A 287,158-nucleotide genomic window follows, 5' to 3' on the forward strand; every position below is an offset into this window, starting at 1 on the left:
CTGTTAGATTGTCCCAGCAAAAATTTCCCATGCCCAGCATCACAGTTGTACCTGTAGCTATGGGGAAAATCCTATTCAACATCCCTAAAGGCCTGGATGATGGTAGGTTCAGTGCAAATGAATTCTTCAAGGAATTTAAGTAGCAAAAATAGAAATATATTTTGGATAAATTTCCACACCAGCACAACCCTGAAAAATTTCAACAACCATGGCAGAAAAACAATTTTCAAGAAGTAAGAATATTCTTCAATAGACACAGAAATGGTTTCCTCATAATCTTGTACTTGAAAATGCCTGAAGTGTTAGAGCTTAGTCATCATTTGGGACAGATGCCTGACACGGAAAATGCAAGCTAAGATAGGGAAGTTTGGTAGAGCTAGAAACTACTAATTCAGCAATAGCAAGAAATGGCCATTAATAGTTGCTTATTTCTAAACTCTGCTGGTTGTTACAAGAAACAAAAGAGTCACACGTAAATGTGTGTCTTTTCAATTGGCAGCAAGGAGTCAGTGCTTGTAACTAGAAAAGAATGAATACCTTGCAATCTAAAGTGGACAGAGAACGAAGAATATGTCTTGTGTGGCACTGATGGGGAGCCCTGGATCTTGGAAGGCACAGACTGTGACAGTGTGAGCTCCAGAACCCTGCAGGGCTGGCACTACAGACACTAGCAAGTTTTGGGTAGACATGAATGTGGAAAACTCGTGCTTGCCCTCCATTGGAAATGGGCATTGCCAAAGGAAACCTTGTCCTCCGACTATGGTGCCCTGCAGTTCAAGCTCTAGGCAGGCTGACTTATCCGACAACCACCTCCTGCCTGGCTAACATTTGAAAACAGAAGGATTTTTACCTTAGGAGTTGTTTTCTAATATCAGATATTCACAGAAAAATTGCACTGAAAGAATTGCTTTAAAGAAGATAATTGAAGGAAGACGTTCCTTTAATATTCAGAGTAAAGGGTAATATTATTAAACCTAGATATTAAAAATACTGTAAAATTTTCTTAAAAGAAACCCCAAACAAACAAAAATATAAGAATTGAAAGTTAAAATCCCTGCCCTGAAATGTACACCTCCTCATCTCTCAGGAGAATAAATGCTGCACTACCAGTGTAAAAGAGGTGTAGAAGATATAAAATCTATTCTTCTGACTTTAGCTTTCTCGACAAAGTGCAGCATGTCATCATGATACTATCTTATTCTATCATGAGAATTGGTAAGACCTATTAGAAGTCTGTGGAAATGATCCTTAATAAAAAATATCTTCATAAAACAAGGAATTCTCTTGATTAAATTGTTATTGCATGAGTAGACATACAGTAAATGTTCAGCTCATTGTAGTTGAGAAAATCATATATATGGGCCAAGATATGCCTTTTAGAAATTGTGTCTAAAATTAGTAAAGAAGGAAAAGATCATTTCTTCTGAAATAATTTTATTTTTCACAAGAAAGCAGAAACATATCTATCAGAAGAAGGATTATAACAAAGCAGCTGGAACACTGGAACCTCTGTAATATATTGCACATTTTAATCATGTTTGATACAACACTCTTTATATGGATATCAATTACACTAATGACTCTTACATAATACCCCTGGGTGCCTAAGGGATGTGTATTGTCACCTCCCTTTTGTCATAAAAATAGAGAGTAGTTCTATACACACACTAAAGTAGTTTCTTTCATTTTTATATAATGAATGAGTAACACTGTAAAAAAAGACATTTTACCCCATATTAGTTTAGCAAACAGAAGAGATTTCACATATGACAGTGCTAAATATACTCTTAAGCTGCTAATAAAGACAAAGCCTGAGGGGAAAAATTCTAATGATGAGCAATGCCAGAAGTTTTTATTTCTGGATCTAAAGTAAAAATGTTTCACTTAGGTATATAGTCTTAGAGGCATCATAGAAGAAATCAGATTTTCCTACAATTTTTATCTCTAATAAAATCACTGGAATTAATTTGAGCATCATTACAGGACTGAAAAAATGCTTTCAGAGGTACTGTTACTTGCATAACTTGTCTGTGTGCACTTTATTGCATACTGAAAACTGAGGTTTCATCTGTAAATGATCTACACTTTCCCAAGCAACTGCCTAGAAAACACTACAGACTTCACAGTATAATATAGAGAGCTGGCAGGACACAAGACCTACTCTCAGGAAAAGAATCAGAGAATCAGATGAAAGGGGAAACCAGTTTCATCAGGGATTTATGAATTTTAAAACACGTACTTCAGTATTTTCTCTCTCTGTGCTGGTCCTACCTTAAATGCCTGCAAAAATATCTCCTGCCTAAAAGTTTTCTTAATGTTTACATGGGGAACACCAGCAGACAATTACAAAGGTGCTGCTAGTAGACAAAGAATTGTGGCCTCACTAACACAGTGCTCTACCCAGATTAATCTATCACAATGTGTTTTCCTCATCAGACCTCTGGCTTCTCTGACAACTTAAATAATAGCATGGCAATTAAATTTATCCCAACTTTTTTCCTTAGGTTCAGCTGCTTATGAGATTTTTATACTTTTTTGGTTATCCCAAGTTCAAAGCCCTGTAATGGATCTCTCAGCGATAATTAAATCCCAGTAATACTGTGAGCTGGCAGGAATTTCATGGCGTTTGTACAAAGGGCAGCCTGGTAACAGGGTAGCTCTCCAGAACCATACATTGCTATGTGATACTGTGGAATTTGCTGTCCTTCTGCAGCTCTATCATTTGAAGAGTTTTTTAATCATCCACAAAAACTAAAGAAACCTCATAGGAGCCTCAATATGGCAAAGCAATTTGTATTCATGCATGTTTTTTCAATCTTGTTTTTGACCTTCTGAGATAATGTATAAAAATACATGTAGAGTTGCTTCAGATGATTTTTTTCATTTGTAATTATTTAACATTGATTTTGATTCACCTATGAAAGCTGATGTGCCTTTCCCATTTTGAACAAAAAAAGTAAAACTTCAGGATATTTAAATATTGAAAAGTGGCAACTGCATATGCATAGCAAGTAACTACCTCTCCAAGATACTTCAGAAAAATTGTGTTTAGTAGAGTACTTGTGATAAATTATGTATTTATTGTAACAGGGTCAGAAGCTGTTACAATTTACTGTGCTTGGTCAAAAATTCACTTTTATAAAAAGTACTTCAGTGTCTCATGTACATTTAAATGAGAACGTGGATGCACCAAACACTGATTTTCATGGGAAGGAAGTTAAACATCTGAGGTTGAATTTTTCTGTGACTTACATTGGTATAAAAAACCCAAAGCATAGTCATCCCACCCATTTCCATATATTTTGTTCTTTCCTTACAGACAAAAATATAAAAAAGTAACGTGGAAGTTGGCACGTATTTTTCAAGAACAGGTTATGTGTACATCATGCTGTTGATCCAACAAGCAATGCAGGAGAATGGCTTCTAACAAAGCAAATGGATGAAAGCCAAGTGGCAATAAGTGAAATACTGGGTTTGCATCTTATAGAGCTGCATTTTAAAAGCTGGGATTCATGTGCCTGAGCACATATTATGTCATTAAAAAATCAGTTCACAATGTTAATTCTTTAATTTTTATAAACTTGCTACATTTCTAGTTCATCCTGCTGTCACCAGTAATAGCTACTGCATTTATTTACAATCAGGTTTTTAGGAGGTGTCCATAAGAAATTTCAACAATGTCACTGCTACAGCAAACTTTAGAACTGGGAGAAAGAGGAAGTCCTTCACCCACAGAACTTTCCTTTCCGTGTCACTGTATATTTTGCCAAGGTTTTTCATAATTATAAACTTCTGGAAAAAGAAAGTGTCCTGTCTCTGCTGAGCAGCCAGCAATTCCAGAATGTTAAACCATTATCTGCAGACCAACTCTGTTTGTAATCTATAGCTGAGTCTGTGCCCAAAGAAACTAAAAAATTGTCCTTAATGTATTGGGAGCCCCAGTGCCAGCCAGCCTCGATGGAGAAAAGAGAAAGATGCCTTGGATCATTTTGTGGTACCCATCTGACCTAGCTCACAGCTCAAGTAAATCATGCCAGGAAAGCAGGCCTTTCCTACTGTGTACTCATTCAGACCTCACATTCATCACATTTCAAGAGCAAAAGTTCAGGTTTCAAATTCTCATTGGGGCCCAGGGTAATTGTTGGAGATCCAAATAGTAATCTTAGAAATGTGTTTCTCTTTTTCCACTAAGAATATATTAAAAAGCTGCTGTCTATGATTGCTACCCATGGAATGCATTGGATGAGACTGAAACCAGGAGAAAAAATTAGCAGGTGATCATGTAATTAAAGGCTCTGCCCTAGTGAATAAAAAACAGAGGCAAGCAAAGTACCACAAGCAGCCTAGTCTGACATTGCCTAATTCACAAATACTTGCCTGCAGACTCAGTGCTGCAGCCTGACCACACTGCTTGCACAGTGCAAAGGTTACACAGTCTGTAAGAGTAGTGAATGGAGTGCAGTGGAGATGCTCAGGAGAGCTTAAATTTACTAACTCCAATCTTGATAGCTATCTTGCTGCAGCACTTTGAAAGTCACCACCTACTGCAAAGTCTTCATGGCAGGCAGAGTTAACTGGCCTGCATTTAGGCTCTTGCTGTGAAAACACTGCTACAGCACCTATTGTAAAGTTGGCTTCCATGCATTGATCTCATACTGCTGTCATTGCTCTGTTGACCAGTCCTTATCACACATACTTCTTTTAATATTATTCTTTCTAAATGGAAATTAATTTACAAAAAGTTTTAAACTCACTTAAGTACTTTAAACTCACTTAAGTACACACAACAAAGCCTCATTTCTTCATCATAAAATTATCTCACTGATAATTAATAAATAAATGGCTTCTATGTTCAATGCAGCAGCTCCAGAAAAAGTCATCCTCTTCTCTTGCTGTGGGCCATAATTGCCTCAGCTACAGTCTTTGCCACTAACCAGTGCTAACCAGTGTATGGTAGGGTTTTTGGTTAGTAAAGAGTAAGGCCATACCTGAAGTACAGCTGGATGTCTGAACACTGACTATGTAAGACTGGTGAATAGACACAAGATATCATGGTGCAGCCTTTTGAATACAGTTCAATATGTGTGTGCGTGTGTACATGTGTTTGCTTTGGAGTATCTATTCAGAGAAGGAAGGATTAGCCAGTACAAATCACTAATTTTATAATACACAGGTGGAGATGAAGAACATTACTGAAGGGAAGAAGAATACAAAATCCTAAAGCAATTCTTAGTAGACTGCTAGAAACTTTCCTTTCATTTTTACTAATTTGGGGCCCTATATTTTTCTGGACATACACCTCTACCTACTCTTTCCTGGATCAGAGCAAATGAAGTTTGATTTCATTAGTTAAAATTTTCTTTTTAATTTGCATTTATTGCATAACTGATTTTAGTAAACTTGACTTCATCCCTAGTCATCAGTTGGTATGAAAAACTGAGAGGGAATCAGCTAATGTTTCTTTAAAGTTTCTGTATTGAATGAATTTGGCCACATTTACACGTTTGCTCATGTTTCACATAGACCCCGGGTTACATTGATAATGCCACAGAAGCAACACTGACTTTATTGCTCTCACATTACACTGAAACTGCAGTAGAACTTGTCTGCTACATGTGTACTTTGGATTCCTTAGTTGTTTGATCACTTTGATGAAGGGATATGCAATCAATCTCCTACTAAGACAGTGAGTAGTATTGGCCATAACTCATTACTCCATCAAAGGATTTGGCATTTCAATCGATGGGAAATGATGTGTGATCATTCTAATTTATTATACATCATTTCCCATCAATCGGTGTGCTGAAGCTTTGACATAATAAGTAGTTACAGACACTGTCAATCATTCTTGGTCAAATACCTCTGAATGCTGCCATTTGGTGCACCTTCAGCTATTCATCCAAACTGCAAATATTCGCCCAAGACATTCAGCAATCAGACTGTAGCTAGAGGTCCATAAAAAGATTCACAAAATTGCTTAGAAACAACTCTAAAGCTTCAAGAACACATGACACTAAAGAAAAAAAAAGGTTTATAAGAAAAGTGCACTTTTAAATATGCATAAAAATTGAAGAACCAAATCTGTAGTGGAACAGTGTCCAGCACAGAAAAGACTGAAAAAGTGCAGCTTCAATATTGCACTGGATTTTGGCAGTGCTATGCTGGCCACCTGTTACTGTAAGAAGTGTGTCAGCACAATTCCTGTTGTCTTCTGCAGAATTGTATGGGCATGTAAACCAGGCCACAATTAATCTTTCCCCTACTGAAAAGACTAAAACTCTTTAAATCAGCCCTGACCCCTAAATATTCCTTCCCTATCCAAAATTCCCTTTAAAGGAGAACTTCTTGTTCTCTTGTAACAACATCCACAATCACTGTCGATTTACTTATTAAAGCAAAACAAAACATACATTCAGTGATAAATTTTCATCTGGACTTACTTTGGGAATCCACTTGGCCACTACACCTAAAGGCCCCAGCACCTGTTTTCTACTAGATCAGTATGACACATGACAGTCAGAGATTTTTCTTTCGCAGGAATATATTTACCCACTTAGTTCAAAACAGTGGTCCCCCTTAAGAAATCACTATTCCTTTTTGAACCAAGACTGAACTTCCTATTTAGAATCTGCCTGTACTTAATTCAGTCTTTGGATATGGCATACACTGCCAACAAAGACAGATAAAACATTTGTGATAGCAAAAAAACCCAAGGAAATATTATCCCAAAACAACAGAACTACTTTCAAAGTCACAAAATTAAGCGAAAGCTGTGTGACTAATTCCTATTGCAAGCCAGCTAACATCTTTGCAATAGCAAGCCCTCCTGTGATGTATTTCAGATGTCAGACTAGAAGATTCAGCAGACCAGCTCCAGCTCCACTGCCCACATTATCTCAGCCACCCTCAGACTTTGCCCTATGCTTTTCTGGTTTTCTCCCCTACAAGAGAACTCATACTATTCCTCTAATACTCCTCATCATTTTGCCCATCTCTTTCTCCATATATTGTCTTGTCTTCCATGTGACAAACATAAAAGCTGCTGTATTGAGTTCCATATAGCAATATCTCATTATGGATAAGCTGGTACCAGCTCCTGTACACTCTTCCAATCCTCTTACCAGTCTCCAGCATGATCTTCCCTGACTATGGCAGCTCCCTGAGAAAGGCAACTTGTATCAACTATCAGATCTTGAAAACAAAAAACATCAATTAAAAAACGTCAAGTGAGTACTTTTTTAAAAAAATATACTAGTTTTTTTTCAAATATATTTTGGTGAGTTTGTTGTGGTTTTCTGAGAGAAATGTTTCTGAGAGGCATCAGACAGACTTTGTCAAGCAAGTTTACACTCAAAAGGAGCAATCAACAGCCCATTCAGTGACTATGTACTCACTAATAACTCTGAACTTGCAAACACCAGTTGGAAATCTCATTTTAAGAATTCTAGTACCTTCTCTTTCAAATAGAGAACATAAATGTTACTATATCTAATCAACATATACAGTGAGATATCTGAAATTAGAAATTCAAATAAATGCAACAATCTGCTTGCCAACATCTCCAGACCAAAAATTATTCAGATAAAGTATTTGGTGAATAATTTTGAATAGCAAATTCATTTGAGAAAATCAAAGCAGCTCATAGACAATTCAAAAATGAAAAAAGTTATACATGTTAAATCATTTATTATGAAGTATTTTTCATCTCTGTTCTGTTATTTGTTTTTCCATTCAAGGCAAGGACAGCTTCAGAAACAGGCATAAAAAGGCAAAGAAAAAAAAAACAAAACACCTATGCTTTTCTTACTTGGCATCTTCTAGTAATTCTTGAGTATTTACCTATTTGTTGAGAAGGGAAGAAGTTAAATGTTGATCCACCCAAGAAGAAAAACATCCACCCTAGTGAAAAGATTCTATACAAAGTTCCAGCCAGATGAGACTGGAAAGCAAAGGCCTATAGGCCTCCCAAATGCAGGTCTCATAATTAACAGACTTTCAACTATAGCTGCATTGCCAGGTGCAAATTTAATAAAAGATTATAAATGATAGATGAAGTGTACTTCCAGCAGCTGTTCATAATCCCAAGCAAAAATCTTCATTAAGATAGTGTTAATGTTGTAAATGGTTATCTATTAATTTAAAGTATTGCAAAATATCAGACATTACTCATTTAGAACACTGTGTTGAAAGCCAAGCTAGAAACTATGCTGCAAATAAAGTTTTAAAACATGAAAAAAGATCCAAAGTAAGAGCTAATGTCAAACCTTCTGCAGTCTTCAACAGCCTGTCCTGGGAATCAGACAAGCTCCTCAGGAGCACTAAGTATTCCCTAGACTCCAGCTGGAGGAGCAGGGTGTGGAGCTGCTGGAATTCAAGACTGCCACATTTTGTAGATCCACTGACATGCAACAAAAATGTCAACTCTGGCAGCAGCTTTGCTAGAACTCCTGATCTGAGGAAGATTCCAAACACAGTAAGGCAGAGCACTAAGCAAAAGCAGCTCTGCTGATATACTCAAAAAGGTACAGAAAACCATGTATTTTCTTATATTCATCCCTCTTATACAACTTTAAGATAAACCAGTTTTGCACGGAATGAAAAGAATATACCAAATCTGCATGACAATCCTCCATTAGTGGTGCAGAAAAGGAGAGAGATGTGAACTCTTATCTGGGGGAGGCTTCCTTCACCCACAGAGCTTGAGAGTTTGTGACACCACCAGGGTATGGTGCTCTCCTTTAGGATATCCCACCAAAGCCTTTCTCCCCTAAAGCTTCCACTATGCTCATAGAGATCCAGCCTCAAAAATGCCATGAATGGAACATCCCCATTTGCTCCACAATTTACCTCTCACTGTCAAAAAGCCATTATTGGTTACGTTTTGTGGGAAGAGTTTTTACAGTGCTTCAGCAAGAGAAGCAGTACATGGGAACTCCTCTACCAAACCCAGACCTCCTCATCCTCAAAAAAGACCAAACAAAAAAAAACCCAAAAAACCAACAAAAACAAAACAAAACTAACAAAACAAAACACCAAAAAAAACCCCACACCAAACCAAAAAACCCCTCTATGTATTTGTTTTATACAGTGTATTCTGTGCAGTCCTTACAAGCAGACAGAACCCAACATCCAACATCACCATCCATCACAAAAATTCATCCAAGAAGTTTTCCTAAAATGAGTTACAGAGACAGCCTTAAGATTAATCTCCACAATTCATGTTTTAATTCATATTTTTAGTATATTTCTAACAGAAAAAAAAGAAAAAGAGACCACCAAGCTGCAAGATAAACACTAGATTTGGAAGATCCACTAGGTACTATTAGCTAAATAGCCTTACAGATGCTTAGTAATGATTATTACTTACATGTGTGGAAATTCCTAGATAAAGCTACCGTAAATACATTTGTTTCCAAAAGGAGCTGGTTCTTCAAAGCCCCTTCCTTTCCTTCCTTCCTTTTTTATATTTAACAATGTTCAGAACAGTTTCAAATGACACTCAAGTCATGACCAAAGATGCAAGCTGCTTTCAACAGCTGCACTATCTCAGTTCCCAACTGCAGCAGAGCTCCCTGCTTCTAAAGAAAGTAACTCCCTTTCAGTTAACTTTCTTTCCCTCCTTCCTCCAGCTCAAAGGTTTGAACCTCTTTACTTTTCCCCTTGAGCAAGAGGAAGTGAAATTCCATTTGATCATCTGCATGATGAATACATGGGTAAAAAGAGATTAAAAATTAGTGTGTATAAAGTAAAATTATCAATAAGTCATTATACTAATAATTTAAATTAGAAAACTGCACTGTATCCTTGGATCTAAGTTGCTATTTATCCAATGCACTACTTAAGAAATAGTTCATAGTTAACCTAAATATTTTGTCTGTCCTTATATAATATATGCACACCTTAAAATCATACATTTTCATGTGTACAGAGAGAAAAATGTACTGTATAAGAAATTATTCTCCTGAGACTTTAGGGGCCAATATAAAATTGTCATTTCTTACTTCCCTGGAAAATAATGCACTGCCATTTTGGAAAAAATGCCAATAGAGTCCATGTTGGGTGCAAGTCAATTTTTCCCTCGAATTAAAGCACTGCTATACACAATATCTCCAGGAAAAAAAAATATTATGGGAATTTCACCAGTAAAAATCCAGTAAAATTCCAATTATTTGATTGGATTATTTCTCCCTATATTTAGTCTGTATAAAGAACATAACAATTTAGTCCTGACCAGAAAAATATATAGAGACATACAAGACCAAATCAGTAACAAAATATGGGGAAGCATTGAGATGCTCAGATTATACCTTATAATGCAGACAAAATAATTTTAATTCAAGCAGAATGGTATGCTTAGGTGATCTTATAATGGCACATACTGTTTATGAGTATGCACCTAAATCAGCTAAACGAGCAACCAGTAAAATGTTTCTGAAGTTTCTCCCTATTAAATTCTGGAAAACAAATCATACTTCCATCAAAAACTGAGTCAAAAAACAGAATCAAAATATTAATAATTTCTGACAGGCTTTGCATGGTCTGCACCATTAGACACGAAAAATGTGATTAATGTTAATAACAGGTCTCATATGTAAAAGTAAAGAAAAAGTGTAAATCATGGCTGCACAAATGTAATCTTTTATGTATAAGTAACAATAAATTCTATACCAAATTGATGTTTTGAACCTAACAACTGCTTGCATGTTATGCAATTTTCAATTTTAAAACAACAGTACTTTAACCCTTAGTATCAACCCATGGGTACTGGTACAATATCCAGTAAATGCAAACTGTGTGCTCCCCTTTCAGACATGGCTTCTTTTCTTGACTTAACATTGTTTTAATGTATTAGTGATTCTGCTTTTTTTCCCCCCAGTACCCCAAATCTGCAGTCTGTAATTAGCCCACACATGAAGAAGCTGGCATAAATAAGCAGCAGTCACTTTAAATGACAGATTGCAATGACACAGAAGGAGCAATTTTGGTGTTTCAAGTTAATAATATGAAAGATTTGCCCTCTATGATACATTATGTTAAAAACCCACTATGCAGCCACATTCAAATAAGATTCCTATTTAGATCGGAAAGATTAACAACTCTGAAAAAGTAATTCCAAACTATGAGACACCCATTTGCAAAATACAAGTATAAATTTGTAACACATTCATAAGATTGGTTAAGGCATCAGACTATATTGCTTTGCCTTCGATACCATTTTTTACTTATAAATAAAATGCATGTATTTTAAGTCTAACAGAATCATTAAGGTGGCAACCAAGCTTAGAAACAAAATGACCATATTCAAATATTGAAGCCATTCCACTTATAACTCTAGTCTTTCAAAAGCAAGGAAATTGAGTTAAGACATATGCTCCCCATAGCTGCATGTGCCTATGCTTTTCCCTTAGTTAAAAGAAAGCATTACTCTCTACAGTGATTTCTGCTTTGCTTTTACAATGCCTTTTTCTTCACTTTTATAAAACCTTTCTATTATTTCATCTTTGGAGAAGGGAAACTGTATTTTGTAAATAACTTTGAAAAGTGCTGCCGGTTCTGAAGAAGACACAGAATTTCCTTTATTCTTTTACCTTTAGAAAGATTTATGAAATATAGTTAAAAGACAGATTCCATCATAAGGCAAAACAGCTGGTTTCCAAACCCTAGAAAATTTCTGAGGTATTCAAAGCAGAGGTTTTTGTTCAGTCAGCTACAGAAATAAGGGCCAACCATGAAAATTAGATCTCCAGTTAGATTTGGAAACACTCGCTTCCTACTAAAGTTAAGGCATCCTGATCTGCATTTAGATCCCTATCTGCTACAAAGACTACATTAATTTAATGTGTTATAACAAGAAAAATTCATTCTTGCCACAGACATTAAAAAATAAAATTCAAAGACAAACCATTCTTCAAAGGAAACAAGGGCCCCATCTGCTGATGTTTAAACGTACTACATTAACACAAGCACTACAGTTCTCCCACAGATAAGGTACTGAAATGAACTAGAAAGACAAATCACCACATTAACTGTACTGCATTCTTCTGGTACCTTTTTATAGGAAAAAAAGAGGTTTTAGGCCCTTAGGTCAATCAGTTTTCACTGATTATGAGAGCTTTGTCTGTGAAAAAGAAATGGAAGACTAGGAAGGAAATTCAGGCAGGAGCCTGAATTTGCACAAAAAAAATAAGGGAATACAGCCAGTCCTATATATAGCATACCAAAATTATGTCTACATGCATAAAATAAACAGTTATAGAAAATAATAAACTATTACTATCCAAATGTCATCTTCAATGCTAAAAACATGAATTATCAAAGTGGCCAAAACCACAACAGAGATATTAAAGCCAAACTCTAAGAGCAACAGTGAAAGGAAGCATCTGGGAAATGTAAAAGTCAAACTTTTCTGAAGTTTAAAACATCTTGTTAAAGAGTCTGATAGTTGTTTATTGAGAGTTCTTAAACCTAAGCACTGTTTTGTTTACAGAAATCCCATACACAACAGACTTTACATTATGTTGGGATGAAAAATGGCAGTCAGCTTAATGAAGACAAAACAAATATCCTTATTATGGACAAGACTATTTCAAACATTATATCAACTAAGAGCCAGCAGCTGAATTTATAATCTCATATGACTATATTCTGCAATAAAAGAGTCCATAATTTTGGAAATACTAAAACATCTTTGCTAACATGGCTATAACATAGAAAAGATCCATGCTGGTGTAGCAGGATGAAGCACGTGCCTGACCTCTCTCCCCAAGCCCAGCAACACAGACAATGAACCTCTGATTAAAGCTGGAGAAAGCACTGCAGAAACTTGTTCCTGTTCTGCTCTCCTGGACAAGCCAGAAGTGCAGCCAATGCAAGCTGGGTGTTTAATTATATGAGCTGTCCTATACCCCAGAACTGTAACTCTGCTGGGGAGAATTCTGAAATGTGCTTTACCCGTCCTAATGAGTTTCTGTGGCATAAGCCTTGTTTGCATGTATGATGTTCAAGGCCACCATTGTACACACAGTAAGCACTACAGGACAAAATCTCAAAGTGCCTCCTTTCTCAGGAAATAAGAAATGTACAATATATTTCCAGCAAATATTCTAATATAATGATCAAAGCTAAGCAAATGTACTAGATTTGCATGCACCTTACAGAATTCTGGTTTTGCTACCAAAACCCTACGAAAGTGGAAATGATTTGTGGCTGGGCAGTGGTCAGAAGGCAATGTATGGAACATCTCGCTGCATGGATAAAAACAATGATTAGACCTCAGAGTCAGTGAATTCTTCAGTAAGTATGAATATAATCCACACAATATACAACACTCTCTTGGTTTTTGACTGAAGAAATTAAATTTAAAGTATTCTGAATATAATTCCAAAATGTGACAACAAAGTTTAAGGTACAAAACAAAACCATAAATTCTTTTTCAGAGTATAATTAGATCTAGTGTAGTTTTCTGATATTTTCTTAGAACTTGTTTCCTTATTAGAAGTCCTTCCATTTGATTTTGTATTATAAACTACTTTAGAGATGTCCACAGTCTGACTACTGAACTGTACTTCAAGCTGGAATATGTGCAATGAGGAATTTGTCCAATGAATGATCTAGATAACAGTGCATGAGACCAAGTACTAGTTCCTCAGATATGGCATATTCTCAAAATGAAATTTACCATTTACTTTAGGCATTGGCTTTCAGGTATTTTTTAAATAAAGCATCCCTTTTTGAGTAGGTTGTTATTTGGTTGATCATTATCACTCATAAAAGTGAAAAACAATTAAAAGCTTTCACAAATTAGCTAGTTCAAAAAAGTGTCTGTGAAAAAAAAAAAGAGCATTCTCGTTCTTGATCACAGATAACACCAAGTCACTTTGCTATCCCCCTTCATTAGATCATACATCAATCTCCAATGTGATAATCTCTGTTGGGAAAAGTAATTATATCTGCATCAGTTATGAGCATGTTAAAACAAAGCCATCACAACTGTCAAAGGTGAATCTGCTGCTTTGGGTGAAGCCACATACAAGACAAGGAGCTGATCCCACTGGTTACTGCTGCTAGAAAAGGAAAAAACCTCAACTCTGCCATCTGCTCACAACTGTGTGCTCCTCACGACACATTCCTGTCTCTAGTTCCTCCTAGACCTGGACTCCTTCAGCTAGGAAAAATGGGAAAACTGACCCAGCAAACCAGGTGGAGAGGAGAGGATCCACCCACAGAATCACACTTAGCAAGGAGTTTTACCCGTGGCAGGAGGGGGCAGGACTTCATAATTCAGAGGAAGCCTGGGGAGGTAAAGGCAACTTCCCCTTTTGGCAGTGACAACACAGCTGGGACCGTAATTTGACCCTGAACTTCTCAGCTGTGCTTCTGCATTTGCACAGGATTCAGAAACCAATGTACTTTGAATAGTCCTGACTGTAACATTCAGTCATTGCTCCCTCCCAGGCATGCCAGTGTTTTGGGTTTGGGTTTGTACATCTGCCTGGGAATTTAATCTCATTGCACAGATGAAGAATAAAACTGGCTAGCAATGATAACATTTAGTAAGTACTTACTTCAACTGCCATCTCGAAATCTAAATAACTTTCTAAAAAAGGCAAGAATTTGGGATCTTGCCTTCGTAACTGCTTCAGTCAAACACTCCTAAGTCCAAACCCAGTATACCACTGAGATTAGCTCTGCTGGTTACAGCATGGTGCTAATAATGCCAAGGTTTGATCCCTGTATGGGCCATTCATACAGAGTTAGACTCGATGATCCTTGCAGCTCAGAATATTCTGTGATTCTGTGATATGATCAAGATAACATGTTTCAGTTTTATTGGCTTCTAAGGTGTGAAACATCTAACAAAACCCCTTTGAAATGAGCAGTGTTAGGACTACCTACATTACAAGCACCACAGATGAACCAGCAACCCAGGTGGCTGGCTATTTCACTGCTGTACCTGAGCAAACAGCAATATCTATTGCACTACACATATACAGCTGCCTTGTAAATCTCAGCTACTTCCACTGGGATCATGCATTTAGAAAGGCAAGTAGTTACACTCCTGATAAGCAAACTCCCACTTTCTATTACTCCAGAAGACATCTTTTTAAGTTAATGCAATGACTTGCTTATAATTTCTTAATGTTTTAAAAAGACATGATTTTCATCACATTTTCCCCTTTTACTCCCATGCACACACATTGTTTTACATAACATTTCTTATAACCACTCTCTCTCTATTTTATTTTTTATTTATATATATATATATGTATGTATATATATATACACACACACTTTGGATAAACAAAAAATGAGCGCCATAGCCCAGCAGAACTTGGAACATATAATTTTGAAAATTTGGTGAAATGCTTCACAAACATTTCTTAACAATTTTGTATTTTGATCAGTTCAATAATTTCTTTCTCCTTTTTTCTGCCTTCCTCAGCCCATCATAACACATTTTAGCTTTATAAGAGAAAACACAGCATTCCAGAAATCTGATTGGCAGACATAAAGGCTGGCAGGCACAGAGGGTGTCTTTTTGATTTAATAACGATGACTTATATCGTTGTTTTGAAAGACCCATGAAACAGAATGGAGCTCTCCTTTCAAATCTAGTATTTCTATACCACTGCTTGTGCTTGGAAGAAGCAGCTCTATTTTGGCTGCTTTTGGTCTCTTTTGGAGGCATCTATTGATGCTTACTAACATGTTAATGAACAGCATTGCAGTGGTGAAAGTACTGGATATGAGGCTTTTTTGGAGCTTATTAATACTTCTCTTTTATCAGCCAGAGATGCTGCAATGTGACACCTGAAAGTGTGCTGTGTCTGAAGTGCTCCCAGTCACTGCTGGACCACAGAGCAAAACAAGGGGCTGAAATGAACAGCATCACAAATAAGACTTAGACAGACTTTGCAAACACATAAAAAGGAAAAAGTTGAGACTGAAGTTACAGGATAAAAGGAACATTCCTATTACTTTTGTCTTTAGTTAGGATCTTACCCAAAGTCTTTATGTTTCAAGCATAGTGCACTATTTGCCATATACCTAGATTTAATTAAAAAGTAAATTTACCCTTTATTTATCAACAGTTCTATAACTCTGTGTCTCAGGACACATATAGTTTTCTTCCAGACACGTGGAGCAACAATAACTAACCTTTAAAAAGGAAAAGATTTAGACATCAAACCCAGACATAAGGAAGGGTTAACTTTCTTTTGATAAGGATGTTGAATTTGAGTCCCCAGGTATGTATGGGGATGTATGATTTTAAAGTCTGTCTTATCTTCTGAGAACTTCAGGTACATCAAGAAAAGACTTGAAAAGGTATTTTGTCTCTGCATCAGCAATTTGGTCCAAGTGTTTCCCCTCCCAGGGAAGCGTAACTATTGTTTAGGTGATGGCTGGGTGGGAGCTCTCTACCACTCACAAGATATCTTATCTCTTACTATGAAATGACCCTTAAAATTGTTATTGCATTAGATTATAATTGTGGTGTATTTAGCTGTGAAATTGCATGGACATTTTTGTGCCTCTCCATTTAAGTACTCTCCCTACTTGTTAAGTCAAACAGCATTTTGTTTTCAGTGCTCAGTGCTGGGTATTCGTGGAGACAGAGGCATGCATGCACATGCACACTGTCTCTCTGCTCTTTCACAGAAAATTTACGTCTGCTTCTGCTTGGGTTTTTATTCTCTTTCAGATCAAGGCTCTCTGTTCTTTCCACATAGAGGAAGCCTTGCAATAACAAATAAGTACGTCCAATAACCTAACTAAAATGGAAGTATGCTCAGAGGAAATTGATAGTGTTGCCAACTCTCATTATTTTCCTATGAATCTTGTGATATTTGCTATTTTTCTTAATGTCCTAACAGTTGAAATCATATGAATAAACACGAATCTGAGCTTCCATGAAAACAAGTGTCTAGATTTCCCTAACATGAAGTAAAACATGAACATACTAACTGAATGTACCCCAGACAGATAAAACAACCAAAGATAAACTAAAAATAAATGAAAAGTAAGTGAGGTGTTTAATTACATCATAATTTTAATATAATTTCTTAATTTCAACTCAATATTGAATACTTGGATTGACAAGTGGAGCAAATTGGTTAAATTCCTCAGATAAATACTGGGTGCTACACAGTACAGAACAAGGGCAGCAAGAGGGAGGAATTATTCCACTTTGAACATGAAACAGATTCCTAGGAAAGTGTTTTTGGCCTTGAGTTGGAGCAGTAGCACTAATCAGAGCTTCATTGCCAAGTCCACCTATCACTACCCACGCCTTGCTGTACCACTCTCCCAAGGATTGCTATGGTTCAAAGTCTGGACTTTGAGCTATTCATAAAACATCGACCATTTTGTACCTTCAGATATTTATTTTTACCTATGGACCCTACAAGTACAGGATGTGGTCCTTCAGAAGGACCCAACATTTTCTCTCTGTGCAAGTAACAATTAGTTTTTATTTTTAATGGCTATAACAAAACTACCTGATCCTGTGAGCCAGAATGAAATGGAGAATCCCCCAGCAATACAGAGAACTGTTCACAAAGTCTGTCATCAACACAGGATCTGGTACTCTGAGAGGATATTGATTTTTCCATATGAAACGATTTTTCTAAAGTAATTAATAATATACCTAAAATAAATGAAGTTTATGTAACACACCAAGCTTGCAGTTTAAGCCTCAAAAAAGGTATAGATGCTGAAGAGTAGAATGATTGATATTTAGGAAAACAAAGAAGCATTTTCTTAGAAGGAATTTTTAATTGATTTTGTAAACTGAGAAAAATGGAACTATGTGCTTGGAATACAGTGACTCACAGACACAATCCCAGTCCCTCTCCCAGTTTGCTGGCATCTCTCCCTTGCACCAGGGGTGCAGGAAGCCAGGCTGGCCCTCAGCTTCCCAATAACATGAACATGACAGAATTTACTCTATCTCATACAACCTCAGATTTAGTGGGAGACAGGTCATGCTTCCTCCACTCTATTTCAAGAAATCTTATTAGTCTACAATACATAGTTCTTCATGCAAATTCAATGAGTACAGAGAGGGGAGAAAAACTAACAGAAAATATCTTACCAGATGGAGAAAATTGAAACATTACCCTTGTTTCTTTGCCAGCACAGATCCATTCTGACAGGTTGGAAATGATTTATGGTTCAGGGGGGCATGGAGGAAGAGAGTATGAGGAAAGGAAACATACTTACACTAGCAGAGATATTAATTGCTGTACAATGTTAAAATCATTGCATTGTTTTGCATGCATGCAATTAGTTCCAAGAATTACATATGCAGCAATGTTTGCACGCTGATCTCTGCATGAGACAAACAAACCTGGAGGATATGATGCATGTTAGAAATTGCTTTCAAACCACTGTAGAAGACATTTTGGTAAAGAAATTATACAATATGGCAACTCAAAAGCTGCAGTCAAGGAAACAGATTACCTTTGAATATATGAATAGGTAAATACTTCAGCATGTCCAAGATTAATACTAATCATTACTATTTTAATATATAAAATGTTATGGATATTGCTACACAGCAGTGATCAGGCAGATATCTAGTCTTTGTAAATTAAACTCAGATATTTTTCTGCATCTAATTGATTTTTACATTACATTAGGCAGCCAAGGCTGCAACCTTCCATGACATAGTATCTAAATAAACATTTATTAAAATATTTTAATTAGAATAAGAGGAAAAATACAGTTTCCAATTATGTTTTCAGAAGGAAAAAAATCAGACCTATTAAGAATTAATGTAAACATAAGTGTAATGTAACATTTAAATGCAATAATTATACCATATGATTTATACAATGTTATTTCTAATTCCTAAACTTTTAAAAAAGTTCTACTTACATTAATGCATTTATTGCCTCTTGCATCTTATGGCTTTGACTCAAAAAATAATAAGGGACACTCTAGAAAGTGAATAGTGATTTTACAAACTGAGGCATATCTCTGTTGAGCAAAATTTATCTTATAGATGCACAAGATTAATGGTCATTAATAACATTGCTCTGCTAGAGTAGGAGCTCCTCCTGCTCTGAAATGCAGAGGTGCTTTGTCTGGTCTGGCTGGAAATGACACAAGTGTCTGGGCTTCTGCCATTTCCCTTGGAATTCTAACCAGGCAAAAAAAGTTTCTCCCAGGGGATTTGGATGAGATTGTTAAGAGCCTCCAAATGACTTATAATTTTTTGCTATTATACATGCATATACCTATGTGCCCAGATATTTCGGCTTCCTCTATTCCTGTTTTATGGTACAGTGAATTTCAGATCCTGACATGATTTAGCACAGGGAGATTGAGTCAGGCACAGTACACTGGTGTAATCTATAGCTTAAAGTACTGATAAATTGTCACACCTTATTGAAAACATACATTTCTTGATAGTATAGTTCCACACCACCAGATATCTACACATGATTGGGAATCAGTTTATACCTCACAAACCAGTCAGAACTTGGTGTGGAAGTGAGGGCAGCATCTTCTTCACTTCAGCCAGAAGCTGACAATCACATGACTACCACTGCAGGGAAGCAACAAGGGAGTCTCCTATGCCCATTAGTTTAAGACATTTTCAATCATCAAGAGTTGCTGCAAGAGTTTCTGTCTGTCATATAAAAATTGGCTCACTTTTCTTGACATTGATACAATCTTATAGAGACACTGAAGATGCCACAAAAGTGACTAGTTAAGGAAGATGAGGTTCCTGCATTTTTTACAGCAGTATTCAAATCCTGGACCATGGAAAGAACTTTTGAAATGGGCATTTCAGTAAAAAATGTATGCAAACAGAAATGGAGGCTCCCAAGGAAAACAGGCTAATACAGTTGAACCTGCCTGTGTTTCCCTTGATGACTTTTGACTGGTTTGAAGCAAGTCTCAAAGCACTGGGATTGGTAAATGAAAGCAGCAGTGTGCCATTTCAGCCAAACATGCAAACACTGTACCTAAAACATCAGTTCACTCACTTTGGGTTGTACCCTTTAGCAGTACATATACTGATTTCGTAATTCAATAATTGAATATGGACACTCTTATCAGACAAAACTCAGGCATTTTACTCAATTGCTTGACAATTTTACTCAATTATCTTAAAAATTCTTGTGAACCCTACTGCCTTCATTTTCCAGAAATTTCTCTTTCAAAAGACTAGAGTTGTTCCAAGAGATCTCCAAGAAAGATGCTATTTTTGTGTCCTTCATTGTAAAACTATTCACAGAGAAAGGGAAAAAGGTAGTCCCAACCTAGACCTTCCAGAACTGGACAAGGAGAGTAGAGAAGAACTGCTTGTCAGACAAATAAGGAGATGTGAACCCATTCCCTTAATAAAAAGAATACATTTATCGCCTTTAGCTCCAAGAGGCTAGTTTCTATCATCCCTCATAGCTTTCATTCCCTTCCTTTCCCATCAAGTGTGTAAATTACCAATCATAAAAATCAAACACTTAATCTTCCCCATTCATATCCTCTCACAGACTAGAAGACTGCTGCCCTGCTGGCACCCTTCCATTCCAGCTCCACTTTCAACCACTGCACTGTTATTACATAGAGCAGAAAGCATGAACATATCATATCCATCCTCTCTGCCACTCACCTCAAGGGTTTACTCAAAAAACTCCATGGAATCTAAACTCATTTCTAGTTTATACCTTACTACCATCTTCCAATTACTATCCTCTTTGTTCTCTCATAAATAATAACAATAGAAATAATAACCACCACCACCACCACCAGAAATCACTATGCCTTTTTTAAGGCCAATATTTCACAACACAACATGGTTACAGTTAGTAAATTCATATTTAGTTTCCTAAATTAGTAAGCACTTAGATTTTAAATATGAAGAGCTCAGCTGTTACAGAGAACATTTAACAGCTTTAATCACTTGTTTATTAAAATCTTAGTTTTGGCTCTCTTTCACATATTTCACTTACACAAAATACCATAACTTACTCAGCACAGAATGCCTCTAATATCTCCATACCACTCAGTAACAGACTTCCTATATTGCCTTTGCATCCAAAATTACATATATAATCCTATAAATGCCTTCACAGGAGGAGAGGGTAGGATTCAGGCACTATCATCCAGCATAAAAAGAAAAAAAGAATTGACACTTCTAAAGTGCTTTTTAATCATAATTTATTTTAATTAACATTTGCTATTTTACAAATGTTTTACTGTAAGCACATATTCTCAATGTTCTATGCTTAATCTATGACTAAACTGTTTGACAATTTTTTTTATGTTTTACATCTGAGGCATCAGAGGCCTTGCAGATTTTAAAGATTAGAACTCTGCTGGGGTTCAGAGATATGAATATCCATTTCCCTGAGTTAGCACTGATGGACTTGAATATACCTTCTTTTGATAGAACTTGCAGTATGTGGCAATTTTTGCATTTTTATTTTTAAGGCAGTTACAGTATAAGAGATTCATTTTGGCAGTCGTTATCTTCTTTTTTACCACAATGGTAACAAATACTGTGAATTTCCACCAAGAAAATCCCTCCAAGTTTTCAGGATGGTTATCTTCATACTTACCAAAGTACTTGTAAGTATTGCTGCCCTAGATGAAGATTTGTGAGCCATTGTGTTTAGCAGCTCCCTTCCCAGTGAGTCATATATCTCTTACAGAACAGTCATGGAGAAGTAAAAGCTCAGAAATAATACACTACATAGTGGCATTTTTGGCAGTCACAGACTTCTCAGAACTGTACAATTTATCAGTGGTTGCACTGTCATTATAATAGGTAATAATTAGATTTATCTTTTATATCATTTGTAACATCTTACAGTATTATATGTGCATTTATGTAGCCTCATTACTGCCAGGAGTCCTCTTTAACTGAGATGATAAGTAAATAAAGTAGAAATTACACACCAACAGGAACCTGGAATATGTTGTTTTACTGTATGTCTGAGCTCCCTTTAGCAACGCTAATCTGTGCAGCAGTTACCATTATTTCTACCTCAGTGAGCACTTCCTAATTGCTGTGTTATTGCTTGTGAAGAAAATATATTATTAAAGTCCACAACTTATGACTTGCTGCACATCTATACATGGAAGGAAAAAATCTTCTCATTTCATCAGACCTTAATAGGTTTTGAACAGGATGATCAGCTGAGGCTGTTTTTCTCTTGCAGATCTGTTCATTACCGTTTCATAATGTCAGTGGCTCCTTCTAACAGTCAAGATGCATCCATAATTTATTCAGAAACCTGAAAACATTATGAAACCAAATCTACTTAATTCTCTATGAATCAGCTCAGGCCTGTTTTGGTAGCAATTTGTAATGAACAACAATTGTAAGCCCAAAGGAATCAGTATTCCTTTTTAGTTGTTAATGTTTTATACCCAATTATTGGTCCACTGCCAGATAATGATCCATAGAGCATTAGAAATGTGTATTAATATTATCTTTACAAGTGCAATAATACTCAGTGGAGGATAAAGTTTTGATGGACTCCTCTTGTATGCTAGTTAAAGCTCTACATTGTCTGGGAAAAAAGTCAGCATTAGCACTTTGTTCTGATGGGACTGCTAAGGACAGGGTGACCTTCAAAATTTGGCAATATAATCAAAATGGCAAACAGCAGCCACTGAAATTAATACAGAAAATAACTTCAGCAATTTTTCCTGTTCAGAACTACTGAGATGTCACAGCTATGCACAAAGCAGACCTAATTAAAATATTTTAGGAAAAAACAAAATACTCTGCATTCTTCCACTTAAAAGTAAGCATGATGAGACTCACATCTTTCCACGAGCAAGCCAACACTCAAGAATTCCTGAAAAGATGATGAGCCTTCATTCCATGGCCAGACTGCAGGATTCTTCTCTGTCTTGAATACTGAGTGTTACTTACTCCTGTCTGGTGTAAATCATATTAATCATTTTAAGAACTGCAAACTGCATTCCATAGATTCTACCTGGGATAATACTGTGCACTTATTCTAAGAATAAATATTTACCATTTCTCAGTTGTCTTAATTCATAGCCAAGATGTGGCTGCATACAGAAAATAAAAAAGCTAAATACAACTCTTGTAACTTAAACAGGCTTTTGCACAAAACAAAGAATTTTGGAAAGTAAAAAGAAGAAAGTCTAATGAACATTTCAATCAGAACTCTGCCCTGTTGATTGTGTTAATGATGATGGGGCTTCAGTACACTGAGAAACTGTTCACAAATATATTATTAAGTCATTTCCAAGTAGCCTGTATCACAACACTCTTAAAGTTGAGCAGATGAGATTTTTGTTTCTTAGTATTAAGAACCCAGAGAACTGCAAAAACTAAGAAAGCCATTCAAGAGTCATGGTTCCACTTACAGCCCTGTTTGGTTTTTTCACAAATACATTGCCTGTTTCTCTTCTTACCTGGAATGAATAAGCAATAGAGAGAACAGACCAGTATATTTGTCAGCGCTAGAGACCAGCCACAAGATTTCCACACTACTGAAAGATCTAGGTGACCTTTAATAGGACCTCTCTAAAACACCTGGGAAACTAATTGCCATTGTCTATGAAGAGCTTTAGGATCCTGGGTGTTTTTAAAAGCTCCACTAGGTGCCTCTACATCTTCAGGAGCTTAAATACCATGTAAAATTTTCCATAAGGCACTCAGCAGGTAGCCTCAACAGCCTTGATACAGCCAAAGAGAGATAAATAATGGTGTGTCTTGATCAGAGCAGTAGCAAACATTCAACATCTTAGATATTCTTTTCTCTTTTACATGGAGAAGTTGATAACAGAGCCAGGTATTTCTTGGATACAAAGCTATTTATTTTCAATGTTCTGTTCCCCTGAACACAGTGGGAAAACAGCAGATGCTCAGTAAAGTGTGTTGCTTTTCTCTAGCCTGTGCTGAAGGGCTCCCTCCTACCTTTCTTTCAGGGTCATATTGTTTTCATTTCCTGCCCATCCTCCCTCTGCCATACTGGCTCTGTCTGCTCTTTCTTTCATCTAAGGCACTCAAATATCCTCATTCTCCTCCTCCACAAGGATGAATTTCCCAGTTTCACGTTTTGCATCTGTTCCACAATGAAAGTCCTTTCTTTACACAGGTCAGCTCCTGTCTAGTCTAGCCTTAGCTTATATTTTCAGGGGTCTATAGCTTCTGATGTTTATTCTAAATGTATAGTAGCTCTCAGATACAGCAGCTTTAATCAACTTCCCATGTAACATATTGAACAGGTAACCTTCACATAAAGCTATAGGTTGTGTACTTTTTAAAGGTCCTGTCAACATCTAAACAGTTTTGAACCCATACAATAAAGATTTTACTATTGCATTTACATTTCAATGTATGTTTTAACAAATGGATCTCATTAAACCCTCACATATTAGCATTTTATACAACTTGGGACTTGTGAGAACAAATTCTACTCTGAATAGCAACCATCAGGTCTTTCCTACTCTAGTTCCTAACATTAACTTTGTATCCTCATTTAAGGATATTGTACATCAGGAAAAGAAATCCTTAAGAAAAGTATGTCAACAAGGAGATACAAGTGTACGGTGGGAAGTGCAGCTCACTGCCAGGTTCTCCCTATAAGGAGTATGTAACTGCAAAGCACAAATCCAGGCTGGAGTGCATTTTGATCCATTGGTAACACATACAGTGGCATAGCTGAGTCTGCACTAGCACTGCCAGTAGCACTCACAATGTGGCTGTTACCTCAGACCATGGGCATTTCTCCTAGACATGGGTTCACACTTAGTCCTGTCACACATTGCTGATTGGAAATCAGGGGAACTTCCTTCCTGCACATCAAATACTGCAATCAGTAAAAGAACCAGGCACTAAAAGTATAAATAAAACTCTTTTTTACCTGAGGCAAAAGCCAAACCTTGCTACTATAATACCCAAATGGGTATAATATCCAAATGGAAATAATTAGTCCTTGGCTTTGCAAAAACAAACAGGTTACTTCACATGCAATTAAAATTATACCACACAGTTGCTAAAATTTCAGGCTGGAAGCACCAGCTCCTAACAGAATATTGGTACTTGACACAGGCCTCAAATTTTTTATAAAAAATATCTGAGAATATAGCAAGGTTCCTTTATCCTATGGAAAGTTCCTCAACAGGCAAAAAGCACCCCTCCTAGGCAGAGAATACTCTTGCTATGCCACTATGATTTAGTATAATGAAGCATCTTAAAAATATCCAGTGTATTTTTAACAAGCTCCGGTTACTTCATTCACTTACTCTCATTTTGAAGGCATGTGAATAAGACTATTTTCAACAAGTAAACAACACCAACACCACCTACCATAACTCTTCTTGCTTTAGAGTGTCCTTATCAAAAGTAATGCAGAAACCCTCCTGGCATTAATTGTTGTTATGCTTTTTTAAGGGCTGATCTGAAGATCAGAGAGAAACCTTTAAGTATGGAGAAGCCTTTTGTTTGAAGATGTTTGGGCTCAGCATGACAGCTACTTTTTCTTATGTCCTGCTTTTATTTTGAATGCAAGATAACAACAAAACTGCAGTTAGACCTGGAGAGTAAGTGAAAAATGCAGGGAGTTGAAACATCACACTTCTCATTAGTGACAGTCTGCCTAGCAAAATGAAAGGAATCATGAGCTGTAGTTAAATATTACTTCAGCTTAACCCTCCACTAGTTATCAAGTAATTTCATGAGGATATTTTCAAGAGGGAAAGTCAAACTGACAGCTTTATATGATGAAGACACATACAGCAATAGAAGATAACAAAGTTTATTGTTTCAAGTAAGCTTTTCCCCCCTCCCCTTCTGGAACCTCTTAGTAATTAAAACATTCATCCTCAATCTGCTGACAAGACATTTGAGCTTGATTTAGTTATGGATTGCTTTGGTTTTGAATCAAGAACAACAACTACATGGATGTTCACACTGCCTTTTCTGTTATCCTTCCTGAGTATTTTCCTGCCCATGTGAGTGGTGGGGACAGAAATAGAAGGGGGAAAAGAAAAAAAGCTGACAGATAAAGAACTGCCTTGAACAGGAAATAAGAAAATTACTTAAAAATCAGTAGTTTGTGGACAGAACTATAATATGTAAAGGTCCAGGAGATCAAACATTAAGGAAAAAGATAAAGGGTGATGAAGCAGTATATCAAAACCAGTCAGGCCTGCAGAATGTTTGACACTGAATGAAAATACTAAATCCTCTAGTGCTGCAAATATCCAGGGAACAGGAGTCAATCATGGCCAAAATCTTTTCCCTGGTCATCAACTACTAAAAATCCAACAGATGGGGAATTCCATCAAAGGAAAATTGTGTGTTTCCTGTATTCACACACAACTTGGGGACCAAAAGGTTGCCACCATAAAAGAAACACAAAAGCATTTTTCCTAGTAGTGTGATGAAATTGCCTGTTCAGAATCTACAACATTTTTAAATACAATGCTATATTAAGACAGGGAAGGAATTAAGTACCTGGTTTAAAGGCAGCTTAGTTCCCAGTTCTAGTCTAGTAATCAGAGCTCCAAAACAGTAGAGCAAAAGCAAAAAGCAAAAAATGAAAATTAAAAAAAAAAAAGAATTAAAAAAAGTTATCAGAGACCTGGAAAGATTTCCTTATCAATAAGAACTCCTGCTTTCAGAAATGCCTAATGACCAGATCTGTGGAGAAAGCAACTTTTCACTTCCAAAGTAACTTGGGACTTTGTCTACACCTCAAAATTATCTGATCTACTGGATAGACACTCACCTCCAAGGAGTGTGGTGCAGAGACTTTGGAGTAAGCTAGACCACAACCCAGAAGCAAATACTGCATGACAGCACTGGCCTGAGTTACTGTGCCCTTCTAGTTTACTATTCAAACACAGGCTCCTGCATCTGCACAGCACCACAGTGCTTTGCAGCAATACTGCAGCCTAGCAAATTCAGCACAATGTGCACTGCAGCACCTATTCCTACAGACAGATAATAGCTTGTGTTTCATTGCTCTGAGAGTAAATTTTGGTTCTGACAACATTTACAAATGTGTGTGTTAAGACGTAGGCAGACTTCTAAAAACTGTCTCATGAAGTTTAAAAAAATTGGTCACAACTTTTAATAATTTTTGTGAGTAAAAACCTTGAAGGCAAAATTACAAACAAATTAGAGACCCTTTATACAAACTATTGGGCAATAGCAGCTCATCTAGAGCTGAGTAGAAATGTGGAGTTGACAACAATGGAAGGGGAAATGCAGGTAAACACACTGAAGCCAAGGTATACAAACATAGGAGTTTGAGAAAAAGGAAGGGGGCAAATGTATTTTCAAAACATCACAAGAATGTACATGTGGGTCCAATCCAAGGGGTTAAGTGCAGGTACCTTGCAGCATGCACATGCAAATCAGTTCCAAAAGACATTAGTTTAAATGAGAAGTATGATTGGAAGGGAGGAAACCTCTCAATCTACCATAAACTTCTCCCTATTTCACTGAAGCATGAACACAGAATAAAGAAGGGGGTTCAGTTAAAACCTCATTATTATCAGCCCTGTGGATAGTACAGTATGTATAACCCTGAGATTCACACAGGCACCTGCCTCCAGATTGGCTGTGAATGGGACAATTTATTATAAATGAGCATGTAGGAGTAGGGGAAAAAACAGTGGTCATTGCCTGCACTGGAATTTATGATGGAAAGGAAAGTTAATTAAGTTCTGTGGTCAGTGCTAAAGGGAAAAAATAGATCTCCCAAATGCAGTTCCTTGCTGGAACAGATATTTTGGCAGAACTTGCTAATTACTGTACTAAACTGTTAATTTGGCAAGAGAGAACTAATTTTATCCTGGTAAGTTTTCAGGGGAAAATGCATTGAAACAAAAAAGATGTGTCAGCTGGACTTTTGTTGTCAAAAAGAAAAGTACACTTGGCCTACTCTAGCTAACACTACAATAACATAGCACTTAAATGAGTGGCAGAATGTGAGCAATAGCAGGGAGGGGAAAGCAAGAGGCTTCTGAAATAAATGGGAATGCCCTAGATTAAAGACAAATGTAAGGCAACTATATGTGTAACCACATTGGGCTTCTACAATTCATAATGCAGGATAATTCCGTGAGAAACATCAAATGACTAACAGGGCCATTATTGCTTTGCATTATATTACCCAAAATTTATCGTTTTGACAACCCCAATACATTATTTTTATGTTGCATTCTTATATATTCTTAAGTATATATATATAAAACATCAAAGGGCTAAATAAACCTTATAAAGAACTGAAATCCTCAGGGCAAGACAGACATCGAGTACAATAATTTAGTCAATATCCACTCCAGCCACAGGATCTTGACTACCCTTACCATCCACAGTTCAAGTCCCTCACATGCCTCCAGTTCTGAAGCCAATTCTAAAACAGTTCATTAGACATGGGCATGAAACACTGTAAGGGTCTGCATTCACATGTGCCACACACAGTTACAGACCTTTGCTTGCAATAGAATATGGACTAACAGCAAAAACAAGAAGTGTTTCTGGTTGTTTTTCCATGCTATTTGTCACCCTGTTTTTCATCAGCACTTCCCTGGTAGATCTGCATTTACCCTGAAGAAGAAGTTGATCACAATCCCAAACCTCCTACCACAATACCACTGCTAAGAATTGGCATTCAGCAGTGAATGAATGCGAGGCAGGAAACAAAACTGTGCACACCAATCACTAGAAATAAAATCTGTTAGAAATAAAAGCCACTGCTGACTAGCTATTAACCAAACAGGATAACCCAGAAGTCAAAAAGGCCTGAGAAGAGAGAAGTCCTATGCTAGCCAGTGAAACAGATTCATGAAATAAAGGGGAGCTTTGCAAATTTATAGCAGATAGGTGAAAATGGCATCCGAAACATAGCAAAGCTTTTTTTGCTGCACAAAATACACCCTGAAATGAAACAAATGTAGTCCCTGGCCAAGCAGAATATCTTCAGAAGCTACAGCATGACGACTTACTTGTGACAGCTCATCTAAGTAACACAAATTGTTAATCAGCTTCCCAAAACAGGCATCAGGAAAAAAAATTTAAAAAAAATAAAAAAGAAGAAAGCCATTGATTTATGAAAGGAGAGCAATTGTAATTTTTCTTGTATTTTCTTATATTGTGTTCAGGCAAAAATTCTTTATTGGACAATCCTGATCCTTTCAACTTCATTAAAACAAAAGCTTAACAAAATAATTTTTGCTAACAGATCATAAGTACATGCAAAGGATGTAAAAATCCATCCCTTGATCCTGATGTGCAAAGAGAACAGGGAAACAGACTTCTGCTTCATTTTTACCTATAAATAAAGTTTTAGATTTGGAAAAAAAGCCTAAAAAATCAATACAAGTACAAGATAAAAAAACCCAAATCAAAACTAAAGAAAACATTTAGCTACAGTGGATTTATTAAGGGAGGAATGACTTTTGTTTGTTTAATTTTTAAGCCTTTAATCCTTTTCAAATTAAGGATTTTTCTATAAGAAGTAAAATCCAGTGGGCAAGAACACATGGTATCTTCAAGCATGCATTTTTTAATGTAAAACACTACACTGTAAAAAAAGAAAAAAAACAAAACCAACTTTTACTTACTTCAGGATATATAGTAGCATTATTAGTGTAAAGTTTCACTAAATAACATCATTTTAAGTTAATGATAAAGTGAAAAATACATGGAAAACTATATGCACATTTAGTTATAGGATTCGGCCCTCTACTTCAATTTTCTTATCTGAAGTAGAAATAGAGGATTTGTTGCCTAATTTTAATTCATGTCCATGCCTTAAACTTTGTTTTTTACTTGACTTTCAACAACTACAGTATATGAAACCAAAATACATTCATCTTTATACATATTTTATAATTTGTTTCAAGTTGCATCTTAAAAGGTATTTAACTTTTTCTCCTGGATCCTGATTTCAGTTAATGGCAGTAGAAGAGTCACTGTCCTTGATCTAGAATTGTTTAGTAAGAAGGAGTCAAGGCTAGAGGCACATGAAAACATGTCAATCAGATGTAATTGCTCTCTAAAAGAAATCCTATCAAACTGGAGAATGAGAACTAGCACTGAAGACATGGATTCACTGCAACACCTAATCTACTAATGAGCTCAACTTGTTATTTTCAGCTAACTATTCAAAAAATTCATGAAGGAGCATGTTGCTTAAATAGTTGTAGAGAATATTTACTACGGGTGGAGCCAGTAATGTCACCTATAGTTAAGGTTTCCCAGCACTTCCCATGGCACTTCCCTTGGACAACCATCCAGCTTTAACTGCTTGAGCTGAAATTTTCTATACAAAAGGCCTACAAAAACATCCTGCTTCATTAACAGAGCATATGCCTAACTCTGTGTTAGCAACCTACTACTCTTAACAGTTACCATCCCTGACTGCAAAAGTTTATGTATTTGATCTAAAGAAACGTTCCTGATGCTGAAATCTGAGAGCAGAAATTGATATGCCAGTTTGATCTCTACTGAGATCAATGGGAAGGGCTTGGTACAAATCCCCCCTTGTCAACATTCTAATGTCCTCATCTGCTTCAGGTGGCAAACCAAATGCCCAGTAACTCTGCAGAGTATTAAGTATGCTCCTGGATGTACATCTTCTCCTTTCTTTTCATTCCACAAAATGAATTCTTATGATACGTAGCCAAAAAAGAAATATTATCTCATACTTGAGACAGCGGAATGACTGAGAACTTCATTTGACTCCTCCTTTACCAAAGGATCTTGAAAGTTCCTTTGAGGAGCTTAGATGTAGATTCAATGAGTAAATGCATGAATTTGGGAAGCAAATATTATAAAAGAAGATGGATTATTTAATGTAAAGAGTAGCATTGGTAAGAAATCAAACACACAGACTTGAAATTACAAGTCTGGGATTTTCATGAGCTGGGTCTTACTTATATGATAATGTTAAAACAATCTGATCAGAGGTTGTGTGACAAACACATTTTTCTCAGGTCACCTTGGCAAAAAGATGGGTTAAGAAATAGTGCTTCTTATTGCTTCTTATGAAATACAGTGATTTGTTTTGTTTTGTTGGGGTTTTTTTAATTTTGTCACTGTAAACCACTTTAGTCACTAAGGGTAGTGAAAATGCTTTTCATCTCATCTGGTTTTTTTCCCTGGGAATTCATTTTTGTTTAGAAGGGCTAAAGTTCAACTGAAGGTGATGGGTAGCTTTAGTGACTTGCAGTAGTCTTTGCTACACAGGAATGTCCTCTTAACCAGTTTTGGATCTTCTAGCTATAGTAATCTGCAACTGCATTAAGAGCCCCAGTGGCTGAAAAGAAGAACACGCCCTTTGTATACTCACTGTCTCATTTGTAATTTCTGGAAGTGTTAAAAGCTTCTACACCTGAACAAAATCAAGAGGAACTCTACCAGTAAACATAAACATTATCACATACTCCAGTAAGCATCCTGAAAAAAATCAGGTCCTGAGCAACACAACTCCTGGGTAAGTCTGTAACCATCATTCTGTGGGTTGACCTTCCCTTTGCAAAATGGACATACAACTTTCCCCTTCTACAGGTTTCATGAAAATTAACGTTTAACATTTGAGAAGCATTTTGCATTACAGTGTTGAGCAGCCCAGATAAGCCTATGTGGAAGTGAAATTTTCTCTAATTAGAGCAGGATATGAGTATTTCCCAGATAAGTTAGGGCCACTCATGAAACAGTGACGCTAAAATGCTGAACGCAGAGAACATAACCCATCTGTGCAGTGAATGAGGCAGTGGTCCTGTAGGAAAAAAAGCAGCATGTGATCCAATAATTAAAGACTGTTCATGAAACATTGCCACAAAGCAGGAAAATGCTTTTCAAGGAGCAACCTTAAGGCTGGCATTTTCTGACTTGAAGATTTCATTTTGTAACCTTAACATTTTCAGTATTTCTTACTCATAATACAGGCCCACTTGGAATAAGTGTATGCATATATTAGATTAATATTTTCTAAAAATCCTTTAGCATTTCCTGGGAAAGACTGCTTTTTCTCCTTCTATCCAATAAATGATGTTTTAACAGTTATACAGCTAAAAGGACTGCCTTAAGGAATTGTGCAGTTCAACATTCTTGGTTTAAATTTTATGGTGCAAAGAACAGACTAGTTTATGTTTGCAGAAAACAAAGGAAATCAGGAGAAAAAATGAGGAGGCTTTTCTGCCTTCCTGACAACACACTTCTATTATGACCCCAAGACTCTCTAATATCCATCCCTAATACCCTGTCATGCTCCTGTAAATGCTAAAAAATGCTGTAATTTGCATGAGCTTGTATGCTAGACATTTTTATGTCAATGCTAACTCACTGAGAATGACAGAGGCTCAGTTTGTAATCCCAGATGAATGTGGAGAGGACAACTCAACTGAACACTGCATAGGAGGGTAAACTGTGGTGTCTTTTAGTAAAACCTAACCAGTGCATGCAGCTGTTAAACAATGCAGTGCAACGGAGCTTGTGTGGTGACTATATACACACATGGACTTCAGTTTTAAAGCTGAAGCCATGAAGCAAAAGTCCACCATGCACAGGAGAGCTTTTTTCTCAGCTCCAGTTGCATGAGGCTCATTTCCTAGATCTGAAGACTGAATTTTAATAAGTCATGTCACCAAGTCAGTGTGTGCAAAACTCAGTTTGTCCTTCCCTATGGTTCCTCTACACCTGCTACACATCTGACAGAAGTAAGTTTTGAGAATCCCTAGTCAGGTGCAAAAATCCATGAGCAGAGAAAAAAAGCTTGTCTGAGACATTCATGAGCATTCATGAAAGTCAGTTGGCATGGGATTTGATTTCCATATAAACATTTCCCCAGCCCATAGGCTACTACAAAATCATAAATCAAAGTACTTGATCATTTCAGCTATATTTGTATTATTTTACAGGGCATGCCACAAGAAGAAAGACAAAAGTCATTGAGATTTCTGACCCGTTTGGTATCATTCCTAAGGCAAGTCATCATTCTTTGACTTACAAAAGTTAGAAAATGAAATGTCCTTCCAGACAGGTTATGTCACACTGTGGGACAATGGTGTGTTCTTGCACTTTTCTGGATTAATGGACAGAATACTGGAAATAATATTGAGTAATATTATTAACTGCCCCTAAATACCATTGGAAATGTGGATCTAGGGAACTGGTTACATAATTTATACTTAGACACCTACTTCAGTGATGAAGCTAGGCACTTGTACTGAACAGGACAGATCAGAAGTCCTAGGAAAATGTTAATAAAATTAGCCTTTAGGATGTACCATAGAATGAACTGATACTCAAGTGAGGAAGTATATGGCACAGCTTTAGGTAGAGATTAGAGATTTTTTTTGCTGTACTGATGCCTGGAAAGGCTGACCTGGAACAGAGACTAGACAGAGAAAAAGGAATAAAATAGGTATTTATTGAAAGGATACACCTTGGGTGGTGCTAGAGCCCAGCTGGGGCTACATCCAAATCAAATCCAAGATGGATCCTGGTCACAAGTCTTTACACTTTTTTATAAGTTTTGGTTCAGCTACATATCAGGGTCAATTTTACAGCCACAGCCCCAAGTTATGAAGTCTCAGCCCCCTGGCTTGCCCCCTTCCCTTTGCCATTGTTTCTGCTTTTTGGGTACGGTTGTCCTTGATTCTCCAGCTGGGAAGGGATTGTTTTGTCCGACCACCCTGTGAAGAGAACTTACCAACACCTAATATGAAGTTTCAGAGTTGCACGTTAAGCAGCAGAGAATCTGAAAAATAAAAAAGCTAAAACCCAAGACATCAGCACCACTGCTGTTCCATCCCATCTGTGTCCAATACCAGTGTAAGAACGCTCAAAGATTTATATTAGTCTGGTTTAGTGCAGAGTCATAGAAAACAAAAACACAACAAAATGCAAGGGTGATGAAAGGAAGAAGCTACTTTTTAGGTCACCAGAAAGCTGTGGGTGTGGAAATTATCATATATTTCATGTCTTCCTCCTAAGATTCACATCTGTCACATCTCCTGCAATGTAATCTTTCATCTCCATCTTCATGAACCTGCACACCAAGTAGTTGCTCAGCAGGTCCCTGCATCCCCAAGCCAGTGCAGCTGGCACCAAGAGTCACAGGGCAGGAGAATTGATGGTGCTCTATGTAGCCCTGGAAATCATCTGCTCTCTCCAGGCAGCTTCATTGAAAAAGATGATTCCTATGCCAGACCTAACCAAGCAGCAGCCTGATATCTACCAGCTTTCAACAAAAATAACACAGAGTCACCTTTCAAAATATAAAAACATAATTATGTTTCAACACCAGCAGATCTCTGAGACCCCACTGCAGAATTCATATGCTTCTTTATTACCAGTTTGCTTCTACAGAAGCAAATATATAGATTTCTATTTATATAAGGTCACAGAAGAATATACAAACTTAGCACACAGTTCTGATACATTTTAGATAATAATTTTATACGAGCAACAGATGTGATTTAATAGAAGACAACTGCCTGCTTTTCAACACAGGAATCAGAGGGTTTGAAAATACCTTCATTGAAAGAGAAGGCAGGAGGGAAGGCAACAAATCTTCTGTTGTCTGATTGCGGTAAAATATGCTATCATTGAAATACACTTAACTAGTCATCTTCTGTTTGGGGAATTCAGAGGGACTGAGTTCCAGTTCATTACTTTGAGGGCTGTGGTGCTACTGTTAGGGTCTCACAACCAGTAAGATGACCTAACCCCAGGTTAGAGAGGCTACAATAGCAGAAAGGCAATTATACTGTAGGAGAAATGTTGTCCACTAATCAGCTAGCAATCAATTACTAGGAAGAGAAGATAACCCTATTCCCACTCAAGCTCTTCAGTATTAATAGTGCCATCATGTAATTACTTTAGGCATGGGCAGGTGCATGAAAGGACAGACTCTATAGTACACTGCATCTAAGATTAATGAGTTCTGTCAATTTGCCCAGCAGACATCTGATTCTTCAGCTTTATGCAGCCACTAGTTTTACACATGCCTCAGGGGTTTTTTTCTGAAAAAAGTAACTACTAATTTAAACACATCTAAAAAATATACATCTTTTTAAAATCCCTGATTTTACCAGTAAGACTGCACCAAAAAGATTTTTAATGTGATTATTGATACATGTGTCTCTCTATCAGTTATTCTTCACTTTAGTCAGTGAGTGAAACACAAGGTCTTGTAAGCACACAAAACCTAGAAAAACGGACAGCATACAATCCTGCAGCCACAACATCCTGAATTTCACTCACACAATCAATTCCAATAAGTAAAAAAAGAGAGAGAAAAAGAAATGTTTCAGTAAATAAGTCACTGCTCAGAAACCAAGACAAAGCAAATACAGAAGCACTTTCCTGCTAAGTTAGCAAACATGCTGAATGAGCACAGCTGCCAAAAGCAGAATCATTCTCTGTGACAAGCTACAGCCCACAGAGTTAAGTCAGACATACATAGGTCTATGGGTCAAGAGAGATACAGCTTAAAATAGAATTTCTAACTGTAAAGTGGTTTCTTTTTCATTTGAGTCACATCTACTGGAGTAAGCAGTAAAAGCCAGTTTTTAAAGAGTTTTTAAATGAAACACAAGCTATTTTTAGAAACCTCTTCCATGTTTGGGAGTTACAAGAAAAAATCCCATTCCCAGAAAAATATGACTTATTCAGGATTTTAAGAGATCTTCACTCTTACTAAAATCCTGTTTCAAGAAGTTGCTTAAACACTTGGTTAAACCTTTCAAAAATAATCCAAGATATTTAAAGTAATCTAGCTGCTTAAACATGCAGACAGTCTCTCAAAGATCCTCTTAGACACTTCTCTGAAAGTTCAGACTCTTAAATACCTTTGAAAATCTGTCTCAAAGTACTTGGGTGTACACACACACAACCATCATGAAATAGCATACTGATCTCCACTTGTCTTTTGAAGTTCAACCATTCAATAATAAAAATTAAATTATATAAAAATACAGGGGCTGGACTCAAAATCATGAATTCAAATACCACATCTATGGAGGTCACCATTCATGAGCCAAATTGCATTAAATAATAAGATGTAAGGTCCACATATGTGAACTGCAAAATTTTAACCCACAAAAAGATATGGGAATGATGAAGCATTAACTTGTTTTTTTCCCAGTGACTTGGATTGCATGTGATCCTTAAGCACCAGTGCAGCTTCTGAGGTATCAATATCATCGGTCTCAATGGCTCGGAAACAGTGTTCCTTTCTTTTGGCTTTTTAAAATATTTCTTCCAAAAACGAAACCATTTAAATATGGGCCTAAGCCAAAAACTTGAAAAAAATTTTCTCAAAGCTTTTCTGTGACAGGTACAAGAACTGACCTATTTACTCTTTTCCAAAGTCAACGTCATCCTATTTGTTCCTTTTCTGTCATTTCTGTTTGATTATGGAAAAGAGCTAGCAGTATCTACTTTTTTACCTTGCATTTAATGTCACAAATGACCACCCATGAAATCTTTCTCAAGACTACATTTATTGGATACTAGATTCTGCTAATTAATTCTCTGGATTAATTTCTTCTGAAGTAACGTTATCAATTGTTCCCAGTAAAGAAAAAGCGGGCCAGCACTAACTTGATTTTCACATAAATGGATTAAACTTACACAAATGCACTGGCTGAAGATATCATTGATCCATGTTCATTGGCTGCTGCTGCTGTTTCAATTGTTATTTGATATGGTAAAGGACAACAGAGTGGGAAACTGTTTTGATCTGAAGCAACTGTTTCTAAGAAGATACCAGCAACTCTCACAATGCATAACTTACAAAATGTATTCTATGCACTGAAAAGCACTAATCCCTAAAATTGTAACTATTTCTGAAAGTCATGGTTTGATCCATAAAGAAGCTCAAGTTCACAGAAGATATTTCAATTGAGGCCGCTCAGTATGCAATAAAAATGTGTGGGAATTGCCAGGGGGAGGAACTATTCTACAAATTGAAAAAAGGCAAAAAATATTAAATGTCCTTGAAACTATGAACTGGATATCATCAGTTAATGATTTAACATAGAAAGGGAATGACTGCTGCACTTGTCAGCATTAAATGTTAAGGAGAGATCTTCAAAGACATAATGAAAACTTAAGGATACCTCTCTTAAATATCCTCTTTTCAATTTCTTGCAAAGATACTTTTGGAAATACTGGTTTAGTGTGTTGTATTTGTTATGCAGTGATTGTTGCATGGTGTCATAAAATCCAAATGTCCACTTTTGAACACCTTTCTTTTTTGACTTTGTTCAGCTTTGACCACAAAACAAAGCTGAGTAATTTTAGGGTTGCTCCAAATCACGTCATCTGACAAGATGTTCAAAGGGTATCAGAGAGGCTATTCTTTTCAATCTTCCAGGGTGGGAAATGGACTGGGCTGGAAAAAGAACTGACTTTTCTATTTAGATTCTGCTCTTGTGCTCTCTCTTTACCATCATGACTCGTCACTGACAGAGTAGGCAGTTTTTAGCAAGAAGGTGCAGGAAATTAAAGTTCAAGAAAAGAAGGAATGAATGAAACGTGAATGGGAAAAAAATCTACAAAGGTTATTGAAGATACTAGTGAATCCAGACAAACGGGATTTCATCTCATTGAGTTTTATGTTTGATAGCAGGGATTCCAAAGTTTATTCCAGTCAGCTACTGTCATGAGCAGCATTAAATCAGATAAACTACTATCACTTCCTCTCTCTTACCTCAAAACTTTCTGCTGTATAACCTCACTCCCTCTGGCACTGAGTACCAACACATGCCCACAGGTTACCCACCCCTACCTAATCTTTCCATACTGGTCTTGGCCATACAACTTCATTCCAGATCTATAGGTTTTATTTCTTGTGAGGTTCTGCACGTGTCAGTGCACCAGAACATGCAGAGAAATAGAAGCCCATAGCATAGAGTACAGCTCCATGCCTGGGAAGCAGCTCCCACATCACCTGTGCTATCCACTCTTCAATGTGGGAGTGAATTTCCACAGATCTGCGTGAGACACTCACAGACAAATTCTCATTTATTTTGCATGTCTCATTCCCACTCACTTCTAGACACAAAATGGGTTCAATACACACATTTCTGTCATGTCAGAAAGTAACCTTAAATCATGCTTTAAAGGATTTAGGTGGTGTTATTTGGCTTGCCTCTGAAAAACTTTTGCATCTGTCTTGAAATATTTTGCTTATCTTTGCTGATGGCTTTACCAACAAATCTAACATTGAAATGCATTGCCTCTGCATCTCATACAGACTCTGGGCAACATAGAAGAACTATTCATTGGTAAAACTATTTCAGTAAAAACTCTTTTTTCCACTGCAGAATCTTCTGAATCTTCCGAAGTTGCACAGAACATTAGTACTTTTTAGAATTTGCTACAAATTCAGATAAATCCCTACTGTTCTTAATAATTAACAGGTACTAACTATTTAAAATATTTTTGTACCTGCAATTTTTACAGCCAGAGGGATCTTCACGTACTGTGCCTTTGATTCTCAGTAATTCATTAAGAAAGCGTTATGATATAAAGAGAAATCTGCCTGGATATTGTGAGCATTCCCATTTCTTGTTTATGGAACTCCTTAAGCTGCCAGTGTTTATGAAAAGGCTATTATTGTAGGAAACTTGCAATATAAGTCATGTCACAGCAATAACAAAAATAAGACTGACAAAGTTTCTAACTGTTTCAGTTCCTGCTCAGCAGAATATCACCAACTGCTTAATATACTCAGTTCATTTGATTAATTAGCTCCATAAATTAGTGCAAATGATCCTTTTATCTCTGTGGTATTAGCAGCTTTCTGTTTTGAACATGTACTCTGCCTGCAAAAATAGTGATTGCTTATTTAATAAGTCTGCTCTTCACATAACAGTTCACATCTTCAGAACCATATCTATTAACCCATGAACAAATAAAAATAAATAACTATTAAAATACTATTTTTACTCATGTCAGCCTTGCAGAGACAGTAGCTAAAGAAAACCAGGACAATTCAACGCATGCATTATGAAGAATTAGTTTTATAACACAAATGCAAACCCCAAATTGAATCATTCCATGAGGAAAAGAATTTCCTGTATTCTGCCTACAAAAGATAAGGAGATTACCTGGCTGTAAGTGAAAGACCTAGTGAAAGTGTTATTCGTGATAATTATGCTTGAGCTAGAAAGCATCTGAGCCTGAAATTCAGAGACCATTTGAGATTGCTGAAGAAGCAGTTCAGAAATTTGTCTTTGACATGTCATCTCTGCAAATGTAATGGGGAATCACAGACAGAAAAAAACAATCTGCTCTATTTTAGCACTACATTTTCCCCAGTACTATTGAAGAATATAGCAAAGGCTGAAACATTATGAAAAAAGAAATAATCTAGCCTTGCTGTACATACTTACTTACCATGTCATCAGCCAACGTCCTTTCTTGCCAGCAGAAGTGAACTGAATTATTGAACCAGCATGGTGATGTTTTAATTTATGCTACTTTTCCTTTTTGTCCCACTATGAACAAAATATTTACAGACCTAATTCACTATACTTAATATTTCTCTTTAAAAACTACTAACACTGCACTCTCCAAAGAGCACAACTTTCCCTTTATGGTCATGTAGAACAAGTATGGAACATCACTTCTAATCAGCTTTTTCAATCCTTTCCCAGGCACCAAAAAGCCCCAAACAACTTGTCTTACTTGTCAGGTGCTAGAATAACTCACACTTCCTTTTCATCATCCATTTCTACTCAATGAAGCTGTATGCAAATTATGAAAAAAACCAAATTTCACTTCTTGTGCTAAGCTAGAGAGCTATAGTTAGTTAAAAAATCTCACCTGTACAATAGGGTGAAAGCAGTTAAGAGTTTGCAAATCCTTTCAAATCAGGAAAAAAAAAGATTCTGAAGAATACTTAAGACCATATGTTGTAACTCATGCTTAAAATTACCCTGTTCATGCAGTTAGCTATAGGATGCACCAGTTATTTTCCATTAGCACAGACTACTCATTGTAGTGGGCTTTGATCTACCCAATTCCTATCTGATCTACCTAATTTCTAAGAAAGTGTTTGTTTACTGCATGGCTCCTCTGACAGCTAGGATCAGCTGTTAACATTACATGAATACTTTCTGAGTATCAAATGCAAGAGATTTCAAGGATAATATTTTCAGTAACACCTTTTTTCTTTATTATACAGTTTTCCTGAATTCCAAATTTAGTGTGCAACTATCATCTCATCAAACTTGAAGGAAGCAGATGTGACCTGAGAAGTTTAGAACTGCACTGTTTGGGTTAATCATATGTTTACAAGCTTTAATGGGCTTGCTTTTTTCAAATAGGCATATTCTGTAAACAAAGTTACAAAGAGAATTGGAATTCTACCATAAATTTAATGTTTCATTACCATTATACTTCTTTTCTTTTTCCTCTGTACCCTACTGATTGAATTATCTCTATCTGACAATCATATTGGACACATTTTGCTGACTGTATTTTCTGATTTGTTGTGATTTTTGTTGGTGGGAGGCTTTGTTTGTTTGTTTGTTTTCTGGGTTTTTTGTTTTGTTTTATTTTTCATTACTAATCAGTTCTTCCAGAAGTGCTCTTGAAAGGAACTAAACACCACTGAAAGATCCATTGACTGAACTCTAAATAATAAACTGAGATAAACAGGTAGAATAAGGACAAGAAAGGAATGAGGAAGATTTTAAATAGAAATATGAAACCTCCTCTACAAATCCAGTTGTATCATAGGAAAATTCAGGTTGAAAGAGACCTCAGAATGTCTTTAGCCCAAACTTCAGCTCAAAACAGAGACAGCTTTGAAGTCAGATCAAGTTAAACAGGGCTTCATCTAATTCGACATTAAAAACTTCCATAGTAGGAGACTGCTCAGTCTTTCTGCATCATCTATTCCAATGCCTGTCTGTCCTCAAGAGGAAGCAGTATTCCCTTACATCCAGCCAGAAATTCTATTTTTTTCCTCTAATTTATGCCATTGTTTCTCCCCCTCTCACCATGTCCCACCGTCAACAAGCCTGGCTCCATCCTGCCAGACTCTGCTGTAGTTGTCCCTGTTTATCAATGTCCTTCCAATGTACTGGGGGTCCCAAAAATAGGCCTGGTATTCTTGATGTGGTCCTTGTTGCCTGTAGTGATAAAGACAGATAAATTCTAGCAATTCTCTAGAGTGAATCCCTTGCCTCCACTGCCACATCTCTTTTAGTTTTTAAAAAGCAGTTGAAAAGCTCATAACAACAGCTCTTGTTCACAGGTCTGCAGCAGGAGAGATGTTACAGGCAGGTGCTCTGTCTGTACAAGAAATCTTTCAGAGGATGGCAGAGGACTCTGTCACCATGAATACATTTTATAGAGACTTTTTTATTTTTGGTCAGAATTCTACACTGGAAAATGGAGCAAGTTCAGCAAATTACCACATCTGTTGTAGAAGAGCTTGCTCCTCCACATTGCCTTTTTTGCCCACCAACTGGAGGGGACACTCCTGATGTGTAAACCAGCTGCTCTGAAAAAAAAGGACCTGTTCCAAGCCAGCTGTACTGATAGTTAACCCCATGCTTCAAGAATTTCTACCTTTTAATATGTTTTATTGTATTACAGAATTAAATTTTCTATTCTTTCCTTTCATTCTCCCCCAACACCTCTCTACTCCCTTCAGTATCAGTAGATCACAATTTTTTATATTCAAAGAAAGCCCCTAATAATAATCACTCAGATTTACCAAGGCAACCTGAAGGCTCCAACTCCCAAGTTCCATTGAATTTCTGAGGGAATTTGGCACCAAACTCCTCCAGGTTCTTTTTTAAAATGTCGTTCTTAAATTAATATTGTGCAACTGGAAGCATTTGCTCTGAGTATTAAAAAAAACATTGCTGTTCTGCTAGTTTAATTTTCTAAACATTTCTTGTCACAGACTGACTCAATAGCCACATCAGGGTAAACCTAAGTGGAGTAAGAATAAGCTTCTCATTCAGTCACACAGTGCACTCCTGCTTGATTGGAATGGATATTGTACATAATATGTCCCTGTAGATGTTTTCTCCAGTGGGGCACATTGAATTTCATTTAAATGCCAAGGCTCAAAATCTAAAACAATGTGACTTTAACAAAAAATCTGATGAGGAATTTGATGAGAAAATGGCAAGAATTCCTGTGGCATTTGGGTAACAATTTCAAGCCTTCGTTTTAATAGAATAAACAGGATCATATTTCATTCAAAGCTGGCAATGAGATGAGCTTTGGGTATTACATTGATATAAACCAATAAAGAATTTGCAAATTTGAAGCACTAATTAACAGACACAATATTAAATGAAAAAAGTTTGCTCCAGGGGCAAATATATTTTGAAGACTTTAAACTTTTATTAAAAGACAATTTTGAATAGCTTCTTCTGCATTTGACTATTTTGTTAGTTTCAAAGAGGGGGAGTCTTGTGTTCTAAACTAGCATGTTTAATATAGTTGGAATATAAATGAATAAAACAGAAGTCTCTTTTCTGCCTTTCTGAAATAGTAGCTCAATGTCATGTCACTTCAAAAGAAAAATACCTCCTAAGTTGAACCTACACAGTCAAGAGCTGTGTAAGAGGATGTTAGTATTATACCTACACTGAACTCCAACACTATTTCTATTGAATTATTTTTTTAAAGTCTTATAGTGCTGAATCAAAACCACTCCTATTTAGAACCTGACTGTACTATTATGAGAGCCCCAGTAAAAATGTATAAACAACAAAAATTGGAACTTTTGGTTTACAGCTTACAGATGTAATAGTAACAGGATTTTCTCTACCTAATTGCAATGCTGCACATAGTAGCCTTTTTGGTACTACAATATCCAAGACTTATGTATCTAAAGACTCATACTTCAGAAAATGGGAATGTCAGCTAGAATATTAAGGAATGAAATCTATGAGACTGACCTTCAGATAGGATATTAGAGGCTGTTTTTTGAAACAAGTGGTTATTTCATCCTAAGCATAATACCATCAAAATCTGCTGATGATAAAGTCACCTGCTCTGACAACTCAGCAGCTGTGCTTCACTTAAAAGCTGTCACATATTTCATTCATTAGCAGGCCAGCTACCTCCTTGCTTCAACAAATTACAGATTTTTTTACTTCCAAATGTTAAGGTACTATTTTTTTTACACTCTATGGGATAATTGTGCACCAGTATCTAATCCTATAAGGTCCATAGTCCCTTAGATCTTATCTTCAGTGATACTTCCATATTTTCCAACCACGTTCATTTTTTCTTGTCCTTAATACAGTTGATTGTAGTACCTTTTTTTTTCTGTTTTATTTAAAGGAAAATTATGAGGTAAGTGTTTAGAAAGGTAATTGATCTGTAGTTTAGAGATAAAAGGCCCGATCTTTTCTTCTGATACTGAATGCACATCAAAGTCAAGTTGAAGCACTTTACATGCACTGCTTAATGAAAACTTGTAGAAAATGGAATATAAAAAAAGTCATTAGCTATAAAAATAAATGACACTAGGTTCTACAACCCCTTCACTGACAATTTGTGTATCACTTGGATTCAAAATCTATATAATTTACATACACATATGCAATACTGTCTATATTTTATGAACAACTATTCACAAAATCCCACGTTTCATGTGTATGCCCATAAGTCTGCACCTGAAAAATGCCCAGAATAAGGGCATTTAGGGCTAGGATCCAAAGTGGAGAAGTCTTTATATTTTCAGATGGTAGAATAGAAAGCCCACACAAAAATAAATGCCAAGTTTGGAAGCAGAATGGAATCTGTTCCTCTCTCTCTACATCAATGCAAAATTGCAGGACCTAACCCACATTAGTCCAGTGATCTGTAATTTACAAACAGAACATCCAAACTTCCTCACACTTCTATCCCAAATTCAAAGTCTGGTTCAAAAACCAAGGGAAAACCATCTCCCTCAGAGGCATAAAGGCACTGTGAATAAGAATACACACCTTCCATGACAGAGGTCAAAGATGGCCCCATCCAGATACAATCTGAATGGAGGAAGAAAAAGAGACTCCCTGTACTATGTGGCATTCTGGGTGTGATCACACAGGCTCCAAGACATGTGCAGAGCAGGATATTCATAGAAACACAGAATCACAGAATCATGGGATGTGCTGAGTTGGAAGGGACCCATGAGAATCATCAAGTCCAACCACTGGCCCTGCACAGGACATCCCAGGGGTCACACCCTGTGCCTGAGAGCACTGTCCAAACATATCTTGAACTCTGCCAGGCTAGTGCTGTGACCACTGCCCTGGGGAGCCATTCCAGTGCCCAAACACCCTCTGGGTTCCCTTAACCTCTTGCTAAAGCCATGCCCACAATAAGCTCACCACAGTAGTCACTGGGATTACACTGTTAATAAACATTATTTATTTACTTAGGAAAATAATGTGATGTGAACAAATGCTTCAGAAGCAGATTGAAATACAAAAGCTGCTGTGCAGCTCTTCCACAATAACAAGGAGTTATTAGAGAAATTACCTAATCAGAAACCAAGAGGAAAAATATTCAGGTATAGAGAACAATTACAATATGGACAAGTAAACACATGGATGCAGTAAGCTGGAGAGGGTTATTACACACTACAGTTTCTCTCTGCTAATTCCTCCATTGTTACCACATTACTGAGGAATATGTTATCTTATATTTACCTAGAGTTAAGAGCAATCAAGCCTGCAGTTTGCAGCGTGGTGCTGCTAGTACATATTTTTGCTTTATGGAGGCAGTAACTTGTTTGCCTACCCATCTCATTATAGAATTAAATAACAGATAATTTCTCTATTAAAAGAAAATTCTGTATTAAAAGCTACCTACTTCATATCCTTCTATACTCCCCACTGCACCTCACTGGTGAATGCAATTTTCCAAGGAATCTATCATAGCTCTAATATGTAAGATAGTTATTGATCTGTAAGTGGGATTATATATGAGTGAAGACATTTGCACCTGTACCTGTCACATTATAAGACGCTTCTGAGTAACTGATGGAAGGATTTAAGTACACTTATTGAACCTCCAATACAGTACTGAATCACTTAAAATACTACAGGAATCAGTGAAGGTTCATGAACTGGAAGAACCAATTCAGCCTGCATACTGCAGTCTGAATGCCCCAGGAGTACAGATGGAATACAGCTGCAGGGCTGGGGTTGCTCAGCAATCTGTTTGTCAGTGACCACAAACCAAGTAAGGTTCAGTAATTTCACGACTATAAGGCTTTTGACTAAAATTTTCCCCCGAACCCAGAAGTGCGCCTTATAGTCCAGTGCGCCTTATATGATGTACAAAGTTGCGACATTTGCCACCCCAGAAGCGCGAGCCGTGAGCCGTGGGGGGAGCCAGCAGTGCCGTGGCAGCCGGGTGGAGGCGGGCCTGGGGACCTGTGGCTGCCGGGTTGAGGGGGGGCCTCGGCCAGCAACGCCGCAGGGGGAGCTGGGGGCGGAGCCTCGCTGCAAAAAAAAAGTGCGCCTTATAGTCTGGTGCGCCTTATAGTCATGAAATTACTGTATCCTGCTACTCTGAGAAAGGGAGAGGGAACAATACTGAAAGTACTAACTCAATATCCAGCTCATCCCTTTATAATACAAGGAAACAAAGTAACCCAGATAAAGCAAAATTACAGACATTATGAAACAGAAAATGAAGTTTTGATGGGGAGGAGAAAAGTTTGCAATATTGCAATACAGGGATCCCAAATCCAGCCCAAACAATCCAAGCAAAACCACAGAACACAGAACTGTGTAAACTCAGCCATAGTATATCCAGTTTCAGATCAGCTCAGGCAGAGCACTCATGATTAACTCAAAAATTTCAACAACACAGCTAGAGAACTTAACTGTAGAATATAACACTTATCACAAATTTGAATCTTTAATTGTTAGTGAAACTTTTTAAATTCTATTTCATTTACATCTTAAAAAAAAAAAAAAAGGACTCTAGCCCAGCAGAGGAAGAAATGTATGTGTGAAGCAATTTCTGACAAATGTGTCTGCAAATATTACATCTTTCCAAATTAAAGCTGCAGTTAGTAAGAGTGGATGTCACTTCCTTTTCAAAACATCCACATTTTTTTATACGAAGTATTACTAGGTACTCTTCCACATAATAAACAGCCTTAACTATCAAGGAAAAATTACAAAGGTAGAAGATTTAAAACCACAAAACAGTATTTTAAAGGTAAATAAATACAGTAATTTCACGAATACAAGCCGCAGCAATTTGACAAAAATTTTGGTGGAAACCCGGAAGTGCGGCTAATAGTCGGGTGCGGCTAATATGTTAATAATTTTCTGACATTTACAACCCCAGACGTGCCAGCCAGAGTGCCGAGCCAAGCACCTGCCAGTAAAAGCCGGCATTTCGCAATTGTTACAGTGTTACCGTGTTGCCCTGGCTCCCTGCAGGCAGTACGGGGGGCGGGGAGAGAGGCGGGAGAGCTCTCTTCTTCCCTCCTCTGCCGCAGCCCAGGGGAGGGTGGGGGGGGGCACGCCGCCATTGCCGCGGTCCGGGGAGGAGGGGGGGGGGCCGCGCCGCCATTGCCGCGGCCCGGGGAGGAGAGGGGGGGGCCGCGTCGCCATTGCCGCGGCCCGGGGAGGGGGGGGGGGGGCCGCGCCGCCATTGCCGCGGCCCGGGGAGGAGAGGGGGGGGCCGCGCCGCCATTGCCGCGGCCCGGGGAGGACGCGGGGGGGGCGCCGCCGTTGCCGCGGCTCCAGGGAGGGGGGGAGAAGTGCACGCCGTCGTTGCCGCAGCTCCGGGAGCCAATGGGAGCCCTGCGCAGCCATTGCCGCAGCCCGGGGAGGGGGGGGGAAGTGCGCGCCGCCATTGCCGCGTCTCGGGGAGCCGACAGGAGCCCCGCGCAGCCACTGCCGCAGCCCGGGGAGGAGGCAGGGTGCTTTGTCCGCGCCCGCCGCCGGCGCCACGGGCACGGGAAAGCTCCGTCCCTGCCCGCCGCCGCTGTCATAGGAGCAGGGGAAGCTCCGTCCCTGCCTGCCACCGCGGGGCAGCGCCGACCGGGGGTGACCGAGCCCAGTGGCAGCGGCGGCCGGCCCCGAGCGGCAGCACCGGGCTGGGCCACCTGGCCCCATCAGCGGCCCCTAGCGGGCCGAGCCTGCACAGCCTTAGCTCAGCCAGTAAACCCCGCCCTCCCGCGGTTCTGTTACTAATTGCACGCGGGTCCTCGCTGCGAACGACAGAGCGGCTTATATTCGGGTGCGGCTTATCTATGGACAAAAACCGAAATATTTGCCAACACCCAGAGATGCAGTTTATACTCAGTGCGGCTTGTATTCGTGAATTTACTGTAAACAAACACTTTGTGTAACTTCTGCCTGTAATCAGCTAGGTTGAGAGTCTGCCAGCACATATGGAATATTTAATCCAGAGAACAGTAACTTCCACAGCTATGATAAGGTCTAGATCCTGCAGAGACACCTACTTTGCAATGTCAATAGGAATATGAGCATTTTATGAGGGTACATAAAAGTGGGCAAGATTCAGGTCTTGGATAAGATAAGATTTACTGATGCTATCAGTTCTTGTGTACTGTTCTGGATTAAGGGAGAGCTTTTTCCTAAACCAGGATCTATGAGTTCATGCTTTTCACTTTGATTGCAATACTTTTAACCTGTTCTGAAAACAGCCAAACTAGATGAACCCTAAATTTGGTATAAAAGGCCCTGAAACCTCAGTCTGAGCAATTCACCAGAGACATGTCTTAGCTGAAGAAAACACAGCATTTTAATTCTGGCAGAATTTACTGACAACTTCTGAAATCAGCACTGCTGAAATCATCTTGTCAGCCCAAGAAATTGATGTTTTTGTTACCCAGTCACCTTTCTCTGCTTTAGATTCAAGCTAAAAAATAATCTAAATTCCTATATTAGAATAAAAAGTCTTTAATATTTCTAAACACAGTATCCTTAATAAGAACAGTCTTAAGAAATCCTCTGAGGAAAAGGATAAATGTCACTGCATACTCTAAAAACAAAATGCTTCAGGCTGTTTAAAGATCTATGATTCTTGAGTAGCTGTTTGAATCTGGCAAAAAAAAGGGCACTATGAATAACTGTCCTTTAAATACACAGCTTGAGCAAAACACTGCTCTAGTTCATTCCCCCAAAGTAGCTTACTTTGCATAGTTAGCTATTGATAGAACAGAATAATTTATTACATAGTAATTGTAATTTATACCTCTTAAAATTCTTTACTTCTGAGATGCTGGCAGAGATTTTAAAGAAATATTTCCAAGAGAGCAATTCAGTAGCATGGCAGTTAGGCATCCTCAGTAGCATTTTGGCTCTTCCCCAGAATCATTCCAATAAGACAAGCACACTACTGGAATCATCTCATTCTAAGCAGTTCAAGCAGGTTCAGATTCCCACCAGCAGGTAGCAGGATTTTCAAAAGACAAAAGAATAGTCAAGTGTTCAACGAGTTTCATATATTAAAAAAACTGTTCTTACCTTTTTCAGTCATGGCTTATTAGAACCAGGTCAGGCTATTCAATTCCAGTTAAGCAATGATTTTGTCTGATTTTCAAAAACTTTCAGTATTAATTTAATTCTGCTCTTCTTGAAGGCAGCAGGAACTGATAATAGGTTTCAGCATCAGAGTCAGATAAGCCTCAAGCAATTTTAGAACTTTGAGCTTCAAACTTTGCCACCTTGGTCATTGCTCAATATGTATTATATTCAAGAAACAAATGTTTCTTGCCTTTTCACTCTTTCTCCCAAAACACATATATGAATGCATGGACAGACACAACAAAGGAAATTAAGATTTTAACTACTTATGTGATTTCTATCCAAAAGAACTTTTCTTGTTCAAGAAAAACAAAACCAAAACAAAAAATCCATGAAGAACAGGACACGAATTTATTTCTATCACTTTCTGAGTAGTCCAGCAAAGTCTCTAACCATGTATTTCAGAAAGCCCATCTTTTAATCTTACTTTCATATCTGCTCTGTAACATTGTTCACATTTCCACAACTTGGAATGTAGCTTTTCATTAACCCAAAAGAATATGTCTGTTTATAAGAAATTACTTCATGGGTTCCAGCACTGCTGCTGGGGTAGGACAGAATGTTTCAAATAAAGTTCCTATGATGATTGCCCACTGACTTGTCTTATGAAATATAAAAAGCTGTTCTCCTCCATGCTGGGATTCAGGCTCAGCTGTCTGAATCAGAAAAGACATAAAATTCTACATAAGTGTATCACAAGGGTTTCCGGGAAAAGGAAAATGCTGTGTGTGTAACAAGCAGGCACTTCTGTGAAAAATACAAAACAGCCAAATACACAAGATGTTATTGCTAGAGAATGAAGCCACTGCCCAATTAGAATACCTCACAGAAAAAGTGGCTTAAAAAAAACCCATATTCCAGGCAATCAGTATCTAATGACCACTTAAGGGAAATCTTTCAACCTCTCAACTCTTTCAAAACTCATAATACTTAGAAATATGTAGAGATCCACTTGCCAAACACTCCCCAGACTATTTTGCTGTGGTTTGCATTGCAGGATACAAATTTCTGAGAAAAGGGCTACTCTCTGTCCTTCTCCTGTACCGTGTTGCACTTCTCAGGCAGTCTTCATCTCTCTGCCCCTTTCCATACAACCCTCTCAGAACAGCAATGGGGCAATGCTAGATGTACATACAGACCTGGCAATGAGACGCTGGAAAGCAGTGCTGGAAAGGGGAAAGTGACCTGGGGGCCCTGGTCAACAGAAAGTTGAATATGAGCCAGCAGTGCCCCGAGAGCCAGGAAGGGCCAACCATGTCACAAGAATCACAGAATGACAGAATCACAGAATTGCTGAATTGGAAGAGACCTTCAAGATCATTGAGTCCAACCCTAACACCTCAACTAAACCATGGCACCAAGTGCCACATCCAGTCTTTTTTTAAACAAATCCAGGGATGGTGACTCCACCACCTCCCCACACAGACCATTCCAATGCTTTATTATTTTTCCATGAAAAACTTTCTCCTAATGTCCAACCCATATTTCCCTTGGTACAGTGTAAGGCTGTGTCCTCTCATTCTGTCACCTGTTCCTGAGAAAGAGACCAACCCCCACCTGACCACAGCCACCTTTCAGGGAGTTGTAGAGAATGATAAGGTCACCCCTGAGTCTCCTTTTCTCCAGGCTAAACAACCCCAGCTCCCTCAGTCATTCCTCACAGGGTTTGTGTTCCAAGCCCCTCACCACCCTTGTTGCCTCCTCTGGATGTGCTCAAGTGTCTCAAGGTCCTTCCTAAACTGAGGGGCCAGAACTGGACACAGCACTCGAGGTGTGGCCTCACCAGTGCTGAGTACAGGGGAAAAATGACCTCCCTACTCCTGCAGGCCACAGCATTCCTGATCCAGGCCAGGATGCCATTGGTCTTTGTGGCCACCAGGGCACACTGCTGGCTCATGTTCAGTTGGCTGTCGACCAGCACCCCCAGGTCCCTTTCTGCCTGGGCTCTGTCCAGCCACTCTGTCCCCAGCCTATAACACTGCAAGGGATTATTGTGGCCAAAATGCAGGACTCAGCACTCGGACTTATTAAACTTCATCCTTTTGGACTCTGCCCATCTATCCAACCACTCCAGGGCTCTGCCTTCTCCCTCCTACCTTCCAACAGATTGGCACACCCTCTCAGCTTAGCGTCACCTGCAAATTTACTAATTAAAGACTCAATACCCTCATCCATGTCATCCCTATCCTGGGGGTATCAGGCCCAGCATGGCCAGCTGGGCAGGAGAAGGGACTGTCCCGCTCTGCTCTGCACTGAGGTGGCCTCACCTCAAGTGCTGAGGGTAGTTTTGGGCACCACAGTGTAAGAAGAACATTAAACTATGAGAGAGTGTCCAGAGGAGGCCAACAAAGGTGGTGAAGGGCCTTGGGGGGAAGCCGTGTGAGGAGGGGCTGAGGGCACTGGGTCTGTTCAGCCTGGAGGAGACTGAGGGCAGACCTCACTGCAGGTACAGCTTCCTTGGGAGGGGAAGAGGAGCAGCAGGCACTGATCTCTGCTCCGTGGTGACAGTGACAGGACCCGAGGGAATGGCCTGAAGATGAGTCAGGGCAGATTTAGGTTGGGTATCAGCAGAAGTCTCTTCACCCAGAGGGTGTTTGGGCACTGGAAGAGTTCCCCAGGGTAGTGGTCACAGCACCAGCCTGACAGAGTTCGGGAAGCATTTGGACAGTGCTCTCAGGCACATGGCAGGGGTGGTGCTGTGCAGGACCAGGAGTTGGATTTGATGATTCTCATGGGTCCCTTCCTATCAGCACATTCTATGTGATTCTGCTCTCATCATCAAGACCCATGTTAGACTACCAGATTTCCCTCCAGGATATGTACTCACTTGCCTTCCCTAGTTTGTAAGTTAGTCCTATACATGTAATAACAAAGCTAGCAAACATGGAGGTTTTTACAAAATTTTCACATACAGTTCCTTTTGGGTGAGCAGAAGAATCCACATCCATTTCTGTTTCCTGAACCTTTTTCTGAGTTCAGGTCTCATGGGTTAGTTCTCTCTCAGATACATACTTTTGAGTAGCCAACATTTTTTCCCTAATAGTCCACACTCACTTTTGAAATGTGTTTTTTCCTTTTCGCCTGCAAATCACTTGCTTGCCCATGGCAGGCTCTACAATGAATTTCCCTCTTCATACCTTTCCCTCACTAAAACATCCTTTAAAATGGTTTCTATAATTTTCTTTTCTTTATAACCCTGAGCCATCTTTCCATTGGTGTCCTGACAAGTCTCAAACAGACTCTAGCACATAAATGGAAATCAATCAGGATTCATATCTTTTACATACACAGAGTATTAAAGCAATTTTTCAGTAATAATTTTCCAGTAAGACGTTACTGTACCATTTCTTTTGACTACCTTTACTTTGGATGGAAAATGTTTAATAAAACTCAGCCCTATGTGCCCATGTCTGGGTGCTGCCAGAACGCCCCTGTCAGACTGCAGCACGCTAAGCAAAACTTGAGTAAACGTAAGCAGTTTCCCAGTTTCTCCAGGACCCTCGTTTGGGTGACAGAACCTTTTACATTAACTTCCCAGCACTTCTAACAAGCATTTAACATTGATTTTGCTTACACAGGTGATGTCCTGCTAAAGACAGCAAAAGAAGAGAATCAAAAGACTCTCTACACCGATTAAGCTTTGATTAATCCTGGATAGCTCTTTAGGGTTAGAAACTCAACAAACATGTGACTTTGAAATTAGAACTGTTCAACAAAATTAAAACAGATAAATGCTATGCTAGTAAGAGAAAAGAGATGTTACAAAAGATAACAGTGGGTTTTTCAAGGCCTGAAACATCAGTTTCAGTCAAGATTTCAGAGGTTACTGTGACATAGTAGGAGGGATAAGTTCAATTTACTCCTAGCATTAGTAGGAACTTAAAATGTTACATAGAATTCTTTTTATGCTGAATATTACATTTTAGTTAGATAAATTACTCATAGTATGAAAACATAAACTGAGGCATAGGAATTCATGCTCTTGGCTGAAATCACACAATATTAAGCAAAGCCTGCTTTAAAAAGACATAAAGTACTCCACTTAGAAATTATTGTTGATGAAAATCAAGTACCTAATTATAATCAAGTAGTAACAAGTTAAGCTGTCATGTGAGAGTAAAAATGAAAACCCCAAGGAAACCTGCAGGCTCATATTCTGGATGCAATATATATGGGCTTGGAGTGCTTTCCAAATTATAAACTCTCATTAAAGTATTATCTAAAATCAGGACATACATCTTACTGTATATTATTTGCCCAGGGCAGTCATCTTATCCTATCAAAACAAGAGACACCTTTATGTACATCCTGTTGTGTTGCCAAGCTTTTTGTGACAGTGTGCTTCTCCTTCTCTGTCTCAACCTGACCTCTATATCCTGTAAACTTGTTCAAGTGATAACCACCAGTGGTGGCCCTAAGGGATGGTTTGGTAATGATGGCTGCATCTGGCTTAAAGTGTATTCAGGGAGACATAACAGCACAATAGCCAAAGGCTAATTGGAGCAAGGTACACTCCAAGCCACAGTGCTGGTCAATGTCCTACTCAAGCCAAATCTGGAGGAAGCTAAAATCTGTAGGCAGTATATAAATATGACTACAACTCAATCATCTTACTCCACACACTTATGGACAGGGCTCATTGAGCTCTCCTGAATGGCAATGGGCTGCACATTAGGATAAGTCCCTGAGTAGGAATCCTACAGTAATCCTTATTGTATCAAATACTTGGTAAGTGAATTGGCAATAAGCATACTGAAATGTTGAAATCCAAGTGATACAGAGAAAAGAGTGTGCATATAAATCATTCACCAAGTCTGGGACTAAATCTGGATCCAGCTGCATCTAAACTCCCCTCTGAGAAGTTTAGAGTGAAAGGGGGTCTCTTCTGAACCTCGTGACTCAACAGGAGTCACTCAGTCAGTTCTTTCACAAGCAGTAAACACTCACATGTACCCTGCCATGGATTTTTATCAGTCACATTTACCACAGAACTTTGTTAACACACTGCCTGATAAAAACAAAATGCATTGTTTCTTCTTTCTTGTAAGTGAAGTGCATGACTCTATCCATGACAATTTTCCATCGGTTTAAACAAAACTTCATAATGAAATCTCGCAATTCTTTAAAACTATTATACAATATTTATTCTTCAAACGTCAGCTTTAGCTATGGGCCCCACCCTATATGGTGCTGAGTGCCCTCAGCTGCAATTTGGTTTTCACTTTGGCTTAAAAACTCCTAAAATTGATTACACTGCCACATTTACTTGATAAATGTCTCAAGACAAGCCATAATTTTATTTAGGATAAATAAGAGCAAAAAATAAAAAGCAAAACAGAAGTGGAAAGCAGTGTAGTTTGCAACACATCAGGCACTAGCACTCCATTTCACTGCATTGATGGAAAATGGCCTAAGAAATAAAAAGGAAGACAATGAGTCTTACACTTGGAAGTTCCATCCTATGTAGTCATTTATTTCCTTGTGAGATTGCTCAACAGACAACAAAATCTCTTAAGCTGGTAAATATTAAGGGAAAAAAAGAATGCAATTTTTTTCTTTGACAACTGTATAATATCTAGGCATAAAGGGAACAGTTGACACTGATATTTTTCATGACAAGCTATATGAACGGTGAAGTCACATGTATTTAATGCAAAGCTAAAAAAATAACTAGGTTATTTAGGAGTGGCACAAAGGGTAGTTTCTCTCACTTCAAAAAGGGTGTTTTTACATACTGTGAACACAATTCATCCAATATCACTATATCAACATCACTATATGTAAGAAAATTTAGCGGGAGTACTACTGTAAACATTGCATCATCATCTTTTTCCTATTTTGGGTCTGAATGTGTCAGAATCTCCACAAATTAACTATTACTAATTAAATTTTACTAATGAAAACTGTTTACATTCTAATACAATGAAATTAAAAAGAGGTCTTAGAAAGCTTATCTAATAAATGCACCATAATACAGGTTAATTAATTTTCAAGGCTAGAAGTCATCATTAGATGATTTTATTTGACCTCTACATAACACAAACTTTAAAATGTCACCTAGTTCTCCTTGCACTATGTCAAATGACAAAATACCACTGCCTGAACACACATCTGCTCTACCTTCCTCAGAACTGCACTTCCATAGTGTACAGAAAAATGTCTGCAACCAAAATGGGAAAATGAAAGGTTTTAATCTAAAACAGTAGCATTTCCCCTTCTTACAGCAAAACACCATTTGTTTGGTACAAGTAGTTATTTTGCAGCCAGCACTAACTAGACCACTTATTATTGTAGCCTGTCCAATTTCTCATCCAAAACTGCAAGTGGTATCCAACATGTACTGAGAGCCCAAGGATACAAGAATTAGAGCTGTAGTGACTCTAGTTCAATGATTCTTGCTATGCAGTATTTGGGGTTTGCTCCATTACAGAGAAACAGATTTACTGCAACTTGTGGACATTCATTCAAGCTTCAAGCAGCAGATAAGTCAGCTCAAGCAATGATGTATTATAGTATTTATTATACTAACAGAATGATCTTTCCCTTACTGTTCATGTGGGTTTACTGACAGGAGGAGAGTAAAGAATGAAAAGCAGTGACAGGAGAACAAAACTGACAAAAGGCCTAAGAGCAAACGCTGCCTTATGTTAAACATGAGGCAATAAATGTGAGAGATTTTTTGGCTGAGCAACTTTTACTGGTTAGCAAAATGAGAATTTTAAGATTTTCCTTCTCTCTCCATTGTTATTTTAGCTCTAGTCTAACTTCAGAATTTCAAGACTGGCAAACTGAAGTAGACAGCCATGCCTCCTTCTAAACCAACTTTATACAGATGCCCAGCAAATACACAGGCTGTTATAATGACTGAGAAGTGGGAGGAAACTACAGCCAAAAGACAGGAGGTTGTGGACAGATTTCAGTACTAAAAGCTCTAGCTAACACATCTGCTAATCGAAGAGAAGGGTTTGAGACAAGTTTTTCACAGGAAAACACAAATGATCTACAGTGGAGTTTTGCATATTGCCTATATTCAAGTACCTGCTTTGTGTTTAGTATTTGATGTTTTGAAATGAAGCTTAATTATATTATAGTAGGTACGGTTGATGAGGCTTATTTAAAAATATATATTAGAATGTGGGGGAGCTAACTATCAAATTATTATTTTTTTAAACTGTTAAAGAGAAAATGCTGATAAAGATCTATTACCAAAATACATCTTCAGAAGCAAAGAAGCTATTGAGGGTTGACATTAAATCAGTTCAAGAACAGTAGTAATGGAATGGAGTTTTAAGGTTTATGCTTTAACTGCATTAAAGAATTCTGAAGAAACAAAAAATAATTAACTGGTTTTTTCAAACTGCAGCATAACTCAGCTCTTCCAGCACTTCTACCATGCACAGTGTTGAAAGCTAACTTTCCCTTTTAGTATGACAGGTAGAATTGTCACTTCGGTCATCAAGCCATTAAATCAGTTTTTTAAAAGTATTTTGTAGATTCTGTAACATTCTAGAGAGTTTCCTGGTGCTTTTTCAATCAAGAAAATCTGACTAAAATTGTGCTATCTGACCTTCTGATTAATGGTCTTCCTATAGCCTGTCATGCTAACTCAGAATTTGGGGAACGTTAGGATTCATCTGGAAGCAATATAATTTCTGCCTTTGTCTTTCTTTTCTGGACACTAATGGCTTTAAGTCAGTCCTCTTCACTCAATGTATGACACATACAGCCACTCTATTTCAGTTGTCCATTAACTTCAAGCACTATGACAAGAACAAAGCAACTTCTCAGAGTTCAGCTATATGTACTGAATTTCTACAAATCCTTTTCAAGTATCGCTAATGTTTACCTGAGTGCAACAGTACTATTATAATTAAAGTGACTGCTTAAACAAATGGAACAGCTTACAAGGTCTGTGGATTCAACATTAGTGCTACTGTTCAGTTTGTCTACAGATTTCTGATTTTTTCCTAAAAGTTACCCACCTTTTTTAAGCAAGAAATGTGGAAAAAAATCAACAATCAGAAACCTACAGCTTCTGGTCTGAAGTCTAAGGCCTGAGCATGGTACTTGATATTGCCTCCTGGAGACCATACAACGGATAGACTACAGAGAGCACCCCTAAGCAAAAAGAAATACATACAAGGGTACTTACAGGATCCCTGACAAAACTAGGGGGAATAGATTCTATTCCGAAAAGTGACACCTGTAGTCCTACAAGCTTTTTAAATAATATTTCTGCTCCTCAAATATTTATCACCAAGGTGCAAATAAATCATCAGTAACACCCTGTGGAAATAACATGCATTGGATGACTTTAAGAAACATGCCTGACTGTGTTAACATTTTACTTAGTTGTACCAACCTGGCATCTGGCAATGCTTGTATTAAGGCTACATTACAAAGCATTTCAATTGCATTATTACTCACCATACTGTTTTAAATAAATAAGAAATCTCCCATCTCTTGTTATTGAGACACTAATGAGATAAGAAGTCTCTAGGCATCACTGACAGGTTGAAAAAGCTCTCAACTTCTGTAAAAATATTCTTGCCAGAGCTTCACTTACCACTCAACACAGTACAGTTCCATTTGAATTCAGATGACACTTATGTCTATATGAAAAAGATGTTTTATTCTGACTCAACTGTATTTGGTCTGATCAGGTTCTGGTGAAAGTTAACAGCCATTTGCCTCTTCCCTAGCCAGATTTTCCCAGGACCAGCCATGTCTGTGAAATGATACTTGCAGCTATGCTTTTCTGTATTCCTCAGTGACACAAAGTTCTATCCTAAGCCTCAGGCATTGTGAGAAGCCAATTTTATTTTGATTCTCTGCTACTTCTCTCTCTCTATCAGATGGCAGGTGATATTTAAAAGACGTCTTATTTCAGAAGAAGACTAAAGCTATATGTAGAAACTTCTGTGTTGTGCTAGATTTTCTCATTCTTTCTGAGCCCTCCATCAGAGCTCCTGCTTACAGAGGGTTATATGCAGTGCAGCAGTATAAAGAATGCTTTGCCCTTCAATAAACAATCATCTCCTTCTAATCTATGCCCTGAGTATGATCCTTTCTTTCTCCATCTACTCAGATTTTAAGAAAACCCAGTCATTATTGGGATACAATTGAGTAAGAGATCAGATGAGTATGTAAGTATCAATGTGAGGAACCTGTTCTCTCTGATCCCAAGACTTCTCTGTTCATCCGAATCCAAAAGATCAAAGAGAATTGCTACGTGCATTTCAGGCTTTCAACCCTGCAAAGCCAACTACTGTCTGTCCAGCTGCAAAGTGCAAAGCTGGTACTAGAAGTGGAGATAGGATAGTGGTGTCTATGACAAAAAGATGGCTGAGGAAAAAAACCCCAAGCTGTCAGATGCCCAGTGCACTTCCAGACAAATCAAAATGCTCAACTCCAGATAGGCTGATACCTCAGGTGCTTTGAGATCAGTTGAAAGGCAGGTAGAAGGTTCTCCACAATCTTCTATGCCAGTTACTTGTCATTACAAATACAATTTTTAGGTGAATTGGAATTACAGATTCAGATATCCAAATAATATATAGAAACAATATACAACCTCTACAACCAGGTGTAAAGTAATGTGGTTTTACCTTCTTCCTGAGGATAAAATTTTCTAGAATATGTTTGCCCTTGTAACATGATTTAATAACACAGGCTAACAGCAAGAGATAAGTTTAAGCTCTCACAGCAAGGCATAGAAAGCAGAAAGGAACCAACATAGAGCTCTATAGGTGGCTGCAGAGTCCCCATTCTTACTGCTCAACTTCCTATTTCATTCCCACTTTATAGCAATGTAGTAAGAGCTATCATCACCTGAATCATTCTGATACTCAGTTTTCCAAAAGTACTATGTGCCTCTCCCTCTGTTCCAAATGCATTCAGGCCATCCCCTCTAGCAGTTTGCTGCCACCTGAGCAAGGTTTAGCTTATACTCACCCATGTAATTGGAACAGTGTTCATTTTACACTGCTGAAGAAGACTGTACACAGCCAGCTCAATCACTTGGAAAAGGCCACGACTTGGCACTATCTGTCCAGCTTGTTTTTGTTGTTGTCAAAAACCTGTAACACATATTTCCAGCTTGAGCCATATAACAAATATCTATGTAAGAATTTGAAAATGTACAAGATTTTCAAGTCACTGCTCTTAAATGTGGGACAGAATCAATCCTCTATTGTCACCTCTCTTTTATCTTTACAGAGTGTGACTATACAGTGCACAAAAAGACATTTTTATATTCACAGACAATGCAGCTGTGTAATAATGTTAGCTTTGTCCTTCAGTGCAAAATCATTTTTTGTTGACATGTGTGTCTTAGGACCCATAACACTGAAACATCTGAAAATAGTGATTCATTTTAAAAATTTCATTTGAACATCTGCACTAAACAGAATTTACAAAGAAAGAGAACATTATTCTGGTCATACAACTTCACTGCTTTATGCAACCTGCACTCTTCTGTGCTTCCTACAGTTCAGAGTTGCCCACAAGGGATGATACTAAAGGCTAGTTCTTTTTCTGCATGTTGCTAGACAATTTCCAATTAAAATAAAACCCTAAATTTCAAGGTAAAATTCCATTCTCAAGATTATATCCATGTTTAAATGCCAAAAAAAAATCCAGTCATTAAATATATGAGATGGAATTGTTAAAAAAATAACAAGCTTAAACCAGAAATCCCAAGGGTATGGGCATGTGCTGGGCTGGGGGTATTAAAAAATACAGTGAGCTATGGAGTATTCTTTAAAGCAAAATTCTTCCATGTGATCCTTGAGAACTGTACACCTGTGCATGTGTATGCCCATGCAGACATACACACTGGTATTAGTGCAACCTGCCCTCACCTGCTCTGGTGCAACTCTTTCTGGTAACATAGTTGAGGTCATGTAATAGAAGGAAATCACACTGGCAAAAATAAATTACCGGTTCAGATGATTTTGGAAAGCATGGGAGAAATAGAAAGGTGAATTACAGTGTAAAGACAGAAATCAGTTTTTACCTGAAAAATGATGGGTTTACATGATGCATGAGTACTACCCAGCCACTCTGTAACTTTCAAAGGGGGCTGCAGTAAAGGCTGAAGAATATAATAGCAGAGATAGTCACTGATACTAAATGCAGAGAAGAGAAATACAATCAGGAAATGCAAAAACAATGTAAGAGACAAGCCTTAGAAAATATTTCTACCAAGCTGATGACAAAATTATCTTGGTTATATTATAGTTAGGCTTTAGCATAAAATGGGCAATATAAAGTAAAACCAACATTTTAAAGACATTTTTCTAGTCTACAACAAATAAACAAAATCATAGATATAATAGTTTTCATCTAAAATAACCAATATCAGAGAGATGAATAATGAAACCCCTTGTTCTAGTAACATACAACATCTTACCATAAATGTTGCTAACAGTGTAGTTTATCATGAAAAGTGGGACCCAAGAAAAGCTGAATGGAACAACTAGGTTGTCTATAAGGTAACTGTGACTAAATAAATAGCTGGCAGCATTTCATTCTAATTAGACAGGGTCTGCATAAATTAAAGAATTACAATTATGTCAGGAACTACATATAAATGAAGCTGATTGTAATACACCAGGAAGTACATTGTTACTATTTACTATGAATCCACATACATAAAAACTTTGCTTACTCTTGTTTTGCTCCCAGCATGCAGTGTATATTAACCTGTCCAATTTCACATAGTAACCAATTGTGACTATTACAATCCATATAATTTATCAGATTTAAAAAAAAATAAAGAAATCCAAGCAACACCTTTCCATATGGCCAATTAGTAAAGTCATAAAATGCAGCAAATATATGATGCTGTATTGAACATCTGTGCTGGTTATCCTATGGGAATTTTTAATAAAGGACCAAACAGCATATTGATGTTAATTCTATGTTACCGGGACTTTAAATAAAAAACTAAAATAAATAGCATCCATTAAACTGATCATACTGTTGTAACTCAAATTGTGTTTATTATGCTAATGGAACATGAAATTAAGAAAAAGACCTTTATGCCAGTGGAATTAATTAATGAGCTTTATGAAGGCATTGGGATGTAATTTATTTCTAGATAAGTAAGTCTAATTTGCAGTTCCATGGGTCTCTGCAATGCTGATTGTAATAGTTATTCCTGCAGATGTGCTGCTCACAGCATGTCTTTCCATTAGAACTGAACACCTCATTATATAAACTGTACCTAATTAAACATAATACAGTGGTGACTTGTTAAACTGGCCTTTTTAAGTCAGCAGCTGCCTAAGCTAATAATACCATATACAAGATTTATATCATCTACCATATAATACTGATATTAAAATATACTGCCCAAGGGATTGGCAACTAATTTACCAGTATGTAACAGGTACACTTCAGATTCTGCAATGGAGATTAAAGAATACTAGTCTATAAAAATCAAATCAACGAAAATCTACTTGGAGTTCTAAATAACTATAAAAGTTTCTTAATAACTTTTTTCTTCTAACAGTTTATTTTTAAAAAAGCATAATCAGAGAATAACTTTTCCTATGTTCTTTTTCCATATCTGATGTGCCATCCTTCTTTTGCAATTACTATGTTTGAACACAATTAGTTATGTGCATACTGCCCTTGTTTCAGGCAAAACAAAAGGAAAAACTGCAAGACAGATACAGATATTACTTGAATTTTGCATGTTTGATTCTGTGACTGTTCTGTACACATCCTTTCCACCAAATTGTAGATAGATCTCGTATTCAAAATATAACAGACAGACTCCATTAAGTCTATTTTGGTCAGAAAACAAGGAAGCCAGAAAATACACTGAGAACAGATTGAGTTTCTCAGGATGTAACTGCATTTGAAAACTACAAAACAATATTTTGAATAAATCATGTCTAACCATGAAAACTTTCCATTCAATATACTTCCTGTGGTTTAAGACTTGTTTTCTCTCTTCTTGAGAAGCTGAATCCACTGTCACCTTATGCTGTAATGTAGGGTAGCATTACTTTTGCTCTTCCCATTTTGCCAGTCTCTGGAGGAAGTGGATACATTTTGCTCACAGATATATCAGTGGAACTACACAGCTATACCTTTTCCCCACAAACGCCTGTGATTCTTCTTTCCTTTTTCCTCAAGTATGCAAAACTGGCTCATTTTTCCACTCTTACTTTATGCCATAACTGAACCATCTGAAGACATGTGAACAGTCCTGCATATTACTGCAATGTCTCTCTCTGAATGAAGAAAATGAGGCTCAAATTCTAAACATCTTTTGACATATGCCACTTCAAGCAATATCTTTAAAAACATGTATAAATTTAGTCACAGTCTTGAGTTCATTGATGTCCAGTATCAAGTACAAAGTTGAGAAATGTCAATGTATTTTTTCAGTATGGACTTTCAAAGTTTCTGACAATATTCACTCTATGGAATAACCTTTTCTTGCACAGAGAAGTTAGAAAAAATACAAAAACGTAAATGTGATCATACTGCTTGAAGCCCATGACTCTACTTGGATTCTCTTCAAGTTTTGGAGGAGAAGATTATTTAGAATTAGATCGGATTTGCTCTGAGTCACTTTCTCTGTCTTACTGAGCACATAACAAAAGATAGTGTTCTTACATAACTAGTGTTTTGTTTCCAGTAAGCTGTGACAATTGAACCACAATCCTCTTTAAAAGACTGGTGCTCTGATAGCAAACTCTGTCACTCTCATACACCTCAGTATCTGCAGTGTCAGACTTCTATGGTTTCATGTTAAAGACAGTTTGACAGTCATTCTCCTCTTCTTCCCACAATACCTACACCATTCTGGACTGTAGTGTGAAGTACATGAAACGCTGCAAATTAAGGTGAAATTACAGCTTTTTCTAAAGTTACAGAATCAGAGAAGAAAGATCTGCTCTGTCCTAAAGGATGTACATCAAGTCACAAAACTATGTGTAATTTAACTTTATTGGCAGAACATGAAGAACAGGCTCCCAGTCTGAAACAGTTTGTGCACAACCAGCTTGTGCTGTTAACAGAGAGAGGATTCTTGTGGTAGAGCAGGCAGCACACTCAGAAGAAACTCAGCATTCCAGGATAAAGAATAAAATAGAGAACTTACAGTTGAAGCAAAGCCTGTATGAGAAATAATTTCATTGTTTTCTATAATCACTCTGTTTAAATTTTGTCATTACCAAGGCTGCATTTTAATTTCCTGGAAGTTAACATTTGCTTCATGCTTTCAGGAGAGTCGTCCAGTTATTTAATTCTTGTATTTAATTCTTGCTTGGGATCTTTATTGTAAAATCTTTTATTATAAATAATCACTGTACTAAAACAACTTTCTTTATTTTAACGGATACTGTTTCAATTCAAAACCAGAGTCTATTTTTTCCCTAAAAGTCCCATTTAAATTGTTTCACTATCTCTCAGTAATCAAATATTAAATGTAACAGAACAGCAACATAATTTGCTGAGGAAAAAATTTAGCAGAATCAATCAACAATAAAAAGAAAATAGGAGCTCGTGAGCACCATGGGTCCATTATAATTATTATTTTTAATTAAAGTATTCCAGATACACATTAATTTTCTTTGCTCACTACTTTTATTGTTTGACTTGCCTTCAAATGGGAACTGTGAGCACTGTGAAAAATGGGCTGAAAGACTCTCTTGTTTCACAACAGATTGAGTAGTTACCTCTCCATTTGCTGCCAAAATGCATTTTAGAAATATATCACAGCTAAACTCCTCCATGACTCAACACAGATGTCTTCTGTCTCTTAAAGCAACCTAAAACAAGGAAAATATTTTCTCCATACCCCATCAATGAAAGCAAAGAAATCTCACCAAAGCTTTAAAGACATCTAACTGGATCTTGAATTTGAAAAGCATTTTCTAAATTGTAGTTACTTTAAAATTAAGAATCTTTTTTAGTGTCTCCAAAAAGAAAAAAAAATCCTGTCATTGTGCTCCTGAACTATACGACATATTTACAATAATATTAAAGACAAAAAAAGTATGATAAAACAAAATACTAACCTGTTTAATGAGATCAATAGAAGATTAATGCATTTAATTAAAATTTCAACTATTTTATGGAAGAATTTGATAGTTTCTTACCCAGCCTGGTTCTGGTGAAAAAAATAATTCTAAATACAACAAGAAGGGTTGATTCACAAGCCTACCGATGTGACGGAGTTTTCAATTTACAGTTTCAGGAAACTGATGAAATTGAGAGAAATATCCTGATAATTTAATGCTTATGTGAGCTGTGCTTCTAAAACCTTTCTGAAAAAGTGACTCTCAACTGGTCTGATTTCACAGGTGCCTAGGAATACTGGCTTGAGAGTTGTACTGCCTATTTACCTTCTGACTTTTACAGTTAAGCAGTTATTCTGGAAGCATAAGAAAGATCTCAGACTGTCACTTATAGCTGGCTTTCAAACTCCTCGGGAGATGCAGAAGGGCAAACAACTGGGATCAACTGAAGTCTCTCAGAAACATTAGTCCCTAGAGGGAACTAAAAATATGCAATAATATGGTCAGCAGGGAAAAAATACTCCATAATAAAGACTCCACAAAAAGACAGTTATTTTAGCTTATTACTGCTACTATAAAGTCAAAAGAAACTGTTGGACAAAAGAAAATGTTATGAAATTACTTGTATTTTTCCTCTCAAACCAAATGCAGAAGCTTATTGTCTGCTGCATTGCCAAATACTTGATTCACAGATACTCTACAACTTTAGTCTTTTTTCTGAAATTCTTCAAAACATAAAAAATACTTCCAAAAAAATTTAACATACCATTGACTGAAAAATCAGTATTACATGGTGAATTGGAACAATTGCAGGAAACATAAACAGCATCTTCCAAATAACTCTACAACAAAGCAAAAACTACCAATCCACACTCAAGACAACTGAAAAACAGGAGAAAAGTGACAATCACTAACGCCCTGCACTATCACTTCTCCAACAAGACATTCGTTTCTGGAAACTCTGAAAAATTATTTGGAAGACAAAGAGAATACTTTGAATTCTTTTTGCTGCCAGAACTCGGACACATAACACTGAGAGGTCACGCACACATTCTGACAGAACAGAAGTGACAGGTTGTTAATTGATGACAAAGTTACAACACTAATATCTTTTCAATTATAACAATATTTTCATGATTTGAGAGGTCAGTCTCCATTCCCCACGTGCATACCATAAAGAACACTAATGAAATGCTGTGAGGAGAATTCAGACAGTTGTTTCTGCTCCCATCAAGGACAGAAATCTCCACTGACTTCAGTGTAAACAGAATCAGGCCCTTCATGTGCGTATTAAATAAAGCAGACACTTCTGTCTCAATCTTCTCTGAATACATGCTTTTGATGCCACAAAGGAGATAAGACGAACTGATAAAAGTAATAGATGAAAGTATATTATTATCTATACTATCTCCATTATAAGAGATAAAATACCCTCTGGTGTCTGTGTGTATTACCATAAGCTACAGTGAAAGCTGACCTGTTTTCCAGAGGACAGATTTTTAAGCATGATGCTGAAGCAATTTTTGATGACATACTTTTCTACAACATTTCTCATGCCACTGAAGATTAGATATGTCTGCAAAACACAATATAAATACAGCACCAGAATTTTATCTTATCCCTTGGCCACTACCTGTGAAATAAACATTCCAATATCAGTTCCTATATAAATAAGAATCAGTAGGACTTCCTTGGAATTTTTTTAAAAGACAGACATTGTTATAATTGTCATGTGACTAACAACAAGAATTACTATTTTTTAATTGCAAGCTCTTTCCTCCCTCTCAGGAGGTTCCAGCACAAAATCCCTCTACAATATAGTTGAAAAGCACTGGCATTCTGAGTTATATTTCTTCAGCTTTGGAAGCAGATTCTCATAGCACCAGGGTGAAAAACAGTAAAAAATCCACAGCTGGAAGCACAACTTCCCCAGTGATGCAATACTCCCATCTGGTAGGTCACAAATCCTGAGGGAGACACAAAAAGGTGGGGTTTGCACACCAGCTGGCCTTTGTGGAGAAGAGACTGAGCTATTCTCATTCAGATGGTGCCTCAGGAGACTCTCAGGCTAAGCCAGTACAATCAGGTGACATTGTTTTCAAGACCCAGAACACCAGTGAATGACAATTTAATACATTAGGAGGTGCACTGGAGTAGTACTACAAGACCTTAGCTAGGCATGTGATGTGCTCTGGAGACTTTAAACTCCATAAGGAAGGGCTTATACAAGGTGGGAAAGAAAGGAATGTTATTGATTCTACAGAGAATAAAGTCAGAATGGATTTTGGCAGAAAGCTAATGAATGATTAGCATGTGAAGAAATCCCAGGCACAGTGGATCCCAAAATAACACTACTGCTAGCCAAACACCTCCCAGTCTCTGGCCTGCATCAATTACTGAAATACACACACCATAATACTCCATAGGGCTCAAAATTATTTTTTCTGAAACTGAGGCCATCACAAATTCAACACAAAACCTACAGGGAAGACATATAGTGGAATAAGGTAAGGGGAAAAAAACTATGAAGATGCTTTTGATTCCTTCTCAGCTAATGCATAGCCTCATTTTTCCATTCATACCTATTGAGCTCTGACATTCTGTACCTCTGGTACATTTAACAGCTGGTTAAGAATAAGCCTGTAGACCCAGTACCCTCCAGACCCACACAAGCTCATAATGTGATGAAAGGTCACAGAGCTGTTCACATTTCTACCCTTTGCCCAACAATACCACAACTTCAGCCACCCATGAGGTGAAAATTTGCCCCAGACACCAAGTTGTCAAGCTTAATGATTGAGTCTTCATACAAAAGAAAAAAGCTCAGTTAAATTTAAAAGCACACACACAAATTCTGACCTCTGGTGAGAAAAAAGAATGTGCATTTGTGACACTTCTGGCTTTCATTGGTTTCCCACCAAATCTCCTAATAATTCTAACTGATTCCAAATTTTCAACTTTTGAATAACTCCATTTGCAGCTCTGCTAATTTTGCTGCTCTGGGAACACAGCAAAATCTGGCTGCCACAACTGTGGCTCTTTTGTGTTCAAAACTGCATCACTTATGTATTTAAAAATACATATGATATTTACAAAGTCTACTCAAAACATTACTGAATTGTCCCATTTTCATGTTTTCATGACAATTTATATGTTTTCCATATGGGCAAGTGCTGACAATATGATACAAGCTTAGTGGAACAAACTGTGGTTTTACTTTATTGTCTTGGCATCGAAAATCTGCACTTGCATAAAAATAACTCTCCTCTTTTTTAAAGGGATGGCTTTTCATTAATGCAATTTTAAGGGTAATGCTCTCTCATTTTAGTTAAAAATGTATCAGAAGTTCTCACTGCTTACCTTACCATTGTACCACCACTGTATTTGGGAACATCATAAACCTATTGTAAAAAGCAGCTGACATCCACAGAGTGCAGAACTATTCAGATGAGTTTTCTACAACTTAGTGTGAGCTCCACAAAAGACTCAGGTTTAGGAAGGGGGTTGGAAAGGTGCCTCACTCTTTTTATCCACCAGCAAAAAGATACTTCCACATCACTCTCCTACTTCTGTTTTCTCTTTCCAAAAAGGAAGGATGGAGGAGCCCAAAAAGCAGGAAGATCTAATGCCTGCAAGCATTGGGAGGAGCCTAATGTGTGCTAAAAGTCTAAGGCTGAAAAAGCTGACAGTAAATTATTTCCTTAAAAGTTCTCAAAGACTCCAATATGGCACTGGAAAGATACTCCAACAGCATATGTACTTCAGCCATTTCCACCCAGTCTCTGCTGCCTCCCTCTCCCTACCTCACCACAAAGCTGTCCTTGCCTTCTACTTTTCTTCTCTTCCAATTACTGCAGTTCTAACGTAGAGAAAGCTTTTCCTGACCTGAAGCTCCTCAGTAGGCAGTCAGACAAGCCAACCTTCTCTTCATTTAATACAGCTGTTACATACACTTCACAACATGACAGACATGTCAAATGAGCCATCCACCAGGCCTCTGACAGCAGTTTCTAGGGCATAAGAGACACAGCTGATAGAGGAGATTGTTGGGGGAAGTCAGGAAGACAGGAAGCCATAGGTTATATCACAAGTGCCCTGCTGAAAAATGACAGCTTAGTGGGTATGATACTGCTGGTTATTTTATGAATCTCAAGTCTAGACCTTGAATAATTACTACTTACTACTGAGAAGCTAAAGTGGAAAATAGGTTTTGCCAGAGTAAAAAACCAAGGCTAATGCTATAGAAGTTGTGGGTAACAGGAACAATCTCAGTTACAGTCTGAAACATTTTACTTTCTAAGAACTGAATGCTGATGAAAGTTGCTATGCTGATGGAACAAAACCAAGTTAATTCACCCATAGATAAGGCAGCTGGTATCACACACAAACCTTCTCCTAGGCAGCCTCTGTCTGGGATAGGCATTGGGCAATCTGTTTAAGAAGCAGGCTTAAAAGATAGCTGACTCAGACAGGGTCTCTGAATGAGTTTCCTATTAACTAATTAGAGATCCTCAGCCACCAACTGGTGCCTCTTCCTTCAAGGAGAATGCAGCACTTCCACCAACTGTTCTCTTTTGAGGTGACTCACCTTGGTGACACTTCTGTCCCTAGACACGCATATACTTCCATTTGTAACTCATGCCTGATGGGAGAAAATCTGCTGCACTAGAACACTGCAACACTTCATGGATTGTCACTTTCTTTTCTTAGCAAGACTTACTTTTTATTAATTGTGTGGGAGATGCATTTCAGGACAGTTTTACACATCCTATGTATGCATGCTATACACATCCTCCACATATGGGGCTGTGTTTTGGATTTGTGCTGAAAACAGCATTAATAATTCAGGGATGGTTTAGCTATTGCTGAGTAGGACTTACACAGCATCGAGGCCCTTTCAGCTTCTCACCCCAGCCCACCAGTGAGTGAACCAGAGGTGCACAAGAAGCTGTGAGGGGACACAGACAGGACTGTTGACCCCAAGTGATCACAGTGATATTCCACACCATGTAGCATTGTGATCAGCATGGAAAGCTGGGGGAAGAAGAAGGAAGGGGGACATGTTGTGAGTTACAGTTTTTTTGTCTTCCCTAGTAACCATTTCGCCTGATGCTTCCCTGAAGACGGCTGAATATCTGCCGGCTTGTGGGAACTGGTGAACAAATTCCTTGTTTTGCTTTGCTTTTATGCACAGCTTTTGCTTTACTTATTAAACTGACTTTATCTCAACCCACAAGTTTTCTGACTATTACTTCTCTGACTTTCTCCCCCGTCCTGCTGGTGGGGGAGTGGGCAAGCGGCTGTGGGTGTGGAGATTAGTTCCCAAGTGGGTTAAACCATGACAAACCCATGTGAACAGGAGTGCAGCTTCAGCAGAATCTCCTTTGTTGACACACTCCAACTCATTCTGTCCTGTTTATTCTGACTCACGTTTCCTTCACCCATTGTCTTTGTTTCCCTTATTTCCTTACATTTCCGTTGAAAGAGCTTGTGGTTGCAATCTAAGAAAGTTCAAGCAATAATTTCTTTTTCTTCAGCAGATATTTTAAGGGTAGATCTCTCAATGGCATTCATAAGATGAAAATTAACAGCAAATAAAACAAGCTTCTGAGGAACAGAATCTAATAATGACTTCTCTTGGTTTACTTCTGGGTTGTTTTCATATTAGACACAGTATATATATATATATATATAGTTTAATTAGGACAAATTCTCTGCTTGCTTATGATCTCATCCTTTGCAAAACTACCACACCAGTAGTGTTGAACAGGCTATAAATCACTCAGATGTTCACGCTCAGTGTTGAAATTTCTCTCACCTATTAAATGGGTTTGGAAAAGCTTTGGATCCAAAAGTTCACATGATTAAAATTCTGGCACAGAGGTGAATATTCTCTATTAAGATGCACTACACAGAGAAGTGAGCAATATTCTGCAGTGGTTCAGTTTCCATCTAACCAGTCTTGATTAAATACCTGCCTGCTCCTCTCACATGTCAATAGCTTGTATTTCAGCCAACCGATTGCTCAGTTACACAGAAAAGTTTACAGACAGGAAACTGAGTTTATTCTGTGCAATATAATAGAAATACTAAAATTAGGTAAACTTCCAGGAAGCAGCACAATGGAATGCAGTAACCACCTACAGCCTTAAATCTTAACAAAAATGTTTATTTCAAACAGCAGCTTCTCATCAGTCAATGGATGACTTTTCCTTTTCATGTAGCATCAAAACCGACCAAGTTTCATTTGGAGTTTTCAATTTAGTTCTTCATTGTTAAAGTGACTTAACAATCACAGTTAAAAATTTATTATTTGATTATTAACAGTGACTATTAAGGCACTTTAACAATGTAAGTTAAAATTATAATGTAAAAAGTAAAAAAAAAAAGTAATATAAAATTGTATTGTAGTAAGATGATGAAATGGTGCACAGTAAAGACCATTGACACTCTCCTAAAGAATTTTGTTCCTGGATAGATAAACAGGATTGGTTTTTTATAAGGAAATTTAAAAGTAGGAAAATGAAAATAGATGTTCTTGCTGTTTACCCAGGCTGAATTAATACTGCTAGTACTCTCAGGGTAACCTAACCTACTCCAGTGAATGTAATTCCTTGCTTTTCAACAAACCATTTGAAAATTAGTTTTTCCACTTTATTAATCATATATTTAATCTATTTCACTTACATCACAAGCTTCAAAGGTTCTCTTTTTTTCTAACCCATCTCTGCATTTCACCCTTAAAACTTGCTTTGCAGTTAAAACATGAATGCCAAAAGGTACTGTGCCATTTGTACATTTCATAATATAGAACAGCACACACATTTTAAAAAACACTTAAAATACACATATTTTCAGGAATTATTATTATAGGTGATGGTCACACTGCTTTAGTACTTACTAGAAATTCTGAAATGTTTTCAAGTGGACTGAAAGGCTTGACCAGTCCTGGTAACGGAAAATAGGACACAAGACAGTGTCAGGTTTTAAAAAATTCCTTACAGAAAGACTCCAAGAGTCAAAGTCAAACTCACATTTACTGCATGATTTGGAATTTAAAGCATTCATTTCTGACTCTACTTTCTTTCAGCAGATGTATTTGAGATGTACAAACACTGAAAGTCTAGACTCCTTTTTACATAAATTTGATTTTTCTACCTTAATTATTGTTGATATTGTACATCATTTAGATGTGATTACATTATATTTAAGTATTCCTAAATGAACTCACATTAATCTAGTTACCTAAATTAGAGTTGAAAAATTATTTTAATGTGACATCCTGTTAATTTGTTCCTTTGGTACTCTAGCTTTGCATCCCTGGGGCAATACAACCATATCCCATCTAATGCAAGAGTTTCAATACAGTACACAAACTTAGGATCACAGGAATTGCCAAAGATGATCAGAACCACAGGCTATTTAGTCTCACATCATATCTCCTGCAGGGAAGATGCTCCAGGGAAAGGTGTAAGAAACCAACCAGTAAGCAGTAACAAAATATAACTTGCAATGTGGTCATCCAACACAAACAATGGAAACAGTGATTTTAAGCAGAGCTACCATAAAAACAGACATTTACAAAATAACAGTAAGTAATCACTTCAAAGAACACAGGGATGTTTCTATTATGGAAATTTCCATTCCAGTGACACTTGATACAATTGTAATATTCCAGCATGGGCTACAACTAAAATTACTTCTCAGGACACCGCTACAGGCAAGAGAGAAAAATATGCATTTATTCCATAAATAAGAAGTGTTTAAGAAGTGCTTCCAAGTGGCCCACAAATTTTTATTCAGGGGAAATGTTTTTGCTCATGCTTACTGAAAACACTAGTAAAAGTAAGTATACTGTCTTTAGTTTAAAAGGGCAGAATGGAAAGCAAAACTCAGCCACTGTGAACCTAAGGACACACTTATCCAGCTTGTGAACCACACAGACGGTAGTGATCTTAATTAACAAGAGAACTACAGTAATCCAAAGGTCTATATACAGACAGAGCCCTGGTAATATCACAGAAGTCCCTCTTCTCTTACTTCATGTGGAAAATAGTGTTTCACAGGGGCTGAAAGGCCTGATTTTTGTTCTCTCTTCATCTCTAGTCAAGACTTCACATGAAAACTGAGCAAACAGACCCCAGCTCCCCTTTGGTAAAAACTCTTAACAGTCCTTTTCCACATCTTCCAGGAGAAGGCCCTGCATTAAGGAAGCTACTTATTGAAGAAGATTTTAAATGAGTTTCCACAAAAAGCACAGATCTTTTGCAATAAAGCCTGCATCAAATTTTACAGGAAAGGGAAGGTCTCCTTGAAGCACATGAAATCAAGCCTTCCAGCAGTAATAAGGCTAACTCCACACAATGAAACTTTGGTTTTTAATATTTTTACTTGACACAGTACAATATTTTCAACTTTGAGATTTTTCAGGAAACTATATTTGGAATGCCACATGGAAGACCAGAAACTCCAAATCTTTTTAGCTCTACACCCTTTTTGTATAGTTTACAGTACAGTCTAATTACATAATCACTTCCTTGTCAATATCATACTTTTTCTCCCACAAATTCATAGACAAAATATTATAGAATATTTTTCACTGCCATAACATTCCAGTATATCTTTACCAACATACTTTTCAGTGTTTAAATTCTCATCTTTCCTCAGTAATTTTTTAAAATTTTATTTTATTTTAGTCAGCAGCCATACACTATAGACTTTTTTCAAGCAGCAGCAAGGCTGCCTTAAGTTCAATTTTGAGATGAGATTTTACTTTGAAGCTAACTTAGCTGCATTCACAGGTATCAAATGTGACTTACAGATGTAAGTCACATCTCACAACGTTCTTAAGCTGGTTGATAAATCAAATAGTCAAACTATGCAGCAACATGGGCCAGCCCACGACCAACAAAAACAGTGAATAAACGGCTGAGAAAAATTTCTATAATGTTTTTTCACATCTTAGAAAATTAAAAATACATCCAGAACACAGTTTTGTTCTGTCCTTGACAGTCAATTGAACATAGCTACCCAGATCATCTGCCAGGCTTGAAATTTGTGCAATCATACCTGTAATGTAGAATAAACCTGCAAACCAGCTGTGACTTACAGAATTATTGACTAGAAAGTACTCAGATGTTGGTTGATCAGCCTATCCATGCTTTGCCCTGACCATGAGAACAGAAGAGAGACCTGTGGTTGGAGACTGCAGTAGTAGATAATAGATTTGCCAGATTTTCTGGCATATTCAAAGTGTTCAACAGTACAAAATTCAGAATTATCTGAAGTGATATAATAATTTTACTTCAGAAATAGTAGTTGAAAATGTAGTCAAGATTTGCTTCTTAGAGGGATTTTATAAGTGTGACATTTCTTACCTTTTGAATACTTAACCCTACTATTGTGTCATGCATTTACCATCAAGGCTGTTGAAAGAGTGTGCAGGGAAAAAATGAAGTAGAAAAGACCAGCACTGAAAGCAATCTTGCCTATTAGGAATTGATTAAAGAAAGCTGTAAAATCTTGATCATAAGAAACGTATTATTTTGAAATCTCCAGAAAATAAACTCAGAATATAAAATAACTATAGTCCTGTCATGGGGGGCATAATTTTCAGATGGGTGTGTAGACACTAACCAATAACTCTTCCATATGGGTAAAGGATAATTTAAGGAAGGTGATCATTCCCTCCACTTTCATCTTTCTTGTAGAAACAAATTATTTCCTTTTACAGTATCTTGCCTCACCTTTCTCTGAGAAGTTGGGAGCTTAAGCTTCCAGCCAGGCTGGATAATCTGCTAGTAACTATACCCCCTAGCATAGCCAAAATTGACACAAATGTCTCTTGTAAAACATCCACTTTTCATTTTAAAAGGCATATTAATATATGCACAGTATTTCTGTGGATCAGGCACAGAATATATCCACTGGTTGAAATTGCTTTTATGGCTTTTTTATGCTCCAAGAAACTTACTGCTTTGGCGGAATTTTACTTATGGAGCCACCCCATTTCTGCCTGATAGAGATTCAAAAAAGTCAAATCTCCTGTGAAAATGTACCAGGTAACAGAAAGGACATGCTCACCAAGATCAGATTCAGTTGCAAAAGGAGGAAAGTAATTTTAAGGTTTTTTTAAAAAAAAAAGCTGTTTTGACATACGGTCTTTCTTTGTACATAAGACAAGTGACTTTGAGAAAACTGTTTCACTATACCACATATAGGGCCCTGTAGGGCTTTTTCAGATGAATGGAAAAGATGGCAGTGTGATCTGCACAGGTGTCCACAGGAGTCTAATCAGAGAACACTGGGACTGCAGAAGACAAGCACCAAACCAGAGAACCATTACTGCAAATGATGACAAATAGATGGAAACAGCTTGGTTTAATGGTCAGACCTTAAAGTGAACTTGTAAGATCTATATGCAATAAAAGCCTTTAATGCTTTTGCACTGAAGAAACTGATAAGAGGATCAGTGATATACACGGGAATATGGAGTACCACAGTGCTATTACAGTGCAGGTATTTGTAACAGGAACACTACCTTAATGACTTCGTTGGAGATGTTTTATAATGTAATCAATTGTTGGAACATGTGTGTGTGTGTGTGTGTGTGTGTGTGTGTGTGATGCCTCAGTGTCATCCCTAAAGCCAGGTCCAATCAGACATCTAAGCTGCAAAGACTGATGGAGCTTTGACATCTCTCACCTCTACAAGGCTTTCTGTGACTCTGAGCACCCTAGGTTTTTTATAAATCTGGTCTATGTCTACTGGAACAGAGAGACTGATTTCTACATGGAACAACACAGCTATGTATGAACTGCAGCTGCAATTCCTTGCAAAAACATTTATTTCATCCCTTTCTAAATAACTGCAGTTCTAAAGTACAGAACCATAGAACCATTAAGGTTGGAAAAGACCTCTAAGATCATTGTGTCCAACTGTTCACCCAGAACCACCATGTTCACCACTAAACCATATCCACAAAACATACGGGAAGTTAAGACTAACAAAACTTTCTTTATCATTTCCAGAGAAAGTGGGTTCCCATTTTCAAATGGCTATTTACAGAAAAACACATTCAGAAAACTGAAGTAAAACTTTGAAACATGGGTATCCTTGAAGCAGTAAAACTTAATCTCCCAGATCTGTAAAAATAAACATGTTGCATTAATAAATATTTTCAATTGCGTGCCATGCCGAGTCTGTTAGCAGGCCCTTGACCCTTTACACCAAGAAAATAGAACAGGAAACTCTGGGAAAACAGAAACATACCAGTGCTGGACACACACTGGGAGGTGCTCACAAGTCCAGTGCAGATTGTAAAAGCTGTCTAACGGAAATTGTCCAATTTATTACTTCTTATTTAAAAAGCAATATAAACCTTTGCCTTGTATTTCCCTGGAAAATAATGCCTGGGAACCACCAAATTTACATGTAGGTAAAGCAAAAGACTGAATGTTCTCATCTGGCTGAACTTAACCACTCTCTTCACTGAAAACCAAAAGCACGGAATTTGACCCCTCCTGAACTTCTAATTAATCTTAGCAAAAAATCCTTCCACACCTGAGACACCACCGGCTAGAAGGTTTGCAGAATAGTTCTAAATTGCTAATATTATGGGTTGGTATTCTATTCATTTAAACATAAATATAAGCATATATGAGGCAGAGCTTGATTTGAAGATCCCCTATCTAATTATATCTTTATCACTGAGGAGAGAGGCAAAAGAATCAGTTTCATAAATTACCGATGGCATGAGATAGCCAGTTTAAGATATCATAGGGATGCTAGATCACCTTTGAAAACCTAGAGCGGGAACTCAAATTACTCTGCACTCTTGGAAAAATGATTTGCTCTCTGAAATAGCAAATATATAGAGCATATGGCAGTCATACCACAAGAATAACACAGAGTTAAATAACAAAGATACTAAGGTGTCTAAGCCTGGTAGAACTGCAGCACAGAAGGAAAAGGGCACACTGCTGTTCAAAAGCATTGACTTGTTTGGCCTATGTGTTTCAACAGGGACAGGCACAAGCTATCTTGACTTCTAATGAAAGAAGGTTGCACTACCCACCATTGACTCAGAATGCAAGAGCTGTCTTAGGGCATTCAGAGCACAAAAGACCCTTGTTACCCCTCCTCTATATGTAGCTTCTTGCTAATGAAGTTAAAATGTGGCTTTTTATACAAGCCATGTTACAAGATAATTTCTCCTAAAAAATAAACTCATGAAAAATGCTCTTAAAAAAATGCCTGATCTATGTTTTCAGCCCACATAGATATTAAACCTAGTTTCCTAGACCCTGAAAAGCTAATTATGCATTCAATTAGAGTTTCTTAATAAAGATTAAAACTCTGAAGTCTATTACAGGCCCATATTTAATTCAACTGCCATTTTATCCATGCCATGAAAGTGTGAGTGGTAACAATGAATATAAATTATAATACATGCCATAGAGTGAATGCTATTTGTCCAAGTACGTTACTATAAAGAATTAAATTTTGCTATCGGTTCCATAATCTAGTTAAAATTGGTATTCTTTATTTGGTCTTTCAATGTAGTCCAATTTCCTACTTTGAAAAACAAATTCTAGGGAATAAAGAAAAGAGATTAATTTATCATTAAGACTCTGCTTAATTGAAGTCAATTCCGAACAAACTTGAATTCAATTTCTACTCATTAAATTGAATGTGCTCTGCGTTTCTCTCTGCATTGCTTTGAGCAAGCAGCTGAGAACAAGGGACTAACATCAAAATTATTAAATTGAGGAGATTTTATTTGGTCTTCACATGCCAGAGCTGCTTTGATGAGGAGCTGTTTTGGCACTGAAAGGAAACGAGAGCAGCTGGAGGAAAAATCAAATGAAACTAAGCCTCGGAAAATTGAAGAAAACGCAAGCTTAATAATATTTAATAATTAAATTTCCACAAACAATAGCGGCAAATGAAGTAATCTGCAAAGTCTGTGAACTCATTTGCATAATTGATGCCGGTCCCCTGTAAATGAATAATGAAGATAATAAAAGATGTTTCTAAAAATGGGCACAATAACAGCAAATTTCATCAAGCCGCGCGCTCTGATTAATCTGCTCTTGCAAATCAGCAGTGAGGGGGGACGCGTGATTACCCGCGCGGCGGCCGGCAGCGGGCGGCAGCCTGGCCCCGGCCCTGCACCTGGCCCTGGCCCTGGTCCTAGTCCTGGTCCTGGGGCAGAGCTCCGGGGCAGCGGCGGGGCCAGGGATGCTGCCCAGCCGCGGAGCGAAGGCGAGCGCCCGTGCGCCCCGTGTCCGCCAGGGCGGCGCGGCGGGGGCCGGGAGCGGCCGGGGGCCGGGAGCAGCCGGGGGCCGCTCCCTCTGGCCCGATCCTGGGCCAGGACAAAGCTCTGCCCTTCAGGCTGCCCAGAGCAAACCGCGGCGTCCTGCTCAGCGATCTTACCGCAAGCCCGAGGCCTCTCTTAGAAAACGCAGTTCCCAGCCTCCCACAAGGGCCCGATGTGTCATTGCCTGGTAGGGCCCTTCAAGACTGGATAAAGGTCGGGCCATGAGCACCCGCAGTTCCAGCGCAGCCTTTCAGTCCTACCAACACCCTTTTTATCTAAGGATAAGCCTTGCCACGTGTGTAGCCATCGAGCCTTTTGACTGATGGAGCCCCCCATGACACAAGGCATGGCCCAACACTTCACACATCAGTCTGTGCTCTACACAAATGAACTGGAAGTGCCACAAGTAGAACTGTCGGCCAGGTTGCTATCTGCCTCGAGTGCTGGTAGCCATAAAACACTACTTTCAAACATACTACTCGGTTTACCCTGATTTAGCTACTCCCACGAGGGTCCAACTCCACAGATTTCACTGGCATTCATTAGTGCTTTTCACAAGACTGGAATTTTTCACAGATTGGGAAAAAAAAAAGAAAATAAAAAAAAAAAAATAAAAGAAATTTGAGAAAACAGTTATGCTTCTTCCTGAAGCTGATGTGTAGGCTGGCAGTGGATATTATGCGTTGAAAGCAGGATAGTATTCCAAAAAGAGTATCTTTTCAGAATACAACCACTACAGTCTTTTAAAGCATTTAGAAATAATCATTTAGGAAGAAATTATTTCATTGGGATTACTCATAGGATTATCTATAGGATCAAGCCCCAACTGTTAATCTGTAGATAGTTTACTATTCAGTTGCCTGAAACAAGTGGTCTGTCAGACCACTAAACAATTTCATGGAACAAGAGCTTTTCATTGTGTGTAGTATTTAAGTGCTTTACAGCCAAAGTACAAGATACTCTATTTTAATTGCACAAATTCTTTTACTCAAATTATGGATCAATCCATCTTAACAATAGGATTTGTTTGAAGTAAAGGGCATGTATTTCATTACAGAATGGAAATTTCAATACTAGACACTCCAAGGATCGGTCTGGTGAAAAACAAAAAAATAATTTTCTCCTATTTATGGTCATTTTTAAGCTGCAGTTTCATTTATTTAATTTGGTGAAAAAACCACCACCTCACTCCCTTAAACATGAAGAAGACTGCTCTTTGGCAAGAAAGAAAAAGGTTTGATTGTGTTATTAGGCATATAGGGAATGTTCCATTAGGGAAATACGGACAGATCCCACTATACAGAATACAAATCTATATTTTGCAGCTAGGAAAATAGCTTTTAATTCTATCCTTTTTTTATTTTCTTCTAATACTTGAGGAATAATTCTGTTCCAAACATAAGTCAGGGCAGCCTTAGAAGTGTTACAAATTCAGCAACTTTGCCACTGAACCTAAGGATCCTCCTTTTGGCTGTGTATCAATGAAGCAAAACATCTGCTGCACATAAGTACAAAACAGGCAAGAGCCAAAGGGAGAACTGAGGAACATAAACCAGTTTTGTGTGAACCAAGAATCTTCCCACCAAACAGTACAACAACCATGGAACAGCACTAAGAATCCTGAGTCCAAGGGAGTTGTAAATGGAGGAGCCAAAGATGCAACTAATAAGGGAGACTACATTAAAAAAATATGTATGAATGTAACTTTGGATTGGATTTCTGGTACATGTGATGTATTTGGGGTCAAAGCTAGCTATTACAATTAATTGGGTTTTATGTAGGTTTAAAGCAGACTTTAAGGTCACTCACAACTTGAGCTACACTCAAACTGGTGTCAAAGCAGCAGACAGAAGAGTTCTGGTTGATCTCATTTCTATTCTCAACTTGATGAAATTCTGAGTCAACAAAAGGATGTGATGACTGCCAAGATGTGAAATAATGAAAGGCCCACAATGACAAGAAAACAAAAACTGGTGTTGTTGTTTGTGTAAATGTATTGCTATATTCCATGTGGAGAAGGAAAGAAGCAAACAAGAGTTGCACTCTGAACAATGTTACAGGTCAGGTTCAGTAGCAGAACTGATTATCCCATGATTGCCCTGAGTGATATGTGTGAAGAGAAGGAAAGAGGCCACAAGCACAGAAAGTCAACACCAAGTGCTCAGAGCATTCACAGAGGATATGGGATAAGAGACAGTGTGTGTTCCAGATGGCAGGCAAAAGTATATTTTGATCCCTGTCCTAAACTACAGACTCACTCAGGAGCTGAGCTTTGTTTTCAACATCATCAGTAATTCTTGGGCCAAAATCATATCCCAAAGATCAGTGGTGATTCTGAAAGGGAAATTGTTGAGACTCTTCTGCACAAACAATTATAAGAGTTGATACTTGAACCTGCATTTCTCTGTGGCTAGCACATCTCCATGCTTTCTACCATGGTCCAGCCTAGAAATTAGTCCAAAAAATATTCAAATCCAGCATATTCAATACTTTCTCATCAATGATCAATGTTTTGTGATAAAACGTAGTCTCAAATAGCTCTACTATACAGTTAGGCTGTAATCTGTAATTAAATGGGAATTAATTGTATTTTCACAATTAAGTATCTTGGTAAAAATAGTAATTCCACTAAACAATTCTGCTTTGCATAGAATCCAGACCTATAGACCACTTTTCATAATCACAGGAAGGTGGGAGAACCAAAAGTTTCATGGTTTGATCCAACAATCATAAGGAGGATTTAATGGAGTTATTAACAGCTAAATACTTAGTCTTGGATATCAGGCTATCACTTGGCATGTAAGGACTTAAACAGACATGTAATTATTGGGGTTTTAGATCAGTTTTGAGGTAATTTTTAACTTAAACAATTGTCATTAAAATTGTTTGATCACTTGAAAAAAAATCCTTATGCTTATATAGCAAAATTTTGATATTTAAAACATACATTTGCTAGCAGCTAAATCAGAGTACTACATGTTGATGATTCAAATACCATGTACTCCAGAATTTCTGTAGCTGAAGTATTTGCATGTATTTCCTCATACTGACAGTACTTAGCATAATTACTACAGGGTTTGTTTTGTTGGGTTTTTTAAAAAATATTTCCAATTATTTCAATTAATACATTTTCCAAATTTTTTAAAACCCCAAAACTTTGGAGTTTAATGTATTTTTCAAAAACAAGTGACACCAGAAAAACCTGATTCCATGTGTGAGTGGGAGCTTCTGAAAACAAGGCAGATATCCATTCCAATTTCCATTTTTAAAAAGCTTGAATTAAATAGTGAATTAAAGGCAAGATTCTCTCCGTTTTGTCTTTCCCCAGCACCAGACAGACCTCTCTTTCAGCCAAGGCCCAAAGGTGGGATGCAATGTGTGACAGATTCACAATTACTTCTTAGCCTCAGTAAAATGTGTTCAACAGTACAAGTACGTGTCAAAGTGTGTGAAAAGAGTGCAGCAGAGGATAAATGCATTGATGTGCCTTGTAAGAAAGTTTGAAAACTGTGACAACTGGCTTTGACAATATCCCTTACAGTAAGAAGAAATGGAGAAGCTCAGTAGGATAGTAGTGACAGATTTTAACAATCAAAAAGCAGATGTTTGATTGATTTAAGTAGCATTTGCAGTTCTCAGATGATAACATGCGTTGATATAAATCTGATTTTATTTTGAAGAATAATCTTTTTTTTCCTCCTTTTTTTTGAGCACTATGATTGTTACTCTGATAGAAGTCATTATCAAAACATCTTTGTCTGACAGTAGGACTGGGAATAATTAGATTTAGTCCAGTCCAGTCCTGTCTAATGACTCTGGTGCATTGACTTAAGACCTGACCTTTGTTGACTAATTAAAAGGATTCTGTATCAGATGCAAGTGTTTTGATTGTTTTTGATGCCCTACAGCATTTTTGGTCAGAAAAAAACATTCTACTTTGCTATTCTCTGCATGTTTTAGTTCAGGTATTTTCCATCTTTGAAGAGGAATAAATATATTGTTAATTCTTTGCCTTTCCATCCAAAATACTTTTTTAAAATGTTATTAAGTTCTCACCTCAATGAAACACTAATTCAGAGATACTGAGACTGTGCAATATCTGGATAAACTTATGATTTAAAAAAGCAGGAACAGTTTTTATTAACAGGGGTTTTTCTTTCCTTCCTTTCTCCCTTTCCTGTGCTTTCCCATTCTTAGAATGCCAATGAATCCCATGTTCTGCTCCACCAAACAATCCAGTATTGCATCTACATACACTCTACCCAGAGAGCATCCCAAAATACAGATCTTCAGCACATCCCTGGTTTTGTCCCCCATTTTTCCAAAGAAAGAGTGACAGAATTTAGCAACTCTTGCAAGAAATTGTTCTAAGTTTCACCTGGTCTTAGCTGACAGTTTTCAGGCAGAAGTAAAACTACATTGCTCTTAGTACAGATTGGATGAGCTCTCATTGCAATGGGAGGAAAGGATTAAGGCTCATTCTTCCTTCACCCCTGATTTCTACTGTTCCTAAGTGAAGTTTGTGGGTTTTATCTGCAGAGCCTTTCAGTAAATCCAGCCAATGTCTTCATGGGCTAAGTCAGTCTGGGAAGCTGTGTTAGACTATTTCTACTGCCTTTACCATTCATGTTTCCCTCTATAGTCACAGTTAACCTGTCAATGTACTTACTAGGAAACAAGGTTCCTGTGACCATTACAGATGATTTTTTTATATTGCACCTCGAAATTGTGTATGATGTTCTTCCATGCTAACTGGCCCTAAAGACTGTAAACTTCAATTAAGTGTTCTGCCATATTTCAAAGAAAAAGTAAAATTCAAAATTGGCCAGCTGACACGACTTCTATCATACTTTTGGGTTAGATTTCTTCCTATGGGAGATTTCTCTTCAAACCTTACACCATTACATTGTCTAAAGTTGAGTTTTGTGGCAGTTTTCATATTTCAAATGTTCCTTTTTATTTGCTAGACTGTAGCTATTCCCAGATTAGTATTGGAGAAGACAGATAAAAAAGTGTCACATAAACTTCTGACCTGGCTTAAAGATTGATGAAGGTATCACTAGTGACTGTATTTATTCTAACAATTCTCATAGCTAGGGCTCATACTGTCACATATTTAGTCATAGCTGGTGACATTTGGTTATGCAACATGCTTTTTTCTTTTAGTAAAGGAAATTTATTGTCACACTGTGCTAACTTCTATATAACAGCAAGGAGCAATGGACAATCACAATAATCTTATTAGAAAGCTGATGTTGAAGGGTTATTTTGCCAGAATGTTAAATTCACTATTTAATTGCACAAACAGCATTATATAGAATGAAGAAAATCTAAGGGGGAAATTTTCACCCAAGAATAGTAGTGTCACTAAAAAACATTCAGGGGCAGTTTTCTCTTGCTTGTTCAGCATCATCAAACCATTAATTCTAGGTGATACTTTCAATGACACTCCCTCAGAGGAACAATATTAGGCATTCACTTGTATGATCTTCACCTTGTATGAAGAGAATGAATAAAAAATGAAGTTCTTCACTCTGAACTATTCTCGGCTAGCTATTTTCATTTTAAAAAATGTTTATTTTACTTTGACAGTCTGAAGGTTAAATTATCTCTGAGTTTTCTGCTCTATTGTGAAGCTAGTGGAAAGACTCAGAGCATATTGCTGCCTCTTAAGATGGTAAAGGAAGCAATAAAATATAGCTGAAATGTTAATAGTCTAACACTATTAAATGTCTAAGTCATAGACTGATCAAAAACTTTCTGACCAGTGATACTTTGCTCTATCTAGAGCATACAAGACCTTGGTAACTGATACAGAGCCATGGGAAATAAAAATGAATTAGAATGCTGGTTCAAAATAAACATTCCCAGGGATGCATTTTGAATGCCATGAAATGTTTCCTATACATTCCACAACATGTGTATGTATAACTCCAGTAGAGGTACTGCTCCTGAGCCAGATACAGAAAGGATTTTGATTCTTGTACACATTTAAGGATTTGATCCCAATTTACTGCCATTGCCTAAACACGAGAGAATATTTTGACCACTCTGACTATGAAAAAAGTATAGAAGTGCATTGCCATGCATATGTCTCAGTCCTTCTTAATAAAACTCTGTAAGCAGAATTTGGGACATACTGTGCATCACAAATTCTGTAACTGCCTTCTCTCTGTCATTAGTGAATCAACTGAATTCATGTGAATGAAGAGTTTTCTAAACAGTGAGGATTTTTTTGAAAAGGCTGAAATTACCAGTCTTTTAGCTGAGGTTAGCAGAATCTATGTGGAGAATAGCACGTGTCACTGCAGTCATGTCACAAAATACACACACTGCACTGGGCAGCTACACTGAGAGTTATACCAGCTTTTTCTAGAATAAACTTGTAAAGCAGACCAGTAGTGGAGATATTTGCTACCAGCTCATGGAGAAATGAGGTCAGAACCTTTTGAAATATTTGTTCTGTGTTCTAGCTGATAAACCACAGCCTATTTATGATACTATTTATGCCTCATTGTTCAAAATGTACTTGCCTATTATGAAGGGCCACTACATTGCTAACTGAATGAAAATCTTAAATGTGCAGAATCCTACCAACTCTTTGCAGAGTATCTTTTAAAAGTATATCTGCAGTTGGATATTCAGACTGACTAGTTTTCTTAATTTATGCAAATATAGCCTATAGCTAAAATTTTTGTGTATTTGTTTCCCTATGGTATTAGTATTCAAAAAAATAGGACATTCTTTCAAGGGCATTTTATAAATGCAGAACTATAATTTATATAGCAAATTAAAGCTCATACAAAATGTGTGCACTGAGCTACAGATTAACATATTTAATTTCACTATTACCTGAAAACCTATTTTTTTTCCATGCACTGCTCTAATTAGCCATATAAAATCAAGTCAATATATTGTAAGCAATTATTTTAGTGGGAGTAGAAAGAGAATCTGAATTAAATATATGGTAAGAGATAATATCTTATGGAAATTAATATACTCATTTGTGTCAAGAAAAATGTGTTCCAGCTAAATTTTATAAGATAGTTTGGAGTTCAAACATATGACTCATGTAGAAGTTGTAGTTTTATAGCTCCTAAGATGTTAGACTGTGGATCTCCTTTTAAGTTCCTTATTAATGTGCCAGTGCTCATTCTTTGATATCTACCACTACTGACATTTCATATTGTGAAATTTCTCCTATTATGAATATTCACTCCCCCTACAGTCAAATGTGTAAACTGTTAGTAACTCTGTATGTTAAAAGAAGGATTTTTTCCATCATTTAAATGGATAAATCATATCTGGCTCTTCATATTTTTTTATTATTCATTTTTACTTTTGTAACTATTTACTTGAGGGAATGATGGTGAAAATCAAAAAGCAAACTTTCTATATTCCTATAAAGAGTAATTCTTTTCTTTACCATTTTACCTTCCAAAAGTATGGAAGCCAAATATGAGAAGTCTTTAAGGAGTAAAAAAACAAAAAGTGATCCATGTGATAATGAATTTCAGCTGTTTCCTCCTAATACAGTTTCCAACTGTGATGGCATTCAGATAGCACAAACCATTTTCTAGCAGTAAGAGCATTTAGCTGATCAAGTTGCTGCAATTCAGAATTTTACACTCAATTTCAATCGTGGAGTCTGCAATATATGCCACAGTTAAGTTCCTTTTAAAAGAAGGATAATAGACTCAGTTCCTCTGCTTGTTCATGATCTCACAATATCCAGCAAAATACAATGCTAACTACATGGAAGTCTGATGACTGCATAACTGTCTTTTGGCCTTAAAGCAACTTTTACCCATTTCTTGGCACAGACTTTGCTGTCTGACATAGCTGCTTTCTACCTCTGCTCTGCCCTGGGAGATAACATGGAATCTTATTGCTTGGAAGGGTCTTCCTAAAAAAGCAAGAAGAAAATAAAATCTTTTAGAAAGGATACAAAAAACTGGATTATATTTTTTGCCTTTTTGCCTCCAGCATCAACAAGAATAGCTAATGCACAAGAAACTTCCTAGATCTAGAACTGTGAAGAAAAGTTTTCCCATGTTACGAAAATTCAAAGCTTCCAGATGCTTTACTGTTTCCTATCTGAATAAATCAGTGAACACTATAAAAATACAGTCCACACAAGCATGTTCTAGTTCTTCCCTTAGCATTCTCTCACATTCCAGCTACGCATCCTGGCCACTTGAAGCCTGAGGTAAATTGTTTTCAAACTTCCCATTGTAGCATTTTTATCTTCTATGAACAGAAAATCTTGGTTTGAAGAACCTGTACCTGGACAGAACATCAACTATTAACCAGCCTTAAGCATCACATAAAATCACACACACATACACACACACACACACACACACAAGTATGTTCTCTTGTGAACAGCTGGGTTTGGACAAATCATCATCTCAAGTGAAACTCATTTTGTTTTACAAATACAGAATAGTTTCCCCAACTATGGGAGGAATAATTTCCAATCTTCTGTGTTAAAGTGTACAAGTAAAAGAAGTGTGAACAACATATTTTTATTTAAAATTTTTCTTAACACTGTAAGACAAATAGGCAGCATGGTCTCAACCCAATCTGAAAAAAATACGTGGAAGAACTTCAAATGTGACAGCTAAACTTGCACTCAAAGTGCAGTAGCAGTGATAGAAAAAGTGACAGACAAATTAAAGAGCTACCTCTGTTTTAGCAATTTTTTTGTGACAGCATTTTAAAAGTTTGCTGGGCAATTACTCTAAAATGACAGTGTACTGCTGAGCAGGTAGTACACTGAGTACATAAAAGAACTTGTCAATAGCTATTTCAATAGACACTTTCAAAATCACAGAAGCTTTAGTATACATCATTAAAATATTAATTTATATCAGCTTTTACAGATGTAAAATTGCTGCTGCTCCTATTTTGCTAATTAACTCTGACATTTATGCTTTTGCAATATCAGAACCAAAAGACTAAGTACCCAAATATGGGGAACATTTGGGTCAGTGATGCACTTTCACATTTAATTTTTTTTCCTCAGTTTCTTCAGCTGTCTAAGTCCACCCTTTGGGGGGCTGTGAAGAAATTATTTACGTGTAGCATTTTAAAGGCATGTTCATTTCATTGTAGCAGAGATTATGTCAAGTGTGAGTTGTGATTTTTTTCCCCAAAGAAAATGGTTTGCTTAGAAAGCAAATACAAATATGGTCTTGTAACAGAAAATACTCAAGTAATACTACTGAAGAAATATTTCACATCTGCTTTACATTACATACCTTCTGTATGCTCTTTTTGTACATATTTGCTCAATATTAATAATGGACCACTTTAGCAGTTTAAAGATTCTCTGCATGTTTCAGTAAAAATGGAATAGGTTTTCTTTTCCTCTCACATATCAGAGGTTTTCCAATCACTTTAAAGAAGTGCTGTCCTAATCTTCCCAGACAAAGTGACTAGTTACATTTTTCATCACATTACTCTGGCTGATGAGGTGTTAGAATAAGATGATCCAAACTTAGTTTATGTCAGAATTATTCAAGTGATTCTAATGCCTTTAGTAAAAAATATTAATCCTGGATAAACTCTGCTGATGGAGGGTCAAGGCACAAATAGAGTTTTTTATTTCCATAGTACAGGTTTGAATGTATTCTATTTTAGTACTGTCCAGAAATGATCAGGTGTAACCCGGTCTAAGTTCCCTGTAGGAAACCAGTACTGAAACAGATGGAGATACACAATACTACAGTATTTTGTTATATACTGGAAGGACTTATGGGTCATCAAGGCCTCTGTTCAATCTCATCAACACTTTTAATGTTAGTATGTAAACGTGTGGGAAAAGGTAAATGCTATCCAAGAGGACTTCCTATCAACCACCTCAGATATCTCACATTGTGCTCTTTGCCCAGTTCTTCACATGGATTTGTACTTGGTGTCATCTCATGGATCAGGCTTGCATGCTTGACTTTGCATTCTGCTGCTACTGAACAGAGCCAGTGTGACAGCCTAGTACCAGTGACATGAATTTTCAGAAACTCTTAAACATTTCTAGTTTTAAAAAGCAGCATATTGGGATAGTACTGACAGAGGTAAAGTCAGTTCAATGTTTTCTGAAATTAAAGAGCTTTTTTAAGCAATATAATACAAACCAGTCCCTGTAAATAAAGATAGGCTGTAGTTGGAGCAAGCATGTGTCTCCCAATAGTACACACTCAAATGCACACTCAGATCATTTTCTCCACTCAGACAAAAAACTTGTGGGGAAGATGATTCCAGTGAAATCATACCCAGTCCTGTAGCTGAAGTGCACACTGGAACTCTGGTGCATTGGCTGCAATGTCTGAAGTCCTGTAACTATCAATCATAATCCCTGCCCTCTCTATGTTTAAAGACATTGCACTGCTGAAGAGTAGTTCACAAGCTTTCGTGCACTATTCACAAAATGTATGAAATTTTGCACCTTAAGATTCTCTTTCACCTCAAAACCTAGTTTTATTCAGATACTGCAATATCTACATTCATGCCAGTAAGTGCAGCACTACCACAAAATAATACAATACTTTGAAGCCCAGATCTCCAATAGGTCCTGCAAACCAATATGCAGGAGGTGTAGCATTATGTTAAAATAGAAACCTTAATCTTAAAATACTTATTAAAAACTGACTTCCAAATTCTGCAAATTTGAGCCACATAATGTCATTAGGTTTTGACCAGCAGTTACAGGCACAGTTCTAAACATCTGGTTGACACCTGTACCCTATCTAGGTAGTGAAAGTCATCCTCACTGATTTTGTAAGAAAATGACCAAAACTTACAATATAGCAAAGAAATACCATGCTTTACAGTACTTTTAAAAATGGTAGAATGGTCATAAAATAATTCACAGTGATGCATATCACTACACATAAAATGTGTATTTTGAAGATTTGTACCATCTCTTCAATCACACTCATAGGAGACAAAATAATGCAAAAGCAACAGTACAGAATTTAGATAATAGTGACATTAAACTATGTATCAGCTACTCCATGTGTTATGAAGCACACTTAAATCTACATCACAAAGGAAATTCAACAGTAAGAAAACAGTTTTCCTCTGGTAAGTGTGGTAAAACTTGCAATATCCATCTCTCACTGAATTAACTTCTCCCTAGTTACAACGGTCTAATTGGAGTGTCAAAGAATGGCTTTAGTAACACAAGAGTTCAAACTGCATTCAGGCAGAATTCCCATCAAAGTAAGTGGGAATCTCTCTCCTGTTTCTGAAAATGCATACACATGTGCATATTGAAGGCCACAGGCCCACATTTTTAAAATTAATCCCACATAAATTTGTGGGCTCAAAGCCTAAAGAAGGAGTACAAAACTGAGCCTCAGGAACAATGGCTCAGAGATTCCAAAAATAATTGCTTACAAAAACTTACATTGAGACTGCAATGCGTAACTCTTCTAGTCTTCTCTGAAAAATCTCTTCATTTACCTCAGCTATTTCCTGAGTAGTTCAAACCTTCTGTGTGCCAGGAAAAAAAAAAGATATCCTCACTGCCTTAACTATTCATGCACTAGGATTCATGCACTATATGAATACCTTTGATCCAGATCGAGTTCTACACTTTATCAAATGGCATAACTATCTAATATGTATCTATCTACCTGTATTCATTAGTGCTTTAGTCAATGGGCACATATTTGTAACAGCAAGACACTGTCACTTCTGAGGGAAAAGATCATCTTGTGACAGGTAAATTATAGCCATATCTCATTAGGAATGTTATGTTCCTGTGCTAAGACATACCAATTGCAAAGTGGTAATCACCATAATAGCATCAAGATGTTGCTATATATAATCTAGAAATCAGAAGAATGAGCTCCTCTTGGGCTTGCACAGAAATTTCAGTGCAATTATCAATACTTTACAATTAATCTCTGCTAACTTTTCTCCCATAAATCAATGGTGCACACCAACACCTAATAACCAAAGCATTACTTTAGATGGGCAGCTCTTCAAGATCCCAAGCTTATAAATGGCAGCTGTTTCTCTAGTTCGGAATCACCTGTATCAGTGTCATCTCATTCAGCAAGAAAGTCCTAGAAATGTCTCTGCCCAATGCTAAGGAGCACCAATAGTCCCATCTGACCTGAAGTGATCCTGGACATAGCCTGAGAGCTTGGTTGCTCTTATACCTGCAATTCTCTGTCCACAATCTCTACTGTACCAATCTTGTGTGGGATTGGTTGTACCCATACTTACAAAAACAGAAATTTGAGACCTCAGATTTAGATCAGAAATACTGACAATCTTTCCTCCTGTTACACAGCTAAAGTAAGCCACAAGCAATATTTATATTTCCAGCATCAGGCATTTCAAATGCAACTAAAATTTCCTGCAAAAAGGAAGTCAGTTCTTTCACCTTGATTTACTGCATTGACAAAGGAACCCCTCCTGATTTACATTAGAGCATGTGAATGAAAAATTGCTATTACATATGTCAAAATGTTACCTGATAAATTTTTTAGAATCAGATATTACACCACAAATATTTCTAATGAAACCTAAAAACAGACAAGAGATTTTAAGCCTTTAATTCATTAAGAGCTAAACTTTCAAGGCTGAGAGACATATGTCACTTCTGGGGGATTCATAACAAATCTAAATTTTTCACCATGATAGGAAAATGTGACAAGAGTAATAATACATGGTATTATATACTGCTACACAACTTGGAAAAATTACATCTGCTACTGGATAGATGTGGAAAGAGTCTGCATTAGAAAACTTCCTGCTGGGTCACAAACATGCATCAGTAATGGTTTGTTTTCAGCACAAGAAAAATTGCCATTGTCATATTCCAAAGTGAGCATAAATTGTTTTATTATAAATTCCCTGTTGGTCCCTGTTTAACTGAGAAATCATTCAATCTAAATTTAGCTTTTCTCTGTGGCAATGACATGTGTTGGAATCACCAAATTTTGCCTCAATAAGACCAGTATTTCTGTAAAAGACAGACTGCACTCCTGATCTTAAGCAACCTTGCCATATATTAACTCTTAGTTTGCCCTCATTTCCTTTGATTTGTAATCCAAGGCTCTCAGTTGCATAAAGAAAAGGCCTCGTTGTTGATTCACAAGGCAATCAGTCTCTACAAACTTCCATCATGCTTGACAATTAGACATTTATGTATATTAAAATATACATATCGGAAACTTTGAAAATTAATGAAAACTATCTCCTATTTATGACTTCCTGTACTTCAACAGAAAGAAATCCTAGTCCAGATTAGTAATGACAGATATACCTATTCCAGCTCCTCCATTCACTTCATTTTCATTTGATTTGCAAGAGAACTGACCTGATAAAATAATGCCACTTAAATGTTCACAAAACCAGTATGTAGCCTTTCTGGTTCTCCCTTCTCTGCATTCTTTGTTCCTCCACCTTATCTTTAGCATCTGATGGCAACAGTGTAAGTGTCAGACTCAAAAAAGAACAGTGAAGCAGCCACTCAGACACCATACAGGCTCCAATTTGCATGAGAAGGTTATTGTTGTCTCCAAGAGCTCCACCAAGGAAGGTTTTGTTGAGGATGTAATTTTTCACACTTAGTGCCAAGAAATGTCAACCTGAAGCAAAATCAAATCCACCACACCTAATGTCCATTATACCACCAAGAGCACAGCTGAGGAAATAGAAGGAATCTAGGTCCCTAGTAAATACTTATCTGCTAAAGATTAAAAGTATTATACTTGAATTTATATGCATTGGAAATATTATAAGTTTGATTTTCATATGTACACAGCTGCCCACATTCAAAAGGGGATAGAATTGTTTAAAACAAAATATTTCCTTTAATTTTTTTAATTGGCAATTACATGCAAGCAAGGCATCAGGTAACCCTTCCTACCCACTAATTTAACCTCAGGGGAATAGGAATATATTTTGTATCTTACCACTCTTCGCTGAAAACCTGGATCAATTCCTATATTACCTTTGAGAAAGGAAGTTGAAAAACATAATGTCACTAGAAACTGGGGGATCCAATCTTTTCTGTATCTAGCTTCTCCATGTTCTCACTGGCCAGCTCAGCAGCCAGCTCAGTGTGACTTGCATAGACAAGCCAAGTCAAGTCAGGTGATAAGTGCTGTCTCAGAAGAAAGCAGAAGACAGTATTGCTTCTCTAATTATGCTAATGAAGGGCATCCTTAAAGCATATAATTCATTCTTCTTTTATAGGGTTTTCCAGAAGAGGATATCTAAGGAAGGGCATAGCATGTACTTTTTTTAAAAAATAAACTGTTATTAACTGGATGGAAAAAACACCAATCCTTTGAAATCCTTTTTTATAATGGGATTTTTCCAGTTCTTCTTCTGCACCAGGTTTGGGTGTTTGTTTATTTGTTTGTTTGGGTTTTTTGGTGGGGTTTTTTGTGTGTTTTTTTTTTTTTTTATCCTGCATATCTGGAGAAAGCAGAAGCCACAAGTGGTGAAAAATGATCGTTTACTTCAGGTGACTAGGAGATCTTCCAAAATAAGAAGGAAGTATGTCAATTATACTTCTGCAGTATGCAGAAATTTGAGTATTTATCTGGAAAGTGGGTATGAGAATATGGCTCTGACTCAGCTTAAAGTGAGTAAGGGTTATTTCCTACAAGAGGAAAGAACCTGAGTTTGCTACTGCCCTTCTCCTGCCTCGGTGCTGTTTTTCCATTCAAAAGCATGGGATGGAGAAGCTGGAGAGTTCCTGGAGCACACTGCTGCTCCCCACTGGCAGCTGGTAGGTCCCAGCTAGTCCAGCTGGGGCTAATTTAAGAAGTCACAGGTGCAGCAATAATCTAACAGCAGGAACTAAGTTGTTGTGGTTACACTTTTGGGTATAGAACTGCAGCTATAGACTGAGATCTGTCTTGGGTATGAACTTATATCAGACTGGTAAGACAGTTATAGTAAATCTTCAGCAGGGACCTCAGAAGCTGGAGAGGCAGAGAAAATTCAGCTGTACTCTGAGTTTTAGACATATGTGGTATACTGTGTAATTCTGGAGATCCCCTAGTCTAAAATGAAATAAAAATTAAGAATATTTGTAATGAGAAGCAGTGACTTTGGCTGCTACTGGCTTTCTTTCCTGTTGGAAAAAGCATTTTTGAAATATCATTAGATAGTTTCTTGTAGCAGCATGATATCTTGTTTATTAAAACACTGATGTAACTAGGAAGCAAAACATTAGATTTGCCAATAAAACTATTGCTAGAGAAAAGCACATATCATCCCAGTTATTATCTTCACAAGGGTGTGTTCCAGAGAGACTACACTGGGCCAATGAATAATTTGTGGGTTTTCTGTTAAAAAATTACTGTCTCATGATATTCAAGCATAACTTTAACCTTCCTTTGGACAAGTATCCAACAATGAAAAAAGAGATTATGCATTTGAATATAAGCGCCTTGGAGAAAATAAAAATTATTAATCTAAGTCAAGAGCAATAACTATGCATTTCATAAATGCATCCGAAATGTGGTATTGCTTAGTGGTAAGATCTCACTTACCCCAAAGCTACCAAAACCCAAAAATCTCTTAATGAAGTACAAGTTTATAATTCAGACAGGAAAATGAAGCAAGTGTTCACCTTATGAGAAAAATAGCACAGAGATGCTACTAAAGGAGATATTAGAGATGGAGAATGAAAGCTAGGAAACCACTGCAGTTAAAATGGGAATTAAAAAGCAGCCACACACATTTGATTTCTGAAAACTTTTGAAAAGGCAGCGGTTGAAAAAAAACGAAATCAAAACAATGTGTATTTTCTGACATTTCCTTACCAAGACCAAAAAATACAGATGGGGGGGAAAAAAAAGCTTTAGCTGAGAATGATGTGAACACACTAATTGGTAGGCTGGAGACTGAGTAACTGAAGGGACTCACAAGGTGAACAACAGTCCAAGGGCTGGGAGAAATCACTTGTACATTAATCATTCACCATCTGGGAAAGAATTAGCAGGCCTACCCACTCCTCAATGACCATAATTTCTGGGGTTTATTGTGGTGGGAATATTATTTAAATTAAAAATATGAATAAGTTAAAATATTTTGTTTCACAATACATTTCATTGCTATCATTTTCCTACTAACATGAAGTGCTAAACAGAAGTTCTTTTATACCTGACTTGCTTGATTGATTTCAAAATTCAGCTAGTCAATCAATTCATTTCTATTATATGTTTTGAATAAAAAATATCCTTTTTAAGGCCACCTTTCTGCCATCTCCAATTTTGTTAATTCTAGCTGTTTGTCACAGCACAGTTGCAATGCACTACAAACACGGGGGGATGAGGGGGAAGGGAGGGCTTTGGAAAGGGCATCTGGTTCAAGGTTAAGATGAGATAAAGCCATAACTTGCTTTAGAGACTTAGAGACTTCAGAGACTTATCTATGTCTCATCTCAGCTGTGTGATAGGACCCTCTCTTCTTGCTGAGCTGCACTATCTGATGCTGATACTGTGTATCAGCTGACAGACTTCTTGAGCTTTATTCTTGCCACTGTGATTTTAAAAGGTGGCTACAACGAAGTATGGACGAGTATTTAGAGACTGAAGGAAATTTGGAAATAAGTTTTATAGCAATTCACAACCATTAGTCAGCTAAACCTGCATCTTGTAATAAAATATTTACAATTATTGTCAGTGAAATTAAGGTTTCATTAATTTTCAGTTCATTCTTAACTGTCTTGCTATTTTTATGTTAATTTAGACTATTTTAAATATACTCAGCTGTTTGAAGTGCCCAATGGAACATTTTCAAAAGTAACTAATTAGAGAAACAACAGGAGCATAAGTTAAGTTAGGAATAATCTGCAGCAGAAAACTACTTCAGGCTCTTTATTTTAGGGAGCCAAAAACTGTCTTAAGCAGAGGAAATGGCTAGAAAATGCAGAGCAGGTTTTGAGAAGATTTCAGCTGAATTCTGGAAGTACTAGGTAGTAATATTACTCAAGCCAGCAAATATCAAGAGGCTTTCAAAGGTTTTGGCTTTGGCCCACTTCAGTGCAAAAGCCATTACGCTGATTCTAGAATAGTTTTGTCTTCCTGCATTACAGAAGCAGCTAACAGATCTCTACCATTAAAGACTGGTCACAGCTTTAAGCTTCAGTTGGAGTGAGTCCAGAGATGCTCACATCTGGTTTTATGCTTCAGTGGCCACTGAGTCTCAGTAAAGCAAGTTAATAGCTTGGATTTTGATCCTGTTTTGCACTTGTGCCATAAAAATTAAAAGAAATAGTTGTCTTCTGTCTCCCACCAACCATTCCAAAATGTCTTCTAAAAAGAATGTGTGTTTATTTATAAGAACAGCTTCAAATAATTTAAATTTTGTGTTCAGAACAAAGGATACAGCATTTACACTAAACTCCACTTACTTGCTTCTGCAGCATCCATACGTGACAAACTTTGTCAGAGATTTTGTTTTATAAATCTTTTATAGCAGATAACTATGGGCCCAGAAATACCATAACTGTAAAATATTTGCTTCTGATTTGTTTTATTCAATTCCTATTATTAAGCCTTTTTAAAGAATAATGGACATTCATTACAAATGTTGTGCAATATGCAAATGTAGAAGTTTGGTTACTTCACTACATTTTTGATAGCAAAAATAAATTTTCCTAAAACGACTGAAAATCATTTATGGACTATCCCCTGCTCTGTTTTCCATTCAGCATCTAAATATTCAAGGCAAACTAAAGCTGAACTCCACATATTATGAGAGCTACCATTTAAAATTTATTTATGTTTCAAATGACCTATAAAACTTTTCTTCTAAACCTCAGTTGAGGTATCAGTTGTTTAAATATATTAATCACATTTAGCAGAATCCTATAATTTCTCCTCTTCCTATTTAATAAAGAATTACTTTTGCCAGCCACAGGAGAATCAGAAGAGCTTTCTTTTGAGTTATTCAGAAAGTGGTAAAATAAGACATGCAGATACAGCAGCTGACAACATAAGCAGGGTCAGTATTAGGACAAACTGGCCAAAAAGAGCAGCTTTTGGCATAATTTTAATCAGTCCTTGGGTACATGAAATGTCATGCAGTTTCATATGAAATGAAATTATCCCTTTCTCTTAGTTTATTTTTGTTCCAACTAATCCTCTAACTCTTTATTAAACATTATCTTTACCATCTGCTCTGGGTGAATGTTCAACACCTTGCAGAAGAACTCTGGGCTGATTGGTTTTTATGGGCAACATGATCTGAGTTTTATGCACATACTTAGGATTATGTCAAGGACAAAGAGGATGAATAATCCATTAACTATAATAAGCAGGAACCCGTATCAGTGCAGCTAGAACATGTGTTATGTTTCAAAAGCAAAAGATGAATTAGAGATATGTGGATCATAAAATACCCATAACCCAGGACCCTCTCTATACCAGGACATCATTTCCATACATACACACTCCAATATTCCTGAAAGTGACGTTTCATTCTTGATGAATCAGACTTTATAGTGCTGAAATGGCATTTCCAGACCTACAACATCCAAAGAAATAGCTCTGCTGAATTGGGCAATTCCTCTAAGATGGAACAGATGGTAGCAAAATATCTGCCCCATGCACAGGTCTTTCAACCACATTTATATGGTCAATAATAGAACTTCATTTTCATACTTTCAGTAAGCCTCTAAAATAAATCATCAAGGAACTGCTGGTGTTTAAAGTCACAATTTTAAAATTTAAACTTCAAAAAGTAATAGTCAAAAGTTAGTCAAACGTTGCTATCAACTCTAGTCTTTGACTACCACAAACACTAAAATAACATTATCACTATTAATTATGATATTTAGTGTAATGTGTATCAGCCCACCATGGCTGCCTTTGCTACAAAACACATAAATATAAGAGTTTGGTTCCTTGCTTGCAATAGTTCATGTAATTACTCACCTTCTTCACCCTTCCACATCTTCTGCAATGATTTGTCTTCCTCTGGCTAACGTTTCAGACCAAAGTATTTACCTTCTCTTGCACTATAAAGGTTTATGATTCCAAAATGAACAACAGTTATGATGGTATTTGATAACCACATATTAACAGAAAATATCTGGACAGTAAGTCTTTACTCATCTCCTTTGATGCAGAAGGTTTGCACCATATATCCTTGCAGTATGCTCTAAGCCTTACTGACAGACTACTCTTCTAAACAATTTCAGCAACTTATTGAGAAATATTTGACTCCCACTGAGCAATATACTTCACTGCTGTATCATTCCATACATGAAGGGAAGGATCAAGGTTCTCCACTGGTAGAAGTCATCTGCTGATTTCAGTAGAATTGTGTTGATTTGAGTCAATGGCATGATCTATACGCTTTTAGAATCAGTGAAAAAATAAGGACTCTGAGAGAGGTAATTACTAGCTACTGGATATGCTGCTAAAGACTATGAGAATAGTCCAGCTGAGAGCTTTGGCTGGCCACAGAAGGCTGTATTAAATTACAGTATGTAAACCTCAGTACCACACAAGCTTTGCCTGACCAGGGACCTTGATTTCTTTACCTTCTCCTGTAGTACACACTAGGGGCAAAACAAGCTTAGAAGCAAGTCACAGAAACCATGCTCCATGAACCATGCTCCAGACCACTGCCCTCATAGCTCACTGGATTAAAGGAGATCAGATTAGACCTGAGATCATTTACTGTATGGGGACCAGCTCAAGTTGCTTACCCTAATCTAAATCTCAAGTGTGCTAAGCAACAGATGAAAAGCTATGCAATAATTGCATAGTTCAGGTGCTTGGTAAACTTACTTTCCTATACTTCCAGACTAGTGATCAGCTTAGAAACAAAACCTAGTAATAAATAAAAAATAATACAGCTGATAGAGTCCCAAACAGCATTATACTAAGCTATAAACAATAGCCTAGTATCTTCCTCCCCAATTCCTCTAGCCATGGGCAGCATTCAGTGATAGTCATAGGTGGGCAAGGAAGGATCCAGTATGTTTATGTCACAGAATTTCTCATGTAAATAATTAGCTGCTTAGCATACACCCAAGAGTTCTTCCTAGACTAACAAGTCCTTGTGAATCCCCCAGTTCGAAACACAAACTTTATTATTAAATGAAAGAACAAACATATACATAATATTCAGAGTTAATCTCATCTAAGATAGGATATTACTACTCTTAAATAGACAGAAAAATGGGTTACAAACACTCAAGTCTAGTCAGGGGTCTGAGCCACTCACCAGAAGACATCCCTATCAGCTCCCATCCTAAACACTGGATTTCAGAGACTCTTCAAAAGTACAGAAGGGAGTCACTTTTTACTGCTAATGCTTTCATTAAACCTCTCTTTATGAAAGTAAATGAAAGTTACTTTCCAGTGCCAATTTTTAACCCAATGGGAATTTTAAAACAGAAGATAAATGTAATGTTCATTCTTATCTATAAAGCGTCTTTCCCCTCCTTAAATCTTATTACATACATGCATGCATGATTTAACTGACACTGGGAGATGAAGAAAAATCTTGTCTAAAATTAAAACTTTGAAAGTATAAAAAGAGGAAAGCAAAAGAGTTATGTAAAGTGTTAAAGGGTAATAAAGATTTTATATATATCTTAACTGTTACCATGAGTAATACATAAAATGGATTTGTTTTGGGTTACCAGCTTTTATCCAGATTATCCAGACCATCAGCATCTGGTTTAAGTCCCCAATGTAACCATCTGCAGTAATGTCACATGAAGGATTAGCCTTATCTGACATTTGTAATGAATATATGGATGGAAGAAGAGGAAGGAGTGTGACATAGGGTACAATTGTTAAACCTTAAATTGAGATGAAACCACATCTTTATTTGCTGATTCTAACCATGGGGTTTTTTCACTTTTCAAACATTAGCATATGTGTTGAAAAACAACACTCCTCATTGATTTTTTAAAGAAAAGTAGGCAAACTGAGAAAAAATATTTTTATATTTGACCTTTTACATAATTAGAACATTAAATAAAAATAAAGCCTACTTCACTATGTTCAGTTATGACAGATGGGTATGATCACAAAAACATCAAAGGCAGGCTTATCCTAATCCTGTAAAGTGGTAAGTGCCTCCTCAAAGGTCCTGAGTGCCTTCTAATCCTGCTGAGGATAGGCTGCAAGTGCATCAGGAGGTAATGGGAGCAAGTAACAGAGGTAATAGTGGGCTTTCCTGGCCACATGAGGAACAGCTTTTAAAAGACCTGATACATTAGGAAATAACCTGATTTATCTAAACACAGAAATCAGAAAGTGGGAAGATCTGTGTTTATTCTCCACTCTGTAAGTTAGTCCCACATCTTGCTGCCCTAATTCAGAAAACCTGGCTTCTCTTCCAGGTTTTGTTATTTGCATAAAGTTGTACAATGTCCCAGATCAATATATTTACCCCTTGGCATCGGTGTCTTCTTTCCAAGAATGGTGAAAGTGAAGTGACCTCTTCTTAACACATCATGAAGTTGTGCAAAATTGACAAGACATAAGAATCTATGACGATTATTAGTTTTAATGCATCAGAATGTATGATGAAAAAGCTGGGGTTTAAAGCAGAAAGAAAAACTCAAATTCTACAAAATGTTTTGATTTGAGGTTTCCCCTTTGGGTACAATCAAATATTTAGGAGAGGGAAAAGGAGAATAAAGGATTCTATCAGCTTCAGGCAGGTACCACTACCTTAGGAAGAACAGCTGAATTGGAATGACTGCTGATCAGGTCAAGTTCAATAAGAAGAGTTTTTTATTCAAAAATGGTCAGGTGAAAGGTCTCAGTGAAGACCAGGCCCTGTGTTTTGAAGCTACATGGTACGAGAACACAGTACTGCAGTGGAGTGTAGCACCTCAACAAACAAGGTATATTGTGACAATGCCAACCACTCCTCCCCAGTTTAAAACAAGCTTGCTAAGTCACACTGCAAAAGTACCTTGTGCAAAGCCACAGATGATATCTAGTGCAGCCTGAAAGCTAAGCCTCCATCAGTTTTATCTCATCACAGTGAAACTCTAGAATGTACCCATTGGTCATACAAGACATGGATATCTTATTTCCTTTGGTGAAACAGCCACAATTAATGGTTGATATTAAAAAAAGGCTTCTTCATATGTATATTATTAGATGTCACATATCCATGAAGCTCAAGCTTGGAGTTTTTTTTCAGGTATCCAGATACCTGTTACCAGGCAGAGTGTCACTAATTCCTACTTTTTATAAATTTGCATGAGACATTTTTATAGCACATGCTGTATTGGCACCATTGCCCAATAGTGCATGCAATTACTTTGTTGTTGCTGTTGTTGCTGAGGGCCAAGCTCTAACAAATTAAATTTAGAGAAGGGAAATAGGCTTATATGCAAATGGAATTAAATGCTGACACAAGGATAAAACAGCCCTGGATTTAGACAGGGCTCTCCCCCCAATTTTTTAACCAATCATTAGATTTAAATTGAACAGACAGATTCATCTTTGATTTAACTCCACTGTAATCAATGGAACTGCAGCAGGGATGAACCCAAAGCAATATGTTTTTCACAGGTTTTATGCAATGACTATCCAGAATGAAGTAGATGAAAGAGATTATTTTTTTTGCTTATAATTTATGAAATTATTTCACCATCCCCAAATCCCTACATCAAGGAAATTAGTTGGTGCATAAAAATGGATAAAGTAGACAGTTGCATGCCAAACACCAACTGCTGACCACAAGCTCTGTACCCAAATAAGCAAAGCCAAAATATTTATCTGACTTACCTGTGATCCAGGACAAGCTCCCTAATGGTGTTGGATACAGCTGGAAAATTGCACTGTTTCTCCTCAATGTCACTTGAGCTGCATAAAAAGAATGAAGTACATTTACTATCTCTATAGTATTAGTACCACATATAAATAGTGGCAGAACTTAGAAAATTATGTTCTTTGGTGACCTGTAGAAGCCCTAGGAGGAATAAAAAGAGACTGTTGATCTGATCATTGCATTGTACAAGAAATGCATTGCAGTAAACTTTTAGAACCCTTGGTTGCATTTTGTGCCTTTGTTACATGACTGCTCCTAGACAGTGCTTCCTTCCTTCTCTGTCTCCACTGGCACATCTTGTGGGAAGAACAAATTAGTAACTTAGGGAAGTAACTTGGGAAGAATAAATTAGGACTCAGTAAATTAATGTAGGACCAAAGGACTCTGTCAGCATGCACTGTATATGGAGCTATTGAGAACTAGGGATTATTGCTCATACCAATCTGATAGACCCTGATATTTTGGCACCTTGTTTTTCAGCATCAACTCCATTTCTGTCTCTCTTCCTAGTTTTCCATTGCTTTTTTTCAGCTGATACCTCATTGCTTATTCATTTATTCATGGTCTCATATTTTTGGTTTTGAGGATTCTTTATTCATTGGTAAATTCAGAGGTACAATAGTTTGTTATTCCACAAAGCCACTTCTCTGTACTAAAACCACCAAATAATACAGAGAACTTCTGAATGGGTGTGTAGCATTACACTTCTTGCATCATAGTTTCCACTCTTACATTGTTTTTTCCAACAAAAAGTTTTAGCTTCTTTTTCACTGTATATGTACATGTAATGCTATTTTTGGTAAATGCTAATGGTTAACCAACTATACATGCAGGAAGCATAACAGACTTCCTGCTGGCTCCTATAGCATGGTCACCATCAGCCAGAGTTTGCAGATGATCTTCCTGAAATATTAGATTAGGACAGTGCTCTTTACTTGGAGGTCCACTAGGGTAAGTGTACTGTCAAAAAGTCCATGCATTAAACATTAACTGCTGCAATGGAGATATCCTCTGCTGGTGGAGTAGCCTTGGCACTATAGGCAAAGACAGCAAAGCAGACAAACTCCAAAAAGCAAAAATCTTTTCAAAGTAAACCCAATTCAGACCAAACAGCCTTAGTGAAACATGTATTTCCTCTGTATATGTTGTCATACCTACATAAAAACAATAGGTAGGAATCTAGCAAGGCCTAGCACTGAACTTGCATTGGGGGGATTACTGATCTTTGTTCACATTTCCTGTTCTGTAGCAAATCAATTGGGACATAGCAAAACAGTACTATTATACTAAACAAAAGTGCTTGAATCAGGTCTAACCACGTGAGAACTTCTCTTCCTTTCCTCAAATATATGTATTTCCTCCAAAAGCACAAAACAGGTATTTGTTAGAACTGCATTTTGCTCACTAGAGACTTTTGAAAGTATAATCAAAATTAACTGGCAACATGCAGTCCTGTGAAAATATGTACAACAGAGAGAATTACTGTGGCATTATGTATTTTAATACACAACTAGTTCCAAAAAAAAAAAGGTGTGAAAATAAGAAGTCAATAAGAAATGTGGAAAGCAACTAATTTTATAATACACATCCAGCTTTAAAGAGAAAGAAAAGATACTACTTTTGCAAGTATGTCACTGTATAATTTATAGGAAAATTAAGGTTTTTCATTCAGCTACTAATAGTTTCCAGAACATAAATCATGAAAGTCTGAGTACTCTCCTTTTTCAAGCAGTAAAGGTCTCAAGTCGTTACCCCATTCATATTTGTTATTAGGTTCCAATCATTTGTATTTCATTGATTTCAAAACATACAAAATGATCCATCAAAATAATGCATTTCATGGATATTACAAACTGTATTACAATCCTTCTACATTTTTCACTAAAAAAATACTGGAAACTACAGTAATTATCAAGTAATAAAACTTCATGCTTACTTTCTGGAGTTCTAATTCTAAACATTTCATTCTGTTAAGTGGCTCAGTATTATCAGGTAGAACCAAACTCAAAAGCATTCATTCTCCTTTGTGAAAAAATCAGAGTTAGAGATGGTAACAGATATTTCATGAATTCAGGAATCTAAGCTAAACTAAGATACTGGATGTCTGTTCATTAAGATGTCAAATTGGCATTCAACTGCCCCTTTGAATATTACTAATATTAGTAAGAAAGTTTTCAACTCAAACATTATAAGCATGATTTCTCTCTGTAATCTTTCAACAGAAGAAATAAAAAGAGCATTTTAAGAAGAGAAGCATCAAATCCAGCATCTGGGAAAAAACTTGCTGGATTACTGTCAGCCTCACAGAGTAACGTTAATGGCTGGCCTTCAAACTTCAAAGTAAATGGTCCATTAATTTTTAGCTCTTTCTTCTACTCCAGCTTTGAATTTTTTCTTATTGTCTGCCAAAATACCTGAATTGATCTGTGGTTGCAAGAACATGATTCTCCATGTGTTTCTTGTGTCTGCAAAGAATTAGTCTCAAAACTAGTTAGAGAATTAAACTGAAGGGAGGCTGTCCATAAAATCAGTTAATCAATTCATGAACATACTATCAGGTTTTATGCTGAAATAATAAATACAATAAACTTATTTAGTACTCTTTAGAATGCTCTTGAGTCCTGTGGGTACCTAGCTGCTACTCTGGGAGGGCTCTCTGTACCCGGGAGCCCCCGCCAGGCTGTGCGTGCACATCCTACGAAACTACAGGGCAGCTGCCTCTGCCTGGCCCCGCCAGCAGAAGAGCCGGCTGAGCCGCAGCTGGGGAACAGCCCGCTAAACACAGCTGGGGAACAGCCCGCTAAACACAGCTGGGGAACAGCCGGCTAACCCACAGCTCGGGAACAGCCGGCTGAGCCACAACTGGGGAACAGCCGGCTAAAGCACAGCTGGGGAACAGCCGGCTAAACACAGCTGGGGAACAGCCCGCTAAACACAGCTGGGGAACAGCTGGCTCAGCCACAGCTGGGGAACAGCCGGCTAAAGCACAGCTGGGGAACAGCCGGCTGAGCCACAGCTGGGGAACAGCCGGCTAAAGCACAGCTGGGGAACAGCTGGTTAAGCCACAGCTGGGGAACAGCCAGCTAACCCACAGCTGGGGAACAGCAGGCTAAAGCACAGCTGGGCAACAGCCTGCTAAACACAGCTGGGGAACAGCTGGTTAAGCCACAGCTGGGGAACAGCCAGCTAACCCACAGCTGGGGAACAGCAGGCTAAAGCACAGCTGGGCAACAGCCTGCTAAACACAGCTGGGGAACAGCTGACTAAACACAGCTGGGGAGCAGCCGGCTAAACACAGCTGGGGAACAGCTGGCTCAGCCACAGCTGGGGAACAGCCGGCTAACCCACAGCTGGGGAACAGCCGACTCAGCCACAGCTGGGGAAGACATGGTTAAACCACAGCTGGGGAACAGCTGGCTCAACCACAGCTGGGGAAGAACCGGCTCAGCCACAGCTGGGGAAGAGCCAGCTAAACACAGCTGGGGAACAGCTGGCTAAACCAGAGCAGGGGAACAGCTGGTTAAGCCACAGCTGGGGAAGAGACCACAGCTGCCACCAGTGTGTGGCTCTCGCACAGACATAATATCTTCTACTAGAAAAACTCCCCCTTCATCTTTCCTCAATGCTAGAAGTTGAGTCTTTTATCCAAACTAAATGATGTTCCTAAAGAAAGTTTTGTATTCTTTTGGGAAGAAAGTTGTAAAATGGAGAGTTGGATAAGAGTGTTTCATACAAAACAAAACAAAATATTCAAAATATGCAACTATCTAATCATCATAGATATCCAACATGGAATTTAAAATGGGTTCATTTTGGGAAACTTCCCCATTCACGGGAAAGCAGAGAGAAAGAACAAAAGCAAGTAAAAGAAACTAACCTAACACAGAATCTGACAGAACTTTCAGGGAAAAGCATTTTACCACCCCTAATATGATTGAATATCCATCTTGCAAATAAAGTCCAAATAGTGGGGAAAGAAATTAGCAACAATTTCAGATCAAATTAAAATGAATCACTGGATGGCACTGAACTGTGAAACAAGAGATTTTGGATTCTTCTTGCAGAGCTGTGTCTGACTCATTATGAAATCTCATTTGCTATCCTGTCTGCCTCAGAATCTTCCATTCTCTTTCTCAACTCTGGTGAGCTACAGAAGTTATGGACTAGTTCTCAAGCGGACACATCTCTGCTAAAATCAAGAGTGACAGAGGAGGATGAATGACAACATTCCCAGACCAGTTTTACTCTCACTGGTCTGCTCAACACTTTAGTTGTCTGAGTAAGTATCCATGATGTCTGTCAGATTTGCTTCCTGTGTTGTAGTCCACGTTTCCTGTCCAAGTTCCTTGATAAAGTTTCTTCCAGCCATGCCTACCTCCTTCACCCCCACCACTTAAGTACAGTGTGCAATAGTAACTTTGAATAGGTGACAGCTGGATCTCAATGAGCTCTCTTAAGCACTACTTTATAATACATAAAACTGGGTGCTGCTGAAATACAAGCAACTTTCTTGCACTGATGATTTGTTACTGGACTAGCCTTGCTTTTCACCCAATGTGCTTCTAAAAGCATTTCCTGCAAGTCTGGGGGATTCACGCCCCCTGTGCCTGGAGTGTAGATCCCTGCAGTTTGTGCACTGAGCAGTCCCAGGCAGTTTGAGTCCTGTGCACCAGGCCCTGCAGCCAGACGCCCCGAAATGCGCCAGGGAGCAGATGCATCGGCTCCCCCTGCAAGCACTGCAACAGCCACTGCACGCGTGGTTGCTTAATGCCAACAGTGTGATGAGTATTTCCTGTGCTGAGGGAAATTGCATCTTTCAGGAATTGCATCAGGCTCTGGCAAAAAAATAAAACAGCTAGGGAGAACATATTTTAATATGAGTGAGCTAATTATAATTTTGGCTCCTAAAGCTTTTTAACAGCCAACATGTAAAGTCCAGCTGGCATGTCCTTCCACCTGCCTGAAGGAAATAATCCCAATTTATAGCATAATCAAAAATCATGTTTCTATATTTTTGGGGTTTTCTTTAAAGTACTGCCAATACATCAGCCTATGGAAAAGCCTCAGACTGCTTTCCAAGTGAGTGCCAGGAAGAAAAAGTTTCAATACATACACATTTTACCACCTCTATACTGGTTCAAAAAGCACACAAGATTACCTGGCTGGAAGTAAGGGGGAAAGAGTTATCAGTTAAGAAAGGAATTTGTGAATCACATAGCCCTGTGCAAGTACGAGGCCATTGTTAATTGTCAGATTGTCGTCAAGCCACTGGTGAATTTGAGACAGTTCAAAAACCAGGTACAATAGAAGGAAGAAGGGATTGGGCAATCTGCTGAGAGGAAATCCAACTCACAGAAACAAAATCCTGCAAGAACCCAGCACTGAAGTATGCTGTGAGAATAAAAAATATACAAGCAAGTGGACAGATATAGTCTTTTAAAGACCAATGTTATTTGGTATGAAGGCAGAGGGTGTTGCACAGCTCTGAACACAAGTTTGTTAAGTATATCAGGCTCTTAGTTTTTTCAATTATGTTCTGAAAAATTTGAAAACTACCACAGATGTACAGGGAAGCAGCTGTATTGATTTTCACTCACTATACCTGTAGTAATAAATCAATCAATATCTCTCAGAAAAATACTATAACACTACTTGCCCTGAAACAACATTGTGAGTACACACCTGCAAAGGCAGATAAATTTTTCTGCATCTCATAACTAAAACACTGCACCACAAATAGCAGTTTGCAATGATCAAAACAGCATTTATATGCCTATTTTTAAGTGATGTTTCTTTAGCAATATAACTATGATTTTGATTACTTATGTATCAATGTAAACTAAATGAAACATACTCTGGGTTGTATTGAAAAAAATGTAAGCGACCAAATCTACAAACTTTATTAAAATGCACAAGTTTTAAATGATCAACATCATAAATTTCAGCATGATTCTTTTCACATGTAAAAAGTTTGTGTAGTAACCCTAAATGAATTAAAGCCCAGGAATGCGATCTTGATTAGTAATCCTGCAAACCAAGAATAGGGAACCATATTTAGTCTTCAACTGATAGTTATCTTGTGGAATCTGTAGCATATGAAGTTTAAAATGCAACATTTACTCAGGTTCTGAGACTGAAATTTGAACAGGGTACACCTCCTGCATTCTACGGTGCATTGTGACTTGAATGCCATTAACAGAAGAATTCCAGATGGAGGACTTTAGGTGTCTGAAGAAACAGACTTTAGGTGTCTGAAGAAACAGCCAATTTCAGCCATTTTCTCCAGTTGCACAAATTCTTTCAGTAGTTAAACAATGCGCAACTGTAAAGCATGCTTTGGATGGAAATGAAGGCAGAATGGAAACCTGCCTTCACACCATGCCTGCTACTTCAGCCTTTAGCTGAAACAAAACCTTCAACTGCTCCTGGTGCCTCTCTTTGGCATGCATTATCTTATTGCATTATAAAGGATGTGGCTTGAAGTACTAATATTTTATGACTTCCTAGTTCAGTCTGCAACAATTGTCCAACGCCCATCAGTCTCCCAGTACTAATAGCTAGTTATTTACTAGCAACTACATCCAGAACCCTGATTTTCTCTCAGGACTCCTGAGGATTTTCCTGTCTTATCAGTTAAGTACAAAATTCTGCACATCTTTCTACCTTGACTATCTGGGTATCTTAACTACATGTCCTTCAGAGGTAACACTTGGGTTGTATGAGCTCCCGAGCAGAGGATGCCAATCTTCAGGTCTGGGGCTGCAGGGATTGCCAGGATCCATTTCTTGGGGCTGGGGCAGGTGAGGCAATGTCCTTGCTTGCAGCAATGAGCTCACATTACATCTGGTGAAGACAGCACTCATCATCCTGGACTAACAGCATAATCAGTAGATTGAGGGAGGAGAAACTCATCACTTCTTAGGCCACATCTGTAACAGTGTAATTGGGGTTGGGATGTATACCACCCAAAGAATACGGCAAACTGGTGTGTATTTTTCCTCATTTTTATATACATATATACAAAAATAGACAAGTAGAACACACACATATATATATATAAACACAAGCATTTCTTGACTCATAGTTGGCTGTGTGCTAGAAAAACATCTAGGTGATATATTTGATGTATATTTTCCCTTTTAATTTAGCTATTTTTAGAAATACGATGTTGAGTTAGACAAAGTTTTAATGTGATTCAATATGGAGGTTTTTATAAAGATTATTTTCAATTGTTTGAGTAATATGTTAAATGTACTATCCCAAATATCCACAAAGCATAATTAACAAGAATCCAAATAATTTAGAGTGGTTTGGATTAGCTCCTGCTTTCCATAAAGAAAGTATGAGGTTCAGGAGAGTGGAAGACAAGATAAGCTACAAGAGAATCAAGCTGCAGCCATGGTCCACAAAAGTCTGAGAACTACCAAGTCACTAAGTACTCAAAATTGTGTGCAAAATATGAATAAAATATTGATTTCATTAAAAATGTTAAGGACTACTTAATTCAACAACATTTTATATGTTTGCATATTTATTTCCAAATTTGCATATCTGTTTGCATATATCTTGTAAAGCTGAACATTAATTATACTTTAAAATCATGTATAAATTGTAACCAAGAATATTGTATGAATTTTTGAAGTAAGAGACACACTCAAGTACCATTAATTATAAACTGCCATTTAAAGCACACTGAAGCAGACCTCATATTGAAAAAATATTGAGCCCTTGACAAATAAAAAAGGCATTGAGAGTTATTAACTGGTCTAGCTGATTAAATGGTATCTCCTACAAGCATAGCACAGCTTTTTTTTTTCTCTTTCTGTCTCCAGACCCTTCTCCCTTCTGGGTTTCTTTTGCTTAGAATTGACACATGACAATTTGCTGGCTGAAGTAAAATTGCTATAAAGACCACATGATTCACTGGTTTATAGTTTCTGTTTAGGGCAATTCTTTTTTTGAATTTTTATTCACGTAGAACTGACAGTAATATATAACAATAGGCAAAACTTCATGAGTTACTTTAATGGACTAATGTCAAATGAGGTGAGTTGAAGTGATTTTCTCACATACTAATTAGATATGTGAAATGATTCTGAGTAATTTAAAAAGCAAGGTCAAATCTCAAGCAGCTTCCAAAAACCTAGACTTGCTAAATATACAAGGCATGTTGATCTGACTATCACTTGAAGTGGCAATTGGAGACAGTCAAATCTCTAATGGCTTTAGATATAAATCCAAGGTCAGCTATCCCAGTAATCATTAAAAGCCAGGAGTTTCCTAAGAAACAGTTCCTTAAGAAAATTGCAAAAGTATTATTTGCTCTTGTTAATTTTGAGATGTGTTGAAGATCCATAAATAGTTGAAGAAAATAATTCAAATACACAGCTTGCATAGAGAAGGCTCCACAAGTTTATTAGTGCAAATCAGTGTTGCTGCCCGTAAAAGTTACCTATCTCTGTGACAGGCTGTTCCCTTAAGCAAGGACAGCAGAAAGGTGAAAGTCCACACCTTTCTCTAGTCACTCCAAACCTGAGATCTTAATTTACATGAACAATGACACTGAATTTGCATTAATCCATCAGGCTGAAAAGTATATAAGCAGAGAGCAAACTCACCTATCTTGTTGTGCTAGCTTTACCTCAGGGGTGGTAACATCAGTGCAAGGAGCAGACTGACAGCCAGGAGCAGTGAAGTCTCAAACTTCTGCATGTGTTATGCAAATGGGACCATGTCTATCAGCTTTAGTCATGTTACATTACAGATTGAATTTGGCCTGCATAGGTCTGGCCTAACACTGGCATGTTATATCAGCCATCACACTCCTTGGTCAAGCAAGGGAACTTTCTTCAAATCCATGGAAGCCTATTTGCCTGATCTAGTATTTCCCACTAGAAATATAGACTACAGCAAGAGGGAGAGCCAAGACATGCATTATGGAAATGCAGTTCTGTGGTTATCTCTATGTTAAAGTGTGATTACAGGAAAATAGCCAAAGAGCAGCCACCTCAGGGACATAAACTTCTCATTTAATCCTGTCTTCTGACACCTATTCTGCCTGCACGTTCTTTTTTCTTCAGCCCACACTTGAGACTAAGCAAGTGGTGCCATAAGAGGACACACATCCTCTAGCACAGAGGCCTGCTGTTAACATTTCTTCCACCATGCAAACACTGCTCACACTTGCAGAGCTGAGTTAGATTTGCACTAAACTTTAATAGTTGTGGATTCATACTATACCATAGCAGTGGTAAAAAATCCTGGCCAATTTTCTTGCTCTCTGCAGGAAAATAATGTGAAACACCATGAGCTCAGACTTTTGATTTCCTGATTTTTTTTATTTTTCTTTCCTTTTTATAGAACAGTCTGCAAAGGAAATAAATGCTGCAATTCCTGTGACCCTTCATAAAATCACATGTCATTACTTCCAAAAGTAACTGATTCTCAGCCTTGGTTCTTCCTCCTCTATCAGTGTAGAACTTAGAGAACTTAGTTTTAAAGCAGCAACCAGAACAGCTGTATAGAACAGTGAACTTCCCTCATAGCCAAAAATGCAATGACTAAATTACCAGAAGCCATTTGATGCTTTTCTTCCAATGCCCATGTCCTTCACCTACAATCATGGAATATTTTGAAAAGAGGGGAAAGAAAAAAGTGCTTCTGTTTCTTGAAACAAAGACATTTCTACAGCTGTAATTTTCCGTTCTAATGAGGATCTACAGCAAATGAATTACTAAAGCACTAAAAAAGCACCAAATAGTTCTCCCTCCTGATTGATTACACTCTAAAGGCAACAAAACCTCATGGTTGAGACACTAATGAGTATTAGATAACCCATCTGTTTGTAATAGGAGCATGCTGTAGTGCCTGTTACAGAAGGACATCATATTGGTATTTTTTACAGAAGGGTTTAGAACTAGATTTTTTTAAGAATTGGGAGCCAAAGATCTTTGTAGTAAGGATGTCATTGCAGGGATAAGCCAATATCCTGCCTCAGTGTTATGCACTCAAACTTGTATGACTCTAAGTATTTAAGTATTGAGTAAATTTCTTTTGCTGAGCTTTCATGACTACAGTTACCTATTTAGCTAAATGCAGAAATAATTTGGCAGCATGATTTAAACACATGCTAAACTAATACAGCTTAAACTTTAATTTCCTCTGTTCCTTTATAATGGTGTGCTACTTTGATACAAACCAGCAATTGTATTAGATTCAGGTCTCAGTAACTAATTAATAGGTGGCAGTGGAATTTGTTAATAACAGTTCAGAAATGTTAATATAGCAATTCATAGTTTGTGTCATCTTTGTTAAATTTTAGTGGAGGTAGATAGTTCAGTAATATTTGACAATAATCATTGCATTTTGGCATATTCAACACTTGTAAGACTAATACATGTAAGGTATTGTCTAACATATTTTTCTTGATTTTTCAAGTCTAAGCATCTTCTCAAGTGTTTTATCAGCAAATTCATTTCTTAACTGAAAGTAGTATACATAAAATATATAAGATGCACCCATCAGTTCTTTATTTATGCAAAAACTACAAATACCAGTGTAGTTGTTGGAGGATTTTCATATGCAGAATGCTTTAGATAACTGCTTTAAAATGGATGACCTGATAAATGTACTAATTCCTTACTACTTAGCAGCCTGTTATCAGTGTGATTCCCAAAGAGCGGCAGGCAGGCAGGAAGGAAGAAAGGAAATGTAATTTTGTCCTTTTTCAAATTATAATAAAGAATAATTAATACAGAAAAAAACCCTGTGAGAATGTAAAGGGATTTTTTCAGATAATTGCCATGCCTTGTTATTGTAGTCTTACCAATAAACCATATTCTGATCACACTTCATAAAGAACTGTGCAAAACTAAGTTACAAATTTCACTTTTTGATCTCATTGATTTTCATTAAAAAAAAAAATAACAACAAACAACTGTACTTGTTGGAAATACACCTGTAGCCATTCAAATGTTAGGTAGCTGCAGCTGGAAATCATCTACCATTTTATGCTTTCAGGTAGTCTATCGTGTATCTCCCAGTCTTGGCTTTCCCAAAAATGCAAAAAAAGACCAGGGCCTTAAAAGACAGAACATCAACTTTTGGACTTGCCTTCTGCAGTTGCAGCCATGAGAAAAGGGATCTCTGAACACAACAGGGATCCACAAAGCAAACACAGAGGTTGTGTCTTTTTGCTGCTTTTATACATTCTGCAGAATGCCAGGATGAAGTTGTTTTACAAGTTGCTTAAAAGCTTACTTTTTGCTTTTTGAAATAGAAGTGAGGCCAGATTTTACTCAGCACTAATTGGAGGGGATGGAAGCACTGAACCTTTGTCAGTTTTCTTTCTCTCAACTGCTGTTGCTTAGCAGTTGAGACATGCTGAAAATACTTTTGTTATGCTTGTTGTAAACCTGAAGACAGCATTTGCTGTAGTGTATTATCAATTACTCCTGCTCAGAGCTGTATACTTCACTTGAGTATAAATAAATAAAATACAGACAGCTTGTGGTGACAGTCCAACTTTTCATGCACTCTTACATGCACAGAAAACCATAAGACAACAAAACTTCATTTGATAATGTCAGGAAAGAGAGTCTCTAATCTACAATAGCTTGATTTTTGCAACTGCCAGGCTAATCTACTGTTATTATACTGCTTCATTCTCAAAAACTCTATTGTGTGTGTAAGCAGTGATGTCAGCATTGCAAAGGAAGGGCTGTATGACCATTTTAACAAGCCTAACACCCACTTCCTAGCTAAGTGACACTTTTTTAATGGTTAAAGAAACTCTCACAGTAGAGCCTGTCCAAAATCAAGTAGTAGTTAAACATATCACCTGAGATATTTAACTCTGTGTAGCTTTGGGGTTTTTTAACTGGCCATGCATTTCCCTCTAACTTGACATCAAAAATGAGACTTACGGAGAGAGAGAGGCAGAGAGAGGGAGAGAAAGAGAGAATATGAGCAACAAAAATCATTCATTAACTGGATGCATCAAAACTTCTGAATGTGTACAGTGCTGGCAGACTCTGAGGAATTCCTGTGGATGGGTCTACACTGAGCAATCTGATCAAGGAAGAAGTAGAATCAATGCCATGTATATAGAAAAGAATAAAGTCAAATTCTTAACTACACAGAAAGGAGTATTCCTTCTTTTCTTTCCCTATATCAAAATGCCCACTTCAATGAAGATAAAGCCAAAGCTATTGGCTTGTTAGAAGTTCAGTCTATTTAGTAATAGGAAAGGCAGAGTTCTCTTGCTTTGAGAAGTATCTGTACAATCCATGACAACAGAGAAAGCACAGAGCTCTATGACACTTGTATTTGTAGGATTGCTTAATTTGGCTCTAAACTAGAAGCACATGTATGCCAATCTAGCTTTCAGGTGAGTTTTGCAAGGACAGCCTCTTATGTCCAAATTTGTACCAACTTAATTAACAAAAAATTAAGGTTGCTTTTTTCATTCAAGATACTTTTCAAAAATGATCAGTATATGAACTGAAATGTATCCATCCTCCGAGTAACTGCTTGACTGAGCTGAAACCAACAAACAAGGAAGCCTGAACGTGGAATTCCCCCCAGCTGTATTTTGAAATCCCCAGGAAACCTTTTTCTTAGCCGTGTTCCGAAAATTATTTCAGCTAGGGGGCGTTCAACTAACATATTTTCCGTGGCTGCACTTCAGGCATCAATCTGTTCCCAGCAGCCGTGACAGCAGCCTCCTGGTGAGAGCTGTAAGTGCTAAACCCTGATATTCCAGGATTTTAAATTTCTCCCTTACTCTGTATGCAAGGGCCTCAGACTCCACTGTGAAGCTATAGCAACACGAGTAAACAAGAATTAGCGTCTCATACAGAAACGTGCCTGCCATTTGCTTGTTCTATAGCTCTACTATAGGCACTCTAATGCAGGGATACCCAAGCTCTCCTACTGTGAATGTAACAGGGATGTGCATTATACCAATGCAGTTAAGCCATAATGCACAGAACAGATTACAGCAGCAACAATTTTGCCAGTGTAAATTCATGTACACAAAACTCCTACTGGCATAAAGCAGAGATCATACCTCATGTCACCCCAGCTTTCCTACTTCCCACAAGTGACAGCAGCAGCATAACTACAACCTTAGATACTTACCAATGCAACAATTTTGAAACAATACATTTGGGGTATTTATGGGGGCAAAGGCTTCCTATCAACTGAAGCTTAGCTTCCCTGGCCACATGTCACATGTGGCTCCAGGACACCAGCACCTCCACTTTGCTGCATAAGTTTCCTTGGTGGATGGAAGTCAGAGAAGTTTCATCACATGTCCACCCACCAAGGTCTACAAGAGAACATTTATTCCTGCCTCTTCAATGGCAAGACATGAGCAACAGCACCTTTCTACTGGATTACAAAGTTTTGAACCAACAAATAAGATAAATACAGATCTAAAAGCATGGGTTCAGTAAGAGCAGCTAGACACTGAAGTAAGGCTAAAATTTTCCTTCAGAAACTGTCACCTCTCCTACACTGATGATTCTCTGGCATGTCATAGGCTTAACTGACTGTATTGAGGCAGGAGGTCTGGTTAAGAAAATGCTATAATACCCCTTCAGGCCATATTGCATGAGATTTCTTTTGCTGTTATCTCCCCCTCTGCAGATGAATAACAGAGGAAAATACACATTGCAGCAGGTGATTCACTGTATCAGCAGATGCCCTGTGCTAAACGCTGTACTTGAGAATTTCCATAATTTCATAGGTACCGCTTTAAGAAACAAAATGAGCTGAACTTTCATTGTGCTGTGGGAAGTAACAGCACATCAGCAGTTATGGTATTACATATGGACTTTTGCTTCCTCTTGGGAGTTGTTTTTCCTTAGAAGCAAAGCTGATTCCTATTTTCCACTTTGCTGATAGCTCTGTTCCTGCATAGCTTGTGCTACAGTGGGAACTATTATGCACCCTTCCCTCTCCCTCCCACCCCTGCATACCTACACACTTCCTCTTTCCAGAACAAAAGCTTTTTCCAGTTATTTAAGGAATCTCACCAAATTATATTTCCTATCCTTATATACTTCAAATCCTTACATAGTGATCTCAATTACTAGTTCCAAAACATACTTTTGAAGGGGAAAGTATAACTGTTACTCAGGAGCTGAGGCTCAAGCCTCTATCAACTTTGTATTTAATGTTAAAATTAAGTCATAGAAGAAAAGCTTTTGGGGAAAACCGAATTCTCTATCCAGTTCTGGTTGCACTACCTGTGTGAAAACAATTTGATTTCAGAGGATTACTAATGCAAGGATTCTAGAATCCAAACTTACTATAAATTCTAGTTACCTTCAGATGTCCCTAGTTAGTGTTTTATGGAACTACCATTTGGGATTTAGTTCACAGTCTGCAAGCAGAAACGATAGAAACTCAAAACAGATCAGGTTACTACAGGTTAGTTATCAGACCCCTTGAAAATACACTGTACAACCTTCAGAAAAACAGGCTTCCAATAAACACAAGAAGCAAATTCCAGTTTCTGATTAAGAATTCTCCTATCTCTTAGCCCTGGTGCCCAGGTTAATGAGATGACTTTGAGAAAGCTGTCTTTAAGTGTCTCCCCTTTATGCTGTCCAGAATTCTGCAGGCTGTATGGCTCATTACATGTTTCTCATAATACTGATTTGCCTTTGCCATAATCTGTCTCTCTGCTGCCAGAGTGAAGGAATACCTCACATTAAATTAAAGGGCCAGAAGTACAGGACATTTCAAGAAGGACAAGGAGGTGGCAAAGCTCACTGGTTCTGCAGGGAAATTGCTTTCTTAAGGGAACTGTTTCATGTACTCAGGAGGTCTGCAAGATGTACTTTCTGGGAGAAGGTGGCTCAGTGCTGATAGAGGTGCTAATATAAACTGTATATGAGACTACTGTTATAATTTTAAAACTAAAGAGATATACAGGCAATCCTTCAGCCTTTCTGTTCCCCCAAAGCCAGTATTTTATTGTTTTTAAAGCTTTGCGTTGACACAGTGCCGACCAAAGGCAAACACTACAAAATACAAGCACAGACCCAGCATGTCACTTCGCAAAACAAAAATAGAACGGAAAAGAAGTGTTACAATGTCATGCAAAACATCTCCAGGCCTAATTAAAAAAGAAGAAAGAAGACAATTTTAGATGGAATTAATTGTCCTTAACCTAGAAAAAGAAACATATTCAGAGAACTGGAAGAAAAACAGTGCCATACACTATTATATCAAAAAAATGTCTTAGCTAAACTGCAGCATTCTGTAAATGATTGAATTTAGATTGATCTAAGAACTGCAAACACCTGAACACTGAAAATTACTGTCTTTTGTTACAGTCCATAAGAAAATAACCTAAAACTGGAGGTAGAATTTTATTGAAACTATGATATTTTGGAACAATTTTGGAACTTTGCTTACAATATTTAGCTGCACACAGAGAACAGGAGTGATGTACTTGGAGTTATGGGGCACTGGACTACAAAACACACAGGGCCACAAACTGATCTGTGATTAGCACAGGGCAGTGAACAGCCTTTGATAATTAAGCCTCAGAGTAGGATCAGACTAAGACCAGAGCTGCTCTTGGCAGTAACAACTTTATTAAGCAAACCGCTGACATTCCCCACATCTAAACAGAAAAAAAAACCCAAACAAAACCAAACCCAAACAAACCAAAAAAACCCCCACCAAAACCAACTAAACAAAAAACTCCACCTTTTTATTGATTATGCCTTTCTTTTTGAAGAGTACATTTTCAAACAGCATGCGGGAACCTAACTAGTACCACTGTAAGCCCAGTTCAGACTTGCAGTGAATTCAAGAAAAGAATTTTCCATTTACATTGCAGTTGGTCTCACTAGGCCAGATTTACAGAGAGCATATCCCTGTAATTTAGTCAAGTTGAAAACAATGGCCCTGTTCATACAAGCACAGTTTTGTACAAGTATGTCATAGGAAGGAAGGTGTTCAGGATACAGCAGTATTGATAAACTCTGTGGCACAAAATCACCTCAGAAAAAAAGAATCAGGCTGTATATGCTAAAGGTCAAAAAAAGAGCAAAACATACTTTGCTGTGTAACAGACAAACTAGTGTCTTTGGATATTTCCTTATCACACAACCCCCAAATTACAGAAAAATTCACTCAGCAGTTGCAATCATCCATCCAGCACGAAAATAAGTGTTTAATAATAATTTGTGATGGCTCTGACACAATAAAGAAAACATGCAAATTACACCAATACAATAAAGACTTGATTATGCAACTGTTTTGCCTCCTTCACTGCAGCAATAAGCAAGCAAATAGAGACTGAATTGAACACAAATTATACTGCAAAAGAATATTCACTCATGTTACTGCTTCAGCTACTTAAAAAAAATAATTTTGGTAAATTATTATCATTAGGGGACCCTATTTAAGGTCTGTATCAAAACGATCTTGAGACTGATTTCATCGTGTTTGTGCTCCACTCTCAGATTTTCAAGACAGAATCGCTTTGCTCTCAAAAGGCAGTAGAATACTTTTTACAAAATGTATTCAATAAATTTTTAAGAGTGTCATTCAATTTTTGAGAATATCTTGAAATCATCTTTCCTAAGTATTTCTACAGGACAATACCTACACATACTGGAATTTACAAGTCTTTTTTTAACCTCATCACAGTCAATGGGAGTTAAGTACAGGCTTAAATGTGTTCTGCTATTTTTCATCCTGAACCAGTGAATATTCCATTGAACACTGAAAACTGTATATCAGGTAGCTTTCAGAGTACACATAGAAGATATGCTATACAAATCATGGCCATATGCTAATAAAATCAGTTATTTCTTTTCTCATGCTGTTGTAAGACACCAACAATGTTGTTTACAGGGGTGAGCAGAAGAAAAAAAACACCTTTTATTGAGCTACACAAAATCTAAATTTAAGAAAACATTTCTCTTTCCTGGTTTCTTCTCAGAGCAATGGACTTTCTCACATCACTGTGGATGAGAATCCACATTTAAAATTTGATTCATTAATGGTGCTAGAAGCAGCATTATCTCATCCTCCAGCCCCTGTGAGCTGTGTCAGAAGGGGTCACAGAGTACTGGTGCTGGCCAGCAGCCCATCACAGCATGGCAAGCAGCCAGTCATTCTGCTATGAATGGGAGGGGGTTCCTGAGAGAATGTTACAGTTTCTCTGTATTTCCACCTGTCTTGCAGCTCAAGATCTCCTGCAGAGTTTGCATGTACAGCTTACGGATTCTAAAGGCTATGCTGTTCTTTCACTGAACACTTTTATAAAGAAACCAAATCAACAGTAAGATTTTTATACAGCATAAGGTAGCTTAGGTGCATGAACTTCTTTTGGCCCCATCACATCCGCACCTATGACTATGTGGAATTGATAATTTAAGGTAATTCATGCTTTCCTTGCAAGCTGAGAAAAACAAATATAGGAATAGTAATACTATCTTGTCTAAATTGTCTGTTTAGGAGAAAAACAATCTTCTTTGTTACAGTTTCCTGTACTTTAACATTCTTACCAATGAATTACCGGATTTGGTCCTGAAACATTCTGCAGCAATTTGGAAAATTTGTACATACCTACAAAATAAAACCAAGTTACACATGGCTTCTGAGGAAAAAAAAAAATAATTAAAGCTTGTATACAAGAAAAAGAGGCAGTATGGGTTATGCAGAAAAAAAATGCACCATAGCATACCATAACAGTAGGCAATATCACCGACACATCGTTTCCTCATACATATTTATAAAGCTCCACACATAAAAGTTACCTGCCCACAAATGCACAACACAAAAACCCACAGTTCTTTGGGAAATGGACTTTGTATAATCTGATAGAAGAACTTTACTGTGGCGTGCTTGAAAATAGATTGAAAATTATTGCCCCACTTTGAACATTTCCTGAAATGCACTGTAATATCAGTACAAAGCTGACTGCATCAATCAGGTATCTTCAGATGCTTCATTTGATTTTTCAGAGAGATGGGAAAGCAACAAAGTGACTAGACCACGCAATTCCAGGTACTTATAGCACATTAATCAATTTGAAATGAACTCCTTTTGTCTGCTGCTGCAATGGTTTAGAAGATATTCCCTAAACAAATAGATAATACTTTCTTTTCTATTACAACTGATCAAACTCTGAGACTTATATAAGATTTCTTTTTAAACCCACCACACAGTACTAGTGTTTTTTTTATTATTAAGGAGCATGCTTACAATTGTGAAATCATGGTTACAGAAGTTCAAATAAAGCTTATTTTTTAAATTCTATCTGACCTTGGATTTGACAAAGTTGTATATGGGTCAAGATTATGAAAGGGCTTTCATTACATGAAGTTATCTAAGTATTGTTCAGACTGGTTTTCAGGATGAAATACTAGCTGAAGTTTGTATTTACTTCATGTGCAATCACTTTAACCTTGCTATTTGCACAGCACATGTCTTCCTCACAAGACTACAGAAGCTATTGACTATAAATCTTGATAAAACAAGCTGCTCATTCCTTCCTTGTCAGAGCACTCTAAAAAGTCGCATAAAAGAAAACAATTACGGAACTGAGGCAAATACTAAATGTTGATCCTAGAGGTCTTACGGGGTGTTCTCAACATCAGCTTCTGCCCAAGTCAAACCAGCAGAATTAGAATCCTTGCAGGAAAGTCATAATACAGAATTTGATTCACTTGTGACACTAAATTCATATGAATGGCAAGACTGCAGTTGCAATTTTTCTAATTGGAACTACACCTGAAAACTCAAGAGTTAAAAGAAGACTAAATGAGCATAGTAATTCAGCTACTTCCTTTATCCTTGCATCTTGCCCATTCATTCATCAGTGACACAATGTGTGGTGATAGCGGGAATGGAAAAGCTTGTATTCCCCATCCTAGTGGGGAAGAGAGTGGCCAAGACTTCCAACTCAACAATTTAAATTACCAAAAGCCTCCAATGAGTGCTTGCCACTATCTCTGGAAATAGTCTTAGAAAGCAGTTTCCATCCATTTTTCTACTTTACTTATTAAGGAAGTTTGTTCCACCTAGAAAAACAACATCAAATCAATATAAGAAAGACTGAGGACCCCAACTTTCTGTTAAGAACAGAAAGGTATGAAAAATACGCAGCAGATGATATTTTGGCCATATGTCTTCAAAATAATGGTTAAAACAAAAAAGCAAACTGAATAAGGTGAACTACCCCATAAAGAAGGGAAGATCGTTCATTGGAGAGCTATTAACATGCTCTAGGCAAAGTTTCTGATTCATCCCAAAAAAGTTTGGCATTTTTGAATTTAAATTAGTGGCCTTCAGTGAACTCACTGTAAGGACAAAAGAATATCTTTTTAATCTCTCTCCATAAGGTGAAACAAAAAAACCACCACTCCTGTTATTTCAATTGTCTTCTACAAATGAACTTCCTTGATATACAAACCTGATTCTGCTTTTACTTATGTGATGCTAATGAGCTGCTCCTGAACTTTCTCAAGTAGACAAAGTCATTTCCTATTGACTTTCTGTGGGATAACAATTCATTGATGCTAAGCAGCAAAAGATACATTATGACTGAAGTCCTTTTTTTGTATAGGATTCCATGCTTTGGCTTACAATATTCTACAGCCTTTAGGCATCTGGGAATTTCAGAACAGAAAAGTTATCTGCAATCCTACCTTCAAAGACTTATTGGATAAAATAAATAATTGGCAGAGCACACAAAAACGCCGTAAGATGGTCCCATCTTTAAAGCACATGCACATAGGAACAGGCCTCAAAAACAAAACTAGCATTACTATACATAAGTTAGTCAGATAATCTGTGTATCCTTTTCCTGTATGTTGTTATTAAATCTTTCTGAAAAGCAGAGATTCTCTATTGCACTTTCTGAATTAAATGAAACAGAAATTACAAACGTATACAAACCTTTAATACTTAATAGCTATCCAATCAAGGAGTGAAACCAAGAAAGATTATATGACTGATAATACTGATGATATAACCAATCCATTTGGATTGTTATTTGTCACATTGTTCTTCTCCAAGTGATGACAAAGACTTAACACAAGTAACGAGGAGAGCTATTCTTTGGTTGCTTAGAATCAAAGTTTAACACATTTGCTGGTGATTTTCCTAGCTTCTCCTGTCATCCCTGCCAAATTTGTTTTCAGCAAACTAATACCCAGTTATTTTTGCCAAGTCTTCAAGCTTTTACTAAGTTAGAAAAGAATGATATATCTGTTTTCAGAGGCTGAGAATCCACAATTTTCCATATCCTCACATGAGTGGCAGACCCTGCTATTTGAGCACCACAACCCAAGTGTTTCTCATAACTGCCACACACAGTAAAGCAATTGTTTTAGGTTGTTTCAAAGACACTTCTCGTGTGGAAGAAAATAGTCATAAGATCAGATTTGCAGCCTTTGTGAGGATGGCAAGTTACATTGGTGAGCTGTAGAATCAGGTCTGTAACTGGAAAGCATTTCTAAAGTCCTAGAAGCAGCAAACAATAAATGTGATGGTGCACAGGAAATTCATGATGCAGACCTATTTGCAGGAGAACATGCAGAGAAGTATGTGATTACTGTCTTACAGCAAACAAACATGACATAACATTATGTTTAAAGGAGGCAAATTTCAAACTAAGTTCAACATAATCTATCCATCCTTTTTAGCAAAACATCCTATCAGCTTTAGGAAACAATCTCATCACTAGAAAGCCGCAGGTATTGTTTCTGGTTCTCAGTAACTCAGGTACATTTCCTACAGCCTTGTGGGATATTGCATCCTCTGACAGTTTTGTAATGTAACACAGGCCTGCTACCTCTTAGCAGACACAAAATTGTATGATCCAGATACATAAGCATTTCAGACTCTTAATTTGCTCAAATACAACAACCACTAACTTTTAGCTTCAGTTTGCACAAGACATTCTGATACATATAGCAGCTACATCTGCACATATAACTCAGCTCAATTCCCACAAGAACTTTTTTGGGGCCTTTAACCAGAGGTTGAATTCCTTGTCTTGCTTGTTGTGGGCACAATATACAGACTTTTTCCAGAAAAGCATTATTAAATAACACCTATGTGCTTCAGAAGAACATCCTGGCTTTTTGTTGGAGCTTTGTACAATGTCCAGTTCTACACTCCAACACACAAATCTAATAATAAACCCAGAAAGTAGACTGAAAAATGCTATTTCTAGGGAATGTTTGCCTCCATTGCAATCCCTTATTATTTTCTGTTCCAAATCACCTTGCATATCGTAACTCACTTCTCACACACAGGAGAGAAGGGAAAATTTAAATCCCACAATTCTACTCTAGAAGAATAACAGGACAAAAATCAGTTTAGAAAAACAGGGGGAAAAAAGAAAAGCAACCGAAAAGACAAGAGAGATCTAGAAGTCCTTGAACACCTAAATTTTTCCCTGCTATGCCTGGTTCATATCTCCAGCTGCCAGTCTGTCAAGTCTGACAAAAACTGCTGTGATTGGAATCTGCTAAAGAAAATAGGATGCTATGAGCAGCCATGTTTAATTAAACAGTGGGAAGTTCACATTAGCAATAAACACAGGAAGTGTCAGAAGTCTTGGCGAAAGCCAAGTACACAGTGTCACTTCTCTGCTCTGTACTTAAGTGGTTCTTTTTACTGGTTGTCAGAACAGACATTCAGGACTTCTACATAAGAATTCTTGGGTATGCTAATGAAATACCATGTGTTTCCACCTGTCCAGAATAAGAATGCCTAATTCTGCTTCAGATGTTCTGCTTCTAAAGCTTTGATTCGCAATTTCACAGAAACATGAATGCAGACATGAGGAGCTTGATGGACTGAAAAAATGCTTCTCAATGTGGTCTTCTGCTTTGGTAGCAGTGAATCTAGAAAGCAGCACCAGAATGGTCCATTATCTGTTCTGCAGTCATGGAAGAGACATAATTGAAATAATTTCAGATTAGCTACAATATTAGGACTGAGATTATTCCTGAAGACCGTATCAGAGGTTAAAAGCTCAAACCAAAACGAGCCTGAGTAGAACAACTGAGTAGAATGCTTTTTTATCAGTCAGCATGGAAATATGTAAAGACAAGAAGCCACATACTGGTTTTCTTTTGCACAGTACACACCACTAAAATGGACAGTTTTTGATTAGACGTGGATGTGAAAATCAGTTCTTTTCAATTAGCTAAGAGAAGGCCAACCATGGAAACACCCCAGAAGTTACAATATGATACTCAATAGGAATCATGAAAGAAATTTTAAGAAGGAATTAAATTTGACAGAACTAGAAAAATCATCAATGGTAAGAATGTACTGGAAAGAAACAGACAAAAAAAAAGAAAAAGAAGTGTGGCATTTATTTCTTTTGGGGAGATAACATCTATATGATCAAAAAGGGTTGAATAATCAGTAAGATTAGACTTTATTACAATCCAAAATGAAAGGTTAGCCATGCTTGGAGATCTAGAATCATTTTTTGATGAAAGAGAATAATAGTTATTTGCCCAATTAAGTCACACAATCCAGCACTAAGTTTATGAAATAAGCAACCTGATACTGTAAACAATGTAAAATGCAAAATGCCACAGAACAGAATCAAAACTTCATGGCATTGGTCTAACGAAGAAGGTGCATGAGAAATTTGGGAGAAAAGCAAGCTCTTCAGGTCCAGGATAATGCCAAAACACCCCAATAACTCTGCAGGTCTGAACTGTCCTATGGAAGCTGTTCAGAGAAAAGGCTCAGATCAGATGGATCAGCACCGGTACTCTCAGTAACCTGCAAAAAGATAAACATGCTCACCATTTTTGCATCCACCCATAACATTTTTGAAAAGACATACTCTGCTAGAAACCAAGGAACAATTACAGAAGCAAAGACGAAGCCTAAAGAAAAAGTGGTCATTGCCAAATATTTTATTTACACTGCATGTGGGTAACAGTCAAATTCTGATGAGCACATCTTGAAAAAAAAATAGAGGAGTATACATTAAATATTGTCTCCCTCAGTGCACATGCTGACTGTTTCCTGGGATTGCTGCTGTTTGGCTCAGGCTTGGAACAATTCTGTTGCATTACAAAAAGCAGGCATTTTCGAAGGGATGAGAAGTAAAATGGTAAAGATGTTTTCCAATATCAAAATCACTACAAAGACACAACAAAGCAACCCCAGAGAGGAGCAGAACTGAACCAGTACAAATCATCGTAAGGCATACTCTGACAATATATCTGCCTCAGGAAAAAAGAAATATATCATATATGTATTTTTAATTAATTCAAAGGAAATTTCTACTGTTCTAAGATAAAACACGATTCCATTTCACAGCCATTAATTATTTCATCATGCACTATTATCTGGATGCGGTACCTCGCATTTCAAATTTTGCAAGTTAAGCCAAAAGTACAACAGCTGAGGTTAAAATGCACACTGCAAGGAAACTTTACTTAGTATGTAGGGAAGTTACACAATTGTGATATTAGTGGCCTGGGAAAGGAAGATAGGAATAGCAATCTGCAATTTTAAGCGACCAAACTAATTGGGAAGAGGAAGTCTGGAAAAGTGCACTACATGGTCTATGTTCCATTATTCAAGTGAATAATAAAAACAACAGTCTTGGAATACAATGAAGCTCTTCTAGTCTTATAGAACAGTTTTCTAATATTAAAGAAGTATTTAGACATGAAATAAGGAGAGAATTAATCTACCAGGAAGTTAAAGGTAGCAGATTAACCAAAACTGAAAAATGAATGACAAAAATAAAGGACAGGGGAGTAAGCAAGTGTAATGCATTTGTTAAATTTTCAAGAACAGATAACTTTCTTTTTTAAAAATCTAGTACTTAAAATCTGGATCTAGACTATTTCAGTTAGCCCTTTTTCTTGCTTTTCATTTTAAAATGTTTTTTGTGTTCTGCAGGACTTCACTTGCTGGTTACCAAACAATCACCCCGAAAGTGATCTACTGTTCTATGATTTTGCATTCTTAAGCATCTCAGTTCCTTTTAAAGCCAGCTGCACAAGGGATCACAGCAGTAGGCAGCAAGAAATATGCAGGTCTCTTCATGTGCCCCTCCTTTTCGTTTTGGTTTTTTTGTCTTTTCAAGGTGTTCAAAGGAAAAAAGAATCAGAGATGTCTGGATTAAATCTCTTCTTGAACACTTTTCTTTTGAATTTTCTCCCTATTTTCATACAACACAGGTGTTTTCACCTTGATTGATATAAGAATTCCAACTGCTTACAAAGTATTTAGACAAATATTAACAAATCATTCAGTTATTCATTATTATTATGAAAAGTACAGCACCAGTGCCAGTTAAGGCATTTGAATGAAACGATCTGCAATTGCTATTACTCCCATGTTAGGACACGAGATGCATCTCACTATGCTGGACTCAGTACATGATTCACTGTGTATTTTAACTCTTTGACTTCATTTTTATTGTACTATTTATGCAATCCAGCTTCTCTGTTTTCCCTCCCAGGCCCAAGAAGAACCCAAACCAAAGATAGTAAGGCACTAAAATCAAGATCTCAAAACCAGTTGAGACACTTGGTCACATAAGGCTTGCTTCCATTGAAGTAAATTGTAAAAATCCTCAGAAGAAACTGGAAGGAAAATCAAAGTTTGTACCTTGTCACATGTGCAGCTTCCTTGGTAGAGAGCTTCCTATGTAACAGAAGAATTCAATCTTAAATACTTAAGAGGCATAATCATTACTAAAGGGTAAGAATCACTAAAGAAAAATGTCAGTTTTAGAAGATAGCCACTAGATGGAGCAATTTAATACTAAAATTCCATTTATAAAGATTCTTTCACCTTTCCCATTACCGATTTATTTTTTCCTTTTTATGCTAAGGATACTTAGAAATACCGTGTCCTTGCATACTACGCAAGCAAAAGGAAAACTGCAGATGAGTAAACACTGATGTTTGTATATTTTGCCTGTATTGAAGCAAAGATTGGAAACAATGTAAGGTATACTGCAATTCTAAACCACTGCTGTTAAACTGTTAATTTAATTAATCCACCAATCTACACTCCCTAATCTTCAGAAACATTAAGCATTAAGAAATATTAAGCAGTTTATCAGAATACTATGCCTTCTATTCACCAGACACCAGAACCTTTTGCCAGCAGAAATTATTCTATCCTACCCTGAACCTTAGCCTAACTACTACATATTTAGAATACTTCTATATTTTAGGATCGAACTGAGAATTAAGAATATTTTGTACTGACACAAAAGGAAAAGAGACTTGACCTCATTAGCTTGAGTCCAAATTTACATCAGCTGTATCTAAGATGGCTGTAGAACTACAGTGCCTTCTGTCAATGTAAGACCAAAAGTTGAACCTTTGTCTACTTAAATTACTAATGTTAATTTCAAGCAACGATTTACAGTTGTTACTATCCAAAATATCACCTGATAACATATATCTGTTCCTTGTGAAGGTGATATGTATGTTTGAAAGCAAAACAATGATGTTGTTGCTGAATGCAGATCTGAGGCACCAAGAAAGTAAATCCTCAATGATTACATGGGTCTTACAATCCTTCTTAAATACTGGATTTTCTGGGAAAAGGGGAAGCAATAAACACACTTAAGGACAGCCTGCAAACAGCAATCCCAAACTGGCTTCTGTGTCACTGTTTTCTTTTAAAGGACTTCTGTTACACCATACTTATGAAATATTCATATTTCTGATTGATAAGTATGATAATCTAAGCATCATGAAAACAAGTTATACTGTCTGCTGCATCTAAAGTCTGCAAACATCATAATACAGTATACATTTTAATATCCTTCCTATTATTGTACTTTTCTAATGTTAAATCAACCTCTACCTGCATAGCACATACAAATAGCAACTGGATTTACTGCTGTGTTTAGGTCCATGGTGAAAATCCAATCTTTTAATGTCCAGACGTGGTGCGTTTTTTTAACAACTGTTACTATTACCTGTCATGATTTATGATAAACAAAACTTGAAACATTAGGCTGTTTACACTACTAAGGTAATTGTGCATTTCTCTCTTACAGAATTTAGCCATGGTTCTAAAGATTCTCAAGATGTATCATTGATATATCCCCATCATGTCCATCATTATGATGACTGCATTTAGCACAGGTTCAATTAATCTAAATTCTCTTATCTCAATCAAATAATCATGAAGGACATTTTAGCTCCATGGCTTACTAGATTCATTCTCAGAATGAAGAGAAAGCATGTAAGGAGGAGGGAAAACTTTCACACTTTATTTTTATGCATTGCCCCATCACTGCACTACTTCTGGGGGGAAGAGGGGCAAGAGAAGAAAGCAAAGAACAAGCCAAGAATGAGGGTGTGCTGCATTAGCTGGAGACATTTCTGACACTTGTGTAAAAGCTGCCTTCATTAAAGCTAACATGTTAACACTGCAGCAAGCAAAGATGTAAATGAACATAAAGAACATTATGACATTTCAAATATCAAACCAGTATACTTCAGATCTCTCCTCCATTAACTCCACCTCAGTGATTGCCTCTGGCTGACTGCTTTCTCTTGACAGGGTAGCTACAGAAAACAGGCTCCAAAATGTTTTTTCCCCACACTTTTCAGTGGCTTCTAGCCTCATTTTTCTTATAAAGAACAAACAAGTTCACTAACTGCAAACCACCTGCTAGACAAATCAATTTGAAAGTGTTTTAGATTTCATTACATGATGATAATAAACAATTCAAAGCTGAGGCCAGACTAACAGTCTGGCATTTCAGGGAATTCATTTCAAGCAACATAACCCAAACTGATTCAGCTTAGTCCTTGAGACCTCCAGTGTTTGCCCTAGAACATAAAATCCATGACACTAGGTCCTTACAAGAAAACACTTTACACTTTAAAAAATCACTGGCATCTATGTATCTAAGCAAATTAAGAGAAGCACAAGAATTTAATTAATCTCTCAGATGCCTAATCACTTTCTAGTCAGAAGAGTCACTCCACAAGTAACTTTGCAACTAGGCTTCAGTACAGAAATCTCACCTAAGCCTTTCTACATTGTGGTATTTTTCAGAACACATGAAAACACCAGCAGATTCATTCACACAAGAGAAACCACCTTTAAAGAACCTGAAATGCACGGAAATTACAGGTAGTTAAAAAGATATATCCCAAATGTGATAGGTGTGATTAACTTCCCTGCTCGCTTGTGTTATGACAATCCCTCTCTGGGGATGGGGGAGAAAGAAGAAAGAAAAAGAAGGAAAAAAGTAAGAAAAAAAGAAGGAAGGGAGAGAGAGAGAGAGAGAGAGAGATGCTAGTCTTACTTCCCCTTTTGCTTAAATAACAAATAAGGGCGATACACTGTGACAAACCATCTCTGAACCACAGGGTTCATAAGCAGCAGAACATAAATAAAAGCAATGTAAAGTTGCACTAAATTACATGACAGCAGATTTGCCACAGCCTAAAAATAAAAAACCAGAAAATGAGGGAGTTAAGACAAGGAATAGTGAGAGGGAAGTACTGACGTATTTGATATTAGAACTTTTTTGAATGTTTTTCTCTTTACATTGTTTGATGCAACTGTCATTTTCGCAGAAAGTTTTTAAGCTCTCTTCTCTCCTGAGGATGTCAGTCCCAGCAGAGCAAGAAGAATGCAATTAGAGCTAGCTACAAACCTGCCAGGTAACTCTTGTTCTAAGTGTTCATTAGATGAAGATAGATCTACCCTTTTAATTCAGAGACATTGCCTACTAAGTACAAGTTAATAACTACTTAGGACTTGAACCCCTGACAGAGTTACATATGCAGGCTACTGTCTCTGAGAAGAGATAAAGACATGGAGAAAAAAAACAGCCATCGAGTTAATCATGACCAGAAATCATTACCATCTAAGACTGAGTGTCTGATGAAGTCTATTTCAGGACCATTTGACATAGTTATTTATGTGTCCACAAACATATTAGAGCTAAGAAAACACTGATGGATAGATGCTCTGTCACCAGACACATCATACAAAGGACTACTTCCTCGTTTTGTCAGTTTTTGCTGCAGATTTCAAAGTTAAAATTGGTTGAGGACAACCAGAAATTCACACACAGTACTTCTACGGCACAAGGTGAGACAAGTCTGTCAATAGCATGATGCAGAGAATGGACACAATCTTCTGACTTCTGAACACCCTGCTGTGAGCTGCTAGCAAATCTGCAGACTAATATTTCTGGAAGCAACAGACTGCCCATAGGCAGGTCAAACCTCACATTACAAGCATGCAAGAGACATCCCTGCAGCAGCCTTTCAAGCACAGATCTCTTTTGCAAAGACTCTTTCTCTGGGTAAGCCATGTCTGACTCATCCTTTGCAATACATTTCCCTTTCCTCCAAATGCAGACTGGGATTTCAGCTGAAGTTGTAAAACCCTTTGTTTTATATTTGAAAAACCTTTTGAAGGAACTTGATTTTCCTAGAATCATAGGAAGTTCCACACCTTACTGCTGCACAAGAAAGTCCTTCAATTATCTCTCGAGCATGAATTTTCTGATGTTTATTTATAGCAACTTTAGGTCACAGCCAGGCACCTACATTCGTTCAGGAAATCTGTCGTCTTCATAACAGGATGGCATATTTGTCATCTTGCCTTGTTTTTGTAACAAACTAAGATATTTTCCTCTAGTCACCATTTGAAGTAACGTGCTTGAATTTACAGAAATAAAGCAACGAGACCAGGAATTATCCAAAGATATAGCTACCTTGCTTGGACTGATCTCTTATCTACATTGTTGGAAAATGAGGTCTTGATGTAACCAGTGCTGTACCAGGCCCTATTCACCTCAGTGGATTCAAAGGAAGCACAAGAGTCCATCTGGGCAGTTCATTTGCAGAAACAACACCAAGTATAATAAGCTGGATCCTACAATCAAGATTAATTAGAATCACTGGGACTTAGCATAGGTGTAGAGATTGATAATGTTGATCCACTTGTGGGCTCATAGCCTTAATGTAAAGGCATAATGCATTTTGTTATTACTTCAAATAATCCAAGTTGATCTCCTCTAGGGAAATGAGATCTGATCTTAACAGTTGGTTCTGCACAGGTAGGGCTTTCCTCTCCTCAAGGTACCACTGACATTAACTGGCATAATGCAGACTTTTCTTCCTAAGAGAAGGAAGGAAAAGAAAAACAGGAGACCATAATGAACAGGAATGAACCTCCTTCCCCTGGAGCACTCTTTTCTGACTGCAAGTCTTCCCAGGGTCCAGAATTAATAAAATAGATAGCAAGATAAAGTTTGTTACACTCCACACCTCACAACATCTGCCTACACTTAGCCCTGGGTAATAGTATGTAAACATAAAAGACAAATTTTAAGTAGAAAGTGTGCAGCAATTGCTAGGAGGGTTATGATTACATCACAGTAATCCACATAGAAGTTGTAAGATTAGTTGTGTAATTAAAGGAGTAATAAAGGAATAGTTTAAGTATACATGAAATTTGCAAACACCACAAGAGCTTAATAAATTTATGTAGTCATTTTAGTTTTCTGTTTATGACGTGCCATAAATTTGTCCCTTTCACTGCCATTGGTACCTCAGTAAGAGCTCAGAGAGCTCTCAGGAGCTTTTTCTTACTTGGAATTCCCTTTGAGAAATCTGAGTGAAAGGTGGGTAAGTAACTCCTTAGAAGTGCTATGAAAGAAGTGAGTTTTCAAAACAAAAGAAAATTATCCACACTTTTGGTTTTTTCAATTTTTTATTTTCTCCTTTATGTCATTTTCTTTAATAAACACCCGCAAGTTGTTGGTCTAAGAAAGACTATTATATAAATTTATTTTTTGTCTCAAGTTTTAACCTGACCTAGACATATTCATTCCTAAATTTATTGGAAGATACAGTATTGGAAGCTTTATAAAATGAAGATTCCTCCTATTCCCACAATTATTTGCAAAGCAAAACAGGAAGATGGAAAGTACTATTCTTTATTAATATAACATTTTTTCAACACCATTGGCTGAAGTAAACAAATAAAGAAGGCAAAGATGTATACACTCTTTGTATCATTTTTCTGTGCCTCATAGTTGCAGAATTTCATAACGTTTTTAAAGGATCCAACTTAGAGGGTCAACTATGCAAAAGTAACACTGCTTTGTCTAGAAGTCAGAGACTATTAATGGTTACATTATTGAAAATCTGTTGTGGTGGTGGTAGTGGTTTGGGGTGGGGTTTTTTTTATCCTAGTGTTGAGGCTACATTTATTTCATATAGTTAGTTGTCTTTATTCCTAAGTGAAAGAACTTAAATTTTATCCCAAAGTAGACTTCAAATGTGAATTTTAGCATTCCTGCTTTATAAGACAAGGATTTCCTTTTACAGGTATCAATACTACTTGCAAAATCAAATAAACCCACCCCATTAACAAGGTCATTAATTTTTAGATCTTGTTCTGTGCTTTAAAAGGTGGTGAGCTGGCCTAGTATTACTCTACCCACTCATCTATTAAGAGCATATGTAGAATCACAACCAATTTCTCCTTTCCAAGAGTTTAATTTTGTGCCTATCTAGGCACATCTCTACTTGGTAGTCCCTCTAGACATACATCACTAACTTAAGCAAGATTAACCAGAAGCCTAAATAAGAAATTACTTTTTTTTCCTGGTAGAGTTTTGCCAATAGTGAGTATATTAATATAATTAATACCTATCTAGTGCTCTTCACATGTCAATCCTCATTTCTATATGCATTCCTAAGTGAAAGTAAGCTCTTTCTTAGGTGATACATTGGACTAGTTAGAAGTATTCTAAAAAATACCTTTGATTTTGCTTGCAGTATCCTGAACATTTACCTAGAGAGTTCTGTACAGTGCTTAAGGGTTCATAAGGTTTGTTTTGTACCAGGAACTCTGAACCCCTCAGCTATTCACTTTTCCAGGTCTTTGTGACAAAGACATTAATAGCACAACCTGAAGAAAAGAAACAACTAAAGACCTTAGACAGCACTACTGACATCCATTACATTCAGTTTGCTTTTCTAGCTTGCTAATTGACTGCAGGAATGAGCGATCAGAATAATGGCTGAAGAAATTGCATTCAGATATTTTAAGGCACAGGCTGAACTCAGGACTCCATGGAACACTAAATTCTCCGACTTACGTACTTAACTGCCTTCTATTTTGGGATTCATTTGGAATGTTCCCTCTTCCTCAGTGGTTCATTGTCACAGTACTTAAATGCAGAGCTACAGTTGTCCAGGACTGCCTCGTGCTTTCCAGACTCTAAAGGAAGAATTAGGAAGTATCAGAGCTTTAGCTGAACTAATATTGTTTTACCAAACCAGCTTCTCCCTGGTGTGCCACTGTGCCACTACACTTTCATCTAAAAATCTAGGACTGTGTCCTTCCAAGCTGTGTAAATAACATTTGGAATACAAAAAAAAGATTACAGGCCTTGTCTTGACAGGGGTAATAATGTGCTCTAGGCTCAAGAGGCAGGCTAGGTTACGCCTGAACCAAAGCCAGCTGCCTGTTTTAGAGAGAATCTCAAAGCTTCACTAACTTCGTTGACATCCATTCAAATATCTATGAATTTTCTCTGGGGCACAATCTGGGTTTCCCTCTGACCACATCTTGTAAACTAGACATGCAAGCACATTGATTCTTCTCCTTTGCAATGGGACCAGGCAAGGAGATGAGCTGCAGTAATGGACCACATACATGCTGACAAGTAAATGAAGTCACTAAGTCACAGTAATCCAGTAATTTGTGATTACTTCTTTATATCCTTCAACATCTGTTCTCAAAAGCGGTTCAAATGAAGTTTAAACATTTGAAATCGTTCCATCATGGTCAAAATGAGAACTTACTGTATAAAAGTCTTTCTTTCCCCATCCCATGCCCAAAACTGCACCGTGCACCATAGGCAATTTCATGGCTGCTGACACGGGACCACTAAAATAACACTGATTCATACCACTGACACTGAAGCTGTGCTAACACAGATCTCACTGGATAAGAGCCTTTCTAAAATAGTGACTTTTAGACAAGTAAGTAAAGTTTTCCTCTGAGCCTGCAATTGCCCAGCCACATAGAGCAGAAATTAAGCCACTGTCTTCAGGTGGACTAAGTCTAGATGTAAATTTGCGTATGTGAAAGATTATGAACTCTATCAAACAGTTACTTACATATACGTCAGTGAAACTGTAATTTCAGTAAAAATGTGCATTGATATTGTAGAATTAACCTAATATTTATTTTATGTGAAACTAACTGTGTGTATATGTTCATAAACTTCTACTGCATGATAGTACCTCAGACTGTCAGGTTTGTTTGATGCTCAACTTTGGAAATATAAGCACACTTAAAACGCTTCAAATTTGCTAGCAACAGTAGTGATAGTTTAATGTTGACTTCTGCCATTCCTATTTCCCTATAAAAACAAAAAACAACCCAACCCTCCAAAGTTTAACTTGCATGTTTAGAGCAAACAGACTACTATTGGTCTGGAGCCAAACAGGGATGCAGTAGCATATACAGAACAAATGCTGATGATGCTTGCATTAAGCTGAGTCTATGGAGAATGCCTCAGCTTATGAATTTGACATGAACTGCATAGAGTAAAAAAAAAACAAAACAAAACAAGCAGCTATAATTGCTTCACAAAGCATTTTGCATTAGTCCAATTAGCTGAAGGTAACATCCAATATTAGGGTGAAATGAGAATGCATGAGGGAATAGAATCGACAACAGAAGCACAGCTTTATGGACAGGTGAAGAAAAGCACCAGCCCTGGACACAAGCAGGAAGCTGAAAAGCCCGATGTCACTCAGTGTCTGTCACGAGGAAAGAGAAACCATTTCCCCCCAGACACTCAAACCGATTTTGAAGCTCCGAGAAGTTTATTACTCTGCAGATGAACTGAGCAGTGCCAACCCCCAAAAAACTCACCAAGCATCCCAAGTATAAATGTTTAGCCCTTTAAACTGTTAAAAACGGCATTTACAGCCCCCACTCACCACAACCTCCTGGGCCACTGCTCCAGGTCCCCAGGGCGGCAGGTAGCTGCTTGAGACAAGCGTGAACTCTCCTTCCTGAGCTACCTGCCTTCGCTACTCAACAAACTGAGGGCTTCTCCTGTCTCCCGGGCCCGAGAGAGCCGAGTCCCTGCAGCCCCCAACACCAGGAATGTGCCACACGCCCCCCAAACCCGGCCACCACAGGAGGAAACGACAGCATTCGCAGCGCTGGAGCCCAAAAGGATGGGGAAGCGCCATGAGCAGTGTGTGCAGGGAAGGAGGTGGCGGGGCGGAGGGGAGCGAGAGGAGTGAGGGGCTGAGGGCAGTGAGGGGCTGAGGGCAGTGAGGGGCTGAGGGGTCTCGCGCCCGCCTTCCCGCGCTCGGCGCCTCGCGCCGCTCTGCCCGCGCGGGGAAGGTGGGGCCGGGGGGCGCGCGCCGCTCTCCGCCTCAGAGCGAGCCCGCTCTTACTCCCGCAAAGTCACGTGCTCCGGGAGCCGCAAAGCAGCGACGCCTTTGCGACAGGGTGACAGCCAAATGGTGCGACATCGGCGGCGGCCGCAGGCGCAGCAGCCGCGGCGGCCCCAGCGCTGCCAGGGCCGAGCGCCGCGCCCGGGCGGGGAGCGCACCGCGGGCGCCGCACGGCAGGGAACGCTCCGCGCCACTCCGCACCGCTCCGAACGCGCCGCTCCGCTCCGCGGGGAGCGCACCGCTCCGCACCGCACCGCGGGGAACGCGCCGCACCGCGCCCCACTGCCCACCGCGACCCCCATGAGAGTAGAGGGGTCAGCGGCGGCCCCCCCGCGCACCCCCGCCCGCCTGCCTGAGCACGGAGCGCTCCCCCCGCCCCCGATGCGCCCTTAGTCCCGGCCCCGGACCCGCCTCCCTCGCTCCCCTCCCCGCCGGCGGCGGCGGCAGCGGCAGCAGCAGCGCCCAGGTGCGGACTTCAAACCCCGGCGAAATGGCGTCCAACGCGGCCGAGAGGGAGATCCTCTTCACCGAGCTACAGGTAAGAGGCGAGGGGCGCCGCCCCAGCCCCACTCCCCTCCCTTCCTGGCGGGGAGGACGGAGGAGCCGCCGCGCCCCGCCGCCCCCTGCCCGCCGCTCGGCGCGGGACGCCCACCCCAGCCCTGCCCAGCCCAGCCGGGGCCGGGGGGCCGGCGGAAGCCCGTGCCCACCCCAGGCCTCTTCCCGCTGCTCTCCCCCGGGAGCGGAGGCGCCGCCGCCCGGTCACGGCCCCACCCCGCCGCCGGCCGCGACCCGCTTTTGTCTGAGCTCGGCTCCCTCCTTCCCCCGCCGAGCGGCCGCGTCCCTCCGGCGGGGCCTGCCCGGGCCGCGCCCCCGGCCCCGGCCGCGGCCCCGGGATCTCCCCCCGCCCGCCCCAGGGCTGCCCGCGCCCGGAGCCGCTAGAGGGGCCGCAGCTCTCGCCCTCCCCTCGCGCGGGGCACGGCGCTCGGCCGGGCCGGGCCCGGAGGGCTCCCGGTGGCCACCCCACGCCCGCGTCAGGGTCAGGCAAAGAGCCTCTCTTTCCTCTGGACATGGCACCGCGCAGGAGCCGGAGCAGCTTCCTTCTTGTAGGCCTTGGGCGCCGAGCTTGGGAAGAGGAGAAAATGGTGCGATCAACGTTATTTGTCACACGGCAAGGATTCTTGTCGCTACAAAAAAACAATCCCCAAAGACCCCGCAACACTAGAGGTTTCCATCCCTGTAATTTGAGCGGGTTTGGTTGCCTGTGCAACTGTTACTTTTCTGCTTGTCAGCTGCAAGGTTAGATGCAAGTCCGGAGCTTCGCTTTTGTGGTCTAATCTTTAGAAGTCAGCACAACCTGCTACCTCTTCAGCTTCCTTGTTCCAAAGCAAGCTTGCTTTATTTTTCTTGTTGGTATTTGTTTTTTTAATATACATCAATAAATCCATGCAAGTTGTTGCATTTACCCAGGCAAAGAATGTGTCTCTGAATTTATTAGTTGGACAATGAACCAAAGTAAGAAGTCCATAAATGGAAAGTTTTGAAAATAATGGTCAAATAAAAATTAGAAAGGCATGTCTAAAAAAAAATATTTCCTTAATGCTGTTAAGCTTTGTAATTCTGAATGTTGGAGGTGTACTCACTTGAATAGCAAAGGAAGAGAAGGCACGACAGATGTAGGAATCTACTTAATATTGTAGCACATGAGATGGCTGAAGGCTAAGAATCCATCTAAAATGCTGAACTCAGTGGCTCATAAGTGCCTAGGAAGAATCAGTATGTTAATACAAACTTGATACGATGATATATAAGCTGGTAAACCTGTTTGAAGTGGAGAGCTCTGTGAATAACTAACCATAGTCGTGTTTCAAGTAAGCTAAATGGAGGCAACATTTCTGTAGAAGTACTCAAAGCAGGGTTCTGATTGCCTTAAACAGAAATGAGCGGAGATTTTTGTTTGGGGGAATCAGAAAGGTTGGTTTTGGTTTTGTTTTGTTACTTTTTTTCTTGAAAAACGACACTGACAGTGATACTGATTTTAAAAAATAACCAAAAACAACCACCAAAAAGCCTACCAACCAGGGTGGGTCCAATTAGGATGGATTAGATTCTTTGGTTGCACTGTCTCTTCCATTGTATATGGTAACTTCTCTATCAATAAATACAGTTTCTTGCACAAGACAGAAAGGTTAAGTTAACATGGGAATGCCAATGGGGTTTAGGCTTTGTGCTAACTTTTAGGTATTTTTAAGAGGAACTTTCATATCAGAAAGAACCGCTGTAAAGATGGTGTTTTTTTTGCCTTGCTGTATATTAGCAGTGAAATATAAAGGCATCAATACAGTTGTGCTTGGGAATACCTGAAAACAAATTGCTCTTCAAATACCTGTACATGAAAGTTGCTTTAGTGGTATGGTCTGAAAGTAAAGGGAACTACAGTGAAGTGTGAGATACGCCATTTCACTCGTGTTTCTTCAGGAGGGAACTTCCTCAATCGTAAGAACTCTAACTTAAAAAGTGCTTATATGTGAAACGGACTTTTGCTTGCATATTGCAATCCTGCACAGAAAGATGAGGAAGTTGTAGAATTCATGGCTACAGCAAAGGTTTAAAGGGTCAAGTACATGAGTTGATGTAGATCATGGGTGATGTGTGGGTTAGATTTGTTCATAGATGTGAAAATTTACTGAAAATAAGCTAAACCCAGTGTACATGCCAAGCTCGTTCCTGACACGGACTCTAAAGTACCAGTCAGTGATCAATATCACACCTTGCTTTGTGCTCTGGTGTGTGTTCTGTGCACCTGGTTATGGCAGTCCTGTGTACTGCAGCGTGCTCTAAGAAAACTGCTAGGTTGGGGTGAAGCTGGTAGAAGTGGATCAATAGTTAGGAATCAATTGAATACTCCTGACAGAAAGATTGGCAGACTGTCACAACTACTGACTAACAGGATGTGAAGTGGATTCTGAGAAAATATGAAAAACAAAAGAGCAAAATAACTAGTTGCTAATAAGAAAGTGGTAAAACATAGATGTGGTACGTGTACTTATTTCAAAGGCTTAATTAAACAGGCCTTAAATAGACCTTAGCTCTCACTTCTCACAATGAAAGTTTTGTAACTTAAGTAAGTGATGCCATATCAAATAGAGCAATTTCTTATAAATCTCTGCTAGCAAATATCCACTTAATATTTCTGTCCCACTTTTTCTACAAAATATTGTATCCATTCTTCTATATTTTATTTTACTTTAAACATTTTACTGACTGATAGTGGGATGTGGAAAGTATATCTTTCTAGTTAGCAAGTTTTAAACTAAGTTTGTTCAAGGTGAAAAATGCAACGCTTATTTCTCAGTAGTTAGCAAATGCAAAGTACAAGGTAAACTTGGCAATAAGCAAATCCTCTTTTTAGTTTGTTCTGGTAGCTTCACCAGCAAAATTGCCTGATTACTAAAGATTGAAAGATTACATAAAGCCAGATTACCCTTTTTTACTTCCTTTTATCTCCAGTATATGTTCTTTAGTAGGGGGAGGAATGAGCTTGGGTAAGAATCAGTACTGCTGATGTTGCCTTCCCTTCTGAAATTCTGCTGTCCTCTGGGCTTGCATCCCTTAGAACTTTGTACACCAGGTAAACTAGCCTCCAGAGCTTGCTCTCAGTTTAATTGCACAGTCTTTAACCCCTTGCTTCCTGGTGGAACTGGCAACTCTGTTTCTTCAAAGAAATTAAACTCTAAGACAGTACTGTAATTTGTTAAATAAGGTATCCACAAAATAAAATATTTTAAAGTTTTTTATGGAAAAACGTTTGGTTTGGTTTTTTTTCCCAAATCATTATTTAAAAGATTTTTTTTTTGTAAAGTATTATACTTTCTTGGCAGTAGTGGTAAATGTCAGCGAAGTAAATTGGTATGGCTGGGTTAACAGAAATCATTACTGAGAGTATTTAAATGAAACCATTGTGTATGCCCAGTGATTACACTTGTGTCCTGCTAGGTGTTCACTACTGCTTCTTTTCTAGGCAGGACTGTAAATCTAAACTTGAGGCTTTTATTGTTAATGTTACACAATTTATTTTACAAAAAATTTCACTTCACTCAATGTTGTGTTTTGCAAAGCAATACTTGTTTAATATCAGGGGAAAAGGAGTGTATTATTTGGGTTTATTTGCCTAATTGAAACTGTTTGGTCAAGATACTTGGGCTATGCCCTGAAATGAATAAACATGTAACAAATCCTCCATTACTTCAAATGGAAATATTAAAGGCTCTAATTGAAATTAATTTTTCAAACTCAACCATTATACATATTTTTAATATTACAAAACATTGTGGAAAATGTCTTTATACTGGTCAGGATAAAGGGATACTATTTGGATATTTTAATGGATATTTTGTTTTAATACCCTGGTCACATAATTTCCTAAGGTGCTGTACTTTAGGGATTGTAAAGCATAAATTTCCTGACAGAATCATGTTTAAAGGCCACAGTAATTTTTTTTCAAATAGTGATGAACAGTACCACAACTGAAATATATGTAAATTATGATTATATGATGGCACATCCGGTATAGTTTTAATTTTTCCATTTCATATCTAGGGCAAGGATATTTGTCAAATTAATGTGACTGAACAATGGTTAGTATTTTGTTGGTCTACATGATTCAAATTGGACATTGGAGTCTGAGGTTACGTGACTATGTTTTGTATATAAATGTGTATAAAATTGGGCACTTGTATTTGTTGAACTACTAGCTGGGATTCTGAAAACCTGTATTTCATTCCTGGCTTCTCTGTTCTCAGCTAGGTGACTTTTAGGCAGATGACTTTGCTTACTCATGTCTCAGTTTCCTCATCTTTAGAATAGAGGTAACAATGTCTGCTTTTTTGAAGTTAGAAAGTACTGGGTATTTATTATTAGCTGTGGTCAAGTGCCTAAGGACACTGTAAAAAGGTACAAGTAACCTAATTAATGTGTTTTGAAGAGACATTGTAATTGGGCTAAACACTCAGCAGTAAGACTGCCTTCAAATAATATTCAGCGAGGACAGATTAGCTTTAAATAATTTTGAATGACTTTTGTTTTTTCAGGAGAAAAGAATGTCACATTCAGGTGAAAATATCCTGAACTTGTCAATTGCAGTTTAGAAATGAAAATGTGTGTACAGCTGCTTGGGACTTCTTAGGTCCCCACAAATGCTTTCACATTTGGTGGATTTAGAGAACCACTTCAGGGGTTTTTTTTCCATTTTCGGATGTATATTACTCTTTAAACAGTCCACTGTTCAAATCTTGTATTAGCAAAATCTGCATCCTGTTCTCAGTGGAACATAAACAGTCCTTAAAATACCTTTTGGTAGGTGCATGGGTGGAGTTTTTTTTTGTTTGGTTTGGGGATTTTTTTTTTTCAATTTTTTTGAAATTCTGTTAGTGTTCCTGTTAACACAGTAACTTGTATACAATGTAGACTTGTATGTGTTTGACTGAATTTTCTTTATCAGAGCAGCTGTCTTTTTAGGACCCAGGTCTGTTACTTTAACTCAAGATAAATTATTAGTGGTGATTAGTAGAAAAATATTTAGTTACACTATATATAATAGCTCTTCTGGAACAGTTTTATACATTGTGAAGGTCATTCATTACAATATGACCTAAAATCTGCAGTAAAATATAGATAAAAATAAATAGATAAAAAATAGATATATATGTCCTTTACATTGGGAAACAGTGGTTTGAGGATTTCATGCTGGGATCAAGAATTTCTTCATCAGTGCCTCGGTGCTGAATTATACTCTAAGACCTCTACACAGATTCAGTGTAGCAAAGTCTTATATGTGTTCTGTATGTGTTATGTGCAGTAGAGTTTTTTTGCTTTTGCTAGAGATCATTTGTACAACTGGTATACATTGGTTGATGGTAGGCTTTTTGCTTATTTTGTTTTTTTGCTACATGGGTCTAGTAAGTGAATGGGTTCAGGAACAGACTGAGCTGAAGCATCTCTCATGAGACTGCACTGTAGCAGGGGCAAAGCATTTGTATGGTATACTTCAAAACTTTAATTATTAATGCTTGGTCTGCAGTTCCTGGCACAAGCAAAAAAGCGTCTTTGCTAGTCTTTGGTGTGAGTGGGGGAGGTTCTTTTTAAAGAAGTTAGATTTATGTAGAATCAAATCCATGGCTTCTGTTACTTTGAGATAGGATTGAGAAGTACTACATTGAAACAGAAACTAATAGCTAACTAAATTCTTTAGGCCTGTGCTTACAAGTAGCAGTAGATCTGATATGTTTGTTTATTTGAACTGCAGCAATACAGTTATGTCACAGTGATATGTAAATTATGTCACAGTGACACAAATTGACACCATTTTTGTTACTGCCGTTTTACAGCTACCAGTTACTTACTGTTTGACACCTCACCAGTGAATTGAACTAGTCGCGTGGCAGTCTGGGAGTACATCCTTTGCAGCAAAGTACTGCTCTCTGGGTTTTTTCATGATTTTGCAGGCTGATTTTCCCAACTTTCAGGAATTCTCTGTCTGTGTGTCACACTAAGGAAGTTTTGTGGCATCTGTGCAAATTTGCCGGTGCAAATTCTGGTAGCTGGTGAGAGTGAGATGGCTGAGGTTTCACTCACACGGTGGTGGGGAGACACTCATGAGCAGGATAGTAGTGCACACTTGCAGGCTTATGTTCAGCTAAATGGGCCAGCTTTGCCGGGAATTCTGCTGCTGTTCTGCTCTGGATAATAGAAGAGGCTGAAATGAAGCTGTCCGAGTAATGCTTTTAACTTCATGAGGAGGGTGAGCTGAGAGGGTTCCTGTGATCAGCTGCTGTGGCTCAGTTGTGCGACCACCAGCTGGGTAGTGCTGAGCTGATTGTTTTTTAAGAGCAGGCCACGCCCTAACTTTTTCTTGATGTCAGGTATAGATACAGCTTCCTATACTTTGTATCAGCATTATGCCCACTGTGGCTGCGCTTCCTGTTTACTGCTGCTGCGGTGCACAGAGCACTTCTGGAGTGCTTGCACGGAGATGGCAGGACTCTGCTCTCAGTAGAGGAGCTTGTTGCTTTGACTGGCAGCCTGGGAAAAAATGGGAATATTAGCAGAAGTGTATTTTCCTAGGCCAAGTATATCTGTACTAAAAGCCTTTGCTATTTTACTGTAGATACATAACTAGCTATCAGATAGGTACCAAATAAATGATGACTAGAAAGCGCTGGGCTCTGAAAGTTTAATATATGCAGAATTTCCCTGTTCTTTTTTTGTGCCATGAAGAAAGGTTGATATGTGGCAAAAAGGGACAGTGAGCTCTGGCCCAATATGCAAATCAGGGTTAGTAAAAACCATAATGTGGACGTGACTAAGTTAGCTCACTATTTCTAACTCCAATTCCTTTAAACCTTGTTTTCTTCCCTGGAGATGCATTGGTTTTTAAATGATAGAGAGGTTCTGACTTCTTCTCTAAGTAAGTGCAGATCAGAGAGCTTGAATCAGAAGCCTCTCATACCTGGTTCCTGTCTGTGGTGTTATGTATGGGAGTCTGATTGTTTTTTCTCTTGAGGTTTTTCTGACATTTGTTGCCTTGTTAGCGTGGTAGTAGGGTTCATAGATTTTAAGTTTCCATTAAACACAAGAAACATGTTAGCCTGAAAATGAAAGTAGCAGAATCAGTTCTGTTTCTATTGAGAAGAACCAGGGAGACAGTTTTCCATAACTTTCCACACTTGTTATTAGGATGTAACAAAATACGCAATAGGCAACAGATCTCTAACAGGAGAAGGTGTAATTAATATGCAATACCAAGGTACTAATAGATTGTATTAAAGTTCTAAGATAAATCTCAGGAATATTGTGGAGCTCTCTTTGTTATCATGGTGAAACACTCCCAAGCAGATCAGGTCAGAAAGGAGAACTTCTCCCGTGAGTAAATACAACAGCAGTAGTTTTCTGAGCCCTAAACCCAGAGAATATTGCTCAATACTTGGAATGTGGGGGCTGATACACCTTGTGGTTGTTTGGGGGCTTTTTACCTCTTAATACTCAACGTACTTGAGCATTACTACCACATACATTTTCTCTAATGAAATTTTAAAAGTAAATGCATGTACATGAACTTCATAAATGCATATGCAATAGCGTTTGTACTCATATTTGTTAGACTATTGAAATAAATAGGTTATTAAAATTAATAAGAAGTAATAGTAAGTTTCATTGTAATTTACCTGAACTAGTACATGTAAATAATTGCAGTATGCAGGTGTTCTGAAATTATTCTTTTGATCAGTATGTATATCTTTTTTTGTATATAAACTTCATGTAACTTTTGAGGAGAAATTGAGAGTTGATGTATAAAACATCAGAAAAAATGTCCTTTTTTTTTTTATTTCAAAGTCCCAAACACAAGCTGTCTAATTAACAGGTAATAGTGATATGGTTTAGTATATCACTGGTCCTATAGTTGACCTGTGAACTTAGGAACTTTAATGCATATATTTTTGAAAAACTGTTAAAAGTATATTCAATTTGGTTTTCTTTGCTGCAGTAAAGGCAGGTCTGGGAGATAAATTTAGGATGGAAAAGTTCTAGTTAGTTCGTTGATGATGTCACATGCTGGATTTGGAAGCTTTGCCCATACAGACTTGAGTCTGTTGCTCAAAGAAAGTGTAAGACTTTGTCAGCTGGTACCACTGCTGGAAGTGAGTGTGTGCCATATTGTATTGCTTTACATTTGCACAGGCAGCTATATGGTGAACAGATTTTGTTGTTTTGTATTGGTGGGTTTTTTCATCCCTAGATTAGTTTTCAGCTAGATCAGGTTGATTATTGCAGTTCACTGTGTGGCCATATAAAGGTTTGTACTGGCATATATCAGGGAATGGTCTGGGGCAGGAACAAACTGTTAGGGGAGGTCAGAACTGCTGGTTCTTTAGGATGCTTTTTTTGCCTGCAGTGGTGGTTCATGCAGTAAAATGTTTATCAGATTACAGATTCACAGCTAAGGACTGTGAAGAGTCCAATTCTGCTTAAGGTGAATATGCAGATGATGAACAGTCCAAGCACTGTCTGTGGCAATTCTTTTCTAGCTTTAACATTCCTCAAGCAGAAAGTCTCAAAATATGCATGTGACAGTGAAAACCTGTTTCTCTGAAAAAGCATTAAAAATAGAATTGGTTTGGACATCATGCATGGATGGAAGATCTGGTTACATTTAGTTTGATTTTGAAGGCTGATAACAGTGGTAAGGTTTTGTAGCAGAACCCGAGGTTCAGTGTAGGGGTATAACCCCACGTTTATTAGCTGACTTTCAGAAGTGGTAAGCCTTTGCTGTTGAACCTTTTATGCACTCAATACAAGAAAGAGTTTTGAAAAATCTTGTGTCTTTTTTGTTATTTCTCTAACTGAAATAGAAGAAAATATGAGTGTACATTTGAAATGGATCGGATTGAATTTGGGAGTGAAGGCAAAGTACTGTGCGAGTAATATTGTGAATGTACTGCCCATAAAGATAATGAAGAGACTGAGGTTCAGATACAGTTTGGTATGAAGACATTTGTCAGTTCATGAGTAGCTTGATAACTGTGAGACATTTGATTATTCAGTAGGGGGGAAAAAAACCCATACAGTGATGCGTTCAATGTTTGCAATAAGAAAATATCTCTGAATGGAGACATGAGCATCAATTAAAGCACCACTTAGAGGACTTTGAACTGCTGTGTACCAGATTGATGCTGTGTTTCAGAGGCCTAGCCTAATCTGGGGGAGAAAAGGCCTAAAAATCTGATGCAGAAGTAAGAAGTTTGAGGTACCAAAGGGATTAAATGTTTTCAACGTTCTTGTGTTGAATTAATTTAAAAATTATCAATTATTCCTCATTCTCTTTGTACTTACAAACCCTGGATGTATTATTTTATATTTGTGCTTTTTAGGTGAAAGATTATGTTTAAAATCAAAAAGAGATTCTTTTTGGTGATTCCAGGTGTTCCAAAGCTCTCTGGTAACAGCAAGGCTTATTTCTGTAAGGTAGGCTAGAAACTTTATGCCAGTCCTTAGAAAAAAACTTGCTTGGTTCTGTTTTTCTGCCTTTCTTATTTCTCTTTGGCAGGAAGAGGAACATAACCTCTTCCTTTTATGACAGGTTTTAGGACTTGCCCTATTTACATCACTAGATAGGAGATCGAAGTTTCTTTTTCATCACTGTGATACATGTTATCACTTGGATTTTTGAGTAACATAACCCTGAAAGCATCCAAAGCTATTGCTGAGAATTTAGAAGGAATACAAATTGACTGTGTGGCCTGTTGCTTTTTACAAGCACAATATGTAAAACCATCCACTGCTTTTCAACTTCTTATGTTTATTTATATAGGAAGACACTGCAAAACAATTAAGTGGAATGTGTTTTAAGAGGCTATTTCCTTCATAGATGGATCTGCATATGGTATGACAAGATTCTTTCTTTCCTAATATTCAAATTGTGGAAGCTAAAATTGTAAGATAAATTATGACAAAGTGTCAGCTTTTCTGACAAGTGTTGTTAACTGCTGAAGTTGTAGGGGTGTGTGCTGCCTGCAACCCATGCAGAGCACGTAGGGAATTACATGGGCATAATCGGATGGGGAGACCCAATACAGTAAACCAGATTCTTGCAAAATCTTACTGCAGACAAAGTTTCAAAGACTTGTACTGAAAAATAAAAAAACAAGTGTGCAGATCTCATTTTAAAGCCAGCAAGGCCTTTTTGTAGACATATTCTAAACTTAGTGACAGCAGTAGAAAAGTAAAAGTACTGTAAATCGTACATGCCTGACTACTCATGTAGCATTCTTGAACTGCTGCCCATTTGGGACTCAGCAATCGCCTTTAATGGAAGCATGTTTTCTTCAATATTTGAGTTTGTTTGTTGCTTATTTATAAGCTCATATGAAGCTGTTGTTTTAGGCTGAGAGTGCCTGGATGTCAAAAGTTATGATTTGCAAATTATAATATCCATAACTAGGGGTCCTCAGAAAGATTATTTAAATTTTGTAATTGAAACTTATTATTTAGGGAGTTTTCTTCAAGTTGCTATGATTTGCCTCTTTAGTTTCTCCTCTCCTGAGGAGATGGGAACATGACATTTCGAAAATTAAAACAGACAGTGCTTCAACATTAGAACAACATCATTTCTTTCAGAGGATTTTTTAATTGTACTATACTTCTTTAATCATGCAAGTTAGTATGAGTCAAGCTAAGTATTTTTCAGCTGGGTGAGAAATTTAGTTTTAACTATTCATTTTTATCAAGCTGGTTCAAATGTGATTCCTCAGCATATAAGCAAGCCACTTCACAAAGGAATATCTCAAACCGACTTTTCCCTTTTCTTTTTCTATGTGCATTTTTCAAATAAACTATTAATCTATGTCAAAGTACACGGCATTTATCTGCAGTTAATTTTTGTTTTGGGAGCAAACTCCTTTCTTGAATTCTGCCTTTACTTGTAACATGCTGCATAATGCAAAAACAATTTACAATTTTAAATTTAATTGCTTTAGAAACTGATCTTTAAATGTATTATGATTTCATACAAGAAAGCAAGTGAATATATTCTCAAGTTGTAATTCAACTAATTCTAATAGATTTTTTTAAAAATCATTAGACATTTCTGAAGTGCAGAAGGAAAAGAACTGATGGCCTACTGTAGAGGGGTATGCAGTATCATCATATATTTTTCAGGTTAGCAACCAGCACTAATTTGAAAGGTTTCTTTTTGACGGGAGTAACTCAGTGACACTGTCAGGGCAGCAGTTTCTGTGCACATGGGAATTGATTTATTTAACTCCAGTGTCATTCTTGAACTAGATGACCTTGGGAGATCCAAGTTCTACTAATGGCCTCCCATTTTTGCAAGTTTTTTTCTTTCTACAATAGACTATACTGTTTTATGAGCTCAAAAGTAGCATTTCCTTTCTTTAGCATTTGCCTCCCTTCCCATCTGTTGCATCTACTTTAATTCATTGTCAATTTTAGGTTTATACAGTACTTAAAGTAAACGGATTTTTAAAACTTAACTACAGGCATCTGCGTTCTGAATTGATTCACATACATTTTCTGAACTATGGAGCTGAATTATTTTCTTCTTCATTTCTATCAGGCATGTGTTTTTTTCTGCAAATTCTTTCACTAATTTTGGTCTTGCACTTTGCTGTCAATGTACATTGCAAGTGTCAGGTGTTTCTAATTGCTTCTATTAATTTTCCCACTGTTTTAAAATAATTTGTCCTGAAATATGTATGTTTCTTTATTGCAATGAATGTACTTAGTACATAGGGAAGTACAACTACTGGGAATTCCTGCAAAGCTGAGATACAAAGGCAGTGTGCAGTTTAGTGGCATACACTGGGAATGAACAGAGCTGCCTCTTCCTCACTCAGGGTTAGCTGGCTGTGGTTCTGGCATCTTCAGAAAATGGGAAGGACCTGTGCCTAGGCAGAAGCATTGGCTGTACCCCAGAATGTTCATAATAATGCTGGTTCATTGTGTCCTAGCTGGGTAAAACAGTACGAAGGGTGTGAAAAAGAAACCAGTAATGCTCAAAGAGGTCAGAGATGTTTGGAGTTGAGAGGATGGTAGCCTGAGCTAAATATAGTAGCTTAGTTTGGAAAACAGTGTTGACAGATTGGGACTGTACTTTATTTTTGTAGTTTAGTTTCTTATTATAGAGGCTGATTTTTATTTTTCTCCTGTGACTCTTGACATCTTTAATACAATACTTGAGAGAGCATCAAAAAACATGCCCCACCCACTCACAATCAGCCCCTTCCAAGTGCAGTTAGGAAATAGCCACAACCACCTAACACTTAAATTTCAAAATATGCAAGTCTCTTCCATCAAGTAGGAGTCATCTTCCTGCTGGTATTTTTCAGTCAGAAGTATTTGTGTATTTTTGCCTCCTGAAGATGACATGCTTTAGATTAGACAGGTCATTATAGAGGAATACATTGTAGATACTCTGGGGAATGCAGCAGGTTAAACTTCAACCATAAATAACTTCTGACTACAGTACTTTCTTACCTTAAGGCACTTCTTCATGAAGATTTTGCTCAATGTCACATCTAGAGTATTTTTCGGTAGTTCTTAGTTATTAATAAAGCAGAATATTCTACTTTTGCTTAACATATTTTTCATGCTACAGTTTCTAGTAGTACCGGAAGGTTTTTCTCAGGCTGCTAACTGAAATGCTCCTGAACTGGAATGAAGTGGAAAACTTTTAGTCTTGAAGAAAAATGCCTCAAAAGTTACAAGCATACCAAAATCAAATTCACATTGGCAACAAGTATTTCTAGGACGTTTTTTGAAATTGTGTATATGAAAACTGCTATTTATATGTGCCCTGTAGAATAGGGTGACGCTTTTAGTATTAAAAAATGGGTCAATTTAGGATAAACAAGGTTACATACCACATTCAAGATTCCATTCACATGATTGCTGCTGGAAAACACATAGCATGCATGTGTAACCTTAGCCACTCTGAAAAAGGAAGAGTATTGAGTTCATTAACAATTGTGTCTCATTGTGGGTTTTCTGAATACTCAACAGTATAAAAAACTATCATTCTTCTAATTTAATGCAGTTGTGAGACCTTGTTGCTATTGTTATGTGTACATGAGTTTATAAGATATCCTTTGAGATTTAGTTTTATATGATGTCTATACATGATGCATTGAAAAACTGTTGTTTTTTTCTGCTTTATTGCTGTTATGTTACAGGTCTCATTGGTGTATTGATTAGTTTGAAACCAATGCTTCCCATTTTCTATTTAACTGATATTGAACTGTGCTAGTAACAAGAGCTAGATGGAGGATAGTCCTGTACAAGTATGTGTGCAAAACAGGAAACAGCTTACTTGGGAGATGGTGCTGAGACTGAACATAAAGAGTAAAATGTGTTCAATATGCAGTAAGAAATCCTTTGCTAAAATCCTAGGCTTTTATTTTACACTTTTTACTGCAAACTTCATATGTAAGTCATATGTTCATTTTAGGTCATAAAAAGTAGATTTACTTAGAGTACTGTATTGCAGTCAGTGGGGAATCAAGGCTCCTAAAAACTTAGAAAATGTAGGAAGGTTTTAAAACCAAAGCTTTAGGCAGATTTGTATTTAGAAATGTATTAGGAATTTTTTTGTAATCCATGTAGTACGTGAAATCACCTGCCTCTTTCTCATTGCTGTTGCCTGTAAAGCAGTTAAGTCAGGCAATTTTCTTTTGGCTTCTGTTGTAGGTTAAGACAGGATTCTATTCCTTCATTATTCTATAATGCCTAGGGAATTCTTAAATAGAAAATGGACATTAAGAGCCAGTAAGAATCTTTCTACCATATTTTAAGGGTCAGAGAAAGAAGGATTGCAAAAACACTCTTCAAATGTATCACAATGTGCATCAGTGATGCTCTGTAGAAGTTTCAGACAAATTGGAGTGAAGTAATGCTTCTATAAATAACCCTGTGTTCATACGTAAACTTTTACTGGAAGAGCATGGAATGAGATGCCTGCATCTCTGCAAGTGGAATTTTGGGTGTGGCAGTCCCAATAGGGAAAAAGGGTCTTTTCTACAGACCACCTGTAAAAGATGAGGAAAAGATTTAAGGAGACTTTCCCATCCTTCTTTCACTGCTGGATTTGAAAGCAGGAGCAGGATTTCCAGCTGGTTGGAGTCTAGGCTGTGAACTTCAGTAACTTCAGATATAACAACCCAAGCTACTGGGAAAGTTCTCAATCGTAGAGTATGAAGACACAGATCCTTGGTATAAATACAAACATACATCCCTTTCCTGTAATTACAGATTCAGCTACCAGGCTGGGAAACCCATAAGCACTGGTGAAGCCACTGTTGCACACAGTCCTAGAAAGCAAAAAATCTGGTTCCTTCGCCAGGATCTAGTATTTAGCCACTTGGCCTCTTGCCTTATAAAACAGATGTTAGTATTATCTCTGATATGTATTGCTGCATTTATAATGTACAAAATAGTTGGCTGCTAAAGATGATGGCTTAATTACAGTGGAATGTAGACTATCAACTCTTCCATTAGTTTTGAAATGGCTAAAAATAGCTCCTGTAAAACATAGTAAAATGGACTAACATATCAGTTGCCTATGCTGAAAGTTGGAATTGCCAGAAAAAAAGGAAATTTGAGAGTTTTTCTTTTCAATTGCTAGTTATCCATCTCAGAAATTGAGCTTTTCAGACAGGGACCCTTTACTGTACTTTTCAGATTAAAGAAATTCAGTATATTGGTCTTTAACAATGTCCTGATATAATTCCATGTGTTATTGAGAAATTCCTGTTTATTCTGAGGATTTCTTTTTGCATCATTTCAATGTTTAAGATTTTTAACTTGCACTGAAAGAACAGAGAAGTTCCAATTGTAATGATTTGTTTCTGTAGTATGGCATTTTAGCATTCTTCTCTGGCAGTTTAGGTAAAGTGTGTTACACTAAAGTACCACCACATAACAGATGTGGCAACAGCTGATATACTGATTTGTGGATAAGCAGAATGGTCAATCTGTTACCCAGGACAGATAATAATACTTTCTTAGTGGTAGCTATTATCTAATTCATTTTTATCATAATACAAGAAAAATACCACTAGAATTGGACCTGATTGTCATTAAGCATTAAGAAATTTGAGTTTGGGTTCCTTGAGGTTTTAATTTTGTATTTCTGCATGGTAACTAAAACTCCTTCACAAGCAAAAATTTACCCACAATGTTTATCCTAATGTTAACATTACAGCTGTTGAAAATGTATGGTTGCAATGGTAACTTCTCTTTAAAGTAAGTATATTTTTGGGTGCATGCCCACCAAATTGTCACCTTTGTACAGTGTGCATTGAGTCTGAGGAGGAGTTATCAAAGTCATAAGAGGTGACTCATGTCTGTTGACTTGACCTTTTTACCTTTGAAAATCTCTTCTACCAAATTAAATGCCACATCCTGTAGTTTGGATAATGTAGTGACATTATTTTTTCAAACATCTTGAGCTACATGTATAATATCACTCGGCTCTGAATGTTAGACAAAAACAGGTGAATTTTTTATATGAAAAAAATTCAGTAAACACATTTATATTGGGGTGACATAGAACAAAATTGTGCTAACTTTCAGTAGTAGCAGAAATTCTTGAGTTTAGGTGTTTGCTTTAACATGCACTTCACCAGATATCTTACTGATTATGCTAGAAGCAGAATGGGGAAGGGGGAGAGTGTTTCTCCCTGCTGGACAGATTCATTTCTGTATTACTTGTACTTAGTGGCAAAGTCACCACACAACATTTGCATATGACCTTCCCTTTATCTGAAATAGTTCTGTTTCCTGAGTTATGTTAGACTTCAAGCACTTCAAAGCATTGTAACAACTGCTAGCACCAAACTTGAGCTTAATGTAACTACAGAGAAATCAGTCAAGTCAAACTGAGCCAAATCTCATGACAACAATTTCTCTCAAGCCCCTTTCCTTGTTTCAGTCTCTGGCAGTAATTCACAATGAGTATATGAATTTCTGAAAGAAATGGATACCATGGGTACCCCTATGTACGGTTTGGCAAGTGTATTAAAATACACCAGATTTTAAAAGTACATTCTATATACGTTCAAGAAATAATTTTAGGCCATTAGGATGAAGTTGTTAATATGCTAGAGAAAATTGCAGGTGTTCTCATGAAAAAAAACAAAACAGTAACTTGTAAGGGTGTTTTGAAAGTGTTTAAAGTAACAGGCAAAAAAACCCAAAATTCAAAGATGCCTAAGTCCCTCACAAGACATAGTTTTGCTATAATTTTAAAATGTAAGGGGTTTTTATTTTAAAGAAGCCTCCAACTGTCAAACACACACAAAAATGCTCATTTATCTGCTATTTACTAGTTTTCATATTTTATGGGATCTCAAATTTTTTTTCACCAAGGCATTTCTCAAAAGAAGACTAGATTTTTTTTGTTCAAATTTAGAAAATGCAAAACAAGTTTGTGCATGCAATTCCTGTGTTGGCAGTAGGAAGTAGGACACAGATACATGTCTGTTTTCACTGCCCAGTCCAGTACAGTAAGTGTACAACTCCACTTCAGTATCTGTGACTGAGGGACTTGGTCTTGAAATATTTTGTGCTTCTTTGAACTTGCTTCTCTTTCATTTGTTGAACTGTCACTTAATCCACCTGTTTTCCTCATCTTTTAGAGGAGAGTGTGTGTGTTTACCACATTATTAAAATATGCCATGTTAAGGTTACAGGCATTAGATGAGAAATTATCATTTCAGTGCTTTGATTGCTTGCATCTTGGTGAGGCTGCGTTTTAGGGGAATTACTTCAGTCTTCTTGGCACAGTTCTATGGTACATCATTATTGGCAATATTTTCAGCATGCACTGTGGTATTAACATTTCATAAAATCTTTTTCCCTGTATCCTGAAAGGGATTGTTTATGTTTTGGCATTTAATAAAGGTTTACCTACCATGTGGTGTGCTTGAAACTGTACTGTTTACATAAAATGCAGTTTTCTTCTGAGTATATTCTTCTCATATGTGATGAGAAGCTAAATGAAAACTAAGCAAAGTCTGAGAGAGAATGGAGAAGTGACATTATTATAGACATAATTTCATATAATGATCTTCTTGGGCACATGTTAATAAAGGTTGTGACAGCAGTCCCTAGGATTTTGCTTTTTTTTTTTTTTTTTTTCTTTTTTGCACATCTGAAACTAGAGAAGGGAAGTTTTGTTTCCACTAGACTCTATTGGAATTTTTGGCTTGGAGTCTGAACTTCAAGTTATAGATAGAAGTTTGGAAACTGCTGAAGTGACTGTACCACGCCTGTTGCCAGAATATGTAGTCATACTTGTTGGATTCTGTAGCCATTTGCTGATCTCCCATTGGAGTACTCATCACCTGTGTTGTGCCATCGCCTCCATCAAGTTTCTGTGATCATGAGAAGGGTCACTGTGAGGATTTTCTTTCAATGTCACATTTCTTTGGAAGCATCCTTGCAGGTACTTTTCCCAGTGTAAAACCATCAGGAGCTGCTACAACGAGAAGCAGCTGAAAGCAACATTTCTGTAAATGTTTTCTTTCCCTCCTGTAGTAAAGAAATCTCTCTTATGCTGCTTCCTCTCATCACTGTTGGCACAGCACTGCATGGACACAAGCTCTAGTTCTGTAAGCAAGTCTTTACTGCAGTTGGAGCACCTTTTGGGGGCCAAGCTCTTCATGTTAGAAAACTCTGGCTGAATCAGGGATTTTTAGTGGCTGGAAGCTAGATGATAGCAAGGACTCCCCAGGGAATTTTATTACCTGTTTAGATGAGGTGTTCTGGCTGAGTCAGGCCACACAGTTTTTATACCAGAGCTGTCAGACCAACTTCTGCAACCCAGCAGCTATTGTGTGAGTGAAAGCAAACATTCCTCCTAAAGTATTCATCAGGACAACAGCTCAAACTGGGAGAGCTTAGCAGAGGTGACCAGCTGATTGAGGACCTCCCTATTTAAGGAACACATTTTGCCTTTTTTTAAATCTATTTCATGTCTTACAGATGCAGTTGGGCACTCGCTGTTTGTGCACAGGAATTGAATACCATTTAATCAGCGTCCTACTTGAATCCATCCATGTATAATGTAGTGGACTATGGATATTTCTGCCTTAAACAGCCTCTTGTTACAAAGCAGAAAGCTGTGACTTAGATTAAATTTAAATCCTGATTTGTGACATGTTAGCATAGCAAACTAATGCCAAAATCTATTAAGCCTCCAAGTTGTTGTTTTTTGGGGTTTTTTTTAGTTCTTGACATTGGGTGAGTGCTGAGATCTTGACCACAATCACATTTGCTTCTGAGCAGGAGGAAATAGTCTATGTAGTTCCAGTAATCCAGACAAGCCATCACATCTGGTTTTATGAATGACTTCAGGGGGGAAGGGAAGTTTGCAATTGATTAACATTGTTCATAAAATCAAAGACTACTCTAGCTTTAGGAATTACTGTAGAGAACTTTGGGGACCTTGGCAGTTGGCTCAGAAAAGCAGAATTTGTTTCTTTTTTTTTTTCTCCTTAAAAAATCAGTCAGAAATTTATTATACTAAGATACCTAGTAGTTCCAAATCTGTACTTCTAGCTCTTCAAAATTAAATTTCAAGTTGATAAACATTTTGTCTTTCTGGGTTATAACTTTTTAAATCATACATAAGATGAAAATCCTGGTTTTATATAGCATTTTTTGCAATATTTGTCAAGAAGGTTTTTTATTGGCTCATTGTCTGTTGAAAAGATTACTGAAATTCAAGAGCATATATAAAGAAATGCTAATACTTTTAGGAAAAAATGTAAGCAACTTTACTGTGAGTTTTGATAAGGTCTGTATTTGGGATTTTTCCTGAAGGCAGGTTTAGTGTGCTAGTAGCACGTCAGCGTGAAATGTGAATAATACTGTGCATGAGCACTCATCAGATGTTGAGCATGGTGTAGTTTAAAGCTCCACTTACTTTTCTATAACAACTTCTAACAGAAATGAGGAATCTAAATTCTTGCTCTAATCAATATTATCTATAATATATATATGGTATAGCACAGTGAAGTTGTACTGTGCTCTTAGGAGCAAGTCTTCAGGAGTTACTAACGCCCAGAGTTTTAGTGTTACCTTTGAAGAGAGGGCAGCTTGAGAATCTCATTTATAATTCAAAGCCATTTGGTTTACACAACTTAAGCAGAACCTTTGGTATGTTCAGCTTCATGGTACTCTGCTCAGCAGTACCATTGCCCTTGCCATGCAGTTTGTATGTTTTATTCTTAAATGGGGTTTTGGTGGAAAATGCAGTATGCCATAGCATCTGCTTCACCAGTTATTTGGTTCAGAACTGATCTGAAGCAAAAGTACAAGCCCTGCATGGTTTTCATTATCAGTATTATTACTTTCTTTCACCACACCAGCTAGAATAGACTGTATTATTAAAAGACATGCTCAGACCACTACTCATTATTTTCTTCAACTATACTTAAAACATTTCCCAGAAGTACAGAAGTTGAAGGCTGGCATCTTGAATTAATCTACATAAACAGATTGTCTTTGAGCCCGCAATTGAAGTGAGGTTGAGTCTATTGCATTGGGAAGGCTGCATAAATGAACTCAGTTTTTTAGTTTTTTTATTTTTTTGTTGTTTGTTTGTTTTAATAAGCAGTAGTACCTAGCTTGTGGTCCTTGATAGTTCATTGCAATGACCATATCTTCAAGTTTCATTGCACACTGAAATTTTCAGAAATCTGCAGTGGCTCTGAAACATGTGTTTTGCCACTGCAAAGAGGTGTGCACTGCTGTCTCTCATTGCTCCCATGGTGGGAGGATGGTGACGCTGTCCTTCACTGCTGCTCAGGTCAAGAGCCAGGTCCCCAGCAGTTTGCTGTGGCACAGGGGGGAAGGATGCTGTGCTGAGCTGACCAGTACTGGGACCACCCAGCAAAGACTGGCCCCTTTCTTTTAAACAGCAATCAAAGCACTACCAGAATTTAAAAAGAAACTGAGAATCAGTAACTGGCTGCCCATTCTTTTGCCTTGGATTGTGAAGCAGTGGGACCTGTTCTCTGTTTTGCCAGCAGGAGTGGCTTAGTCATTATCTGTTTCAGAGCATTTCCACTCTTAAGATATTTTATGTTAAGTGATTTAGAGAGGGAGAGTAAAGGGAAGAGCTTTGCAAAATTCATTTATGGCTTCTTGGCAAAGAGAATGTGAATGGTTTCTTCTGTCTTTGCACACTGCTTGTTTTAGCACTGCAAAGGAGAGGACTTGGGCCCTGCCCCTAACTGTTGTTTCTTTTTACACTGAATTTTCAGGTTGAGTCGGCAGAGCACCTACAACCTAAAGGATGTGAGGTTCATCCTGGGAGGGAGTTTATCCAAATCAGAAAAATATTTTTTGGAAAGAATATTCAACTCTATGCAGACTTGTAATAGGATGTCATCTAATAAAGCTGGAATATGCTGTGTTTTAAGTAACTTCAGTTTAAAAGTATAGTTTTGATTTTGGCACTTGGAGGTGCTTTTCTTAAAGAAAAAATCTGATTTAGCTATTAGATGTTCTGTCTTGTTGTACCATTGTTGACATTATCTTCATCTTAAACTGGAACACTTTTGAGGCTGCTCTTAATAGCATGAAGCTCTGTCGCAAACCTTTGCTGCATCTCAGCAGCAAAGCACATCAGAGCAGGACCAGAGGAGCTTCACTTGCAGAACACATTGCAAGATGTCACTGCATTCACAATGACCTTCGAGGTTCACTGAGTGCACAGTTGCCTCCTTGGAAGAATTTATTTCCCTGTGACCTTTGTGCCAGGTGACCTCTGGATAGCTAGGTGAGAGAATACTTTTTGCTCAAAAGTATAATTAACTGTGGATGACAGGAGAGGCAGAAGGAGTATAATCTGTGGCTTTTGGGGGGATTCAAAAAGAAATGTTTAAATGTACAGGCAGTATGACCAGCTTCCAGTGTTACCATCCACACTGTTGAACTCTCTACTGTCTCAAAAGCAGATTAAAGAAACAACTCTATCCTGAAACCCTTAAATCTGGAGACAAAGATGCTGCTGAGACTGCTAAGGCTGAGGAGAACTTTAACTCAATTACTGCAAATTCAGAAGGCAAATTACTAATGATCATGGAGATTTAATTTCATTGAAGACTTACTAGGGACTGTGTCTGGAACAAGGACTCCAAAAACCTTTTTATGGAAGAATGCCGCATCACTTTAACAGATGGGATATGGGCTTGTAGAGGGATAAAAACCTCCCCTGTAACAAAATACATTTTTGTTCAATGGATGAACAATTAACTGAAGTCTCTTTGGTAAACCCCAGTGAATAATATTTCTGAATTATTTATATCGTAATAACATTGTTCTGTTTGAGAAGTGTACATTCTTGGCATAATTTTAGCAAACCTCAGGTGCTATTACAGCATAGAATAAAGGTTTTCTTTGGGGTTTAGGATGGGTTTTGGTGGTTTTGTTATTTGATTTGAGGTTTTTTACATTGCTTATTTGTCTTTCTCTGAATTTTAAAAAGTGTAATATCCTGCTTTAAGGAAGCAGATGATATATAAGTTTATTTCTAGAAAGCTTGCAGAACAGGCATGAATAATTGTGCTGTAAAAATACAGGCTTTTTATTTACAAATATTTTTTAAATCTTGTTTTAAAGGCAGAGTAGTAGCATACTAATCTTGATGTTCTTTTTTGACATCCTTAATTTTTATATGTTAGACAAACAAGGAAATCAAAGATCTTAATCTGATTTGGATATACTTACTACTTAAATAGTTTGCTGTACAGTTGTTATATCGATTTATTTTCAGTTTCAGTTTTCTCAAAACTAAACACATGGCAGATGGCTTCCTTCATTATGGATATGAACCTTTGTACTAGTTGCTCATTGCTATTGATTATTCTTTTTTTTAAAAATAATCCATTCTATTTTATGTGCCTGTATATGGAAACAATGTCATGTATTTCCTAGTACAGCTATTAATAGCCTCCCTACATATGCATAATTATTTATTTTAATCTGCACTGACAGAAAAGCACTCACAAGTGCACTTAAAGTAAATTTGCATGAGTTTTTTTTCCCTTTCATTTCTTACTCAGTTTGTCATTTCTAAATTGCTTACTTGCTCTCTTTTTTAGATAGTCAAATACTGTGGCAACATGGCACTTCTGACTACTTTGAATATTTAAGAATCTTTGAGTTGTTAACTTTTTGCACTCAGAGTAGAAGCTATGGGTAGAAAAATTTTAATGAGAGATTCAGGAAACTTGTGAAATAATCGTTGAGGACTAGTAGATTGGATCTTGCTGATGCAAGGCAGTATTTCTGGCATATACACAGTTTGAAATAGTTTGACCAACATTATTTGTTGACATGTAGATTCCAGCCACAACCTTTGTGACTCAAATTTTTTTGAAAACCAAGTTACTGTAGAGTATCTGTAGTGATTTTATATTCTGGACATTATTTGGTTTATTAGCTGGATGCTGTGCTCCTCAAACTCCCTCCAGAATGTTTTCTTCTACTGTTTACTGTGTTGATAAGTGATTTTATGACAAAAAGTTTCAACATTTTAATTATACCTTAAAATACCTTTCTGCCCACCCCCTTTTTCAGAATTCAAGGCAACTCAATCACAGTGTTTAAGAAAATTTTGGTCTTTTGGGTAGTTGCGTGCAAATCAGGCTAGACATGTATTAAATAAATTCTGAATTAGGATGGGATCAAATTCAAGTTCAGGAGAGCCCTTCTTTGGTCTTCACTCATTTACCTCTAGCTGAAATTTTTGGGACCTAATGTCTGCTCATTGTCCAGGGTCTGCATAAGGCACAGAAATCTTGTCACATATGTAATTAATTGTATATGAACTTCGCTGGTGCAGGTTCTATAATGTGCCCTTTGTGCTCTTCTCAGTGCTTTGTGAATATATAGTAGGCACAATTATCACCTCCTGTGTGCTGGGGGTCTGAAGAGTTTTCATCTCCTGCTCCCTTACTACACAACTCCTGTTGCATGACTGCAATTTTTTTTTTTCTTTTCAGCCTAGCTTGCCTGCGCAAGAAAGATCTGGTTTTTAAATCATTATTATTTTTAAAGTGAAAGGCTTTACTTGAAGGATTAAAAAAATAAAAAGACCTGGTAAATGTATTTCTAGTAACAACTTCACAGATCTTTATAGATATGTCAGTATTTCTTTAAACAACTGCAAACATCACTACATTATTTTTTTAAACAATCTTTAAAAGCAACCTATTATAAAGAATGTATAAAATTTCATCACAGATTATAATTATTAGAAGTTAGTCTTCCTTCCTCTATCCATCTTGTCTATTAAAACACAAATCTATAAAATTGCAAACATGACTCATTAGCTCTGAGGCATATAACTGCCAGGCAAGCAGCCATGACAAATCCAAAAGTATTTAAATCTCTTGGTGTTAAAAATAGGCATAGTAAAGATGTCACTCAATTTAAAATAAATCTGTTGTAAAATGTAGCTCCAGTTAACCCTGTGGTATTGTTGCTTTAGGTCAATATGAGTGTAACCCAAGGTTAGTGAATGACCTTACAGGGTTAACGTACGGGGACCTGAGTGCTGGGCTCTGTAAGTGTGTGTTGTCAGAAACAGTGTTGCCTGGTGATTACATTACTGTTTTTCTTCCTAGGGGGATGCCAAAGGTCTTGCAACCTATGAGAATTTGAGTACTGGCCAGAAGTTGGACTTCTCAGATACAATGGTACAGCAGAAGCTGGATGAAATAAAGGACCAAATCAAGCGAGAAATAAGAAAGGAACTTAAAATCAAGGAGGGAGCAGAGAACCTCAGGAAGGTCACAACGGATAAAAAGAACTTGGCATATGTGGACAACATTTTGAAAAAATCGAATAAGAAGTTAGAAGACTTGCATCATAAGTTACAGGAGCTAAATGCACACATTGTTGTAACAGATCTTGAAGATGTTGCAGGTACTATGCATTACTGTGAAATCAGTTTTTCTTTGTAGCAGAGATAAGCTCTCCCCATTTCACATGAAAAAATTGCTTTGTGAGTGAGCAAATCCATACCTGGTGAGCTTATTTATATATGTCTCTTTGTTGTGATTCACAAATCAATATCCAGTACCTTTGGGTTTTAAATTCTTTTCTGGGGAACAGTGTATTTTATGGACTACGAGTTCTTCACATGCAGTTCTTAGCATACTAAAATATTTTCTCAGTCACTGTAATGTTTCCTAGTAGCTTTTCACTGTGTGAAAGAAATTTTCATGAACTCTTCCAGTGACTTTCTGTGAATTGTGCTGTAGACATTAGTACTGATGCACCTTTTTATTCAATGTGGGCATTTATACTTAAATTTTTTGTTGGTTTTTGGTTCTTAAAACTTAACTTAGAAAATATCTGTTTTTCTGTTGTACTGTTATTTAATTTATCAGACATTTCTTACAGTGACATTTATTACAATTTGTTAAGTCTCCAATCTTTTCCACAGCAAAGCTACCATTTTAAAGACAATTTGAAATTGTTTTCGCAGGATGGCTGTAGTTAATGGTTTTAATTAGTATTTTCTGTGGCATGGCAGTGAGTCAGTACTAATTTTGAATGTATTTTAAAAAAAATACCCAGATTGGTATTTTAAGATGGAATGTTGTGAAAGTAAACAGTCCTCTTTCAGCTTTGTGGAGTGGCCTGGAAGATATTGCCGGCCTGGTGGTTTCACATTGCACAGACTCTTCTTGGCAAAAAGTTAATAATGTGCACAAGCCATTGAAGATTCCAGTGAATGCCAAGCCTAAGGAAGCTTGAGCAGCAGAATAAAAATCTGCATCATCCTTGTGATGAAAGGTTGGTTACAGTGAGAATTTAGGAAATGCTGGCAGGTGATGTCAGCAATTCATAGTTTGGCCCAGTGACATACTCCAAAGGTGTTCAAATGTTCATGGTGGCCTGTGCAGTTTCTTTTTGGCATTTGATCTGTGTGAGGATACAAGAGGTGGAGCAGGGACACAGCTGGAACTAGTGAGGCGAAGTGGTTGCTGCAGCATAAAATGGAAATGAATACAATAATGAATGCTTCTAGATAGCCATTGGGCTTTTGGTAGGCATGAAGCATTCTGTTCCATGTCAGCTTAGGTTTATGAAAATCTGCTTCAGTGTTGACAGAAGTGTGGCTTTTAAAGGAACAGGAAGAGTGGAACAGAAAAAGAATTGTATACAAACTGTGTATAGACCAAATATTAAAAATCTGTGCCGACGTAATTGGCAAAATTCATCTAGCAGTAGAACTTGAAAAGTGGATGAGCACAGTAATGAGCTCTTGTTGGAATGCTCCTTTCCAATGTAGCATTTTTAAAAGCCTTATCATAATGAGTTAATGAGCAATATTGTCATTGTGCATGTCTTGGATGCAGGAGAGAGATACCCAAAGGACAAAAGATCATGGTTGCTCTTACGTTCTTCTACATGGTTTTGATGCACACTAAACTTCTTAGGGCTGTGTTCTTAAATTCCATTCTGTTCTAGGTGTTAGTGGTAGATAGACTGTACAGTCTTAGTAATGGAAATATGACTTGTAAATTCTGTTGAGATCTTTATATTCTCTGTAAAGTATCACATCAGGTATTCCCATACAAGACTCATTTTAAGAGAATATTTTGCATAATCTTCTTGAGGAAAAAAAAAGTAATCTTTAATTCTGTTAATACATCTTTTTAGATAAAATATTTGGGAGCACCCATACTCCAAAGTTGAAGTGCTTGAGTTTTTGGTAATGTTTGCCTTGTAATTTAGGTGCTTGTCTTCCTTCTTCATTCATGGTCAGTAGTTCATGGAGGGGGAGCACTATGAGTAAACGTTGTCTGTCTTGAGACTAATGGCTACAAGTCATCTTGGTGATATTTTGATTTTCAATACTGAAGTCTTGGGCTTGGCTTAAGGCATTGGTGAACTTGGTCTTTGCAAAGAGATAAATAAAGTTGGTAATACAAAAGTTACAGCATGTACACGTGAATACACACACAGTATTGGAGAAGTACATAGATACATAACTCTAAAGGTCGCTGCCATCTGACATAAGATACCTCAGGTCACAGACGCCTCACTTCAGGGATTCTTGCTTTTGCTGAAATAGGCAATGCATTTAATAACTAGTTACTGGTGAATATGGGAGCTCCCCCAAAAAGTTCATTGTTTCCAGAGGTTATCTTTATTCATTGTTACTGCTTTTCGCTTCAGCTTGTGTTTGACCTTCTTCTGGTTACTTAGTAACAAGTTATTTAAAAAAGAGGAAATATATGCGAAATTTTTAGACTCCACAGATCATGAATGCTGAAAATAAGGTGAAGAGGGTTCAAGAGCTGTGGGAGTCAAGGTCTTTGTTCTCTTTGTGTACTTTAACACTTTTCAGTATTTAAGCCCTGTGTTTTCCCCTGTCTAACAGAATATACTGTGTAGGTTTTTTCAGGTTCTAGGTAGCAAAGTCAGAATTGAGATTCATTGAGCTGATCCCTTTGACTTGTCAGACCTGAACTCTAAAGATTTTTTGATTGTTCTGTTGACTGGTTGAGAGACCATTTTGGTAACTTAGAACAGTAGTTTAATCTTCCTTTGTTCCTGTATCTGAAAAGTGGGTGTGAACATGTATTTGCAAAGTGCTCCCAATTTAGAGCTGAGAAATACTATACAGGCTGTTGTGAATCTTTCTGTTGCTTACACTATCGAGCAGTAACTTCTATCACTTTAACAAACCACTAATTTATAATGTAACTGCTTTCTAATCAGCACGGTATAATCAATACATGTTTAAATCATTAAATGTGGCATTAATGAATCTACTGTAGAAAAATGTGTTTAAAAAACATTCCATTCCAAGCAAGTTTAGATGTTTTTATGGAAATTTGCCTAGAGCTGAAAGTTCACAATTATTTGAAGAATTGGTACTAAACTTTTACCAGGAAGTGCAGTTTGTCAAACAGCTTTATTACAGCATGTGAGGGTAGATTTGACAGCGAGTATGGGATTCAGAAACAACTTTTGGCATAACATAGGTGTACTTTTCCTTATAGGGATTGCTGATGAATCTAAGTTTGTTTTAGAAGTGAGACTTTGTACCCAAATCTGCCCTGTTGTGCAGTGTATTAGTCATACAAGGATGCAGAATTTAAAGATTTGTAGGTCAACACTTAAAAGTGCAACAGAATCCATCAACTTACAATGAGTAGGACAAGCCTAGCAACCATTACTCCTGAAAGTCTGAGAGATGAAATGTGTGACATGGGGATGATTACTTCTGCTTTATGTCTGTTTACTTCTAATATGTCTAGAAAACATACTTCTACACACTAGCAGATATTAAATTGGTGTTTTTGTGTTTGTGTCAAAAGTAGCAGTACAGGTTGTGGTTTCTGATATGACTCAGGGAAGTGTAAGACTGAAATAACTTACCTACAGGAAGTTACTGATTTAATTAGACATATAGCTAATACATAGAACATCTATAAATTGGGAAATTGGTCTGTTTCATAGGGCTGAAGTTAGGGGGGATAGAGAGGTGCAATGAGAGGGAAACCTTTGAGCGAATTGATAAAACTGGAGAAAACATGGAGAAAATGAACTCAAAGACAAGTTCATGCCTTTTCTTCCATCCTCCTAATTGATATGGAAGCCATCCACTTTACATCAGATTTGGCTGTAGGCGTTGCCAAGAAAATAAATTATTTTGTTTAAGAATATGTTTAGCTGACTGTTTGGGGGATTTCTTTGTTCTTACAAGTGACTATCTAGGTTAATCTGTTGGACACCAAAGTGTCCACATAAGACCAATTACTGGAAACTGGTAGAGCCAGCAACCAAACTGATAATAGGTAGTGACTTTTTAGACAGCAGACTCCACCTACAAGCTCATATCCATAGGAATTTCATGGCAACTTTTTGGAATCTCAGTATAGAATAATATTATTGATGCAATTTGAAACAATATCCTGTCACTTCTTCAGTAGTTAAAATTAGTTGTTACCAAATGGAAATTCAATTGAATTTGTGAAGTTTACAGGAGGTCATTGCTGGATTTCTAAATGTCCACTGCTGCCTTGGACCTACTGATGACTTAATTCAAGTGCTGATCCAACCTTCTGACTCCCTGCGAAAAGCCTGACAATGCATCTTTCTTCCTCCTTTCAGCAATGCCTAAATGCATTGCAGGTATTTGTGCTGGGTATGTCACCAATGAGGCTAACTTCAATTAAATATCCTCCAATAAGATTAAAATGAACTATTTACCAAAGGGTAAATAGTTGTTAATTGAAATGCTGTAATTGAGTACTTAAGCAGCACGCTGCAGTACCATCTGGGAACCTAAATTCAGAAAGTTATGTGGGATCCTAGATTTCACACTGAGCTTACTGAGGAAATAGCATATGTAGCATCTGGGGAGGAGATCCCAAAGGAATGAGCAGCAGTTTCAGAAGAGTAGAGTTACGTAACTACTCTTTATAAATATAATTTAGATGGCAGTGATGGTAAAAGGCAATTTAGAATGCAAGAAGTTTTTGCTGGTGAGCACTATACAAACTCAAACTGAAAAGCTTTTCAGAAGATCACAGTTCAGGTAAGCATTTCAGACTGAAAACTGCTATTGTCCCTATGTAATAATTATATAACTATTTAAAAAATCATCCCTATTAATTTATTTTGAGTCTGGTGAGTATATTTTTAGGAAAACATGATTTTTGAGGTGCTGGGGAAGGAGCACTGCAGCTCTCCCAGCAGCCTGGAGGTGTGCTAACAAGCTGCACAACACTCACTAGTATTAAGCAACAACATTCATAGTTGTTCAGCATAATAAGATATCTATTTTCTTGAAGTCAAGTTTACTTAATAGTCACTGTCAGGAATATTTGGGCCTAGGAGTCTGAACCTGTATCCCAGCAAAGCCCTTGCTGTCTGATGCAAAGCTGTACTTGAATGTGTCTGAAATGGCAAGTCTTGTACTGCCCTTATTAACCAACAAATGGGGCAAACTGGAGAATAATCTCTTCTGTTCCCCAGTCCCCAGTGAAATATCCATTTGCTATTAGTACTTAATTCTTGTTTAACTTCAGGCCTATACATAAATCCCATTGATTGCAATTACCTGGATGAATTTATTACTTGTTTGTACTATGAAGATAACTAAATGCCTTCAGAGGAGATTTGACCCCCTCTGTAAAGTGCTTTACACAAACTAATCTGAGATAACTAGCCATGCAAAGTCATTACAACCTTCCAGAACAAAGACAAAAGGAAACAGCTAATACAGATGTAGCTTGTAGTGTTGCTGCTAAGACTGTCAATGCTTTCTGTAATAGAACCGGTTTGTCTGGCTGATTTAAAAATTAATCTGAATTCTATAAGAAGCTGCCTCGAGCTGCTTACTGAGTAGTAATGGGGAGGCTGGTTGGGGGGATGGTAGAAGGAGTCCCTTGGAAAGCATCTCTGAAAAGCTATTGTTAGGGGTTTTTTTCTTAAAAACATAATATGTTAAGAAACATGTTGTTCCATATTGGGAGCTTAGTTAGCAGCTATTATGCCTCTAGGCAAAAATTACTTCTTCCTAGCAATTAGTCCCTATTGCAGAAAAAGTTTCCTTTGCTATTAGTTATTAACAAAGCATATAGTACAACAATTTTAACTAAGTAGTAGAGGGTAGGTTACACCCACAAGTACAGACCAACTCTTGAGATGACCCAGGTAAGTGGTGTGGTTACGCCTTCACAGCAGAGACATGCAAAGGCAGATAATAACAGCTGCCTGGGCAGCCTGAAACATGGTATCTTTAATTAGTCCTTAACTCGCAGCTTGAGTGTTGTTCTAATGCAAAGAAAGGCTGCTGGTGTAGATCTTTAAAAGCTGTGAACACAGACTGCAGGAGCCCCACAGCCTTCACGGGGATCATCAGAGGGCCAGGATCTTTAAGTGGTAGAGGCTTGCATCATATATCTAAAGCTGGTAAATATTTATTTATATGATGAATCTACTTTTCAAGGAGACTTGGCACTGTGACTTTCAAGTTCATGTTTGCTCTAATTTTGAATAGATTATTAGATGAGGATTAGTTGAAAGTGAAGACATTAGTGATAGGAAAGCATTTTGTTAATCTATGTTTTACTAATAACAGATTTAAGGTAAAGCTGTTCAAGTACAGTTCCACAGAGCAACCAAGCTAAAACATTGAGGAGAGGATCAACGACTAAACAGCTGAGGAGTAATGCAGATCTGTTTTTTTAATTTCTTTTTTTTAGCATTTGGTATTTTCTGCCCTACCTTTAAGTAGTGAGGATGCAGTAAGAGTCTTGAAGTGGCTTGAAGAGTGAATTAGCAGCAGAGGAAATTAAAACTCCTTACATGAAATCTGTATGTAGCCTCGACAAAGACTGCAATTTAAGAGGAAATTGCCCAGCAAACTTGAAAGCAAAATGTATTAAATCTCCAAAAGTAGTTACCAGAAGCCTTTACAGAAGAAATATGAAATGGCAGATAAGACATCTCCCCTTGACACCTCATAAGTAAAAATTTGTAAGATACTACTGTACTGCCTGTGTTTTCTGGTAATTGAGGATTTCAGGAACTTGATTCCTCATCCTAGTTTTAATACAAGGAAGATTATTACTATTTGAAAAAAGATTGTAACTGTTTTCAGTAAATAATATGTTCCAAGAATCCAGTGCCATTTGTCCCTAGAGAACATAATCTCTCAGTTGTTGGGGTAGAAAAAAAATTTTTTTTTTAATTATTACAGTAGAAGTAATTTGTCTTGTTTTACCAAAAGGTTGGAAGAGAAGTCATTGGGGCTGTTAGGGAAGAAGATAGTTAGCTCTAAGGACAGATGTGCTGGAAATAGTCCAGTGGCCACTTACTTTCAGTTTACTAACAGTTCATGTTGCAGAAGCTGAAATATGAAGTTATTTAATAGACTGGTTATGAAAAGTTAAGGAGTTTGACTTTATAATTTAATTGGTAAAATTAACTTGCATTCCATGAAATTCATCCAACAAGAGGGAGACCCAAACACAACAATGTTGTTAAATGAAAAAACCTTCTCCTTCCCATAGATTAGTCCATTTTTCAGTAACCTGTGTACCTATATATCCAGTTATCCCAGATTTCTTTATGATTGCAGAGCAGAAAACATTCAGCTTTACAATCAGAAAAAAAGGCTTATTTTATCTGTTCTTAATTTTGGCATAAACAATGTCTGCAGTATTCACACTCAAGTGGATGAGGATCTACTCAAGGGCTGTATTCAGGCAGTGCTCATTAGTATCTACTACTATTATCCAGGTTTGCTGTTAAAACACTTTGATTTCAAATCAGGAGTGTAAGAAAGCTTAATGGAAAACTGCATTTTTTAATTGAATCAAGATGTTGTAGAAGAATTAAAACTCATTTGAAATAAAAATAGGCTCAGCTGCAAACCTGCCTGTTTGCCCACTCCCGGAAGTGATTCATGTGAATTAGGACATGTGTAGGAGTCACAGGGCTTTCGGGAGGCTTTTCATGTTAAGGCGCATTTGCAGTGCTGTTGCAAAGTAGCTCTGGACAGGAGGGTCACTCTTAATTCTCAAGTATGATGTTCCAGTTCTGTTTAACCTGTAACTCCATAGAATAGAGTGTAAGGTGGGTTTTGGGGGGAGTGGTTTGGGTGTTTTCTTCCTGTTTTCTTTCTGCATGCTTATATGTTACCTTTAATTCACAGATTGTCCTAGCACTCCTGATACTCCAAATAGCGATCCTCGGTTTTCTACAAACAACAGATTGATGGCCTTAAAGAAGCAGTTGGATATAGAACTGAAGGTAAAACAGGGAGCAGAAAATATGATACAGATGTACTCAAATGGCTCTTCAAAGGTAAGGTTTTGGAATGCTTAAAGATCATGAAATGAATATGGGTTTTCACATTGCTGTAATGTAACTGTACAATGTATAAACAATATGCAACTTCAATTTTTAGTTTGGGCTATATTTTTCTTAAACAGTTACATCAGGTCTGCTTCAAATTACTATACCATTTTTTGTTGTGGTTTGATAGCCACAGAAATGATCGTTTTATCAGTTTGTGCAGATGCAGTTCAACCTAAATAATAAATCCGGCTTACTAAATTTAGTACATCTAGTAATCTTTGACCATGTGGGATTCACTTAGCAGCAAAGCTTGGTAGGACTGATTGGTGTCTGGTGTTTTTCCTAGCTCCACTCAAAAAAAAAAAATAAGATCCATTAGTTTTACATTGTAATGTGCATGATAATTACAACAAAGGCAGTATTGCCAAGTCTGTTCTGAGGTGTCATCTAGTTGTAGTTAGCAGTAAAAAGATCAGTGCCAAAAGCTTCAATAGGATGTGTGTAGTATTCTGATAGAGATGTCATAACCTGCATTGATACACATACACATAAAATACACATTGAAATAATTTCTTTTTATCAAAATGTGGTAATCTAGAGGTAGCAGCTGACAGAATAAAGTGAAATTAAAAATAAAGCCACACTTACTATTATATCTGAGTTACTATTCTCTCTTGCTAGCATCAGAATTTTTCCAAGGAGGTGGAGTGTTTGCTAACCTCTGTTCAACTTATTACATATTCTTTTCTGTGTAATAAAATTCATCATAATCTAAGGATGCCTCAATTCAAGGGAAAGACAATCCAAACCTTTGAAATGAAAGAAAACAAAACAAGATTTAAAAAGTCAACAAAACCAAATCCAAACACAAAACTAACACAAACCCCCCACTAACAACACATTTTGGGGAGTATAAGGCAGTCATAGTTCTCAAATGAGAAAAAAGGGAGGGAAAGATCCTCTACTTACTTTTCATTCATTACTTATGAGCTGTTCTTTTCATTTACTTTTACTAAATCATTAAGGAGATTAATTTCCAGACTAAGGGGAAACACAAGAGTAGATCTAAGAAATAATGTGTAGTGGCTTGGTTAGATGTTTTTGTCCAGACAGTAGTAAGTAGAATCGAAATGTTTTAAGATTTTTAGCTGAGCCAACACCTCTCTGGTCAGTAAACTTACTAAAAAGAAGTGTTTGGCTAGAAGAATAGGAATCTGGGAATTACATTGCTACCCCTTAAAACGGATTTTAACCAGCAACTGTTGGAAAGGAACTTCATGTTTTTGACTGAATTTGGGCTAGGTGTTGGTGGAGGGGGAGTTTGTGACTGCCTACTGCATGACTTCCTTACACCTTGAAAAAAATAGCAGGGAGCACTGCTTTCTTCCAGCAAATGAGTTTAGACTCAATGGACCAGAGGTGCCATCGAGTTCCTCCTGTCCCAGGTAGCCTTATCTGAAAGTGACTGTAACGTACTAGCTGGGGGCAAATAGAAGAAATATCTGACTAAGGTCCTGGGAATGCTGTCCATCCACCACAGTCCCTCAGCTCCTTGGAGTCTACATCCTCTGGGGCCATGTACTTAACATCAGGTACACTTAAAACTAATAATTAGCTGACCCAAATGGATCAAAAGATGTACATGAAGTAGGTTTCTAATAAACCCTTGGTAAGTGACCTTATAACAGGCTGAAAAACTTAACTAAACATTGAGGATGTAATATTAGACATTTGTAGCAGGCTTTGATCAGGCTAGGTAGAGAAGATAAATTCTGGTTTGCTTTAGATTGAGGCATGTAATTAAAATCTATGATTGAATCTTGTATTTGCGATTGGTAAATGCTTAAATGAGCCTACCAGATGGGGACTATATAGTAACTGGGCTGGAGAGAGCACGCTGGAAAGCACAAAAGCATTGCCAGCCACTTCAGCAAACAGGATGGAAATGGTGGGTATTCATTCTTTTTTTTTTTTGCCTTTCTCAGCAGTGAGTTAGTTTGGCAGGTTTGAACTGTAGACTTGAGGATGCAGAGCTTAAAAGAATCCAAGCATCTGGATGGAGTGGGCAAAAGGGGCAGAAAATCCCCAGTTTGAATCCAATCCCAGTAATCCAGTAGTTCTTTAAAAAGTAGCCATAGGACCGTCTCTAAACATATTACACTCATTTGTGACCTTTCTTCAAGTGTACTGTATGATCTAATTTCAAATCTGTTGTATTATTTTGAGACCTAAATTTAACGGAGGGAGGTTATAATCTGTTTTCTAAAAATGAAAAAGCAGGCTGTTAATAAACCCATCATCTCATGGGAAGCTTTTCCCTTTGTGCTTTACTTGCTTCAGTAACATTTAGCTCAACCTATTTGGACTTAAACATTCTGAGATAAGGATCATCTTTCCTTGGATGTGTGTAGGTTCTCTGAGATCCCATGACAGCTTTGCAGATCAGTTTTACAGGCACTGTCAGTTCTTCTGTACTCAGAAGATGCATTGAAATACTTTGTATTCAGCCTCCAACACTAAGAGAACTGCTGAGCATTACACATTCATTTTGATTCTGAAGATGTGATCTTCTGTGTCTTTAAAATGTAAGGATATCTCTGTAATGCTGGATTGCCTCCACTCTACACATTGAAGGGCTAATGTTGCTCCTGAGCAAGAAAATCCATTCCAGTAAGAGACTGTGAGGGATAATCAAGAGCAGCAAGATCAAAAATAAGATAAAAGTGAAGATACAGAGGAAGAAACACTTCCAGCATATTTATATATCAGAATGATGCACGGATAAGGTTTAATACAGGATTTTAGAGTGACTTGTAATCTGTTACTTAAATCCTATACCCTGCCAAAGTCAGTGATTACTCCAAAATTTCACATCTGTATTTGAGAAAGTATTGCTTTAGGAAAGTCAGCATGATCATTAATTGGATAGATAACATGGAATTTTAAAATACGAAAACTGTGGTATCTCCTTGAAATGGCAATGATTACTAAAACTTAAAATCAAGAGTTGTGAAACTATGGTGTGCACAGGGGGCACAATTTGTTTCCACAAAACCACTCTTTTTATATGTAGATCTTGGTGTATCTACCCTGCAGAACATAGGGCAGCATTAAAATATCTTAGTGAATGCATTAAGGTGCAAGGTCCTAGAGGAGCTCTGTGAAGGTAAATTTCTCAGCATACAGTTTTCTTAGAGTATGCTTCTTGGTGCTAGTATTTCCAGCTCTGGGATCTGAGCTTCTTGCTCTTGGTTATGACAAGGGAAGAATTTAATTTCTTTAACTTCTTAAACAGTTGATAACTTCATTATTAAATTAAAAATACAATTATAAACTATGTCCATGAGAAAGTAACTTATTAACAAGGTTACAGAGTGGCTGCAAAATGAGTTAACCAAAATATCCTTTGGGCTGTAAGAAGGGTGGGGTACACATCTGCTCTGACTGCTCTTAATTACTGTGATTGATAGGGACTGCATGGACGGGACAAATACACTGTATTCATTATACACTGTATAATACAACATCATATTTCTAATTTCAATATCGAAAATCAGCTCAGGTTAAATAGTACAATTACTTTTATGTGGGCTTAGTCTAGCAAATTTGTCTATTACAAGAGTTTTTACTATACTCAAAGTAAATTTGCGACATTCTACATACTTTTGGAGGTATTTTGCACTTAATACCTTCTCCTTTCCTTACTGTGAGATAACAAAATATTAATCTACACATGCAATGTTTCTAGATCATGTCTCCTTTACTCACCTTGAAACACATACAGTTAGCCTGGGAGTGACTTACAGTCTTTAATCAACGAATGCCTCTGTCCCAAGTTAATTTCCACCAATATCCTAATGTGGTTAGTTTGCCTAATGCTATACTAAATGAAAGGTGCAGATTTAGTTCTTGTTCCTAAGTATGCGTGTTTTGAAACTTCCAGTGTGACTTGTTCCATGAAAAAGTTTATGATTTCAACTTGTCTGTTTGTTTTAATAGGATCGAAAACTCCTTGCCACAGCTCAGCAGATGCTTCAGGACAGCAAGACAAAAATAGAAGTTATAAGGATGCAGATTCTTCAGGCAGTCCAGACCAATGAATTGGCTTACGATAATGGTGATGGTGTAGAAAGGAAATATGAATCATTAATGTCAGAATGCCATATAGATATATACCCATATGCATGCAGACTTATCGTAAATTTCTGGTAGAAATGTTTTGATACATCTTGCGTGAACCAAAAATAATTAGAGACTAGGCAAAATTTCATGTGTCTTAGGGTGCCAAAAACATCTGATGTGAAGGAAAATACCTTCATCGTAATGAAGAGAAATACCATCTCTCTTTATCACCCTTTTTATAACTTATGCCATCCAATTTTTACTTTGTGGTCTACCTTTTCCCTTTGTGCATGCTTTCGTCTTAATAATTAGTGATTTTTCTTTAAAGCATATAATCTTTATATTATGATGCTAAAAAAATGTGATGCCAGTACAAAGCCTGCTTGTCATACTTAAATAGACTGACCTTATTATTTCTAGTGGTAGGACAGATGGAGGAGAGTTTTTCCTGGCTTTATTGGTATTTAGGCTAGATTGAGTGCTAAGCAACTACAGATAAAGCAACCAAGTGTTGTTAAAATGGCTTGAAATACTCGTGCTGTATTTCAGAAGTATTTTTAAGCTTGTATTTAATTGAAAATCTGCAAATAACAAAAAAAAAAAATATTCCTGAGCTCTAATAGCATGAGTGTACTAGAAACTTATGGGCATATGGGTATATCTCTAAGTCTTGAACTTTATTTCAGTGTCCATTTCTGAATATTGACATTGTATGACAATGCTTGTAGTCAGGGCCTGTATATAGCCTAGATAATGAAAAATATGTGTGTATGTTTTGTTTTCTGGTGTGTGAGGTGTTTGGTTTCTGTGTTTGTTTTTCCACACGACTTGTTAACACCCCATTTTAGTACATGGATTACGTATATCATTTGTTTAAAAGAAAAGGAAATTCAAGGTAGAAAGGGCTTTTAAATACCTTTTTGTGTTCCTACTACTCTTAGTGCTTTAAACAGAAAGGAATATATTCAGGAAATGTTCTGTTTGGGATATCTAAGCACTGTAAGATGTGGACATTAGAATGGTTAACCCAGACCATTTGGCAAAGCCAGTGGATGGAATCTCTCGTATTTATTTCTCTGTGCTGGCAAAGCCAGATTCCATGGGATTTCAGGTGAAGCAGGGGGATTATCAGAAACTGATCAGGGATCTACTTTGCTACAGAGCAATTTAAAAGATAAATGCTCACAGTGTAGTTCAGGAGTGTTGAAATCCCAAAACTTCCTTGCCAGTTGAATATTTGGGATATTTCAGTTTTGTCCCTTAACTCCCCTGAAGATATATTCTTTTTCTCACACCTTCTAGCAATTACAGCTCTTCAGGAAGTAGGAGCTGTTATTGAATTGATGCCCTGATCAGTTATTTCTTCATTCAAATGCAGATGCTTAAAATACTACTTTTTGCTTTTGTTACATACTTCAAGTTTCTCTTTGACTACCAAATATACATCTCTCCTGGTTTTTTTCCCTTTTTCTTCTCCCCTTTGTTTATTTGGAGGAGGGCTTGATATTAAAGAAATTAAGCCTGGTTGTTATCTTCAATGAAAGTTGTTTGTTTATATCTCTTTGCAGCAAAACCTGTGATAAGCCCTCTTGAACTCCGAATGGAAGAATTACGGCACCATTTTAGGATAGAGTATGCTGTAGCAGAAGGTGCAAAAAATGTGATGAAATTACTTGGATCTGGGAAAGTTACCGACAGAAAGGCACTTTCAGAAGTAATTTGTCATTACAATTTCTGATACTTTGTTTTAAAGGTTCTTTAAGGAAAAAAACTGAATTATTTCCAATTTCTTTTAATTTTGAAAAGGCTCAAGCAAGATTTAATGAATCAAGCCAGAAGCTGGACCTCTTGAAGTATTCACTGGAACAGAGATTGAACGAACTTCCTAAAAACCATCCCAAAAGCAGTATTATTATAGAAGAGCTTTCATTAGTCTCTTCACCCACATTAAGTCCTCGTCAGAGTGTAATATCTACTCAAAACCAGTATAGTACACTGTCCAAACCAGCAGCTTTAACAGGTATGATTTAAAGAGCAGTTTTGTTTTTCCTTTTTTGATCTTAATTAACAGTTTAAAACAGGCCTTTAATGCCAACTATATTTCTTACTGGACATATTTAATTGTTGTTCTTTTCCCAGACAAAGGCATTTAGAGTTTCCAAGTGTCTATACACTGCAAAAAATGCAGATAAGTTTCTTTATTTGTTGACCTTTTTATAATGTTACTGAAAATGTGACGCTCTAGTCTTAAAGAGCTCCCTATGGAATGATATTGCCAGCATTTACTAAATGCCTTTCGTCTTGAGATTATCAAGTACTTATCATCAAGGTGGATAAGTATCATTATCCCCATTTTACAAATAGGGAAACCAAATGGAAGAAGGGTTCTGTGAGTTGCCCTGATCATATAAGTATAGAGGTGGCAGAGATGGAGATAGGCACCCAGGTTTTCTCCCAGTTCCTATTTTACCATACATACATGAAACCATGGGACACTCTTTGTTTGCTGGTGTCAATTATTTTCCTTGCAAATAAGATTGGGTTGATTCTTTTAAAGAGACTTAGCCTACTGTGAGGAACCCGTACATTTCTATATAAATGTGACTTAGGAACGTCTCATAGTTTGGGTTCACCTGGAATTGTCCTTCATTGAAAGTAAGGTTTCAACAGATAAGTGATACTTTAACAAAGGTCTTGAACATTTGCCTCAGAAAGTTCTTAATCAAAAGCATGGTTTTTTCTTTATTTGGGGGTATGTTGCTATTCTAAATTTGTTTAGTCAGTGGTCTAGAATTCCTATAACAGACAGGTTTGATTTTGTTTTGTTTCCTAACATATTTTACATGTAACTATTAAGCCTATTATTAACAGTAAGTTTATTAGGAAAAAACTACCTGTAATTCAAGTGTTACTCAGGATATACATGTAGAATTGAAACAGAATTTCATTTTTAAGTACTGTGGGGTTATATTTTAAAACAAAAAGAGGAGCTCTTCTGCTTAGCAATAATAATAATAATAATAATAATAATAATAATAATATGGAGCAAGTCTATTTCTCTTGCACTGTGGTTTATCAGGACCTCAGCCAAGAGTCCTAGTAAAGTTGTGTGGTAAGAAGAACTTTTTTCATCAAATTAAATCTCAAATGATCAGTGACTGTAGGCAGGAAGTATCATGCCTCAGGTTTAAAACAACTTGCCCTTTTTTCTGTTTCCTGTAACACATAATCAAGAGTCAAATACCTTATGGTGACAATTCCCTTAAATATGATTTACTGATACATACGAAAAGTTTTTAATAGAAATTGATAAAGCTACATGCTTGTGAAGTTCTTCATAGTTTCACTTTCATATTGCCTACACAAAGAGCTTTTGTATTGAGTTGGGTTTAAATGAACAGTGTCTCTGTGTTTTGCCTCTAATGCTTTGTGAGAAATAGAGCAGTGCTATTGTCATACCTCTTAAAGTGCATCGACATAACTTTCTGATTTGCATCCATTCCTTATACAAGAGTATAGCTTTTCTGATTATTAATATTTATTTTTTTTTCTAAACAGAGTTTGGGAATGAAGTATTCTTTTACCTTTTAACCTGTTTCGGAAGCCAATAGCATCTTCATAGCCTAATGCTTAGCTGTCACTTACGGCTGTTAGCTTCCTACAGGTTGGGATTTCTTCTTAGACTGGTTTCTTGCTGTCTGTTCTGTGGGCTATGGTGTTGCCAGATCATTTTTAGGTTAAGTCTGAGTTAAGTTTCTGTTACAAAAGAGTACTTTTAAGTTTCATGGTTAAGTTTATTTGCTAACAAAACAAGACTGCATTTCAGAGCTGCATTCTTGCTGACATTGATTATGAACTGGCCAATTTCACCACTTCTAGTAGTTGATTTTGTCAGTCAGTGGTGTCACAGTTTTATAGATGTTATCTTGTACAGGATGAAGCCAGCCTACCATTCTTGTAACCATCTGTGGTTGAGATGTTTTTGTGCTGCTGGAGGAAACTCTTCAATTAGAACAGCAGCTTCTATACCTCTTTTGGTTAAAGACATCAAAGATTTGTAAGAATAGCTTGTTGAAGAGTAGCTTCTTGTCTCAGCTTTTATAAATCCAAATTCAGTCAAATTGGAACAATTTAATGATTTTAAATTACCTATTAACACAAATTTGACTTTAGGGTGTAGCAGGCAAATGTGATTTCTTACACAAATCTGTAGTCTCAATACTTTGTTGATTTTTATCCAGTATTAACTAGTTATATAAAACTCAATAAAATTGTTATTGCTCCATCTGCAAGATTCTTTCTTTAATAAGAAACTTGAAATTTGTCAGTCTTAAAAAAATGACATTGTTCACAACTCAAACCCAAGTCAGTTAGGTTCCCAAGAGAAGAAAACAAAAAGACTTCTGAGACAGAACAAAAGCTTATTTGATCTTGGTGAACTGTTGTTCTTCCCTAGAAGATTGAGTCCCACATAGCTGACTTTTAATGCTTTTATTTTCAGTATATATGTGTGTCCTAGATTTGTCTTTTGATTTCATCTGATCTTTCTGTTATACCCTGTGGGAGTCAGAATGTGAGCTATTGCCATCAATCAGTCATTAGTCATTCACTTGGTTTACTTAAGAGCAGAAATTTTTCGTAAATTATTATCTGTCTTCTTCTAGGTACCCTGGAAGTGAGGCTCATGGGCTGCCAAGATATTTTAGAAAGTGTCCCTGGTCGATCAAAAGCCACATCAATTACTTTACCTGGTTGGAGTCCAAATGAAGCCAGATCATCTTTCATAAGCAGACCCAGTAAAAGTAAAAGTGGGAGTGGTAGAAACCTTCTGAAAACTGATGACTTGTCCAGTTCAGTATACCCTTACTTTTCTTATTTTTATGCATTAGCTTTTATTTAAATTTTCATGGGCATGATTTGTTCTGTAATTTAAAATATTAAATTGATTCAAAGCTTTAAAACTTTAAGTGTTTCTTCGCCTCTTAAGCTGTTAACAAAAGCAAAAGCACAACCACACTATTATGCCCGTAAGAACCAATTAAATATGAGATTACATTTCTAAGGGAAACTTACTGCAGATTTTTTGTTTGTGGAAAATCCTCTTAAGGATTTAAGCTGAGTTTGTGTATTTTACTTACAGATGAAGTCTGTGCTGTACTGAAGCTGGATAACACCGTGGCTGGTCAAACTAGCTGGAAACCGATTTCCAATCAGTCATGGGATCAGAAATTTACACTGGAACTAGACAGGGTAAAAGTGTGGTCTGATTTCATTGACAGCTGTAGTTAATTCTTGTATTAATTTCATTTTGCTTTTTTTTCCCTCTTGCTGTCATTTTGTTCAAATTTTGTAAGTGCAATATTCCCATCTTTACTAGAATGAGCTCCCTGGGCTTAGGCTGTTGTGCTGGGCCAGCATTCTAGAAATCTTACCTTTTCTGACTTACAAACCAATAGTAATATTTTTGCCAAAATCTAACCCTTAGTGGGTTTTCAGAAATGGGAGATGGGAGAGATCGTGCTTACTTTTTTATTTGGATCATCAGCTTTTTATTTGGATCATCAGCTTTTAATTATTTATCAGTAAAGTGTGATATCATATCAGTTTGGATGTTTTGGTAAAACCATGTCATAGAATTTTTCCAGTGTTTATAGAAGTATTCTCCTGTTAAGCTGGTCAGTTCTTCAGGAATAATAAATTCATTAATAGTTCTTTCTTGTAACTTCAAAGTTACTTGGAAGGCACAAGTATTGAACTGATACTTTTGAAGTAGAATTTATGTTATATAGATGTTATATAGATACCTGATAGTTCTAGTACTTTAAGGTACAAGGTTTATTTTTTTCCTGTCAGTGTTAAATATAGGCTGAAAATAAGACTGTATTTTAGGAGCTTAAATGTTATCTCCAGTACACGCTTACTCCAGTACATACTTCTCACACGAGAAAAAAGAAAAGCCACTTCCCTGTTTTTGCTTTTTCCCTGCCGAGCCCCAATCCAGATTCCCTCCATCTAGGAAGGAAGCAATTTTAGACTTGCAGGTAGAGAAATTCAGGTTACAGTTAGGAGTAGTGCAGGAAAAAACAAAGTAGCTGTGAAGCCCTGAAGCCTCAGTTATTCTCAGATTAAGACTAGAACTTCTTGGTGTAGTAGCTGCTCCTGCCAGCCTCATATGTGTCATGGGCTCTATTTAAGAACTCGGGTGCCAGAAAAGGACTTTGCTTCTGCTGTTCCTGGCCACATATCCTGAGGCTGGCAGAGCATGGTGCCAGTAACACCAAGGTATGGCTTCAATCCCCATAGGGGTCATTCACTTAAGAGTTGGAGGTGATGAGCCACACAGGTCCCTTCCAACTCAGAATATTCTGTGAATCCTTGTGTGCTTAAAAGTTACTTTTTAATCTGGTGCTTCTTCTTGACTTCTACTTCTTTTAAAACCTATCATAGCTATGGTGGACAGTAAATTGATGTATCATGATGGAATTGAAGTAGTAACACACAAATGGTGTTGTTACATTGTAGGATTCACATGTATTGCAGAATTCTTCACTTCTGGGACAGGTTTTGTAACACACATGTAAGACACTCTAAGAATACATAAGTCACATCAGCAAGATGCAGCAGTAGTTCCTGGTAGTTTAAAGTTTTTGGCCCCTCTTTACAATCGTGTTGCAAAAGGTGTATGAATTTCTAGAGATATTCTATAAAGTTTTGCATCATCGCGTGTATGCAGGTACTAAAATGTCTGCAGGCCTAAAATGAAGTTGATACTTGTAAAAAATACAGAAACTACCACAGTGGAGGTTTCTAAGCACAACTTACACTTTGTTGCCAGAGCTTGAGCTAAAACATCTTGAACAAGCAGTGTTGTTAGACTGACCCAAAAAGTCTGGTGACTGTGGCTCTCCACTTCTACTCTCAGCGGAAATTTTACACCTGTGCTTTTAATTTGTGCACTGGAGATCTCATCTGAACTGAAGTTAAATGCTGTGATCATCCTAGAGAGCTTCAGTCTGACTGGTTAGCCCTGAAGCTTTTTAAAACAGCTCTACATCTTGGTCCTTGAGTTCCTTGATCTTAAATTTGTGCTCTGGTAACTCTGGCAGAACAATTACTAATAAGTGATTTCCTGTGTCTGTGTTTCCTGTCCTAGTCACGTGAATTAGAAATCTCAGTTTATTGGCGTGACTGGAGATCTTTGTGTGCAGTAAAGTTTCTGAGGTTGGAAGATTTCCTGGACAACCAACGGCATGGCATGTGTCTCTATCTCGAACCCCAGGGCACTCTGTTTGCAGAGGTAAGAATGTTTCTTTGAAGCACTTGAACATACTTGCAAGTATTAGATGGCAGAATAGTTTGACAAGTTTTCCTTGAACTTGTAAGAATGCATTTTGTTCTGAAACTTGAATTATAACACACGTTATTTGAACTGCAGGTTACGTTTTTTAATCCAGTTATTGAAAGAAGACCAAAACTCCAGAGGCAGAAGAAAATTTTTTCAAAACAGCAAGGTGATTCTTTCATATAAACATGTAAAGCTTAGAAATTGTATAGATCTGTGAAATTTTCATACAGAGATCTAATGTTTGCCTTCAAATAATGGTGTTGATTATGAAGGATTTAGCACTGCATTTAGAAATCTTTTGTATTAAAATTTCTTATTATGCGTTAGCATTTAATTGTGAATAATTAGAAATTGCTAAGAAAAATGACAAAATCCATTTGTTTTTCATAAACTATAAATTAATTAATATGAGTTTTTTTTAATTACTGGTTTTGGTAATGAGTAAGGAAACTACTTGTGCTCTGTTTTCTTCTTTCACAATATCTGTAGGCAAAACATTTCTCAGAGCTCCTCAGATGAATATTAATATTGCCACTTGGGGAAGGCTGGTAAGAAGAGCTATTCCTACAGTGAATCACTCTGGCACCTTCAGCCCCCAAGCCCCAGTGCCTGCCACAGGGTCAGTGGTGGATGCCCAGCTCGCTGAACTGACCCTGCCAGCCGGGTAAGTCACTCCTGAAGCTTTGCAGTACCCCTGAGGGCAGGAGAGAGCCCTGAGAGGCTTCTGCCCTAATGTACAGAAAGTGTGCAGAAGCTGATTTATCCTGCAAGGCTGCTGACCTTTCCATATTTTAGTTGTGGAAGACTGTTCTATAGCTAGATTGATACACAAGGTTTGGTTTTGGTGAAATCTACAGGTATTAAAATAGTCTTTGCTATGCACTGAGGAGTTATTTATTTTCTTGTCAGTGACTCTCCTGTAGCCAAATTGGACTTTGAACTTGAGCCTGAGCCTCCACCTGCTCCACCCCGTGCATCTTCCCTTGGGGAAATATGTGAATCTTCCTCTGAGATAAAGGCTCCTGAAGTGCCTTCTCAGGCAAGTAACTTTTAAGAATCTTGGGTTATATAGTTTAACAAGGTTGTAATACTGGCATCTTTATGATGTATTTCTTCTTTTATGTATGTCAGCACATGCTCCCTTAACTTCCACGCACAGAACTGTGTAAATAGAATGCTCTGATTGCTCTTGGTGGCAAACTGTTTCTGTGGTTGGTGTGTTTAACACTTCATGTCATTGGTTCCACCACAGAAAAAAAGCCAGAGCTCCAAAACTATTAGAGTATTCAGGATAAAATGGTTCTATTAAGAAAGAGCAGAACAACTGGAGCAGTAGGTTTCATCAGTCTGTTAAAATCTTACTTACCTGTGTCATCTGGAAATTTGCCATTTTAGCCTAGGTAATGGGTCTATAAAGAATTTCATGTGCTTATAGTAAAATTTCTGCATTCATTTGCCTTCACAATGTTTTAAATTTTCAGGTTTGTTATTCTTCTTCACAGGATGAAGTAACAACTTTTGATTTTGAAAATGGCAGAAATAGTATTGTTCCAAAACTCCAGCCTGAAATAATCTGTGAGTCTGATGTTCCCCACTCAGACATGAAATACACCAACACCAGAGAGTCTGAAGATAGAAGGTAAAAAAGCAATGGTTTTCCTGTTTCGAGCTGAATAACATTTCTTAAACAAACCAACTAGAAACTTTGTGACTTTTTTTTTATCTACATAGACCACAACAAAGATTTCAGTTCAGTCTGAAGGATTTCAGATGCTGCGCTGTACTGGGCAGAGGACATTTCGGAAAGGTAAATGTCAGAAGGCTGTTTCAAGTGTCAGGGCTTTATCAAAAACTAGATACAGCTCTTAAATTTATCTGCTCTGTTTTAGGTGCTGTTGGCAGAATACAAAAACACAAATGAGATGTTTGCTATTAAAGCCTTAAAGAAAGGAGATATTGTGGCACGTGATGAAGTAGACAGGTCAGTTTGTACAATGTAACATGGATTCCATAAATCAGTTGTGAGCTCTACCAGGGAGCTGTTCCTGCCTAGCTGGCTGCTGTAGATGTGTGTTCTTGTTGTGGGGCAAGGAGGGAGCAGAGAAACTCCTGGTTTGTTTTAGTGCCCTTCTTATGCCTGAACTGCAGCTCTCACTTAAAGCTGATCCTGGTTTTGATTTTCAGGTTCTCTTGCAATTATTTATTCTAATTACTTCTAATGACTTCCATCACACTAGGGGGATAACAGTGACTGTTTGCTTTGCTGACAGAACCCGTGTTGCTATTTCTGAACCTGTAACACACTGTCATGCTCTGTCCATCATATTTTCCCCTTGTATACTCCATTGGTGGGTGTTTTTCAATCTTCCTGACCCAAAACTCAGGTTCTGGCGTTTGGTTGGGTTTTTTTTCATTTGCTTGGACATGTAGAGGCCACTACAAAATGGTTTTAGTGCAAGAAAGTGTTTTTACAGTTGCTTAAAAATGACTTTTTAAGTATCCATTTGCAGGAAGAAGGATAGCTGTATTAACAATAACCTACAACTTAAACAATTGGTTTGGGGAAAAATAATCAGGAATTACTATAGATAGATATCTGTAATACTGTCACTGGGTTTCCACTTTACATCTTGTAAACAATTAAAATAAAAATTGATTTAAATGAATGTCACATGATACCAATGCATAGTTAATGTAATCCAAGTATTTGGAAGGAAAATTGTCAGGGCATAATTTTCATGGACTGCTAGGTTTCTTCTTTTCATTTGAGAAAGCTAAATATAAATTCATGAAATTCTGATATTAAAATCTCTCTCTTGAGCCAAAAAAACGAAAGTTCTTATCTTATCCTGAGGAATAGAGCAAAAAAACATTAAGTATAAAATACCAGTAATTTCTGAGAATTGAAAAACTGTGGTTCAGCACTGAGCTTTATATTGTTCCTGATTTTGTTTGCAGCTTGATGTGTGAAAAGCGAATATTTGAAACTGTGAATAGTGTAAGACATCCCTTCTTGGTGAACCTTTTTGCTTGTTTCCAAACCAAAGATCACGTGTGCTTTGTAATGGAATATGCTGCTGGTGGGGATCTGATGATGCACATTCACACTGATGTCTTCTCTGAACCCAGAGCAGTGTGAGTATCCCTCCCTTCCTGTGCATTAAATGAAGGGCACTTTGCTCAGTGAATAAGAACTAAGGGCTTTATCACCATATGCCACCACATTATGCCACTTCAGTAAATGCTGCTTAAGTTTCTAAAAGGGTTGGAGATTCTAACTGATTTTGTTAGAAGACATGCAGGTTTACACTGAATTCAAAATCTATATACAAGTATTTATTTTTATAATACTTTTTTTTAAGATCACATAAAAAAGCTGAATGAAGAGTTAAAATAGTAGAAAAGGTTAAAAAAGGAAAATAGTAAGCTGATTTAGAAAACCTTTAATACTATAGCAGTGAACACTACAGAAAACTTATCCTCCAGCCCAAGCAAACATGTTACAGTTTAAAAGATGCAAAAGCCATCTGGCTTTAAAACTCTGGCCTTGTATAAAACTAATCTGTACCAATTGGTAATCTTCAAAGGTTGGCTCATAAAAAAAATCAACAATAATTGAAAAGCAAGACAAAATTCCATTGTAATTTTAACTTTTTCAACAGATTTTATGCTGCGTGTGTGGTTCTTGGACTTCAGTATTTACATGAGCACAAAATAGTGTACAGGTAAGTAGTCATTTCCAGCAGATGGATTTCAGCTGTTCTGAATAGTACTGAAGAAACATCAAGTGATGCAATTTTGTTCTCAAATATTCATTTAGAGATTTGAAGTTGGATAACTTATTGCTGGACACGGAAGGCTTTGTGAAAATTGCCGACTTTGGTCTTTGCAAAGAAGGTAATGGCCCTTAAATTTTCTTTCTAGGGGAATTCCATAATCTGTCCTAGACTTGACTGTTCCTTGAAGGTTTTGGACTGCCAGATGTGTGTAGGGTCTATTTTACCATGTGTCATTTGAAGGAACAAAAATACATCTCTGTATAGGAGGAAGTTCCTTAGTGGGAAATATCAGGAGCATGTGAGCATTGCCCTGCTCTTTTTATTTATTTTTTTGTCAGTTGTGGGCATCACCTATTCTGACTCTTATTTCATCAGATCTTGTTAACGTGGCACACCATGCATTTTGCAAGTGAGTAGAAAAAGCATTACGTGGTTTCCTCATTCTAAACAACTTGACACTGCACAACAAAGTCAATTGCCATTATAATCCACCCTGAGCTCTTGCTTTTTTGCAAATTCATTTTCTGTTTTTTAGTTCAGAAGCAGTTGCTGTTTCCATATCTGAGTATATGGGAATTACGTGCCAAGTATATTACAGGTAAAATTGAGAAATTGTCCCAAAAGGGAAGCCTAGAAAGTTACTTTCAAGCATCTCACTACTGGCAAATACCAAACAGAAGTAGCTATCACAGTGTTTTTCTGAAAACTCATTGTGTGTATAAACTGCAAAGATCCTTTTTCAGTTTATATAGCCTCTCTTTCATATGTTTTCCTTTAAGATAGCCTAAAAGGGAATTGGGTAAATTCAGTAGGTCTTCAGACATGCGTGTCAGGGCAAGTCCTGTGACTGTAGCTACACGTAAGTTCTGTAAATAACAAAACAAAATGAGAAGGAAAGCTCTTTCCTTTACTGACTGCTACAGTAAATGGTTTTCCCAAGTTTGCTGCAGTAGCTCCTGTTGTCACGTCACATCAGGCCTGGTGGTGCTGATGTCCCAAATTGTGCCACTCTGGCAAATCCACAGGGCTTGTTTTGCTCCATGTTCTTTCACTACACTCCATGTTTACTGTATGTAATTTGTGCTACAGAAGCATCCGGAGGGGCACATTTGGCTAAACTAGTGTGTACTGCATTTTCATTTGCTAACTGGTAGAAATGGACCATAAGATTGTATCTTTCTAAACAAAGATAACTGGGTAACAGAGTGTAACTGGAACCTTAATCTGGTTCATTGCATATAGCAAGGGATAGCATGTGAAACAGAGGCACATGGGGAGAAAGGAGTAGAGAATGTTTTACCTCACTAGCCTGAGACTTCAGGACACAGGCCCTAAGAACTACACTATCATTTGAAGCTGCTCTGGAGAGAAGTTCTGCTTGAAGGAATAGGTTGTGGAATGGCAGAAAATACTGCTTACTTTTCATTATCTGTAACTTTCAGGAATGGGATTTGGAGACAGAACAAGCACATTCTGTGGCACACCGGAATTTCTGGCTCCAGAGGTGCTGACAGAAACCTCCTATACAAGAGCTGTAGACTGGTGGGGTCTTGGTGTTCTTATCTATGAGATGCTGGTAGGTGAGGTAAGTTCTAGTAAGGTACAGCAGAGTCATAAAAAGGAATGTTTAATGGTTACAAACCTCCAGGTACCAGCCTGTTAACACTTCATATGCTCTACCTGCCACACTATCACTATCCATTATACAGCATCCATAGACATACCCACCTTTACAGTGAGCATCTTAATGTGTCATCAAGAACAAGAAGTGAGAAATACTGAGCAGCTACTCACCTGATACTGGCTGCTGCAACACTGGAGAAGTTGGCAAGTCATGTCTGGAGCTTGAATTATCAGCAATTGTAGAAGCCAGCAAGTTGTAACAGAACTTTGCTTTACTCTGTTTTTAATTACATCATTATGTCTTAAATCAAATTCCGGTAATGGCATATTAATATCAATGTCTCTGAATAAGAGCACAGTACATCTGTACGTACAGTTTGGGGGAGCTAGGTTTCCAGGACACATCTGTTACCAAATCTGAATGTGCACAGCAATACCAGTCTTCTGCTTTCAAATACTTCTGGGGGAAAAAATAAACCCCTGTAGCTTGAACAGAAGTGAACTTTAACACATAAAACTGGATAGCAGTGAAAGATTATGCCAAGCACACTAAAATAGAAAGCCTCAGTTCCATGTAAATGAGCTGGTATAAATAAATCACTGTTGAGAAGTTTATTTGCCATTGCATATACTGCTCTACCTTCTGGTCCATTTTGTAACAGTATCTCCCAGGTGGCACAGTGATAGCACATATGCTAAAAACTCGTAATTTTGTTCTTTTTCAAAAAAAGATGGTCATTCTACTTACTTTCACTTCCTTTCAGGTAAAAAAGGAAAAAGAGCTTGTACAGCATCACCTACATCAGTGATAGGACACTTCAAAATAGTTTGAAAATCCTTGAGCTGCAACATGCTAAAGATTTTACAAAAACAAATTGACCATGCTGTTTGTGAATGGCAGCTACCCCAAAGAGCTCATCAATAATTTCCATGTATACCCTGAGTTCAAAGAAGAACCCAGTTTTAGGTGTTTCTACATCTAAAAGCACATTTTTAAAACACAGTCCTTCAGTAGGAATTATGGGATAATACCAACTTGCCTTTTCTCTCTTCCTTATCAAAAGCCATGTATCTGTTTCTGAAAAGGAAGACTTCATTTCATGGTGTCTGATTCTAAATATTCAGCCGAGTTTATGTTGTTTTCAGTTGCGATTTTAAGCATGTTTATATAGTGTTTCTTTAATTACTTTCATTATAGTCTCCCTTCCCTGGAGATGATGAAGAAGAGGTGTTTGACAGCATTGTAAATGATGAAGTAAGATATCCACGATTTCTATCTACAGAAGCCATCTCAATAATGAGACGGGTAAGAACATTTTAATAATTATTACAGTATCTCTCTCTTGTCCTGTTTCCAACAATTACTTCTGTGAGGAACAAAATAACTTAGGAACCTGCACTTCGTATTTTTTTTTTGACCACTAAATTTTGGACTTGCTTCATTTATGCTGTGCCATGCTGCCTGTCACCTTAAATGAAAATTGTCTATGCCATTCCACTTTATTAGAAGCCAGTTTTTCTTTTTAAAGTGTAAAACACTTAAGGCTCTATTTTCTCTCTGAACTAAGTTTCCTTGTTTCACCTAACTGGAGTAGTTCAGCTCTCTTTTTCTGGCCAAACACTGCTGCATTGACATATTTGCTAGATTAGCACCGTCACATGAATATTTTAATTCAAAGACTTTTAAATCTTTTTGGTTTCATTCCAGCTGGGGCAGGGAACACTGTACACATGGCATCTGCAGTCCCATTCTTGGCAAAGAACAGCTGATTTTGGTTATGGTTATTGTTAGTGCTATTCCTTAGTGAGATGTGTGTTCTTATCAAAGGAAGGCAGTTGAACCTAAGTTAGCACCTTATCACAGTTGATGGAAAGGCAGTACTGAAGGTGGTTCCAAAGCCAAAGCATTTGGAATCAGCCTCTCCACATATATGTCTGATGCTAAATATCAGTTTAGCACCCAATTCAGCAATGTGCTGCAGCACAGTAACTGCTGTGACATAACTAAATAATAGCATAAATATTCAGTAACTTAAAATGATTCCTTAGTCCCAGGGACACAGTGTTTGCCTGGAGAGACAAAGCAGAATACAGTTTTAAGGGCAGGACTTAGGAAAGGTATTTTTGCTGTGAAAATTCATGCCAGTATCCACAGGGGACAGGATACTACACTGCACCCACAATACATGTATTAGGAACTTTGTCCTGGCAATTTAGTAGTTGGAGCTCTGTGCATGCTCTTTCCATCACAGAATTTCATTCATAACATAACATTATTTTTTGATGGCTGCATCATAAATATCAACCCACCTGCTGCTGGGCCCTGCCTGGAATGGGGGGCTGCTCACAGCAGTACAGTTTACAAGGGGGAAGCATCAAACTTCTGGAGTTAACCAGGAAACCCTTTCCTTTGGCTGAATGTATGAAACACCATGAACCCTCTCCTGGTAAATAAACTGCTGTGAAGGAGCTGAGCACTGAGACAGCAGGGTAATCTCTTCTCTGGGCTGAGCAAGAACGACTGCCTTATGTAAATCTGTACCTTCACCAGCAAAGAGGAACTTTGCACTCTGTACTGAGCACTTGCCCAGTACTAACATGGCACACAACTCTGCAGGGAGACAGATGAGTCTGCTCTGGCACTGGTCCTGGCTTAGCTGCTACTGGAACTGTGCTAGCAGGCTGAAAGAGCAATGCTGTCCATTCCTTCAAGGGGAAAAGACTGCCCACAGGTCAGGCAGTATAAACTGCACTGTCCACCTCATCTTGGTGTTGGCTCTTACACAGTAACACTCATCCTTCCTCCTTCCTTTCCCTCCCCCTGAATTTCTCCACTGAAACTCTGCATGTTTTGTCAGCTGCTACGAAGAAATCCAGAGCGGCGTCTTGGAGCTGGAGAGAAAGATGCTGAGGATGTGAAAAAGCATCACTTTTTCAGGGTGAGTACAAACTAGTATTATTTCTAAGGACAAAAAGGAGTAGCGAGGGAGACACTAAACATGAGTTCATTTCTTTTACAGCAAATAGATTGGCATGCTTTACTGGCCAAGAAAGTCAAGCCTCCTTTTGTACCCACCATTAGAGGACGAGAAGATGTTAGTAATTTTGATGATGAATTTACCTCTGAAGCACCTATCCTCACTCCACCTCGGGAACCAAGGATACTTTCAGAAGAAGAGCAGGAAATGTTCAGAGATTTTGATTACATTGCTGATTGGTGTTAACTTCCACACACTGTGAAGCCCCAGCTGACTGGCTCACAAGAATGCCTCTCTCTGAAGAATACTGACCCTTCAATTGCTTTCTGTGCCACCTGTAGCTTCTGGGTTTTTTAAAATCACATGAAGATCCTTTTAAGTACTATTTTAACACTCTTGTGAAGAGTGGCCTCTTTGTATATTGTTTTTTATCTGAGCACTGGAAAGCAGGTCTATGGCGTTCCTAAGCTGAGTTGGTGAACCCAGGCTGTGACTTCCCGCACACGGGCACACGTGGATCTGTACAGTTTCTCTCACTCTTCCACAGCAGATAACACCGCTTTCTAAAGTATCTGCCTCAAGTGGGAAAAGCAGACTTTGAGCTAGGTAATCTTCACTCAGCCACACTGAAGTAAGTTGGGATACTGGTGATACACAGAACCTGGTTCTAGTCGGAGAAGGCAAATTATTTCAGCTAAACATTGTGCAGTCTTTAAAACTACACATTTTTATGTACACCTTCATCTTGTCTTCTTAAAATAATGGTATTGAGAACAGATATGCCTTGTTTTGTAAATTTTCTACGGTATTTATTAGGAAAAACGTTGAACACCTTGCCTTTGAGATAACAACTGTGTAAGTGCTTCCATTACAAAGAAAAACCCAGAAAAATCCGGAGAGTTTACCAAAGCCACTTGCCAAACAGTTTTGCCTTCAAACTCCTTGAGCACGGCTTAAGGCCCTGGTTAGGATGAGGAATGTAAGGAGGAGGCTGCTCAGTGTAAGCCCAGAGAGGAGCAGCTGCAAGACCCAGGCCTGGCCACTCCTGTATTGCCTCGAGCCTTTCCCACGCCCCAAGGGGGCAGAGAAGTTCCCAGTCTGTATCCAACCCCCTCCATCCTCCTCCCTCTGCTGTACAGTATCATATCTAGGCAACGTAAGGATTTTCAATGTATACATGCTGTGAACATGTATATTTGGAAGTTGTAATGTATTCTTACCTCCAGGCAAGTAATTTAATTGTACCACTTCACCGATGTTGCGTAGTGGCTAAGTGAACAAAAAATGTATCCATGTAGGCCACTGACCTCCAGCCCCTGGATTGGCAGTTACTGAGGGTAAAAAGCAATATGTTGTAATAGAATGTATAAATATTTTTGATAAAAACAGTGTATATTTTATAAACCCCTTAACACTAAAAGCTGTACCTCAAAAGTTGAAAAGTAATTTAGACCAGACACTGTGTGTATTTGTAAACCAAGATCTATTTTTGACATTGACTCTTGGAAAATAAATTTCCCACGTGGTCCTTACCTCTAGCACTATTCAGCACTGTAACCTCACAGGTTCATCCTGGCCAGGAGTTTGCTGTACATGGGCTAAGGCAGTGAGCATCGCACTCAAATGAATTAAAAACTGGTAATTTTATTAATTCAAGGAAGAAACACAAACCACTGGAGTATGCAATGCTAAGGTGGTGGTGGTTTAAAATCAAGATGCTGGACAGACCTGCAGGGTTAGGCAGGGGAGAGGCTTAAGGGAGAAAAAATTCAAATAATGGTTACTAGGTCTAAATCAGGATGGGGCAGGCACCTTCCCCACTGCTACAAATCACGTTGGGATGACTGACTCAACTCCTCAGCATTCCTTGTTTCCAGGTTCTGTATTGATCAGAAACAAATTATGTTCCTGTATCTAGCTGAAATCAATACTTTTGAGGTACAGTCAGCTCACCCTTTTTGGTTCCCAAATATATATATATACACAAGCATCTCAAAGGGTGCTTAATACTTACGAAAGTATCCTCAAACATACCTTTTTGTAACTACATCTTGTACAGAAATCTTTTTTTTAATCTAAGCAAATCACTAAAAAAAAAAAATTAGAAAAAATTAGAGGGCAGGGTATGTTCACCCAGTTAAGCTGAAAAAAGCACTAATTTTATCTCTGTAGTTTTTTAAATATTTTTAGGCAGATTAAGATTTAAACCCTAGATTGTAAATATATTTTGCTATACTTTATCTGTATGTGGCTGCTCAAGCACTTTGTAAGGAAATTAGGATATTTTAGAATGGTACACTATGCATTAAATGAAATGTGCCTTTAACAAATGTCATTCTAAGTGTTTTGCAGTCATTAATATCGCAAATTAAAGTTCTAAATAGAGTAATTTGTAAATTGTGTCACAAATATGCTTTTGCTGTTCCTTGAAGTGGTTGGTCATGTTTTCTCCACAGGTAACTTCAGGAAAGATCTTACCGTCAGGAGGGGATCCAGTCTCTTGTGGGAGCTTAGTAGGCTTCCTTTTTTTGTTTGGGTTTGTTTTGTTTTTTGTTTGTTTGTTTTTTATCTATAGAACATTACAAACTGCCTCTGAGCAGTCTGTGGCTTGGAGCAGTCCTGGCAGGAGCAGAGCCTGTCAGTGGAGCCTGGCCTGCCTGACTCAGCCCTCCCCTGAGGGCAGGGGACACAGCCCAGCCGCTCCTGGGAACTGCTTCACTACCGTCTCCTTCCTACCCCCCATTCCTTAGCGAGCTGTGTAACCAAACCGCACTCTGCCCACCTACCCTCACCGAGCTCGTTCTTTACAATCTAGAGGATGAAGCGTTCTTCTGGGTGCATTTACAACAGAATTCTCCACTCTTACGAGCCACATGGAAGTTTGCGCGGCCATTTTGCCGGAGACAGACACTTCGTACCTGGCTAAACAATCGTTCCATAAAGAGCTGGCTCCAGAGTTCCAAGGATCTAGTCTGAGCTGCCATTGAATTAAGGCTTGAAGAGGCTCTGCCGGTGCTCCTGTGTGAGGGGAAGGCAGCCCCTCGTGGCCCTGCCCTCTCGCGGGCCGGCGGCTGAGCCGCGCCCTCAGGCCCAGCCCCGCAGCGCGGAGCGCCCAGAGCCCGCCCCGCGCCTGAGGGCAGCGGTGCCGCCGGGCCCTGCCCCTGGCCGGCCTGGCACCTAAGCGGTCAGAGCTGCCTAAAAACGAACGCAGAGTTAGGCCATATTTTTTCCTACTATGCTTCACACATTAACTAGTACAGTGCAGCCAGTACCAAGTGGCCTTCAGAATATACCTGCCCCTTCAAATAGGCTCCTAGTTCCTCCCCTGCGCCGCACTGTTACTGCCATCTCCACACGCCGGGAGAGAAAGGAACTGCTTGCAGGACTGCAGGGTCAAGGCAGGATTGCAGGTCCTGGCCTCCATCTGCTGCACTTCAGAGCTTTGCACAGATGTATTTAAATTCCTGTCCAGGCAATCTTTGCTGTTTGCAACAATTTCAACTGCAGGCACACCCCCAGCACATATCTACTGCTCGTGCCTAATGCCTGAAAGGATTTAAGTATAAGCAGTCTGGGCACTGTGAATTTCAGTCACTTTTAGCCTTCCTGGAGTAGATTAAACCCACATGCTGATTTTCCGTGCTGCAAAGCAGCATTCACAGTAAAAGCAATTTCCACCTTTGCATTCCCAGGCTGTAGTAATGCATTAAAGGTTGGGCCCAGCCCATTCGAAGCATCCCACCTTTACCCACACAGGATGCAGGTGGAGTAGCTCAGACCAAAGCCGGGAATGCCTAGATAACAGAAAATGTTGCAACAAAATCAAAGGCAATACAATCAGATAATGAATACATGCCCTCCCCACTACTGAGTGTACCCCTTCTAACCTGTGCATCAGAATCTTTCATGGCTGCAACCAACAGCTCCTGTGGTGTAAGAGGACTGTACAACCTTTGTTGTTTACAAAAAAAGTTCCATTTCCACATTTCCAGTATCTACTGGCAGAAGAGGATTAAAGCTCAACTAGCAAAAAACAAGTGAAGGGTACTGGCAGTTACAGCACTGGACACAGCCTTCCCTTTGGATGGCTTAGGACCAGATGTGCAGCAAGCTGACTCCTCAGCTGTTCATCTGTGTGGTTAACTGAATTTGCACCTGTGATACAAAATCTCAGGAACCACAAGACTCCCCGTTAAGCACATTTGTTGCTTTGTACACAAAGGGACACTGTCAGGAGGCAATCAGTGTTCAAAGCTCTTAGTCTGGGCAGGGCTGAAAAACTTCAGGCCTTCATCAACACCTGGCCTATCAGCTCAAACAAGTGCCCACTTAGAACATAACCACAGACCACCCAAACTGCAGGGTGGGCTGGCAGGCCAGAAATCTAACAGAAACTTGCACTATAAATACTTTTTACTTTTCTTTGCACGGTACTAAGCATCATGAAGTTACCAGGAATTCAACTAAAGTGAGTCCTCATGCTTCTCAGTAACTGCTTTGTCATTACATCAAATTCACAGCAGAAAAGCAGAGAACATCAGTGAGAATCAGGGAGACTGTGCCAAGGATAGGATTACTCCTTTTGCAACCAGTTTGGAAATATTCTGCAGCCATTGTGCAAAACTTGGAATGGCATTTCAGCAACTGTTTATATTCTGGATGCAAGCACCCACACTACAGCTCCCTACAACTACTAGAGCATTCGAGACCAAAAATTGTCCAAAAAATGAGCATTTAAATAGCCTTGTGATCAAGCCCACAAGTATGAAGCTCAGTCCACCATTCCATGGAGTGCATTTCAGTTCTCAGCATGTACAACAGTACGGGCATGTCACATTGCAGTCATACCCACAAGATGGTGTTTTTGGAAAACAGTTTATTTGGGAATTACACAATATTTTAAATTCTCCAAAATACATCTTACTAGATCCCTACAAAAGAAATCTAAATAAGTAGAACAGTATCAAATTAAATTTGTTGCAACAATTATTAAATATTTACTTCCACTAATATATACATACAAAATGCCACACAATGAGCTTGTTTACCCTTGGAATGTACGGTGCCTTCCAGCAGTTATGCTCCATCTCCATATCCTCCAGTTCCACAACACGAAGACCCAATATTAACACTTTGTACATCCTTTATTATAGGCAAAAATAAAGAGTTTGTTTTTGTTGGGGTTTTTTGGGGGGGAGGTTAACAGAAATTAACCCTCTGCAATCTCACAGCTGTGGTAGCTTGTCTACTGGGGTATCAAACTTGAAGTCTGCTGGGAAAAGATCTGGAGCTCGAGGATAGATCAGCCTGTATGACTGTCTAATCGTAACATCAGCCACACCAGCAATATCACCAATTTCTACAACAAAAAGCAGAGAAGTGATTAGTTTTTACGTTTGCCATTTGCATTCAAGAAACCAACACGCATAACTTATCAGGAGGCACTGAACACTTGCTTCACTTGCAACTCTCTCAAATGCCTGGTAGAAATGGTTCTAACTGTGGTGACTAGTATTTTGGACATATAGCTCTGTCTTCTTACGCGTCACAATTCAACTTCATCTATAAATCGTGGAATAACAAACTTCAAACTGGCAGAGAGCTAAGTGTAAAAGCGCTAAGAAACATCTACTGCAAACTCTACACATGACTAACAATATTCATCAACTTCTGGCTCTTCAATTTTATGCTTTGATTAAACATAAGCTAAAAACAAGCAAAAACTGAGTCACAGACAAAAACTGATACCTTCAGTTAAATATGAAACACCTTTACCTTAAAATGCATCAAGAAAGAAGGCAGAGGCGCCTAACAAGTTGAGAGAACACTTGCCTGAGATGCACAGAAATTTAAATTTTATCCAAGAGTTAGTCAAGTTAGGAATTTAAACCTTGAATTGCATGAGAGAGCCTCCAGCACTGTCCAAAAACACTGGAGCAGTGTGGAACCATGGTGTCCACGGCAGTCAGCTGTATTTTAACAATCACTCTTAAGAGATGCAACCCAGTAGCTCATAACCAGCAAAGATGAAGGTACTGAACCTCCTGGGCTCCAGATCACTCACGGGCCCAGCACAGTGACAACAGGATGGAAGCTCCAGGGACATAAGCAGTTATAAACACAGAACAAAGCACCACAACCTGACAGATAAAAGCTATTCTTTATCCAAAAGGAACTATCCATTAAGAAATCGCTACATTTTCAACATTTCTAATCTGGACTGGACAACTCAGTGGAGCACTTGGATCCATTTCTCACATCAAGTTCTACCCCCTGCAGCCTTAGCAAACTTCTTGCCCCAGTCATTGCTGCCCTGTAGGCCCTCAGGGGCTGATCCATGCTGCTCTGTGGCTCAAGAGCCCTGAACTCCTTACTGGCTCCTACAGGCTACCCTACCAGCAGGGAAATCTGCCCCAGCTGATCCCCAACAAACCTTGCCATCCCACACCTTCCATCTTTACCACAGGCTCATGGTGAGTCAAGGACAATGTACTAATGCAGGTGATTCCCAGGCTGCAGGAATGATTAAAGAGTCAACGTAATCCAAAGTCCAGGTGTTCCCTGCAACTGCTGCCAAGTTTGTGTTTGAGTATTTTAGAGCAGCAAAATGGACACACAAAAATATTAGCATAGGTGAACTTAAATTATTATGCTCATTTGCATGCCCTGGCCCATTGCATTCAAGAATCCAGCTTCTAATACCAGAAGAAAATGAACTGAGTTTGCACTGAGTGTAGCCAATTACTCCATGTTCACTTTGGGGACTGGGAGATCCTGGTTTGGTCCTTGCTGTATGCAGTTAGAATGGAACTTATCTCTGCTTGCACAGATCTCATCCAACTTTTACAGTAACACTGAATGTTCTTTCAAGAAGAAAGACATGGTAAACTAAAAATAAACCAAAAAAAACACCCCAAAAAAGTCAAGTCTTACCTTTTTGTGTCCTTTTCTCTGAAGAAGCCTGTGATGCCATGTAAATAGCTGCAGCTGCTACAGAGATAGGGCTTCTCCCAGGAACCAAATCTAATTCCACAGCTTTACGGGCAATATGTGTTGCTGCCATTTGTACTTGTTTGGGAAGACCCAGATTGGAACAGAACCGTGACATGAAGTCTCCAGTTGTAATCAAATCAACACTGGTTTCCAGAGCTTTCAAAATAAGTTTAAAACACCGGCCTATTTCTTTCTTTGAAATCCTGGACACTGCACATATTTCTGAAAAAAAAAGTATAAATTAAATCTTGGGCTTCACAGCATTTGCTCCCCCCAAAATAATCAAACTTGATTCTCAATATATTAAGACCCACAAAGAAGGCCCATGTCCTGAAGGCCACCATCACTAAAACTCTGACCATTTGTGAAACTCCCATCAGTGCAGATTTATCATAAGGCACCAATTAATACAGCTCACTTAAGTAAGGGAAATTTGGTACTCAATCCTAGAGAGCTGCATCTCTGTTAGGGAAAAGTTGCACAAATTTACTGCAGAACTGCTGGCTCAATTTCAGTTAAATTCATTTACAACAGTCTCCACCATCCTCTGATCAAAGCAATGGCTTTTAAGTTTCACCAACACTCAAAATAACTTTCAAATGCTAAAACCCCCATACCCAAGAGCCGACTCCACAAATATAACAAATTCCCACAGACTCTTCTACCCTCCCCTCAGAGGTGAGCTACAGCTGAGAACAACCAATTTGAAAAAGTCCAGGAATAAGAAAACCAATCTCCTACAGTGACAGTAACTAAACCTTTCCTTCATAGCAAAATTGAATCTGTATCACTAAAAACTTACCTTTAAATGTTCTTGGAACACCCTCTTGCCTACAGGCTATGTAGAGACAAGCAGAAGCAATAGCATCATTACTTCTCCCCTTCAGGCTCTTTTGCTCATACACTTGCTTGAATAAATTATTTGTTCGATCCTTCAACGCAAGAAGATGAAATTTAATTAACTCTAGGCCATTTAATTAGCAGCAACATCAAAAATTCATGTGCTCATTATATTATGCTAACTAAGTCAATGCCAGAACAATTTAAGGAAGGGAGACATGAACTTACAACTATATTTCTGGGGAGGTTGATTCTGTCTGCCATGTTCGTAATTTCTTTAAAAGCATTCATCATCGCACGATCAGAGCTGCTCATAGTTCTGCGATTCTGGTACTTTGAATTCCCAAATTCATCAAAACTTGCTGCACCTGTGCCCTGAAAAGAAAAATTTGTATCATCAATAATACAAGCAACTTCCTGCTCACTTCAAGAGCAAACATCTTCCAGCTTCACACGTTTTAATTCAAGGCAACATTTCCAACAGTTGTGCAAATGAACATCAATGGAAGTCACTCATTCAATCGAGCACTATTCCCACAACAGGTTCTACACTTTTCACCAGTCTCAAATAGTGAATTGCTTCCCAGAGATCACAGATTACAAAGGGCTTTTTCTTCCCTCATGCAACAATAGCTACAGAGTCAAAAAGAGAAAGGTAATATATAGCCAATACATGCATCTCAATACTCCTGTCACCAGGACTGAGGTCCAGGATGATATTCTATGCAACTCTTGTGTGTTCTTTGGGCTGCATCTGTGGCAGACAGGTGAGTCAGAAAAACAATTTTATGGTCAGCTGGAGACCAGTTGTTACAATGATAACCATCATAGTGAAGGCATGGGCAGAGAACACACAAACCAATGAGCCAGTCAAACCCAACTTGATATCATGCCTGTTAGAGGCTGCAAGCCTTAACCAGAAAATGGAAATATCCATGTATTTTGACTTTATGGGAAAATCATAGGCCTCTTAAAAGAAAAGCTTGAGGTCTTCAGAGAACTGAGAGCCTCAAGCTCAACCTGGTAACTTCAAAACAACCTTCCAAGGTACAATTTTGCTTGTACCTTAAAACTGAGAGTGCAAATTGCGTACTTCTATTAAATATGCAAATTTGCCCAACCAAGAGGGTCTAAAATGTTTAAAGTGTTTTGGACTGCTAGCAGATTGAAAAAGTCTTAACCAACTAACACCATGTCAGATTAGCAATAGTTGATGGCAACCTGTCCTGTAAGTTCAGAAGCGCAATGTCTGTAATTTATATTGTCTACAAATGTGTTCGCTATCATAGTACGCAAGGGGCCCCAAGTTCTTTCCAGTGAAAACCACTTCTTCACAATTCCATCATGTGTAGAAACCTGGATTTTCTCAATCTGCAAACATTTACTCCTTGCTGGTACCTTCAAACAATTTACCTGGGATGAGGCATCCAGCCTTCTTTACAGACAGACATGGTCATTTAAACAAGCCACTGCAGACACCAACTATCACACTGTCATTTTGCCAAAACCACTAAACATAAAGCTCTTGATCTGTGATACACTGATAACCTGGCCAAGCACCTGCACACAGAGTTCTCAAATTGAACACTCAGCAATGGATCGAGATGTCCAGGCTGTACAAAGTGGGGTAAAGACACAGCGAACAAAGGATAGAACATGCCCTGGCATCACCTTTTTCTTCTGAGCTGCTCAGTTTCTTCATTCCTGATCCATGTTCTTAGACCTGCCCTTCTATTTTAACACAGGCTCTAACTCTATTCTCTCTCTGAGGTGCAGTTCTGCACTCAATACATGTTCTCTGACTGACAGTAGTAACACTTGCTCTTGACCATTCACTTACACTGCTCCCCTTCCCATGCCCAAGGCCTCAATGACATCCCACTTCCAGCAGCCCCAGTGGATCCCTCCCTGCTGAGACACCATCTGTGGTGTTCACACACCTTGATCCACTGTGGTAACCAAGGACTTTGGCACAGAACCCTCCTCACAAGTCTCCCAAGCTCCTTCAACAGGTCTCTACAACAGATTCCAGAGCCATTCCTGGTTTTTTCCTACTACATCAAACATCCTTTAGCAATAAATAAGCACCCAGACATAATCGTGGCACCAACACAACAGAGGGCTGCTCCAAAGACAATCCTACTTCCTTGGCTGGATAAACATCTCCAACTATTCAAAGGTTTCCAGTAAGATGAAGGTAAACAAAGAGTAAGAATAAAGCACAACAAACTTCAGGCCACAAAGAGCAATACTAGGCCTTCCATTCAAAAATCATGCCAGAACTTCCCTTGGCCCAAAGTATGCAGGAGTCTCAGGTCAAAAGGCTCCTTGCTGGCCATCAGTCATACCTCTGTTCCTGCAGTGTATTACATTTGTGTTTATTATGGCCTCCTAAACCACTGCTATGCACAAATGCTTACAGGAACTGCATGAGCTCAAGCTCTTGTAGGTGCCAGAAGAGTGAGCACAAACCACAGCAAGTCCCCAGGTCCTTGTCTAGTCAGGCTTCATATCAGAGACTACTCTACCAGGAAATACTGATTCTCCTTCACCACAGGGATTTTCCCTGGTCCACTGGTTAAGGAGAACAAAAAATATTTTTAAAAATCCCCACATCTGTTAGGTGCTGTGGAGTGAAACTAGACAAAGATTTTATGCTGCTGATGTGAGCCCTCTTCAAGAGCCATGCCCAATATACAACTCACAACTATAAAAGGGGTGGAAAACACTTCCACCTCAATTGCTTACATAAACCACAGAAATTCTCCCTGCATTTGGTTATTTAAATGCACCATCCACTTTCCTTCTGGAGCTGTGAGGGACAATGCTTTGTTGATTTCAGCCCTTGACAACCATGTTAGGAGTCCCTTTCCCTTCAAGGAAAAAGGCAGAAGCCACAGAGTTTTAACTGAAATGGAACTGACTTTATGAATCATGTGGTTTACTGCTGTGGCCTTTGAGTTGGGAGTTCTACCTGTTTGGCTTTCAGACAGAACAGAAACCTCATGGATACTATCCTAGAAATAACTTTCAAGGCAGCTGAAGTGAAAAAATGCAGTCAAGTAAATAGTGATTATCTCTGAAGGAGCTCAGTGGAGGCCAGGTTTACGTTCAACAGCTTTGTACCCCAGTATTTCCCCAGAGCAGCAGAAAGTGTAAGTATGACCAGTATCATCCACATCACACATCTGTGGTTAACCACAGCACCAACGCATGCCCCCAGATCCAGCAGTCCTCCTGCCCAGGACAATCAGCTCATACGGATCAGTCTGATAGATCCTTTCTCCTTTTTCAATCATCAGCCCCTGATACCTTCCCATTGCTTATCAATATAGAACTTCCAGATTCAGGTCATGCACTTTAACAACAGCCAGCTTCCTTTCAGAGATATCTGATCAAAGGATAGGAATTCTACACTAAGAGATTGCATTAGATCTTTGTTCAACCAATATAAAATCTCTTGGAGTTGCAGTTACTACAAAAAAAAAAAAAATTAACTAGCAAAGGTGACAAAAGACTTTCCACAAGACAGGAAACAAAATTTACAGTTTGCTTTTAGAGTCATAGAAAAGAGTTCCCTGTATCAAAGCAAAACTAAAAGCTGCTTAGTTCAGTTATTTTTCTTTATGTTAGAATTTTAGAAATAACTATAACCTTCTGGCAATCAAGTCACAATTAACATGACACTTCACCATGCCTCCAATTGATCTGCATTGTAATCAGATCAACTGCAGCACACAGTATCTAATTTCAGAGTTACAGTTCTGTGCCAGTATCCTGAAGATCTGCCTGTGGAATTCAAACCACTTCCACCACTGCCAACTATGCTATTCACCCTCCTCTCCACAGGCAAATTAATCTTTGTTCCAAAGCAGGCTGCTGCCTCAGACAGATGGGTTCCTCAAGCATTAAAACCAATTAGGAATTAATCCCTTTGCACGGGCAGAACAGCCTCTGCTGCTAACACACACAGACCACACACCCCTGCAGGAAGGGGCCCCAGAGCAGCACCTCCTGCCTTCCCAGAAGAAAGACACAAACCACTCTGTGAAGCAGAACTGACCCTCTTCCTCTACTGTTACAAAGCAATACTGTTGTAAACTCACTGATACTCCATTTCCAACTACAGTTCCCAGGAGTTTACAACAGATATAACATAATGTGCCCTGAGAATTATCAAGGTCCTTCTCTTTTGGATTTCACACAACACAGGTTGTGTTTTAGGGGATTTTCTGATGGGAGTGTTTTTGGGATGGTGGAGCAGGTCAGTTGTAAGGATTTTAACTGCAGTCCTACCTCAAGCAGAAGAAATAGTCGTCGTCCTGCCCCCTGTGAAAGGTTAAAGCCATCTCTAGCATACAAATATTGTGTCCACTCCTGGTCATTCTAAGAACCACTGCTAACTGAGAAAATAATAACCTTACCTTGCTTCATTCTCTGGAATTCACAAAGGTTATTCTGTGCTCTGTCAGATACTACTTATCCTCTTCAAGACTACACTAATTTCACCCATGTTCAACCGCTGTGTATACCTAGGTCAATCCACATCCCAGCCTACTGCTAGCAGGGACTTCATATGGCTGCTTGAGAAATGTACTACTTCCCTGAGTTAGTTATTTTTGCTGCTGTACGAATAAAATTCATACCCTTTCTGCACTGACAGAAGATTTCTCCAGCATCTTCTGATAAAAGCCATTCACTTCCTTTCAAACGACTGAAAAAAAAAAAAAGCAGCCCCTGATACAGAGCTCACATCAATGAACTGACATCCCAGAGCTCCTGCTTACTAGCAAGACAAACACAGGAACTCCTGTGCAGAAAACATCCTGGTTTGTCAAAGAGACTCTCAATTTCCCACAGAAAATAATGCACCTTCTGCAATTCCTCCCTGTGCAAATAAAGTATCTGCAGCTGGACTGAGTGCCTCCTCGACATTCCCCAACACAATCCTGGCAGTTCCAGTACTTTCTATTCAGTTCTCATAGGTCAGATCATGCCACTCTAACACTCCCACATCTTGTCTTTATGGAATGGCACTCTTTGCTACAGCAAGTTGGGTCATGCCTATTCTGGGATGTTCTGGTTCACAAAAAAACTTTCATTAGTTGAATGTCCATCTCTGAAAGTTTGGAGCATTTCTCCATCTATCTATAAAAGGTACAGATCTTTATCACAGCTGACCAAATCAGCCACAGAAGTCCAAGCCCTCTGAACTACAAGCTTTCTCATCCTATATAGGTGGAACTGGAATTCCAAAGACTTCTACAGCACTGCTTCACTGAGCCACTTAGCAATGCCAATGTTTTAATGCAGCACCGCAGAAATTTGTTAGCCTGAATGTACTCCAAAAGCTACCTAAAATCCTAAAATGTGATAGGTAGCAATGCTTGGAGCTGTCCAAAACATAGCCATCTGCTTGGATAATTCCTCAAAAAGAAGGTTTCTTTCCACTAATGGGGAAAATAAGCTGCCCATCAGTATTCACTTGCCAACTTCCTTCCTTCGAAGAATTCTTGGATGAAAAGTATGCTGCACACACTGCTCTCTATGTACATATTTAGGCACTTCATCCTAGCAGCATCACTGGGACAAAAACTTCTGAGAAAAGCCGTAAAGCAGCAAAATGCTTTAAGCAGCAACTGCACCCCTTTTCATGAAACATTCAGGAAATCCACAAAAAATAATTTTTTACTGCAAGATCCAAATTAAGTTCAACAATTAAAGCTTACCTGGGTCACTACTTCATTAAAGGGAATGCATTTGTGTGAATAGCCCTGCTTGCTCTCAGGAGAAACAGCAGGATGCAACTGCACCACAAAATTTCAATGCAAGTATAGATTAAATACTTTTCTTTGGGGCACTCACACCATTAAAGAATTCTGCATTTAGGGCTTTAACATTAATTGTAAGAACATGTAAAACATGAGATCTCTAGATCTCCAATACAAATCTGATACAGATTTTACTACCAAAAAAAAGGCAGCACTGCCTATTGAGATCTCAACATTAATTTCAGAACCACCTCAAATATATTTGTTAAGTCAAAGTATACTTCTTTTAAAATCACACCATCAGCTTTCCTATTCATAGCAACATATCAAAGGGTAGCAAGTAACCCTATAGCACTGCAAACTTCTTGATTTTTTTAAAGGTTAGCCCTTTCCTTCTATCCCCAGGAAAGGGCCACATTTTATATACTATTGAAACATGCAAGTTCAGTTCAGGCAAAAACCTCTTCAAAAATACACATGTATAGTTTCTCAATGGATTGTACATCCATAAAAATGTACTTGGCATAAAAACACTCAGTAAAATTTAGTATTTGCAGTGTTACCTTGCCAATCATTGTACTCAAGTCGCCGTCACTCAGCAACGGATTCTGGGTATCCCCAACTCGAGATGGGTCTTTGGTTGCTTTGTCATTGCTGAACGTTCTCCACTCTGACCCCACGTCTATGACCCGGTCACCTGAGAACACAGAACAACACAAAGTCTGCATTGACACAGAGCTTTAAAACACTGCACCAAACATCGAGCCAGGCATCTGAGCTCTGCACTGTAAGGAGACAATCTGCTGGCATTCCCAAACACAACAGTAACTGGCAGGACAGGGAACCAGAATGTCAAGGATCTACAAGGTAAAGCAGTGGAAAAAATGAAACTAGAGCTGCACAGAAGACATAAATAACTGAAAAAACACTTCCAGAACACAGGTACTGTCACCTTTATGGATTAAAGGTTATCCATGAAGAACATCATGGCACTTTCAATACACAAAAGAAATCAAGGCCTCAATTTCAAGTTGAAGTTAGGACTGCCTCTTGATTGTTCTCAATGAGTCAGTTGTAACATGGCAAATGTGACAGAACTTGTTACATGTCCATAGCGCATTATGAATTATCTATCATGCACAATTCCATTAAGGTATAGTAAATTACTTCTCTTGCATCATTTCCAGGTCCTTTGACTCTCAATTTTGTACTTTCTAACCTACCATAATGACATTCAGCAGTTCAATTTTTGTTCATGAAGACAGTTCTAACGCTGCCCAATTTCATGATGCTTGACAGTATCAACATAAAGTATACAGTATATATACTCAACTACTTAAACACAATCAACGCTGCTATAACTGAAGATTTTCAATACAGATTCAGAATAAACAGGAAAAGCACCACATTTTCTGAATGAAACAGCTTTCCTTGCAGTCCTCTCAATCTCATACTCAGCTAAACCTTGCCTACAGCAACTTATTAGTTTGAGAAATAATTCCCACCAACATTTTGATGCAGGCAAAAGCCCTACAGTAAACATAACAATAGGAACTGGGGGAGAGAAAAACCACAAAAGAAAACACAAACTCCAGCCCCAAACCCAGTGCAGTTTATTATATTAACAGATCTGATAAAAGCTGCATCTCAAAGATGTTGCCTCCACAGCAATACTACAGAATTTTTAAGAACACATACACAAAAGAACACAAAAAGAACACTTTTCTTAGTGTTCTGCAGTAAAAGACAATACATCTCTATGCAAGATGCCAGAAGAAACTTCAGAATAATTGGTACCCTTCTTAGCTAAACCTCTGGAAAAAATCCCCACTTTTATAAATGTTTAAGTTTGTTGTGAGAGAAATGTCTGCCACAAAAAGTAGCATTGACTGTGTAATTTCCAGCATGGAAGTCTTAGAATGAAATCACAGAGGCTGATTTAACCTAGTGAAAACAAACAAAAAAGCACTCTGCAAACAATGGTAATACAAGATCCAAAGGTGGAGAAAATGCAGAAGGCGTGGACAGAGTGATGCAGCTGCAGAATTTCCTGGGGGATACAAGGGGAATCTATTCTAACAGAGTAACTCAATTTTTAACATAAAATTAAGCAAGGAGAATGTTTGAAATTGAAAGATGTGAATGAACCAAAAGAAACCACTACAACAAAAAAGAGTAACTTTAGGTTAAAGGTGTTCTCACCAATATCTGTCAGACCTGCTCATAACTATGCTCCACCTTTATTTACTGCTCTATTAAAAAACAAGAGGGAGAAAAAAAAAAACAACCATGAAAAGCTACAGGATTATGGACAGAATGGATCTGTGCTGCCTTTTACTCTTTCTGCTACAAAGGTCAACCCCCACACCCTTGGCAAGCTTAAATTTGCAGACAGTATGCTCCTCTGACTCCTGGACTCTCTGTAAATATTTGATTCAGTAATGCTCCTTCTATGGCCTAGCAGTAACTTTACTTTTAGACAAACCCCCAATACTGTTTACAGCATCTAAAAAAAGCAAAATGTACTTAAAATTCTGGCATGGTATAAATAGAACACTGAGTACAGAGCAATGATGTAATATTTTTCCATACAAGTGGGAATGACCTAAATGACTCACTCAGGGATCTGCCTCTTGTGAGTTATGAACCATTCCTGCTCAAACAAAAAAGTTCTATATCACTGCCTACTTTGACACACACATCACAAACAGATGAGAAGACTGAGACTACTATTTCAGAGTGAGAAAAGATTAAGTAGAACAAATCACTAAATATAAAGCATCTGTGTAAACAACATACAGTATGCAAATATCTTCATTTTGCCAAGAAATCTGCTACTGCACAAAAGAAGTTTTCCTGTATGCTGTCAGTGTCATTGAAAATATATAGAAGTCCTAGGCAGCACATTCCATCTTCAAAAGGTTTCTATAAAAGTGTGATACAAGCTAAAAGTATTAATGAAAATGGAACAAATAAGCCCACAGGTTTCTACAGATGGAAAATATATTCAGCTACAGTTATCAGTTGGATTATCCCATTCAACAAGAAACAAAATGTGGCGTTTATCATCTTTAATTTTCAATACACAAAAAGCATTTTGGAACTGTGATATTAGTACAGATGCAATTAAGCCCCACCCTAAGTAGTCAAAGCAAAACTTTAAAATACTAGTCTTACAAAAAGCAGTGTAAGAAAGCCTTGAAATCTTAACTCAGGACCAATTTTCAAGTTCTAAACTGAATTTGCTAGGTCATACCCTACTGACTGGCCTTCCTAAACAAGATGGAATATGGGTCCAACAGTCAAACATGAGAGTAAAAAAGTTCCCAATGAGTACACTATGCAGTTGTCTGTGCTTACTCACATCATTATATTGGTTTGGGCAACCCCATAAAACTGCATTAAGGGCCCACGCATTCCTTGGCTACTTCCTTCTGATGCAGAGCTTTTGAACAACAGGGCTTCACTAGACACAGTTACATTAGATACTCCTTTATTTGATTTTCCTCTAACAGATGAGCTCATCTCCTCAGCTTCCTCCTCTGAAGTACATAAAAAACCAACAGTTTACAGGATCAAATCCTTGTGAAATGCATTGCCAGGCTGATATCTTTTTGAACGGATGAATTTTTCTCCGTTGCTCCATTTCTTTTCATAAACTACTCTTCCAGTATTCAGTTTCTGTTTAAAATGCAGTCTAACGGCCTAACACAGGCTCCAGTGCAAACATGCACTGCCAACTTCCCCAATTCAGGTTACTCATCATCTGAAAAGCTCATTTAGTAAAATGCAGAAGTGCTACTCAGAACACAAAAACCTCAGGCCAAGGTTACTTTTCCTCACAACTGACACACACAAAGAGCATATGCTACAGAAATGCAAGAGCAAACTCAGGTCAGACTCAAAAATTAAAAGAAAATTTTGAGCAGTTTTTAAAACTTAGCTTGAAGCATCTACACAAAAATTATGTATGCTTACTCCTCTCCTAAAAATAAAGTGATTTCTCACAGGAAAATATTTTCAATCAACAAGTCCTGATTTTTCAGTTACGTATTTGCAGAGAAATGATACCAGCTATTTTAACGTTGCACTCCACTTGCGGTAACTCATAAAATATATGTATTTTCTTCTCCTTCTGCATCGTGCATTATAAGACGAGATAGCTAAAAACCGAAGATGTCTAACCAAAACAAGAAATATGATGGCATGCATGAGCAATGTAATCTTCCATATCCAGTCTTGAAACACTTCTGAAAAGGCACATCCCTAAGTTCTTTTCAAAGCTCTAATGTTAGCTGCACATTGCATCAAGTTCTGCATATTATTAACTAGTATTTTAATTTTCACATAAATACAGTCTTAAAAGTTCATTTGCACTCTGAAGTCCCAAAGTACCTACTGTTAGTAGAAAATGTTTCATTCTCACATTTACTTAAGGAATCTGCTGCCATCTAGTGAGCACATCTATTCTACTTTAAATTAAAAGCATTTTACAATGCCAAATTTAAACATATATATGTATATATACAGGATTACACTTAAGTTTCAGTCAGTTCCTTATTAAGCAGAGTAATGAGGTGCTGCCACAAACTACAGTGATTAAACCAAGGAGCAGACTACAAGCTGGGGAGAATCATGAAGACATAAACTGCACAGAGCCAGGCTGAACAGAGTCAGATTAAGCTTCAGCTCTCAACCTCTCCTAACCCCTAAATCACCTTTGCAACCTTCTGCTGGACTTGCTTCAGCAAGTCTCTCTCTTCCTGGTACAGAGAAGCCCAAAGCCAGACACAGCACCCCAGGTAACCACTCCATATTCCATTTACAGCTTCCATACTGCCCCACATGGTAGCACATTATCTTTTTTTCCACTTTTCAGGTTTAGAACATTTATTAAGCACCAGATGTATTAAAGGTTACTAAAGATTAAACTCCTGGGGAGGGAAAATAAAAGAAATGAGCACATAATTTTACAGTCACCACCTTTTCTGCAGAATTTCCAGCCTTTAGTAAGACATCAGTACTCTTATAAAAGTTATCTTGTTTTCAATGAATTGTCACCACCACAAATTTATCATCAAAACCAGCAACACCAGACTATTCACAAGACAGTTAAAATAACTAAAGCAGGCTTTCAGATGCTAAACAAAACACAAAAAACCCCACAAGCAAACAAACAAACAAAGCCACAGATGATTTTAACTAGTTGCCAGATATCAACAGCATCACACCAGTACCAAAAGGCAACTGAGGATTAAAACAGACAGCATGGCACCACAAGGCAAATGACTGCTACAAGAACAAAGGCTTAGCAGCTTCCTGCATATCAAAATGATGACAAATCTAAAAGGACTTACAGGCTTCCTAAGCCATCAGCTTGCATTATAATTTTGGAGGAAGCAAATGAGAGTAGAAATGTTAAATGATCAGGTGGACAAGTCTGGTCAGTTGAAGTTACATCTCCCCAGGACTTGAGGCCTTTAAAAGATTAACAGCTCAAATACTTGTGTAAGATATTCCAAACTACAGAATCTCAGAAGTGTGCCTGATCTACCCTGTGTCACAAAATTTGAGACACTTTTTCCATCAGAAGGGTTCAGATTGTTTCTAGCCCTTATTTGCCTAATCACCTTGTCAGCCTGGAAGGGAAGCAAGAACCACTCCCTAAGTAGGATGATTCAAAATGTTACTGTTACTTACTAGAAAAATCTAGTACTTCACCTAATGGAATCATTAGTGGCCCTCAAATACTTTAGGTCGCCAGCCAAAAATCCACTAACTAGAAAACCTCCTCCACCCTCTAGGAAACTTCATGCTAAGAGCAGCGCTTCTTACAAAGCCTGACGAAAGATGCTAACTTTTAACATCTGAAGTCTGTTTCCACTCTTACAAACATTATTGTTGAACACCTAGAAGCATCACCCTTTGCCTTTAAAGTTGAAAAGGTTAGAATTAAAAAAGACTATTTAAAATGCTGGCTGAGAAAGCAAGTGAGTTACTTTCATCATATTATAAAACTTTCTGTATAAAATACTCACCAATGCAAGAGTCAACTGTGCAGAATGTCTTTAAGCATCAGTATATTTAACTTGCCTCTGAATGCAAAGAGTCTTTTTGCAAGGACCAACTTTTGTCAGACACTTTTTAGTAGTCTGGACACCAAGCATGTAAAGGTTTCTAATACACATCCATATCTAAAGATTTTTGCCTACTTTTTTAAGCAATACTTTGAATTAAGAATTCATATTTTAAAGACTTGAAAAAAGGAGCAAACCTGAACATACACTCCAATATTAAATTTTTTTTCCCTGCAGAAGTAACTGCCCTCTACTGGATCCAAGTCAGAAGTACTTAAGCACCTTCCACTCTTACTGGATACTACAAACAGATGAAAAAAAAAAAGTTTATTTGATTTTCAGAAAAAACAAGCAGCTATACAGAAGCAAGCAATCTTATCCCTAAGGACAGACATCCTGAGCAATGAACTGGTCAGCTGAGAGGCAATTGTGAAACCCCTTCCTACTTGCTCATTATACTGCCAAGGAAAAAAAACAAACCTGTAGTACAGTAAAATCTTACCTATTCTTCATGGACCACACTGGAATTTCCAATGCACCATTTCGATCACAAATTCATCAGAAGAATCAGCCAAACAAACCCTCAGGCAGATTTTTCTAACAGCCTTAATGTTGACCACAGGCTGTAGAATATTTTTCCCTAAAAATTCTTCAACTGAATACCCAGGTATACACACAACACAGCATAAATGTCTGAATATTGGTCATAATCTGATGCAAAGCTTTAAGGAGATGATACATGCCCAAGGATCTTCATCAGCTGGAGACAGACTTCTGCTTTTTTGTCAAAGAAGGCTGCACAAAAAAGATCCATACAAGAGCACTGTTCCTCTCAGCCACACTTGCCTACTGAAAAAGACAGGTTAACCAGTCAATCTCTTACTACACACTGGAAATAAATTCCTCCCTGCTTAACTCCCGCACAGTAAGACAACGCTTATTGAAGGTATCTTTATAGAAGTTTAAGGAATGTCTTAGAAAGGTATTCCTACCCTGAGATACTCCTAATACCTCAGATACTGCACAGCAGTACATGCCACTGGTCTTGGTCTTATCCTCCTCTGAAATCCACATCATAACCTTGCTACATTAAGAAAATTCAGTGCTTTGTCTTCCACTTTCACTCTGCTTTCTTCAGCCCCTTCTGGCATATCAGCTGATTCCCAGCCATTTTTACTGCCTATAAGGTAGTAAGCAAAATATCTGCCTGTCAAGAAAGAGGATTTGCTAGCCTTCTGCTCTTGAACAAGCTTCTTGAATGTTTCCCCCCGCCCCCCCACCAACTCTGTCTGGAAAATGAGATATGGTGAACATTTTAAATGAACACAAAACTAAGCCCCAAGAACTCTGTCCATGAAATCTTACTGTAGCACATAGAATGACTGCAGAAATGTAGGGATAATAAACCACAATTCTTATTACAGCAGATAAACCTGGACAGAGTTGTAAAGTCTCAAATGTATGTCAATCCAGACTAATATCAGAATTCCATGGATAATTGCAATTTAGGTCTCCAAGTGCCTTACAAGCAAAAAAGCAATTAGCAGAAGGAAAAGTTAACAAGTTGGAAATAATTACCATGAAAAGACAGAACACAAACAGTAATAATGAAAAGGCAGATGAGAGGATCTAGTACAATGAAGCAGTATTTTGAAACAATAATACACTCAACACCAGGCTTCAGTCATAATGACATTAAAAGACAAAATTATTTTAATACTGCACAGCAAAACACCAGTTTATTTAGAACACGTGGAAAACACTGTGCAAAAAAAAAACCCAAGGACACTAGATTTACCTTAAATTTCAATCTTATTGAGACTAAGAATAAAACCTGTAAGTAGAAAACAACTGATAAAAAAATTTCTCAAAAAACCCTTCAAAAAGTAGTGCTTGCAACATACAGTTCTGCCTAAAATATGGAATTCACTTGATAAAAGAGATCAGCTCCTCCTCGTCCTGGCCTTCTGCTCCCCCAAAACTTTCTATTGATTTACCCTTTCAACTGCAGGCCTGATAAATGTGAGATCATTTATAATAATACTGATTTAGTTGCCTAGTCACAGTAAACTGGTTACAAATCTGAAAACTATGCACCAGCTATTTTATCCTACAACACAGTTCTACATAGAATATTCTAACACTCTAACCATAAATAAGCAACTTCAGTACTTTACCAAAGCAAGCAAGAAAAAATCAAATGCAAATACCCTTAGTTAAGTCAAAGACTATTAGCTCTGTCTACAGCTAAACTGCATACACACTGAAAAATAAAAAAAAACAAACAGTGAAGTCACAGCAGTAAAGTAAGGGCACAAATTCAGCATTTACCATTTACATCAACAGTGCTCTGCAGACACTAAAAAACAGTATTTTTAAATAAACCTCTCTAGCACTTCTTTGGCTACAGGCTACAAAGTATAATGATTTTTGCACGGGAGGGGTTAACTTTTCTAAATTATCCCCTTCACTGAAAGATCTCAGTAACTTTTAGTCCATCCCAAAATATATTTTCAGTGGGCTCTGCTCACTTGTGATCATGACGCATGCAAGCCCTGAAACAAAATTTTTCTATGCAAAAACAGGAAATGAAATAGTTACTGTCTTAAGGGGAACATGTCTCATGGAATCTGCAACAAATACAGAAAAGCTGCATCTGGAACATATCAAAAATAAATTTTGTCTTCACTCCTTTAAGACATCCCTACTTCACAGGCATCTCGGATTGGATCTGGTTTACACCTTCTCTATTTCTCATCAGCCTAGGTGAGAAAATACTTAGTGCTCACACTACTCTTTGGTCATGTACTCTTCAATTACTTATCAACATCCTATTTAATTGGTTTTCCACATTACCTGCTGGATACCTTAGCTAAGGAATTGGACACAGAGGTAAGCTAAATTGCTGAAAGAATGCAACACAGAATGAGGACAATCAGCCAACACTATTAAAGCCTTTTGGTGACTAATCCACAGAAATTCTTACCTAAAAAACATTTTTTTATTCTACCAGTAACATTGGTGGTAAACTACACTAAGACAATTACAAACACATTAAAAACTCAATTCAGAAACAGTTTCTATTAATATGCTAATGATCTTGCTCATTGAAAATGCTAACATTTTGAGCTAAAGAATTCACCAATGCTATTAATTCAGAAAAAATAGAGGATAAACTCTTCAGGCAAGAATTCTTTGTGACTAGGTAATAGAAGGCACATGAAGTTAGACTTCAACAAATTCCAAGTTCAAAAAAATTACATTTGTGAAGAAAAAGCTCTTCTTCTCCCAATACCAGAACTATCTTAATAGTTATGAACCAATCAAGAAGGGCTTTTCTAAACTTTTCCTCAATCTCTATGACAGCCACGCAAAGAGCTGCACGTGCACCAAACTGTTTTTAAGCAGTAACTTAGCAGCTTACTATCATATTTCAGTAGGAAATACTTCTGTAGGTATTTGAATTTTTAACCAGCAAATTTATTCTGATTCATTGATCTTCATCAGAATGCAATTTAAACCAGTCCTTTTTAAGAAAGCAGTTATAACCATTCCTTTAGAGATGTTAAATGTTTTCATAATTTTAAAGGAAACTGGTACTAAAGATTAAATATTTTAATATTTACTCTAACAACTTACATTTGCTTTTGCATAAAGAGACATGTTTTAATTGCCTGGCTAAATTAGTACTACCTTCACCACAAATTCTTTAACTTTCAGCTTTTTATGAAAACTTTTAAATTCAGCAAGGCAAACAAAATCACCACAGTCTAGGAAAGAGGAATATAAACAATTTAAAATATTTAGCACCACTGAATGAATCACCCAAACATGCACCCTCAAGGAGGATTTTTTTTTCACATAATGGCCTAAAAAAATAACAGAAACCAATGAAGTTTAAAGGATTATCACAGAAAGTTTCCCATAATAAAAGGAATAAAGACAGTAAGGTACACATAAGATGTTCATCCTAGAAAAGAAACAAAAAATGTGTATGTGGCAGGTTCTATGACAACTTCCTCTTTCTCATACAAACAAAAGACAATGCCTAACAGGCCTTTCATTTTAAATATTCCATTTTACTTAGAAATACAGTTTAGCCTGTGGAAGTCGTTGCTATACAAACCAAGTAAAAGAGTAACACATAATTCCAGTGGGAAAACTTAGGGTAGTCTTTAAAGCCTTGGGAGAAGAGATTAACAAACACACATGCTGAAACCATATAAAGATAAATCTTTCAGGGCAGAAGATAACCTGTAGCTACTGGGAAACCGAGGTTGGTTGAGGCTTGGTTTGGTGTTGTGTTGGTTTTTTTTCCTGTAAGCAGGTTATTTCACATAGAGCTTTTATAACATCTCTTATACTTTCCTGAATGAAAGCAAAATCATGAATACAGAGCATTGGACAGCTGATACTCTAATTCATATTACAATACATTTTAAATTTTCAGTCTTTAAAGAGAGCTTGATCATTTTCATAGTGCAAGAAGTTACCAGAAGACAGGTTATTCTAAACAGCAAACTTATAGTAAATGGACAATCAGAAAAAAACCTAAGCACCACACAAAAAGCCATAAACAAACATCCCATCAAATCTACCACCCACACTTGGGCATCAAGAGAGCACAAACCTACACACACCATTTAGGTTACATGGTAATTTATAAAAATATTAATAACTACTTACCTACTACTAGCCCACACTCCGAACAAATCATATCACCAGCTCTGTAATCCTCCACTAAAATGGAATCTGGATGATTTGGGCAAGTCACCCTTGGAAGTACATCCAAACTAAGAAACAAATGAGAAGTATTCAGTACTATCAAACAAGCAGGCTGCATATCAAAAGCAAAAGAGTTCCTTACTGATAAGAATACTTCAATAATAACACACTTAATGATTTAAATTAAAGAATATTAACTTGATTACCTGAGCTGCAATTTTATTTAATGCTGTAATGCTACATTTGACAATCAAGACTTCAGATCACCTTAAACTCAAGTTTTGTAACGTAGCTTGTACCAAAATCACTTCAAATCAAAATATCAAAAATCTGCATAACAGACTTGGTTAAATGCAATGTAACTCAAACTACAGCTAAGTGAAGTTTCCCCAATAAGTTAGTGGTCATTTCTTCATTCTAAATGAGCATTTTCACTCCTACTCAGAACGGTATTATTTACCAGGTCCTTAACTCAGGAAGTAGTGCACATACAACATGTGTGTTTAGTAAATTCCCAATTCAAACACTGGTTTATTTTAAAGTATTTGAATAAAAAATTCCATTCTAAAGTAAACAATTAATAGTGATATCTTACAAAAAATAAACAGCTCATAAGGCAATTACATGACAAGAAGTTCTGATAACAGGGATCTCTCTCAGGTACATGGAGCTTCAAGAAATATAACTTCCCATAAAGCACTGGCATTATTTAATATTTAGTTGCTGACCAAAGTAACAACCAACTGTTTCTAAGCAAACGTTTTAAAAGTAAACACTTCATATTAACATCTGTTCAGTAATTCTACTAAAACCAATTATTTCAAAATTGGAGTAAAAAGTGTTTACAATTGGGATCCATGTATTCCACAAAGCCGTTTTGCTCAAGCTTAAAAGCTTGAGTACAGAAGCTGATCCCAAAAAAATTATCATTACTACTAACCTCCATCAGATTAAACCAAAAAACAATTTTTAATCCTTTCAATTGTAAGAGATTTCCAAGTAGAATTACTGAGTTACCCCATTTTCCACTATTATTTCTGCCATTACTTCAGTCAAACCTATACTTCCTATCTTAATTTTCATTTTTTAGCTATTTCTGAGTCTAGAATACAAACAACCCAAACATTTTAACCCACTGACTGTTCACAAAAATGTCTGCAACTTGAAACCAAAACTTAAAATCAACATAACTATTAATATTAAAACCTACAGAAAGCACGCCAACACAAGATCTTCACATGTAAATTATGTTCAAAGCATTATATCAAAGAGCTTTAAGCTACTTTCCTTCTATTCCCAGACAGAAATTTCATATGACAACACTGTTGACAAAGCATTCACAATCATCTGACATTTGGCATTACACAAAAGGCAGTGACACACCAAGCAAAAGCTTAAAAAAAAAATCCAGGCTCCTCAAAGATAACCAACAGTGGTTTGCTTCAGACTTTACCTTCGTAAAACATCGCAAAAATTTGTCTTCCCATCGCAATTTAACTCGGTTTATCTATACATGTAAATGGTACTCCTTGCAATGGGTTTAATTTACTAAGCCACCTCCACCGAAGGAAAATGCGTGGCACGTGTGTAAAGGCCCATCTCAGCAAATAACTCCCGAGTTGCAGCAAGACTATTCGGAAGCACTTCCTAGATCCTAGACAGGTTTAGCAGGAGTTACAGAGTCACTCCAGTGGGCTCCGTGAGCCTTTCCGAGCAGAAAGGAAAACTCGGTACGTCTCCAGGAGAAAAGAACTCAAAGCCCGAAACCCGTCCAGTCTAGTTTTGTGACTAGTGCCGGTACGGATTTAGGGTGGGAGCCCACAAGCAGTTTCCCGGCCCCGATAAGGTGGAGGCAGGCCAGGGAGCAGCAGCTCGGCTCCGGGCGGCGCGGAGCGGGACAGACGCGGGGGCCGCGCCAGGCGCTGCCGGCCCGTGGGGCACGGCGGGACGGGCTCGGGACCACCTCGGGCCCTCAGGGCACGGCACGGCCAGGCCAGAGCCGCCACCGGGGCACGAACCGGGCCGGCTCGCCGTTCGCACCGAGCTGTCACTGACGAGGAGCCCCGCACTCAGGTCATAAATCCCCCGAAAACCTCATCGTCTCCTCAGAGCGCTGCCCAGCAAGAGCGACACGAAGACGCAAGGGCGGCGAGCTCGGCCCCTTAGAGGCCGCTCAGTCGGGGCCGGCGGCCCGGCCCGCACGAACAGGCGCGAGTGCCCTGAGGCCCGGCCGCCCGCCGCCCCAGGAACGGCCCCGACAGACAGGACACCGGAGAGGGGCCGGTGTGCCGTGCACCGGGACAGCCGCGCTAAAACGGCGGCACCAGGGCCGGGCAAGGGCGGCGATGGCCGCCGGTCAGTCCCCAGGCGGCAGCAGGGGCGACACGGCCATCTTCCGTCTGTGCCGCGGACGGGAGCGATGCCGGAGCCGCTCCCGCTGCTCCTTCGGGCCCCCCGCGCCCAGGCCGCCCCCGTACCGGCTGGTGGACGCCATCTCGGCCGTGCTGCAGCAGCGCCGGAGATTGCGCGGCCGAGCGGATCCGGCTATTAAAGCCCGAGGGCGGCGGGCGGGGCTGCCGAGCGTTCCTACGGGTGCCGCGAAGGGGCGGGCACACGGACGGGGCGGTTCCTCGCTGGTACCGGTACCAGTGCACCGGCGGGGCGGTTTGTTGCCGTGCCGGTGCGGGCGGGGTTGTGCGTCAGCACGGAGCCGGACTGCGGGACGTGGGCTGGAACATTCCCCCCGGCCCAGGCAGCAGCCCACAGACCCCTCACAAAGCCCGCCATGCCGGCCCGGGTCGTGACTCCGGTTCAGCTGCTCTTGTGCACACTCCGGCAGTTGCGTGAGTTCCCACAGAAGACAAGCGTGAGCAAAACTGCCCCAAGTTTGCGCAGAAGTGCACGGGGTACAACACTTTCTTGGCTCCAATTCCCAGAATTCCTTCCTGCCATCGCCTGCTGTGGGCTGGCGGAATGACGAGGGGAAGCTGGCGCTTCTGGCAGGAGCCGCCGGTGTCGGGCCGGCCGGGACTCGGAAGCCCTCGGCAATCGTGCCGTGCTCGGACACTGGGGCTCGCTGAAGCAAACACAAAGCCACAAAGGTGTGTGTGGCCTTCCCTTGCTACGCCCGACACCTGCGTGGTGTGATCAGCTCCCCTTCTGTCCCGCATCAAAAGAGGAAGAGAAGCCACAAAAACTGATCTTGGCAAGACGAAAGCCCTTCAGCACAGGACTCGACTCCTGGCTTTCGCTACCCAAGAGTTTATCGGTATGCAAAATTAGTCTGTAGAATGAGCAGCAAAACTGGTTTTCAAGCCCATAAAACAGTGGAAAAGAAATTTATTCCTTCAGAATGAGCCTAGCCTCACTGAAAGAGAAGGATGAACAGGACAGGAGGACCTACAGATCTTGGAAAATGCCATTACTTCAATGCTTCAAAGTGATCAGCATTGAAGTCTCACAACAGTTATAAATTTGCTATATTTGCTAAATTTTGCTATAATTTTCTATCTAATTATTAACCAGTTAAGCCCATGTCTCCACTATATAACAAGAATATTTTTCAGCTTACTAGCTCATAGGAAGAAATTCACTGTGGTTGAAAAGCTCTCTCATACTTGCTAAAACTGAGTCAAACTAATTATCACACAACCTCCAACACTTCTCTACCAACTGCAGTACTGTTTTCTGGTTGAAAATGGGCAAGTTTAAACTTGACAGCAAATTCCTTAGGATAAAAAAAAATAGAAACCTTTTGGAATATAAGAAAGATGAACTATTAGAAAATAAGGATGCTGAGATACAAATTTAAAACTTTTTTTCCACTTGCAATGATCTTTTTCAGAAATGCTCGGTAAACCCAAAAGATGAAAGAGTAACGAAAAACAAATCACTGTAACTGTTGGTGTCAATGCATCACATGATCCTAAGTTTCTCCATAACCTCTGAAATATGGAGCAATGGCTGCAACAGATGTGCCTCATCACCATAATGACTCCCTTCAAGTATTCCAGGTTTGTCTTGGTTTCTCCTGCTTTCTGTTCTACAAAAAAGATGTTCTGCTGGCAATCACTGTCAATCCTCCTAACCCTATTCTCATTAACTTAGAATTGAAAGAACTTCATTTTCACCGCACAAGGACAGTAATTTTCAGAAATGTTGCAAAAATGCTATAGATGATATATCATTAATTCTTTATTCCTTGTCTGCAGCAATTTCCAAGCAGCAGACAAAAAGTGGTTGATGTGGCAGATGGAAGTGTCACTACTAACACTCTCTGCCAACAGATGATTTTATAATACACAAAGTTTACCTTGCTGTCCCCAGCTGTTCTTTCCCATCACTGTAGTCACAACAATAATCCTATCTTCTCCTCTAAACTTACTTCATTGGTCATTCTAGAGTTTCTTAAAATTTCACACCAAGTTTCTCATGCTGGTTATTTTCAGTAATAAAATTGTGCAATTAAACTGCAATTCTTACATTGCAAATATTACCAGCATCATTTCAACAATAATGCAATGGGATATTCAGATTCCTTTGCAAACACAATGAACAGTACATTAATGAAAACAAATCACTGGTTCTTATTTGTATGTCTGAAGGACCATTGTAATGGTTTGTTGATTTATCATGCAGTTCAATAGCCTGTTGCAATCTCTTAGTTCCTGCAACACCTCAGCTCCCCAGTGCAACTTGCATAAACAGATTTTAAACTCCTTGTAAAATAGAGTCTAGGTTTCATAGAAATTTAGTGTCTAAAAAAATAGTTTATCCTGGAATTTAATATAGGAATTTTCAAATTAAATTAATTCTGAAATTTCAGCTAAGTTAATCTAATTGCTTTTTCTACACAAAAACTACACCCCACTTTCAAAATACCAGCTGACCATATTCTGGTGAGATTTGGGGAATGGCTGTGCAAGACAGCTAAAAACACTATGGAAGTCCCAGTTACTGGACTCCCAAAAGCCCAAGACCAAGAAGTATTAATGAAAAAATCTAGCAGCTCTTCTCCCAGTCCAATTTCTGTACTTTCTTCTAGTCCTGGCCATGGTCACAGTCTAATGGAATTCAGAATGAGTAAAACATCAGCAAACCAAGTTACTGAATTTGTTCAGGCTTAGCACCATAAGAGCTGTGTTGTTGGTTAAGCCCAGCTGGCAAGAGGCACCCCCCAGCTGCTCACTCACCCACCCCGCCAGACTGGTGGAATGAGGAGTAGAATCAAAAATAAAACCTGTAGGTTGAGATAAAAACAGTTTAATAACTGGGGGGAAAAAAGTTTTTAAAAAAGAGAAACAATAGTAAATAATAATAATGATGATAACAAAAAGGATTTATAAAAAAAGTAATGCACAATACAGTTTCTTACCATCCACTGGCTGATGCCAGACCCTGTTATTGAAGCCCCACCAGCTCCCCCTTGCTGTTAACTCCCCAGCTGATTATTGGGCATGACACTTGATGGTGTGAGTATCCCTTTGGCCAGTTCAGGTTGCTTGTTCCCTCACAGCTATTTTTTTTTCACTCCTCCTCACTGGCAGAGCAGGAGACACAAAAAAGTCCTTGATTTAGGATAAATGAACTTAGCAACAGCCAAAACATCAGTGTTTTATCAACATTATTCCCACACTGAATGCAGAACACAGCACTGTACCAGGTACTGAGAATAAAATTAACTCCCATCTGAAACCAGGACAGCTTGTGAGAACATAGAAAGATCATGGAGGACAAAACACACAGCTTTAAAAAGTTACCAACCTGGATTGCTTCTGCTAGTGTGAAACCCATCCACAGATTAAAAGATTGCAGAAAGAAGTGAAAAAGGAGGCAGCTAGAAAGGAATTTCCATAATGACTTCTTTTTAAAGAAGTCCTTTATCTACTGTGCTTAAAACCAAGCTAGTTGAGCTCCACAGAATAGCATTAGGCGGCCCTGGATGTAAAAAGTTTGAAGTAAGTTTGTTTTGACATTGCCAATTAACATGGAAAGAAAAAGAATGACACAAATAATTATATCACTGTACATCTGATTGTAAAGGAGCCTCTAAAACAAAATCTTCTATATTTTGCTTTGTAGATTCATCCATGTAATAAATACAAGGTAAACATAAGTAAATAGAATTCCTATTCTAGATGCCACTTTTATAATTGTATTGAGGACTGAATACTTTCAGAACACCATTCATGACTATTGTGGGGAAAAATAGTAATTATGTAACCTAGCAGTTTTCACTTTATTTAAACTGATGCAATTTCTGCTGATAGAGCAGGTAGGCAAGTATGTGGAGTCACTGCAATTATCTAATATGAGCCATGGGTCTTCATCTTCCTCTACTGCAGATTATTTGGTTTCACAAAGTAAGATGTTTCTATGTCCCTCTAGTTCCCATACTATCTCATACCAAAAATACCTCCCCCTTTTTACTTGTAAGCTTTAAAATACCTATATCATTTATTTAATTTACACAGGGTCCTATACATCTTTTCTTTCGGTAAAAAAAAACTTAATACCATTGGGGTTTCTTTAAGAGAAAAGCAATTTATTTTTAAAAGACTGAAAATAATCTCTGAGTTGCATTACACATATTTCAGTAAATCATTGTTTCAGCTCCTCGGTTGGTAGCAGCAAAAAGTTATTTACAATGTCATATTTATTCTGTACTGTATTAAGTAATTTTTTCTTAAATTGCCAATTTAAAAAAACCTCCTCTTAGATAGTTATACCATATGGAAGAGTTAATAAGAAACATCAGCCTGTCTGTTTATGCCAGTTCTTCAGGATCACTTCAGCTGCATCTAGTGTGCTGTCTTTCTGCAAAAGAAGGAACAACACTGTTACTGCAAGTATGGAGTTCCTGAAAAGAGTCAGTCATGATTATATCATCTCAAATCAGTATTTGGTTGTTTCAGTTGCATCCTGTAAATATCTTTTCAGACAGTTTTTCATTGACAGTCATAAGGCACAGATCGGGATTCTACAAAGAATTCAATGCTGATTCCTTGAAAATATTTAAAAGATATCATCTCAGCATTCATATTATCCCATTTAATGAAAGCAATACTTACATAAATTCATGGCATTAACGCAGTGATGTAACTTAGCAGCTCTGGTTTGGAGACATGCTAGCACACTTTGCTAATCCCTGTGAGTATAGTTGGGATTTTTTAATCTTGCAACCACCTTATGCTGTGAACTACTTAAACATTATCCCTCCAAACGGTGTAGTTTGGCTCCAGCCTGGTGAGTCACACAGGCAGCCTAACTTGAAATGATTCATGCTGTTTATGAGCCACAGGTAGAACCAGTAACTTTACCCTGGTTTTTACTGGCTCAGTTTATACCATAGACTTTACGCTTCATCAAAAGAAGCAACACAAGGAGGAACTCCCCTTCATTACCGTTTCAGGCTAAGACTCTGATCTTTACACAGAGCAGTTCAGGGTTTGCACATGTTCCATTGTACTGACTCTGTTACAGAACAATTGGGAAACATCTTAGGGTTTTGGGTTTATCAAAGTTTTCCTACCTTTCCCCAAAGTCTTTCAGCCTTTCAAGAACAGACTAATCAGGGGGAAGAATACATGCAAAGAAAGTGCTCACAAAATGGCAACAATGAGCCACTTCACAAAAAAACATGTTTTCTTTTGTAATATGGAGCTCATGTGAAACTCAGTGTATTTTCAGGCAAGCAAGCTCTTCACCTCTTCACTGTTTTTGCTGTTGGACACTGCACAGGCATGGGGCACACACTGCTATACAGTTATTCTCTGTTCTGGAGTATGGGTATCAATTAATTGATAACTTACCTGTCTCAATAACTTTCACTGCCACCACTGGTCAAGAATGTTTTTAAAAATCAATACAATAAGCTTAAAAGGGCTACCCATCCAGTTGTTTCTGCCACTTGCCCTTCCTAGCCGTGCCACCCGCACTGATGGTGTAGAGTCCATCAGCGAAAAGACAACTGAAGATACTTTGTGCTGAATTTTACACCAAACTAACTGACTTTATGTTCCTAAAAGCTTTCAATACAAGAGGTCCTGGGAAAATATGTAACAGTCAGTCCCTTGCAGATTCCTGTACTGCACTGATTTTCAGGACACAAGTTTACCTTAATGAAGCAAAAACGTATGTATTTTTCAAACTGTTTCTTTGTCTCAGGACCACAGAATGCTGAAAGAGGAATTGCTGACAGCTTCTGAAACATTAAACAGAAATAGCATTTGCTTATTTAAATTTATATTAAAAAATCTGGTTTAAGCATGATGATTTTACTGTTCTGTTTCTAGAACTCTCTCTCCCAATACATGAGGGAAAGACAAGGTTCAGTTTTGTATGCACTAGCTAGGCTTTACTAAATTCAAATTACTTTTCTAAGGCAAAATATTTCAAAGGTACTTTTGTACAACCAACACGTAAGCATGCTGAAAGTGCTGAGATGTAGCACAAACCTACAGCATACATTTTCAACATACTTAGCAATATTTTAGTCACACCATTATCAGCAACACCAAATAATATTTTGAGTGGAAAATCTCTACTACTATAGTTGCACTGCTCTTGCTTTCAACAGAATGTAATTTTTAAAACTAAGGTATGACTAAGACATCTTACCTTAGATGCTATCATCCATTTGACAAATTTATAATCATAAGGTTGTTTCTCATCTATATCAGAGAGATCCACATCTAAATGTAAAACAAATATGTTGTAAGATTTCCTAGACTCTAGTGAGAAAGCATTCATTAACAGCATTTTATTACAGTTAATACTTAAGATATATGTTTTTATTTTAATATATAATTTCAAAATTATACTATAAGAAGTAAAATAGGCCAACAGATTGAACATTTCCCTTCTGATCTGAGCACTTGCTTTCTGTCCAAAGCAAATTCAGACATGTAGCTTGGAAGAAAGCCATGTAATACTCCAAGAAGCCCTGAAGTCTAGGCTCTTGGGGGTCAGGGCTATGGAGAGTACTAAAGAATGCATTTATTACATGGATACCAATCCCTGAAAATGCAGTTTTCTCATCTGTGAAACCAGTATACCTAAAACTTCCTGACACATGATTAAACTGTGATATTCTTCTGTGTTTAAACATTTCTGTCTGAATGACAAATGCCATTTAGACCAGTTAGTGAAAAAATGTGGAACTAAAAAAAGGCCTTCCCCTGTGGGAATTCTTCCTCTGAATCTACCATAACGTGAATTTTCAAAAGGTTTGTAAATTTTGGTAGCGTTTTACAGTGTTTAGAGATCAGAATGCTTCAAAGAGCCTTTAGGGTGTGACTTCAGATAAGGAAAAACAAAGAAACAAACAAAAAAAGACCAGAAAGAGGAAAATACAAATAGTATGAACTCAGGATATTATCCAGGTGCTTTTCTCTCAAACATTTTCATAATAGACATTTTGAAAATATGAATGTTTATCTACCTCCTTTATCCTCTCTAAAAACTTGTCAAAGCTTTGCAAAATACAGACAGCAAGTTAAGATCACAAATGCTTTGCTGAAGCTCATAAAATCGACCTTACCAGCTAAGGTGAAACTGAAACTTTCAATCCCAGTTAGTACTCCTGACAATGTTATGCACACATATGTGTGCCAATGAGATGAGAATATAGTTTCAAATGAAAGCTGCATTTTCTGATTAACCAAATTTACTCTTTAATAAACTTTCTACTGACTTAACGTGGAAACATCAACAATCATGAAGTATCCTCCATCTGGAATGACAGGCTTTAGTCCAGCCTCTTTCAGTAGCTGAGCCATCCGATCACGCTTGCTTTCCAGCTCTCGAGACAGCGAGTAAAAGTAACAGTCTGGGTCATCCATGCGCTTATAGTCTATCCAAAATGCTTGTGCCAGAGCCTCCTGGAAACAAACGGTCCAAAGTACTCATTAACACTCAGTAAACTCACAGACTTCCTGCTGAAATCATGGGGAATTTTGTTCAATCCTGGCCCTTACGAAGCAAATCACCACGCAAATTACACAAGCGACATCTGCAATCTGTTTGCTGCTTCGTTACACTTTGTGCTGTGGCAACACCCAAAACACCCAATCTTTTGCTAGGCACTAATCATATAAAGAAGTGAGAGTCATTGACACAAGGGCTGACAATCTGAATTGAAGTTAAAATTGTTTGGTAAAATGTACCATAGAATACTAGGCACTAGTAAACAGAACTTTCACTTATATTTGCTAAGGCAACCATTAAGATTGTCATGTTTTATGCAAGAAGTAGGTTTGTAGGAGATGAAAAGATCTGCAAGACTGTTTTGCTTTTGTTTTTTTTTAATGACTGGTGAGCTGATCAAATTTGTTTCCTCTTCTTACACCCTAGAATATGTATTTTGACAATTAAAAATCCATTGTTGTGATTATTTTTTAATTAAATGAGGCCAACAGCTTTCTTACACCAGAGAACAATCTCCTTTGCCCCATCTGTACCTACCTGTAATGGAGTTGGGCAAGTATATAGTGTATTTTGGTGAACAACTTGCAAATGCTTAATCAGGTGCTCAGGACCAATGGACCAACCAAGCTAAGGGAGAAAAGCATGCATACATTATACTTACAGGCAGTAGTGTTACTAAAAGATAACAAATACCAAAAACTAGCCAATGTCTTGAGTTTTTCTTATTTTAAGATTTTTTTTTATAAACTGTTAAGAAAAAGCTGGTTTACACAAAGCTTGGTGTATGATACCTTAAAAAAATAGTAGATTAGAGACAACAGTTATAGTTTCCCTTATCCCTATCTCTCATAGGATGCTGAGCAAACTTCTAACTCTTCATATAACAAGGGTTACAAATCAAATTGAACATTTATTAGGAATGTTATTTCTAACTGGTTTAGAACCTTTCCATCTCTTTAGCTCCTGTGTCAAAGCCAGTTTGAATATGAAACAAAAGCTCACTACAGAATCATATATATGCTGTGGTTCAGTTTGAACACAGGTGATAAAGAAGAATTTAGTTGCCAAATTTTTTTTCACTTTCTGATATATATTTAAAAGTCAAGATGTGAAAACTGGGAAGTTAAAATATAATATCCATGTTTTCTCCAAGAATCTTTACTGATTTTGAACAAGTCATGCTGTGGTGGATTTTTTAGTAATTTATGCTCACAGGAGTTTATCAATAGATAATTAAGATAAATAAGACATGGGTGTTAAAGACAAGTAATTGTTCTAACTGAATGGTATTGTCACATTTTGGAGACATGAAGATTTGCCAGAAACTTTCAGAACACAAGTCATAAAAACAGAGGTGCTTTAGAGTAAAAAATGCATTCTGTTATTTCTATGACTTAACTGATTTATATTGATTCTTCTTACCTTCCAGCCAGTTACACTGTATGTTTTCCCAGCACTTCCTATAGTTACTGTTCTTTCCCACATACCTGGCAACATAGCTGTACATAAAATAAAATTAATTTAGTAAGGTGCACTCACATATTCCATGTAGTTTGAAGAACTGCACTGCCCCTAGCCCAGAGCTGTATGTTCATTGCATCTTACGCCAACAAAGAGAATGTTCTAAAATTATAGCAATTGTAACAAATGAGAAAGGATATATGGGCCAGTGCTTTTTAGCATGAAAAGAAGGTAAGGATTAATAAAAGGAGAAAGAAGAGACAGAAAATAAGAGGTACACTTTGAAAACTGCATGTTAGTTATCCTCAGGAAAAATGGACAATTATCCATAAGAAAAATATAATCCAAGGCTACCCATTCACCCTAGACAGAATATTTCTGAAGCCTGGTAATAGTACTATACACAACATTAACTCAGGCACTGCAACTACTTTACTAGAATTGTCCAGTACACTGTCGCTGGCTGTCTTCAGAAAAAGAAAATAATTACTAAGACTTCTAACCCAGAGCCAAACAACAGAACAGCAGAAAACTAGCAGAGTGAGTAAATAAATTATGCTGTATTGTACAATTTGAACAGGCTTGAGACTGACTGACAATAGCAGTTAGTTAAAACATCTGCAAGGATTAAGGGACTCGCAGAGGTCTGTCTCTGTCTTTGCAGTTGAATCTGATAGGAGACCAAAATCCTTTGTTTCCTTTCCAAGGAGATGACAGAGCAAAGGTCTCTTCCTGTAGTTTGCAATTTTTTTTCTCTATACAGCTTATGCAAACTCTACTTGAACTCTAACTTAATTAATTTCAAGAGAAACAGATAAATCCAGACACATGTTTGTCTGAGACACAAAGTCAGACAAGGTTGCAATTACAGTAGTCACCAACATCTGTCTTCACCTCATTTGTATACTAGAACCACCACCAATGTATCTGTCAGTTGTTAAATCCCCTCTCTAGTGAGACCAATGAACAAAGATTTTCCAAATTAAACCCCTGAATTTCCCAAGGAAGATTTGCAGCAGTTATTGGCATTAGACATGGTGTAATTCTTTCAGTTATTTGAAAACATGTATTGTAATTTCTTAAGAAAAGTTGACGAGAAACCAAACAGCATGAAAGAAACTGGTTTTCCTATTAGACTACCCATACTCAACACTCAACTTCTCTGTGATCACCTTGAAATTAAAAAGTTTGAACAGGTGTATCTTCTATCACTTCCTAGAGGCACCCAAACTGGCTCTCACAGACTGCAGAAAGAATTGGCTTTCAAAGCTAATGGGCTCTAGCAAGCCTGTTTTGCCACAAAGTGACAGGAATTCAGCCTTGGAGATAGAATGGGACAGCATTTCAAACAATAGCTGCAGTACAAGGGCACAGAGAAAGAAGCAGCTCCATTGCTTTTACAAACAAGTTTTAAATAGAGAGGGAAATTTCCCCATGCCACTTGGCAACCATATATGACATCATAGGACACCATAACCAAGTCTGACAACAATTTAAAAGCTAATGAAGTGCAAACTAACACACAATAAGCCCATTACTTGTTGCTCAGTTTGCTGAGTGGCTTGTTCAGAATCCTCAGTTATGAGGTGCAATCTCTAAATGTGTCAATGCAGCTCTAATCATTATGCAGAGAAAGTCCACATTTTTACAGTAGTCAGATGATGGGAAAATGATGAAGTGTTCTATGCTACAGAAAACTGCTTCAGTGATAGCACAAAGACTGTACTAATTTTATGATCTGTGGCTAGCAACCCCTGCTAAATTGTATAAGGAACAGCTATCAAATCCTGTAAATTGATGCAAAATCCATTTTTTTCTCCCACAAAAAAATAGTGTCACACTGCATTGGATAGAATACGTAGAGGTGGTTATGGAAACACAGGAGTTAATAAATAGGGAAATAGCACACTCGTTTTTATTATTTTTGTAGACTAAAAAGTAATAAGGAAAATGAGACGCTTAAGTAAAAAAGGGTCTGTTTCTTTCACTGAAATAATGTTATTGTTTAGAGTGTTACTCTGAAAGTTTTAGAGTACTTTTAACATTAAAGATGTTATCATGGGATCTGTTAGAGAATCTGTACCTAAACCTAGCTGACTAACTTTCTGGGCTTTAATTTGCATTTTCTTTATACAGTAGTTTTACCTTTTATGCTAAATTACAGAAGGCCTATTGTTCAACAGGAAATGTTTTGGCTTGAAGCATTAAGATGCTGATGACAATGGAGTTACTGCATGTTAAAAATTTGCCACTTGTCCATAAGATGAAATGTAGCTGACAATGTTACTGCTAGGTAACCTGTCGGGATGCAGTGACTCAGATTACAATCACATTCATGTACCCAGAATGTTCTCCTTCTTCCATGTCTGAAGGTCTTCAACAGTATTCCATATTTGATATTTGATAGTTTCACTATCAAGGCAGCCACAACAGCCATGGAATTAGGTCACCCTGAAAACAGACTCACAGCCTGTGCATGGCCATGCAATCAATGTACTGCAGCTGGATGATCAGCAACTTTGCAGCTGAGCTAACAAGTATTGCAAGGTCATTTAGATATAATTTTCTTTCTATTACTCATAAGATTCAATTTTCACACTGATGTAGCCCCTACCAATGGATTTTATTGTCACTCTACAAATATGGAACTGAAACCTAGAAGCAAAGTTATTCCGCATTTAACCAGTGGCAGAGCCAGGAAATAAGGTAAGCCTGTTCATATCTAATTTATACTGATTTATTTATATTTAATCAAGACACTTAAGTGTCTTGATTTCATTGTTTAATCTTACCTATATGCCTCTATTGGACACGACTGAAATGTGCTTTCCATACAACAGTAAGTACATCAGAACACGTAGTTCATGCAAGAAACAAAGTATGTGTACATATGAGAAGGAAGTTTTGGACTTTTCAAATACATCAGCAGAGCCAACCCAAAATCACCTGACTAGAAACTTTCACAGAAATACATAGCTGTAGCATTACAGAACTGGCAAAGGAGTTCAGTAACCTGCTCTAGGTTAAATTGTCCTGAGGCAGTGGGAGTGATTCCACTAACTTCAATGAAACTTGGATCAAGTAAAACAAGAGAATCAGGAACTTGGCATCATTATTTGTTTTTCTGGTTTGTTCTTGCAATGGTGCTTTACCCCTGTAGCAACACTACCTGAAGATTTAACAGGCTTTCATACTGCACTTGCAGGACTTACTTCACTGAACTCCATGTCCAGTATTTAACCCTGTCTCCATCCTTCAGAGGGACAGTGCTCATGCACCATCTCCACAATGACCTTTATACTATTTTTTAGTTTTTATAATTAGTGGAGCAAAAATAATTGTGTTCCTCATCGTCCATTTCCCTCATTGTTTATCTCTACAAAGCTTTGAGAAGGAAGCTCTAATTCCTGTTCCTTCTATTAGTTCTTCAACAAAGCACTGTCAAATACACATACAGTAACAGCAGCTACACTTGTCATGGCCAACAAAGTAGCCGAATAAGGATGGAAAATTCATATGATCATAACTGACTTAAAAGCATCATTCTACAATCAATTCTAAGATGCCACAAAAAAAATCAGTACCTATTTTAATGTGTTTATTCCCTTTATACACCAGCCATTCATACACCTCATCACTGATGCACAAGGTGTCATGTTTAATACAGAGATCAGCTATTACTTGGAGCTCCTCTCGGGTAAAAACCTGGGATTCAGAAAAAGCAAAGGAAAATGCATTAATCACAGTACTTAAGGCATTATTTGAAATTAAGGTAGTGTTAAAACAGGACTCTTACCTTGCCTATTGGGTTGTGTGGGGTATTCAGAATAATTGCTTTTGTTTTGGAATTAAATTTATTTGCAAGTTCAGCAGGATCTAAGACCCAATCAGCACTAGATGCAGTGTTTCCATCATTTTTCTAAAAAAAACACAAAAAACACAAAAAACACAAAAAACAATACCACAATAAATTTATACATGACTTTAATACATGTTGCAGCCTAAAGAGAGCTGCTTAACTTATCACCCTCAAACACTTTCATAACCATATGTAAGAACCCATCCAATCTGTCTTGCTCACCTGAGAGAAGGTAGTTCTAGGAACAGGTAAACTATTATGACAGTGGCTGTCCTCTCTTGGCCATTGTCTGTCTTAATGCCCCTGCAGAATTGGTTTCCAGGATCTTGTTGCACACATGCTGATTATTACAGTGTGTAATGCAGAAAGCCCAGTCACATGGCAGGAGACTTTACAGCCTTGCCAGACAGTAGAGCAAGTGTGTGCTCACTTGACTGAAAAGACTGATCACCACTGGGAATTCAAGGTCTTTTCCTCTTCCTTAAACTAATGAAAATGGCCAAAGAGTTAAAAATCTGCACTACTGAGTCTCTGGAGTTTACATACCACACAATACAAGTATCCCTGAGGTATTCCAAATGGCTGAGAAGTTTGGGCCAGTTGGTACAGAGACCAGGGAGCTTGGCCACACTACCCTTCTGACACCTGCAATGACTGGGAGAGGGCCAGACAGAAAACAAGGGTGTGAAATAGAAAATACTTGGAGGTGCCCTGTCATTCAAAACATCCCTAAAAGGTGGGTATCCAGAACAGTCTCACCTACTCCCACTGCAGTCTTGGAGGTTTTGTCACTCTGTGTTGTTCTGATTTCATGGTGTTCCTGCAACAGTCCTGCCCAAAGAGCCCATCAGCCCTTCCCATGCAAGGCTGCCAGTTGCACAAGGCACAGTTAGCATACAGAACAATCCTTGCAAACTGTGGGCATAATGCCAGCAGTACCAATTTGACAATTAACCCATAGCCTATTTAACAATAAAGGAAACAGTAATTCTTGTATGTATAGCAAATGCATCTACTACATGATCCTTATTTAGCAAGCAGATTTTAGAAAATCAGCTGTATTCTGTCATTGTAGGAAATGCTGCAGGGATCAGGAACAAAATCTTTTGAAAACCAACAGACAGAGAAATTAAACTGATACGTGTATCCCTCTTCCATAATTTTCACTGAAAACTGAAGAAAACGGTTTTAATCAGCTTTCAGAATACACAAATTAAAGGAAATAAAAAACATTGTTTCACCTTCTCCAACACCAATAAAACATTCTATTTCTTTTGGATTATAATTGTCTCAGACTTGCACTACAGCAAACAATTTTATGTAATTTGATATTATGAAAAATTACACAGAAAAGCATCAAACTGAATGTACTGAATATGAATGAGAAACTTCATATAATTAGTAATTTTTAAAGAGTTACTCACACATCTAAGTGGAATAAAAACAGGCTTTGCACCCGCCATCTTTACCATTGGCTCGTAACAGTCATAAAATGGCTCTATTATTATTACCTGAAATGACAATCATCAGTATCAAAAACAAAGAGTATACTGTGCATGATACCATCATATTTCTACATTTACTTTGGTGCTATAACTTGATAATGTTTCTGGCACTCCAGGTATAATGTTAAAACATTGCAGAATATTCCTCCTTTTAGAGCACAACACAATAATGCCCTCAGGCTAAGTATGATAAGCACTACTCATTTTTGACAATACACAAATAGGCTGTTTTTCTATAGTTACACATTACAACTACTGAGGTATAACAAGAGGAATGTTTGAGTACTACACACAGATTTGAAGATGCAAGGCAAAGATGCAAAGATGGGAAACTTCAGTGACAAATTACTGAACCACAGCAGAGCTGCTCTAATTATGCCCATGAAATTCCAATATCTCCAAGTATATAGAAATCTCAGAAGAACATTTAAGTCCTCAAATTTTATCAGACAAAAATTCTCAAGTAAATAAAGAGGACAAACTCAAGAAAAACTGCATAGAGGCTAGACAATAGGAAAACAAAGCGAACAACAACAAAACAAACCACCAAAAGCAAAGGCTAATAGAACTATTCCAAACAAAAGAGAAGTGACTATCAGAGCAACAGAAAAGCAGATGAGAATACAACATACAAGTGAAACAAATGAAACATTGAAAGCAAGCTACATGACAACACAAAAAGGTTTTGTCCACTATGGGTAGATATACTTTTAATATCATTGTCAAAAAGGCAGACATCAATAATAGTGAAGAACTGAGTCATCACAGCTGTACAGAAAACTAACAAACCTTTCTGCTACCTATGCTGCCACCATGCAATGGCCCAAACCAGAACCTGATACACAATGGTTATCTAAACACCGACAATTCTTTGTGCCACCCTTAGTTGTTTGTTGCAGACAACAGCCCACATGTTTTCTGAAATAAGAAATCAGTGTGTATTGTGTCACCTAACAGTAACAGTGATAAAGAAACTGCCAGAGATACCCTAACTGTGAAAAAAGATGTTTGTAATTTGAGTGATAGAAAGACATCCAAAGGATAGTCTCCTAATCACAGCTTCTGAAACCATGTCAGAGGTACAACTGTAAAAAATCAAACCAATGGGGACAAAAATAAGCCCGAACATTAACTTATATTTAAAAGTAGACAAATAAGAAAAAGAGAAAGATTCTCATGTCTGTGAGTATTTCCAGTAAAAACTTACTTCATCTCCCTCTTCAACTAGTGCCTGTATTGTACTAAACAGAGATCCATAAGCTCCCACAGTCACCAGGACATCTGTGAGAGGATCAATCTTTCTTCCACAAACTTTCTCATAGACTTGAGACAAGGCTTTCACCAGTGATGGATGTCCCTGTTCAAAACAACAACAAAAAAACTGATTGGAGTGTTCCTGACAAAGTATAAAGGCTGGTTTTGGGCTTCTTTCCATGTGTATCAAACTATTACATTCTGAAATAGAAGAATACAACATTAGCCCTCAGTGTTAATGGCTGTAAACAGGTTGCAGGGTTTAAACTTTTTGCACACTAGGAAAGAAAAACGTTCTCAATTTATTTGTATCTACTCAGAAATTCTGTTTATTCTTTTACTCTAAATGTTTTTTAATTTCTTTCATATTATCACATCTCAGAGTAGGTGCAGATAGCCTATAGCACAGCTAGGACAAGAGAGAGAAGGGAATTTTCTGACACCAATTCACCCCCACCTCCTTTTGAGTCTCTTTCAGCTCCTTCTGTTTCCTTCCTTATCTTTCAGCTAAAATTATTTGTTGGAAGGAAGATCTTTTCATTGTATTTATATATTGCTGATAAATGACACATGTGATCAAAATATTTATTCATGTAGTCCTATCCCAAATCTCTGAGTACCATTCACCATTTGTGTCCCCTCCAGGGACATGGCAGTTAACGTACTCTTCTCAAAATGTGCAAATAAAAAGAAGACAAACATGCAACAAAGATCATATACAACACAGAAATAAGAAAGCTCAATTCTGTTTATTCAGGAAAACTGCAGGATTCCTATTTTTAAAATATTTTTTTCTTTTGGGGAACCTGGTAGAAATAGAAAACAGCTCATTGAGAAAATGCAACTATGTAAGAAAAAAATCTTCTCAAATGTTGACCATTATATCTCGACACACAAGGTATTAAATCACGAACCCTTTTGTAAACAAGAGCATTACCATAAATTAAGGCTTACAAATCATTGCTGATTCAAATGACAGCCATTTCTTGCCATGGGCCAGTCAGCAAGACAGGAATGCTGTAGCACTCAAGCCACATCAGGCCTCTCTATGGTCCTACAGTCATTTAGAGCTCTGAGTTTAGCTGAGACAATGCCTCAACTACCAGATGGATGGGCATCATTCATTCTCATCCCTCCCACATGTGCTACCACAAATACTTGTGCTCAAAAATCTGGAAGTGCAGAAGTTTGCAGATGAAGTACAAATGTTGAAGATGGGAATATTAGTAAAAATTTCTCTTTAAATACTATCTACAGTATATCTGTCAATGTCCATAATTATCATGGGAATTATCAAACCATTTGGATATGAAGAACAAAATGACAGGAAAAAACCCTGAATAATTGCATGCATTAGGAAAATTATATTTATGCTTGATTTGCAAATATTTTTACAGAATCAGTCTGCGAATATTTGTCAAAAGGTAGACTTGGTGTGGTTTCAGCTTGAGATAATGCTCTTCTTAGTAGCTAGTAAAGTCTGTTATAGTACAGCAGCCAGACAAGACTGCAGCCCATGTTCTCCTTAACCTTGTCCACTGTGCCAAGGGTCCTCCAAAATTTATTTGCTTGGTGAGCAAAGACTCCTCAGACATCTTAGGTGATGAACATACTAATGCTTAGCCCAGAAGTTCATTTAATTCAGGATATCATTTGTGTGTATCTTTATACATAGCTAAAGGTCCCTGTTGATTTTGTGGTTTGACTTAGACCTGCTGTGTCACCCAGGACCTGCCCAGTGATGACTGAATTATGTCTGACTGTGGTTAGCACTGCTGAGCCTGACCTATGGATTGACTTCCTGGCTTGATCTCAGGTGAGCTGAGCTGCCTCAGCCAATATCACTGGGCATGTCTTGCTCCCCAAGGCACAGCTGCCCAGATCTCCACTCTGCTCACTGTGAGAACTGGTCCTTTAGGGAAGTCCTGGCCACTGCTGCTCCCCATAATTTCTAATGCATGCAGATTCTCAGGGAATAGGCTAAAAGTTATGCTGGAATATGCACACAGTGATGCCACAACTACCAACACAGTTTCTGGCCTGCTGGTCTCTGGGGGCTTTTCTGCCCCTCTTGCATAACATGGTAAGCTGGAAAAATACTTGATAGACTCCTCAAGGTCCTGTAGCAGTCCTGGCACATGATTCTCATTTGGGCAATACAGTTTATCTTTATCACAAAACAGAAGACAAGGAAGTGGTCATACTAAAATAATAATAGTCCTCTGGAATACCCTGCCTTGGACAATGATAAATGCCACATACTCACACCCAGCTCAAGACAGAAGTTCTACAAGCCAGCTTACAGAATGGGTAATGAATATATTCCAGGGGCAAACTCCTTCTGCTTTCATCCCTTCCTAGTCTCCACTGAAACCTACTAAGTTCTGTGGGTGAATCTCTTCTTGGTCCTAGATGTGCTGTCTCAGTGGTATCAAGTATTTCTTTCTCATTCTCCCATTGTACTGTCTGAATCATGTTCCCACTGACCAAAGTCAGATGTAAATGTATAACCTACACTCTTTAAACTGAATCTACTCCTCAGAGACAGTTTATCCCAGACCTGCTCTTCCATTTTGCTCTTGCTGAAGGATTCTGCCTTGAAGAAGCCTACACAGAGGAAGTTCATTAGTAATAGATAAGGCTACTAAATCAACTTAAATTGGGACATAAGACTATGATCTATAGATAAAACTGATTTAAAGTCTTTTTTTTTTCCCTGTGGCACATCTTCCACTGAACTTGGGTCCTGGAGTTCCACAATACTTACAAAGCCTCGGGTGTACTGGTTCAGTCTGTCAACTGCTGCTACCTTTGCCAGCTCTTCTTTAACATAGCTGGGAGGGGATATATCAGGAAGGCCTTGACCAAGATTAACAATTGAGGGATCTGCTGCCACTTTTGTAAATTCAACCCTGGAGGGAAAAACATCTTAAAGTTAGCATACCAAATAAATTATCTTTTTATTCACTACCATTAGAAGGCAAAGCAAAAGTATTGCAGTTTGGCAAATTTACAGCAGTGGGAACAGGTATGAGTAGAATGCCCACATGGAGAGCAGAGGGCTGAAATAATGTAAGTGACCACAGGAGTCAGAGGGCACCCAAGAAAAGGTTGATGTTCAACATCCACAGAGTAACTTTTCTGCCAGCAGTGTGCTCAGATGTGCAGATACACAAACACACAGTTACTCTGGATATAGGCAGAAATTTAATACCAGACACATTAAATTTCTTAAAGGTTAAATTCAGTCAATTGAAGGTGTCATTTAAACTACCTAGTCACCTCAGAGTGCTATAATTTTTTAAGTAATCAGGCAACAGACTGTCCCAGGCTGCCTATTAACTGTTCCTAAGAACCTGCAGGATCCTTGAACAATTTTTCCTTCCTCCCTTCACAGGTCAGCTTTACATTTTACTCTTTCCTCCCTATTGAAATGTTAACAAAATTTAAAAAACAAAACAAAGCAACCCTCCCCTCATCATAACCCTCCATACACAGCATCACAGTTCTGTCAAAAATGAATATATATTGCTAAAAATTAGCTTGAGGCTGAATAATCAGAATGTACGCACACCTAATGCAACACACGTATACAACTAAGGTAAGCCAAAATAGTCTTTTCACCAACTAAGAAAATTCCATATTTATTAGTGATGGCAATATTGCTCTAAGACAAATTTATACATAGAAAAATATGTATTAAAAATAATGAACTAAATTATATAACACGTATAATGGTTTTTAAAAAAATCTGACTTGTTTGGTAAACACAAATCAGATGTAATTGAAATACATTACTCAACAGAATTAACATTTAAATTTGAAAATCAGCTATACTACCATGCCCATGAGTTATACTTGTCTTACATTAATAGATGAAGAGAAGCCCAAGCCTAATATTTAAAGCTCAAAAATAACAATTAATCATACCTTTAACTGAATTTAATTCACTGCTTCTAAACAGGTGCCAAATATATTCCAGCAGAGATAGCAACTGCCATGTACCTTATTATTTGCAATAATTGTCTTTTTAGAAAGAAAATACATCAGCCAAGGACATTTTCTGAAATTAGCAGATATTTTCCTCTTACTTACCACACATTGCTATCAAGGCCTTCAATTCGTCTTGTATTTTTGTGTCTGAAGGGCATTGTCTGCAATATTTAAATACACAGACAGAAGGGTTTTGTTAGGAAAGACAAAATATGATATTGTTGGATTCAGCATGAAAACCCTCATTCACTCTTTCCTAAATATACCATTGCCAGCTGAATTTGGTAGTTACACAAAATTATAGACATGTTCTTTCATTAAAGCTTCCATAATAGCTTGAATTCAGACTAACACAAAAACGTCCTAAAGTCTCATTCATCATTATCTAAATCCACTAAACTTTCAGCAAGGATGGAGGAGGGGCATATTTTAACTCAATAGCTTCAAAAGATGGGCTTAAAAGAAAAAAAATAGTGTACATACTTTCTTTTTCTTTTACACAATTTGCTAATACCTGAAAGACTATGCTATTTCTAGTGCAATTCCTGCTCAATCCAGTCTGGAAAATATGCATTTGCAATGTGTAATTTTATTTGTCAAATTGATGGGTAAGAAGAAAATAGCAAAGACATCTCCTCTTCTCATTAAGATTTTTTAAACTTTTCAGTATCTACCTTAAAGCACAGCAAAACCACATCAAAATATGGGTTTTTTCTGTATATTCAGACCTTAAATTAAAGTATTGGAAAACTTCTGTAAAATAGGTTTGTAATGACTACTCTATATGGAGGCAGAGAAAAACCTACTGATAGTTGTGATATTTTTAAGCTGAAAATGGAAAGGGATTTGGGAGAAAGAAACCCAAATTTATACCTATGTGCAAACAAAAAAGGTGCAAGTTCATATCTATCTTTGCAAACTAGCTTGATACCAGGAAAAAAAACAGAGTGCCTCAGCACTCCAGACACTCCTGTCTCTTTGAGTCAAGCTACAGATTTTTAGTTACTTTTACCACTGCCAGAAAGATATAAAAACCACATTCTAGCCTGCATTACCATTATAGTCAAGTTTCAATTTTGAATCCATAGAAATGACTCCTAGTAGGCAGTCTGCAGCAGGTCCATGCTTGTGCTCAACCTGCTTACAGCAATGAAGCCATCTCATATGTTGTGATATGAAGAATGGGAAGATACAAAATTAAACAGAGTCTTCTCTGCTCCTATGGCTTCTCAACAGACTGATTCTGACCTCAGCTGTGTGACACAAACACCAGAGGAATCAAACACAGAACACATTTTGGTTGTCCTCAGGAAGAAAACCTTTAAGATAACTAGACAGGTGAAGTCACATTTCTTAACACAGAACAAGAGGGAGTTAAGGGAGAGTCCTGACAAGGTAATCTGTATTACTGTTTTATTATAAAAACATACATATTGCTTAGAAGATTAATCTGATTTTACAGTGCATGTTTTGATAAATATGATTAATGTTTGGCTGTACTTTAAAAATACAAACAACACAGGTAATACAGTAAGACACACACACAAGTCTTTTTTTACATGCTAGATTACTTCTTGCACAGGAAGGAATAAGGGTCACCTCGAATCTTGGTGATTAACAATGAGAATTCTGTATGCTGCCATGAGTAAATTCATTCCATGCACTGCCTCTCCTCAAATTGTTTCAATTTGCTAAAAGCTAAAGGCTTATCAACTGCAGGACTTCTGTAATTAACCAGAATGTAAATCTTAACTGCATTGAGTAACCTTCCCTAGCTAAAAATGTATTGACAATAAAATAAGCCTTCACCTTACCTGTTCCATACTATATAGGTTTAAATATTTAACAATTCAAATCTTTCTATTTCTTTCTTTCTTATGTCTTGGAACTAGTTTTAAAACAGAACAGCAGGACTTGCATTAGTTTTCAGGTTTTCACAGATTATGATTACAGTGTGGTTCAGGTCAACCTTACTACTTTGGGAAAGCCAGCTAATTAACTGAGATTTCAAAATGAAACTTTCATAGCTGTTCTTTTTTACAGAAGGTCATGTCAAATCTTAAGACCCTTTTTTTCTTTCAGCCCAGTTATGCCATCACCTGATAATCTCCAATCCATTTCTAGGTCCAGGGCTAGGACTATTCAGGAGTCAAAGATGGGTGTCAAGTAGGAAAGCCCGGTCTTCATCAAGCTCTGACTGATCTCCTACTCTCCCCAACATTTTCTAACTAGGGAAGCACCTGATACAAAACCAGATGCTGCTTCTATTTATATTTTTTTCTTAATTCAGAGAAAAATTGAATGTAAATAAGTTTAATAAGGTTGGCAGCAAACACTCTGGCATGGCACATAAATAAATTGTAGAATACACTGTCAAGAGCTACAACTTAAGCCAAGATCTTAAGAAAATTAAAAATTTTTTTGAAAAACCCAAAACAACCAGTATTAAATTTGAGGACATTTAATGTGAATATTCAATTTCATTAAATAGAATAGAAATACACACAGCATATGAAAAACTGACTCGGACAAAAGCTGACCTACAAAGTGGCTTGCAAACTGAAAGAAACTTCTCATATGAGTAAAGTATGTTACAACTTTCCAGTATAGTGATTCAAGCATCTGTTTTGAAGGGTCTGTCACGTGCCTTAGTTGACTCAATTTGTTGACTAGATGACCTGGTAACACACTTTACATTCCAGTGTTCTGTATGGACTGCAGAGTGTCACCTCCAGCTGCCTGCCATGTTGTAAAGCTGTTTTCTCTCAACATAACTGAAAGACTTAAAATGAAGCTACACAATCTCATAAGCAGTTAAGCTGGGAAATTGAGAAGACTCTGTATAAAATTAAGTTTAATGTACTTATAGAACTCTTGTTATTGCAGCACCAAGAAGCAACATTACTCTCATATCATTAAAGGAAAATTGAGATAAAAATAAAAAAATTGTCTTACCAAAAGCCTGTGATAAAGCTGAGATTGAACCTGTCTCTCCTGTATTTCAAGCTTCTCTCTAAAAGCTAGGCAATCTTTCTGGTGTGATATGTGCTAGATGTGACTTTAAAAACTGAAAAGGATACACAAAGCAATAATCACCAAATTCTGTTACGCTAGTGTGGTTAATATTTGACTGATTCAAATACCTTATTTTGTTCTTGAAAGTGAATGTTTTTATCTATAACAAGAAATAAAACACAGCTAAAGCATATATATTTGCAACACTGCAAAATTAGTGCATCTCTAAAACATTGCATGAAATAGTTTTCTCCATGGAGCTGAAGGAATACTTACTGCAGAGGTGGAATGTTTTATGGATCTGGAAAGCAAATCTGTTCTTAGCTGGCAGGTTCTAATGCCACGGCAACAGAAGTTTCGTGAAGCAAGAAACATGCCTGCATAATAAATAAGTGACCTGAAAAACCTTCCAGATTCCAAGAAGGAGTTCCTACACATCACTAAGCAATTTTAAGATCCTCTCCTCCTCCCCCAAGTGATTTTTGTCCAATTAAGTAAGCACTACTAAATTATTACTTTATAACAGTTGTAAGCACAGAAGATGAAACTCTGTAATTGATTGGGCTGAAAAATGTTTCTGAGTGTCATCTTGAAGGCTTCCTTTATTTAAAAACATTGATCTTCTTTTCTTTGAATAACAGCTAAGACTAAATTCAATTCAAGCTTCAAAGGCTCTGTCACAATTTTTGTGGCAATGTGTTTGTGTAAGAAAAACTGCTATTAAAATTGATAATGTAGAATAGAAAAAGAGACTTTTTTTTTTAAGTTGCACATCTTTAATACTGGTCTCCATTTCCAAGTGTCCCAAATCAGATATGCTGAAATCAGGAAAATTAAGATGACCAGTCACACTGGAGAGGGGGGGCCTGTGAACATTATATAACTACACTAAGTTTTGTCACGGTGACTTGGCAAACACTGAACATCTCCCATGGCTGAAAACAGCTAGAAAAGACACTTTGTGTAGAGTAACAGATCATTCATATACTGGAGAAAATGTTAATTAACAACTATCAAAAAAGAAGTAAGAGCTGGTACTTCTAGCAACTATTCCCAGAAGATACTTTAAAACATATGTATGAGATTACATCGCCAAACTGACTGAAATGTGTTAGAAACATGTAACCCACAAATCTGATGTCAGAAACACAGTAGCCACAGCAACATAATTATTAATTTCTTTGCCATAGTTTACTCATTAAAGGGTATATAACTTCTGTTTCCCCCGACTTTGCTACCTGAGAACGGGAAGAGAACAAAAAAAAGAAAAAAGAGAAATATATTTGTATTAGAAACAAAGGAATGCCATTGCCTCTTAAAATGATACCATGCAAGCCTTGTGAGCAGAAAGAAAAAAGGTAAATCAATAGCACAGTAAAATATGATGTTTTCATTAAGAAGAATGCTTTTAGTCCAAAAAAAAAGGCATCCCTTACACTTATTAACTAATAGAAAAGTCCAATCAAAGATGCCTCGATGCATAAGTTTTAAAAGTATGCTGATTTTGCCTTTCTCTTACTCCGGTGCTACAAACTCCATTTCACTTCTGAAATTAGTGTCTTTCTCACACAGTACTGAGTTGTGGCTAACTCAATTGACCTTCAAAATGCCCCCATAATCCCACTGCGTTTAGCAATCTGCAAGCAAGTAATTGATGTTCATTTACAAGAAGAAACTCTGCTAGTCTGAGGGGCTAACAAATGTAAACAGCAAGGGAACCTTTGACACTAGTCAGCAGATACTCTGAAAGACACAGAAGAAATACATGGGTTTAAAAAAAGACCTGAAAATGCGTTTTTAGTGATTGCTTATAATACCACTTAGCATATTCAAGGTTATCTTTGAGAATAACTATGCCAAATCAAAAAGATTATGAAGGTCCCTATTTCTCCCCTTGTTTAAGGTTACAAAAACTACTTGTGTAACATACTGATGCTATCTTCAAACATGACCATGACATTGGTACTATTCCCCAGGGTCAGACCAAAGACAAAGTAACTCTTGGAGCCCGCTGTGAACACTTGCAGTAGTTAGTGCAGACACAAACATGCATATCTTTGCCTCTTTCACTTTGTATTGAGAAATACAAAAATTAAACAAAAAAATGTGCAAGCCTTACATGCAGAACTAACTTGCAAGTAAGAAAAATTACCAACAGATGTAAATATTTCCAGCATTAGCATGGTGCACTGAAAAACAGACACGAAGCAATCCCACAAAACCACCACACTGCATGAGCAGCAACAGACCTGTATAACGGTGGCGTGGTCAATCTCTGCAAGTGTCTAAAATACCTGAAGAAAAATTATATCCATCTTTAATACCACAGAAATGTAGAAACTATGAAAACTTTATGAGGAACATAATGGAAATTACTTTGCTGAAGAGCCTCAGTAAGAACGGGCACTGGCAAGTAACACTTCTCCCACTGTTTCTATCTTTGTGACACTTTTCCAGTGAAATCAGAGACAAGTCTACTGGCCATTAAATGTAAAAGACTCTATCTATAAAGTACTTTTATGACTTGTTCTATTGCTAGAAATGCCTCTTTTCTCATCTGTAACTCTGAGTACCTCCACTTAAGCTACTCTAGGATGTAAAGGGAAAGGCCCCCTTAATACAACCAGATATTCTCCCACACACTAATTTTTAAAAAATATTAAAAAGAAAAAAAAAAAACAAAAAAAACACCAAACCCCCAAGGTCTACTCTTTTTTTTCCAAACACACACATTCCCACTGTAATTTTATATGACATGTTAAAACATACCACAGGCTCAGGAGAATTATTTCCTGTTACTTTTACAATGAATGTACTCTCAATTATTACCCCGTATGTGTTTTAGCACAACCAAGTACGTGTAAGGCACATCAATGAGATGGTTTGTATTATCCTGAACTAAGATTTTGTCATTGGGTTACAAAGTTTCTTCCAATTCAGGGAAGTTGCACAATGCTAGGCAGCTAGAGAAGTGCTGCAAACCCCATTTCAACTGTCTTCAAAATTGGTAAGGTTCAGAAAATGGACTGAACTTTGTAGGAGAATTAAAAGGTAATATTAATTTATTTCTTAGTCTTATTAATGTTTCTTTTTTTTCAATCTTGGAGTCAGACAGTCTCCTTTACAACAAAAGGCCAAATGCTGCTGTTCCTTAATTTTTGAGCTTCAGTTATTCCATCTCTTAAAAAAAAAACATGTCACAGAGCTTGGATGACACTTGGTCAGACCCCTTAAGCTGCTGCATTTTTTCAGGTAACAAATAGTCTTATTTTACTGTGGAGTGTCAGTGGCAAACATTGCTAGAAACACTGAGAGCCTGTCTGCCACCACAGTAACATCATAATGTAAATATAACCTCTGTTATATTTGTGTTGGACTTAATATTTTCTTGGATATGCAAACCTGGAAAATGCTAAATGCAGTCAAGTCTTTGAAGAACTGTCTCGTTGAAAGCCTTGGAGAAAGAAAAGGTGCCATTTTACCAGTGGAGGGCTCTCCAGGACTTTTTTTCCTATGTATATGCAACGGATGGCTTATTGAGCCAAGAGACCTGCTGTCAAAATCAGAGAAGTCGGGCAAAGGCACTGATCTTAAAACCTGCTGTATGTGAAAGATTTATCATAGTAGTCAACATTTTGTCATTTCTTTTTCCATGATCTACAATGAATTTGTGGAGAAATAAATTTTACCATAGGGATTAAGGAGCCGGATGAGGTTGTGGGGTTTTTTCCTTGCTTTTTTTTTTCTCCTGCGCAGAGCAGCTCCACCATGTAGGCACTCAGTGCTGCACTTGCGCTCCCACCCACACGTGTTTCCAACCTGCGGCCTGCTGGGGCTGGGGAGGCCGGAACCTGCGGGGCTCCGACACCGCCCGCCCTCACCTGCAGGCCCCTCGCTCACAGCCGGGGCTCCCCGGGCCCGGCCCCGCCGCTCTGCGGGACAGCGAGCGCGGCCACCCCGAGCTCGGGCTGGGCAGGCGCTCGGCAGAGAGAGGCCCGAGGGCAGCGCCTCGGCCCGACCGCCTCCGCCACACTCACACTCACCGCCCCGACACCGCCTCCGCCACACTCACACTCACCGCCCCGACACCGCCTCCGCCGCCCGCCGCCTCGGCTCCCGATGGGCGGGGCCGCGGCCGCCCGTCCCGCCGCTCTGAGGGGCGGAGAGCGCCCATCCCTCCTGCTCCTCCAGTCCGAGGGCCGGAGAGCTCCCCTCCCATCCCGCCCGTCCCGCCGCTCTCAGGGCCGGAGAGCTCCCTTCCCTTCCCTTCCCTTCCCTTCCCTTCCCTTCCCTTCCCTTCCCTTTCCTTTCCCGGCCGCCCCGCCGTGAGGGTGAGGAGCTGCTGAGGGCAAAGGACTGCGAGCAGAGCTGCGCAGCCATGGGGCAGAAACAAGGCTTAGAAATGGATACCTTTTCTTTTCTATTTTTTTTTTCTTTTTTTTAAAGTCAGAACTTGAATTACGATTTTTCTCCCCCACAGCTCTTCGAGCTCGACTACATCTTGTTATGGAGCTACACATACACATGTACGTAGCATCTCCCAGGTATCATAAAACTTGGCGCTCCATTGGGAAAACTGGGCTATCTGGTTGCCTTTCTTGGGCTTTGGCCTTTCTGGAGGGACTAAAATGTCAAAATCATAAAAAATTATCTCAAGCCCAAGTTGACCACTTATAAGAAAAACAAAGAGACTTTCCTGATTTCTCAAGGTATTCCATAAGCTCACAGAATCTGCATTATTAAGGTTCCCCTTCACAATCAGGACAGGGACTTACTCCATTTGTAAATGAAAAAGTGCCCTTTAATCAACCCCTCATCATCAACACATTTGATTATTCAGTTAGAAATACATGTGTACATTTTAAATGTCTTTACAGCCTACTTTTCCTGCTCCTATAAATCATTACAAAACTGATTTGCCTTAATATCAACACCATTGTACTGATTTCGATTGTACATCGTTGTTTAAGAGAAATGTACATCATTGCATATAATTGTTTGAAATACTGTACAACTCCAATTAATTTTTTGTACTATGTGCCCTTGTGATTCTGCAGAGATGAAAGAACCTACAAATCAGATTTTGCAAGGGCCTAGCCTGACATTGTGTCAAATACATTTCTTGTTCAAAAATGTTCAATAATGCAGATAAATATTTTTGAAAGGACTGTACAAGCCATTAGAAAATACTTTCTATAGCAAGTCTTCATTGTTTCCTTTTAAAGTGGATACTAGAAAGACCTCTGATGTGTCAGTAAGAATCACAAAGATAAGGATTATGGGCAGAATGCAGATATGAAATGGGATAGATACACTATTTGCATATCATTACCATATGTATTGTGTTATGTATATAATCATTGTGTATATTCATAGAAAATGAAAGACTAAGAGCTGATTGAAGAGAACCAATTTCACAGAATAAACTAGAACACTCTACTTGGACGTAGAAATACTCTGACAAGGCCAGAACAAAACAGCAAAATTAAGAAACAAGTCCCAGTAATTATTTTAGATCCTAAATAAGACACACAAAGAATTTAGTACTTTTTTCTTTTTTTAATGCTTCTTAAGAATTCTCAAGGCCTCCAAATGTAGTCCTGTGGCAGACAGGACATCTGTACACAGGCACTGGAGGGCAACAGATCCCAGCATCTGCTGTGTCCTGAGGCCTTTCAGAAGGGGAAAAAAAGAAACTTTAGCCTACCATTGGCTTTTTGTTCCACTGATGCATGTATTTTCAGAGACTTGTGTACAAAGCAGATGTCTTGGGGTAATCCATGAACTGTGATATTTCCCAGGTTTCATCCTGTCTGCTCAGGCCCATGATACAGATAGCTGAAGGGATGTTGGCAAGATTCTCCTGATTCATCCTCAGATGATGAAACAAGCACTGTTTGAGTTCTTACCCCAAGTGATGCTCAGTGTTTACCAGATCAGCAGAGACAGTCAAGAATACAGGAGGTTTTGAATCTTGTCTGCTGCAACTGGCATTGACATTTCCTGTCTTGCAAGATTGTGACTCTTGCTGGTGAAACAGAATCTTTTGAGCATGTGAGTTAATAGGATCCACTGCAGTTTAACTAACACGGCAAAGGCAGTAATATCTGTTCTTTTAGTTACAATTCTGTAGCCTCTGATGCAACAGTTTTGGTTTAAATTTCAGCTGAAGTAATATGAAAAACATTTAAGAGGTCCAACTTCTGCAATAATCAAAGTCTGCTGTAATAATGGACAACTATGAAAATTGTAGTTGCTACTTATGTGCAGTAATAAGTTTTCAAATTCCTTCCCCCAAAATGACTTTTTTTTTTTAATGTAATGGTATTTTGTGCTTTAAGCAGGAAATCCACACTTTGCATATCAGTCAGATGGTTTTGAAGGAGGCCTGTCTCCTCAGTGTTAGAGAAACTGAGTAAGCAGTCCAGCCTTCCTACATTTTAAGCAGTATGAAGACCCAAAACTTCTGTTTCAAAGATCACTAGCTTAAAAGAATTTTACCAGTTCTGACACAGCAGGGAAAACAGGAACACTGATTAAATACATTGTCTGATGAATGCAGTGTTCAACAGTTTTCATTAAATCAAATCAGTCCTGAAACCCAGGGCTCAGCTAAAGTAATAAATTCAGGTTTGGTGAGGCATTTTCTTTTTTAGATTTATTTTTCCCACATAAAAATAATATCTATTTCTCTATTTTAAGAGTAACTTTACCATCACCTGAATTTAACTCTTCTGACATTTTTAAGCACCCCAAGTATCTTGTTCAGTTTAGAAGCATCTTGCTCATTTTGTAAGTGGTTAATAATACCTCCTCAATTTTTGATAAAAGTCTACCATGGCAGCTTAACACATTCTCATTCATTAGAAATAAGAATTAGTGCATTTTTAGTCTAATTTCTTTTCATGTAAAAGGAGGTCAGGAATTTCTACACTTCAAAACTGATTAGTGAGGCAGTTCAATTGAAGAGGACAAAATTAATTGGCAGAATTTGGGTGTCCAAGCACACTATTAGCAGTACATAAAAAATCAGCTGACTTCAGCTGTGTTTTGTCCATCAAAGTCATCAGAGTTTTCTACCCTAGCTGCAGTAGATAAGACTCTAATAAACCTGTAACTTGGTCAAATCAAAGTGGAGATGAAAAACATAAAATTTAAATCAGCTTTCCCTTAGTATATAGCCAATACTTTCCAAAGTGCTATTATACAAGTCACAAAAATAAAACCTTATATGTGGCAGTTCCAAAAGGCAGGTATGTGTTGTAATTTCCTTTTTATATGAATTTAAGGCCCTAAAGATCTTCTTCATCAACAAGAAAAAACATTTAATTACTGATGTGACAAACAAGTCTTTGTCACAGACTTGTTTACTAACAAGAAATGGACAAAAGCCTATTTTTGTCATTACAAAATCAACTGGACAGCAGATGAGAGAATCTCTTTGCTCGCAATTCCCCTTAGTATCTTCCTCTATTCCTTTGCTCCCTCAGAATTGCACAGCTATGCTTTTCAAGTCCTGCTTTCCGAGCAAAAGCACAGAAAGGCATGCTGGTGTCTGCAGCAGCTTGGTGTCCTGTCCTCATGCCTGTGCAGAACACCCACACACCTCTCAGCCATGGATAATTTGGAGTCTCTTGGGTGGGAGAGATCATCCTCACCCCCAGCCCATGGCCCTGCTGCCACTTCACAGTCTGCCATGTTGTGGCTGTAAGCCCTGCTCAAGAAAGAGTGTGAATCTTGTCTTTTGCAAATCCTTTTTTGAGGAGATGAGGAATGAGTCTGCCATCTTGAAAAGAATGCATGATAATACAGATGAAGAAGTACAGCCCAAATATCTGGCAAGCCCAGCTTTATTCCTAAAGGCTGAGTCCTGCCAGCATCTGGATTGGAAAAAAGGATGTGACTCTGCTCCCACTCTGTGTGACTAACACTGGATTGTGTAAGGGAAGTCTAGGAAGCTGGAAATACTTTGGTGAGAATTTCCCATATTACTCAGAGTATAGAGAATTTAACAAAAGTACAGGATTTTTCAGTCATTTGGGGTGAGCTGTATGACTCATGTCTGACACATTGTTTTGTGATTAAACATTCCAAATAAGTGCCAAGGAACTCCCCATAACAGGTTGTGCTGTAAGCATTTATTTTGATTCTCATTAAAAAATAATGAGTTTTTCTTTTCTTTCTTGGTAGGCTGCACTGTTATAATTTGCTTATCAGATAGTAGTTACTGTATAAGCTTGGCACTGTTTTTAAAAAGGCATCATGGCCAATTAATGTGATCCTGGAATTCAGATTATACTTGCTTTATTGCCTCTAAAGATCTAATCTTAGAAGGTGCTGAGAGGACTCCAATTTTAAATGACCTCATACATTTTTAATGAAAGTATGAGAAAGAAAATTGAATGTAACTGCAGAGTGAGCAGGTGTTGGAAAGCTCTAGCATTTCTTAGCAGTATCCACAAACAATTAATTTTGTTATTTTTCATACCACCAATGCTGATCTTATGTCTATGTATCTTTGACTTCTTTATAAAATTAAATATTTTTATGTTGTGAGGGTTTGTGGACAAAATTAGCTTTTTTTAGAACGATGCCATTAATAATAACAGAAGAGGGTATGACAATGGAAGTATTTTCTGACAAATTCCAAAGGTATCTTCCCTGTACTTAAATTGAGGTAAAGATACCTAATTGTCTAATTTTTCCCATGCTCTCTAGAAAACATAAAGCAAATTTCTGTTAAGATGTCACAGAGATTTTTTTTCTTATGGGTTCCTCAAGGTAGCAGAAAGTGATTCTGTGATATTTTTTCTGGCAGGGGCTTCAAACAGTAAAGAACTGATGTGTACACTCTCTGGAGGGACATTGGGAATAATTTTTTCAGGTAAGTCACTGACCAACCCCAAAATACACATTCAGAAAGAAGACTGAAGGGAATGAGGTTAAGATCTAGACTGAATGTGTGCTGAAAGACATATAATTTGCCTTTGGTCTTTTGATCTAACAGATTCCCAGAGGATCTGAGACTGCAGGGTGAAGAGCAGATAGTGGTTTTTTTTAAGGGCAAGTTAAATGGGAAAGAGCCTATACTGATCTCAAATTGAGTGTTTGAAAATGGTGCAAAGTGAAATCTTGTAACCAAAAGTGTTTAACTGATCCACTTAGCTCGGGTAACCCCAAAGTGGGGAGCAACAGCGCACATAAACCAGGCTGCAGATCTGAGGCAGCAGCAACTTACAATGAAAAATTAGCTGGGGACTATAATCAGCAACAAGAGAAAACTTGAAGGGAGTGACCCTCTTGGGCTGTCCCAGTTGAAATCAGGGCTGAATGCCTGAGGCCTAACAAAGGAACAGTGATGACATAAAACAACACAGTTGTTGTTCCCTACTGGAGGACTTCTGATTTCTAGCAAGTATAAAGTTGTCCCCAGACAAGTATTGAATTAAAGAAATTCAAGACTTTGCAAGAGTGCTGAGCAAACAGAAACAGGCATTAATGAAATATTTACTAGGTGTAAATTTCTCACTCCTGTGCAAGGTGAACGAAATGTAAAAAATAAGTGAAAAGTATAAGTGAAAGAGGCCTAGGACAGTTGAGAGAAACCAGGATATGCATATGAATGCACTGCAGAGTATTTCTGCAGAAAATTATGTGTTGTAGTGTTTCAAGTGCTAGATTCTTAATGGCCTTTTTTATGACTTGTGCTGGCAATACTAGAATATACAGGGGAGTCGAAGCATTTGTGAGCAATAGGAGTGAATGGTGTTTGAATCCCAAAGCACTAATTTTCTTTTTATTATTATTTGCTAGTAGCATTCTAGCAGACACGCAGCAATTATCAGTAATGCAGTATTAAGTGTCAAATGTGAGCTGATAATGCCTGTAGGGCTACTAGAGCCAACAAACACTTATTTTATGTTGAAAGGTCTTGGAAGACAAATATTCATTTTATGTTGTTTTCTTGGAGTACACCTTAGAAGTTCCTTAGAAAGTCTCAGACAGAGAGTTTATAATTAATTAACAAGATGCAAGCATCAAGGAGGCAAGAATGCAATTCCATTGACATGACACAGGGAATCTCATTCTTCAGCATGAAAAACCAATGCAATGACTGGAAAACAACCTGCTTAGAAAAGCATTGCTTATGCCACCTTATGCAGTTGAGTTTGCTTTCTTATTTCCTTTCCCTTTTGTTGTTACTCATATTTTCTAAGTAGACCTTCTGTGTGCTTAGCACAGGCTTTGTTGTGAACACAGATCAAGAACTATCTAGCTGCTTCCTGTTTTTTAATGGCGGCTTATTCCAATTAATCTCAGTATAGCTTTCAGCAGTCTTCTACCTTTCAGCACTGAGTATCACCTTAATCCAATCTTTTGACATTTCTGTGGAACAGAAAAGGTCTCTGTCTCTCTGTCTGCCTTTTCAAAGTAAATTGCACTGATGGGAGAATTTTGATTTAGAATTATATCTGTATTTGCTACTCCACTTCTATCTTCAGCTTATTCATCCTCTTCCTGTATTTTGAACTCCACCAAAAGCCTTCATTCAGCAGAGTATGTGAACAGAATCTTTGTTCAGCAAAATGCTTAATTATTTCAGTGGTGTTCTTACAAATGAGTTAGGAGAACATGTAGTGCTGCACTGGGAGCAGTTCCTGTCGATATGAAGGGCAAGAATTCAGCGCAGTCTTACTCGTGTGTCTGCAGTTCTTGCTTCTCTTCCTCCCAGCACTCACCCTCAGCTGAGGACAATATTCCAGCCACTGAATGACTTGAAGGCAAGACAGCTGTACTTGAATACAGCAGCTTCCATAACCCCCCTGTAAAATGTCATACTCTGGTTATTGCCAGCAGCTTGGAACAGATGGCCAGGTAGGAAGTGTGGCACTCCATTAAAATTCACTGTAGCACCATTTTAGTCTTCGTAGAGTCACAAAAGGTGCAGGCAATTCTTCTTAACTGTTATTTTATTTTTCTGCAGGGCCCCATGTATTTACACATGTATTAAAGAAAAATGCCAGATGATTTGGGTAAAAGGTGTTTTAAAATATTGTTCTAATTTCATCTAGCATGAAGCTGTCAGGGTTTTGGAGGGAATATGAAATGTCAGACCTTGAGACTTCCAATTTTCACTTTATCTATGGCTTTGAGATACTCCTGTCTTGAGAAGAAAGTATGTTGATATTTCTGTCTGTCCAGTTGACACTGGGTGAACTGTTTATGCTTATCCTATTAATCTGGTGAATTATTTTGAGCTTTGCTAGTTTTTACTGTCCCGCGCAGAGCGGGAGGAGCAGGGCTCGGAGCGAGAGGCAGCGGAGGGGTGCAGGTCCCTGCAGGCAGGCAGAGCTGCGGCTGCTCACAGATCCGGCAGAGGGAAGTGTTGTTCTAAAATACCCGCCCCTGCACGAAGGGCTGTGTTGGTCACTGCGAGCCACGTTTTTGCACCAGAAATCAATGATCGTATGGAACATGTGGTTTATAAATTGTCAGTAGAAGACAAAGAAGCTTTAGCAAACGCCAGAAAGAGCAAGTGAGATAATAATGAGGATATGCCAGGAAATGAAATTAAATTATATTAATAACTATGAAGCTTACATGTTTTTTATTCTGTTAATGAGAATAAATGGTAGTATGGAGTTTTAGGAGTTAGAGTTGTGATCTGCTTGTTCGTGCTTCACCTAAATATGCAGCTGTAGCCTTTCATATCAAAAGACAGGATCTTGAGAATGAGACAGAAATGCATTTGGTGATCACAAGACAAGTTGTCATAGGGTGCTTTACAGAGCTGGCTCAGCTTCAGATACTGCTGCCAGCATGATCACCGACCAAGATGCTGCTGCTCCTGCAACTCCAAGCACTGCTGGAGGGTTAAAAGACAAGAGTAATATCATCCCTGTAATATTAAAAAGAATTTTCAATAGAAAATATTTCAAAGTGAAATTTTGACTGTATTACCTTTTTAAATATACAGCACTATACTATGTAGCTTTCCCTTTCTTACTACATGAGATTTCCCAAAATTGTACAAGTGAAGGGGTTGAAGTAGATGCTCTGGATACCCAATAACCACTGGACATAACACTTGAAATCATGATTTTTAGTATATATATTCAAAGTTGTGTTTGTGGCATCTACATAGAAAGTTAAAAAAAGATCAGGGGATGGCACAATGTGTGAAAGGAAACTGAGCTTTCACAGTATTGTCAAGATGCTGTTTTTCAGTATCTTTAAATGGCTGCCGCAAAAAAATAGAATGGGTGTTGGAGCTTCAAGAGCATTTTCCAGATAATGTTGCTTGAAAAAAACTGGAAAAATTTAGTCTTGACAAATAATCATCACTAAGCACTAAGCTAACCTTAAAGATGAGCTTGATCTGCTAGGTATACAGTGAGTAGCTGCACTGCTAAAACAGTGTTGGTTTTGAGTAAGATGTTGACAAAATATTTCCTTTGCTCAGGGATTGGTGTGGTTCGACTGATGGGTTGAGTTCTCTCCTTGTGCTTCCCCAGGAGCTACTCAGTATCAGAGTAAAGACTAAACCTAGATAATTGTGCTGCAATCTTATGCTCAACCAACTATGAACATTAACTTTCACGTTCTGAATTAATTCCATACTTTGGTTCTTAGCACAAATAGCTCTTGGTTTGATAATTTTGTCCAACATTATTTCGTCTTCCTAGCACATTGCTGACAAAAAGAAAATATGGCAGATCCTGGAGACAGACTTTTCCCTTTTGAGTTAGTATAAAATGACATGTATTTTATTTATTTTGTTCACAGACAGGGGAAATAGTCTCAGTAAAATAAATTAATTAAATAATTCCTCAGGGAAACCCTAATAGAGCAGAAAATTTGTCTCGATGGTACAGCCAGCTAAGGAAGCAACAGGTCATGAGACAAAAGGGAATTGGTCTCCTGGGAAGAGGCTGGCCTGCTCTCTGCTGTTTACCAAACCCCACCAAAGACTCTTGGAGCGGTAATTGCAGACAATGTCATGATGTTGACATCTTTGTGGTGACAGTAGCTGTTTCTCTGAGGTTAGATTACTATCAACGTTCATCACCTTAAGTAGAAACTACCAGCCTAAAACAAACACATTCCCTGCTAGGCTACTGCTGTCACTGCAAACTAAAAAAACAGTCTGTTTCTCTTTTTCAACACACCTTTTCGTTGGTATTTCTACATGTTTGGATTAGAAAGTGAGGTTCCCTTTTGTTTTAATTAGTTTCACTTTTGACTCCAGTGCAATGCTTGTGCTTCCTCAAAAATATGATGTATCTTAATGTCTCTTTTAAATTGAAACTAACACTACTAGCTAAATGTGCACTGACTACACATCTGAAAACTGTGAATACAATTTCAAAATTGTTAAACTTTTGCAAAATTTAGTGTCTTTGTTATTTAAAATGAAGATGGTTTTGTACAGCTGCAGAGGAAAGGATTTTTGTGTTTCATGGAGGAAAAAGCAATATTTTGAAAATATTGCCTTTTCCCACGACATTGATGACTGGACAGAGAATAAACATTACCATAGCAGAGCCAGTGTAAGGAGTGTAATTATACTGCAAATAGAGCTTAGACTAGGTCTTTGCAGTGGCGTTACTAATAATGAAAATATGTCAGGACAATTACTTGAATAGGGTGAACTGTTTGCACTACTCAGAGGAGGGAGACAGAGCCCATTTGTCCCAGTTTTTGTAGAAATCTAGGTAGAAATCAAAATTTTCCTTCAGGCTTTCATGCTTTTGCCCAGCAGAACCGGCCTCTTCAGACATCTGGAGAAGAGAGCTGCACTGCCCATTGGAGAAAGAGGAGGTAAAATAGGAAAGTCAAATGAATTATGACTTTTTTAAAACGCTCTGTTTATTTGTGGACTTTATAATGTCGGTATCAGGTTTTCAGTGAAACCACGAGCCATAAAGCAGTCTTTCGACTGTTCCTGTCAGAAAGGGTGGCGGCGTTGGGTGTCCCCGGCCCCGGAAGGAGACCCCCGGTGCTGCAGGACATTGGCAGCGGCGGTGCCGCGGCTGGGGCGGGAGCTGATCCCCAATGCCCCCGCTCGGTACCGCTCCCCAGCATCCACAGCATCCCCACATCCCCAACCCGCTCCTTCCGCTCGCCCCCAGCGGGGCTCGGGGCCGCTCCGGGATCCGCGCCCCGTCCCAGCCGAAGCCTCCGCTGGGATTAAATTGCCGTTCATGAGTGTCACCGTCTCTATTTTTATTTGCTAACGGCCGACGACAATGGCTTTCTCACTTCCTCCACCTCTGCAAACGGCTCGGGTTATTTAAACGCCGGCACGGGGCGGGGGCTGCTGCCTGCGGGCCGGCACAGCCGCAGCGCCGCACCGAGGGGCTCTGAGGCGGGCGGCCCCGGCCGCGGTGCCGGGAGCTCTCCGCACTGCCGGGAGGGCGGTCAGGCGGCTCCGCAGGTGAGCGGCAGGGCCGGGCCGGGGCCGGGCGCGTTGCTTTTGTCCGCCGCATTTCCCCCGCCCCGGCCCGTCAGCGGCGCCGCCGGCCGCGCCCCATTGGCTGCGCGCGCGGTAACGTGACAGCGGCGGGGCCCGCCCCAGACGCGCCGGTTGGAGCCGGTGCCTCGCGCTGCGCCGCCGGCTGCCGCGCGGACGGAGCGCGCGGACCCAGCGCTGCTGCGCGGGCGGGCCGGGGGGCGGCGGTGGCGGCGGGGCAGGTAAGGGAGGGGCGGCTGCCGCTGACAGGTGCCTGCGGCCCCGGCGTGCGAGGGAGGCACGGGCGGAAGGAGGGGGAGCAGCGCGGAGCGGGGCTTTCCGAGGGCAGCTCTCGCTGTCCCCACTTTTCCCGGGGTTGCCCCTCCGCCGGCGGAGCGGGAGGGCGCTGCCGTCCCGCGGGGTCCCCGGCGCCGCTCGTCGGGCGGCCCGGTGAGCCTGCGCGGCGGCCGCCGCTTCCCTCAGCGGGGCCGCTCACCTGCCGTGGCCCCGCGGGCCGGCCTGGGCAGAGGGACCGGGAGCGGGGGTCTGTGGCCGCCCCCTGGGCCCGCGGGCGGAGCTCGGCGAAAACCGCTCTGTGGTTTGCGTAACCGATATCTGCGCGTCCTCGAGTGACCCGGGCGCTACAGGTCGCCTGGGGCCGCTTTCCTCTGCCCCGGGCTCGCCCTGCCGGGCGGCAGCTGCCACCCTTCGGCCCCGTGCGGGCAGGCGGCACCTGCCCTCGGGCAAGTGGCAGGCCCACTCGAGCCGCGTCCCAGCCTCCCCGCACGGGAGAAAAGAGTTAACTCCGCGCTGAGGCCTGACAGCCCTGCGTGTGGAACTAGAACCGTCCTATTTGTCGTTGTGTTCCTTTCTCCTGTCTGGCCATGCGTTTCTCGTCCCAGCTCATCAGGCATCTTGTAGCAGCCCCTTGCCGGGCAGCCTCTCTGCGCCCTGGCTGAGTTGTGCAAGTGGCGTCAGGCTGACTTTGCGCCGTCTGCTCAGGGGTGAAACTGGGGCAGCTTCCTGGCTTTGGGTCAGAATTTGGCCGTAGTGAATGCTGCAGTTGACCAGTTATGTAGGAGGGATTAAAGTGAACTTCCCAAAAGCTTAATTTTATGTTAAGAATGTAATTAATTGTGCTGATAAGGTGAACTGTTTGAATTGGCCCCTCAATTCTTGAACAAGCTAGAAGCTATGTGATCTCTTACGGTTTCAAGTTTTTATGTTATATATTCTGCTGACTCCCAGCTTTCTTTGTCTGTTTGGTGAAAGGACAAGGTAAGGCATCAATTATTTCAGGTGTCTTGGAATTTTTTAAGTACCTTTCTATCAGGTAGGGCAAGAGATTAGGCCTTAGTGATCTGTCTTGTTTAACTTAAACTTTTGAGAGAGCGGTGAAGGAAAGCCCATGAGGTTTAAGTAGTGAAATCTTACAGTACTTGCAGAATTTATCAAGTAATGTCCATCTGTACTGTACATGTTTTCTTCAATAGCTGTGTAGCTCAGATGATAGTGTGAAGAATAGAAGAGTGAACTTTTCTTCAGCATCTGCGGCCCTGAGCAGTGCAAAGGACATGGAATGAAATGGGAGTGGAAATGAGAATAATTATGGCAGAGAACCAGTAGTTAATATATTACACAGGAAGGATTTTGAGAGGGTTTTTGTGAGTGTTTAAAGCATTTTGTTGTAGCCAGATAACAAATGTTTATCAGAGAGTTTTATATTAGCATGTATTTTTACATTCTATTGAATTTTACATTCACATAACGCAATTAACTTCAGTAAGATTCATGTAACTCTTAGAAATTGTGCAATATTTACTTGCTAGTTTATGTTTTTGAGAGAAGAGAGTTGCTGGTCTGGCTTGTCTTTGTTTCCTCTTTCATGAAAACACTATTTTTATGGGGAGAAAATTGCCTTTTGTTTATTGCAAGTTACCAATACAACTGTTGTTTGAAGTTACTGAAAGCATGTTGAATAATTTTTAGAGAGGGAGCAACAGTGCTAAAGAAGCATCCATCAGTATTTCAGCATTGTAAAATGAACCTTATAGAGCAGTGTGTTGCTGTAAAATGAATCTTTTTCTAAGTGGTTTCTGAAGGGGGATGGAGGGGGAAATCGTGTCTGGTTTTAGCTGCTGCTGTGCCTGCTCTGCCTGATGTGCTACAGGTAGCAAAAGAGACTGTGGTACTAATAATACTGCTTCAGCTCACAATACCTACTGCTAAAGCCATAAAGCTTTGCTCAGCTAGGATTAGAAATGGGTGTTTCATGTGACTAAGGGGATAAGGTGTGGTTTATATGGGTCTCTGTGCTGCCTATCTAAATGTTTCACGCTGCTCTCTGTATTGTAAGCGCTAACCTGTGGGCTGTATTTATCCTCAGGCATCCTTATAACAGCTGTTCAGCTCTTGTCTTGTACATAATGTTATTCTGCCAGTTGCTTTTGCAGTTACTCTTTCTAAAGATAAGTTAGCAGTCTGTGCTGTGGTTATGAAGCTGTTTGGTTCAGATATCAAGGGTAACCATGTAGAAGGTTGAGAAATGTAAAGTGGAATTAATATTAATATTAATTAATATTAATATTTAATGTTAAAGTGGGATGGGTTATATAATTCCAGTTAGAGTTTTACCAGACTTGGTGAGTGGGGCTTCAGTTTATTGTGCTTATGCCTGAGTTTGGGGATTTTTTTCCCCAAGAGTTCTTAGTCTGCTACAAATGAGTTCTGGATTTAATTTTTAGCTAGTTAAAATCAAATTGTGATTCACTGTTGAACTGAAGGGTCATAATACTTAAGAATAGTTTCCTCAGCTATTTGATTTAAATTTACCAATATGAAAAGGCTGTGCTCTGTAGTGATGTAGTGCCTTGGGAGGAAGGCAGATGATGCAGCTCTCAGTAAAGCTGTTACAAGTGCAGTTCAAGGGACAGTGCTGACAAACTCTCTTCTGATGTGCACCCGAGAAGATTCTAGGGTCTTTCAACAATCAGAAGCGAATTGTGGAGAACTTGTAATTTCAATTATTACTTGTATTTCAACTATTTTCAATTTAATTCTCATTGGTGTTGCTCTGTTTCAAAATAATGTATTTACACACAGTGAAATAAATTATGTGACTGCATTTCCTTCATAAGGACTCAACCTTAAGTATGTTTGGATGCTGTAAATGGGAATGCAATTTCTTATACTGAAATTGAGAATTTAATTGACTGTGAGAAACTAAAGGGATTAAAAATGCTGGTAAGGGGTCCAGTGATACCAGTAAGAATATGGTAGTTACACAATCTGGGTGTTATTAATTGTGAGTAGAATTTAGACATTGTTGCAAATACTTTGTTTCTTTGTGAGATAGTTTGAATTGTGATTTTAGTTAGCAAAGTTTCAGTTTTGTGGCACAACAGCTACAAAACCGTGGTGGGTGTTGTTTACTCAGGCTTAATTAAAGTGACATTGATTTTTAAAGCTCTTATTTCAAAACCCAGAAAATTTAACCCCTTATTTCCCAGACATTATTACCTTAGTTTTCTGGGGAAAATACCAGTATTCTGTGAATAGTTTAGGTTGTCAAGTATTTATTCAGCTACTTTCTGCTAGCTAAATAAATCATCTGCATCCAAATGTAACAATCTACTGAGCTGAAATTTAGTAATAGCACATTGTGATTTTAATGCTGAAATATTAGTCATTTGAACTAATTTTTCCATCTGAATGAAAGCAAAATCTTGGTGTGCATTTGTTGAGTAATCCAAAATATTTGAAGAAGGGAGGGAGTTTGAAAATTTTTGACTAAAAGCTGTTACTTTCTAGCCTGTGTTTAAATTATTCACAAGATAAACTTTTATTTTCCAACCTATGCCAATGCAAGTGTGAAACTTATTGTTGCTTTTCCAGTGCCTTTTCCAAGTAAATGCTTTTTATTAAATATTAACATTGTTTAAATACTAACTTTGCAGTGACACTGACTACAAAGTTGGGAAAATTATTGCTTAATTGAAGTGAGATGGGATATGTCAGTACTCAAGTGCTTTACCAAACAGGATTTAAAAGCAGTGTCTGCTTTGCTTCAAATTATTATTTAGTTTCTTACAAATATGGGGCTGGAGGTTTTTTACTTCAAAGTTCTTAATTGATTCAGGTGATGATAAAGCCTTGACTCTTGTTTTTGTACTTCTTAAACTTGGCTTCTTACCAAAGTGTGTTTCTGATAATACTGCTATCTGAAAAACCTTACCAGCTGTTGGGTCTCTTCAGACAGCCTACTCAAAAAAAGGAATTTTTGCGCTGTTGGAGACTTGCACAGCACACTTGGGTTTGATGGGAGTACAACGCGTGAACATAGCTCCTAAACTGACTTAGTGTTTGTTCAGGAAACAAAGCAGGATTACTGTGGATTTACTGTAGAATTCAAGTCTGATTGCTTGTTTGTGGTTCTGAGACTTGGCATTGTTCTAGGAGATGCTTCTGATAGGCACAACAGGCTTTCAGCTCTCCTGATCCTTTGCTCATGTGCAGCTCTGAACTCTACACTTAGGTTTAGGCATGAAATTTGTACATACTCTACCACATTGTGTGCAATGTGAAATTTGTCTTTCAGTCCATTCATTTTATTAAAAGAAGATGTAGCTGTTTACTCTGTCCAATTAGTAAATACATAATGCAGAGTAATATGATTAGTAAGATATTGAGAGGCTGGGGGCATTGTGCAGGCACATTGCATGCTGCTGGAGGATTGGTAAAGCCTCTTCAATTTCCATTTCACACAGGCTTGTGTTTGGCTCCAGTCTCAAGTTTTTCCTTTTCTTACTCTGGGTTTCAGGAGAGCTGGCATACAAATAGAGTGCCTGAGTTTGCATCAGATATCAATTGGAAATGTATCAGTTCTAATTATTCTATTTTAGCTGTTTAGACCACACATCTAGGATCAAGCGTTTCAGTTTGTCAGGCTGGCATTCACTTGTCAGGCTGGTCCTTCCTATTAAACAAGATGAAAACCTGCTGCTTCTAAAAGGAGATATGAGCCGCTACTGAAAATCCAAATCAGCTTTCAGATGTCAGAACTAATAGAGTGAAATCAGATGTGTTTCTGTATTGCTGCCCTGATAATTATATTTTCCTAGATGCAATTAAGTTCTTGTCTGTGGCAGTAATAATGTTCCCTTCTGGAAAGTTCTCCATGAACCTTATGCAGCATCAGGAAAACTTAAAACTAAAAGATTATTTTTTGACTGATCTTAAATCTTGTAGCTATATTTGTACATGGTAATAATTATCTTTCAGAGGCAGAATACATTTGGTATATATTCTTTGTAACCTCAGTTGCTGTTTCTGTTCTCAACATCTGCCATCCTGAGAGAATGCTGCTTGGTCTTAGCAGTCTATAAAAAACAGTCCATGTTGAAAAAACTTCAGTATCCTTTTTGGCCAAATGTTGAAATTTTAATTTATTGTACTAGATAACCATTTTGGAATTATTCTTGCTGGAATGAGGACTAAAGATTCAAATCAATATTTTAAGATCAGACCAAGGTGATAACTGTCTGACCAATATAAGGAAAAGGAATAGCATCTATTTCCAGCTCTCAGAACCAAACAGAAGCTTAGTACGATCCACAACTAACTAAATACCTAGTAAGAAATTATTAGTATATAATATTCCTCATTTGAATAATTTTTAGAGAATAGCAGAAATGTTACCATGATTTTACAGTTGATAAGTTTATGTTGGAAAGAAATAAAATTACTTGTATGAAGCAATTCAGCTGTTAGAAGTAAATTATTAACTAGGTTAGGTACAGGTATTGTATTGGAAAGCAATGTTTGAGCTAGGAAATTAATGTAGAATGGAGGTTCTGAATAACTATAACCACTGGATTTCAGTTTTCTGCTCTCTGCAGAAGTGGTATGAAAAATGTTGGCACTTTTCTTCTTTGTCTAAATGCAGTGTGGTTGAGTTCCTTATTCCTTTATTTAGAAGCAGCAAATCAGAATATGAACATGCTTTAGTTAATACCTGAGTACATATGGTATTACATTATCATGTAACAAATTATGTTTATAGCCTAGTTATAGCAACATGATATCTTGTGAATGAAAAAGTTTACCAAATGCTTACCTGACTTCTTAAGTAGGATTTGTAATCAGTGTACTTTGTTCTGCTGTGATAGCAGCACTCTTGATGGTGCTTGAGAAATTAATTCAGAGCTGGTTCAGGTTTGTGGACATACTCTTAAGTTCTTCCTTCTGAGAATATTCACTTATTTCAGACTGGTTTCCAGTAAGGTTACTGAAGTCGTCTTGGCCGTTTCAAATGTCTTTGGCCATTTGTGGACACTGAAAATGGAAAGAGGTGTATGAGCAGTTCCTTGCCTTTTCCCAAGGAAAGAGGGTCTCTTTTGTTATATACAGTAAATTCACGAATACAAGCCGCACTGAGTATAAGCCGCATCTCTGGGTGTTGGCAAATATTTCGGTTTTTGTCCATAGATAAGCCGCACACGAATATAAGCCGCTCTGTCGTTCGCAGCGAGGACCCGCGTGCAATTAGTAACAGAACCGCGGGAGGGCGGGGTTTACTGGCTGAACTAAGGCTGTGCAGGCTCGGCCTGCTAGGGGCCGCTGACGGGGCCAGCTGGCCCAGCCCGGTGCTGCCGCTCGGGGCCGGCCACCGCTGCCCCTGGGCTCGGTCACCCCGGGTCGGCGCTGCCCCGCGGTGGCAGGCAGGGACGGAGCTTCCCCCGCTCCTACGGCAGCGGCGGCGGGCGGGGACGGAGCTTTCCCGCGCCCGTGGCGCTGGCGGCGGGCGCGGACAAAGCACCCCGCCTCCTCCCCGAGCCGCGGCAATGGCTGCGCAGGGCTCCCGTCGGCTCCCGGAGCCGCGGCAATGGCGGCGCCCCCCCCCCCCCCCCTCCCCTGGGCTGCAGCAGAGGAGGAAAGAGAGCTCTCCCGCCTCTCTCCCCGAGCTCTCCCGCCTCTCTCCCCGCCCCCCGTGCTGCCTGCAGGGAGCCAGGGCAACACGGTAACACTGTAACAATTGCGAAATGCCGGCTTTTACTGGCTGGTGCTTGGCTCGGCACTCTGGCTGGCACGTCTGGGGTTGTAAATGTCAGAAAATTATTAATATATTAGCCGCACCCGACTATTAGCCGCACTTCCGGGTTTCCACCAAAATTTTTGTCAAATTGCTGCGGCTTGTATTCGTGAAATTACTGTAATTGTTTTATGCTGCTGGGTCCTTTGTACCGTTACTGCTCTTGAAAACTGCAGATAGTAAACTATACTATAAATAATCTGCTTGTAGAAAAATCTAACAGTATTTAAGTTGTGAAAGTTCTCTAATGTTCTCTCTGCTTTGCTTTCTGATGTCCTGAGCATGGCAGCACAATTAATTGAAATCATATCTCTCTGACTTACGGAAACTAAAGGGATAAAAGTTAATTCTCTATTGTAATACTTATCTTGGTGTGCAAAATAAAATAGATACCATTGATGCTCATTCAGAATGCTGGAGGGATACTGCTGATACTGTTGTCTTACGGTTATGAAGTCATATTTTCCAGCATGAGAAACAAAACATGTTTACAAGAATAAAAAGGTATAATAAGCTTGAAAAACCTTATTTCATGCAATTGGAAGGTGTCTGACTCTGTTAACTGTGTTTGTACTGGGATGAAGGACTTGGTTCGCTGTTGTGTAAGATGGTTTTTGGGAGAGCTGCCAAAGGTGCAGTTAAAGGATCTAGGCTGGGACTGATGAGGTTGCTTTTGTTGTCATCTTGCTTTTTTAGGAAAGAACAGGTGAAGAACCAAGGAGACTTTTCATATTTAATATTCCAAACTTGCGCCAAGATTTTTTTGAACTTGGAAATAAAGACTATAGTATCTTTAGAACTGAGTTACTAACTTTACAACCTAATTGGAGATGGGGGAACAACAAAGGAGGCCTGTTCTTCTACATATCTCTTGAGAGTGTAATCTGTGTCAATTCCCTGGTATCTTCCTTGACACATTTGAGCAGGAGTGCTTGACAGCATGGCATGCCTGCAGCCATCTCCTGAGAGAGTTGTCTCCTGTGGTTTAAATTAGCATTAGCTGAGCACTGATGGACTATGGGCTTCTGTCCTAAGAGGCCAGATACATTTCCAATTCAATTCTCTCCCTCTCCATCCCCACTATATCTTCTTCTTTCTCTTGTGCTAGAAAGCCCTTCCCTTTAGTCTGCTTTCTTAAGTCACCATTCCTTTGAGCATTGTTAGTCTTGCATTTGGATTCTGGTTTTGCTGCCTTTTTCTAATTGAGATAAGACTCTTTAGACATCCAGATTAGGTTTGTTTGGGGATGGTGCCTCTTTTTGCTGCAAATGTTTTCTTGGGTATTAGTGAAGGACAGCCTTTGCTGCTCTGAGAGCTACATCACTGGTGGCACATTCCTCCAATAATTTCCTTTTCAAAGTGGAATATGTGAAATATACAGCTGCTTGAAGAAATGTAAATTGATGGAGCAAATAAGAGTGTCAGAGTATTTCCAATGAACACAAATTAAATAAGATGTTAATTAAATACTGGGATAAAACAAGGTAAGTATCTATTGTATGGTCAATACAAAGCACTCTCTTCTGAACAGATGCTTGCATTGATGTTTATTGTAGTCAGTATTTTAGAGGCTGATATGTCTCAAGTTTTAAGTTATAACCTTAATTTATATATTTTTAAAATGCATCTCTGAGTTTGAAAATAGTACTGAGACAGTAAAGCTGTATAAAACATTGCTTACTAGAAATGCTCAGATTTCAGTCAGAGTCCAGATTCTGCTTGGTTCATTAGGGATCTCAGAAAGCACCATGGCTACAAATGGAGTGATAGGTTCTGGATCAGTAGACAGCTTGTTCTCAAAGAGCTCGGTCATGTTGATACATTACATGAAAACAAAGCTAGTCTACCTTTAATTTTACTGTATTTTTTACCATTAGAAATCTTATCTATTTAACTCTGTAGCATATTTATTCAGAAACTTAGGTTTGTAACCACTTAGCAATTTTTCCACATTTTATTTTGTAGGGTTTTTGTGTAAGGTCTTGGTTTTAAGCTTGGGTTTGGACTGAATCTTTTTCTCACTAATACAGGCCTTTCTAGGAGCACAGGTTGTGACCCATTTCAGGTAGAACACAGTCTTTAATTTGCTGGGGAAAGTGCTTTTATTAGTCAAAATATTTCTATCTTAATGTGAATTTGTATTTGAAATTGCTCTATGGGCTAGACCAGAATGAAATAAAAAGCACAAGACTTTTAAATGGAAATCTTACAATGCAACTTCATTGCAGAGTTTAATCTTCAAAATAGTTGACTTGTTTTTACCCTCCCATTTGCTATTGAGAGTTAAGCTCAAGTAACTTCATGCACTTGGGCAGACCTAACTGATGTGATCCATTGTCTTATGTAATTATGGAATTTCAAGTACTTAGGCAACTGGAATGTTTGAATGTGATCCCTCTCCCTAGTGAGTATTTGAACAGTGGCATGTTTTACAGCCAAAGTTTACCTCTTGACTGGTATTCCTTGAATAGAGAAAAAGGCTCAATACTTGAATATCAGTGATGTTTAATGAGAAGTTCATATGGCTCAAGGAAGACAGTGGTCTTTTTTGGAGGCTGCAGGCATAGGAAGGAAATGCATAATGTAATCTATCTAATCCTGCACAGTCTGATTTCAATAAGTCTTGTGCTTGTAAAGCAAAGCAAATTGGAGTAAAGCATATTTTCAATTTCAATTAGACTGCAACTTTATAAAGACCTTAGACTATATCAATTATTTTTCTTGCATTAAGTGTACCCCAGAGAGACAAAGAAGGGTGAAACTGCCTTTAAGTTGTTTTTTTTCCCACTGAAGGCCTTTTGTGTTGAACCTGGGAATGTTCAAGCTTTTAGGTAGTTGAGGAAGCTGAGATATACTTGCCATGTTTTACTCTTGTTTTTCTCAGCTTATTGAAGATATGATAGTGGCAGAGCAAGGTAATAGTTGCTTGATTTTAAGATTTTTTTAATCAACTTATGGTCTGTGTAGTTAACTCTGAAGCAGTACAGAGAAGGGTAAATCTTGTAAAGTACAAATGTTTGTGTAGCCTAACTCACTAAATTTTAAACTATATTTAAAATTTTTATTTTTCCCCCACCCCAGAAATTACTTGGCTATATAGACCCATGTAAGCACACCCCAGAGAACAAGGACTGATTCTTAAGCTGCGTAAAACTTTGCTGTTACTGTTCTTCATCTTAAGCTCAGTTGTCTTGAGAGCAGGAGTATTTAAGAAAGGCAAGGGCCTCTAGTCAGCCCAGGCACACATGGTCGAGACTGTCTGTAGTTGTAATTTGAGTATTTGGAAGGACTTTAGGTCTTTGATTATTTGAGAGGTTGATATAGCAAACTTGTAATAATGTTAGTGTTGACAATCTGGTGCTTGAGGAGTATGCTGTTTATTGTAGAGTGTGGGAATGTCTTTGGTTTTGTTTTAAATACAAAAGGATAAGCACTTATACATGTTTAATTGTCACCAGTGATCTTCAGAACAAGCTGGAAAGAAGCTTTCTGTAATCTTGTTTGTGTTGTTCAGCATTCAATGGAACACAGATTCAAAACCACAATCTCTATTGAAAAGGTGCTACAATTTGTGTATGCACACAGGTGACCAAAGTACAGATTGTGAAATAATTACTGCTTGAAAAAGGGAGAGGCAGGCATGTAAATGCTTCTGCTAAGAGTAACTATGGCAGTCACTTGCACCAGAACTCTTGCAGTACCTCTGTTTGTTGTTTACAGAATACTTAAGAAAGGATGCAGTAACATGCCAATAAAAGGAGAAGCTTTTGCTAGGAAAGATTTAGTTTGGATGATGAGTGTGTGTATGGGTAAAGTTTGTTTATTTTTGTTCCTTTGGGAATTTTCATGAGGGTTTATTTGCAAGCCTCAGGCTTTCATGTGAAACCATAGGCAGGTACTGGGAATCTCATAGGGCAGTCTCAAAACTTCCTATGAAACAGAACCTATGATATGTTTAGTTTATTATCAAACTTAATTTTCTATCTGAAACTTGAGAAGAAAAAGTGATATATTTAAACTCACTAGAAGCGAAGTTGGTACTGTAGTTCAGGAATGACTTTTGATAGAAAATTGATAAAACAGATACATTACTTAGTATGGCAGCATCTCCTTATATAGGCTGAGAAGCAATTGCAGGAGTCTAAAGAGACTGCTTGAAAACTTGATGGGTATGTTTCTTTGGGAGGAAGGGAAAAAAGCGAGACAGCGGCTACAGGGGTACCTGACAGGTAGTTGCAGAAAGCTTTAGTTGTATAAATCTATTTTGATTAAATTGGTATGTCAGAAACACCAGTTGGATACCCTTTAGGGAGGACAAGCAAGGTAATTGCCTTGCTGCAAAGGCATCCCTGACTAAATGTGCCTAAAATTCTGTAAACAATGGCCAAATGACAGAGTAATGCAATGCTAAGTAGCCTTTTGGCAGCTAGGGATGGTGGTGGGTGTCTGATGCTTATAGGTAATATTTTTCAAAATGAGAGCCTTTTATTCACATTCTGGATGTGTTTCTGTTGTTCTGATTTAATAAGTCTTGAAGTAACTAAAAATTATCTTGATAATAGTGATCTTTATTACTTTATTTTTCTGGCCGGCATCTCTGTGTTGGTCTGGAGTAACTCTCCTGAAGTCATCATTTTGCCTAGGGCTAAACTTCATTCTCTCTCCTAAGAAAGATTGCCAATTGAGTTAGGCCCTTTTGAAATGCTTTTATGGCTTTGATATGGGTTGAAAGCTGCTGGAGATGAGGTTTATCAAATACATTACAGTTCAGCATTATTCCATTTGGTTAGTCACTCTTGGCATACAGATAGGATTTGAAAGAAAAATGTCTTCAGCAAAATTATCGTCAATAATTCACATGTTTGTTACAATTGCATATACTGCATACTCCTTTGATGGGAAGGTTTATTTCATAAACATAGACTTGTCATGGATGCACGTTCTTCAGTGGAAGACTTCAAAAAGTAGCCATTCACCATACCAGATTTCAAGTATTTAAGTACTTAATATTGTGACATTTTCTTTCTGCTAGAAAGTGTTGTAAAACCACAGCAAGAATGTAGTCCTTTTTCTGGACTCTCTCATGGGGACTAACAGTTTTCTACTGCAAGGCAGAAAGGTGACAAAACACTTTGTAGAAACAGATCTTACAAAGTTGCATGGGTCAGCCTCACCTTGAGTTCTCAATCTGTACAAAAACAACACTTTTTTTTTTTGGCATTATGTCATTGGTTGAAAAAGATGTATTGAGTGATGCACCGTCTCAAGTATATGAATATGATTTTCACAGATTTGGCTTAAGTTTCATTTTCTAGTAACTTTTTGGTAAATTTTAGGGAAAATACTTTATCAAAGAGTACTAACCGTTTTATTGTACAAAATTGTAATTTTGTCCTTTGTACTGAACAGGTATACCTTATTCCCCAAGAATACTCCAGTAAGCATCTAGTTCTATGGATCATCTTAAAACACTAGTATTTCTCCAAATCCCTGATGAGGTTTACGTGTTTGTCAGGAAAAGAATTGCTCCCATCCTTATGCTCATTAGATCTTTCACACTATGTTAAACTCTCAGCCAATTTAGTGATAATTTTTACTTTTCAAATGGTTTTTTTAATTAAAAAATTGCTATTTTTACACTTTGTTGCATCATTCAATATATCCATCTCTTAGTATATTAGTTATAACTTTAACAGAGGTCTCGGGTCTTTCAATTTTTTAATAGAGTTCAAGCAAGAAGAATTGACTGGTTTTAATTTGACTTTGGAAGTCAAAAAAATGTTTTTTATTTTCTTCTGCTTACATTCAAATCAAGCATGTTTGGCTTGAGTCAAGATTTGATCCAGATATTCTTTGCAGAATGAAAGCCTGAATTTGAATGGGTTTATTATCTCTTTGTGCTTTTATATTCAAACCACAAGAATTATATCGAAAGAACTAATTTTAAAGGCATTTCAGATGTGCTTTTGGACGTTGGAGTGATTGAAGAAATTGCTGTTTTTCAGCTGTGTAGAGCATCTCAGCTGCAGAACTTGTAACTTTATGTAAATACAAAAACTGTTGAGCTTAAATGACTTTTAGTGCTTAGAAAGGGGATGAGAGAAGCCATTACTTTACTTTAGGAAAAGCAACTTTCAGATAGTGACCAAGTAAATAATTTGAAGAGGGTGACATCTTTTAGATCCTTAAATCTTTTTCTCATAGATGTTGGCTCTTTGAAATGCTGTTGTGGAAGGAGTAATGAGCTGCTGTTCTAATACTTGCAGTTTTTGGAATCCCAGTATTTCACAATCTTATGACAATTTATTTTCCTTACAGGAGTATACTGTAACCATCCAGTCCTTCTTCAACTGCTTTCCCTTGGGTGGGCCTGGTAAGTTTTTGTATTCTATTATAAATAAGTTTGTCATTGCAAGAAGGATTAATTTATTTTCTGTCATTCTTTCCACTTAAATGTGGAGTAAAAATCAGGTTCAGCTATGTTTGACTTTTTATAACACTTTGTCAGCTCTGTTTAAAATTGAAATGTACACTACCAGTATCTTACAAACAAGAGTCAACATGGGCCCATGTGGGCAGGAAGGCCAGTGGCATCCTGGTCTGTATCAAAAGCAGTGTAACAGCAGGACCAGGGCAGTGATTACCTCCCTGTGCTCAGCACTGATGGGACCACACCTGGAGTGCTGTGTCCAGTTCTGGGTCCCTCACTACAGGGACATTGAGGGGCTGGAGTGAGCCCAGAGAAGGGCAGTGGGGCTCGGGAAGGGTCTGTGAGGAGCAGCTGGGGAAGCTCAGCCTGGAGAAAAGGAGGATCAGAGGGGAACTTGGCAATCTCTACAACTGCCTGAAAGGAGGGTGTAGCCTGGTGGGAGTCAGTCTCCCAAGTTACAGGTTCATAGTTATTTAGGGAAAAAATATTATTTCCTTGTTGAAATAGGGGTCTTAGCTGTAGGCAGTTTCCCTGGGTGTTCAGGGATTTTTGTGTTGATGTGACTTCAAAACTTTAACTTTGCATGCTGTATGATCACATATGAGCACGTACTGTTCCATTTCACGTAGCTGTAGCAATGAAGAGCTTAATGGAGGCATAATCAGGCAACAGTTCTAGTAAAGCTGAAATGTTTGCTCTTTATTTATTAATTACCCATTTATTTATTAACCATTAAATAAGTATATTCAATGTTTTCTCCATCCAGAATGAAGACAAATGTAAAGATGGCATGTCCAAGGAATTTTAAAAGGTGTAGACCTCCTGACTGAGCAGTGCTGTTTTTTATTCTCTTTAATTAGTAAAGTAAGTATGAATTAAACCTATGCTTCTGGGAATTAAATGTGTCATTTTTATATATATATATGTAAAACAATATTGAACAATAATATGTTGTGCCACTTCAATTTTAATTCTGCCAATACTCTTAATTCTCTTGATGGGAGAAGATGATTAATTATGTATAAGAATATGTAAAATACAAGGACTTTTTGGGAATTTGTGTACTTTTAATTCGGTAGAATTATTTAATCTGGTAGAAAGTGCTAAACAACAAGAGCCATCATGTTAATGTACCATTCTGATTTTGGAATTCTTCATAAATAAGAAATCACATATGTAAGTTTTTGATGGTAGTGAAGAACTGCTAATAATACATCAGCCACTTCTTATACTTACATCTGCTTGTTGGGTTCTACTGGAGTGGTACCCAAATGTTTGGTTAAAATATACCTTCTCTCATGCTGGTTTCACTCTTTGAGTTTTTGCACTCCCAAGTACCTTTCCTTAAAATAAATCCATGAGATGATGGCTGGGGTCAGGTCCCAGAAGTTCTTGGATCCTTTGCTATGCCCTGGATTCCAGGCCATATGGTACACATATTTAAAACTGTGAAAACAGTAATAAACTTCAAGTATTTAATGGTGAGATAAATAGTTTTTTAACAATTCTCTAAGAGTGTTTTGTCTTTTCTTTTTTCTTCTACCAGCTGCTGTTCTCTCACAGGTGGAAGTCATGATCACGCTAACAGAACTCAAATGCTTAGCAGATGCCCAGTCATCCTACCACATACTAAAACCATGGTGGGATGTCTTCTGGTATTACCTCACCATGATAATGCTGCTAGTTGCTGTACTCGCTGGGGCTCTCCAGCTTACTCAAACCAGAGTATTGTGTTGTCTTCCTTGCAAGCTAGAATTTGACAATCATTGTGCTGTGCCTTGGGATTTAGTTAAAGCCAACCTTAACATGTCAGCTAGCTCGACAGCACCGATAATCATCCCGCTTAAAATCCAGAATTATCTCCATCGGCAGCAGTATTCCTACATTGATGCAGTATGTTATGAGCGACAGCTTCACTGGTTTGCCAAGTTTTTTCCATACCTAGTGCTTTTGCATACTTTTATTTTTGCAGCTTGCAGTAATTTCTGGCTTTACTATCCTAGTACAAGTTCCAGGCTTGAGCACTTTGTAGCCGTTCTTCAGAAGTGTTTCGACTCTCCCTGGACAACCCGTGCCCTCTCAGAAACAGTTGCTGAGCAGTCTGCAAGGAAGTTGCCCATAGCCAAATCAAAAACAGTGATTTCATCACCTCAGTGTTCAGGAGACATAGGGGCCAGCAGGCAGTCCCTGCCGTATTCACAACATGGCTTGGAAACAACTGGAAGAGAAAATTCAAGTGTTCTTGACAAAAAAGAGGGGGAACAAGCTAAAGCGATATTTGAAAAAGTGAAGAAATTCAGAGTACATGCTGAAGAAAAGGATGTTGTATACACAGTGTATATGAAACAGATTATAGTGAAAGTCTTTGTAGTTGTCGTAATAGTAATTTATGTCCCCTACTATTTATCATTTATTACACTTGAAATTGATTGTGTAGTTAATGTTCAAGCCTTTACAGGCTACAAAAGGTACCAATGTGTTTATTCGCTGGCAGAAATTTTTAAAGTTTTGGCTTCATTTTATGTTGTTTTAGTGATCTTCTATGGATTAACTTGTACTTACAGTTTGTGGTGGATGTTAAGAAGTTCACTTAAGCAATACTCTTTTGAGAAGTTGAGAGAGAAAAGTAATTACACTGATATACCTGATGTGAAGAATGACTTTGCATTTATTCTTCACTTGGCAGATCAGTATGATCCTCTGTATTCCCAACGATTCTCAATATTCCTGTCTGATTTGAGTGAAAATGAACTCAAACAGATAAATCTTAACAATGAATGGTCAGTGGAAAAACTGAAAAATAAACTAATAAGGAACTCCCAAGACAAGACTGAACTTCACCTTTTCATGTTAAATGGTCTTCCAGACAGTGTCTTTGAATTGACAGAAATAGAAGTCCTAAGCCTGGAACTTATTCCTGAAGCCAAACTTCCTTCAGCTGTGACCCAGCTTGTCAATCTCAAAGAACTCAATGTTTATCATTCATCACTAACAATGGATTATCCAGCAGTCAACTTCTTAGAAGAAAATCTGAAAACCTTGCGTTTGAAGTCTAGTGAGATGGGAAGAATTCCATTTTGGGTCTTTCATCTAAAAAACCTACAAGAATTGTGCTTAACAGGATATTTCATGCTAGATCATCACAACTCCATATACAACGATGGCTTTCAGGGGCTAAAAAATCTGAGATCAATTCACTTAAAAAACAACCTTTCCCGTATACCTCAAGTGATTACAGATCTTCTGCCTTCTTTACAACACTTGTCTATCAACAATGAGGGAAATAAACTGATAGTGCTAAATAATCTGAAGAAACTGGTAAACCTGAGAACCTTGGAACTAATCTGCTGTGATTTAGAGCGCATTCCCCATTCCATTTTTACCCTAAACAATTTGCATGAAATTGATTTAAAAGAAAATAATCTCAGAACAGTGGAAGAAATAATTAGTTTCCAACATCTTAAGAACCTTTCTTGCTTAAAATTGTGGCACAACAGTATTTCATATATCCCACTGCAGATCGGTGCATTATCAAACCTGGAACAGTTGTATCTAAATTATAATAATATTAAGAATGTTCCATTGCAGCTATTTCTTTGTAGAAAGTTACACTATTTGGATCTTAGCTATAATAAGCTAACCTCCATCCCTGAAGAAATTGGTTATCTGACCAACCTGCAGTACTTGGCTTTGACAAAAAACCATGTAAGTAGAACTTTGAATTACTACTCAAACACAAAAATAGACTTAAGCTGTATTTCTTCTGGAACAGCCTCCAGCTTTTGTGGTGTTCATGATTAAAGTAAATCCAGAAAAAAGGGGTGGTGCTTGTTTAATTACTAAAGCTTTGGTATCAGCAAAGCTCACATAATACTAAATAAGTACTATCCTGGTTTGTAGCAGCATAAGGGCTTTGCTCCAGAGATGGTATAGGTTAGCATGGCTGCAGAAACATATCTTCCCTTTCTCTGCAGCTGTCAATCCTATGTAGTATTTGAATGGAAGTGAACAGTGTTTAATGTTTACCTTGAAATGTCAAACTCAAAACTAAAGTGAATGAACAGCGAGCGGGTTGATGAGCGGTTCAGGTGTATGACTAGGAAAAGGGAAGTAATTATGGTTGGTAATCTCACAATCAGTGCTAAACTGTCTGGCTTGTAAGTGTGGGGCTCAGGCTTGTGACCTCTTTTGAGGTTTATAGTTGTTTTTATTAGTGAGGCTGGTTTTGGATGTTCCGTGTCAGTAAAGTGGGCCAGGATGACTGTACTGCACAGATAACTCCTTGTATAGGTTTCACAACACAGGAGCTGCTAATGTCTCTCCAGTCTGTGCTTGTTCATTAAGTGATTCTTAGCAATAGTAGGCTCTTCCTCTCCCCTGCCACCTGCACATGTCTGCATGCACGCATGGATGTGTTCCCTCCTCCAGGCTTGGCTTGTGCCAGGAGCTAAGCAGCTTTGTAAGAAAACAGGGATGATAAAACCATTGTAGTGCTCTCAAGCACTTGATCACATAATGATAGAGGAATTACATACAGTCTTCCTTTTCCTTTCATAAACTAAGAGTGTTTTTTACCCTAAAATAAAGAGTAAATGTCAAAGCATGCAGCTACACATAGGCTAATAATTTCTAATGTACTTTGTTTTTGTTCTTCTCTTTCCTTCTTCTAGATTGAAATGCTGCCTGATGGATTATTTCAGTGCAAAAAGCTGCAATTTCTTCTTCTGGGAAATAACAGTCTGATGAATTTGTCGCCTTTTGTGGGTCAGCTACTGAATCTTGTTCAGTTAGAGCTCATTGGAAACTATCTTGAATCACTTCCTGCTGAACTGGAAGAATGTCAGCTCTTAAAACGAAATAATCTAATTGTAGAAGAAAGGTTGTTAAAAACACTTCCACCTCGTGTAAGAGAGCGTTTGCAGGCAAGCTCAGATAAGTCCTAAGTTTAAAATGAAACACTGCATTGTTGTATTCTACAAGTCCTGCTTAATATCTCTAAGGATCTATATAGGTAGAGAGAAGTGAAGGAGAGAGAGCAATTTATAAATCGGTCTTAAACTTTAATGCATTGAACTGAGCTGATTGTATTGTAAAAGAAAAATTTACTCATATTCAAACAAAAGATGCAGCATTTTACAAGCAAACATGCTTGAATTTTGGAACATGAATTGTTGGTTAGATTCTACTGATTGAAGTAATTCAGCTAAATATTTACGGTAGTATTGAAAAAGAAGAGATAATTGCCTGGCTATAGTGAGAGTGTACATACTTTTTTCCTATGAGAATTTTTTCTCTTCATAGTGATGATTTAAAATAGTTTTATCTCCTGCCATATGAGGTCTAAGAACTGTATGGAAGTAGTTTCTAAATATGAACTCTTCTCTAACTTAGGATGTATTAAATTAAGAGTTTAAACTATTTGAGCAGTTTAATTGCATGGGATATACTGAAAGTAATTTTTCAACATAACTTAATTTTTAAAGGCTTTTGACAAGTACTAAGCATTAATTCTATAATTGTGGAAGATGCCATTTGAATCTTGCTATTAAATACCTAGAACTGGTTTCAGCATTTTGTCTTAAAAATAGTAAATACAAAATTAATTGTAGCCTAGAAATTGGGAGGAATCAGAAGAATCTGAAGTAACTGTTGTACACATGTCCTAGAGAACCAATCTTACATTACTGATCTTCAGAAGGAATGATGGTAAAAAGAAAACAGAATAGTTGCAAAGTTGTCTTCTGTATGTTGTGAGCATCCCAGGTGTTAGTGTAGTGTATGTTGCTGATTAATATTTTTATAACTTCTCATTACTGACTGCCTCAGTGTAGCTTCTCCACACCCAGTTATTGGGGAGAGGATGAAGGAGGTTTGAGGTTTGTATTAGATAGGGACAGAAAGATAAAACAAACTAAATAATCACACAGTTTATAAGCATTTGGGAGGAAAAGACAGGAAGCATTATAAGCTTTGCCTCTTCTAGGGATGTAATAATTTCATAAATCATAGTGGTGGGATAAACTCTTATGCCATCCTTAATACTTGCAAAACTGGATGGAAATAAAATGTTTCCTGACTTCATTCTTCTGCTGTGCGCTGTTTTATTATATCTGAAGTCGTAATTCTCATGATGTTTATCATGTTCACTAAAAACATAAGTTATGCCCCTGGGGAAAAAAGAGGTTAGCATGCTTTCCAAAAACACATTTTAAAACTTCAGCATAATGCAGTTTTCAAAAACCAATCTCAGTTATGAGTTTAGCAGATGAAGTGTGCCCTTAATGACTTTGTGTTCAAGAAGTGTGCTAACAAACTGCATTCCAGTTTGTAATAACAAATCATCACAGATAAAACTAGTTTTAGTACTAGACTACTTTTAGTTTTCTCTTGCTCCCATTCCACTGCCAGTTTTGTGCAGTGTAAAGTTTATTTTGAATGAAAATGTCCAAACAAGTCTGATCAAGATGAAAGTAGATGTCTTTACAGAAGCAGTGCAAGAGGAGCATGTTTATCTACTGTAGTGATGGCATTCCAAAGACCTTTGCAGTTGGAGCACTTTTCTTCTCAGGGAACAGAAATGTGGTAAAACTATTGCTTTCTATGTAGTTCTAGAAATTTTTTGTTTAAACTGGTTAGTTGTGTTTATATGCAGACCAGTGCTGCTGGAATCATGTTTCAGAATGTCCATATGTAACTCCTCCAAACTCTGTTAACTAATTTTGAGTTGTATAACAGTCCCATAGGAATTGACATGGTTCATCAACAGAACTAGTTGTGGTACATGTGATTAAACCACAATGCATTGATTACACCCCTGTGGCAAGACTTGTGTTAATAATTGCAATAGGCCTGTCTGGACTTTATAACTTAACATTAAAGAATACTTTATGCCAGAATTTGACACTTAAGACTTGCAGTCTAATAATTTATATCAGATTAAATTAACATTTTCTTTAAAGCTTTTTTTCTAAGTTAGGAAGCTGTGTTTAAAAAGTTAAATCAGCAAGTAATTGACTTGGCCAATAGCTTCAACTTTTTAGGAATGATCAGTCCTTTTCCATAATCAACCAAACAGATAAAGTTAAAAAATTGTCTTAAATGTGCATTTCACACTAATTCTTTCAGGAGTGAAGTAACAGAAATAACTTGGAGAAAGGTACTTAATTTCTAAAATGGTAGAGGATTTGAGGAATCACTCAAGTGCATAATTAATAGTAATATTGTTTTATAGGCTAAATGGGTTACATTTTTTGCAAACTTTAATTTGTTCACTCTGCACCGCATTAGGAGGGTTGGATTATTTTAGCTGCATGTTTTGGTGTTTAAAAAACAAGCAGACAAAATCTGGAAAGTGTAAAGGTTATGATATCTAGCCTTTTTTTCAAACCACAGTGTGCCTTTACTATCCCTTTTGTACCATGAAACCTAATCCAAGTGCTTAGAATTGAGGATGGAAAAAATGTAACTCTGAATTCCTTGAATTCACTTCAGCTATTACCTTAATATTCACTATTTCATCAAAATGAGGGAATTTTCAGGGAATCAATTTATGAATCTACTGTCAAACTTTGTACAATAATATTGTTGGCATCTAGTCTTTGTATAAAAAATAATTTCCAATCAAAAAAGGCTTTTCAACTTGTTTGTGTTGTATTGTGTTTAAGAACTTTGTATTGTGACCTTCCGTATCATGAACATTTTGTTTAAAGATTAAATTTTTGTTTGCATTACAACTCTATGAACTGTTCTTTATTTTTTGTAAGAGATGCTGCATTTATGCAAAGCTCAGAAGTTTGCTTCCAGCTGTCTGTATCTGTGTGGTAGCAGCTCTATCTTCTACAGGGAAGCGTGAAGATAACGAACAGCAGTGGGAAGTGAACACTGGTCCATGTCAAAACAGTTTTCATATTCTGGATTAGGACAGAAGTTCTTATGTTGATTTAGAACAAAGCTTTCTTAATTGTTGCTACAGAACCTTTTCCAAGTCTCCACTTTAATTTTTGTGAGCTGAGTAGTATCAAATGCAGACTGGGAGAAGCAGGTTGGCAATGATTCTCTGCCCAGTTTGGCAGGTACAGTTGTCATGTGGCTAAACTGACATAAGTAATGCTGCTCATGGTAAATCATGAATGTATTTCAAGTATTGCATGGGATGTTAGCTCAAACATCTCATTTCTCTTGAAATGCAAGATGATACCTGATGGCTTTTTCTGCAGGCCTGGGTTTGACTCCATGTTCTTAAAATAAGGGAAAAAGCTCAGACATGCAAGTAGTGTTACACATTCAAGTGCTAGCTTTTTATTTTTCAAAATAAGAACCTTCCTAGTAAGTTGAACAGAACTTCGGCCCTTTCTTCTTGAACATGAAATGGAATAACTAATAAAAAATGATGCAACTACCCTGTTTTGAGGAAGTAATGTTAGTAAAATAAAACAGATGATGATTTTTTTAAACTGTTTTTTCATGCTCCTACAGATGCGTGTTTTGTTTTCAAGGCAACTTACTGTCACTCAGTCTAATTTTTTTCAGCCAGTAGATTCTCATCATGTTAGCATACTTCCTTGGTTATGTGTTTTTTTCATCTTCAAGAATGTATTCTGAAGTTCATTCTATAACCATTTCTAATAAGTAACTCTTTCTCTCTTCCCTTTCTACCCCAATAAATGCCAGGACTATTGAAAGCAATGTGGGAGCAAATATATGGCTGCAAGTTCTGAAAGCGGGAGGCAGTTCACATCATCCTGTGGATTGTTTCTAGTTTCGCAGAACTGTGTTTCTGGAGATCAGAAATTAATCAAGCTCTCACACTTTGTTTGGGCCTTGTTGGGTGGGCAGGTCCCTCGTGTGCAAGCATAGCAGTGCATTTCCCAGAGGGATTGCAGAGACTGCAGTGTAGCTCCAGCATGACAGTGAGTAATGTAGGCTGTGGCAAAGGAGGGGCAATAGCAGTTGATAGGAAGAAGTAAGCAGTGATACTGTGGCCCTGTACGCTTGCAGGATACAGCAATGTTTCAGGAATTCCTGTCTGGAGAAACCTTCATCCTGTAACTTCATTACATGAAGTTTCTACCGGTGTTTCATTGCTAGGACATGTAGGTGATGCAGGGGGCAGTAGCAACCCACTCTGGGGCTGGACTGGCATCTGAAAGGGTTCAGGCATTATCTCAGTCTAGTGTGGTCATTAAAGGAACCATTATTGCATCTTTGCCTTGTTGCTGCTTTATGTTACTCTATTTTTGTGAATATCCATTCCCTCTTTGTTCAACTTGTAATAACCTATAATTTGTTATTTTGTACCAATGTGCACTCTGCTTTGTAGGAGCCAGCTAAAAGACTTTTGGGTTGTATGTATATGCAAGTCACACACATTTAACACTTGGAGATGTGGAGAAGAGTGGATGAAAACGAGTCTACCTGCAGAGAGAGTGGGGAGGAATAATTGCTCCAAGTAATGGGGGATATCTGAGAGATTGTTATTGCTACTTAGCCCAGCAAGACTCTTGGGAAGTCTTTCTTGGGACTTATAACTTGCTCATAGGCAGTTCAGGCAGCATGGTGCTTAGCACAGGGAGGTATCAGTCTGTAGTGTCCATGGGCCTGCTGTTAAACAGGTACATTTATTACTTGCTATTGCTTTCTTCCTCTTATAAAAATGCTATTTCTATATTTACTGCTACTAAGTATTCCTTATAATACCCTGAATAAAAGTTATTTATTTTCCCTTCCCTCATACTTGCATATCTGTCTATTGCAGAAACAATACTCTTGTCCAAAGATGTTGTAAAGCAAGTATTTGAAAAGTGTGGAGGGATGAGAACTGTAACAGGTATGTAGAAAAGCCAGTCAGTGCAATCTCCCTGGCAATGCAACCTGAAAATCTCTCAAGTCAGGGTTAAGGCTTCTAGTATATGGAGGGCAAGGGGAAAAAGGAATGTAGGTCATTACTCTGCATTGCAAACATAGCTAACCTGCAAGTAAATCGTGAATTGATTGATCATTTGAAATTGGCCTTGCTCAGTAGCAAAAATGTATAAAATTGTGATGAGACGGGTTGGGTTTGTTACTGAAGGTGTTCCGTGTAGCTAAAGGTGTTCATCATCATTGGGGAGGTCCCTCTGAGCTCTGTACTTCGGCCCTCTGGTCTTACCATTGTTTTGGCTTTTGCTGGACCTTATACTGAGCTGATTCTACACAAAAGCCTGGCAAAACACTTCAGTGTACTAGTTTTCTGCTGGTTTAACAAGCTGAATGAGTCTGGTACAATCTGGCAAGTACCAAAAGCCAGCAGAACAGGACAAAGATCAGTACCTCCCCTTATGATAACTGCTTAGGGTACAACTTTGTATTTGCTTGCAGAGTAATTATTCTTGGCTTCCTCTTCAGTTTTTATTTTGTTTTTTTGGTTGTAATACATCATTGCAACCAAATGGGCATGACTTTTTTACTAACTATATATAGCTACATATATGCACATACATAGATATTGAATGCCAATCTGGTATTAAACAGGCTTAGGACACATAAATATACTAAATATGTTTATCTAAGTAAAATACTAAGTGGAAAGTGTAAGGATAGATATTTTGAAACTCTTCAAGAGTTTGTAAATAGCATGTCTTTAAGTGTTTTCAGATAACAGATCTGCTCAGTTGCTGTGGCTGCAATGGTTGCCTGAAGACTTAGTAACAGAAGGGAAAATAATCACACGTCCATGATGTATAACCCGTGATTACTGGTGAATATGTGGGTTCATTAATCCCTAACAGTATATTTTCCTTGGGTTGGTTGTGTTCTATCTAGATTAGTGCTCTATTATGGAGCAGTGATAGTAGTTTCTGTGCTCTGTAGAAAGTTTTGTGCTACTTCTGGTTCTCCAGCAGCAGTTACTGAATTGTATTTCAGTGCCTGTAAAGTGACCTAAAGTTGGCATTGCTTTTTATGAGGTGAACAAAGTGGCTGAGTCAAAGCAACAGAGTGTAGTGTAGTGGGAGGTGGAAAACTGAAGAGGGGAAAAAAACTAGAGCAGGATCTAGTCCAGCTGTTGTAGAGCAAGTAATTTTCACTGCTGAATCAGTTCCTTAATCTGGCTGATGAGAGGTACTGCTAATTTTTCCTTCAAAGCAGTCTGTCTCATTAAAGAAAAACTGCTGAAGTAACTTGAGGGCTGTGCAGGGGATTCATTCTGTAAGGTGCTGAGTTTGAGTACCTGCTTATTGAGTGTAGTTGATTCCCACCCAAAGCCAGTGGAAGTTCAGGGTATTCATACCATCCCAAATAACTCAAATTATTCAACTCGTTCTTTAAGATGTCTTGATTAAAGGATATTGCATAACAGATTTGCTTTATTTCTGTTCTATGGTTATAAATTATAACAAATGCATGAAAATGAAATAGGTAAGTTTTCTGGTAGAAAAAATAGCTAGAAATAAGCAACAATGTCAAAGGCAAGTACGTATGAATCTTATTTGATTTAAATCTGTTTTCATGCCAAGTGCATGTGGTTTTGCTGGCTTGAGAAATAAATCCACTAAACAGTCTGAACTGATAACGTTCTTTCCTGCATTGCTTCAGAGAAAACTGATAAACTTAGGTATTAGTATTTTAGTATTACTAAATTTACTGCGTCTTGCTTTCAGCAATAGCTGCCTGTTTTTCTGGATTTAATAATGCTAACACCCTATAAAGACAGGTTGATTTTCATTGCCATAGATTTACACAGATCCACCAAGATATAAACAGAGCCTCATATTCCATGGTAGAGGAGGCTGAAATTCTACATAACATTTCAGGTTGCAGTAGGCTACCATACATAGTTACATTATTTATTATGTTAAAATGGAGGCTTTTAATAAGTTAAGCTCACAAATAAAGATTAATAGTCAATGGAGTAGTGCTTCTGATACCTTGATGAAAAGCTGTGCATGTTTTACGCTGCCCTGCACTTAGTTCTTAATATATCAAAGATGTTTGTACTGGAAATGCACAACTGTCAGAGAGAAGCTGAAGCAGTGAGCAGATGGGGAAGTGGAATATGCACTCGAGCTGAATGTTCTTGAGTCAGCACTGAAGTAGCAAATAGTGCATGACAACTTGTCTTTTAAGACTTCAGGCCTAATCAGTTCAGATCTTAGTCATTTGTTTCCTTGGAGTATTGCTCCAGGACACTGCGGACTCAAAACAGAAGCGGAGCAGAGTACAAGTTGAGGTTTGGGATTTTTTTTTCCTGAAAAAAACTGCTGTTTTGTTCTGTTTGGAATTGGTTTAAGGTTTTTAACAGAAAATAACAAAGCTTTTCTGCACAAGTCTGCTATGGTTAATAAGGCTTTGAACTCCATTAAGTTGCAAAATCTCTTGCATTTTTCAGAAATTTGTCTTTAACTGTGTGCCATTTGATTTCAACTGCCTTTTCTCATTAACAGCCCACCCCTAAGTGAGTTTTAATCATAATAATAATTCCATAGGGCAAGAGAGTCCCCTAAAGCTTCTAGATGACAGAGAAAATTGGCTCTTGTGTGTCTAGGTAAGCATTCCTTTTGGCTTCTGTATTGAGGTCAGGGAGATACTAAATCACTGTGCTTGCTGTCTCTCCCTTAGGGTCCAGCTGATGACAAAATTACGATCTGGTATGTAAGAGAATTCAGGCTTGTGCTGGCATGAGAGAAGGAGCTGGGAAAGGCACAGTAGGGCTGATTATTTCAGTGGTTGTGCCACTTTTCATCATCCACAGATAGAAATACACAGTGACCTATATAGTGGCCACAGATAGTGACCTACATAGTAGTCATATCCAAGTGTAAAACATGAAGTAAAAACATACAGATTGGGAGGCAAACTCAGTAATTGTAGAGACTGTCCCTGCTACATGTTGAAAGAATTGAGCTGGCAAAGGGTCCTGAAAAAATACTATTTGTAAGGGAAAGCTTTGGTTGTAGGTCTGAGTCTCCCGTTAGTGGCATTTCTTCTCGCAGCCTTAGCAGTTGTTTAGCTAACAGCTGTACTTTTGCCATCTTCATGTAAGTCTATGGCTCCTTTGGCAGTTATTTAAGTCCATAGGTCAGTGGGGAGGGAGTAGCATTTACCTGAACTTTTTCTCAGCCAGAATAATATGCTAGAAAATCAGAGAGCTTTTTAGTGTAAGCTGAATATACTGATACCAAATCAGATTGCCAGTGAAGAAGGGAAAATTCATCCTGTGCAACTGGGGACCTGACATATTTGTCAAATCATGTCTTTGCCGTTTCCTCCCAAAATGATAATGTATCCTGAGAACATCTGCAGTTGAGAGAGAGAATATGCTGGGGAACACTAACAAAAGCAGTAATTTACAAGCAGTTACACAAATGTAAAAGGTATGTATATACAATAATTAAAGATTCAAAAATGAAGCTGCTAGTTAAGTATTCAGAAATGATCAGGTATTGCCCAGGAAGTTAAGTGAGCATTTGTAAAGCTCTGCAGTGTTTTGTTTTTCTAAATTTTTTTTTAATCTCCTATTGAGATGCCAATTTATTTCAGCTTTGAAGTGCTCCAAGAACTTGCATAAGGCATTTCTACTGCATTCTCGTACTTTCCACCGCCTCAGGCAACTGTACCTTCCTTCTCCCCCTGACGGCGCTATTGCCTGACGGGCTGGCAGCCGTGACAGGGCTTCAGGTACCGGCATCTGCTTGCCAAAGAACATTTGAGAAAAGCATTTAAATGAATTAAATACAAACTATCGGTTAAGCTCCTTGAGGTTTGACTGTAAACACACCCTGGAGTTCCAGTCTCTGCAGTATGGAGCAATACACTAGAAACCAGGAATGGAAAGCTTATGTGGGGGCAAGCAATACCAGTTTGCCCTCACTCTGTGCAAGGCAAATGCACTACCCAAACAGCAAAACTCTAAGGAATTCCTTATTTTAATGTATGGATTTGAATGCAGAATGTGCATTTTCAGTTTACTTTTTTGCTGTCGCGTGTCTGCCCAGTTTTGATGCTAATCAGTCCAAGCTGAGAAATAAGCTGGGTTATTAAGATGGATGTTACTATTACAAAAGTTGCATTAGATGGAAAACATCTTGGGAAATGAGAAGTCCTTTTCCATTGAGAAACAGCTTGATTCTGGACGGAGTATAAATTCTGTTCATCCCACTTGTAATCCATGTCAGAATAGTTACCTGGAAGCATGCTTTGTTTTTTTCCCTTTTGCTGGTATCTCTGCATGGGGCCCTAAAGTCACTGCATCACTGTGTCACTAGGTTGAAATGAACTGTCCTTCCCAGTTCCTCAAATCATTTTTCTTGTTTAACCTTTTCTTGAATATCTTGTTTTCTTCAGGTGTCTCTGCTGGAAAGTGGTTTTTTCTTCATTTCTTTTGAATAAGTAGGAAAATAAAACACTTGTTATTTTAAAACTGTAGATAAGCTCTGAGTAACTTTCTAAGGCATCATGTATTGTCTTCTGGTTTTATTCTATGAATGTGCACTATAACAGAAGCTACATGATGTCCAAATGTAATTGAAGAAATGGTTTCATTATGTAGAATGAATGAGATTTAAAAATCTAATGCATAGATTGCTGGTGATGAATTTTAAAGGGTCTAATAATATTTTGCCAGATTGTAATGAAAAATGTGTCAATATATTGGGTTATGTCAGCAAAAAAAGACAGAGGATTAGTTGGGATGTTCCTCTGCTGTTTTGCTTATTTGCAATGAATCCCAGTTGTCACTTTTTGCTTCATTTCTATGTTTTGAGAAATCTGTTTAATACATTGCTGCCAGCTGAGGTGCTTTCTTAACTGACTCCTCACCTCTGATTTTCTCCTGGTTTATACCATTATGTCTGTGTCCACGGATGCTTTGTTCAGTCCTTCCACTCTGGATGCATTTTCTCTTTTGAGTTTGCAGCCACTGTGCAGTTGTCCTCTAGTTAAATCTCTCTGCATGCATATTTGAGGCTGTAAGGCAGCCTTTTGGGGGTCTTTTTTTCAGCTGGGTTTTTCTGTTCCATGGAAGGGATGTGTAACTGCTCACTTCCATGAAGAGGGTGGCTGTTCTCCTGTGCCAGCTGCATGAAATTCTAGGCTAGCTGCTGCCAGAAACGTTTCACTGTGATCATGCCACCACAATCTACCACATCATTATGGAATGGTTGCTTGCTTATAGAAGAACATACTCCAAAATGCTTTGAATGTTCATGATGGCATAGTCCTGAACCTGCCACTCTCCAAGGTTAGGAGGACAGAATATGAAAGACAGGACTTAGTAAATTCTCAGTGTGAGCTTTCTAAAGGTACCAGGAACAAAAATATAATAAATCTGAAGGCCTTTGCCTTTCTGTGCCTGAGGCAGATTTTTGTGAGTGCCTTGGGGAACAGTGGCAAAGCCAAGAGGATAGAGCAATAGAACTTGTCTGGAGCCATAGCTGTGTGTCAGAGCTGTAGGTGTTCCAGCTAATGTGTGTAGCCAGGAGCTCCTGTCAGTATAACACATGCTTCAGCAGCGTCAGGACTCTTGGAAATCCCCAGGATTTTCAAGACACACAGGAATTGTCTTTACATTCCTACCTGAAGACAATTTATACTGTTTCTAGCTTGGAGATGCATGCAATCAGTCTGAAGTCTGACAAACTACTTAAAAAACTGGATGGAAGTTGAGAAAACTGAAACCCAGGAGGAAAAGTCTAATACTGCATCATTTCATAAACAGCTGAAGGAATGAAGCCTGGTCTACAGATCAGTGTCCCTGAAGATTTCCTCATACTTGAGTTATTTAAAAGTGACCTCCCTTTTACAGATTTTCTGGTGTTTTAATCTTTGAGGCTTTTTCTTGGCTGGAACACTTTGGAAATACTGTCTTCTTCCCCTCGGTTCCCACTTATCTCTCTTCATGCAACTTGCAGGAACTCCTGAACATCTGAGACTTCTTTTGGTATATTTGTTTGAAGTCAACCAGCACATTAAATATTTACTAGAGGAATGACAGAGATTGCATCATTAATGTTTATGCTTTAGCTAATTACCTCTGGGAATATGATGTAAATAGTCCTCCTAAGAAATCTGCAGAAACTGTACTTGTTACTACAAATGCAGTAACCTCTGGGTCAATTCATCCATTCAACATTTAATGAACTTTGAAAGAGGTGAAGAAAGCAATACTTTTAGTGAGATGATGGATCAGAGTTTCAAGTGTGCATCTATAGATACCAAATCTCCTTTTAGCTTTTAACTTTATTAGCTAAGTCTAATATAAACATTGAAGATGGGAGAGACAAAAGAAAGATGGAGCTATCCAAAGGCACAAAACAAGATGACCTGGGTGATCCTGGGTGTAAGTATCAAGGCTTTAACTAATCAGGGGTTTTCATTGTTGCTGTTGCTTCTGCTGGAAAGTTGTTAATCATTTCCTGTCCTTCTGGTTTTTCATAATGACTTAATGTCCTTGTCAAATTCATAGAATTTGAGCCAGTAGTGTGGTTTTATTTGTTAGACAGGAAGAAAAAGGAACTTAAACAGTAATCAGCAACTTTATTTTTATTTTTTAAAAATACTCATTTTGTATTCTCTGCTCAGCTGTTGTTAAGAAGCATGCTAGAAGAGGGAATGCAGACTGCTCTCCATTCTGGCTGGGCTGCCTGCATTGCTGGCTTCCTTTTCAGCTAATGCAGCTTGACTGTTTCTGGACTATAAGCAAAGTCCTGTGGGCTGTGCCAGGCAGCTCTCCCAGCTCCTCAGGACTAGCTCAGTACGTCTGCACAGTGGTGCCTGGTGTGGGGGAGTTGTACTGTGATGCATGAACTAAAGGCCACACCACTGAGATGCTGTGAAGGTAATGGCAAAATACAGGCTAAGGGCAAAAAAAACCCCTTCCTGTTCTCTGCTGAAAGCTGGTCTATGACTTTCGGTAGGCTGGAACTCTGCTGCGTGTTTTCTCAGTGCAAGCCTGGAGGAGCCCTATCTATCTGGCATACTACAGTGCTGTTGTCAGGGCTGAGCTGAAATTCCATGAATAGCATGAGCTGGCACAAGCTGATGGTTCTGCTGAGGGAGGTGGCTCTGCTGCCCTCTCCTCCCTCCTTCCCTCCCTGCAGATATTTCTGCAGCTCTGCAGAAATGTCTGCATGGGTAAGCTAAAGCAGCACTGGGCATGGGCCCAGGCAGTCACACACTCCCTATTCATCCTGCATGTTGTGGTGCATCCATGGCACAGCTGTGGGCTGGTCTGCACCCTTCTCTGTCACACCCTGGGTCACAGAGGCCAGTGACTGTGTCCTGCTGACAGTTTGGATGTAGCTCTGTTGATGGCAGTAAGGGAGTTTAGCTGTATGGATACAAGCTGTTCTTTGCAATATGTGAATATGAAAAGTAACTCTGGTATCATATCCTTGTTCTTTAAATTTTGATAAGCTGCTTGTGGCTAGTTGCTTATCCTTGGATGCACATAAGTGGTTTTTTTTTTACTCCTGCGTCTCTCTGCTGCACCAAAAAGTAAGTAACAGAAATATGAGAGCATTTGAAAACCTGTTTCATGAAGTGCTATATCTTGTTTTTGTGTTCCATCCAAGCATCTTTGTACATTCAAGTACCATCTGAAACAGGAAGAACACAAACACTGAACAGTAATCCCAATGTCAACTGAGTTTGACACCTGATGTCAAATCAGAAGCTGCAGACTTTGCTCCCTTATAACCAGTGTCAGGACCTGAGATCTGCTTGATAAAGCTGAGAAGCAAACATGTTCTTCTAGGGTTGAAACCATACCAGATTTTGTACTTATAAGAGTCCACTTGTTTTTAAATCAGGCTTTCCTCCAGGATGTTGGAGCAGAGTCTCTCTGGAGGAAAAGAGCAGAAAGGTCTCCTGGAAAGACTGCTTTTGTTATATACAGAGGCCAAATTTTTGCACATGCTGTGTGGGACTTTCTTCTGAAAGTTCTCTGCATAACCTCTGCTTCAGAGTAGGTCTTAGTCAGCAGAACTGATTTCTTAATGAAAATGAATGGTCAGATTTCCTGTTGCTTGTGTACTCCAAATACACTGCTCTCCTTTTTCCTCAGAACTGCAGACTTCACCTCTTTCTGTATAATTATTGCCTTTTACCTAGTCATTCTTTTATTGTTGCTGTATGGAAGCATGGACGTAGAGCTCTTAACCTCTCCATTAGGACTCCGTTCAAGCTAAAAATGGATCTGGTTTTGTAAGATAAAATCATGGAGAAGTTATATTTTATGCTGAGATAATTTTGTACTGTTTTGTTTCAGAGTCTGCTCTTGACATCTAGGCTTCCTTTTAGCCTAGCAAAGGTCTTACAGCATGTCTATTTTCTTCATTCTTCTTTTCACAAACTAAAATAGCCTAGTGGTGCAGACATTGTCAGCATTACCTTTGTTCCTTCTTTATACTTGTATTTTACACAATAATCTCCAGGAAACAATCCTATTCCTGGAAATTCATCACATTCCATCCAGTTGTGTGGCCTCTCTGATGGTGTTTTTCAGCTGCTTTAAGTGATTCAGTGGAACTTCAATTTGTGTTTGAGATTCCTGGAAGGTTTGTCACATACAGTGCTCTAAAACCACAATGCAGAAGAGGAAGGCAGGCAAAGAAAAATGCACAGTCTCTTAAATTATTATTAACCAGTCTATAGGGGAAGTTGTTTGAAGCATTGAGTCTTAATGTCTCAAGTGTAGGTCTATAACCAGCCTCCTGCTGAACAGTCAGTGTACCACATCCATTTCAACCAACAGCTAGACCAAAACAGCTTGCATAGATGTTTCATCCCCTTATATTTGTGCTATAGTAAACAACCCTATCTCTTATCTCAGCTGCACGAGGGCTTGTTTTATGTATGTATATGGAAGGACATGTTGCCTTAATTCTGAATTGTGTGATAGTTGTTCATATTGATAGAAAGTTTTGGCAATGCAGCCTGGACTGCTTGGACAAGTCTGCAAATCACATCCAGCAGAAACACCTCCAGCTGTGAGAAGGGAAGACTGGAGCCCTCAGACTATCATATTTTATCTGTGTGAATGGCTCACAGCCACAACATGGAGAATACAAAAGCACTTCTAGAAATAATGATAGAGACTTTTAACTGTGAAGTCACTGACTTGGCTGAATTTGGTGTAGTCCCAGGGGAGACCAAACCAATTGAGGAAAGGTGAGAGTAAAAATGAAAATATCAGGTGTATGTGTATGAGGCCTGAATAGGCATGACATTGGACTGACAATTAGTGCAGGCCACAGATTGCTATTATTTATGCCCCCTCATCAGAAAAGCTTTTTCCAAACAGCCCTCCCAAGCACTGTGATGGAATATGTGGTCTTTTCCCATGGAAGAAGAGGGAAGTAGCCAGACCTGAAATTGTAAAGTATCAAAAAGGGTTTTTTTAGTGGGATTTTTTTCCGATAGTTTGATTCAAATTGATTCCTGGTGAACTGCAAGGAGCAAATACATGACTGAAAAACAAGAGTGAAAAAAAACCCCTTTACCTGTGAGCACTGAAATGGAGGCAAGTCTGAGCACAGCAGGCATGATTGCAGTGGGGTCAGATGCATTCCACGTTAAGTGGCTGACGAACATGCAGGAAGCACAGTGCAGGATCCACGCCGACATCCGCTGGCGGAAGTGGAGCTGGCCTGGATCTGTGTCCTGGATAAGCAGTGAGACATGAACTCGTTCATCCCCAGCGTGGGCCTTGTCTCATGATGCAGGAAATGCTGGGAGCTGTCTGCTGCCATCAATTCCCTCCTGAGAGAAAGAATGACAGCAGTGCAGAATGAGACTGATGTGCCGTTCGTTCCACCACACCTGTCCCACGGCAGCAGTGTGGCCATGGACTGTGCTGTCACACCAGCAGGAACACTTACACCAGCACATGCTTTCACTGCTGACTGGCTCAGTCATGCTTAGCACTATAAATCCAGAAATACTATTAGTTTGATCTGACCAGCTCTACTCTCTTAGGAATCTCACAACTCTTAAAGCTACTGAGCTTACACAGAAGCCACCAACACATTTTGTTCCTTATTAGCTATGTCTGTATCAGCTAACCCCCTGTGCAGGTAACTTATGGACTAGCTCATCCCTAATCCCCTGAGATTTCCTCTCCTGCTAATCAAAAGGAATTTCAGGGAATTGTTTAGATGTGTGGTGTTTTTTCAGTGTTGTTCTGTTCCAGCAATTAACACAAAACATTGCTTAAGTTTAGGCAGCCAAGACTGCTGCTGTATTTTAGTGCTTTCTAATTTTGAGAATCTATTCTAATCCTTACCCTTTCCCAGCTAACAAGCATACCATATGTCTGATTACTCAGGTTCCCATGCAAAATAGGAAATTAAAAATTCCAGATGATTAACAAACATTTCTTCTTGTTTATTTTGAGATGGCTGTTTTAAAATACCATGAAAAAAATGTAGAGACTTCTTTCTCAAACATTTACTTTATCGTTTAGATGTGTAAAAGATATTCCTTAAGAATGTGCTGTTTGTGCTTTTTAGAATATGATTTATTGACACAGGTTTGCCACCAGTAAAAGATCTACAATTAACTGTTTAAAGACAGTGGACAGAAAGGTGGGTAATTCCATGGTAGAATTTTGGAGATGGGGAACTAGGCATAGACATTCTAAGCTGGTTTAATGACAGTGAAAGACTTGAATCCTCTTCAAAACATCCAAGCCCAAAGCATGATGCAAGTTGGACCACCACTGACAGCCTGTTATCTCTTTGCAGGATGTCAGCCAGGGGAGCAGGTCACGTAGCCAGTGACTCTGTCCAGTACAGCACGGAGCCAAGATACTGGTCAGGAAGAGCTCTCTGCTCTGGCAAGTAGACTCCCCTAAAAGTAGAGCTTCTTTGTACTAACGTAGAGATTCTGTACGTGAGTTCGGTTATGAGCAGACTAATTTGGTGAGAGGAAGAAAGCTGTTGAGAAAACCAAACACTTGAATTAAGCCATCTCTCAGTGAGTGCTTCAATGAGGGGAAGAGATGGTTCCCACGCAGAAGAAAGCCTGAATGTACGTCTGATCCAGGTACAGCATTTCAGTAGAGAACACCAGAGGGGGAAAGCTGGGAGACAGCACTGGGGCAGCCTCGGCTGCCAGCTGAGGAGAACAAGCCTGCTACTTGATTCTTATCCTAATATCCTCCACCAGAAGTGTTTGTCCTTGCTACAGTTTGTTTATTCAATCACGCCCATAAATGTGCATTGGTAGTAATAAACGCCTCTGTGATGTTTAAAGTAGCAGCCAGTAATTATAAAGTGCTTGCTCTGAGCTCGAGCTGCTGGGCTTCATCCCTCCTGCCTCATGTGAGCTTGTTGCATCACATCTAAAATTAGATAAGATGTTGTATCCCACGAAGTGCATGGTTCAGTTGCTCAGAGCTGCAAGAGCCAGACCAGGAGCTCATAGCTCCTCAGTTAGGAAGATGCTTTCAGACAGATCACTGAAGAAAACTTAATGATGACCAGAAGTGTTAGCGAGGTAAAGCAGCCTTCACATCCAGGAGCTCCAGTTCAGCCAAAGGTCAGAAAAATGGGAGCTAGTTCTATTTGTTTTGGATGTCTTTAGCTCTGTATTTTCTCAACAGTATGTGGGGACAGCTGTCAATAGCTTCTCTAGAGACATCTACTTGGGCCAAATTCTTCCCTGAGATAGCTGCACTGCTTTCACTGTAATCATACCAGTGATGAATGTGGCTCTTCTTCACTTAGGAACAACAAAAGAGCTCATGAGATTAAACATCCTTTCAGTGTTTTCCTTCTGATTGAAGCAAGTTTTAGTACTTAAAAAATGCTGAGAGCTTAAGAAATGGCTTAATTCTTCATCCTGCTCTGAAGCTTTGCTTCAGCTTCCCAGACTCAGCCCATAGCCATGCCATTTATTTTAGAAGTCTGTATTCCCAGTGCACTGCTATTATTTAAACATCTGGTGCACTTAAAAATCATATTTCAAAAGCACTAATCTGGGGGGAGAAGGGTTAAAACGTGAAACTAGAGAAAAACAAACTAGGGAGAAGATAAATTCTGACAAACTTCAAGCAGCTAAGAAGTACTAGAGCTGTCAAATCATGCATTTTGTATTTGAGCTGAATCAAATCACAGAGGCGCTTTTTCAGTGCCTCGTCTGAAAGCAATTTAGCTTTTCTGTGTTAGCAGATTATGCTGTTTTCAACAGTTGTTGGAGAGATGACTGATGAAAAGCATTTTCATTGTGGGTGTGCTTCCAAGTACAGACAGAGCTGTGGCACTTGTGGCATTCAAACCCTGGTTTTCTTACCCTGATCTCTCCTGAAGCTGAGGGTAAATGGTCTGTGCAGCACTGTCCCTCCAGATCCAGCTTCAGGATGGCTCTTGGGACCCCAGACTTCAGTGTATGAGATGGCTTTCTGTTTTTTCAGGGTGCATCCTCAAATCATGAAGGGATGGGAAAGGGGGGAAAAAGAAAAAAGAACTCTGAGCAGGAATCTGTAGAAGATGGGGGCTGTAGCCTGGCAGCTGGTGCTGAGAAAGGACTTCAGATTAGACATCCTGAACCTGGATCACATGTGAGAATCAGCCCATGGATCCATGAACAGAGGATAACTGCAATGTAAGCACTGGCAGTGCAATCTGTCCCTGTGTTCAACTGAGTTTGAAGGCTGGTCTGTGGTAGTTTTAACGTGGGTGCAAATCAAACCCTGCCCCTGGTTCTGTCACAGTGTAAGTACTGCAAGGTAGGACTCAGTAGCTGCAAAGACACTTGGAGACTCTGTAAGTTATGAATGACAGAATAAGCCAATTGACAGTAAAAGGCAAATGTACTAAGCTTGGAGTAATGACATTTCCTATGTGATCTGTCCCACATTCCTCTAGAGTTTGTGGAAAAGAAGCAACAGTGAAATCAAAGCATGTAAAACACTTGCAGTCATACAGATGGTTGAAACCAGTTACTGTTGCCTACCATTTTGGTAAAAGAAATACTCCAAGTTACTTCAGATTTCACCAGCCTAGACGGTTTTAAAATAATGCAGGAATTTGCAAATAAATTACACTTTTCTGCAGGCAGCAGAATTTTTCCACTCCAAAGGTATTCGGAGCTCCAATTGTCTGTTACTATCAAATGCTTATTTTGGGGCCTTCTCCCACCAGAACTGCACTAAGCCTCCATCCCCAAACTCAGCAGCTATATTTATCCATGGACCTTGTTTTCTACTGCAGTATCAGTGACCTTGCCTGTAATTATTCTTCACAGGGGAAGCTTAGCTCAGTCCTCCAAGTACTGCTGTAACTCTGAATAAAAATAACCCCAAAGTCCACAACAGGAAACGTTAACAATGGCAGGATTACTGGCCACCATGTCCCTGTAAAATAAATGAGCAACTGAGAGGGAGTTCAGGGAAAAGCAGCACCACAATTAAGTAACAGGAGGGACTGACTTATGAGGAAAGATTAAATGAGCTAAGCGATGATGAAGGGGTGAGTGGAACAACTGCCTCCAAATGTTTGAAAGAAGAAACCATCCAGGACAGGGAGGGATTCTCTAAGCTGCTGCCAGGAGTTAAGAGTAATGGAAAGAAACCAATAAAATGAACACAGCAGTCACCATAACTATTTCTTCAGCTCAGAAAAAGAAACCCAGTGCTTTTGTCCATGTGGAAACCTTGCTATTTGTCCTATTTTATTTCTTAGCCATATCCCACAAAGCATGGATGGAACACTTAAAATTATGTAATGGTCCAATATTGCTGAAATGTTTTAGGCTGGCAGCTCTGAAGGACTGTAAGGGAGCTGTGCTGACATCCTCTTCCAGCTCCTGTCAGATTCAGATCCTCATTTCTTGAGATGCCTCAGAAAGCCTTGAAGGTTTCAGCTGAGAAAAGCAGCTCTGCACAACAAAGCACTTAAGCAAACACTTCAGGAAAATGATGAACTGAACTCCCACAACTATAAATCACATCCATCATTCCCAAATGCGGAACCTGAGTCTGCCCTCAGCAGTCCCTGAAGCAGACGGTCACAAAGTACACAAAGTCAGAATTCCCCACAGCTATCCCTGGCAGACCTTTGGTTCACATCCCAATGTAGTTAGTATTTTTGCAGCAAAACAGCTGTGAGGCATCATGTTGTGTTTGTTTTCATTAACTCCTCCCCAGTGGGCTTATATATTTGTATTTCCTTGTTTACATATTTGTAGTGTCCCTAGGGGGATACACACACTAACCCCTAAGGTTAGGGGCAAGTTATTGGAGGGCAAGTACCTCCCTCTGATGCAGAATTTGTCCTGTCTTGTTCTTCTGCCAGAGATGTAAATCTTTCTGGAAATGTTAGACAAAAGTCCCTTTAAACATGTGGTTTCTTTCAGCAGCAGTTTTCAGACTGTGCTTTTTGAATTGCTGGGCC

General features: G+C 38.2%; 4 protein-coding genes and 1 long non-coding RNA gene across 15 annotated transcripts; 2 read left to right on the forward strand and 3 right to left on the reverse strand.

Annotated features, from left to right (window-relative positions):
- Positions 1-63,262: 63,262 nt before the first annotated feature.
- Positions 63,263-133,126, reverse strand: LOC117000418. Its single transcript, XR_004418760.2, has 3 exons — positions 132,669-133,126; positions 99,633-99,710; positions 63,263-63,311 (listed from the first exon to the last, which is right to left on the reverse strand). It is a non-coding gene; the product is annotated as an uncharacterized LOC117000418 (long non-coding RNA).
- A 295-nt stretch (positions 133,127-133,421) lies between these two features.
- PKN2 (protein kinase N2) lies at positions 133,422-187,783 on the forward strand. Its single transcript, XM_033067435.2, is given in 23 exon segments — positions 133,422-133,478; positions 133,480-133,674; positions 157,343-157,643; positions 165,406-165,557; positions 169,551-169,668; positions 171,242-171,387; positions 171,480-171,693; positions 174,338-174,523; positions 174,814-174,923; positions 176,827-176,970; positions 177,109-177,184; positions 177,508-177,682; positions 177,928-178,057; positions 178,521-178,657; positions 178,750-178,825; positions 178,908-178,999; positions 179,977-180,153; positions 180,681-180,743; positions 180,839-180,915; positions 182,240-182,382; positions 183,619-183,726; positions 185,279-185,359; positions 185,441-187,783. Coding segments are annotated over 23 exon segments (3,147 nt in total). The 5' UTR covers positions 133,422-133,436; the 3' UTR covers positions 185,645-187,783.
- Positions 187,784-190,254: 2,471 nt separating this feature from the next.
- On the reverse strand, positions 190,255-212,415 carry GTF2B (general transcription factor IIB). Its single transcript, XM_033067904.2, has 7 exons — positions 212,282-212,415; positions 209,766-209,872; positions 199,566-199,699; positions 193,460-193,606; positions 193,194-193,323; positions 192,332-192,613; positions 190,255-190,757 (listed from the first exon to the last, which is right to left on the reverse strand). The coding sequence occupies exons 1-7, from the start codon at positions 212,296-212,298 to the stop codon at positions 190,624-190,626; spliced, it is 951 nt and encodes a 316-aa protein (XP_032923795.1). The 5' UTR covers positions 212,299-212,415; the 3' UTR covers positions 190,255-190,623.
- A 3,912-nt stretch (positions 212,416-216,327) lies between these two features.
- Positions 216,328-240,567, reverse strand: KYAT3 (kynurenine aminotransferase 3). Of its 11 annotated transcripts, XM_033067001.1 has the most exons (15): positions 238,897-238,935; positions 237,068-237,112; positions 235,095-235,195; positions 231,906-231,964; positions 230,578-230,722; positions 227,764-227,913; positions 226,476-226,562; positions 224,989-225,111; positions 224,777-224,897; positions 221,154-221,230; positions 220,269-220,358; positions 219,499-219,685; positions 218,424-218,497; positions 217,921-218,007; positions 216,328-216,620 (listed from the first exon to the last, which is right to left on the reverse strand). In XM_033067001.1, exons 3-15 carry the CDS (start codon positions 235,191-235,193, stop codon positions 216,558-216,560), a joined length of 1,362 nt encoding a protein of 453 aa, XP_032922892.1. In that variant the 5' UTR covers positions 235,194-235,195; positions 237,068-237,112; positions 238,897-238,935; the 3' UTR covers positions 216,328-216,557. The 11 variants fall into 11 exon arrangements, with proteins under 11 accessions (XP_032922892.1, XP_032922893.1, XP_032922894.1 ...); XM_033067002.1 differs by lacking the exon at positions 237,068-237,112 and having other exon boundaries at positions 238,897-238,948; XM_033067003.1 differs by lacking the exon at positions 237,068-237,112 and having other exon boundaries at positions 238,862-238,907.
- LRRC8B (leucine rich repeat containing 8 VRAC subunit B) lies at positions 239,327-268,871 on the forward strand. Its single transcript, XM_033066999.1, has 6 exons — positions 239,327-239,344; positions 243,637-243,702; positions 262,679-262,733; positions 263,557-263,654; positions 264,337-266,495; positions 267,461-268,871. Exons 5-6 carry the CDS (start codon positions 264,363-264,365, stop codon positions 267,731-267,733), a joined length of 2,406 nt encoding a protein of 801 aa, XP_032922890.1. The 5' UTR covers positions 239,327-239,344; positions 243,637-243,702; positions 262,679-262,733; positions 263,557-263,654; positions 264,337-264,362; the 3' UTR covers positions 267,734-268,871.
- Positions 268,872-287,158: the final 18,287 nt, after the last annotated feature.

Source organism: Catharus ustulatus, chromosome 9 (genome assembly GCF_009819885.2).
Source record: "Catharus ustulatus isolate bCatUst1 chromosome 9, bCatUst1.pri.v2, whole genome shotgun sequence".
NCBI classification, from domain to species: Eukaryota; Metazoa; Chordata; class Aves; order Passeriformes; family Turdidae; genus Catharus; species Catharus ustulatus.

Bases quoted from the DNA above. Each gene is read 5' to 3' on its own strand.
- KYAT3 (XM_033067000.2), bottom strand. From the start codon at position 235,256: ATGTGTAGGAACTCCTTCTTGGAATCTGGAAGGTTTTTCAGGTCACTT. The intron at 231,965-235,094 runs GTAAGTATTCCT...TAAATATTGCAG, and splicing joins TAAAACATTCCACCTCTGCA to ACAATGCCCTTCAGACACAA. The intron at 218,498-219,498 runs GTCAGTAGAAAG...TTTTACATTTAG, and splicing joins TGTTGATGTTTCCACGTTAA to ATGTGGATCTCTCTGATATA.
- GTF2B (XM_033067904.2), bottom strand. The intron at 192,614-193,193 runs GTAAGTTTTTAG...TTTTTTTTTCAG, and splicing joins TGTTCCAAGAACATTTAAAG to AAATATGTGCAGTGTCCAGG. The intron at 190,758-192,331 runs GTAAGACTTGAC...TTTTTGTTGTAG, and splicing joins AGAGAAAAGGACACAAAAAG to AAATTGGTGATATTGCTGGT.
- LRRC8B (XM_033066999.1), top strand. From the start codon at position 264,363: ATGATCACGCTAACAGAACTCAAATGCTTAGCAGATGCCCAGTCATCC. The intron at 266,496-267,460 runs GTAAGTAGAACT...TCCTTCTTCTAG, and splicing joins TGGCTTTGACAAAAAACCAT to ATTGAAATGCTGCCTGATGG.